Source organism: Bombina bombina, chromosome 12, assembly GCF_027579735.1.
Source record: "Bombina bombina isolate aBomBom1 chromosome 12, aBomBom1.pri, whole genome shotgun sequence".
In the NCBI taxonomy this organism is placed as follows: Eukaryota; Metazoa; Chordata; class Amphibia; order Anura; family Bombinatoridae; genus Bombina; species Bombina bombina.
In genome coordinates this window covers 38,138,746-38,427,103 of record NC_069510.1, presented here as the reverse complement: position 1 = coordinate 38,427,103, position 288,358 = coordinate 38,138,746, and the positions used below count along the sequence as shown (strand labels likewise).

Below are 288,358 nucleotides of genomic sequence, written 5' to 3'. Positions count from 1 at the left end.
CACTCTCTCTTACTTTCACCTTCTCACTCTCTTTTACTTTCACCTTCTCACTCTCTTTTACTTTCACCTTCTTGCTCTCTTACTTTCACCTTCTCTCTCTTTTACTTTCACCTTCTCCTCTCTTTTACTTTCTCCTCTCTCTTTTACTTTCACCTTCTCACTCTCTTTTACTTTCACCTTCTCACTCTCTCTTACTTTCACCTTCTCACTCTCTCTTACTTTCACCTTCTCACTCTCTCTTACTTTCACCTTCTCACTCTCTCTTACTTTCACCTTCTCACTCTCTCTTACTTTCACCTTCTCACTCTCTCTTACTTTCACCTTCTCACTCTCTTTTACTTTCACCTTCTCACTCTCTTTTACTTTCTCCTCTCTCTTTTACTTTCTCTTCTCACTCTCTTTTACTTTCTCTTCTCACTCTCTTTTACTTTCTCCTCTCTCTTTTACTTTCACCTTCTCACTCTTTTTTTTTTTTTTTTCATATATATATTTATTGATGAAATCCATGAGGGGGTACAGGAAAAAAAAAATAGGTGGGGTGAGAAAGGCAAATTAGCAATACAAGACAGATATTTTACATAACAAAAAAACGCATACATAAGGTTTTGAAATAAACAATTTTTAGCTAATGACATCATAACATAAGCCTTTCCTATTGAGTTATACTCCATCCAAATAACCAAATACTTAATCTTCAAAAAAGTCCTATGTCTTCCTCAATAACTGAAGGATACCTTAATTCCCTCCCTACATGGATTTCTTTTCTTTTCTTTTTTCCCCTTTCCTTTTCCTTCCTAGTCCTTTATTCATTATCTTTTCTTCAATGAACAACAAAAAAACACACACACAAACAGCAGACAGACAAACAAACACAAAATGAAAGAAAAAAAAAAAAAAAAAAAAAATCAACTAATCCTCTCCCAGTCCTCACCCCCCCTCCCCACTCCCATCCATCTCAAGATAGAAATTGTCTCCAGGATTCAGGATATCTATCTGAGAGTATTAGTTCTAACAGATCTGAAGACCTGCGAAAGTGGGTTAGTATTTGTCGTTGCACTTCCTCGGTTTGGTCTAAAATAACCTTATCCCATTTAGTTAGATAATTTTTGACTTTATTTTCCTCAAATATTTGTGGGTCTTGCTGTTCCAAGAGCATTTGATATCGAATCTTACCGATAACCGCAGCTATAGTTGGAACATTTTTGTCCTTCCACATTCCTAAAATCATCTGTCTCACTAATAGAATTACCGTGTTGATTAGAGGTTTGTTTTGGACCTGATCTTGTACCAGAAAAAATATATATAGTGGTTTAAGTGTTATGCTGACCGGCAGAAATTTATTCAGCCAAAATTCCACCTGTTTCCATACCTTAGTTATTTTTGGACAGGCACAAAACATATGAAAAAGGTCAGCATAAGGGAATCTACATCTATAACAGGCCATATTCCCCTTCCACCTGGCGAGCCTAGTGGGAGTGAGATATGCCCTGTTTAGAAGCTTTAGATGTGATTCTCTTATTGCCATGTTACTTGAAAACTTCCTGACCCTGTTAAAGCTCTTTTGAAAATATTCTCTATCTATTTCAGGAAAATCTTGTCTCCATAAACCTAAGAGACTATTTATTCTTGCCTCTGCATCTTTAGATACAAGTAATTGATAAATGTAGGAAATAGAATGATTTCCAGTGGAGAACCGATTTATGACTGCGTCTAATGGTCCTAATGACCATATATCACTCTCCAGACTCCCTTGCTTATAGAAAAAATGCCTTATTTGGAGATAGGCAAAAAATGTTTTCCTATCTAAATTAAATTCTCTAGTCAGAGTTTCAAATGATTTCATATGATTAGAGAGTGGATCTATCAGTTGCCGTAAGAAAATCAGATTATTTGCTGACCATTTCATAAAGGCAGAGGTTGAACATCCGCTTTCAAAATCAGGATTTCCTCTGATGGGTAGGTATTTGGATAGAGTGTGCCTTATCTCTAAATGTTTACAGATTTTGAGCCAGGCTAGAATTATATTGTTAATTGTAAATTTTAATATAGAATTTTGAATCGTTGAATAGTGAGATATATGTAGTATTGCTTTCAATGAGTAGGGGGATACTATCTTCTCCTCAATCTCTAAGCTGGTAACATAATTTGCTTCAGTTAGCCAGTCCAATGCTATTCTGGCAAGACAGGCCAAATTATATTTTACCAGATTCGGGAAGGCAAAACCACCCATTTCTTTTGGATGCATCAGTCTGGCTAATGCAATCCGTGGTTTTTTAGAAGCCCATAAAAAGTGGGAGCAGCCTGTATTGAATTTTTTAATATCCATCTTCCGTATAAATACAGGGACATTCTGGATAACAAATAAAACTTTTGGGAGAGTTCGCATTTTTATTAACGCAATCCTTGCTGATAGAGAAAGTGGTAACCTACTCCATTTCTGCATCTCAGAGAGACACTTCCTCCATATAGGAGTAAAATTTATGCCATACCATTCCTGTGGATTTCTAGAGATATTAATTCCTAAGTATTTGATAGAATTATCGGTTAATTTGAAGGGATTTTCTAAGAGACTATTTCTATTCTTAATTATCCACAAAATCTCTGATTTGGCTATATTTACTCTGTAGCCAGTAAAATTGCTGAATTCCGCTAGTAGATCCACTAAGATTGGAATATTTTTCGCCGAGTTCCTTATATAAAATAGAATATCATCCGCATAGAGGGATAGAACCATCTTATGTTGTTTTATCTTAATGCCCTCTAATATTTCTCTACTCTTTATAGCTAAAGGTTCTATAGCCAGATCAAATAACAGGGGTGAAAGGGGACACCCCTGTCTCGTTCCTTTCGATAAAGTTATAGGGGGGGATAGGATGTTATTTATGCTAAGACAAGAGATGGGGTTCTGATATATTAAGGAGATATATGTAAAAAAGTGCCCTGAAAAGCCAAAATTAGTTAGCGTTGTGAATAAGTGATCCCATAGGACAGAGTCAAAAGCTTTTTCCGCATCAACTGTCAGAAGAGCAAAATCTTGCTTTGTATCTGACCCTGTCCTATGGGATTCTAATACATATTCAATCAGCATCATAGCCTTTCTTATATTTTTTTGTGCTGTTCTCCCCGGTAAAAAACCAGTTTGATCTGGGTGAATGACATCACCTATGATCTTTTTGAGACGGGACGCTAATATGTTTGCTAGTATTTTATAATCGTTATTGAGGAGGGAGGTTGGTCTATATGCATCGAGTGAGTTAGGGTCCTTATCCTTCTTTAGAATGAGAGTAATATTAGACGCTGTAAAGGTTTGTGAGGGTTTGACATGTAGTAGAAAGTAGTTATTAAACAGTTTAGTCAATATAGGAGCAATCTCTTCTGCGAGTATTTTATAAAATTCACTAGGAAGTTGGTCAGGGCCTGGGGCCTTCCCTAGGGTTAGTTCTATAATAGCTTTTGAAACCTCCCCCATTGTGATCTCCTTATTTATTATACTCAGCTGTGCTGCTGAAATTTTTGGCATCTTAATGCTATTCCAAAACCTATTTTTCGTCTCCTGATTGGCTTCAGTAGAAGTGTACAGTTTTTGGAAAAATAAGTAAAATTGGCTATTAATGTCCTTTGGGGTGTTGTATGTTTGGCCATCAGATAGTATTGAGCCAATATAATTACTTTTCCTTTTGCTTTTTGAAATGGTCGCAAGCATTTTTGCCGTTTTTGGAGAAAATGCACCAAATATGGCTTTGTTTTTGAGTTCTGTTTGTAACTGATTTTGTATTAAAAATATCTCTCTTTCTTTCTTTGCCTCCTGATAAATGATCCAATTCTCTCTACTCGAATTGTCAATATATTTTCTAAATTTATTTTTCAAGGTGTTCGTTAATTGAAGGTCTCTAGCTTTTATCTTTCTTTTCCTTTTGACCATAAAGGCCTTTATCTCACCCCTGAGAAAGGCCTTCGCAGCTTCCCAATATATTTCAGTCTTAACGAGATAATCTTTATTTAGGAGAGCATAGTCCCTCCATTTTTGGGTAAGCCAGTTCCTAAAATGAATGTTAGAGTACAAAAATGAAGGGAAAAAAAATTTGCCACATAGATTTTCTCTGTTATTCCCCAGCTGGACAGACAAAGAGATAATCGCATGGTCCGATAGGACTATACTTTTTATATCTGTCTTAATTTCCAATTGTAAGAGTTTTTCAGAGGCCAAAAACATATCTATCCTTGAGAATGTATGGAAGGTCTTGGACTCACATGTAAACATTTTCTCATCCGGATGTTGTATTCTCCAAACATCCCTGAGTCCAAGACCTTTCATAAAAGATTTTAGGATCCTGGCCTCCTTCTTAGACCTATAAGAGCCACTTGACCTTAGTCTGTCCAGCTGGGGGACACATACACTATTGAAATCTCCACCAATAATTATTTGGGAGTCCACTGATTTGATTAATTTTGCATAAAGTTTATCCCAAAAATCTGGTCGGCATTCATTTGGTGCATAGAGGTTACATAAGGTATAGCGCCATTTATTAATCTCTATTTCTAAAATAATATACCTTCCCTCCACATCTCTCTGTTGCGAGATTAACTGGAACTCTAAATTCTTACTAAAAATACATGCCACTCCTCTCTTTCTTTTAACTGCCGGAGTCGCATAGACATCTCCAATCCAGCCCATTTTTAGTTTCTCTATTTCCTGCATACTCAAATGTGTTTCCTGCAGGAAAGCAATATCTGGTTTGTAACTTTTCAGATGTTGTAATATTTTTTTTCTCTTGGCAGGGGAGGAGAACCCCCCTACATTCCAAGATAGTAAGTTAAGTAATTTTTTCATTTCTATTAATGTGAGTTTTTATAGCCCCATCCAAAGAAAAAGAGAAAAAAAAAAAAAAAAAAAAAAGCAAAGACAAACAGACAGTAGAACATGTCGGTGCCGAGCAGGCCAACAAATGTACAAAAAAAAGAACATCGCTATTCTCATAGTTAATTCTGACTTTTCTTATTTTCCTAGAAAATGTTTAACCTCCTCCACTGTAGTTAATGTATGAATGTTATTGTCAGTAAAGATTTTGATTTTTGCCGGGTAGATCATAGTGGCTTTATGACCTGCGTTGATCAGTTGCGTGCACCACGGGGCCATCAGTCTCCTTCTATTTAATGTTTCCGCAGAAAAATCTTGAAATAAGTATATACGTTCTTTATTGACCTCTACTATGCTTTTTTTCCTATAGTATGCCAAGATTTTCTGCTTATCCTGAAAATTTAGGAGTTTTGCCAGAACTGGTCTTTTATATTTAGAGGTGTCATCTTTCTTTACTCCCAGCCTGTGTACCCTCTCAACTGCTATCTCTGTATTATCTGATGGCATACCTAATAGTTCTGGTAATGTAATTTTCATAAAGGTCATTAGATCAGCAAATTCTGAAGTCTCTGGGAGACCCACTATTCTCAAATTGTTTCTACGCGACCTATCTTCTAGGTCGTCCAGTCGTGCTTGCAGTGTGTCAATATTCTTAGTGTGTATCTCTACAAGGGTCTGTTGGGTGTGTTGTCGGTCCTCTATATCAGAGATCCTGTTCTCTATTTCCCCTAATCTGCTTGAAATTTGTTTAAGTTCGTTTGTCAAAGTCATTAATTCTGTCTTAACTTCTCCAAATTGTGGTAGGAAAAGATCAGAAATTTGTTTTACTAGGATATTCGTGTCTATAATAGTGTTGGAGGTTGGTGTAATATCTATTGTAGCTGATTCTAAGCTTCCTATACTTGACCTGGGTTTCCTATCTTTTGTTTTGGGTGGCATTGTGCCTATATCAGTTCTACTAATTCCTAAGAATTTGTCCATAAAAGAGAGATTAGTATGAGAGAGAGTAATAAAGACTGTAGTGGCAACGTGTACTTAAATAACTCTTTAAGGGTGTAACAGGTGAATCTCCACTATCTTCCAAAAAAGTGAACTGCCAGACCTTGGCAAATCTCAAAAAGCACAGAAAAAAAAAAAAAAAAAATGTGTGATATTACTTTTTATATCTCGTGTGGGAGTGTATTCGGCCAATCCTAAAAAACTTGCCGAGCTATGTAAATCGTGTAGTGAATCTTTAAAAATGTAGCAAGTGAGTATCTACTATCTTCTAAAAGGTGAACTGCCAAACCTTGGCAAAAAACAATGTGTAATATTACTTTTTATGTCTCGTGTGAATGTGTTCTCGGCCAATCCTAAAAAATCTTGCCGAACTATGTAGGATCAGTGATACCTCTTTAGTGGTTAGAAATACAGTGTGCTGGACAGTGTGCGATAGTATGCCCCTCAAATATTCATATACCTTAAATATGTTTTTCACTTTATAAGAAACCCAGACAGTGATTATCCTAGCAACTAGGAGTCTCGCCTGGAGACTTTACATTATCCTATATCACATAGCAGATATCATCTTATCCTATGTCACATAACATATCACATAACCAAATCAGTCTTCACCTTCACATATTATAGATCAGTTTCTCCTTGAATTGTTAATTTTAAACTAATTTCATACAGAGAATCTACAGTTGTTTAAGCAGCTATATTTATAATCCGCCAGGGTGCCTTACAGAGAAATCATAGGGATGAAAATTATCTAAATAATCTGATGACATTTAATAGCTAAGTATCTGAGCCAAAGAATACCTCTGCCCCTGCTTACAAATAGATATATCAGTGTTTACCCTAGAAATTTTGATGTATAAATGCAAACAACATATAAAACAGAGCAAGTCCCCTACTGCACTCCAGCTACCCTTAACACTGATTTACAGCTGAACAACATTTAGTTTAATTAGCATCAAACAAAAAATTAGCGCTGTAATCTTAAATATTGCTGTTCCAGAAAACTAGAACAGCTATATATGACTGTTATCGATTTTGAAAGTTCCAGTGTATCCCGTTCAAATAAGCAAAGTGATAAAAGTCCTTTAGCTGGGACTTCCCAGCAACCAATACAAGCGTCAGTTGTTTTTCTAGCGGTTGTTCATTTCTTTAATCAGGCCCAATCACTGAGGAGTAATACTGCCCTATTAGTACCAGATTTCCCAGGTTCCCAGTAAGGCCTTCTTAGTACCTCACCTATTCAGCATCTCAATGCTTCAACAATTTCAGCAAATTAAGAGGATAAGAAGCAGTTTATGCCAGTGGACTTATAGGGCAGAGAGAGTAAACAGGGAAAGAGTCATAGAAAAATAAAGTTATAACTTATCTTTTAAATCCTTCTTTCTTTTTCAGTAGTCCTACGATACTTTTCTTTTGCTACTATGTAGCCACCTGTGTACATCGACAGTTGCAGGGCTTCCTCTCGCCTCCTATCCCGGGGCAAGCACACGTGTCAGAGACCAAGTGTAAAATGGTATGAACCGGGACAGCTGTGCGATGTTATCCTTTGCAAGCTTCACTTGACCCCGGGGTTCTGGGAGGTATAGGTGAAACTTTAGCCAGCCTTTGCATATGCCATCTGAGCATAAACTCCTTCAGTGGCTCCGTTAGATCCGTGGATTAAAAGATAGTGTCGGCTCCTTTCTGTCTTTGTCTCCTATCCCAGGTCTATAAATTGTCGAATGGGGTTATAGTAGCCCACCTGATTTTTCTTTAGACCCTGGGGTCCTGGGAGATCTTCAGCGTAGACTCAAGCTTAATGGGTCTGCTCGCACCGACTGTGACTCGTGCCGGCGAGTCTCTCGGCTCCTTACGGACTTCCCGCTATCCAGACAGCGCACCATGTCTTGAGGTGAGTCCCCTCCAGTCCGGGCCCAGTCTGTTGGCCAGAGCGTACACGCCACAGCGGCCGTGGAACAGCGTAGGGGTGCCTGTGCGCCGATGGTTCACTCAGGACGCCAGTTGCATGCGTCCCTCCAAGCACCTCCCACAAACGGAAGTCACCTTCTCACTCTTTTAACGCCGTACTCCTACCCTGTAAAATGAATAAAGTTGTTTGTCTTAAATTTTCACCCGGTGCTCCTGAACTTTCTTTGCATTATAAAAAGAAATCACCCTATGATGTTAGCTATTTGCAAACAGTAGTGAAATAATAAGATTAACCTCTTACAACATGTCAGAAACCTAGATAGTCAATTCCAGAAATGCAATGCACTACTGAGAGCTAGCTGAACACATATGGCGAGCCAGTGACAAGAAACAAACATAACCACCAATCAGCAGCTAGCTGAGCCTGCCTACCTATGTTTTTCAACAAAAGATACCAAGAGAACAAAGTAAATTTGATAATAGAAGTGAACTGCAAAGTTTTTTTGAAACCTCATATTCTGTAATGAGAGTTTGATTTGGACCGTCATGTCCTTTTAATGCTGCATTTGGGTGTGTTGTCTTGCACAGACAGTCTGTAGATGACATGTGTGACTTGTGGTTAAACTGTCACTAACTGTCAGCCATCTGCTGCCAGATAATGTGCACTATGCAAGAAAAGACCAATTCTAAATATCTTGTATTTAATTATGCAATTCTGTCTATGGTGCAAGATTATACTACAAAACAGTGATCCTCTCTGTAATGTCATTGTCAATACATTGTCACTGTCAATTCATATGTCACTGTATATTAAAGCACCAGTCAATACAGTAGATTTGCATAATCAACGAATGCAAGATAACAAGACAATGCAATAGCACTTAGTCTGAACTTCAAATGAGTAGTAGATCTTTTTAAAATAAATTGCAAAGTTATGCATATTTCCACTCCCCTTGTACCATGTGATAGCAATCAGCCAATCACAAATGCTTATACGTATATGCTGTGAATTCTTGCACATGCTCAGTAGGAGCTGGTGACTCAAAAAGTGTAAATATAAAAAGACAGTGCACATTTTGTTATTGGAAAGTTGTTTAAAATTGCTACTCTATCTGAACCATGAAAGTTTAATTTTAACTTGAGTGTCCCTTTAAAGCATGACCTTTATTTGTTCTTCTCAAACACTAGCATACAGCAGTTCCTTGTTAAATCAACAGTAAAGCCACATTTCAACTCATGAGTCAGGTATAACTTTCAATTTTAAACAACCTTCCAATTTACTTCCGTTATCTTATTTGTCTTGTTCTCTTGGTATCATTTGTTTGAAAATCATATGTAGGTAGGCTCAGGATGCCATTAACTATCAATCCAATTGGGAACCTTTTGTGTTGCAAGTCCTCTCCAGTATTTCCCAGCAATTTAATTACCTGGATCTGTGGCTACTATTTAAGTCTGTGTCTCTGCACCCAGATTGAGCATACACTGCTACAGGTCCGCCAAATTCTTCCCTAGGTCACAGAAAATGAAAGTACTTCAACTCCCAGTCCCAAATTCATGTGACAAAATGTTGAGAAATACTTAATCTATAAGGAGGTGATATGGTCATGCTCTCAAACAATGATATACATTTATTTCCCTTTAATGATTTATTATGCCAGCCGCAAGGTATAAATTTATGGGTAAGAGCTTGTTTAGGTTTATTTTTGTATGTGAAATTGCTTATTTTGCATAAAATTGGCTGAGCTTGCATGGAGATCAGACCTCCTTATTGTATCACTTTTAATACCCCAAAATGGCTTCCTAGGTGTATCTCTGTATGTATACCAAACCCAATCCCTAGTGAGAACAATTTAAAAGTGGACATTTTAGCTTTTATGACTTCCACCTCCCACTGGGATTGTAATTTCTCCTAATGGCTGTTTACATAGCTTTCTATAGCCAATAATTAAGTATTTAAATTTTCAGTATCGGTGGGGATAACTCACCCAAAAACAAAATAAAGGTAAAGGAGCTATTGGTAAATAATTTAATACACTGCAGCAGGTAAAATTGATCATTTGCAACACATTAGAGCGGAGTACATTTTACAGTGCACTGTCATGTTAAAGGGATACTAAACTTAATTTTTTTTCTTTCATGATTCGGATAGAGCATCAATTTAAGGCAACTTTCGAAGCTACTCCGATTGTCAAATTTTCTTTGTTCTCTTGCTATCTTTATTTAAAAAGCAGTTATGTAAATCTTAGGAGCCGGCCCATTTTAATTTCATCACCATGGATAGCGCTTGCTTATTGGTGGCTACATTTAGATACCAATAAGCAAGTATAACCCAGGTCCTCAACCAAAAATGGGCTGGCTCCTATGCTTTACATTCCTGCTTTTTAAATAAAGATAGCAAGAGAACAAAGAAAAATTGATAATAGGAGTAAATTAGAAAGTTGCTTAAAGGGCCACTGTAAGTAAATATTTTCTATGCCTGTTACTAACTAACTACCCCAAATACGCTTTTTATCAATAGCATTTCATTAACATATCTCTACCGTATATCAGAAATCTTGTCTGCAAATTTAATTGTTTTCCAAACCCACTCCGTGGGTATCCTTTGCTCTGTATCAATCCGTTTACAGTACCTAGGTTTCAAAATGGCGCTTTAAACACAAAGTTATTGGTTTAAGTATTTTGAACATGCAGTGCTGAAAATAGTGGGCAGGATAACGTGACATCATCGGCGAATAAAAGATATAACTTTTAGAACGTTATGAAACTTCGTTTTGGAGAAAATATAGGTCAGTAGGTTTTAATTAATGTTCATTAACTTTAATATGTTAGTTGTTTAGCTTAAAAATTATAACAGAAAGTAATCCTTTAAAATTGCCTGCTCTATTTGAATTGTTAAAGAAAAAATGTGGATTCAGTATCCCTTTAAAAAAAGCATATATGCCCTGTTATAGTGTTCTGCACTGAAGATTTTGCCAGCAGGGTGTTATTATTAAAGGGACATTCAAGTCCAATAAAAAGTTCATGATTCAGATAGGACATGTCATTTTAAACAACTTTCTAACTTTACTTTTATCACCAATTTTGCTTTGTTTTCTTGGTATTTTTAGTTGAAAGCTAAACCTAGGAGGTTCATATGCTAATTTCTTAGACCTTGAAGGCCACCTCTTATCTAAATGCATTTTAACAGTTTTTCACCACTAGAGGGCGTTAGTTCATGTGTTTCATATAGATAACATTGAGCTCACGCACGTGAAGTTACCTAGGAGTGAGCACTGATAGGCTAAAATGCAAGTCTGTCAAAAGAACTGAAATAAGGGGGCAGTCTGCAGAAGCTTAGATACAAGGTAATTACAGAGGTAAAAAGTATATTAATAGAACTGTGTTGGTTATGCAAAACTGGGGAATGGGTAATTAAAGGGACACGAAACACACATTTAGTTTTTTTCTTTCATGATTCAGATAGAGCATGCAATTTTAAGCAACTTTCTAATTTACTCCTATTATCAATTTTTCTTCGTTCTCTTGCTATCTTTATTTAAAAAGCATGAATGTGATGCATTGGAGCCGGCCCATTTTTGGTTGAGAACCTGGGTTATGCTTGATTATTGGTGGGTTAATGTAAGCCTCCAATAAGCAAGAGCTATCCATGGTGCTGAACCTAAAATGGGCTGGCTGCTAAGATTTACATTCCTGCTTTTAAAGTAAAGACAGCACGAGAACGAAGAAAAATTGATAAAAAGAGTAAATTAGAAAGATGCTTAAAATTTCATGCTCTATCTGAATCATGAAAGCAAAACAATTTGGGTAAAGTGTCCCTTTAAGGGATTATCTATCTTTTAAAACAACAAAAATTCTGGTGTTGATTGTCCCTTTAAGTAGCGTGGGGGCAGTGTAATATTTTCTAATCTCATTTCATTTTCTTCTATCGAAAGCACAAATTAATTGCATAATTTAGTGGTGCACCCGCTAAAAAGGTCCTAGGAAGAACATTGAGAGAGTTGTGTATATTTAAAGGGTCATTAAATTACTGGTTAACACTCAACCATCCTATTCCCCATTCTGTACCTGTAGCTTTTCCCCCCGGTACCAGTCGTTCTGTTCTCTTAATTTGCCTCATTAAATAATCCAGTTGGTAAAGTTCTGCATTTTATACTGGGCACCGCCATCTTGTAGCGTATTGTTACATCCTGTGACAAAAAGCCAATAACATCACAGATCTGTGAACGTGCACGACTTCTGACAGCTCTATCTCGCACTTCAGTTTCGCTCACATAACAGAAATTGTTACATTTTTGCAGTATTTTTTTGCACAGTTTAAAAGTTACATAACAAATAGAAGCTCCAAGATGGCGGCGCCCCTGTGTGAGCTTCACTAGAGAGCTTCACTAACTGATACTTGTAAGGGGTTAAAATAAGACAACGAGTTTAAAGAAAAACACTAACATGGTAAGTTGTAACCATTCTATTGTAGTTGTACTCAGCAGTTAAAGGGACATTAAACACTAAACAAATGCTAGATAGAATGATGCAGTCAAAGAAAAGATTAGTCTGAGAACAACATGTAGATGTATTTTTTAAAGTTTAATTCTCTGTTTAAATAGTGACAAAATAAGTGTAAAGGTTTAGTGACTATAAAACAATGGGAGCTGCCATGTTGTAACTTAGGTTACCTTCTCTGCTGTGGCCAATTAGGGGCAGTTATAAATAGGTCACTAGAGTGTGCAGCCAATGGCTGTGTGGGCTATAACAGTGTTTTGCACTTCCATTTCTAACAGGAACTGAAAAGCTCACAATTTCAGTACGGCATATAGATTTTTTTATATATACAATTTATAATTTTATATTGCCATCTCAAAGTGTTTAATGTCCCTTTTAAAGCAGTGCAGAAGCCCACTGTCAGATTGAGATGTCTCTGTATCAAGGTGCGATGCTCTATGGTTGTCAAACATTAATGCACTCTGTCTTGTGGTGATTCATATTCTCATTCTCTCGTTATACCTGTTATTAGGACATCAAACTATAATTTTTTTTAGATATGCTTTGCATTGCTGCAATTAAAGGGATATGAATTTTGTCTTTTATTGTTTTGTTTCTCCGTTGTACTGTTATCTTTGTACCCATGGGCAGTGCTGCGGAATCTGTTGGCGCTTTATAAATAAAGAATAATAATAATAGGAAAGTCAAAATTTAAACGTGCCTGATTCAGATAGAGCAGGTCATTTTAAGAAACGTTTAATTTTCCTTCTATTTTCAAATGTGCTTTGTTCTTTTGGTATCCCTTGTTGAAAAAGAATATGCACATATCCTACACTAGTGGGAGCTAGCTGCTAATTGGTGCCTGCACACATTTGTCTCTTGTGATTGGCTAATTAGATGTGTTCAGCTAGCTGCCAGTAGTGCAATGCTGTTCCTTCTGCAAAGGATAATAAGAGAATGAAGCAATTTTGATAATAGAAATAATTCGGAAAGTTGTTTGAAATTGTATGTTCTATCCAAATCATAGAAGAAAATTTTCGGGTCCACATCAACTTCTACTCTGATTAAAGGGACACTGAACCCAAATTTTTTCTTTTGTGATTCAGATAGAGCAGGCAATTTTAAGCAACTTTCTAATTTACTCCTTTTATCAATTTTTCTTCGTTCTCTTGCTATCTTTATTTGAAAAAGAAGGCATCTAAGCTTTTTGTTTGGTTCAGTACTCTGGACAGCCCTTTTTTATTGGTGGATACATTTATCCACCAATCAGCAAGAACAACCCAGGTTGTTCACCAAAAATGGGCCGGCATCTAAACTTAAATTCTTGCATTTCAAATAAAGATACTGAGAGTATGAAGAAAATTTGATAATAGGAGTAAATTAGAAAGTTGCTTAAAATTTCATGCTCTATCTGAATCACAAAAGAAAAAATTTGGGTTCAGTGTCCCTTTAAGCAATCACTGTGTAGGATGCAAAGGGATTAGGATTCTGACATCTGGAGTATACATGTCAGTCTATCACAGAAATTTAGATCATTTTAAGAGTTGATGGGACAGTAAACACCTTGTAATTGCAAGACACTTTGTTGCTTTGCTATAAAATAACATATTGCCCAAGTCCAAATTAACATCTTGTTTGCTGCAATGGTTTTTCAATAGCCAATCTGGACCCACCATTTTGCTTATTTAAAGAAGCCAATCAGGGCTTGAGTCTGCAGACAACAAGGCTAGCTATGGTTATTTTGTTAGTATAATGTGCATTGTTTTGCCATTATCTAGAAAAAAGGATACAAAAACGATGGCACTACAAGTGTTGTTTCCTATATCATAAGTATTCTTTATTAGATTATATAATATAATCTTCAATGATATATATTGTGATATATTGTTTTGCCTTTATCTGCTGTAGCCAAATAGGGGCATATATGTAGCAGGGGTAGCCTTGATAAGTGTTCTGTATGTATATACAGTTCTGAGATATAGCAGTTCTGAGAAACGGAAAAACCTTAATGTTTAGAGCTAAATTATATTATTATTATTATTATTATTATTATTATTATTTTAAAATCTCAGTGTTTACAGTCCTGTTAATACAAGAAAAGCAAGCCAAACCATGGGGAGTTCATATTGATTTATTTCCCTTTACCTTGATATCCACTATTTACAGGGGTAGACAAATCTGCTTAAAATTTAGGAGCCAGTAAGAATCTACTTTTGTGACATTACTGGTGGGGTAAGGAAGCATGAGACCACAGGGCATGCTGGGAAAAATAATTTGCATGCCAAGAATAACTGGGTCTTATGACAAGTATTCAACAGAAACCAACTAGATTGGTGTGGTCCATCTGTTCTGTATGTTGTTTAACCATTTTAATTCTGTGTTTAATAAGGAGCATTTATGTTTCATGCACAACTTGTGTACTAGAAAGTGTTAATTCCTTTCTCATGGGGTTTTGGGCTTCACTCTCACTTCCCCACATGTCTTCCAATCTGCCACAGTTTTTCTCATGTAGCATTCATTGCCAGGCTCGTGCACGGCTCCTGAATAATCAGACAGGACTTGCAATGCTATGATACCGGAACAAGATTCTAAACCTGATCTGATTCTAGTTGCAGGGTCTGTTGCCAGCTATGCAGTGACAAGAATTGAAACTCAGAAATGTAACAACCTGTGGATCTACCTGGAGAAAGAGGATCTGCTACAGTCGTCTATAAAAGGTGCACTAAAATGCTACACAATTGTTTTCCATTAAAGGGACATTAATGCCTATTTTGCACTGTATTATTACAAAATAAAGGCTTTAGAATTAAAGTGATATTACAGGTTCTAATTCATTAGAGCATGTAATCTTATCACTAGTGACGCTGTGTGTTTAACCCCCACAAATGGTTAAACACATAGATAAAATACCACTCAGGAGCTATGAAAACTGACGCTGAGTCAATCAGCAGCGGTAGTCACATGACCCAGCTGTGCAATAAGCACTGCTGATTGGCTCAATGGCAGTTTCCGGAACAACAGTATTTTGAGGCTCCCGGGCGGTATTTTAACTACGGTGATTATTCCTTTTAAAGTTAGTGTGTCTCCAGCAGAAGAACAAGTGGGTATAATTTTGGATCAATTAGCTGACAAAATGACAACATTCTTTATTTGATGCAATAACGTAATGATTTATTATATTCATTTATTGTGTTAATTAATGTTGTCTTGACTTTTAAAGGACCATGAAACACAGTAGAATAGCGCAATCAATAAATGCATAATAAATAGACAATGCAAAAGCACTTTTAATTTCAAATGAGTAGTAGTTGGTTATATTTACCTTCCTAATGCATCATGTGACAGCTATCGGCCAATCACAAAATGCATGTAGGATGGTGCCTCAGAAAGTGTGTATATAAAAAGATTGTGCACATTTAGATAATCAAAAGGAATTAGAACGTTGTTTAAAATTGGGTCCTCTATCTGAATCATAAAAGTTTAATTTTGACTTGACTGTCCCTTTTTAAGTGTGTGGTTTAAAAACGTTGAAAGTGCTTGTTCTTGATTTAGGTATGCAACTGTTGTTCTCAAGGATGACAAGACATCTTGTAATAAACATACTGTGCATACACCTCAAATATGTATAAGAACTATAATCCCTAATGCACTACTTAAAACCAAAAATCTTCTCAAATACCACTCCCATTTCATTGCTTTAAAGGGAAGGTAAACTTTGGTGAATGAAAGCCAGTTTTTGAAAAATACTATTAAAAACAGGGGTACTTTCATTCATCAAAGTTTACAAAGCAGCCGTTTTGTTAAAAAAAACTTACCTTTTTTCTCTTGTAAGGTGTATCCAGTCCACGGATCATCCATTACTTGTGGGATATTCTCCTTCCCAACAGGAAGCTGCAAGAGGATCACCCACAGCAGAGCTGTCTATATAGCTCCTCCCCTAACTGCCACCTCCAGTCATTCTCTTGCAGCTCTCGACAAGCATGGAAGCAGTTAGAGAGATGTGGTGTAATTTAGTTGTTTTTCTTCAATTCAAAAGTTTGTTATTTTTAAATGGTACCGGAGTTGTACTATTTTGGTCTCAGGCAGAAAATAGAAGAAGAGTCTGCCTGTGGTCTCTAATGATCTTAGCAGGTTGTAACTAAGAGCCATTGCTGTTCTCACACATAACTGAAGAGAGAGGTAACTTCAGCTTGGGGAATGGCGTGCAGGGTATCCTGCTATGAGGTATGTGCAGTCTAAATTTTTCTAGAGAAATGTATATGCTAGAAAATGCTGTTGATACCGGATTTATTTAAGGTAAGCCTGATTACAGTGATTTAATAACGACTAGTATCATGCTTACTATTTGAGGTAACACTCTTATTATTTTTTCAAATTACTGAAATATAAAACGTTTGCTGGGAGTGCTTAAATGTTTTTTATATGCTTTCTGGTGATAAACTTTATTGGGGCGTAGTTTTTTCCACATGGCTGGCTAAAATTTGCCTAGGGATAGTTTGATAGGCCTCTCACTGTGTAGACAGGAAGTGGGAGGTGCCTAATTTCGCGCCTAAATGCGCATTAGCTTTTGCAGACTGAGACATCCAGTTTCCCTGAAGGAGTTCCCTGAATGCTTAGGACCTCTCTGAAGGGTTTTGGTGCTTTCCAAAGTCGTTTGTATGGCAGTTTGTTGTCACTGTTAAAAAACGTCTATTTCGTTTTTTTTATCCGTTTTTGAAACTAAGGGGTTAATCATCCATTTGCAAGTGGGTGCAATGCTCTGTTAGCCTATTATACACACTGTAAAAATTTCGTTTGTTTTATTTCTTTTTTTCACTGTTTTTCAAATTCTGACCTTTTTTATTTTTCTTAAAGGCACAGTACCGTTTTTATTTTTTGCTTGTTAACTTTCTGTAAAGTGTTTTCCAAGCTTGCTGGTCTCATTGCTAGTCTGTTTAAACATGTCTGACATAGAGGAAACTCCTTGTTCATTATGTTTAGAAGCCATGGTGGAACCCCCTCTTAGAATGTGTTCCAAATGTACTGATTTCACTTTAAGTAATAAAGATCATATTCTGTCTTTAAAAGATTTATCACCAGAGGAATCTGACAAGGGGGAAGTTATGCCGACTAACTCGCCCCATGTGTCAGAGCCTTTGACTCCCGCTCAAGGGACTCACGCTCAAGAGGCGCCAAGTACATCTAGCGCGCCCATGGCGTTTACTTTACAAGACATGGCGGCAGTCATGGATAATACACTGTCAGCGGTATTATCCAGACTACCTGGGTTACGAGGAAAGCGAGACAGCTCTGGGGTTAGAAGAAATACAGAGCACTCTGACGCTTTAGTAGCTATGTCTGATACCCCCTCACAATATGCAGAAGCTGAGGAAGGAGAGCTTCTTTCTGTGGGTGATGTTTCTGACTCAGGGAAGATGATTCAACCTGATTCTGATATGGCAAAATTTAAAGTTAAGCTTGAACACCTCCGCGTGTTGCTCAGGGAGGTTTTAGCTACTCTGAATGACTGTGACACCATTGCAGTGCCAGAGAAATTGTGCAGATTGGATAAATACTATGCAGTGCCTGTTTACACTGATGTTTTTCCAATACCTAAAAGTTTTTCAGAAATTATTACTAAGGAATGGGATAGACCAGGTGTACCGTTCTCTCCCCCTCCTATTTTTAAGAAATTGTTTCCAATAGATGCCGCCACATGGGACTTATGGCAAACGGTCCCTAAGGTGGAGGGAGCAGTTTCTACACTAGCTAAGCGTACTACTATCCCCGTCGAGGACAGTTGTGCTTTCTTAGATCCAATGGATAAAAAGTTAGAGGGTTACCTTAAGAAAATGTTTATTCAACAAGGTTTTATTCTACAGCCTCTTGCATGCATTGCCCCAGTCACTGCTGCGGCGGCCTTCTGGTTTGAGTCTCTGGAAGAGGCTTTACAGGTAGAGACCCCATTGGACGATATACTTGACAAGCTTAGAGCACTTAAGCTAGCCAATTCATTGCCATTGTTCATTTGACTAAACTAACGGCTAAGAATTCTGGTTTTGCTATTCAGGTGCGTAGGGCGCTATGGCTTAAATCATGGTCAGCTGACGTTACTTCAAAGTCTAAGCTTCTTAATATTCCCTTCAAGGGGCAGACCCTATTCGGGCCTGGTTTGAAGGAGATCATTTCTGATATCATGGGAGGAAAAGGTCATGCCCTCCCTCAGGACAGGTCTAATAAATCAAGGGCCAAACAGACTAATTTTCGTGCCTTTCGAAACTTTAAGACGAGCGCGGCATCAACTTCCTCTAATACAAAACAAGAGGGAACTTTTCCCAGTCCAAGTCGGTCTGGAGACCTAACCAGGCTTGGAACAAAGGTAAGCAGGCCAAAAAGCCTGCTGCTGCCTCTAAGACAGCATGAAGGATTGGCCCCCGATCCGGTAACGGATCTAGTAGGGGGCAGACTTTCTCTCTTCGCCCAGGCTTGGGCAAGAGATGTCCAGGATCCCTGGGCGTTGGAAATTGTATCCCAGGGATATCTTCTGGACTTCAAAGCTTCCCCTCCAAAAGGTAGATTTCACCTTTCACAATTATCTGCAAACCAGATAAAGAGAGAGGCATTCTTACATTGTGTTCAAGACCTCCTAGTTATGGGAGTGATCCACCCAGTTCCAAAGGAGGAACAGGGGAAAGGCTTCTATTCAAATCTGTTTGTGGTTCCCAAGAAAGAGGGAACCTTCAGACCAATCTTAGATCTAAAGATCCTAAACAAATTTCTCAGGGTCCCATCATTCAAGATGGAGACTATTCGTACCATCCTACCTATGATCCAGGAGGGTCAATACATGACTACAGTGGATTTAAAGGATGCTTATCTTCACATTCCGATTCACAAAGATCATCATCGGTTTCTCAGGTTTGCCTTCCTGGACAGGCATTACCAGTTTGTAGCTCTTCCCTTTGGGTTAGCTACAGCTCCAAGAATCTTTATGAAGGTTCTGGGGTCACTTCTGGCGGTCCTAAGGCCGCGGGGCATAGCAGTGGCCCCTTATTTAGACGACATTCTGATACAGGCGTCAAATTTCCAAATTGCCAAGTCTCATACGGACATAGTTCTGGCATTTCTGAGGTCGCACGGGTGGAAAGTGAACGAAGAGAAGAGTTCTCTATCCCCTCTCACAAGAGTTTCCTTTCTGGGAACTCTGATAGATTCTGTAGAAATGAGGATTTACCTGACAGAGACCAGGTTATCAAAACTTCTAAATTCTTGCTGAGTTTTTTACTCTACTGCTCGCCCTTCGGTGGCTCAGTGTATGGAAGTAATCGGCTTAATGGTAGCGGCAATGGACATAGTGCTGTTTGCCCGCCTACATCTCAGACCACTGCAACTCTGCATGCTCAGTCAGTGGAATGGGGATTACACAGATTTGTCCCCTCTACTAAATCTGGATCAAGAGACCAGGGATTCTCTTCTCTGGTGGCTATCTCGGGTCCATCTGTCCAAAGGTATGACCTTTCACTGGCCAGATTGGACAATAGTAACGACAGATGCCAGCCTTCTAGGCTGGGGGGCAGTCTGGAACTCCCTGAAGGCTCAGGGATCGTGGACTCAGGAGGAGACCCTCCTTCCAATAAACATTCTGGAACTAAGAGCGATATTCAATGCTCTTCAGGCTTGGCCTCAGCTAGCGACAATGAAGTTCATCAGATTTCAGTCGGACAACATCACGACTGTGGCTTACATCAACCATCAAGGGGGAACAAGGAGTTCCCTAGCGATGTTGGAAGTTTCAAAGATAATTCGTTGGGCAGAGATTCACTCTTTCCACCTATCGGCTATCCATATCCCAGGTGTAGAGAACTGGGAGGCGGATTTTCTAAGTCGACTGACTTTTCATCCGGGGGAGTGGGAACTCCATCCGGAGGTGTTTGCACAATTGGTTCAACGTTGGGGCAAACCAGAACTGGATCTCATGGTGTCTCGCCAGAACGCCAAACTTCCTTGTTACGGAAACCAGGTCCAGGGATCCCAGGGCAACGCTGATAGATGCTCTAGCAGCGCCTTGGATCCTTCAACCTGGCTTATGTGTTTCCACCATTTCCTCTGCTCCCTCGTCTGATTGCCAAAATCAAGCAGGAGAGAGCATCAGTGATTTTGATAGCACCTGCGTGGCCACGCAGGACTTTGTATGCAGATCTGGTGGACATGTCATCCCTTCCACCATGGACTCTGCCTCTGAGACAGGACCTTCTACTTCAGGGACCTTTCAACCATCCAAATCTAATTTCTCTGAGACTCACTGCCTGGAGAATGAACGCTTGATTTTATCAAAGCGTGGCTTCTCCGAGTCAGTTATTGATACCTTAATTCAGGCACGAAAGCCTGTCACCAGGAAAATCTATCATAAGATATGGCGTAAATATCTTTATTGGTGTGAATCCAAGGGTTACTCATGGAGTAAAGTCAGGATTCCCAGGATATTATCTTTTCTCCAAGAAGGATTGGAAAAGGGATTGTCAGCTAGTTCCTTAAAGGGACAGATTTCTGCTCTTTCTATTCCTTTGCACAAGCGTCTGGCGGATGTTCCAGACGTTCAGGCGTTTTGTCAGGCTTTAGTTAGAATCAAGCCTGTGTTTAAACCAGTTGCTCCGCCATGGAGTTTAAATTTGGTTCTTAAAGTTCTCCAAGGGGTTCCGTTTGAACCTCTTCATTCCATAGATATCAAGCTTTTATCTTGGAAAGTTCTGTTTTTGGTAGCTATTTCCTCGGCTCGTAGAGTTTCCGAGTTATCTGCCTTACAGTGTGATTCCCCTTATCTGATCTTCCATGCAGATAAGGTAGTTTTGCGTACCAAACCTGGGTTTTTACCTAAGGTGGTATCTAATAAGAATATGAATCAGGAGATTGTTGTTCCGTCATTGTGTCCTAATCCTTCTTCAAAGAAGGAACGTCTATTACACAATCTTGACGTGGTTCGTGCTTTAAAGTTTTATTTACAAGCTACTAAAGATTTTCGTCAAACATCTGCTTTGTTTGTTGTCTACTCTGGACAGAGGAGAGGCCAAAAGGCTTCGGCAACTTCTCTTTCGTTTTGGCTAAGAAGTATAATACGCTTAGCTTATGAGACTGCTGGCCAGCAGCCTCCTGAAAGGATTACAGCTCATTCTACTAGAGCTGTGGCTTCCACATTGGCTTTTAAAAATGAGGCTTCTGTTGAACAGATTTGCAAGGCGGCGACTTGGTCTTTGCTTCATACTTTTTCAAAGTTTTATAAATTTGATACTTTTGCTTCTTCGGAGGCTGTTTTTGGGAGAAAGGTTTTACAGGCAGTGGTACCTTCCGTTTAAGTACCTGCCTTGTCCCTCCCTTCATCCGTTTACTTTAGCTTTGATATTGGTATCCCACAAGTAATGGATGATCCGTGGACTGGATACACCTTACAAGAGAAAACATAATTTATGCTTACCTGATAAATTTATTTCTCTTATGGTGTATCCAGTCCACGGCCCGCCCTGTCATTTTAAGGCAGGTATATTTTATTTTTAAACTACAGTCACCACTGCACCCTATGGTTTCTCCTTTCTCTTGCTTGTCTTCGGTCGAATGACTGGAGGTGGCAGTTAGGGGAGGAGCTATATAGACAGCTCTGCTGTGGGTGATCCTCTTGCAGCTTCCTGTTGGGAAGGAGAATATCCCACAAGTAATGGATGATCCGTGGACTGGATACACCACAAGAGAAATAAATTTATCAGGTAAGCATAAATTATGTTTTTCTTCTCACAGTCAGAGCAGCTTCCCCCTCCTAGAAATCCTCTCTTCACACGTCAGCAATGATTAATCCGGCTTCCACCAATCACAGCTTTCCCCCCCCCGGTAGTCATTGCCTGAGGCCATGCTGTGATTGGAGGAAGCAGAATTAGTCAGTGCTGACGTGTGAATAGAGGATTTCTAGGAGGGGGAAGCTGCTCTAGCTCTGAAAAGAAAAAGGTATTTTTTTTTTTTAACAAAACGGCTGCTTTGTAAACTTTGATGAACGAAGTGCCCCTGTTTTTAATAGTAGTTTTAAAAAACGGACTTTCATTCACCAAAGTTTACCTTCACTTTAAAGAAAGTCATCAAGGTTAGTCAAATATATCTACTTTCTAAATTTCATGACTAGATGTTTGGGCTGTAGCCAAGTCTAAAGTCTTTTTTATAGACATCTGATGTCCTAAAATGTACAATGGTATAGCTTAGGTAATAGAAGATAGAGAGGTGATATGATGTAAAACCTTCAATTATATTAAAGGGACATAATACTCATATGCTAAATCACTTGAAACTGATGCAGTAAAAAGCTGACAGGAAAATATCACTTGAGCATCTCTATGTAAAAAAGGAAGATATTTTACCTCACAATCTCCTCAGCTCAGCAGAGTAAGTTCTTTGTAAAAAGTTATACTCAGCTGCTCCCAGCCGCAGGTAAAAAAAAATAAAAAAATGAAGAAATGAACAGCAGCCAATCAGCATCAGCAGTGCTGAGGTCATGAACTCTTTTACTGTGATCTCATGAGATTTGACTTAACTCTCATGAGATTTCATTGTTACACTGAATAAGGAAATAAGATGAGAGTGCACGAGGCTCATCCTTTCAGCTGTCCCGGGACAGACATACTAATATGCTGCTTAGAAATCCTTTACAATGGGATGTGGCTACTGAGAAACTTTTGAGATAAAATATCTTTCTTTTTTACATTGAGATGTTCAGGTGATATTTTCTAGTCAGCTTTTTACAGCTATACTGCATCACTTTCAAGTGTTTAAACATTTGGGTATTATGGCCCTTTAAGGGATATAATAAACTTTAGGATGACCATATATTCACAAAAACACCAACACCAGGACAAGGGGTCGCAGTCTCTAGTTGGTCCAGCAGTAATTTTCATAAAGGTGGTTGATTCTTGGCAAAATGCAAATAGAGGTTTTAGGGACAAAGACTGAGAGTTGTTTTAAGGTGATTTATTTTTTTTTTTTTCAAATTAAATTTGGCCAAAAGAGAAAATAAAGTGAAGGTAAATTTAGATGATAAAATGCACGTTTTTTAAAAATCCGATTAAAAACAGGGGCACTTTAATGCATCAAAATTTACATTTCACTCGTGTTGTGAAAATACTTAACTTTTTAATCTTGACAGCAGCTGCATCGCTTGTCGCAAAGCATCTTTCCGTGTCTTAAATGAGGAATCCGGCTTCCTCCATTCACGCCGTTGAATCAGACACTGATTCCCCCCGGGGGGAGGCTGTGATTGGAGGATGACCGATCCGTCATTTCTAACATACGAAGAGGCTTGCGACGACCGGTGGAATCGCTGGAGCGGCTGTCAAGATTAAAAGGTATTTTCACAACACAAGTGAAATGTAAATTTTGATGAATAAAAGTGCCCCTGTTTTAAATCGGGTTTTTAAAAAACGGGCACTTTATCATCTAAATTTGCATTCACTTTAAATTCCAAACCAAGTTTCCTTCAAATTAAAGTGATGGTAAACTCTCCCCTTTCTCCAACATAGGTGTGTCTGGTCCACGGCGTCATCCTTACTTGTGGGATATTCTCTTCCCCAACAGGAAATGGCAAAGAGCCCAGCAAAGCTGGTCACATGATCCCTCCTAGGCTCCGCCTTCCCCAGTCATTCTCTTTGCCGTTGCACAGGCAACATCTCCACGGAGATGGCTTAGAGTTTTTTGGTGTTTAAATGTAGTTTTTATTCTTCAATCAAGAGTTTGTTATTTTAAAATAGTGCTGGTATGTACTATTTACTCTGAAACAGATAAGAGATGAAGATTTCTGTTTGTAAGAGGAAAATGATTTTAGCAACCGTTACTAAAATCGATGGCTGTTTCCACACAGGACTGTTGAGAGGAATTAACTTCAGTTGGGGGAAACAGTGAGCAGACTTTTGCTGCTTGAGGTATGACACATTTCTAACAAGACTTGGTAATGCTGGAAGCTGTCATTTTCCCTATGGGATCCGGTAAGCCATTTTTATTAAATAAGAATAAAGGGCTTCACAAGGGCTTTAAAGACTGGTAGACATTTTTCTGGGCTAAAACGATTGATTTATAAGCATTTTTAATAGTTTATAGCTTTGAGGAGTTATTTTATTCTTGGGAATTATGTTAAAGAAACGGCAGGCACTGTATTGGACACCTTTTTCACTGGGGGCCTTCTCTAATCATAGGCAGAGCCTCATTTTCGCGCCACTAATGCACAGTTGTTTTTGGGAAGCAAGGCATGCAGATGCATGTGTGAGGAGCTCAGATACATAGAAAAAGCTTACTGAAGGCGTCATTTGGTATCGTATTCCCCTCTGGGCTTGGTTGGGTCTCAGCAAAGCAGATACCAGGGACTGTATAGGGGTTAAATGTAAAAACGGCTCCGGTTCCGTTATTTTAAGAGTTAAAGCTTTCAAATTTGGTGTGCAATACTTTTAAGGCTTTAAGACACTGTGGTGAAATTTTGGTGAATTTTGAACAATTCCTTCATACTTTTTCACATATTCAGTAATAAAGTGTGTTCAGTTTAAAATTTAAAGTGACAGTAACGGTTTTATTTTAAAACGTTTTTTGTTCTTTGTTATCAAGTTTATGCCTGTTTAACATGTCTGAACTATCAGATAGACTATGTTCTGTATGTGAGGAAGCCAAGGTTCCTTCTCATTTAAATAGATGTGATGTATGTGACAAACAATTTAGAGAAAATGATGCCCAAGATGATTCCTCAAGTGAGGGGAGTAAGCATGGTACTGCATCATCCCCTCCTTCGTCTACGCCAGTCTTGCCCACACAGGAGGCCCCTAGTACATCTAGTGCGCCAATACTCCTTACTATGCAACAATTAACGGCTGTAATGGATAATTCTATCAAAAACATTTTAGCCAAAATGCCCACTTATCAGCGAAAGCGCGACTGCTCTGTTTTAGAAAATACTGAAGAGCATGAGGACGCTGATGATAATGGTTCTGACATGCCCCTACACCAGTCTGAGGGGGCCAGGGAGGTTTTGTCTGAGGGAGAAATTTCAGATTCAGGGAAAATTTCTCTACAAGCTGAACCTGATGTGATTACATTCAAATTTAAATTGGAACATCTCCGCGCTCTGCTTAAGGAGGTGTTGTCTACTCTGGATGATTGTGACAATTTGGTCATTCCAGAGAAATTATGTAAGATGGACAAGTTCCTAGTGGTCCCGGGGCCCCCCGAAGCTTTTCCTATACCCAAGCGGGTGGCGGACATTGTAAACAAAGAATGGGAAAGGCCCGGCATACCTTTTGTCCCTCCCCCTATATTTAAGAAATTGTTTCCTATGGTCGACCCCAGAAAGGACTTATGGCAGACAGTCCCCAAGGTCGAGGGGGCGGTTTCTACTCTAAACAAACGCACTACTATCCCTATAGAAGATAGTTTTGCTTTCAAAGATCCTATGGATAAAAAATTAGAGGGTTTGCTTAAAAAGATGTTTGTTCAGCAAGGTTACCTTCTACAACCAATTTCATGCATTGTTCCTGTCACTACAGCAGCGTGTTTCTGGTTCGATGAACTAGAAAAGTCGCTCGATAAAGATTCTTCTTATGAGGAGATTATGGACAGAGTTCACGCTCTTAAATTGGCTAACTCTTTTACTTTAGACGCCACTTTGCAATTAGCTAGATTAGCGGCGAAAAATTCAGGGTTTGCTATTGTGGCGCGCAGAGCGCTTTGGCTAAAATCTTGGTCAGCGGATGCGTCTTCCAAGAACAAATTGCTTAACATACCTTTCAAGGGGAAAACGCTGTTTGGCCCTGACTTGAAAGAGATTATTTCAGATATCACTGGGGTAAGGGCCAAGCCCTTCCTCAGGATAGGTCTTTTAAGGCTAAAAATAAACCAAATTTTCGTCCCTTTCGCAGAAACGGACCAGCCTCAAGTTCTACATCCTCTAAGCAAGAGGGTAATACTTCTCAAACCAAGCCAGCCTGGAGGCCAATGCAAGGCTGGAACAAAGGTAAGCAGGCCAAGAAACCTGCCACTGCTACCAAGACAGCATGAGATGTTGGCCCCCGATCCGGGACCGGATCTGGTGGGGGGCAGACTTTCTCTCTTCGCTCAGGCTTGGGCAAGAGATGTTCTGGATCCTTGGGCGCTAGAAATAGTCTCCCAAGGTTATCTTCTGGAATTCAAGGAGCTACCCCCAAGGGGGAGGTTCCACAGGTCTCAATTGTCTTCAGACCACATAAAAAGACAGGCATTCTTACATTGTGTAGAAGACCTGTTAAAAATGGGAGTGATTCATCCGGTTCCATTAGGAGAACAAGGGATGGGATTCTACTCCAATCTGTTCATAGTTCCCAAAAAAGAGGGAACATTCTGACCAATCTTAGATCTCAAGATCCTAAACAAATTTCTCAAGGTTCCATCGTTCAAAATGGAAACCATTCGGACAATTCTTCCTACCATCCAGGAAGGTCAATTCATGACCACGGTGGATTTAAAGGATGCGTATCTACATATTCCTATCCACAAGGAACATCATCGGTTCCTAAGGTTCGCCTTTCTGGACAAGCATTACCAGTTTGTGGCACTTCCATTCGGATTAGCCACTGCTCCAAGAATTTTCACAAAGGTACTAGGGTCCCTTCTAGCGGTGCTAAGACCAAGGGGCATTGCAGTAGTACCTTACTTGGACGACATACTGATTCAAGCGTCGTCTCTACCACAAGCAAAGGCTCATACGGACATTGTCCTGGCCTTTCTCAGATCTCACGGGTGGAAAGTGAACGTAGAAAAAAGTTCTCTATCTCCGTCAACAAGAGTTCCCTTCTTGGGAACAATAATAGACTCCTTAGAAATGAGGATTTTTCTGACAGAGGCCAGAAAATCAAAACTTCTAAGCTCTTGTCAAGTACTTCATTCTGTTCTTCTTCCTTCCATAGCGCAGTGCATGGAAGTAATAGGTTTGATGGTCGCGGCAATGGACATAGTTCCTTTTGCGCGAATTCATCTAAGACCATTACAACTGTGCATGCTCAGTCAGTGGAATGGGGATTATACAGACTTGTCTCCGACGATACAAGTAGATCAGAGGACCAGAGATTCACTCCGTTGGTGGCTGACCCTGGACAACCTGTCACAAGGGATGAGCTTCCGCAGACCAGAGTGGGTCATTGTCACGACCGACGCCAGTCTGGTGGGCTGGGGCGCGGTCTGGGAACCCCTGAAAGCTCAGGGTCTTTGGTCTCGGGAAGAATCTCTTCTCCCGATAAATATTCTGGAACTGAGAGCGATATTCAATGCTCTCAAGGCTTGGCCTCAGCTAGCAAAGGCCAAATTCATACGGTTTCAATCAGACAACATGACGACTGTTGCGTATATCAACCATCAGGGGGGAACAAGGAGTTCCCTGGCGATGGAAGAAGTGACCAAAATAATTCAATGGGCGGAGACTCACTCCTGCCACTTGTCTGCAATCCACATCCCAGGAGTGGAAAATTGGGAAGCGGATTTTCTGAGTCGTCAGACATTTCATCCGGGGGAGTGGGAACTCCATCCGGAAATCTTTGCCCAAATAATTCAATTGTGGGGCATTCCAGACATGGATCTGATGGCGTCTCGTCAGAACTTCAAGGTTCCTTGCTACGGGTCCAGATCCAGGGATCCCAAGGCGACTCTAGTGGATGCACTAGTAGCACCTTGGAGCTTCAACCTAGCTTATGTGTTCCCACCGTTTCCTCTCATTCCCAGGCTGGTAGCCAGGATCAAACAGGAGAGGGTATCGGTGATCTTGATAGCTCCTGCGTGGCCACGCAGGACTTGGTATGCAGATCTGGTGAATATGTCATCGGCTCCACCATGGAAGCTACCTTTGAGACAGGACCTTCTTGTTCAAGGTCCGTTCGAACATCCGAATCTGGCCTCACTCCAACTGACTGCTTGGAGATTGAACGCTTGATTTTATCAAAGCGAGGGTTCTCAGATTCTGTCATTGATACTCTTGTTCAGGCCAGAAAGCCTGTAACTAGAAAAATCTTCCATAAAATATGGAAAAAAATATATCTGTTGGTGTGAATCTAAAGGATTCCCATGGAACAAGATAAAAATTCCTAAGATTCTATCCTTTCTTCAAGAAGGTTTGGAGAAAGGATTATCTGCAAGTTCTTTGAAGGGACAGATTTCTGCTTTATCTGTTTTACTTCACAAAAAGCTGGCGGCTGTGCCAGATGTTCAAGCTTTTGTTCAGGCTCTGGTTAGAATCAAGCCTGTTTACAAACCTTTGACTCCTCCTTGGAGTCTTAATTTAGTTCTTTCAGTTCTTCAGGGGGTTCCGTTTGAACCCCTACATTCCGTTGATATCAAGTTATTATCTTGGAAAGTTTTGTTTTTGGTTGCAATTTCTTCTGCTAGAAGAGTTTCAGAGTTATCTGCTCTGCAGTGTTCTCCTCCTTATCTGGTGTTCCATGCAGATAAGGTGGTTTTGCGTACTAAACCTGGTTTTCTTCCGAAAGTTGTTTCTAACAAAAATATTAACCAGGAGATAGTCGTGCCTTCTTTGTGTCCGAATCCAGTTTCAAAGAGGGAACGTTTGTTGCACAATTTGGATGTAGTTCGTGCTCTAAAATTCTATTTAGAGGCTACAAAGGATTTCAGACAAACATCTTCCTTGTTTGTTGTTTATTCTGGTAAAAGGAGAGGTCAAAAAGCAACTTCTACCTCTCTCTCTTTTTGGCTTAAAAGCATCATCAGATTGGCTTATGAGACTGCCGGACGGCAGCCTCCTGAAAGAATCACAGCTCATTCCACTAGGGCCGTGGCTTCCACATGGGCCTTCAAGAACGAGGCTTCTGTTGATCAGATATGTAAGGCAGCGACTTGGTCTTCACTGCACACTTTTACTAAATTTTACAAATTTGATACTTTTGCTTCTTCTGAGGCTATTTTTGGGAGAAAGGTTTTGCAAGCCGTGGTGCCTTCCATCTAGGTGACCTGATTTGCTCCCTCCCATCATCCGTGTCCTAAAGCTTTGGTATTGGTTCCCACAAGTAAGGATGACGCCGTGGACCGGACACACCTATGTTGGAGAAAACAGAATTTATGTTTACCTGATAAATTACTTTCTCCAACGGTGTGCCCGGCCCACGGCCCGCCCTGGTTTTTTAATCAGGTCTGATGATTTATTTTCTCTAACTACAGTCACCACGGTATCATATGATTTCTCCTATGCAAATATTCCTCCTTTACGTCGGTCGAATGACTGGGGAAGGCGGAGCCTAGGAGGGATCATGTGACCAGCTTTGCTGGGCTCTTTGCCATTTCCTGTTGGGGAAGAGAATATCCCACAAGTAAGGATGACGCCGTGGACCGGACACACCGTTGGAGAAAGTAATTTATCAGGTAAACATAAATTCTGTTTTTTAAAATCAGATCTGGAATGTAAGCGCTATTTTAGATAGTTTTATTCATCATGTGCAATGAAGATGCGCTATAACTTAGTTATTAATATAGATATGAAATTCAAATACCCCACGTTACACCACCCACTTCAAAAGTCAATTTTCCTGTCAACTAAATGATTGAATTACTCTCCAATCAATGCTCTAGCTTCAACAAAAGTGCCATATGGGGAGAGCGCTGATTGGACAACAATTCAATCTGTTAGCTCACAGAAAATTTTACTTTTGAAGTGGGCGGAGGAGCATGCAGTATTTGAATTTCATATCGATATTAAAAAGCATGTTATACTGCATCTTCATTACAGCTAATGAATTAAACTCCATCTAAAATAGCGCTTACATTCCAGATCTGATTTTAAAAAGGGGAGAGTTTACCATCACTTTAAATATAAAGAGTTTTTAGCGTCTTTATATCTAACATATTTTTAAAAAAAAATTCTTTGTCTTACATAATTTTGTGGTCTCAAGCTGGTCAGCGTTGCTAAGGAAGTTTCCTTTTTTGTGATGTTTTAAGACAACGCTATAATATTGGGAGACCAGCTGCATTGTAATTATTTGTCTACCACGAGGGTTCCAATGCATTACTACTGTTTTTGGCAGCATACTGTAATCTTGGGCATCTCTTTTTTTTGCCGTCTTGTGCATAATGAAATTACTCTTGTGCCTAGTGTCTTAAAGGGACATTGTACACTAGATTTTTATTTGCATAAATGTTTTTTAGGTAATCCATTTATATAGCCCATCTGGTAGTGTTTTTGTAACAATGTATAGTTTTGCTAATGTTTCTTCTATAAAGTACGACGAGTCCACGGATTCATCCTTTACTTGTGGGATATTATCCTCCTGCTAACAGGAAGTGGCAAAGAGCACCACAGCAGAGCTGTCTATATAGCTCCTCCCTTAGCTACACCCCCAGTCATTCTCTTTGCCTACTCTAAGTACTAGGAAGGGTAAAGTGAAAGAGGTGATAAAATATTAGTTTTTAATTTCTTCAAGCAAGAGTTTTTTGTTTTAAATGGTACCGGTGTGTACTATTTACTCTCAGGCAGCAGATGGATAAAGACTTCTGCCTGGAGGATGATGATCTTAGCATTTGTAACTAAGATCCAGTGCTGTTCCCACAGAGGCTGAGGAGTACAGGAAACTTCAGTGTGAGGAACGTTTTCATGCTATACAGCAGTGAGGTATGTTCAGTCATTTTTTCTGGAGAGATGTGGTATTTCAGAAAGGCTGACAGTATCCCCATGAGGATAAGGGTAATCAGTAATCCTAAGAGCTAATAAGAAGGGCATTACTAAGCTTGCATAAGGGGCTAATTACAAAAATGGTTGACACTGAGTTGTAAATGTTTGTGGGCAAACGTTTTATGAACTGGGAGTGCTGTTAACGTTTTGTGGGCAATAACGTTTTGGGCAACTTTATTGAGGGTACACTTGGCTTATTTTTTTGGGTCTCAGAACCCACATGGCTAGTTTAAAACCGCTCTGGTGCGGTTCTTTGAGGCTGTAGAGACATCGAGTGAGATGGGCGGGGCCCTGAGAGCCCTGGTGGATGTTTTGGGCCAAATCAAAGCTTTAACCCCATATTTACTATCCCTGAGGGCAGGTATGGCCTCAGCAGGGCTGTGGCAAGGTGCTGAGGGTGTTTTTTTTACGGATTTAGGCCTAATTTCAATCCGGTTTGCACATTAAAGGGTTAAATGTTAAATTGTTTTGTGGGGCAATCTTAACTACATATATTGTGTCTGCTTGCAAAATTTAGAAAAATTTGGTGCATTTTAAAGAAGTTTTGCAGAACGTGTATGCTTTTTTTTCTCTTAAAGGCGCAGTACCGTTTTTTAAGATAATTTTTTTCACTAAATAAAGTGTTTTCATGCTTGTTTGTAGTCATTGCTAGCCTGTTCAACATGTCTGACATTGAAGAAAGTCAATGTTCAATATGTTTAGAAGCCATTGTGGAACCTCCACTTAGAATGTGTCCTTCATGCACTGAAAGGTCAATAAATTGCAAAGAACATATTTTAGCTACTAAAAGTATGTCGCAGGATGATTCTCAGTCAGAAGGGAATCAGGTTATGCCATCTAATTTTCCCCAAGTGTCACAACCATTAACGCCCACACAAGCGACGCCAAGTACTTCTAGTGCGTCTAATTCTTTCACCCTGCAAGATATGGCCGCAGTTATGAATGCTACCCTCACAGAGGTGTTATCTAAGCTGCCTGGGTTGCAGGGGAAGTGCAGTAGGTGTGGTGTGAGAACAAACGCTGAGCCCTCTGACGCTTTATTAGCCATATCCGATGTACCCTCACAATGTTCTGAATTGGGGGTGAGGGATTTGCTGTCTGAGGGAGAGATTTCTGATTCAGGAAATATGTTCCCTCAGACAGACTCAGATATGACGGCTTTTAAATTTAAACTAGAACACCTCCGCTTATTGCTCAGGGAGGTTTTAGCGACTCTGGATGATTGTGACCCTATTGTAGTTCCAGAGAAATTGTGTAAAATGGACAGATTTCTAGAGGTTCCTGCCTACACTGATGTTTTTCCGGTCCCTAAGAGGATTTCGGACATTGTTACTAAGGAGTGGGATAGACCAGGTATGCCGTTCGCCCCCCCTCCTACTTTTAAGAAAATGTTTCCCATATCAGAAACCATGCGGGACTCGTGGCAGACGGTCACTAAGGTGGAGGGAGCTATTTCTACCCTGGCTAAGCGTACAACTATACCTATTGAGGACAGTTGTGCATTCAAAGATCCTATGGATAAAAAATTAGAGGGTCTCCGGAAGAAAATATTTGTTCATCAAGGTTTTCTTCTCCAACCTATAGCGTGCATTGTTCCTGTAACTACTGCAGCGTCCTTTTGGTTCGAGGCTCTGGAGGAGGCTCTTCAGGTTTAGACCCCATTAGCTAATTCTTTCATTACAGATGCCGCTTTTCAACTGACTAAATTAGCAGCAAAGAATTCAGGTTTTGCCATATTAGCGCGTAGAGCGTTATGGCTTAAGTCCTGGTCTGCTGATGTGTCATCAAAAGCTAAGCTTTTAGCCATCCCTTTCAAGGGTAAGACCCTATTCGGGCCTGAACTGAAAGAGATAATTTCAGACATCACTGGAGGGAAGGGTAATGCCCTTCCTCAGGATAAGACAAATAAGATCAGGACCAAACAAAATAATTTTCGTTCCTTTCGAAACTTCAATGGTCCCTCTACCTCTTCCCCTGCCGCAAAGCAAGAGGGGAATTTTGCTCAATTCAAGTCAGTCTGGAGACCTAACCAGACTTGGAACAAGGGTAAACAGGCCAAGAAGCCTGCTGGTACCACCAATACAGCATGAAGAGGTAGCCCCCGATCCGGGACCGGATCTAGTAGGGGTCAGACTTTCTTTCTTCGCTCAGACTTGGGCAAGAGACGTTCAGGACTCCTGGGCTTTAGAAATCGTAACCCAGGGGTATAGTCTAGATTTCAAAGATTCTCCCCCAAGGGGGAGATTCCATCTTTCTCAATTGTCTGTTAACCAGACAAAAAGAGAGGCGTTCTTACGCTGTGTAGAAGCCCTATATACCATGGGAGTGATCTGCCCAGTTCCGAAAACAGAACAGGGGCAGGGGTTCTACTCCAATCTGTTTGTGGTTCCCAAAACAGAGGGAACCTTCAGACCAATTTTGGATCTCAAGATCCTAAACAAATTCCTCAGAGTCCCATCCTTCAAGATGGAGACCATTCGGACTATTTTGCCGATGATCCAGGAGGGTCAATATATGACCACCATGGACTTAAAGGATGCGTATCTACGCATCCCTATCCACAAAGATCATCACCAGTTCCTCAGGTTCGCCTTTCTGGACAAGCATTACCAGTTTGTGGCTCTTCCCTTCGGGTTGGCCACAGCTCCCAGAATTTTCACAAAGGTGCTAGGGTCCCTTCTGGCGGTTCTAAGGCCGCGGGGCATAGCTGTGGCGCCTTATCTGGACGATATCTTAATCCAGGCGTCGACTTACCAACTAGTCAAGTCTCACACGGACATCGTGTTGGCTTTTCTAAGATCTTACGGGTGGAAGGTGAACGTAAAAAAGAGTTCACTTTGATTTCCTGACGGAGGTCAGGAAATCAAAAATTTTATCCATCTGCCGAGCTCTTCATTCCATTCCTCGGCCGTCAGTGGCTCAGTGTATGGAGGTAATCGGCTTAATGGTAGCGGCAATGGACATAGCTCGCTTGCATCTCAGACCACTGCAACTATGCATGCTCAAACAGTGGAATGGGGATTATGCAGATTTATCTCCTCAGATAAATCTGGACCAAGAGACCAGAGACTCTCTTCTTTGGTGGTTGTCACAGGATCATCTGTCCAAGGGAATGTGTTTCCGCAGGCCAGCGTGGGTCATAGTGACGACGGACACCAGCCTATTGGGCTGGGGTGCAGTCTGGAATTCCCTGAAAGCACAGGGTTTGTGGACTCAGGAGGAGGCTCTCCTCCCGATAAATATTCTAGAACTGAGAGCGATATTCAACGCACTTCAGGCGTGGCCTCAGCTGGCGTCGGCCAGATTCATAAGATTCCAGTCGGACAATATCACGACTGTAGCATTGATCAATCATCAGGAGCGAACAAAGAGTTCTCTAGCGATGATATAGGTTACCAAAATAATTTGATGGGCAGAGACTCACTCTTGCCATCTATCAGCAATCTATATCCCAGGAGTGGAGAACTGGGAAGCGGATTTTCTAAGTCGTCAGACTTTTCATCCGGGGGAGTGGGAACTCCATCCGGAGGTGTTTGCACAATTGATTCAGCAATGGGGCACGCCAGAATTGGATCTGATGGCGTCTCGTCAGAACGCCAAACTTCCTCGTTACGGGTCCAGGTCAAGGGATCCTCAGGCAGTACTTATAGATGCTCTAGCGGTACCCTGGTCGTTCAACCTGGCTTATGTGTTTCCACCATTTCCTCTCCTTCCTCGTTTGATTGCCAGAATCAAACAGGAGAGAGCTTTGGTGATTTTGATAGCACCTGCGTGGCCACGCAGGACTTAGTATGCAGACCTGGTGGACATGTCATCTCTTCCACCATGGACTCTGCCACTGAGACAAGACCTTCTGATTCAAGGTCCGTTCCAGCATCCAAATCTAGTTTCTCTGCGGCTGACTGCTTGGAGATTGAACGCTTGATCTTATCCAAGCGGGGTTTCTCTGAGTCGGTCATAGATACCTTGATTCAGGCTCGAAAGCCTGTCACCAGGAAAATTTATCATAAGATACGGCGTAAATATCTTTATTGGTGCGAATCCAAAGGCTACTCATGGAGTAAGATCAGGATTCCTAGGATTTTGTCCTTTCTCCAAGAAGATATCTGCTTTATCAATTCTACTGCACAAGCGTCTGGCAGATGTTCCAGACGTTCAGTCGTTCTGTCAGGCTTTAGTTAGAATCAAGCCTGTGTTTAAACCTGTTGCTCCACCATGGAGTTTGAATTTAGTTCTTAAAGTTCTTCAAGGGGTTCCGTTTGAACCTATGCATTCCATAGATATTAAGCTTATATCTTGGAAAGTTCTGTTTTTAGTTGCTATCTCTTCGGCTCGAAGAGTTTCTGAACTATCTGCATTACAATGCGACTCACCTTATTTGGTTTTCCATGCTGATAAGGTGGTTTTGCGTACCAAACCTGGATTCCTTCCTAAGGTTGTTACTAATAGGAATATCAATCAATTCTCTGTGTCCTAATCCTTCCTCTAAGAAGGAGCGTCTGTTGCACAACTTGGACGTGGTTCGTGCTTTTAAGTTTTACTTACAAGCAACCAAAGATTTCCATCAAACATCTTCTTTGTTTGTTGTCTATTCTGGAAAACGTAGAGGTCGAAAAGCTACGGCTACCTCTCTTTCTTTTTGGCTGAAAAGCATCATCCGTTTGGCATACGAGACTGCTGGACAGCAGCCTCCTGAAAGAATTAAAGCTCACTCTACCAGAGCGGTGGCTTCCACATGGGCTTTTAAAAATGATGCTTCTGTTCAACAGATTTGTAAGGCTGCGACTTGGTCTTTGCTTCATACCTTTTCCAAATTTTACAAATTTGATACTTTTGCTTCTTTGGAGGCTGTTTGTGGGAGAAAAGTTCTTCAAGCAGTGGTGCCTTTTGTTTAACCATCTGTCTTGTCCCTCCCGTTCAGTTCATCTGTGTCCTGTAGCTTTGGTATTATATCCCACAAGTAAAGGATGAATCCGTGGACTCGTCGTACCTTATAGAAGAAAAGTAAATTTATGCTTACCTGATAAATTAATTTCTTCTATGGTACGATGAGTCCACGGCCCGCCCTGTCATTTTAAGACAGATTATCTTTTTTGATTTTAAACTTCAGTCACCTCTGCACCTTGTAGTTTCTCCTTTTTCTTCCTGTACCTTCGGTCGAATGACTGGGGGGTGGAGCTAAGGGAGGAGCTATATAGACAGCTCTGCTGTGGTGCTCTTTGCAACTTCCTGTTAGCAGGAGGATAATATCCCACAAGTAAAGGATAAATCCGTGGACTCGTCGTATCATAGAAGAAATTTAATTTATCAGGTAAGCATAAATTTACTTTTTAAAAAACGAGCACTTTATGATCTAAATTTACCTTCACTTTAAATTCCAAACCAAGTTTCCTTCAAATTAAATATAAAGAGTTTTTAGCCTCTTTATATCTAACATATTAAAAATAAAAATAAAAATAAATATTTGTCTTACATAATTTTGTGGTCTCAAGCTGGTCAGTGTTGCTAAGGAAGTTTCCTTTTTTGTGATGTTTTAAGACAACGCTATAATATTGGGAGACCAGCTGCATTGTAACTATTTGTCTACCACAAGGGTTCCAATGCATTAATACTATTTTTGGCAGCATACTGCAATCTTGGGCATCTCATTTTTTTGCCGTCTTGTGCATAATGAAATTGCTCTTGTGCCTAGTGTCTTAAAGGGACACTGTACACTAGATTTTTCTTTGCATAAATGTTTTTTAGGTAATCCATTTATATAGCCCATCTGGTAGTGTTTTTGTAACAATGTATAGTTTTGCTAATGTTTTAATAACATTGTGCTGATGTTCAGACTCCTAACCAAGCCCCAAAGTATAAGATGTAGACTGAAGTCTACAGATTCCTGCTTTCTTCTGTCTGTGTAATCTGTCTTTTCATATGCAGGGGAGGGGGATGGGAGGAGTCTCTGCTCTTCCTAATTTCCCAGCCCATTGCACTGGGTGTCCCAGCCTAACCTCATCAACAGTGCTAAACTGGGAGCTTCTAAGTAAGATTTTTAAAGGTTTTATACTGGATTTTTAAATCAGTATCTGTGCATATTTTTCTTTATAGTGGTGTCTATTATATAAAAATTGGCGTACACTGCACTTATATGAAAATTGGTGTATACTGCCCCTTTTAAGCTGTTCTACATTTGTACCTGGGGGTATTATACCACCTAACATTTTCCTGAGGCTGAGGGTGACTTGTGGGTGGTGACTACCCAAGACAAACAGGATTACTTTTGAGACCATCCTGGAGTCAGAAGTCATTTGCACATCAGTCTTGTAAAGTCATCAGCTAAGGTAAAAAAAATTCTGGGTGATGACTTCAAAATAATTAATAGAATACCTTTCTGATTACTTCACAAGCATGAACAGCCAGTTAATAACTCTATAATCATCTCATTTAAATATTTTGGCCTGTGGGCATACTTCAGGATGACTTCTGATGACTAGTCTGGAGTCATCAATTACTTCAGAAGACGATCATCCTTTTTGACTAGGGTAGGGGGGGGGGTGTTGGCTAGATCTGAGGGGTTGTGCCGTATGCAGGATTGTTCAGGGCATGGTTAGGGTCCGAGCAGGTAGTTGGCAAAGAATAGGCAGTGCTTGGTTTTACTCTGGACATTTGCCTTTAAGGGAGAGCTTTGTGAAGGTTAGCGGGCAGAGCTTTCACCCTGCGACATCCTATAATATGGGTGATGGTTGGGGGCTCTGGGTACTAGTGCCATAAACAGTTTGGTACTCCAGAGCTTACCCTATAAGGATATATATATATATATATATATATATATATATATATACACAGAGAGAGGCACACTCACAGGAACGAACAACTGGCTCAATACTATTGTTAGCCTGTTCTATGGCGATTTACCACCTGGGCGCAGTTTTTTAGCCCAGTAATGCTTTTCACAGAGTGGAACTTTCCTATAGTATATCAGTCTGATCCTGCCTATTACAGTCAGTCCAGCGCCGAAATACCAGGCAATTCTTCTCTGAACAAGGAACACAGCAACCCCAGACGATCGTTTCGGCCTTCATTGGGCCTCGTCAGTGAGGTGTAGCCATATTCCTCTAAGCACACTGAGCAAGGAGTCCACGTCTGGTTTCCCAGGCTAACAATAGTATTGAGCCGGTTGTTTGTTCCTGTGCCCCTATGTATGTGTGTGTGTGTATGTATATATATATATATATATATATATATATATATATATATATATATATATATATATATATATGTGTGTGTGTGTGTATGTGTGTATATATATATATATATATATATATATATATATATATATACACAGTGTGTGTGTATGTGTGTATATATATATATATATATATATATATATATGTGTGTGTGTGTGTATATATATATATATATATATATATATATATATATATATATACAGTATATATAAAAAAAATTTAAGGTACAGTTAAGTAAAAAATAAACTGAAATAAATTGGACAGAGCATACATTTTTTCAAACAACTATCCAATGTACTTATTTTATAAATTTTGTTTAGTTCTATCAATATCCATTAATAGAGTAATGCTAGGTGAGCTCAAGAGCGTGCACGTGTCTTTAGCTATCTGGCAGAAGTGTTTGCAACAATGTTTAAAGCAATGTTTTACATAGTTGCAAATACTGCTGCCATAGACTTCTAAAGACACGTGCACGCTCCTAAACTCCTGTCAGCCTACCTAGCTTTACTCTTCAACTAAGGATACAGAGAGGACAAAGCAAATTTGATAATAGTAGTGCATTGAAAAGTTGTTTAAAATTGTTTGCAGAAATATAGTGTAAAATGGTGTATCACAGAGTTATGTGTTTATTTCCGCTGCAATTTAATTTATTTTTAGAAAGTCACAACATTTCTAATGTGTCACTTTTTATACAGTCAGAAATAGAAGATGTTAAAATAAATAACCGAATTTAGAAATCAACATCTCTCACTTGTTTTTTTCTATTTCTCCTCTGGTCCATAGCCTCAAATTTGTCAAGATCTAAGATATGGAGATGTGAAGGAGAGTCTTTTTTATTTAAATAAATGCTAGATATAATTATGTATTAAAAGATAAAAAATAGTCTGAGAATAATATGCAGATCTTTTATAAATTATATTGTTTACACATGGAAAAAAATAAGTGTAAAGTCTGTTTTTATTAACCCCTTAACACACTGTGTGGATGGCGGCTATGTGTTGTTAAGTGAGCATGAAAGCCATCGGGGGGGGGGGGGTAGCGCTTTTGGAGCTCATCCCACCCCTAAATCCTTGGTGGTCTAGTTGATTGGCATCGCCCTGGGAATCCAGGAATGCTGGTGACGTCACCAGGCCCCAGAAACCAGGAAGTTAAAGGCAGCTTCATAAGACTTAAAGGGATACTAAACCCAATTTTTTTCTTTCATGATTCAGATAGAGCATGCAATTTTAAGCAACGTTCTAGTTTACTCTTATTATCAATTTTTCTTCGTTCTCTTGCTATCTTTATTTGAAAAAGAAGGCATCTAAGCTAAGGAGCTAGCCAATTTTTGGTTCAGACCCTGGACATCACTTGTTTATTGGTGCTGTCCAATCAGCCAACACAACCCAGGTTGTGATAAAAAAAAATGGTCCGGCTTCTAAACTTACATTTGCTTTTCAAATAAAGATAGCAAGAGAACGAAGAAAATTTGATAATAGGAGTAAATTAGAAAGTTGTTTAAAATTGCATGCTCTATCTGAATCATGAAAGAAAAAAATTGCGTTCAGTGTCCCTTTAAAGGGACAGTCTACTGGAAAATGCTTATTGTTTTAAAGGATAGATAATCCCTCTATTACCCATTCCCTAGTTTTGCACAACCAACACTGTTATATTAATACACTTTTCTCCAACATAGGTGTGTCCGGTCCACGGCGTCATCCTTACTTGTGGGATATTCTCTTCCCCAACAGGAAATGGCAAAGAGCCCAGCAAAGCTGGTCACATGATCCCTCCTAGGCTCCGCCTACCCCAGTCATTCTCTTTGCCGTTGTACAGGCAACATCTCCACGGAGATGGCTTAGAGTTTTATAGTGTTTAACTGTAGTTTTTATTATTCAATCAAGAGTTTGTTATTTTAAAATAGTGCTGGTATGTACTATTTACTCTGAAACAGAAAAGAGATGAAGATTTCTGTTTGTATGAGGAAAATGATTTTAGCAACCGTTACTAAAATCCATGGCTGTTCCACACAGGACTGTTGAGAGGAATTAACTTCAGTTGGGGGAACAGTGAGCAGTCTTTTGCTGCTTGAGGTATGACACATTCTAACAAGACGATGTAATGCTGGAAGCTGTCATTTTCCCTATGGGATCCGGTAAGCCATTTTTATTCAGACAGTAAATAAGGGCTTCACAAGGGCTTATTTAGACTGTAGACATTTTCTGGGCTAAATCGATTCATATATTACACATATTTAGCCTTGAGGAATCATTTAATCTGGGTATTTTTGTTAAATAATATCGGCAGGCACTGTTTTAGACACCTTATTCTCTAGGGGCTTTCCCTAATCATAGGCAGAGCCTCATTTTCGCGCCGGTATTGCGCACTTGTTTTTGAGAAGCATGACATGCAGTCGCATGTGTGAGGAGCTCTGATACATAGAAAAGACTTTCTGAAGGCGTCATTTGGTATCGTATTCCCCTTTGGGCTTGGTTTGGTCTCAGCAAAGCAGATACCAGGGACTGTAAAGGGGTTAAAGTTAATAACGGCTCAGGTTCCGTTATTTTAAGGGTTAAAGCTTCCAAATTTGGTGTGCAATACTTTTAAGGCTTTAAGACACTGTGGTGAAATTTTGGTGAATTTTGAACAATTCCTTCATACTTTTTCGCAATTGCAGTAATAAAGTGTGTTCAGTTTAAAATTTAAAGTGACAGTAACGGTTTTATTTTAAAACGTTTTTTGTACTTTGTTATCAAGTTTATGCCTGTTTAACATGTCTGAACTACCAGATAGACTGTGTTCTGAATGTGGGGAAGCCAAGGTTCCTTCTCATTTAAATAAATGTGATTTATGTGACACTGAAAATGATGCCCAAGATGATTCCTCAAGTGAGGGGAGTAAGCATGGTACTGCATCATTCCCTCCTTCGTCTACACGAGTCTTGCCCACTCAGGAGGCCCCTAGTACATCTAGCGCGCCAATACTCCTTACTATGCAACAATTAACGGCTGTAATGGATAATTCTATCAAAAACATTTTAGCCAAAATGCCCACTTATCAGCGTAAGCGCGACTGCTCTGTTTTAGATACTGAAGAGCATGAGGACGCTGATGATAATGGTTCTGAAATGCCCCTACACCAGTCTGAGGGGGCCAGGGAGGTTTTGTCTGAGGGAGAAATTTCAGATTCAGGGAAAATTTCTCAACAAGCTGAACCCGATGTGATTACATTTAAATTTAAGTTGGAACATCTCCGCGCTCTGCTTAAGGAGGTATTATCCACTCTGGATGATTGTGAGAATTTGATCATCCCAGAGAAACTATGTAAAATGGACAAGTTCCTAGAGGTCCCGGGGCTCCCAGAAGCTTTTCCTATACCCAAGCGGGTGGCGGACATTGTAAATAAAGAATGGGAAAGGCCCGGTATACCTTTCGTTCTCCCCCCATATTTAAAAAATTGTTTCCTATGGTCGACCCTAGAAAGGACTTATGGCAGACTGTCCCCAAGGTCGAGGGAGCGGTTTCTACTTTAAACAAACGCACCACTATACCCATAGAAGATAGTTGTGCTTTCAAAGATCCTATGGATAAAAAATTAGAAGGTTTGCTTAAAAAGATGTTTGTTCAGCAAGGTTACCTTCTACAACCAATTTCATGCATTGTCCCTGTCACTACAGCCGCGTGTTTCTGGTTCGATGAGCTAGTAAAGGCGATCGATAGTGATTCTCCTCCTTATGAGGAGATTATGGACAGAATCCGTGCTCTCAAATTGGCTAATTCTTTCACCCTAGACGCCACTTTGCAATTGGCTAGGTTAGCGGCGAAGAATTCTGGGTTTGCTATTGTGGCGCGTAGAGCGCTTTGGTTGAAATCTTGGTCAGCGGATGCGTCTTCCAAGAACAAACTCCTTAACATTCCTTTCAAGGGGAAAACGCTGTTTGGCCCTGACTTGAAAGAGATTATCTCTGATATCACTGGGGGTAAGGGCCACGCCCTTCCGCAGGATAGGTCTTTCAAGGCCAAAAATAAACCTAATTTTCGTCCCTTTCGTAGAAACGGACCAGCCCCAAGTGCTACGTCCTCTAAGCAAGAGGGTAATACTTCTCAAGCCAAGCCAGCCTGGAGACCAATGCAAGGCTGGAACAAGGGAAAGCAGGCCAAGAAACCTGCCACTGCTACCAAGACAGCATGAAATGTTGGCCCCCGATCCGGGACCGGATCTGGTGGGGGGCAGACTCTCTCTCTTCGCTCAGGCTTGGGCAAGAGATGTTCTGGATCCTTGGGCACTAGAAATAGTCTCCCAAGGTTATCTTCTGGAATTCAAGGGGCTTCCCCCAAGGGGGAGGTTCCACAGGTCTCAATTGTCTTCAGACCACATAAAGAGACAGGCATTCTTACATTGTGTAGAAGACCTGTTAAAAATGGGAGTGATTCATCCTGTTCCATTAGGAGAACAAGGGATGGGGTTCTACTCCAATCTGTTCATAGTTCCCAAAAAAGAGGGAACGTTCAGACCAATCTTAGATCTCAAGATCTTAAACAAGTTTCTCAAGGTTCCATCGTTCAAAATGGAAACCATTCGAACAATTCTTCCTTCCATCCAGGAAGGTCAATTCATGACCACGGTGGATTTAAAGGATGCGTATCTACATATTCCTATCCACAAGGAACATCATCGGTTCCTAAGGTTCGCATTCCTGTACAAGCATTACCAGTTCATGGCGCTTCCTTTCGGATTAGCCACTGCTCCAAGGATTTTCACAAAGGTACTAGGGTCCCTTCTAGCGGTGCTAAGACCAAGGGGCATTGCAGTAGTACCTTACTTGGACGACATTCTGATTCAAGCGTCGTCCCTTCCTCAAGCAAAGGCTCACACGGACATAGTCCTGGCCTTTCTCAGATCTCACAGATGGAAAGTGAACGTGGAAAAGAGTTCTCTATCTCCGTCGACAAGGGTTCCCTTCTTGGGAACAATAATAGACTCCTTAGAAATGAGGATTTTTCTGACAGAGGCCAGAAAAACAAAACTTCTAAACTCTTGTCAAACACTTCATTCCGTTCCTCTTCCTTCCATAGCGCAGTGCATGGAAGTAATAGGTTTGATGGTAGCGGCAATGGACATAGTTCCTTTTGCGCGCATTCATCTAAGACCATTACAACTGTGCATGCTCAGTCAGTGGAATGGGGACTATACAGACTTGTCTCCGAAGATACAAGTAAATCAGAGGACCAGAGACTCACTCCGTTGGTGGCTGTCCCTGGACAACCTGTCACAAGGGATGACCTTCCGCAGGCCAGAGTGGGTCATTGTCACGACCGACGCCAGTCTGATGGGCTGGGGCGTGGTCTGGGGATCCCTGAAAGCTCAGGGTCTTTGGTCTCGGGAAGAATCTCTTCTACCGATAAATATTCTGGAACTGAGAGCGATATTCAATGCTCTCAAGGCTTGGCCTCAGCTAGCAAAGGCCAAGTTCATACGGTTTCAATCAGACAACATGACGACTGTTGCGTACATCAACCATCAGGGGGGAACAAGGAGTTCCCTGGCGATGGAAGAAGTGACCAAAATCATTCAATGGGCGGAGACTCACTCCTGCCACCTGTCTGCAATCCACATCCCAGGAGTGGAAAATTGGGAAGCGGATTTTCTGAGTCGTCAGACATTACATCCGGGGGAGTGGGAACTCCATCCGGAAATCTTTGCCCAAATTACTCAACTGTGGGGCATTCCAGACATGGATCTGATGGCCTCTCGTCAGAACTTCAAGGTTCCTTGCTACGGGTCCAGATCCAGGGATCCCAAGGCGACTCTAGTAGATGCACTAGTAGCACCTTGGACCTTCAAACTAGCTTATGTATTCCCGCCGTTTCCTCTCATCCCCAGGCTGGTAGCCAGGATCAATCAGGAGAGGGCGTCGGTGATCTTGATAGCTCCTGCGTGGCCACGCAGGACTTGGTATGCAGATCTGGTGAATATGTCATCGGCTCCACCATGGAAGCTACCTTTGAGACGAGACCTTCTTGTTCAAGGTCCGTTCGAACATCCGAATCTGGTCTCACTCCAGCTGACTGCTTGGAGATTGAACGCTTGATCTTATCAAAACGAGGGTTCTCAGATTCTGTTATTGATACTCTTGTTCAGGCCAGAAAGCCTGTAACTAGAAAAATTTACCACAAAATATGGAAAAAATATATCTGTTGGTGTGAATCTAAAGGATTCCCTTGGGACAAGGTAAAGATTCCTAAGATTCTATCCTTTCTTCAAGAAGGATTGGAGAAAGGATTATCTGCAAGTTCCTTGAAGGGACAGATTTCTGCCTTGTCTGTGTTACTTCACAAAAAACTGGCAGCTGTGCCAGATGTTCAAGCCTTTGTTCAGGCTCTGGTTAGAATCAAGCCTGTTTACAAACCTTTGACTCCTCCTTGGAGTCTCAACTTAGTTCTTTCAGTTCTTCAGGGGGTTCCGTTTGAACCCTTACATTCCGTTGATATTAAGTTATTATCTTGGAAAGTTTTGTTTTTGGTTGCAATTTCTTCTGCTAGAAGAGTTTCAGAATTATCTGCTCTGCAGTGTTCTCCTCCTTATCTGGTGTTCCATGCAGATAAGGTGGTTTTACGTACTAAACCTGGTTTTCTTCCAAAAGTTGTTTCTAACAAAAACATTAACCAGGAGATAGTCGTGCCTTCTTTGTGTCCGAAACCAGTTTCGAAGAAGGAACGTTTGTTGCACAATTTGGATGTTGTTCGCGCTCTAAAATTCTATTTAGATGCTACAAAGGATTTTAGACAAACATCTTCCTTGTTTGTTGTTTATTCTGGTAAAAGGAGAGGTCAAAAAGCAACTTCTACCTCTCTCTCTTTTTGGATTAAAAGCATCATCAGATTGGCTTACGAGACTGCCGGACGGCAGCCTCCTGAAAGAATCACAGCTCATTCCACTAGGGCTGTGGCTTCCACATGGGCCTTCAAGAACGAGGCTTCTGTTGATCAGATATGTAGGGCAGCGACTTGGTCTTCACTGCACACTTTTACCAAATTTTACAAGTTTGATACGTTTGCTTCTTCTGAGGCTATTTTTGGGAGAAAGGTTTTGCAAGCCGTGGTGCCTTCCATTTAGGTGACCTGATTTGCTCCCTCCCTTCATCCGTGTCCTAAAGCTTTGGTATTGGTTCCCACAAGTAAGGATGACGCCGTGGACCGGACACACCTATGTTGGAGAAAACAGAATTTATGTTTACCTGATAAATTACTTTCTCCAACGGTGTGTCCGGTCCACGGCCCGCCCTGGTTTTTTAATCAGGTCTGATAATTTATTTTCTTTAACTACAGTCACCACGGTATCATATGGTTTCTCCTATGCAAATATTCCTCCTTAACGTCGGTCGAATGACTGGGGTAGGCGGAGCCTAGGAGGGATCATGTGACCAGCTTTGCTGGGCTCTTTGCCATTTCCTGTTGGGGAAGAGAATATCCCACAAGTAAGGATGACGCCGTGGACCGGACACACCGTTGGAGAAAGTAATTTATCAGGTAAACATAAATTCTGTTTTTACCTCTGTGATTACCTTGTATCTAAGCCTCTACAGACTGCCCCCTTATTTCAGTGCTTTTGACAGACTTGCATTTTAGCCAATCAGTGCTGACTCATAAATAACTCCACGGGAGTGAGCACAATGTTATTTATCTGACACACATGGACTATCAGTGTAAGTGAAAAACTGTCAAAATGCAGTTAAAGGGACAGTCAACACCAGAATTTTTGTTGTTTAAAAAGATAGATAATCCCTTTATTACCCATTCCCCAGTTTTGCACAACCAACACTGTTATATTAATACACTTTTTACTTCTGTGACTAACTTGTATCTAAGCATCTTCTGACCGCCCCTAATCACATGACTTTTAGTTATTATCTATTGACTTGCATTTTAGCCAATTAGTGCAGTGTCTGCCACTAGCCACGGGCGTGATTACAATGCTATCTATATGGCCTACATGAGCTTGCTCTCCCCTGCTGTGAAAAGTAAATAAAATAGAGGCGGCCTTCAAGGGCTTAGAAATTATCATATGTGCCTTCCTAGGTTTGCTTTCAACTAGAATACCAAGAGAACAAAGCAAAATTGTTAATAAAAGTAAATTGGAAAGTTGTTTAAAATTGCATGCCCTATTTGAAAAATGAAAGTTTTTTTTGGACTTGACTGTCCCTTTAAGAGGCAATTCAACGGCTTAGAAATAGAGCCTACCTTGGTTTATAAAAGAAATTTGGAAAGTTGTCTAAAATGGCATGACCTATCTGAATCATGAAAGTTTTATGTTAACTAGACTGTTCTTTTGAGTGAGTTGAGATTAAGGGGGTTAAATACTTACGCCCCCATCCAGATCCTTTAGTCCTAGATACCCCCAATATCCTGCTCTTTGAAATGGTGAGGGTCTTGGGGGTATAATCTAAAAAATCCCCATGCTTCCTTACACTGTTTGCAGGCTGGGGGTCTGTAGGCACTTAGAACAGGTCACCAAAAGGCATAGAGACCCCCATAACCCCTTGTTTGAACACCCAGAAGTCCTTCTTTAAAATGAAGCCCCTGTATACTATTTTATAGCCAGGTTATCAATGTGAATTTAGTTGAGTAGAGGCTCATCGGAGCTCCTATGACTACATGAAAAGTGTATACGCATACCCAAAGGGAATTTGTTATATGTGGATAACCCTTTCTTTTTTTTACTACAACGATTAGAAAAAACCCCACTATTTTACAACCTTGTTTTTTTCAAATTTTAATAAAAATACATTTATTTTTTACACATTGTGTTGAGTTCTCACAGGTCATGATTTATACATAAAAGATTGGTATAGTGTGAATCTGCAGGGTCTGCTGAAAAAAAATACATATATAGGGGCCGATTTATCATTTGTCGGACGGGCATGATCTGCTGTAGCGGATCATGTCTGCCCGACATCGCTAAATGCAGACAGCATACGCTGTTGGCATTTAACTTTGCACAAGCAGTTCTGGTGAACTGCTTGTGCAATGCTTTCCCCTACAGATTCAGAAGGTGTCAATCAACCCGATTGTATTCGATCAAGCGAATTGCTGTCCATCTCCTCAGAGGCGGCAAACGAGTTAAGGAGCAGCAGTCTTAAAGGGACACTGAACCCAAATGTTTTCTTTCATGATTCAGAAAGAGCATGGCATTTTAAGCAACTTTCTAATTTACTCCTATTATCGATTTTTTTTTCATTTTTCTTGCTATCTTTATTTGAAAAAGCTGGAATGTAAGCTCACGAGCTGGCCCATTTTTGGTTCAGACCCTGGATAACGCCTTCTGATTGGTGAATACCATTTAACCACCAATCAGCAAGAGCAACCAGGTGCTGAACCAAAGATGGGCCGGCTCGTATGCTTACATTCCTGCTTTTTAAATAAAGATAGCAAGAGAACAAATAAAAAATGATAAATGGAGTACATTAGAAAGTTGCTTAAAATTCCATGCTCTATCTGAATCATGAAAGAAAAAATGTGGGTTCAGTGTCCCTTTAAGACCACTGCTTCTTAACTCCTGTTTCCGGCGAGCCTGAATGCTCGCGCAGAAATAGGTGCATTAGACACAATACGGGCCATAATAAATCGGACCCATAATGTGTGTGTTTGTCTCACTGAAAAATGACCTACAGCGGTGCTTAAATGTGTGCAGCATCTAAATAACAAAACAGCTCAGCACATGGGTGGGAATGGCTCAACAGTTTAAAGCGTAAGTAATGTGTACCACCATATTGTAACCTAGGTTTCCCTCTGCTTAAAAGCTTGTTCCCCTTATCTAATCTCCTCTGTTGAGGTCAATTACAAATAGGCTGATAAAGTAACAATGAATTTAATGTCCCATTATGAGGTACACAGAGCCACTATTATTCGGAATGGAAACAATTTTTTAAATGGACTTTAATTAATCCACTTTAATAAAGATAAGCTATAATTAAATTTTTTAATATAGCTATGAAATTCTAATACCCTGCAGTCCGGGCCGCCCACTTCAAAAATATTTTTTATTTGTGAGCTGACGGTTTTGGCTGTTCTCCAATTGGCACTCTAGCCATACGACACTCTGTGGACACAATTATTTTTTGTGTGTGGCTAGAGTGCAGTCAAAACCGTCAGCTCACAAATAAAAATTACTTTTGAAGTGGGCGGGTATTAGAATTTCATCGCTATAATAAAAGTATCTTCATTAGAATAGATTAATTAAAGTCCATCTAAAATATTGTTTATATAACTTTAAATTAGCCTTTGACATGCCGCCTGTGCTATGCAAGTTTGAATATTATTAATATTATCGGTTATTTGTAGAGCGCCAACAGATTCCGCAGCGCTAATTTAAATGCTTTGGATACCAAGCTCTCAGACTGTGTATTAAAAATGGGTTTTGTTCTTCTATTTCAGGAACCCAGCAGGCATCAGACAGTGACCACAAAAAGAATAAATATGGAGATGTGGTTGAATGAATTAACAATGACTCATGTTATTAATAACAATATAAGCATGGGGGACTTTCCTCCCATGGGATAAACTGAATTAATAGGATGTGATCAATGACTGAGCAATGTTTTTACACAGTAATTCCATATTCTCTTTTTTTTATTTTTACTAAAATTAAAACAACAGAAGACAAACAAAATGATTCACCCTCCATAGGACAAATGACTTTATGGAAAACATCTCATGGGATTTATATCAGGTGCATCTTTCTGACTAATGTAGTAAACATACTGAAACTGATAATTTAAGAAACATAGCAAGGAACCTTTAACACTATGATCTATGGCATTATTGACATACACTTTATTTTTTACACTCCTTTTGGAAATGTGAGCTAATATTTCCATCATGCTTATAATCTTGGCAAGTAAATACAGTAAAATATCCAATGATCCTTCACAAATACAGGGTCACACTGTTAAGTTGGGACAGGGAATGATTATGGCACCAAACAATAAATTTATAAACAATACAGCTCAGTTGTCAATTCTGTGAAAAACCTTTTGGGTATTCTGTTTCTATAATTTTCTAAAATAGTTAAAATAAATATATTATGTGTGTGTATGTGTATGTATAAAAAAATATATATATATATGTGTCTGTGTGTATGTATGTATATATATATATATATATATATATATGTGTGTGTATATATATGTGTGTGTGTGTGTGTGTGTATATATATATATATATATATATATATATATATATATACACACACACACACATATATATATACACACATATACATACACACACACATATATATATATATATATATATATACACACATATACATACACACACATATATATATATATATATATATATATATATATATATATATATATAATCTACTCCATATACTGTAGATCTGGAATACATGTAATCTAACCTCTGTCTCTCAAAGACCACAGTAGTCTAAACCCTTCCCTTGGTCCCAGTTTTTTTGGATTTGAGAGCTTGCATTGTGTTTTAGGGTCACAGGTATTGGAAAGGACCTTGATGTGGTACCTGGGCTTGTCCCATTTGGCCAAATGCGGTAACTAACCTTTCAATTTTTGCTTTTAAATCTTAGCTGAGAGCTTGTGAGTGCTGGACTTTCTCTGTGTGCTGTATTAATTTGTTTTGTAATTTCCCTATGGTTCTTGCACCCAGACCTGTCTTGGGTTAACTGCCTGTGACTCTGGGGACAGCACAGCTTCCTGTGAGTGCCCGTGAGCACCCAGGGCTGAGCATGTTGCAGGGTCATGGGATGTGTACCCGGTCCGGTATGAGAGTGCAGTCCCCTTCCGTGTTTTGTATATGTCTAGGGTGATTACATAAGCCTGTGCACCCTTCCCTTGTTCCCAGTTTGTTTGGATTTGAGAGCTTGCATTGTGTGGCTGTTTTAGGGTACCAGGTATTGGAAAGGACCTTGACGTGGTACCTGGGCTTGTCCCATTTGGCCAGATGCAGTAACTAACCTTTCCATTTTTGCTTTTAAATCTTAGCTGAGAGCTTGTAAGTGAGTGCTGGACTTTCTCTGTGTGTTATATTAATTTGTTTTGTAATTTTCCCTATGGTTCTTGCACCCAGACCTGTCTGGGGTTAACTGCCTGTGACTCTGGGGACAGCACAGCTTCCTGTGAGTGCCTGTGAGCACCCAGGGCTGAGCATGTTACAGGGTCATGGGATGTGTACCCGGTCCGGTATGAGAGTGCAGTCCTCTTCCGTGTTTTTTTATATATATAATATATATATATATATATATATATATCAAGCAAAAAGGTTTTGTAAAGCACAGTGCTTGTAAAAACAGGCAACTGGGCTAGAGGCGCACAATTGTGTTGGAAGTCGGGAAAAGCTGCTGGAATATACAATATGTTGTGTAAAGAAATTACCCTCTAAGTTCCAGACACGGAAGATGAAATGTATGAAGAAGATTTAGTATGTTCAACAGCGCTAATCCCTCTGTATTCAGGAATATATTTAGACCTATGTAGTATGACTAATAATAGGACTAATAATAGCAAACACCAATGGTATGTTCTTAGAATACAACCTATGCACATAAAAATGATTTCAGATTCACAATGTAGATGTATATAGTCTATACAGATTAGTTGTTACATAAATATATATTTGAGCAAGTGTAATCCTGAGCTATAAGAACCCCTATAGGGAATAATGTTCAGACAGTCTATAGGATGTATTGTACGAAATATAGACAAGATAATTTCAGCGATTCTTCTAATTCTGTGTCCTTAAAAGGCCTCACAGCTCACTTACTTCTGTGCCCCCAATCATATGAGGTAAGTGACAGGCATGTAGAAAGCCAGGTGAAGAGGTAGTTTCCCTGAAGATTCCTTTGAAAAATCTTTCTCCTGTCCTCCACGTTACCCCGCTTCTTCTCACTAGCACAGTGTAATCTCCTTTCACTGAAGCTCCGGTGTACAAAGTTAGGGATGAAAGAGGAGACAGGACATAGTGTAATACCGTAAAACCAAAGGTATATTTATTAAAAAATAAAAATGTGGTACTCACAAGTCTGCCCTCAATCAAGTATGAGGTATCAAAGCAGCGTGTAAAATATATGTCAATAAGTGTCAATAAAAGCACAGCCGGAAACTATGTGCCCGCGGGACACCCCAATAGTACCGAAAAGTGCACGAGATATATGGAGCAGCCAGATTCCACACTCAATAGCCTGACGCGTTTCAAAGTCTAGAGTGACTTCTTCATCAGAGGCCGCCTGAACTTGTTTGGTAGTTGGATCTCAACTGCAGATATAACAACTTTATTTATTGCTATTAGGAGTAATCTGTCAGGTTATACAATAAAGTCTTGTACAGAAGAGGATAGGGAAATGAAGGGTTAAACACTCCTGTGTTAGCTCAGTGTTTCTAGGTTACAGGAGAGGGTGAGAGTCCAGTAACATTCAAAGGTTGTCCCTCTGTGTATGCACCTTTAAATACGGTAGTTGGTTCCTACTGGTATTGTGGATCAATAGAATGCCAGTAACGTTGTATTTTGGAACTTAAAAGTCTCTTATTGCTGAGCGGTAATATTACAGCTTGAGGATTAGAGCAGTAGAGGGAGAGCTGTACAGCTGCAGGCTGTGTGCAGCGAGAGAGGGGGGTGTGTGCGTGAGCACCAATCAGCTCTCAGGAATCTCGGACTGGCTACGGCAGAGCGTAGCAGAGTAAAGGCTGTGTAAAGTCTTGCTTGCAGGGAGTGCCGCGCTGTAACTGTGTCAATCTGTAATAGTAAGCGGCCAAACCAAAGTAGATCACCAGAGAATGAGGGAACTGGAAAGATTGGTGAGAGGCACCGGAGAAGAGCCGGTGAGAGTTGATCAGCACTTGTTTTTTGGGAGCCCTCAGTCACTTAAGAACTCCGGAGGTGGTTAGCATGAGTTTGTAATCCAAGGTAAATCCAGTAGCAAGATGTCACAAAAGATTCACTGGTCCGTTAGTGCTGTAGAAAAGTCTTTTGAGGATATAATGATTTAGTTCACTATAATTCAGCCAGGAATTGAGTTGTGCTGGCGTCTCAGCTTGAGATAGAGTACACAACTAAATTAAACGGCAGGTGAGAGGGGGAGGAGTAGCCTTAAATAAGGTTGGATTTAAAGACATACACCTCATACCTGACAGGTCCCCCCGTCAAAGGTGCTGCACCGCAGCAGGAGGAGCGGGTTTGTCCGGATGAGTCCTGTGGAACCGGCCGATTAGTCTGGCAGCGTTGAGGTTAGTCGATTGTTCCCAAGAGTCTTCATCAGGGGAATACCCCTTCCAACGGATGAGGTACTGCAGAACCCCCCGGTAAAGTCTGGAGTCCAGAATGGAAGACACTTCGTAAATGTCATCGTCAACTACTATAGGTGGTGTGCCAGAGGTAGAGGTCTGCTGCCTAGTCGGGATGTAAGGTTTCAGCAAGGAAACGTGAAAAGTAGGGTGTACCGGAATCTCAGGTGGGAGATTCAGGGTTACAGCGTTCTCGTTGACTAGTTTAGTGATTTCGTACGGTCCAAGGAAGAGATGAGAGAATTTTCGACATGGTGACTTCAACTTAAGATGTCTAGTGGACAGCCAAACCCTGTCACCGACTTGGTAAGTAGGAGGAGACCGTCTCTTGGAGTCGTAGTAACGCTTTTGTCTTTCTTGGGCTGCAGTTACATTCTGCTTGAGGAAAGTGAAGATCTCAGACATTGAGTTGGATGTCTCATCCACAAGCGGAGAAGTGGTATTCAGATGCGGGAAGAGATGAAAGGTAGGGTGGTACCCATAGTTGGCAAAGAAAGGTGTGTTCTTAGTTGATGTGTTCAGAGTATTGTTGTAAGCGTATTCAGCCAGTGGTAAGTGTTGTTTCCATTGATCCTGCTGGTTGGAACAGTAGCACCTAATGTACTGTTCTATCCACTGGTTAACCCGTTCCGTTTGCCCATTAGTCTGTGGATGGTAGGCGGTACTGTAGCGATGATCGATCTTAAGTACTGAACAAAGCTGCCTCCAGAATCTGGAGGTGAACTGCGAACCTCTGTCTGAAATGATGATAGACGGTAGACCATGAATCCGTACCACATGTGACAGAAAAAGGGCTGCTGTCTCAGAAGCTGTGGGTAGTTTTTCGTATGGAATAAAGTGAGCCATCTTTGAAAGGTAATCCACAACTACCATGATGATGGTCGATTTGTTTGAACTTGGCAGGTCTACGATAAAATCCATACCAACTGTGTGCCATGGCCTTTCTGGTACTGGGAGAGATTTCAAAGTACCGTAGGGTTTGGAATGTTCATGTTTTGAAACAGCACATACTTGACATGTCTTAACGTATTCGTCTACTGTTTGGTGTAGATTGGGCCACCAGTAATTCCTTTTGATGAGTTCAGTTGTTCTTTGGATCCCAGGGTGTCCAGCTAGAGGAGATTCATGGTGGTCTTGGAGAATCTGAGTTCTCAATGTGGGTGGAATGTATATCTTCCCATGTACGTAGACAATTCCATTTGAATCTATTTCTTGTTGATCCTTTGGGTACGTAGTGTCTTTACACTGGTGGGACCGTAGTGTCTGGTAATTATCAGTAAGAAGACCAATGAAATGTTCTGAGGATAGTATAGGCCGTGCAGGTAAGAGTTGAGTAGGACGTCGTAAGTGTCTGGAGAGAGCATCGGCCTTGCCATTCTTTGACCCTGGACGGAAGGTAATGTGAAAATGGAATCTGGTAAAAAAAAGACTCCAGCGGAGTTGACGAGCTGACAATGTTTTACTTGACTGAAGGTACTCTAGATTGCGATGGTCGGTGTAAATTAGTATTGGGTAAGTAGTTCCTTCCAATAGATGCCTCCAGTGTTCTAAAGCAACCTTGATGACGAGAAGCTCCTTTTCCCCAATGGGGTAGTTCTGTTCTGGTGGTGTCATTAGTCTGGAATAAAAGGCCACTGGGTGAATGGGATCAGAGGGAGATTTTCGTTGAGAGAGTATAGCCCCTAGGGCATAATCCGATGCATCTACCTCAAGAATGAACTGGAGGTTGGTATCCGGGAACTGTAGAATAGGTGCAGTGATGAATGCCTTCTTGAGGTAGTCAAATGCCTTTTGGGCCTCTGAATTCCAGAGGAAATGAGTATGAGAACCAGTGAGTTTACACAGGGGTCTGGATAGGTTGGAGAATCCCTTGATGAACTTCCGATAGAAGTTGGCAAAACCAAGGAAGCGTTGAACATCTTTTCTGGAAGTAGGAACAGGCCAATCTTGGATGGCTTGAATCTTCCCATCTTCCATCTTTACACCAGACGATGAGATGTTATAACCAAGGAAGGTGATTTCGTATGTGTGAAAAGAGCACTTCTCGGGTTTGGCGTACAGCTGATGAGTTCTTAGTCGATTGAGAACCCAGCGTACATGTTTCTTGTGGTCCTCTAAGTTGTCGGAGTAGATCAGGATATCGTCCAAATATATCACAAGGCACACGTCCAATAAATCTCTGAATATATCATTAATGAAATATTGGAACGTGGCAGGGGCATTACAAAGCCCAAACGGCATCACCATATATTCATAGAGCCCGTAGCGAGTCCGGAAGGCAGTGAGCCACTCATCTCCCTCTCTGATCCTGACCAGATTGTAGGCTCCTCTGAGATCGAGTTTGGTATATATGGTAGCCTTGCTAAGTCGTTCTACCAATTCGGGAATGAGGGGTAACGGATACCTGTTCTTCTTAATTCTTTTGTTCAATTCCCGATAATCGATGATTGGACGTAGGGACTTGTCTTTGTTCCGTACAAAGAATATCCCAGCACCGGCCGGGGATGTTGAAGGTCTAATGAACCCCTTTTTCAGGTTTTCGTCAAGATATGACTTGAGATGTTCCAACTCAGGTTGGGAGAGCGGATAAATATGCCCATAGGGTATGGTAGAACCTGGTAGTAGTTCTATGGGGCAATCGTAAATACGATGAGGTGGTAGGGTTTCCGCTTGTTTTTTATCGAAGACATCAAGGAAATCGTGATATTCTTGAGGAACTACCTCTTCAGACAGCTGTAAGATATGTTGTTGGGGATAACAAGAATTTTTGCAATAAGTGGAATCCATATCAACCTGAAGATTTTGCCAAGATATGGAAGGTTGATGTTGTTGAAGCCAGGAGAGCCCTAGAACTATGGGATATAAAGGAGAGGGTAAAACATCAAAAGTGATGTATTCGGTATGACCCTTACCCAGTGTGACCTTGAGTGGAATAGTGTGGTGTGTTATGGGTCCAGATTGGACATAGGTACCATCAATAACACGAATTGAGACAGGAACTGCTTTGGTAAGGGTAGGGATTTTATTTTTTCTTACAAGGGTTGAATCCAGGAAATTGGAGTATGCACCCGAGTCTATGATGGCTTCAGCTTGGAGGGCTTGACGGTCCCACTGTAAAAGGAGAGACATAGTACAATAAGCTACGTTTACAACCTTGTTAGTCAAGCATGCATTTACTTGTCTAAGCTTACTTCTCTTTTGGCGTTGAAGAAGTGGGCATTCCTTAACGGGGTGTGTAGGTGATGCACAGTACATGCACAAATTCTTTTGCTGTCTGCGGTGTCTCTCTTCCAGCGTCAGTGGTCCTTTTGTGAAGCCAATTTCCATGGGAGTATTAACATCTTTAACATCTTTTGTTGCTTGGGGTGATGGGTAATATCTTTGATTTCCTTCGGACTGCTGGCGTCCAGACCTCCTCTCACGCAGTCTCCTATCTATCTGGATGGATAGTGACATTAGCCCTTCGAGGGTTTTGGGAATCTCGATTCGAGCAAGCTCATCCTTCAATGAGTCACATAACCCGAGGCGGTATTGGTTTCTTAATGCTATCTCACTCCACTCCGAGTCCTTCGTGTAAAGCTTGAACTCGGTGAGATATTCCTCTACAGGTCTCCTTCCCTGACGTAGGGAGCGCATCTTTGCCTCTGCCGTGAGTTGCTTCTGAGTGTCCTCGTACAGCGAGCTCATCTGTGAGAAAAAATCAGTGAGAGATCCCAAGACAGGATCATTGTTCTCTAGGAATGTATCCGCCCATACTCTAGGTTCGCCGGTAAGAAAAGATATTACAGTCATAACCTTAAGCCTCTCGGTATGGTAGGTCCTAGGTTTCATTTGGAAAAGCAGAAAACACGCATTCCTGAACTGCCTGAAATTTTTTCTGTCTCCTGAGAATCACTCAGGTAAACACACCTGTGGTTCGGGGGTGTTGTCTCTTATTGCTGCTCTGAGGCTGTCATTTTGTAATTGTAAGTCTCTTAATCCATGTGACAACTGGTCCACCCTTTGTGTGATATTGTACACCACAGTGGGTAAATCTGCTGGATCCATAAATGGGCCGTTTAATATGTCACACTCTGTCTCTGAAAACAGAACTTGTTTGGTAGTTGGATCTTAACTGCAGATATAACAACTTTATTTATTGCTATTAGGAGTAATCTGTCAGGTTATACAATAAAGTCTTGTACAGAAGAGGATAGGGAAATGAAGGGTTAAACACTCCTGTGTTAGCTCAGTGTTTCTAGGTTACAGGAGAGGGTGAGAGTCCAGTAACATTCGAAGGTTGTCCCTCTGTGTATGCACCTTTAAATACGGTAGTTGGTTCCTACTGGTATTGTGGATCAATAGAATGCCAGTAACGTTGTATTTTGGAACTTAAAAGTCTCTTATTGCTGAGCGGTAATATTACAGCTTGAGGATTAGAGTAGTAGAGGGAGAGCTGTACAGCTGCAGGCTGTGTGCAGCGAGAGAGGGGGGGGTGTGCGTGAGCACCAATCAGCTCTCAGGAATCTCGGACTGGCTACGGCAGAGCGTAGCAGAGTAAAGGCTGTGTAAAGTCTTGCTTGCAGGGAGTGCCGCGCTGTAACTGTGTCAATCTGTAATAGTAAGCGGCCAAACCAAAGTAGATCACCAGAGAATGAGGGAACTGGAAAGATTGGTGAGAGGCACCGGAGAAGAGCCGGTGAGAGTTGATCAGCACTTGTTTTTTGGGAGCCCTCAGTCACTTAAGAACTCCGGAGGTGGTTAGCATGAGTTTGTAATCCAAGGTAAATCCAGTAGCAAGATGTCACAAAAGATTCACTGGTCCGTTAGTGCTGTAGAAAAGTCTTTTGAGGATATAATGATTTAGTTCACTATAATTCAGCCAGGAATTGAGTTGTGCTGGCGTCTCAGCTTGAGATAGAGTACACAACTAAATTAAACGGCAGGTGAGAGGGGGAGGAGTAGCCTTAAATAAGGTTGGATTTAAAGACATACACCTCATACCTGACAACTATATACATCTACATTGTGAATCTGAAATCATTTTTATGTGCATAGGTTGTATTCTAAGAACATACCATTGGTGTTTGCTATTATTAGTCCTATTATTAGTCATACTACATAGGTCTAAATATATTCCTGAATACAGAGGGATTAGCGCTGTTGAACATACTAAATCTTCTTCATACATATATATATATATATATATATATATATATATATATATATATATTTATATATATAATATCTACTCCATATACTGTAGATCTGGAATACATGTAATCTAACCTCTGTCTCTCAAAGACCACAGTAGTCTAAACCCTGGGGACAGAATGTGGCCCTCCAGATCTTTTTTCCTTGCGCTCCAGGGAACTTATTTAAGTATCCCCCCCCCCCCCCCTAGTATCTATACAAGACTTATTTGTGTGGTTCTCTGGCTGCATTTATATGGGTCTTTATTTGCCTCAGTGAAAATAGTCCTCTGAGTTTAGGTACATTTTTCTTTCAAAATTTACAATTTTCCATGTTTCCCATTGGTCCCAGAGTGAGAGAGAGGCACATCCATTATGGCCCTTCATGAATAGACGGGACACTCCTTGTCTGGACTTTTTTGGGAGCTAGTGGGCTCATCTAGGTATGCAGTTGTGCACAAACAAGAAAAAACATAATTTATGTAAGAACTTACCTGATAAATTCATTTCTTTCATATTAGCAAGAGTCCATGAGCTAGTGACGTATGGGATATACATTCCTACCAGGAGGGGCAAAGTTTCCCAAACCTCAAAATGCCTATAAATACACCCCTCACCACACCCACAATTCAGTTTAACGAATAGCCAAGAAGTGGGGTGATAAAAAAGTGCGAAAGCATATAAAATAAGGAATTGGAATAATTGTGCTTTATACAAAATCATAACCACCACAAAAAAAGGGCGGGCCTCATGGACTCTTGCTAATATGAAAGAAATGAATTTATCAGGTAAGTTCTTACATAAATTATGTTTTCTTTCATGTAATTAGCAAGAGTCCATGAGCTAGTGACGTATGGGATAATAACTACCCAAGAAGTGGATCTTTCCACACAAGAGTCACTAGAGAGGGAGGGATAAAATAAAGACAGCCAATTCCTGCTGAAAATAATCCACACCCAAAATAAAGTTTAACGAAAAACATAAGCAGAAGATTCAAACTGAAACCGCTGCCTGAAGTACTTTTCTACCAAAAACTGCTTCAGAAGAAGAAAATACATCAAAATGGTAGAATTTAGTAAAAGTATGCAAAGAGGACCAAGTCGCTGCTTTGCAGATCTGGTCAACCGAAGCTTCATTCCTAAACGCCCAGGAAGTAGAAACTGACCTAGTAGAATGAGCTGTAATTCTCTGAGGCGGAGTTTTACCCGACTCAACATAGGCAAGATGAATTAAAGATTTCAACCAAGATGCCAAAGAAATGGCAGAAGCTTTCTGGCCTTTTCTAGAACCGGAAAAGATAACAAATAGACTAGAAGTCTTACGAAAAGATTTCGTAGCTTCAACATAATATTTCAAAGCTCTAACAACATCCAAAGAATGCAACGATTTCTCCTTAGAATTCTTAGGATTAGGACATAATGAAGGAACCACAATTTCTCTACTAATGTTGTTGGAATTCACAACTTTAGGTAAAAATTCAAAAGAAGTTCGCAACACCGCCTTATCCTGATGAAAAATCAGAAAAGGAGACTCACAAGAAAGAGCAGATAATTCAGAAACTCTTCTGGCAGAAGAGATGGCCAAAAGGAACAAAACTTTCCAAGAAAGTAATTTAATGTCCAATGAATGCATAGGTTCAAACGGAGGAGCTTGAAGAGCTCCCAGAACCAAATTCAAACTCCAAGGAGGAGAAATTGACTTAATGACAGGTTTTATACGAACCAAAGCTTGTACAAAACAATGAATATCAGGAAGAATAGCAATCTTTCTGTGAAAAAGAACAGAAAGAGCAGAGATTTGTCCTTTCAAAGAACTTGCGGACAAACCTTTATCTAAACCATCCTGAAGGAACTGTAAAATTCTCGGTATTCTAAAAGAATGCCAGGAAAAATGATGAGAAAGACACCAAGAAATATAAGTCTTCCAGACTCTATAATATATCTCTCGAGATACAGATTTACGAGCCTGTAACATAGTATTAATCACAGAGTCAGAGAAACCTCTTTGACCAAGAATCAAGCGTTCAATCTCCATACCTTTAAATTTAAGGATTTCAGATCCTGATGGAAAAAAGGACCTTGTGACAGAAGGTCTGGTCTTAACGGAAGAGTCCACGGTTGGCAAGAGGCCATCCGGACAAGATCCGCATACCAAAACCTGTGAGGCCATGCCGGAGCTACCAGCAGAACAAACGAGCATTCCTTCAGAATCTTGGAGATTACTCTTGGAAGAAGAACTAGAGGCGGAAAGATATAGGCAGGATGATACTTCCAAGGAAGTGATAATGCATCCACTGCCTCCGCCTGAGGATCCCGGGATCTGGACAGATACCTGGGAAGTTTCTTGTTTAGATGGGACGCCATCAGATCTATTTCTGGAAGTTCCCACATTTGAACAATCTGAAGAAATACCTCTGGGTGAAGAGACCATTCGCCCGGATGCAACGTTTGGCGACTGAGATAATCCGCTTCCCAATTGTCTACACCTGGGATATGAACCGCAGAGATTAGACAGGAGCTGGATTCCGCCCAAACCAAAATTCGAGATACTTCTTTCATAGCCAGAGGACTGTGAGTCCCTCCTTGATGATTGATGTATGCCACAGTTGTGACATTGTCTGTCTGAAAACAAATGAACGATTCTCTCTTCAGAAGAGGCCAAAACTGAAGAGCTCTGAAAATTGCACGGAGTTCCAAAATATTGATCGGTAATCTCACCTCCTGAGATTCCCAAACTCCTTGTGCCGTCAGAGATCCCCACACAGCTCCCCAACCTGTGAGACTTGCATCTGTTGAAATTACAGTCCAGGTCGGAAGCACAAAAGAAGCCCCCTGAATTAAACGATGGTGATCTGTCCACCATGTTAGAGAGTGTCGAACAATCGGTTTTAAAGATATTAATTGAGATATCTTCATGTAATCCTTGCACCATTGCTTCAGCATACAGAGCTGAAGAGGTCGCATGTGAAAACGAGCAAAGGGGATCGCGTCCGATGCAGCAGTCATAAGACCTAGAATTTCCATGCATAAGGCTACCGAAGGGAATGATTGTGACTGAAGGTTTCGACAAGCTGTAATCAACTTTAGACGTCTCTTGTCTGTTAAAGACAGAGTCATGGACACTGAATCCATCTGGAAACCCAGAAAGGTTACCCTTGTCTGAGGAATCAAAGAACTTTTTGGTAAATTGATCCTCCAACCATGATCTTGAAGAAACAACACAAGTCGATTCGTATGAGATTCTGCTAAATGTAAAGACTGAGCAAGTACCAAGATATCGTCCAAATAAGGAAATACCACAATACCCTGTTCTCTGATTACAGACAGCAGGGCACCGAGAACCTTTGTAAAAATTCTTGGAGCTGTAGCTAGGCCAAACGGCAGAGCCACAAACTGGTAATGCTTGTCCAGAAACGAGAATCTCAGAAACTGATAATGATCTGGATGAATCGGAATATGCAGATATGCATCCTGTAAATCTATTGTGGACATATAATTCCCTTGCTGAACAAAAGGTAAGATAGTCCTTACAGTTACCATCTTGAACGTTGGTATCCTTAGATAACGATTCAATATTTTTAGATCTAGAACTGGTCTGAAAGAATTCTCCTTCTTTGGTACAATGAAGAGATTTGAATAAAACCCCATCCCCTGTTCCGGAACTGGAACTGGCATAATTACTCCAGTCAACTCTAGATCTGAAACACATTTCAGAAATGCTTGAGCTTTTACTGGGACACGGGAAAGAAAAAATCTCTTTGCAGGAGGTCTCAACTTGAAACCAATTCTGTACCCTTCTGAAACAATGCTCTGAATCCAAAGATTGTGAACAGAATTGATCCAAATTTCCTTGAAAAAACGTAACCTGCCCCCTACCAGCTGAGCTGGAATGAGGGCCGCACCTTCATGTGGACTTAGAAGCAGGCTTTGCCTTTCTAGCTGGCTTGGATTTATTCCAAACTGGAGATGGTCTCCAAACTGAAACTGCTCCTGAGGATGAAGGATCAGGCTTTTGTTCTTTGTTGAAACGAAAGGAACGAAAACGATTATTAGCCCTGTTTTTACCTTTAGATTTTTTATCCTGTGGTAAAAAAGTTCCTTTCCCACCAGTAACAGTTGAAATAATGGAATCCAACTGAGAACCAAATAATTTGTTACCCTGGAAAGAAATGGAAAGTAAAGTTGATTTAGAAGCCATATCAGCATTCCAAGTTTTAAGCCATAAAGCTCTTCTAGCTAAAATAGCTAGAGACATAAACCTGACATCAACTCTGATAATATCAAAAATGGCATCACAGATAAAATTATTAGCATGTTGAAGAAGAATAATAATATCATGAGAATCACGATGTGTTACTTGTTGCTCTAAAGTTTCCAACCAAAAAGTTGAAGCTGCAGCAACATCAGCCAAAGATATAGCAGGTCTAAGAAGATTACCTGAACACAGATAAGCTTTTCTTAGAAAGGACTCAATTTTCCTATCTAGAGGATCCTTAAACGAAGTACCATCTGACGTAGGAATAGTAGTACGTTTAGCAAGGGTAGAAATAGCCCCATCAACTTTAGGGATCTTGTCCCAAAATTCTAGTCTGTCAGACGGCACAGGATATAATTGCTTAAAACGTTTAGAAGGAGTAAATGAATTACCCAAATTATCCCATTCTTTGGAAATTACTGCAGAAATAGCATCAGGGACAGGAAAAACTTCTGGAATAACTACAGGAGATTTAAAAACCTTATTTAAACGTTTAGATTTAGTATCAAGAGGACCAGAATCCTCTATTTCTAAAGCAATTAGGACTTCTTTAAGTAAAGAACTAATAAATTCCATTTTAAATAAATATGAAGATTTATCAGCATCAACCTCTGAGACAGAATCCTCTGAACCAGAGGAATCATCAGAATCAGAATGATGATGTTCAGTTAAAAATTCATCTGTAGGGAGAGAAGTTTTAAAAGATTTTTTACGTTTACTAGAAGGAGAAATAACAGACATAGCCTTCTTTATGGATTCAGAAACAAAATCTCTTATATTATCAGGAACATTCTGCACCTTAGATGTTGAAGGAACTGCAACAGGCAATGGTACTTTACTAAAGGAAATATTATCTGCTTTAACAAGTTTGTCATGACAATCAATACAAACAACAGCTGGAGAAATAGCTACCAAAAGTTTACAGCAGATACACTTAGCTTTGGTAGATTCAGCACTTGACAGCGATTTTCCTGTAGTATCTTCTGACTCAGATGCAACGTGAGACATCTTGCAATATGTAAGAGAAAAAACAACATATATATAAAGCAAAATTGATCAAATTCCTTAAATGACAGTTTCAGGAATGGGAAAAAATGCCAAAGAACAAGCTTCTAGCAACCAGAAGCAATAAAAAATGAGACTTAAATAATGTGGAGACAAAAGTGACGCCCATATTTTTTCGCGCCAAATAAGACGCCCACATTTATTTGGCGCCTAAATGCTTTTTGGCGCCAAAAATGACGCCACATCCGGAACGCCGACATTTTTGGCGCAAAATAACGTCAAAAAATGACGCAACTTCCGGCGACACGTATGACGCCGGAAACGGAAATAGAATTTTTGCGCCAAAAAAGTCCGCGCCAAGAATGACGCAATAAAATGAAGCATTTTCAGCCCCCGCGAGCCTAACAGCCCACAGGGAAAAAGTCAAATTTTAAGGTAAGAAAAATGTTAAAATGCATTATCCCAAATATGAAACTGACTGTCTGAAAATAAGGAAAGTTGAACATTCTGAGTCAAGGCAAATAAATGTTTGAATACATATATTTAGAACTTTATAAACAAAGTGCCCAACCATAGCTAGGAGTGTCACAGAAAATAAGACTTACTTACCCCAGGACACTCATCTACATATAGTAGATAGCCAAACCAGTACTGAAACGAGAATCAGCAGAGGTAATGGTATATATAAGAGTATATCGTCGATCTGAAAAGGGAGGTAAGAGATGAATCTCTACGACCGATAACAGAGAACCTATGAAATAGACCCCTTAGAAGGAGATCACTGCATTCAAATAGGCAATACTCCTCACATCCCTCTGACATTCACTGCACGTTGAGAGGAAAACCGGGCTCCAACTTGCTGCGGAGCGCATATCAACGTAGAATCTAGCACAAACTTACTTCACCACCTCCATCGGAGGCAAAGTTTGTAAAACTGAATTGTGGGTGTGGTGAGGGGTGTATTTATAGGCATTTTGAGGTTTGGGAAACTTTGCCCCTCCTGGTAGGAATGTATATCCCATACGTCACTAGCTCATGGACTCTTGCTAATTACATGAAAGAAATTACATTATTTGAAAATAAAATATGAAGATACTGTTTGTGATCAGTTGGAAAGTTGTTCTATCTAAATCATGAAAGAAAAAAAATGGGGTTTCCTGTCCCTTTTAACAATTTAATAATAAAAAAACAAGTATTAAAGGGACAGTTAAGTCCAAAATAAACTTTAATGATTCAGATAGGGCATGCAATTTTAAACAACTTTTCAATTTACTTTTATCATCAAATTTCCTTTGTTCTCTTGGTATTCTTATTTGAAAGTTAAACCTAGGAGGTTCATATGCAAAAATTTTTAGACCTTGAAGGCTGCCTCTAATCTGAATGCATTTTTACAGTTTTTCACCACTAAGAGGGCATTAGTTTGTGTGTGTCATATAGATAACATTGAGCTCATGCACGTGAAGTTACCTAGGAGCAAGCACTGATTGGCTAAAATGCAAGAACTGAAATAAGGGGGCAGTTTGCAGAGGCTTAGAAACAAGGTAATTACAGAGGTAAAACATGTTGGTTATGCTAAACTGGGGAATGGGTAATAAATGGATTATCTATCTTTTTCAACAACAATAATTCGGGTGTTGACTGTCCCTTTTAAGGCTTTAGTGGAAGTTTAGTATCTAATGTCCCACTTTAATTAAACACATTTATAAGCATAGTATTGAGGTTATTCCCCACCTCCCTCTAGTCATGGATGCCGCCATTTTGGATTCTAGCGCTGACCTGTTTGCACATGATTCAGATACCTGTACTGTAACCTAGGTTCCAAAATGGAAGCACACATGATTAGAAAGTGGTGCATGCATTTTATTTAGTATTAAATGTCCATTTAAATAGTCTTTATTGATTACAAAGAACAGGCATGTGTAAAATATTTATACAATATTTTTCTCCTTTTGTAGATAGGGGAGAAGCGTAGAATGTTGGAAGTTGAATAGGAATAGAGTCATACTTCACAAGAAGGATTCTCATTTTTGGATTTAAACAACAAAACAAAACGATATTTTTGGATTTAAAAAAACCCCCAAAAAAAACAAAGTCGGGGGAACTTCCGGGCGGCGGCCATGACAGGTCGCAAGAGTGTTAGTCTCTTCAAACTCCAGCACAAATCTACTTAAAATCCTTTTACTAACACTACATCGTGCAACTTGCTTGACTACAGATTCTTCACCAAAGTAAGCTCTTTCGCACAACACCACTATTTTTGGAGTAATTCAAAGGTTGCGGCTTAACATCTAACCCCCCGGTAGGGCACTTAGGTGCTCCTATCGATAAAAGGCAGTGATTCCCCGCAAGGCACTGCAAGAACATCCCATGATAAGACCCCCGCAAAATTTTTTCACCGTTCTGCTCATTACACCTGCCTACCGTCTCTTACTGAGTTTCTGCTATGGAGATCCCTATACATTTCTTTGAGGAGCTATGCAGCCCACTTACTAGACACCATGCAGCTATGGAGGACGCGCTGGTCACAGCATTCAAAGGCAGCAGCACTGGTTTGCTTCAACAGCCCTACCGATTCATGCCCGACATTGTGCAGTGTGAGGGTGTTGGAATTCTGGGGCCCCAACGTCCACTACCTACTACTAGCGCTTCTATGGGAGATCTGAAACGCTGCACTATGGAACCAGCAATTCGATCTAAAGAGGGGTAGGCGAGGCGACCAGAAAATGCTTTAGAGAGCGTCAATGTTATTACCCATGCCTCCGATCCCACACCCGAAACAACCCAATTTGTTCTACCAAAAATTCAAGAGACCACGGCGCAGGAAACCTACATACCGCATGCCTCCCCTCGGCTACATCATTGCCCTGTGAGATCATTTACACAGCCTCACAGTTCCCTAAGTGGGATCCGGGCGGTTCATCTCTCTGCGACACCATCGCAAGATAACCAAGCTGTCTAGAATCATACAAGCCACTATCTACAGCTCCTTTGTGCCTGTCTTGGAACCCAGAAGATTTGTTTTATATGGACTTAGTGAAGCACCACCAACCTTGTAGAACTATTTCCCCGCTACGTGCTGGTGAAACTTTTAATTATTCAGCATCCATACTGTTAATGGCTAATCTTCCCTATCTTGAGTATTTTGGGAGCAGCTGCCTGGATGCAATTTGCACTGCGATTGTTTGCAAGCACATGTGTGAACATTTTAGCAGCTTACCATAGGTTATGTTTAATCTTTGACAGTTTGCTTATTTTTCAACTAGTTGCTATACATGCATAAATTTTCTTGAATCTTTCTCTCATGCGTGTGTTAGTCATATATTGTACTAAGAGGGAAGGACATCAATAGAATCTTAACACTTCTGTATCTATCACATACCCACAATTCCCCACCATAATTGGCTTCTCATATAATTAAGCCCCTACACGGCTGAGTAATTTTCTACAGAATAAGAGTCTGCTAACCTTATCCCATTTCACTGGGGCAGTACCTTCTCCTAGTTTACTCCCATTTATGCCTTGTTGATTGTGGCCGAATCAGCTGCCCCATAGATATATTTACGCTTGGGAGAGATAGAACACCTACAGCACCCTTATAATGGGCTTTGGCAGGGTCGAGCCTTAGAAGTATATCCCCTTGTTATATTACACATGGTTAGTATAGTCCTTTCTGGTTCATTGATAATAAGAGTAAATTAGAAAGTTGCTTAAAATTGCATGCTCTATCTGAATCATGAAAGTTAAATTTTGACTAGACTGTTCCCTTAACAACAGTTCCCAAAGGTGGCATTTACCACCCTTACCAGCAGCAAAGATCTAGGTGCCCAATACAATTAGATGCAAAAATCTAAATTTTACACCCGGTTTCCTTGCAACGTGCAAGCAGGATGCTTGAGGCCTATTTTCCAATTGATTTGATAAAGTTCCAAACTATGGAAGCTTTTCATTTTATTGTTTTATATAATAGTTTTTCACCATCGGCCTATTTTTAGCTATGTTCTTAAGATATATTTCAAAATGGAATAGTTCACGGAACGCGATTGTATACGCTGTTCCATGAGCGCCTAGGAGAGCTTAGGAGGTGCCGTACAGACTGATGTCATCTGGAGAGATCTATTATCGGCAACCGGTGTAAGTATTAGTAAGCACCTTGCCATTTGCACCTTATTTCTGTTTAAAAGGATCTCTTTTTGTCCTTTTTCTCGTCCACCCTCTGCAGCTTCACAAGCCAAGTACTAACAAAGATTAATCAACACAACCTTATGCTTGAAAAAGACGCTTGCTTTGCTTACTAAAAAGACTCTCTGCTTTGCTTACTAAAAAGACTCTCTGCTTTGCTTACTAAAAAGACTCTCTGCTTTGCTTACTAAAAAGACTCTCTGCTTTGCTTACTAAAAAGACTCTCTGCTTTGCTTACTAAAAAGACTCTCTGCTTTGCTTACTAAAAAGACTCTCTGCTTTGCTTACTAAAAAGACTCTCTGCTTTGCTTACTAAAAAGACTCTCTGCTTTGCTTACTAAAAAGACTCTCTGCTTTGCTTACTAAAAAGACTCTGCTTTGCTTACTAAAAAGACTCTCTGCTTTGCTTACTAAAAAGACTCTGCTTTGCTTACTAAAAAGACTCTCTGCTTTGCTTACTAAAAAGACTCTCTGCTTTGCTTACTAAAAAGACTCTCTGCTTTGCTTACTAAAAAGACTCTCTGCTTTGCTTACTAAAAAGACTCTCTGCTTTGCTTACTAAAAAGACTCTCTGCTTTGCTTACTAAAAAGACTCTCTGCTTTGCTTACTAAAAAGACTCTCTGCTTTGCTTACTAAAAAGACTCTCTGCTTTGCTTACTAAAAAGACTCTCTGCTTTGCTTACTAAAAAGACTCTCTGCTTTGCATGTCCACAAAAGACTTCTTAAACCGAGCAATATTTGTTCTTATCTTGATCTGCATTACACTGGCCACCATTTATATTTATTTTTATGCAATATATTTTTATTAATGAATTTTTATGCAATGAATTGTTAGATTGTTGTATAATTTTTTTTCTCGCTGATGCAATTGCTTTTATTATTGTGCTGAAATTGTTGTGTTCTTTTATTATTTTATTTATCATATGTATTAAAGTCAATTAAAGGGACACTGAACCCATATTTTTTTCTTTCGTGATTCAGATAGAGCATGACATTTTAAGCAACTTTCTAATTTACTCCTATTATCAAATTTTCTTTATTCTCTTGGTATCTTTATTTGAAATGCAAGAATGTAAGTTTAGATGCCGGTCCATTTATGGTGAACAACCTGGGTTGTCCTTGCTGATTGGTGGATAAATTCATCCACCAATAAAAGCATGCTGTCCAGAGTTCTGAACAAAAAAACGCTTAGATGCCTGCTTTTTGAAATAAAGATAGCAAGAGAACAAAGAAAAATTGGTAATAGAAGTAAATTAGAAAGTTGCTTAAAATTGCATGCTCTATCTGATTCATGAAAGAAAAAATTTGGGTTCAGTGTCCCTTTAATTCATATCCATATAGTGAACCACTACCCATTGGGGACTGCTTATTAGCCTGTATACTACACACATTTAGTTGTCTTTGTGACAGCGCAGCTGTACATAATCACTTGCCTGCAGTTCACTGCAGTCAGTGTAATTATTTCCCCCAATTCAGTTTATTAAGAAGAAAGGGATTCCTTATTTTCATATAGCTGCTTTGTGTGATTACTTTCAGCGCTGGGGCTTTTTTTATACATTTTGTACTTATATTTCAAAATGTACCTTACATATAAAAATATAATCAAGTTTATGCCTGGGGCAGAACTAAGTATTACATATAAAAATAAATTAAAAAATGGCGGACCTTAATTTAAAATAAATTATTTAACTCCTTAAGTACCAGCAATGTACCTTGTATGTCGCTGGTCTTTCTATGGGGATTGTATTCTCAATAGCACGGTCTCGCAATTTAAGGAAGCTTGCAGGAGGGAGGGTCTATTATTAGCAGAAAAGCCCTTGACGACTAGCAATGTGGTCATTAAGGGGTTAAATTCTTTGATTATTTATTAGGTGACCAAATCACTCTACCTCAAAAAACACCAAACTCCTATCACTGTAACTAACTACCGTGTCTTACCCTCTCTAGACTATCACAGGTCAGGAGCGCAAGACCTAACATTAATTTGTATCTAAGGTTGGGTTACCAAAGCAACAAACTTGTTATGGTGCAATTTTTGAGAAATCTGAAGTTGGATAGAAGCATTAACACAAAATTAACTTAGGTATACATGAAAAGACTAACTGCACACATTGCGCACAATATTTAATCGGAAACCCGGTACTGAAAGGGAGCCGTAAAGTACTTTTAGTTGTCACAACTTTGGTAGCTTACGGCTCAATTTTTATCAGCTCAATAGAAACTAGCCCTAAATGGGAGAACTGGGTTAGTGTCAAAATAGATGTAATATTTTATGCAAAAACAGATATAAAACTCTAAGCGCTGCCTCTAACAGAAATACAGTGGGCTGGTAATGTTTTAAAACCCACTGCCGGATAGAAGTATATCCATGTATCACAAAAAATACTCACATATAGTGTATAGTTTGTAGAAGTAAAATTCTATACAATATATATATATATATATATATATATATATATATACTGTATGTCCAAAAAAGGTATGGTATCCAAACGATAGTTCACACGTGATTTTAATACATTAGCCTGCAGTCCATTTTAAGTATTTAAGATTTTTCCCTGCCACTCCTCACACAGAAAGTTCCATAGAGCATTCGATAGAGGATACTAAAAATCAGAAGACAAGAAGAGCGCATAGACTTAAAACTTGTATTCGTAGTCTCACGGCCCAAAGGCTGCTACTTACAAGATACAATTAGTAAACAGGCACAAAAGTACAGTGTATACTGTCATCGGTTGAACGCCCCTTTACCCATCCGGGTTCACTCCAGATCTCCGTAAGGCAGTCTGTCCGTTGATTCAACTTTCCGGAAATTACTTTCCTCCACCGGTATCCTCCAGAGTGATAGAACGTAGTTGTTAAAACACACAGTTAAAAAAAAAACCAAAGCGTTCCTCTGCTACGCTGTTTCTGTATTCACATCAGACACGGGAGCTTCACAGGAACAGAAATAAAGACTTCTATGTACGTTTCATTCCGTTTCGACTGAACTTTTTCGACTGAATAGGTATTGTTTGGTTTTCTCTTTTAAAACTCTAGAAACCCTGCCCATATATAAAAACACCAATAACAACTTAGAACATCCAGGAGAAACCTCCCATATACGACTCCCCGCTTTCCTGATACTATAAATCGACAATGTATCATATGTATATTTTATATAGAATAATTTATGCTGCAATTTTTTTTTTTTTATTAATTTTTTTATTTGTATCAATGTTAACAAGTTTGGACAAAATGACTTGTCTCCCTCTATGAAATCAGAATTAGTTTAAAATGCATCTTATTTTTAAGGTTAGCTATTTTATTCCCACTCAGTTTTTCTACATAAATTGCATAATAATACAAAATGACAAATGTACCCTTTTCATGTTTTAATTCCAAATTTTTATTCTATAACCTGTGTTCTACACCTGTGAGTAAACGGATGATAAATACAGAACCAAACGCTGAGTTAAAAGATCTGCTGTTGCCTATTTGCACAAACTTAAAACCTGAATTAGTTTGTTTTTTTTATTTTAATTGTAGGTTATCAAAGCAACTTCTAGTAAATATAGAAAAAAACTGAAAGAAAAGCCATTTAAAGGGATAGTAAGCAAATTTGCTTAGTTCTCTTGTTATTATTAGTTGAAAGCTAAACCTAGATAGGCTCATATGCTAATTTGTAAGCCGATTGAAGCCTGCTTCTCAGCATTTGAATGAAAGCATTTGACAGTTTTCTACAGCTAGAGGGCGTTAGTTTGTGTGTTTCATATAGATAACACTGTGCCCATGCACCTGAAGTTATTTAACCCTTTGAGTGCTAAGCACTTTCCCACCTGGGTGCTAAGGTTTTCTTAAAGGGTTTTTTATTTTTAAAAATATTTTTTTTTTACTTTTTTTTATTTATGTCTGATCCCCAAGACTTACACCGTTGGAAAGGTTAGGCGATTACCTTTCCAACGGTGGGTCTTGGGGGTCTGTAGCTGCTTAGATGCCTGAGATACAGGCTTCTAAGTAGCATGCCCCCTGCTCCTATATTTAACATTGTTAATGTTAAATAATGTTGCGCGGTGACGTCATCACGTTTATTGCACGTGACGTCACCACGCAAAACGGAAGCCCCGGCGATGCCTTTCATTATGCAGCACCGATCGCCGGGGTAGGAGCGGGTGGAAGCCCCCAGATCTCCCTCATGTTGGGAGAGTGCTAGTGACGGCTCTGAGCCGTCATTAGCACCAGAGTGGGAAACTCTGTGATGGCTCAGAGCCGTCATTAGCACTCAAGGGGTTAAAGGGACACTGAACCCAAATTTTTTCTTTTGTGATTCAGATAGAGCATGCAATTTTAAGCAACTTTCTAATTTACTCCTATTATCAAATTTTCTTCATTCTCTTGGTATGTTTATTTGAAAAGCAAGAATTTAAGTTTAGATGCCGGCCATTTTTTGGTGAACAACCTGGGTTGTCCTTGCTGATTGGACAGCACCAATAAACAAATGCTGTCCATGGTTCTGAACCACAAATTTGCTGGCTCCTTAGCTTAGATGCCTTCTTTTTCTAATAAAGATATCAAGAGAACGAAGAAAAATTGATAATAGAAGTAAATTATAAAGTTGCTTAAAATAGCATGCTCTATCTGAATTATGAAAGAAAAATTTTTGGGTTCAGTGTCCCTTTAATAGTCAGCACTAATTGCCTGGAATGCATGTCTGTCTAAAGATCTGAGATAAGGAGTCAGTCAGCAGAGGCTTAGATACAAGGTAATCACAAAGGTAAAAAGTATATTTCTATAACCGTGTTGGTTATGCAAAACTGGGGAATGGTAAATAAAGGGATTATCTATCTTTTTGAACAATAACATTTTTGGTGCTTACTATCCCTTTAATTATACAGTGTATGTTACTTTCTTCTTCTCACTTTGTTTCTATCTATGGCAGCAAATGAAAGAGAAAATGAAAGCTAAGAAAGTATTTACGTGAGTGGGCACAGGGGTGGGCCGGGCGTGTCTGTCTATATTCACCCTTCAGCTGTAGCCTGGCTTTGTATAGCTCTGGCCACCAGGCTACCTACCCAAGGGCGTAATTTGGTGTAGGCGTGCAGTAACATTGTTGTTAGTAGCATAGGCTTAATTAATATTTCGTACCTTCAGTTATATGCACAAGTGACCTTTTGTCTCATTATTTCTTTTATCTACATTGTGGGCTAAATATATTACACTACATTGGTGTTTTTGTCTATTGTTCTCCTCTACCCCCTCTTTTTTTCAGATTTTTCTCGTTGTGAAGTGTTGAATTGTTCTATTTTCATTTTGGGTGGCGCAACGAGAACTGTACAAATAGTTGATAAGGAATTTTCTAAATAAGTGAAGACAAAACTCCTTTTGAAAGATCTGCAGAAAAAAAAAGAAAGAAAAAGGGCTCAAGTTATGAAATGGTGGGTGTACAAGTTTCCCACCTAGTAAACCTGTCCACCTATGTGTGCGGCGAGTGGGCATCAGCCTATATGCCACTCAACCTGTCAATCATCCCAGACAAACCAGAACAGGGGGATTTAACTAAGGTTAGATAGCAGCAGTCCGTTTTACAGGCTGGAATGAGAAAATCCACACACCAGTTGCCTCTGCAGCTTGCTAACTTTAACCCTAACTATAAATCACCCTGGACATTCCACTAAAAGGAACAATAAATGTCTTTGTGTAAATTCTGAGTTTAATGTAAATAAATAATAACTATCTCCTGCTGTACCCACTGTTCTCTCAATCTCAACTGACAGACGACTTTTCACATGAAACAATACCGGTTTCTGAATACTAACTTCTTATATTCTAATAAAATATTCCCATTTCTTTCGTAGGATGATGATAGTCCATAGGGCTACATAACATGTGGGATATAATTCCCGCCACTAGGAGGAGGCCAAGAACCTATACAAGAGCTTAAATCCCTCCCATCTTTTCTCAGTTTTGTTCTTGGCCTCTCAAGAGTAGGTTGAGAATAGAGGTGTTTCAACAAGTTTCGTATGGATTAATATATGGGAGCTCAGATCAATAGAAGACCCTTTATCCCTGGCACATATTCACATTTATATATTTATTTTGACTCCTTTTCATGTAATTTAGCTCTAAAAAACAAGCAATTTCTAATTATCAGAACATTAAAGGCACCTTGATGACTTACCAAGGCTAACCCTGCTACGCACATGCAGCATTGAGCATGAATGACAACTTAAAGGGAAATGAAATCCAAATTTTTTCATTCATGTTTTAGAAAGAACATGCAATTTGAAACAACTTTCTAATTTACTTTTATGATCTCATTTGTTTTATTCTCTTGATATTCTTTGCTGAAAATCATATCTAGATAGGCTCAGTATCTGCTGATTGGTTGCTGCACATAGAAGCCTCTTGTGATTGGCTCACTCATGTGCATTGATTTTTCTTCAACTAAGGATATCTAAAAAATGAAGCAAAATAAATAATAGAAGTAAATTGAATTGTTGTTTAAATGTGTATTCTCTATCTGAATCATGAAAGAAAAAATTTGGGTTTAATGTGCCCTTTTTCCTTATGTCAATGGCTTTATACCTTTTTAACTAATAGGAAACAATTTGTTTAAGTGAATGGGCTGATTTCCGACACTGTCTTCCTCAATACTGATGTCCCATTGTTCTTTCTAACTTGCTCTATTCCTTATATACCACCAATTGTACTTCTGCAAATTAATCTGTAAAGTTACTGAAATTTGCAGACGACACTACTGTGATTGGGCTTATCTCAGATGAAGATGAATTGTGCTATAACATGGAAGTAGACAGGCTGGTAACATGGATTGAAACATACAATTTGGTTTTATGAACACCAAAGAGATGGTGATTGATTTTAGAAAACAAAGTCTCCATCACCTACTTCTGTAAAAAATTAAAGATTACATAGTAGAGAGAGTTACATTGTACAAATTCCTTTGCACAATAATATTTTTAATATAATTATAAAGTCTCAACAATGTTTGTACTTCTTAAGGCAACTTAAAAATGTGTCCTGTCTCAAAAACTGTTAACTTGTTTTTGTATTCAGTCATCATTGACTCTGTTTTATCATTCTCTGTTTTTATTCTGTTATAGCTCTGCTACATTATCATTAAAGGGACACTCAACTCAAAATAATCTTTTATGATTCAGAAAGATTATGCAGTTATAAGACACTTTCCAATTTACTTCCATTATCAAATTTTGCTCAGTCTTTTTATATTCACACTTTCTGGGGAACAAGATCCTACTGAGCATGTGCAAGAGCTCACAGGTTATACGTATACTAGTCTGTGATTGGCTGATGTATGTCACATGATACAGGGGGCCGGAAAATGGGAGGAAAAAATAAATTTGTCAGAAGGACATTTACTTTTCAAGGAAGAATAAGAGAGTCAGATTTTTTTTTATCTGATTTATCTCACCCTTACCATTGTTTTTTTTAAACATCTATCTTTTTATTGTAGGACAAGAATGAGAGTGTTATGAACTCAGACAAACTTTTTTCTGAATAGTTTTTTCTTCCCCCATGCCATTATAATAGCAAACAGTATTACTTCTTATTTTACTTTTGGTACGATAAATTACACATTATGGGACACTCAAGTCAAAATAAATGTTTATGATTCAGATAGAGCAGCAGTTTTAAGACACTTTCCAATTTACTTCAATTCTCAAATTTTGCATAGATTTTTTATATGCACACTTTCTGGGAAACAAGCTCCTACAGAGTATGTCCACAAGCTCACATGGTATATGTATACTAGACTGTGATTGGCTGATGCCTGTCACATGATGCAGGGGGCTGGAAAATGGTGGGAAAAATATATTTGCCAGAAAAAAATCTGCTTATTTTAAATTCAGATGGTGTTATAGCATTGTATCTTTATTATGCACTTGTTATTTATGCAATTATACTGTATTTAGTTAGTGGTCCTTTAGTAACTGTGAATATATTTGATAGATTTTTACACCGCTGATTGTATTTGTTTGTTCATTGTCATCTGATACCTTTGCACCACGGAAAATTCCTTCTATAATTTTCTTTTTTTTTATACTTACAAATAAATTATTCTATTCTATAGCAACACAACAGTCATGTTTTGTAGTTACAAAGTGTTTGCTGTCCCTTTAACCCCTTAAAGCCTGTACTAATTTGTTACATCAGAACAAAGTTCCGATGTAAACAAATTAGTAAAAAATTGAAATCATGCCATCCCGTGATTTCAATAATGGGATTGGGTCTGGGGGGAGTGCCTATGACGCTAGGCACGCCCTCCATTCCAAGATTCCAGTTAGGAAGTCATAGCTGCTTCATTACAGCAGAATGACTTGGACGTTCCATCGGGGCTAAATGCCAACGCAGTTCGGACGGCATGGAATGTCCTAATGGAGTTAAGGGGTTAATATACAAATTACTGTTACTTGTTAATGGGTGAGGGTGCATTGAAATCAACTGAGATTTTTTTAATTTGTTTTTTTTCAAGTCACTAAATATTTGACAACACTGTGTACAGTTTACAGCCATATAATTATTATTAACCCTTGCTTGCCAGATAAGTTTGAAACACATTTCTACACAGCTTTCATTTTTTTTAAATATATTTTCTGCATTTTTATATAGTGCACCTATATTCAGGCAACAAAACTATTTGTGTTAAAACTATCAGAGCAGGTAAACATTATATTACTTCTAGTTACTAAACATGTGTCCTTATTATAAGTTTTGATAACAATATTGTTGAAAGATCTTAGATTATGAGACGTTTGAGGTAACAAAATGATCTTCCCTACTTATATTAATAATCTTTTTAATAGGCAGTTTTGCTCACAGTCTTAAAAGTTTACAAAACTGCTACGTGGACCAAATGAGAGGTAGTGGTACTGCGCACGCGCACATTGTTGTCCTTTCCAGCTATTGTTATGGGCCTACGTGGTTCTCTGTCACTACTGCGCATGCGCTGTTGTATACGTCGCTTTTGCTTGTGGCAGCAGTCGGCTACCGTCTCAGCTGCAGTGGTGCCGCCCCTATAGGTGCTTGTTACAGGAGGAAGAAAGATGGTGGTACTACGGCGGCTGAGACGGAGAGCGAAGGGGGCAGAGTAAGAGAGCGGGACGGGAGAGGAGAGAATTGGATAGTGGCGGGTTTTGAATAGGGATAAGTGGAGTCTGTGAGCACATTGGTACAATGTGACACTCAGCTAACACTCCATCACCTATATAAAGTAATTGCATAGCATCACTCATAACTGCATCTTAATAAGGCAGTAGCTGAGCATCACCTACACTATCGGTTAAACCAATAACTATACAGCAACTATGTCAATATTGCAGCATAAGGACTGGCAAAATCAGGGCATTAGTTATGGTAGCATCATATACTTAACTAAGAAAGGATCACTTATAGCCAGGTACCTACCTCTATATGACAGTATCAGCTATGTGAATAGTATGGTATAGCTTATGGTAATTGCATAGTATCACATATAACACTAATAACTATTGACAGTCGCCTAGCACCACATAGCAATAACTATGCATCACTCATGTCAATAAAAGAGCAGTAGCACGATCAGGGCATTATGTATTATCACCTATAGCTATGCATACCCTACCTTTATCAGCTGTGACAGAACAGCAGGGTTTTGTGTATGGTATTTACATAGTATTGCTTATAGTACTTATATGCACCAGACAATAGCATAGCTTCACTCATAGAAGTAAGCATGCACCATCTATACTAATAACTATGCATCACCTATGTCAATAAGACAGCATCAGCAGTGATAACATATATTGTGCTGAGAAAGAATTAACCATATCCATGCATCATCTACCTCTATATCAGCTATGAGAATAGTAGAACATTGCTTATGGTAATTACACAGCACTGATAATGTATCACCTGAATGCAACATACCACCCTTAGCTGTAACCATGCGCCACCTATGTCAATAAGACAGCTTCAGTAGTGGCAATATCAGGACATTGCCAATAGTAACCACATATACTGCTTTAAGAAAACCCAATCATTTATGGCAGAAAACATGCATCACCTATCTCAATATGACAGCATCAACTATAGTAGGGTATTGCCTATGATAAGTACCCTCACACTGCAATATAGGATGCTATGCATTACTAAATAGTAGCAAACCATCACCTATCTTAAAGGGACACTGAACCAAAAATGTTTCTTTTGTGATTCAGATAGAACATGCAATTTTAAGCAACTTTCTAATTTACTCATATTATCAATTTTTCTTTATTCTCTTGCTATCTTTATATAAAAAAGAAGGCATCTAAGCTTTTTTTCTTGGTTCAGTACTCTGGACAGCAGTTTTTGATTGGTGGATGAATTTATCCACCAATCAGCAAGGACAACCTAGTTTGTTCAGCCAAAAATGGGCCGGCATCTACACTTACATTCTTGCATTTCAAATAAAGATTCCAAGAGAATGAAGAAAATTTGCTAATAGGAGTAAATTAGAAAGTTGCTTAAAATGTCATGCTCTATCTGAATCACAAAAGAAAAAAATTGGGTACAGTGTCCCTTTAATAAGACATGTTTTATCTATAGCAATTATCATGAATGACCTATCTTAATAAGCCAGCATCAGATATGGCAATATCATGGTATCATCTGTGGTAATTACACACACATAAATATATAGTAGTAGTGGAAGTAGCTGTGGCAATAATAGGATATAGCTCATTACATTAAGAAGCATTACTTTACAGTAATGCTTAAAGGGACAGTCTACATCAGAATTTGTATTGTTTTAAAAAGATAGATAATCCCTTTATTACCCATTCCCCAGTTTTGCACAACCAACACAGTTATATTAATATACTTTTTACCTCTGTGATTACCTTGTATCTAAGCATCTTCTGACAGCCCCCCTGATCACATGACTTTTTATTTATTAACTAATGACTTGCATTTTAGCCAGTTAGTGCTGTGTTGTGCTGACTCTTAAATAACTCAACGTGCGTGAGCACAATGTTATCTATATGGCTTAAATGAACTAGCAATCTCTTGTTGTGAAAAGCTAATAAAAATGACGATAAGAGGCTGTCTGTAGTGGCTGAGAAACAGGCAGAAATTTGGAGGTTTAAATGTTATAAAGTATATTTATATAACAATGTTGTTTGTGCAAAGCTGGGGAATGGGTATTAAAGGTGTTATCTATCTTTTTAAACAATAACAATTTTACTGTTGACTGTCCCTTTAAGGCAATTACATAGCACATATTGCAATAAGACAGCATTATCTATAACATTAATATAGTATCACCTATAGCAGGGATGCAGCATCACTTGACACACTATTATCACCTGCAGCAATATGATAGCATCCCCTAAAGTAATAACAAGGGATACTGCATTGAGAAAGCATCATCTGTAGTTTCAGAATAGCTGAGTATTACATATTGCTATATGACAGCAGCAGCTATGGCAATTGACATCACCATCTATAGCCAGGGCTGAAAATTTCCCTAGTCCCATACAATTAATAAATTGCAGCAGACTTGTAAGAAATTAGTCCCTCCCCTGTATTTAACATTCAGTGGTCTGGTAGTTTTTTCATCTAGCGCTACTGATATTTTCTATTCATACTTTGCAATCTATGAAGGAAATCTACTTACATTTGTGTATCACATAAAAGAGAGTATTTTAAAATGTGCTAAATATGTCTATGTCTCAAACGTTTGGAAATCTGCCCTACTAGCCAATCAGCAGCTGATACTTAGATATCAGTTGCACACAAACAGTGTGTTTCTGATTTCAATGTAAACAATTTTGACTGTACTTTTTAAATACAAAGATAATTTAATTTTTTTTTGTTGTTTTCATTTAATCTGCTTCACGGCAGGATCATCTCTTAAAATAAAGATTTTTTAAATTCCTGATACTGCATCACCCAATGCACTAACACATTACAGTGACATTAAAACCTTGTCACATTTCTTAAAAGGATAGAAAGGTCAAAACTGAAATCAGTAGGGTGCATTTCAATTTTAAATAGAACCATTTTGCAATAATTCTTCAAGTATAAGTTATTTTGCTATTTCAGCGGCGCGTGCACATATGATATGAGTGCTCCGTGCACCAGCATTCAAACGCTACAACTTCTCAGAAAGTCAGCAGTGGCTTGTATGACACAAATTAAAGGGACACTGATTCAGATAGAACATGCAATTCAAGTGATTTGTGAAATGCTAGGATTGACCATTGAAACAAATAAAGGGGACTTTCATTCATGAAGTATAACACGCTTCATGCAGAAAGCTTTACTTGTTTCAAGCGATCGCCGCTCTGAGCTGCTAAGGAAGCCCACGGCAGATCGCTGTTTTGCTAAGAGGTGACGTTTCCACCTCTTAGCCAATAGCCGTGCGGTAAATCATGTGCACATATCTGGAGCGCTACATGGCATGAAATAGTTTTACTTTGTAGTGCTCTTGCATATAGATAATGTTTTTGCAACACATCCCTGCTTTTCAACAAAACATATCAAGAGAACGAAAAAAAATAATAGAAGTCAAATTAGAAATTTGTTTAAAATGTCATGGTTTATCATAAAAGGAAAATGTTGGGTTTTATATTCTTTAACTAGCAGTGTGTGTGTTTTTATATATATATATATATATATATATATATATATATATATATATATATATATATATATATATAGCCCTCAGTTTACGCCGGGGTTAGGTTCCAGAAGGAATGGTTGTAAATTGAATCCGTTGTAAATTGAAACCCAGTTTATAATGTACGTCAATGGGAAGTGAGGGAGTTAGATCCCAGGCCCCTCTCAAAATTGTCATAAGTAACACCTAATACATTAATTTTTAAGCTTTGAAATGAAGACTTTAAATGATAAACAGCTTTATAAACCTAATTAAATTATCACACAACAGACTGTATCATCAAACTAAGTTTAATTAACAAAAACATTTTTTTACATGCATTTTTCTGCAAACAGTTCTCTGCATTGTTAGCATGTTAGATAATATTGGGTCTGCACCTATTCTATGCATTTCAATCTGGAGCGATTAATAGGCAGTTAGGCACCCTAACCACAAGCAGCTGGACAGGAAGATAATAGGGAAGTGGCTGCTAGATCTTGTTGCTTGAAAGCTGCTCGATAGCTAAGGTCTGTTCTGTGTACACAGATTAATTTCAATCTGCTAAATTGCATAACTTTGCTGCAACACAAGCGGACAGCTCCACCTACTGGCTATTTTAATTAGTGCACTGCTTTTCAATGCTTTTCAATAGCGTCACATGACTGAAAAAAAGGTTGTTATTCTGAAACGGCACAAATTGAAACGGCGTAAACCGAGGGCCACCTGTATATGTATGTATATATATATATATATATATATATATATATATATATATATATATATATATATATATATATAATTTTAATGATACCAAAAACATTTTGATAATACATTTGTTGATTTTTTTTTTTAAATTGTTTGTATTTATTTAGTTTATGTTGTTATATTTCCAGGAGCTGTGAAATGTGCATTCCGAGCAAATCTGGACACTTGGAACAATCCTCTGATTGTTAATGGATTGTTATATTTGCGTTAACCTTTAAACTGCAAAACTAGCTCAGATATCCGAATGAAGAGACGCTGGATTTTAATGCACAAGAGACATGACCACTTTGCTTATATTTTTTGTCCTTTTTGATTGAATGAGCGTATTTCTGACTGAGCACGCTTTATTTTTTTACTATCTGGCCCACAGGCCTTTTATTTAACTTCATTTAATACTGGGCTTATACCCCCAGAAAACAATAGAGACACAATGTTTTCGGCTTTGAAGAAACTGGTCGGATCGGATGTGTCCGGTTTGAGAGACAAAAATATTCCTGCAGGACTGCAGTCCATGAACCAGGCTCTTCAGAGAAGGTTTGCAAAGGGCGTACAGTATAACAGTAAGTAAGCACTTGTGCCCCTGATACTGAGGAGGACGTTTCTGCCCTTTTTATCTTCCTCTCACCTCACTACCTGTCCCCTCGATCCTCTCATAACAACTACCCTCCCTCTCTGCTACTCTTACTCCAATCCTCACACATATGTTCCTCATCCTTTAAACATGCACAAGTCACACCTATCCTCAAAAAAACTTCTAATGATATAACCTCCCCATCCAACTACCGCCCTGTTTCCCTACTCCTCCTTGCCTCTAAACTTCCGGAATGGGTGGTTGATACACGTTTATCACACTTCCTCACATCAAACTCCATCCTTTATCCATTGCAATCTGGATTTTGCCCCCAACACTCCACTGAGACTTCAATTATTAACGTTACTCATGACCTACTTACAGCACAATTAAATGGCCACTTCTCTTTTAATCCTTCTTGGTCTGTATGCAGCCTTTGATACTATTGACCACCCTCTCTTGCTCCAAAACCTCAAATTCTTCAGCATTTACAATACAGCTGGCTCTGTCCTTGATCCCCTTTTCTTTTCAATCTATACAACGTCTTTAGTCTCCTTAAAGGGACACTGAACCCAAAAAAATTTCTTTCGTGATTCAGATAGAGCACGACATTTTAAGCAACTTTCTAATTTACTCCTATTATCAAATTTTCTTCATTCTCTTGGTATCTTTATTTGAAATGCAAGAATGTAAGTTTAGATGCCGGCCCATTTTTGGTGAACAACCTGGGTTGTCCTTGCTGATTGGTGGATAAATTCATCCACCAATAAAAAAAGTGCTGTCCAGAGGTCAGAACCAAAAAAAGCTTAGATGCCTTCTTTTTCAAATAAAGATAGTAAGGGAACGAAGAAAAATTGATAATAGGAGTAAATTAGAAAGTTGCTTAAAATTGCATGCTCTATCTGAATCACAAAAGAAAAAATTGGGTTCAGTGTCCCTTTAATAAAATCTAACAGGTTTTAATATCATTTGGTTGCTTGATGACACCTAAATCTACCTCTCTGCACCAGGCCTATCCCCTTCCTTGCTAACCCATGTCACTGACTGTCTTTCTGATATTTCTTCCTGGATGTCCTCTAACTACCTTCAGCTAAATCTCTCCAAAACAGAGCTCTTTATTTCCCCCCTTCATCCAAAATCTCTGTCCACCATCTTTCTATAACTGTTGATAACAATATAATTATTCCAACCCTGCATGCCGTGGGGTCACACTTGACTCAGATCTTTCTTTTACATCTCACATCCAGTCTTTGGCCAGCTCCTGCCGGCTCCACCTTAAAAACATCTCCAAAATTAGCCACTTTCTCACACAAGACACAACTATGATTTAAATTCACTCATTATCATCATTTCCCGCCTTGACTATGGCAACTCCATCCTCCCTGTTCTCCCCAGCTGCCATCTATCTCCTTTTTAATCTATAATGAAAGAATCTGCTAGGTGAAACCCATTTTTTTTTATTTACTTCTATTATCTAATTTGTTTTGTTCTTTTTGGTATCCTTTGATGAAAAGCATACCTATGTAGGATCAGAAGCTTCTGATTGATGGCTGCACATATATGCCTCCTGTTATTGGCTTACACATGTTCATTAATGTTTCTTCAACAAAGAATGAAGCAAGTTGGATATTAGCAGTACATTGGAAAGTTGTTTAAAATTATATTGTCTGAATCATGAAAGATAAAAAAAAAATTGGTTTCATGTCCCTTTAACTAAGGGCTTGTAAGGGCTGTAGCCACCAATCTGTGGCTGTGTGGTGAATGTACGTAAGGCGTTGATATTTGAAACAAAGATATTTATTTCTAAATAAATATTTATACTGCAGGTTCACTGAATCTGTATTATCCAAAAATGTGTGCAATTGTTAGACTCGACCTTCAAAGGATCAGTAAAATCTTGACTCTGTAATGTGCAGTAAAAACAGCTATGCCATATACTTTTATTCTTTATTTTGCCCCATTTTCATGTAATTTAGCTCTGAAAATTGTAGATTTTTTAATGTTCAGAACTGGAAATACACACTGTAGACTTCGCAAGGATAGCCCTGCTACATATCTTTCCCTAAATGGCTCCAGCAGATGAAAATTGATGCCCTTTGTACTAACATAATGATCGGGATTAGCCTTGTTGTCTGCAGATTGAAGCTTGGATTGGCTACTCCATAATGAGGCAAGGGGTGGGTGGAGTTTGGCTATTTAAAAACAGTTACAGCAAACAAGATATTAATTTGTTTTTAAAAGATTAAAGGAACACTGAACCCAATTTTTTTTCTTTCATGATTCAGATAGAGCATGACATTTTAAGCAATTTTCTAATTTACTCCTATTTTAAATTTTTCTTCGTTCTCTTGCTATCTTTATTTTAAAAGCAGGAATGTAAATCTTAGCAGCCAGCCCATTTTAGGTTCAGCACCATGGATAGCGATTGCTTATTGGAGGCTGACATTTACCCACCAATAAGCAAGCATAACCCAGGTTCTCAACCAAAAATGGGCCGGCTCCTATGCATCACATTCCTGCTTTATAAATAAAGATAGCAAGAGAACGAAGAAAATTGATAATAGGAGTAAATCAGAAAGTTGCTTAAAATGTTATGCTCTATCTGAATCATGAAAGAAAAAAAATTGGGTTTAGTGTCCCTTTAAGACTTGGCTTGGTTCTGACTGTGTCCTTAAACAATGGCTGCATTTTGAAGCATTACTAACTAGCTAGCTATGGGCTACTTGTGCATGTGACACACTACTTTATTCTCAGCAGTGCTTAACAACGTTACAAGTAAGGGATTAAAATATATATTGTTTACATGGGCTGCATATGTAGCATGCCCTATATTTTCAGTGGATATTGGTTGTGTTATAGTAATTTCTCACCTATTACAAGTCATTAGTTAAAGGGACATGAAACCCCACAGTTTTCTTTTATGACTGAGATATAGAGCACATGATTTTAAACAACTTTTCGATTTACATCTAGTATCAAATTTGTTTTGTTCTTTTAGTATCCTTTTCGGAAGGAGCAGCAATGCACTACTGGCAGCTAGCCGAACGGCATCTAGTCAGCCAATCACAAGAGTCAAAAGAGGCACCAATCACCAGCTAGCTTCAACCAGTGTAGGATATGTACATATTATTTTACAACAATGGATCACAAGGGAACAAAGTACATTTGAAAATAGAAGTGAATTTAAAAGTCTCTGTACTTTATCTGAATCATGCAAGTTTAATTTTTAAATTCCTATGCCTTTAAAGGACCAGTGAATACAGTAGATTTGCACAAACAACAAATACTTGATAAAAAGACAATGCAATAGAACTTCAAATGAGTAGTAGATTTTTCCAATCCTCCTGCATCATGTGACAGCTATCAGCCAATCACAAATGCCTATACGTATATTCTGTGACTTCTTGCACATGCTCAGTAGGAGCTGGTGACTCAAAAAGTGTAAATATAAAAAGACTGTGCACATTTTGTTAATGGAAGTAAATTGGAAAGTTGTTTATAATTGCATGTTCTATCTGAATCATGAAAGTTTAATATTGACTTGAGTGTCCCTTTAAGTAGTAGTGCCACCACATTATCCAAAGTAGTGCTATCTTCTTTACATTTTGTTGACACCTTAGCACTTAATACTGGACTTTTAAGTGCACTTGGAAAAACTATAGAAATAAAACAAATGAGGTTGAATTAAAATAGGGGACAATGGGTTTAAAAATTAAAATAGGGTTACGGAGTGCTAAGCTGGATTTACATTTTTTCTGTTTTTTACTATTTAAATTTTTTTTTTTGACTCCCCCCCCCCCCCCAAGGCAGAACATACAGTGATCTGAGATGTCATCGCAGAAAATGCAGCATGTCTGCAGAAAGAATGGGACACATGCAGGAACTGTCAGCGATTTTAACTTTGCAGCACTGCTCCACAATAGGCTGTACATTTCAAACAGAGCTGTGCTCTGGCTGCATTGTGTAAGTTTTCTTGAACACAGTGCATTCAGAACAAAGTGCTGTTTGAAGTGAACAGTCAAACATGCAGTAGACCTGCAAAGCAGCAGTGCATTGATTGTTGACTGGCACTCAGGGATTTTTCCAAACCTGCCCCCTAGCCTTTCCCAGTCGGCAAAGCTGTTTTTTCTCAATGTAAGACGTTTGTATGAGCAATGCACCTTTTTTAATACTACACTTCTATGTAAAACAAAGAGAAAAGGAAAGACATTTTGCAATTTCTTTTTTTGTCTGCAGCTGATTTGCAATGCAATTTTCAATTACTGCTCTATATTATAAAACTTTAAAAATGGCTTTATTCTCCAGTTAACCAACACATGCAATTGTACTGGTGCTTTAGTGTAACTGCCTAATTTGAAATTGAATTTTATTTAAATATGACCTGCAGAAACATTTTCACTAAACAAAAATCTCATTGCAGAAAGTGAAAAAAAGTTCTGCCTCTGGGCTCCCCCCACCCTAGATCCCCAAGACTTATACCGTTGAAAACAGTGGGTCTTGGGGGTCTGTAGCTGCCTGAGATACGGGCTTCTAAGCAGCATGCCCCCTTCCCTTATACTTTGTATTGTACATTTTAAATAAAGTTGCGCGGTGACGTCACTGCACGTAACAGGAAGCCCCGGCTACGCCTGTCACTATACTGACCCAATCGCAGGGGTGGGAGCCCCCAGATTGCTCTAAAGGTGGTTGAGTGCTAGCGACGGCTCTGAGCTGTTATTAGCACTCGAGGGGTTAAGAAGCAGTATAAGGATGAATATTTAACCTTATATAGAAAGTGTGCAGCAAAGATAAAACAAACACTGAATTACCTGAACAGATACAGAGATGCAGCATCTGTGGTACCTGACAGTAATATGTTTAGTGAGCGCCATAGAAGAAATGAGTGAATTCAAATGTCTTTTAAAAGCCGCGACAGAGCTCTAACTTGAATAAGTGTAACACACAATAAATCTTAAGGGGGTCTTGCAGCCAAAATAGGAATGGATATGGGTGCATTTTTGCAATATTACATGTATTAGCAAAAATGCTTTAAGATACAGCTGTTTTAAGAGTGTATTTAAAGTGAATGTAAAAGTGTCCGGTTTTTAAAAATACCATTAAAGGGACATGAAACACAATTTTTTTCTTTTGTGATTTAGAAAGAGCATGCAATTTGAAACAACTTTTTAATTTACTTATATTATCTAATTTGCTTCAGTCTCTTGATATACTTTGCTGAAAAGCATATCTAGATAGGCTCATTAGCTGCTGATTGGTTGCTGCACATAGATGCCTCAAGTGATTGGCTCACTTCTGTGCATTGCAATTACTTCAACAAAGGATATATAAATAATAAAGCAAATTAGATAATAGAAGTAAATTGGAATGGTGTTTAAAATTGTCTTCTCTACTTGAATCATGAAAAATAAATTTGGGGCTTAGTGTCACTTTAAATACGGGCACTTTCATTTATTAAAATTAACATTGCAGTGTTTTTTTAAATACTTACCTTTTTCTTTAGCAAACCCAGACCGCAATCCTCCGCCTGCAGATCCTCTGTACTTACCTCACCAATGACAAACCCGGCTTCCTCCTATCATGGCTTTCCCCAGAGCGCCCATCTCGTGAGGCCACGCCGTGATTGGAGAAAGCCTGATTCATCATTGCTGTGCTAAGTGCAGAGGAGCTGCGGGCGGAGGATCACGGTCTGGGTTTGCTAAAGAAAAAGGTAAGTATTTAAAGAACAAACAAAAAGCTACAATGTTAAACGGACACTGAACCCAATTTTTTTTATTTCGTGATTCAGATAGAGCATGCAATTTTAAGCAACTTTCTAATTTACTCCAATTATCAATTTTTCTTTGTTCTCTTGCTGTCTTTATTTGAAAAGGAAGGCATCTAAGCTTTTTTCTTGGTTCAAACTCTGGACAGCACTTTCTTATTGGTGGATGAATTTATCCACCAATCATCAAGGACAACCCAGGTTGTTCACCAAAAATGGGCCGGCATCTAAACTTACATTCTTGCATTTCAAATAAAGATACCAAGAGAATAAAGAAAATTTTATAATAGGAGTAAATTAGAAAGTTGCTTAAAATTTCATGCTCTATCTGAATCACGGAAGAAAACATTTGGGTTCAGTGTCCCTTTAAGTTTAATGAATGAAAGTGCCCCTGTTTAATTGTATTTTTAAAACGTATTAATTTAACTGTACATTCACTTTAAGTATGCACTGTACACCAGCATTTTAAACACAGTACTTGCTCACAGAGCCTAAGGTGCTTAGACTCTCTGGTAATGACTCAATGTATCAATTAATGACATGATACAAACCCCACTGGTGCTCTTAGCAGCTGCAGTATTTAAACTGCTGGTGCACTGAGAATATCTAGCTATGCTTCACACGCATGTGCATAGAAAAATATTAACACTAAAACAGTGAAAACTTTTACATTTATTGCCAATATATATGTATATTGTAAATATGTTTCTATTTAAAAATGTAATTCATCTATGTGTATTTCAATCTTGACCGGAATGTCCCTTCAACCACAAATGTAGTGCTATGGAATTCACACAAGTTCTATTCACATACTATAATCCTTGCAGTCTTGTGCTCACTTTGTAATCTTTTTTTTAAATTTATTTTTTTAACCCTTTGAGTGCTAAGCACTTTCCCACCTGGGTGCTAATATTTTCTATGTTTTTTTTATTTTTTTAATTTTTGAAAAAAAACGTTTAAACTTTTTTTTTTTTTTTTTTTACAGACTTACACTGTTGGAAAGGTTAGGTGATTATCTTTCCAACAGTGGGTCTTGGGGGTCTGTAGCTGCTTAGATGCCTGAGATAAAGGCTTCTAAGCAGCATGCACCCTCCTCCTATACTTAACATTGTTAAGTATAAATAAAGTTGCGCAGTGACATCACCGCGCATCACGTGAAGCCCCGGCAATGCCTGTCACTCTACAGGAACAATCGCCGGGGTAGGAGCGGTTAGGAGCCCCCAGATCTCCCTCAAGCTCTGAGCCGTCATTAGCACCAGAGCGAGAAACTCTGTGACGGCTCATAGCCGTCATTAGCACTCAAAGGGTTAAATTTAGTTTAGTTTCTATACAGTTCTTCTGATTATGGGCTAGATTACAAATGGAGCACATTTTTTTTGCGCGCCCACAAACGAGATAAATAATCATGACAAGTGGCTGGTTATTGCTACCGCGAGCTTGCTTTAGCAAATATCGCTTATAAAATTAATCAGCGATCCGATATCTGGTTAATTGTATATACGTGCCTCAAATGCCCCCAAAATACAGTGTAGTGTATTTTATTAACAAAATACAAATTGTAGCATTTTTATTTTTTAATAATTTAACTGCACTAGGCAGTATTTTGGGGGCTAAAGTTAGCGGGGGTGGGGTGTTAGAAAAAAAACAGCACTGAAAAGTGCCTTTACATTGCGGTCTATGGGAACTGTGTGTTCCCAGTACATATATGTGTATATGATTATATACATATATATTTAATATTGCTGCACGACTTACCCCCTTCGCTGCGCTTAGGTTCTGTGCCATATTTGACGGCATGAGAACGAGGCACCCATTTGAGCCTATGGAAGCGCGCTCTCGCGTTCGCATTGTTGTGCTGGTATTACTCAGAGTGCAAATATCGCTTTCACAAAAGTGATATTTCGTGCTCCACTTGTAATCTGACCCTATATGAGTAATGGTCGCTGCCATGTTGGAACCTAGAGTTTCCTTTATATAATATCTGCTAAAGACAATTAGAGGCAGATATAAAACAGGCAATAAAAGAAACTGCAAACAATAGATTTGTGGAATATAGTCTTGTTAAATTGTCTATCTAACTGGGTTTTCACATAGCCTTGTGTGAACACACTGTTTTAGATTTGTCCCTAACTGTCCTCAGCAGAAGAGATAGATACGGGGAAACCTAGGTTACAATTAAAATTGTTACAAGATTCAGAGTTAAATTATAGGAAGAGGGGACAAAATAATGAATGTACATTGTAAAGTTTTTTTTTTTTTTACTACACACAATTAAATACTGAAGATTACAATCTCAGGCTCTTTAATGTGCCTTTAAGAAATCCAACAACATTGATATGCTCTGCATTATTGATAATGCTAAGGTGAAACTCATGGTATGTTGTAAGACTTTGTATTTGGAGCTGCACTCATGCATAATAATTAGATATAGCGGCTGTACGTTATTTTCTGGTTGAGCATGTGATTTTGTGCATGTGACCTGTGCTGATCAGTGTTCAATGGCTAATGAAACAGACCTGCTATAGAACACACAGGCCCAGTAGCCTTTTACAATGGAACTTATGATCAGTCATAAGAGATAAGTGGGGGGGGGGGGTCTAAACTTGCTTATCTCACAGTATTTTTAGCAAGTGTACAGATCTTTACTTGTTTGCCAATTATAGAACAGTCTTCCAGTACAAGTGGTAGGGAGATATAAACACTAAAGGAATCCAGTATCATGCACAAAAGACTGTGCTGAGGATTAATAAAATTGGCAGTGAAATAATTGAAAAAAGCAAACCAATTAATTAAAGTGACATTAAAGTAAAAACTAAAACCTCCATGATTCAGACAGTGTGCAGTTTTAAACACATGTACAATTTAATTCTGTTATAAAATTTGCTTTGTTCTGGCTGTCTTTTGTTGAAGAGTAAAGCTAGAGGTGGGTTGATAGCTTAGGAGTGTGCATGTGTCTTTAGCAGTCTATAGCCTCAGTGTTGGCAACAATGTATAACATTACTATGGGCTCGATATATCAAGCTATTCGCCCCCCTACCACTACAAGAGAACCTGCAGTCATGATTTATCAAGCAGCTTCCTAACCTCTCCACCTCTTAGGTGGAAAATTTCACCTGGGAGATTGACAGCTCCTGCCCGCGCGTGATTGGCTGTGCGCGGGCAGGGGGTGGCATTGCAGGTGAGCTCAAAATTGCGCTTGTGTGCAATTAGCTTGATAAATCGAGCCCTATAACTGGTACACATAGAGAGCTAAAGAAACGTGCCCACTCCTGAGCTCTTATGAACCTACCTAGGTTTACTCTTCAACAAAGGATAGCAAGAGAACAAGCCTAATTTGATAATAGAAGTAAATTGCACGTTATTTAAAATTATGCATTCTTTCTGAATTACAAAAGGTCAGTTTTGACTTTAGTGTCCCTTTAAAGAAAACATCCTCAAACTTGGCCCTCCAGATGTTTTGGAACTACATTTCCCATGATGCTCAGCCGGAATCTTTTTATATGTATGCACTCTGAGGCACCAGCACCTACTGCACATGTGCAAGAGTTCACAATGTATTTGTATACTAGTCTGTGGTTGGCTGATGGCTGTCGCATGATACAGGGAGCCGGCAAACGTAGACATTTCTTTTTTAAATTCAAAGTGTTATTGCATTGTTTTTCTCCTGTTAAGTGTAGTCAGTCCACGGGTCATCCATTACTTATGGGATTATAACTCCTCCCTAACAGGAAGTGCAAGAGGATCACCCAAGCAGAGCTGCTATATAGCTCCTCCCCTCTACGTCATACCCAGTCATTCTCTTGCACCTAACTAATAGATAGGACGTGTGAGAGGACTGTGGTTGTTAAACTTAGTTTTTATTTCTTCAATCAAAAGTTTGTTATTTTAAACAGCACCGGAGTGTGTTGTTTTTTCTCAGGCAGCATTAGAAGAAGAATCTACCTGAGTTGTGTATGATCTTAGCGGACGTAACTAAGATCCATTTGCTGTTCTCGGCCATTCTGAGGAGCGAGGTAACTTCAGAACAGGGGACAGCGGGCAGGGTACACCTGCAAGGAGGTATGTTGCAGTATATTATTTTCTAAGGAATGGAATTGACTGAGAAAATACTGCTAATACCGATGTAATGTAAGTGCAGCCTTAAATGCAGTAGTAGCAACTGGTATCAGGCTGATATGTATGTATGTTTGCACTGAAGTATTTCTGGGGAATGGCACTTCACTAAGAAAATACTGTATACATATAACTTATAGCCTATTCTGCAGTGAAAGCGACTAGCAGCAGGCTTTTTAATAATATTTCATAATTTTATATTTAAAACGTTTACTGTCAGGTTAATCGTTTTTTTCTCTGAGGTACTTGGTGAAAAATTTTATGGGCATTATTTTTCCACATGGCTGTCGTTTGTTTTTTGAATAAAATCAGTTTACTGAGCTTCTCCACTGTTGTATTAGGAGTGGGAGGGGCCTATTTTGGCGCTTTATTGCGCAGTAGAAATTCAGTCACAGTCTTCCTTTTTCTCCCTGCATGATCCAGGACGTCTCTACAGAGCTCAGGGGTCTCCAAAACTAGTTTTGAGGGAGGTAATCACTCACAGCAGATGATGATGTGATAAAAACGTTTATATTTTTAATTGTTATCCGTTTTTTGGTATTAAGGGGTTAATCATCCATTTGCTAGTGGGTGCAATCCTTTGCTAACTTATTGCATTTACTGTGAAAATTTGGTTGCTATAACTAATCCGGTTCATTGTTATTTCAACTGTGACAGTTTTGTGTGCTTCTTAAAGGCACAGTAACGTTTTTTATATTGCTTGTAAATTTTTTTGAAAAGTATTTTCCAAGCTTGCTAGTCTAATTGCTAGTTTGTTTAAACATGTCTGACACAGAGGAATCTCTTTGTGCAATATGTTCAAAGGCCAATGTGGAGCCCAATAGAAATTTGTGTACTAATTGCATTGATGCTACTTTAAGTAAAAGCCAATCTGTACATGTCAAGAAAATTTCACCAGACAACGAGGGGGAAGTTATGCCGACTAACTCTCCTCACGTGTCAGTACCTGCATCTCCCGCTCAGGAGGTGCGTGATATTGTGGCGCCAAGTACATCAGGGCGGCCCTTACAAATCACTTTGCAAGACATGGCTAATGTTATGACTGAAGTTTTATCTAAATTGCCAGAACTTAGGGGTAAACGCGACCACTCTGGGGTGAGAACAGAGTGCGCTGATAATACTAGGGCCATGTCTGATACTGCGTCACAATTTGCAGAACATGAAGACGGAGAGCTTCATTCTGTGGGTGACGGATCTGATCCAAATAAACTGGATTCAGACATTTCAAATTTTAAATTTAAGCTTGAGAACCTCCGTGTGTTACTAGGGGAGGTATTAGCGGCTCTGAATGATTGTAACACGGTTGCAATCCCAGAGAAAATATGTAGGCTGGATAAATATTTTGCGGTACCGACGTGTACTTACGTTTTTCCTATACCTAAAAGGCTTACAGAAATTGTTAACAAGGAGTGGGATAGACCCGGTGTGCCTTTCTCACCCCCTCCTATATTTAGAAAAATGTTTCCAATAGACGCCACCACACGGGACTTATGGCAGACGGTCCCTAAGGTGGAGGGAGCAGTTTCTACTTTGGCTAAGCGCACCACTATCCCGGTGGAGGATAGCTGTGCTTTTTCAGATCCAATGGATAAAAAGTTAGAGGGTTACCTTAAGAAAATGTTTGTTCAACAAGGTTTTATATTACAACCCCTTGCATGCATTGCGCCTGTCACGGCTGCGGCGGCATTCTGGTTTGAGTCTCTGGAAGAGACCATTAGCTCAGCTACGTTGGATGAGATTACAGACAAGCTTAGAGTCCTTAAGCTAGCTAATTCATTTATTTCTGATGCCGTAGTACATTTAACTAAACTTACGGCTAAGAACTCCGGATTCGCCATTCAGGCGCGCAGAGCGCTGTGGCTTAAATCCTGGTCAGCCGATGTGACTTCTAAATCTAAATTGCTTAACATACCTTTCAAGGGGCAGACATTATTCTGGCCCGGTTTGAAAGAAATTATCGCTGACATTACTGGAGGTAAGGGCCATGCCCTGCCTCAAGACAGAGCCAAACCAAGGGCTAGACAGTCTAATTTTCGTGCCTTTCGTAACTTCAAGGCAGGAGCAGCATCAACTTCCTCCGCTCCAAAACAGGAAGGAACTGTTGCTCGCTACAGACAGGGCTGGAAACCTAACCAGACCTGGAACAAGGGCAAGCAGGCCAGAAAACCTGCTGCTGCCCCTAAGACAGCATGAAGTGAGGGCCCCCAATCCGGAAACGGATCTAGTGGGGGGCAGACTTTCTCTCTTCGCCCAGGCTTGGGCAAGAGATGTCCAGGATCCCTGGGCGTTAGAGATCATATCTCAGGGATATCTTCTGGACTTCAAAGCTTCTCCTCCAAAAGGGAGATTTCATCTTTCAAGGTTGTCAGCAAACCAGATAAAGAAAGAGGCGTTTCTACGCTGTGTACAAGATCTTTTACTAATGGGAGTGATCCACCCGGTTCCGCGGTCGGAACACGGACAAGGGTTTTACTCAAATCTGTTTGTGGTTCCCAAGAAAGAGGGAACCTTCAGACCAATCTTGGATTTAAAGATCCTAAACAAATTCCTAAGAGTTCCATCGTTCAAAATGGAAACTATTCGGACAATCTTACCCATGATCCAAAAGGGTCAGTACATGACCACAGTGGATTTAAAGGATGCCTACCTTCACATACCGATTCACAAAGATCATTACCGGTACCTAAGGTTTGCCTTCCTAGACGGGCATTACCAGTTTGTAGCTCTTCCCTTCGGGTTAGCTACTGCTCCAAGAATCTTCACAAAGGTTCTGGGTTCTCTTCTGGCGGTACTAAGACCGCGAGGAATATCAGTAGCTCCGTACCTAGACGACATTCTGATACAAGCGTCAAGTTTCCAAGCTGCCAAGTCTCATACAGAGTTAGTACTGGCATTTCTAAGGTCACATGGGTGGAAGGTGAACGAAGAAAAGAGTTCTCTATTGCCACTCACAAGAGTTCCCTTCTTAGGGACTCTTATAGATTCGGTAGAAATGAAAATTTACCTGACAGAGGACAGGTTAACAAAACTCCTAAATGCTTGCCGTGTCCTTCATTCCATTCCACACCCGTCAGTGGCTCAATGCATGGAGGTAATCGGCTTAATGGTAGCGGCAATGGACATAGTACCCTTTGCACGCCTGCATCTCAGACCACTGCAATTGTGCATGCTAAGTCAGTGGAATGGGGATTACTCAGATTTGTCCCCTATGCTGAATCTGGATCAAGAGACCAGAAATTCTCTTCTATGGTGGCTCTCTCGGCCACATCTGTCCAAAGGGATGCCCTTCAGCAGACCAGATTGGACGATTGTAACAACAGACGCCAGCCTGCTAGGTTGGGGCGCTGTCTGGAATTCCCTGAAGACTCAGGGATCATGGACTCAGGAGGAGAGTCTCCTTCCCATAAACATTCTGGAATTAAGAGCAGTTTTCAATGCCCTTCTGGCTTGGCCTCAGTTAGCAACTCTGAGGTTCATCAGGTTTCAGTCGGACAACATCACGACTGTGGCTTACATCAACCATCAGGGAGGGACAAGGAGTTCCCTAGCGATGATGGAAGTCTCAAAGATAATTCACTGGGCAGAGTCTCACTCTTGCCACCTATCAGCGATCCACATCCCAGGCGTGGAGAACTGGGAGGCGGATTTTCTAAGTCGCCAGACTTTTCATCCGGGGGAGTGGGAACTTCATCCGGAGGTCTTTGCCCAAATACTTCGGCGTTGGGGCAAACCAGTTCTGGATCTCATGGCGTCTCGCCAGAACGCCAAGCTTCCTTGTTACGGGTCCAGGTACAGGGACCCGGGAGCGGTTCTGATAGATGCTCTGACAGCACCTTGGGCCTTCAACATGGCTTATGTGTTTCCACCCTTCCCGATGCTTCCTCGATTGATTGCCAGGATCAAACAGGAGAGAGCATCAGTGATTCTAATAGCGCCTGCGTGGCCACGCAGGACCTGGTATGCAGATCTAGTGGACATGTCATCCTGTCCACCTTGGTCTCTGCCTCTGAGACAGGACCTTCTGATTCAGGGTCCTTTCAAACATCAAAATCTAATTTCTCTGAGGCTGACTGCATGGAGATTGAACGCTTGATTTTATCAAAGCGTGGATTTTCGGAGTCAGTAATTGATACCTTAATACAGGCGAGGAAACCTGTTACCAGGAAAATTTACCATAAAATATGGCGTAAATATTTGCATTGGTGCGAATCCAAGAGTTACTCATGGAGTAAGGTTAGGATTCCTAGGATATTGTCTTTTCTACAAGAAGGTTTAGAAAAGGGTTTATCTGCTAGTTCTTTAAATGGACAGATCTCAGCTCTGTCCATCCTTTTACACAAACGTCTGTCAGAAGTTCCAGACGTTCAGGCTTTTTGTCAGGCTTTGGCCAGGATTAAGCCTGTGTTTAAGACTGTTGCTCCGCCGTGGAGCTTAAACTTAGTTCTTAACGTTTTACAGGGTGTTCCGTTTGAACCCCTTCATTCCATTGATATCAAGCTGTTATCTTGGAAAGTTCTGTTTTTAATGGCTATTTCCTCGGCTCGAAGAGTCTCTGAGTTATCGGCCTTACATTGTGATTCTCCTTATCTGATTTTTTCATTCAGACAAGGTTGTTCTGCGTACTAAACCTGGGTTCTTACCTAAGGTAGTCACTAACAGGAATATCAATCAAGAGATTGTTGTTCCATCATTGTGCCCTAACCCTTCTTCAAAGAAGGAACGACTTCTGCACAATCTGGACGTAGTCCGTGCCCTGAAATTTTATTTACAGGCAACTAAAGATTTTCGCCAAACTTCTTCCCTGTTTGTCGTTTATTCTGGACAGAGGAGAGGTCAAAAAGCTTCTGCTACCTCTCTCTCTTTCTGGCTTCGTAGCATAATACGTTTAGCCTATGAGACTGCTGGACAGCAGCCTCCTGAAAGAATTACAGCTCATTCTACTAGAGCTGTGGCTTCCACTTGGGCCTTTAAGAATGAGGCCTCTGTTGAACAGATTTGCAAGGCTGCAACTTGGTCTTCACTTCACACTTTTTCCAAATTTTACAAATTTGACACTTTTGCTTCTTCGGAGGCTGTTTTTGGGAGAAAGGTTCTTCAGGCAGTGGTTCCTTCCGTGTAAAGATCCTGCCTGTCCCTCCCGTCATCCGTGTAATGGATGACCCGTGGACTGACTACACTTAACAGGAGAAAACAAAATTTATGCTTACCTGATAAATTCCTTTCTCCTGTAGTGTAGTCAGTCCACGGCCCGCCCTGTTTTTTTATGGCAGGTTTAAATTTTAAATTAAACTCCAGTCACCACTGCACCCTATAGTTTCTCCTTTCTCGTTTGGTTTCGGTCGAATGACTGGGTATGACGTAGAGGGGAGGAGCTATATAGCAGCTCTGCTTGGGTGATCCTCTTGCACTTCCTGTTAGGGAGGAGTTATAATCCCATAAGTAATGGATGACCCGTGGACTGACTACACTACAGGAGAAAGGAATTTATCAGGTAAGCATAAATTTTGTTTTTTTTCTTATTTATTATGCATTTGTTAAATGCATAGGTAAATAAAATGAGCATGGGTACATTTCAGTTTGAAAGAAACGTTTTTTTTTGCAATATTCTTCTATTAACGTGATTACTGTTTTTCAGTGGCATATGCACATATGTTGAGGGGGCTGTGCACCTGTATTCAAGCTCAGAGAGAGGTCAGTAGTGTAGATTGTGTATGTGAAGACATTTATTTGTATCATACAAACTACTGCTGCTGACCCTCTGAGAAGCAGTGGTGTGTAAATACTGGTGCACAGGTTCTCAAAGCATATGTGCGTATGCCCCTAAAAAACTTTGATAAGCATTTTTACAAATGGATGTACACTGCAAAAATACTTCTGTTGCAAATGGAAAAGCACCCAAGCACATTTCTATTTTGAGTTTTCTATCCCTTTAATTATGCAATGATACTGTATTTAATGGTCCTTTTAAAGGGACTTATTGCATGTGTCAGCAATAAAGGGGGCATAAGACACCTAGTCATTACAAGACTTTTTTTCTTTTGTCTTCGAATAGATAAACATAGCAATTTAGTGTAAAAACTTTCAGAACAGATTAACACTTTTTTCTCTGCAGTAGTTCTTTAAGTTGTTTAGAGGTCAGCTTTTGGAGGAGCTAGTCCAGGTCTTGTTGCCACTGTTGTATTTTTAGAAAATGTTCCATTGTTTTGCTCTGTTAGCAGCCAGTTAGATATGTAGCAGGGTTAGGCTTGTGAAAATTTACTTTACTCTTGGTATCTGTTGTTGAAGAGCTAGGTAGACTTATTAGCAAGCACAGGTCATTTTCCTGGCCAATTTGACACAATCACAATATCGCGTTTAGTCTGTTTTCCCCACTCTCAAATAGGTTTTCAGATCGTCTATAAAATTCCTATTTCTCCTGTGGGGGTTGGTAAAGTTTTCTGTAATCACAATCTATTTGGTGTCACTCTACAGCACTTTTTCAAGACCAGTTTTGCTTTTTTGAATTCAACACCTGTAGGCACTTGAAAAGGGCATTTTGGACATATTTGTAATTATTTCACTGCTGTTTGGAAATAGTCTATTATCTTGCTCATCTGCAGAACACTCTGAAATGGCCACAGGAGACATTGGAGAGGTTTATTGATATACATGATATGCTTCATCAGCCACAGCGCTCCCCCCTCCCTGTAACCCGCATCAGCCACAGCGATCCCCCATCCCTGTAACCCGCATCAGCCACAGCGCTCCCCTCTCCCTGTAACCCACATCATCCACAGCGCTCCCCCCCTCCATGTAACCCGCATCAGCCACAGCGCTCCTCCCTCCCTGTAACCCGCATCAGCCACAGTGCTCCCCCCTCCCTGTAACGCGCATCAGCCACAGCGCTCCCCCCTCCCTGTAACCCGCATCAGCCACAGCGCTCCTCCCTCCCTGTAACCCACATCAGCCACAGCGCTCCCCCCTCCCTGTAACCCGCATCAGCCACAGCGCTCCTCCCTCCCTGTAACCCGCATCAGCCACAGCGCTCCCCCCTCCCTGTAACCCGCATCAGCCACAGCGCACCCCCCCTCCCTGTAACCCGCATCAGCCACAGCGCTTCCCCCTCCCTGTAACCCGCATCAGCCACAGCGCACCCCCCTCCCTGTAACCCGCATCAGCCACAGCGCACCCCCCTCCCTGTAACCCGCATCAGCCACAGCGCACCCCCTCCCTGTAACCCGCATCAGCCACAGCGCTCCCCCCTCCCTGTAACCCGCATCAGCCACAGCGCACCCCCCTCCCTGTAACCCGCATCAGCCACAGCGCACCCCCCTCCCTGTAACCCGCATCAGCCACAGCGCTCCCAGTAAGTCGGCCCCCCTCCCTGTTACCCGCATGAGCCACAGCGCACCCCCCTCCCTGTAACCCGCATCAGCCACAGCGCACCCCCCTCCCTGTAACCCGCATCAGCCACAGCGCACCCCCCTCCCTGTAACCCGCATCAGCCACAGCGCACCCCCCTCCCTGTAACCCGCATCAGCCACAGCGCACCCCCTCCCTGTAACCCGCATCAGCCACAGCGCACCCCCCTCCCTGTAACCCGCATCAGCCACAGCGCACCCCCCTCCCTGTAACCCGCATCAGCCACAGCGCTCCCAGTAAGTCGGCCCCCCTCCCTGTAACCCGCATCAGCCACAGCGCTCCCCCCCTCCCTGTAACCCGCATCAGCCACAGCGCTCCCCCCTCCCTGTAACCCGCATCAGCCACAGCGCTCCCCAGTAAGTCGGCCCCCCTCCCTGTAACCCGCATCAGCCACAGCGCTCCCCCTTCCCTGTAACCCGCATCAGCCACAGCGCTCCCCCTTCCCTGTAACCCGCATCAGCCACAGCGCTCCCCCCTCCCTGTAATCCACATCAGCCACAGCGCACCCCCCTCCCTGTAACCCGCATCAGCCACAGCGCTCCCCCCTCCCTGTAACCCGCATCAGCCACAGCGCTCCCCCCTCCCTGTAACCCGCATCAGCCACAGCGCTCCCCCCTCCCTGTAACCCGCATCAGCCACAGCGCTCCCCCCTCCCTGTAATCCGCATCAGCCACAACGCTCCCCCCTCCCTGTAACCCGCATCAGCCACAGCACACCCCCTCCCTGTAACCCGCATCAGCCACAGCGCACCCCCCTCCCTGTAACCCGCATCAGCCACAGCGCACCCCCCTCCCTGTAACCCGCATCAGCCACAGCGCACCCCCCTCCCTGTAACCTGCATCAGCCACAGCGCTCCCAGTAAGTCGGCCCCCCTCCCTGTAACCTGCATCAGCCACAGCGCACCCCCCTCCCTGTAACCCGCAACAGCCACAGCGCTCCCCCCTCCCTGTAACCCGCATCAGCCACAGCGCTCCCCCCCTCCCTGTAACCCGCATCTGCCACAGCGCTCCCCAGTAAGTCGGCCCCCTTCCCTGTAACCCGCATCAGCCACAGCGCACCCCCTCCCTGTAACCCGCATCAGCCACATCGCTCCCCCCTCCCTGTAACCCGCATCAGCCACAGCGCTTCTCCCTCCCTGTAACCCACATCAGCCACAGCGCTCCCCCCTCCCTGTAACCCGCAACAGCCACAGAGCTCCTCCCTCCCTGTAACCTGCATCAGCCACAGCGCTCCCCCCCTCCCTGTAACCCACATCAGCCACAGCGCTCCCCCCTCCCTGTAACCCGCATAAGCGACAGCGCTCCTCCCTCCCTGTAACCCGCATCAGCCACAGCGCACCCCCCTCCCTGTAACCTGCATCAGGCACAGCGCTCCTCCTCCCTGTAACCCGCATCAGGCACAGCGCTCCCCCCCTCCCTGTAACCCGCATCAGCCACAGCGCTCCCCCCTCCCTGTAACCCGCATCAGCCACAGCGCTCCCCCCTCCCTGTAACCCGCATCAGCCACAGCGCTCCCCCCTCCCTGTAACCCGCATCAGCCACAGCGCTCCCCCCTCCCTGTAACCCGCATCAGCCACAGCGCTCCCCCCTCCCTGTAACCCGCATCAGCCACAGCGCTCCCCCCTCCCTGTAACCCGCATCAGCCACAGCGCTCCCCCCTCCCTGTAACCCGCATCAGCCACAGCGCTCCCCCCTCCCTGTAACCCGCATCAGCCACAGCGCTCCCCCCTCCCTGTAACCCGCATCAGCCACAGCGCTCCCCCCTCCCTGTAACCCGCATCAGCCACAGCGCTCCCCCCTCCCTGTAACCCGCATCAGCCACAGCGCTCCCCCCTCCCTGTAACCCGCATCAGCCACAGCGCTCCCCGGTAAGTCGGCCCCTCTCCCTGTAACCCACATCATCCACAGTGCTCCCCAGTAAGTCGGCCCCCCTCCCTGTAATCCGCATCAGCCACAGCGCTCCCCCTCCCTGTAACCCGCATCAGCCACAGCGCCCCCACTCCCTGTAACCCGCATCAGCCACAGCGCACCCTGGTTAGTCGGCCCCCCTCCCTGTAACCCGCATCAGCCACAGCGCTCCCCGGTAAGTCGCCCCCACTCCCTGTAACCCGCATCAGCCACAGCGCACCCTGGTTAGTCGGCCCCCCTCCCTGTAACCTGCATAAGCCACAGCGCACCCTGATAAGTCGGCTCAATGTTGCAAGGCGGGCACGGCAAGTAGGCGGCCCTCCTGTACATCATAGGTGATGTCAAATGAGGCAGGGCTAAAAATGGCATACTCTCGCTGTTTTAAAACCGCGGCGATTAATCGCTGTTTAAAATCGCATCCGCAATTAATCGTGCAGCCCTAATTTCAATTATCTAATTTGCTTCATTTTTTTTTTAGATATTCTTTGTTGAAGAAATAGCAATGCACATGGGTGAGCAAATCACACAAGGCATCTTTGTGCAGCCCACTAATCAATAGCTACTGATCATATCTAGATATGCTTTTCAGCAAAGAATATCAAAAGAATGAAGCAAATGAGATAATAGAAGTAAATTAGAAAATTGTTTAAAATTGCATGCTCTTTCTAAATCATGAAAGAAAATATTTGGGTTTTATGTCCCTTTTAAAATGAAAAGTAAAAAACGTGATTTGTAGATGTTGGGGTCCTGATGTAACTATAGAAGTATGACTATTCTGCCATGATACATATGGCATTCATATGGTTAATCGGTTTTGAAGACGGATTCGGTTAACAATATCTGACATGTATATGATTAATTTCCTTGCATGAATATTTGTTGTAACACGAAGACAGGGCTTGACAAACCCAGGAGCCAGGAAGCCACTGGCTCCTAGAATTTTACCCCTCGCACATAACTTTTTGGATTATTCTCCATATATCTATATACAAATACCTCTGCCTGGCACCTAAAAGTATTACTGGCGCCTACATTTTAAACAGATTTGTCAACCCCTGCCTTAAGAGATGTGAATTGGCTTTTGTATGTGTCCCTTTTAGATGACTGCCCAGTTTCTATTTCAAGAACAGGTACTTAAAGGGACAGTAAGCACCTTGTAATTACAAGACATTTATACTGTGTTGCTATAGAGTAACACATCAGCCAAGTCTTAAGGTTTTAGAAACAAATTAACATCCTTTTACTGCAATTATTTTTCAACAACCAAACTCCGCCCACCGTTTGTCTCATTTGGAGGAGCCAATCATTTCTTTAGAAATCTAAAACGGAAAAGAAACAAGTGTGAGTATTCTGTACACTATTTCATACCTTTTTGATACAGGCTGCACTAGGCCATTTTGGCACCCTTGTTTCCTTTGTGTTTTAGATTTCCTTGCCATCAAGGTTCACCCAGAACCTGACCAATGGACAACGTTACTTTTATGGTTTTTCTTGTAGTCCATATGCTCTAACACTTAAAATTCTATATACCTTTGACAAGGTTAAGCAAATCCTAAAAATTTGTATTAAATTGTAGCATAAAAAGAGGATGTAAGATGAATATAAGCTTGGGAGAAGATGAGAAAGAGGGAAGGGTTTTTCTGGGGGGTCTCCTTGAGTGCAATTTCTAATTCTCACTTGACATACACCCTAACCTTGCTACATATGTAACTAAAGTCCCTATCTTTCTCTAATAACTGCAAAACAATTTACTTTATACTAAGTTTATGACAGTAACTAGCCTTATTGTCTGTGGATTAAAGCCCAGTAAGGCAAACGCTAGGTGGAGTTTGGCTACTGAAAAATAATTGTAGTAAAATAACATGTTAGTTTGTTTTGAAACCGTTAAGATTTGGCTGATATGTTATTCTATAGCAACACAACAGAAATATCTTTTAATCACATGGTAAGGAAAATGTTATTTCATTAATTTTTTTTAACAAATGAAATCACCTACTCTTCACAATTTCACATGTATATTTGAATCATATATATATATTTTTTATTTATTTAATTTAGCACTGAAAATCTGGGGGTTCCCAGTTGTGAGAATTAGAAGTGCAGACCGCAGACATCACAAGCCTAACCTGTCTAAATATCTTATTATCCTCAGCAAAGCTGATAAAAGATAGCATAATGCAACAGTGCCAAGCCTTGTACAGACTATAAAACATTCCAACCATTATATCATCATGCTAATGTTGTCAGATTATCATGTAACGTACCTGCCTTTACAAGTTTTATATAGATATGTAATGTTTTTGTATAATTATATTCGTTTCCTCTAGCTGCTTACAGTACGTGCAAGTGGCTGAATACTTAAAATATGTAGTTCAAATATTTGGGAATATCCAGAGCAATGGTGTTTTAAGTGCACTTAGTACACCCACTCTATTCACATGCACAATTCAGTATTCAGACATTGTAATTAAAATAAAGTATGTATGTATGTGTGGTGTGTGTGTATATGTATGTATGTATATATATATATATATATATATATATATATATATATATATCTATATATATATATCTATACAGTTGTGTTCATAAGTTTACATACCCTGGCAGAATTTATGATTTCTTGGCCATTTTTCAGAGAATATGAATGATAACACAAAAACTTTTCTTTCACTCATGGTTAGTGTTTGGCTGAAGCCATTTATTATCAATCAACTGTGTTTACTCTTTTTAAATCATAATGACAACAGAAACTACCCAAATGACCCTGATCAAAAGTTTACATACCCTGGTGATTTTGACCTGATAACATGTACACAAGTTGACACAAAGGGGTTTGAATGGCTATTAAAGGTAACCAACCTCACCTTTGATCTGTTTGCTTGTAATTAGTGTGTGTGTATAAAAGGTCAATGAGTTTCTGGACTCCTGACGGACCCTTGCATCTTTCATCCAGTGCTGCACTGACGTTCCTGGATTCTGATTCATGGGGAAAGAAAAAGAATTGTCAAAGGATCTGTGGGAAAAAGGTAGTTGAACTGTATAAAACAGGTAAGGGATATAAAAAGATATCCAAGGAATTGAGAATGCAAATCAGCAGTGTTCAAACTCTAATCAAGAAGTTTAAAATGAGGGGTTCTGATTGATAACATACTGCATTGATCTTGCCATCAATTCTGACCAAATTTCCTGTGCCTTTGTAGCTCACACATCCCCAAAACATCAGCGATCCACCTCTGTGTTTCACGGTAGGAATGGTGTACCTTTCATCATAGGCCTTGTTGACTCCTCTCCAAATGTAGCGTTTAGGGTTGTGGCCAAAAAGCTCCAAATGACTTTGTTCTAGAAGGTTTGAGGCTTGTCTCTGTGCTGTTTGGCATATTGTAAGCGGAATACTTTGTGGCATTTGCGTAGTAATGGCTTTCTTCTGGTGACTCGACCATGCAGCCCATCTTTCTTCAAGTGCCTCCTTATTGTGCATCTTGAAACAGCCACACCACATGTACTGTATTTCACCTGAAGTAATTTGTGGGTTTGTCTTTGCATCCCGAACAATTTTCCTGGCAGTTGTGGCTGAAATTTTAGTTGGTGTACCTGACCGTGGTTTGTTTTCAACAGAACCCCTAATTTTCCATTTCTTGTTTAGACTTTGAACACTGCTGATTTGCATTCTCAATTCCTTGGATATCTTTTTATATCCCTTTCCTGTTTTATACAGTGCAACAACCTTTTCCCGCAGATCCTTTGACAACTCTTTTGCTTTCCCCATGACTCAGAATCCAGAAACGTCACTGCAGCACTGGATGAAAGATGCAAGGGTCTGTCGGGAGTCCAGAAACTCATTGACCTTTTATACACACACACTAATTACAAGCAAACAGATCAAAGGTGAGGTTGGTTACCTTTAATAGCCATTGAAACCCATTTGTGTCAACTTGTGTGCATGTTATCAGGTCAAAATCACCAGGGTATGTAAACTTTTGATCAGGGTCATTTGGGTAGTCCCTTTAAATAGCTTTTATCGAAATAATGTTTGGGGGTCTGCACCCCTTCCTTATATATTATGCCAGGGACTTAATACTGACTTTCAAAAGACCTACAGAGAATTTTCATTTTTTGGGGGTGGAAACAAAGCAAACACTGGTGTGTTTACCTTAAAGGGCTAGGAAGTTAAAATTTAAAACCCAACCCAAATTTTTTCTCTAATGCTTCAGATGAAGCAGGCAATTTGATGCAACTTTCTCATTTGCTCCTATTAGCAATTTGTCTTCATTCTCTTTGTATCTTAATTTGAAAAAGCAGGAATGAAAGCTTAGGAGACGTACTACTGTAACCGTGTACAGAAACTAGGGAGTCTGCTAAAAAAAATCAATAAAAAAAAATCTGATACCTTACTGCTTTTATATTTAGGTATTATATTAAAGGCATTTAGCTCTGCATTTATAGTGACCCCTACATATATGTCCCTAATTAGATTATCAAATAACAAATGAAAAACAATGCATTTTATACTAACGTAATGACTGTTGTCTGCAGACTGTAGCTTAGCTATTGCAAGTGGTGGCTGAAGATTGGCTGTTGATAAATAAGTGACAGCAAACAAGGTGTTAATTTGTTTTAAAAACATTTAGACTTGGCTTGTATGTTATTCCATATCAAGACAACAGAAATGTGTACTGGGTCATTGTAAAAGTGTGTTTCATCCATCTTAGTCTGTAACATATATCTCATCATAGCGCCATTTTATACACAAAAGGACTTATAAGTAGAAACTGACTCTTGAGTTGGAAATTTCCAGCCCTGAGAGCAAACAGATTAATAATGTAAAGTGCAAATATTGTGACGTGGACAAAGTCCACCTGTCTCTTAACCCCTAAACGACACAGCTTCAGTTTGCTCAATTGTTCCACGGTGGAATAATTCCGTCACTGGTCATTAAGGGGTTAAAGGATATTGTATCCAAATTCTTTTTGTATCGTTCATATGAAAAAAGCATTTTGCATTTATAAAAGACTGTGCTAAAAATGTAACCCCCCAAGCTACAAAAAATAAAAAAGTAAAAATACAGAATAAAATAAACAAAGTTATCCAAATTAATAAAATTTAACCTAAACTAATACCCCTATAAAAATACCCCCCCCCCCAAATAAAAACACCCCCTATTCTAATACTAAACTACCAATAGCCCTTAAAAGGGCTTTTTTGTAGGGCATTGCCCTAAAGAAATCAGCTCTTTTACATTAAAAATAAAGAAAGTCCCCCCTAACAGTAACCCCCCACAATAAAAAAACTAACACTAATAAACCTAAACTACCCATTGCCCCTAAATTGGCATTTGTATGGGCATTGCCCTTAAAAGGGTGTTAAGCTCTTTTTCACTGCCTTTAAAAGGGTATTCAGCCCAATGAACCCTAATCTAAAAAAACAAAAATAAAAAAAACACCTAACACTAAAGCCCCAAAAAGGTACTCACGGTTTCAGAAGTCTGGCGGAGAAGGTCTTCTTCCAGGCGGGTCCATCATCTTCATCCACAGCGAAGGTGGAGCGGAGGTCCGGAGCGGTCTTCACAGATGTGGTGATCCTCGGCGGTGGTCATCTGTGGCGGCCTCGGCGGCGGCGTTGGTCCTCGGCCGCATGGAGACTCCTCTTCATCCGATGTCCGTCGTATACTGAATATTGAATGCAAGGTACCACAACCAATTTGGGGTACCTTGCATTCCTATTGGCTGAATTTTTCAAAACAGCCAATAGGATTAAAGCTTCTGAAATCCTATTGGCTGTTCAAATCAGCTAATACGATTTCAGTAGCTCTCATCCTATTGGCTGATTTTGAAAATTTCAGCCAATAGGAATGCAAGGTACCCCAGTAAATATGGGGTACCTTGAATTCAATCTTCAGTGTGCAACGGACAATCACATGAAGAGGAACCTCCACGCCTTTGCCAGAGGACCGCCGCCGAGGATCGCCACATCTGGGAAGACCACTCCGGACCTCTGCACCGCGCTGCCTTCGCTCCGCGCACATATGGGAAGACCGCTCCGGACCTCTGCTCCGCGCCACCTTCAATGTGGCTGAAGATGATGGACCCATCTGGAAGAAGACCTTCACCGCCGGACTTCTGAAACCGTGAATACCTATTTGGGTGTTAATTCTTTTTTTTTTTAGATTCGGGTTTATTGGGCAATTTGCAAAAGAGCTGAATTCCCTTTTAAGGGCAGTGAAAAAGAGCTGAATGCCCTTTTAAGGGCAATGCCCATACAAATGCCCCTTTAGGGGCAATGGGTAGTTTAGGTTTATTAGTGTTAGATTTTTATTTTATTTTGGGGGGTTTGGTGGGTGGGGGTTTTACTGTTAGGGGCACTTTGTTTATTTTTAATGTAAAAGAGCTGATTTCTTTAGGGCAATGCCCTACAAAAAGCCCTTTTAAGGGCTATTGGTAGTTTAATCTTAGATTAGGGCAGGGCTCGACAAACCCAGGAGCCTGGTAGCCACTGGCTCCTATTATTTTACCCCTGGCTCCTAACTTTTTGGGTTATTCTCCATATATCTATATACAAATCCAACTGTCTGGCTCCTAAATATTCTTATTGGCTCCTAATTTTTAACATATTCGTCAAGCACTGTATTAGGGGGTGTTTTTATTTTCTGGTGGCTTTTTTATTTTCATAGGGATTAGGTTTAATTTTTTTATTTTGGATAGTGTTTTTTATTATTTTTTGTAATGTTAGGCTTTTTTTATTTTCTGCAATTTTAGATTAATGTATTTTTTTTATTGTAATGTAGTATTTTTTTTAAATGTAATGGGTTAATTTAGGGGGTGTTAGGTTAGGGGGCTTAGTCATTAAATTATTTTTTTGCGTTGTGGGGTTGGCGGTTTAGAAGTTAGAGGTAAATTAGGTTTAATGCATTGTGGGGGAGTTGGCAGATTAGGGGTTAATAGATGTATTAGAGAGTTTGCAATTTTATTGTGTATTTTTTTTTTTTTTCCTTTTTTTTCCCTTTTTTTTTCCTTAATACTTCATGCGGGCGGTTATTTTATTTTTTTCTTAATAGTTCATATGGGCGTTTTTTTTTTTTTTAAATACTTATTGTGGGCGGTTATTTTTTATTTTTTTTTGTAATTCTCAGTTTGCCTTCGCTGCATCCCAGTGGTTAAAGAATCCACCTGCAAATTTTTTTGGCTGCGTGCGCAACTGGTGACACCGATGGACGCGTTACAAACGCGATCATAGTATAGATTGATAGAAACAAGTACATTTAAACTAAAACTGACATGACGTGCATTCTGCATATCACAGCTTATTGGCAGGTAGTTACACCACTCACAGTTCTACTGAGCACTGGAACATCAATTTAAAAAGTTACAATTTATACATTTTAAAGGGACACTGAACCCACATTTTTTTCTTTCATGATTCAGATAGAGCATGCAATTTTAAGCAACATCCTAATTTACTCATATTATCATTTTTTCTTCGTTCTCTTGCTATCTTTATTTGAAAAAGAAGGCATCTAAGCTAAGGAGCCAGCCAATGTTTGGTTCAGACCCTGGACAGCACTTTTTTATTGGTGGGTGATTTTATCCACCAATTGGCAAGAACAACCCAGGTTGTTCACCAAAAATGGGCCGGCATCTAAACTTACATTCTTGCATTTCAAATAAAGATACAAAGAGAATGAAGAAAATTTGATAATAGGAGTAAATTAAAAAGTTGCTTAAAATTTCATGCTCAATCTGAATCACGAAAGAAATATTTTGGGTACAGTGTCCCTTTAACCGTTATAGTAACTAATGTTACTAGCCCAGAGCAAAACACACTCAACCGAGTGAGCTAAATATGGTCTTCTCTTGAAAGGGGTTTCTAGCATCGCGTCTCCCTACACTCACCTGGGTAACGGGGAATGTGTCGCTGCACGCGGTAACATTGGTAGAAGAGTTCTTTCCACAGGAAGTCATCACGTGATACAGCGTACCAGCGCCGACAGACTAGACCAGCAGACAGGAGGTCTGTAGGGCTGAGGCTAAGGAAGATCTGATAGAGGATGCTGTCAGGTAGCAGTCACTGGCCATCGCTGTCCATTGTATACTTCTGTCATCTTTAGCCGGCCCTAAAAGAGAAAGAATTGAATGTTTTCAGTAACAACTCTTAGCATTACACTCATAATAAATGGTCACTGCGCCCAGCCAGTCAGCATGTCAAATCAATCAAATGCAAAGTCTGCAGCCCACATACAAAGTGACTAATATGCAGCTGTAACAAGCCTGCACTCCTGCTCAGTGTAATAAAAAAACAGCCTGCACTCCTGCTCTTTTGAAGGAGGTTCTTGCTACTTTAGAAGAATCTGACGCATCTGTTGCAGAGAATTCAAAGAGGTCTAGTACGCTTAATAGGGTATATGATGTACCCTCATCTGTGGAAGTATTTCCAGTTCCAGACCGTATGGCAGATATTATAACTCAGAAATGAGATAAACCAGGGATTCCTTTTTCCCCGTCCCCTGTTTTTAAAAAGATGTTTCCTGTTGCTAATGCTATTCGTGGCACATGGTGCCCAAGGTAGAGGGAGCTATCTCTACTCTGGCTAAGAGAACTTCTATTCCTATTGAAGATAGTTGTTCTTTCAAGGATCCCATGGATAAGAAGCTTGAGGCTTTTTTGAAGAAGATGTACATTCATCAGGGATTACAGTGGCAACCTGTTGCTAGTATTGCTACAGTTGCGGGGGCAGCATCTTATTGGTGCAATGACTTATCTAATCTAATCCTAGAAGAGACTACTATAGTGGAGATCCAAGACAGGATCAAGGCTCTCAAGCTAGCCAATACCTCTATTTGTGATGCCAACATGCAAGTTCTTAGGTTGGGTGCTAAGATTTCTGGTTTTACTGTTTTAGCTCGCAGAGCTCTCTGGTTAAAATCTTGGTCTGCAGATGTTACATCCAAGTCCAAGCTTTTATCTCTGCTTTATAAGGGTAAAACCTTGTTTGGACCAGGTCTGTCAGAAATTATTTCTGACATTACAGGCAGAAAGGGTTCTTTCCTACCTCAGGATAAAAAGAATAGACCTAAGGGTTGCCAGAATTCTAATTTTTGTTCCTTTCATAACTTTAAGGGACAGAAGTCTTCCTCTTCCAAGTCGGATCTATTGAAGTCTTCTTGGAGGTCCAGTCAGCCTTGGAATAGGGGGAAGCAAGCTAAGAAGCCTTCTGTTGATTCTAAATGAACATGAAGGGGCCGCCCCCAATCCTGTAGTGGATCATGTGGGGGGCAGGATTTCTTTTTTTCAGCAGGCTTGGATATGCAATTTTCTAGATCCTTGGGCCATAGTTATAGTATCCCACGGTTACAGAAAAGGATTCAAATCTTGTCCTCCCAGGGGCAGGTTCCACCCGTCAAGGTTATCTGTGAACCAGATAAAGAGAGAGGCCTTCTTAAACTGCATAAATGACCTATCATCCCTGGGAGTTATTGTTCCAGTTCCTCTAGAGAAACAGGGTCTAGGTTTATAATCAAATCTATTTGTAGCTCCCAAGAAGGAGGGCACTTTTCATCCCATTCTGGATCTAAAGTGTCTCAATCAATTCCTCAGGGTTCAGTCCTTCAAGATGGAGACCATCCATTCTATTCTTCCTTTGGCCTAAAAGGGTCAGTTCATGACGACCATAGATCTGAAGGACGCGTATCTTCATGTTCCTATTCACAGGGATCATTACCAGTATCTAAGGTTTGCCTTCCAGGAAAAACATTTCCAGTTTTTGCCCTTCCTTTTGGCCTTGCTACAGCTCCCATACTTTTTACAGAAGTTCTGGGAGCTCTTCTGGCAATCGTGAGGTCCCAGGGTATTGCTGTGGCGCCTTATCTAGACAACATTCTAGTTCAAGCGCCATCTTTTCATCTAGCAAGATCTCATACTGAGATGTTGTCTATTCTACGTTCCCACTGGTGGAAAGTGAATCTGGGAAAGAGTTCCCTTGTTCCAGATACAAGGGGGAGTTTCTTGGGAACATTCATAGATTCCCTGTCCATGAAGATTTTTCTGACGGACATCAGAAAATCCAAACTTCATATTTCTTGCCTGTCTCTCCAGTCTGCTATTCGTCCATCTGTTGCTCGTTGCATGGAGGTGATTGGACTGATGGTTGCCTTTATGGACATCATTTCTTTTGCTCAGTTCCATCTGAGACCTCTGCAACTATGCATGCTCAGTCAATGGAACGGGGACCACTTAAATCTCGCAGAGGATACATTTGGAATACCCAACAAGAGTCTCACTCTCATGGTGGGTTTCACAGGACCATCTGTCTTGGGGCACATGCTTCCTGAGGCCTTCCTGGGTGATTGTGTCCACGTCTCTTTCAATAAACATCTTGGAGTTGAGAGCAATTTTTATGCTTTAATAGTTTGGCCTCAACTAGCTTTGGTCCGATTTATCAGATTCCAGTCGGACAACATCACCTCGGTGACCTACATCAATCACCAGGGAGGAACTCTGAGTTCATTGGCAATGAAGGAGGTGTTTTGCATTCTCCAGTGGGCGGAGTCTCACGATTGCCCTCTCTCTGCCATCCACATACTAGGGGTGGACAACTGGGAGGCAGATTTTCTAAGCAGGCAGACTTATTATCCCGGAGAATGGGCTCTCCACCCAGAGGTTTTCACAATGATAACTCTCAGGTGGGGGATTCCAGAGTTGGATCTGATGGCATCTCGTAAAAACTCTAAGCTTCCAAAGTACGGTTCAAGGTCAAGAGATCCTCAAGCCGTTTTGGTAGATGCTCTAGCGGTTCCTTGGAGCTTCATTCTAGCATACCTGTTTCCTCTGTTTGCATTGCTTCCACAAGTAATTGCTCGCATCAAACAGGAGAGAGCTTCTGTAATTCTAATAGCTCCTGCATGGCCTCGCAGGATCTGGTTTGCGGATCTGGTGACGATGTCATCTCTTCCACCGTGGAGGTTACCTTTCAGGAAGGACCTTCTTCAGGGTCACTTACTTCATCCAAATCTGGTTTCTCTGAAGCTGACTGCTTGGAGATTGAACGTCTAAGTTTGGCTAGATGTGGCTTCTCTGAGAAAGTCATAGATACTATGCTTCAGGCTCCTAAACAGGTTGCTCACAGAATTTACCATAGGGTATGGTGTGAATACCTTCATTGGTGTGATTCAAAAGGTTTTTCTTGGAACAAAGTAAGGGTTCATCGAATTTTGACTTTTCTTTAGGAGGCCCTGGAGATGGGTTTGTCAGTCATTACTTTGAAGGGTCAGATTTCTGCTCTGTCTATTCTTCTGCATAAACGTCTGGCAGTTTTGCCAGATGTTCAGTTTTTTGTTCAGGCCTTGGTCAGAATCAGGCCTGTGTTTAAATCTGTTGCTCCTCCTTGAAGTCTTAACCTTGTTCTTAGAGTTTTTCAGCAGACTTCGTTTGAGCAGATACATTCTGTTAATATTAAATTACTATCTTGGAAGGTTTTGTTTCTTCTTGCTATTTCTTCTGCTCGCAGAGTTAACAAACTTTCGGCTCTGCAGTGTGACTCCCCTTACCTTATTTTTCATGCTGATAAGGTGGTCCTTCGTATTAAGCCAGGGGTTTTCCCTAAGGTAGTGTCGGATCGCAATATTAATCAGGAAATTGTTGTTCCTTCCTTTTGTCCTAACCCTTCTTCCCAGAAGGAACTTTTTTTCCATAACTTGGATGTTGTGCGTGATCTTAAATTTTACCTTCAAGCAACTAAAGATTTCCGGCAGACTTCTGCCCTGTTTGTTGTTTTCTCTGGTAAGCGTAGGGGTCAGAAGGCAACTTCCACCAAGCTTTCTCTCTGATTGAGAAGTGTTATCCGTTTAGCTTATGAGACAGCTGGACAGCAGCCTCCTGAGAGAATTACGGCTCATTCCACTAGAGCTCTTTCATCTTTATGGGCTTACAAAAATAAAGCTTCTGTGGAGCAAATCTGTAAGGCGGCCACTATACATACTTTTCCCAAATTCTACAAATTTGATACTTTTTCCTCAGCTGAGGCTTCTTTTTAAAGAAAGGTTCTTCAAGTGGTGGTGCCTTCTGTTTTGTCTGCCTGTCTTGTTCTCCCTCACTATTCATTCTGTGTCCTCTAGCTTGAGTATTGGTTCCCACTAGTAATTAGAATGTTTTGTGGACTCTCCACGCCATAGGAAAGAAAACAAAATGTATTCTTACCCGATAAATTTATTTCTGTCTGGGCATGGAGAGTCCACGACCTGCCCTTATTCAAATTAAGACGGCAGTTTTTTTTCTCTAGTCCTCTGGCACCTCTATACCCTTGTGTTATCTTCTTTTCCGTTTCCCTTTGGCCGAATGACTGGGGGTTATGGGTAAGGGAAGTGATACTTAAAGGACCAGTCAACACTGTAGATTTGCATAATCAACAAATGCAAGATAACAAGACAATGCAATAGCACTTAGTCTGAATTTCAAATGAGTAGTAGATTTTTTTTCTGACAATTTTAAAAGTTATGTTTTTTTCCACTCCCCCTGTGCCATGTGACAGCCATCAGCCAATCACAAGTGCATACACGTACCATGTGACAGCCATCAGCCATTCACAAATGCATACACACTTATTCTTGCACATGCTCAGTAGGACCTGGTGACTCCAAAAGTTTAAATATAAAAATACTGTGCACATTTTTTTAATGGAAGTAAATTGGAAAGTTGTTTAAAATGACATGCTCTATCTGAATAATGAAAGTTTAATTTTGATTGAGTGTCCCTTTAAAGGGACATTAAACCCCAAAAAATTATTTTCATTATTTAGACAGATAATACAATTTAAAAATGTTTCCAATTTACTTCTATTATCAAATTTGCTTCCTTCTCATGTTATTCTTTGTTGAAGGGATACCTAGGTAGGTAGCGTGCACATGCCTGAAGCACTACATGACAGGAAATAGCACTGCCATCTAGTGCTTCTGCTAATGTATAACATTATTGCAATACTGCTGCCATATAGAGCTGTAGACACGTGCACACTCAGGAGCTTACATCCCAGTTTTTCAACAAGGATAACAAGAAAACAAAGAAAATTTGATAACGGAAGTAAATTGGAAAGTTGTTTAAACTTGTATGTTCTATCTGAATCATGAAATAAAATATTTTATGTCCCTTTACCAGCTCTGGTGGCGTGCTCTTTGCTGCCTCCTGCTGGCCAGGAGTGAATATCCCACTAGTAATTAGAATGTTTTGTGGACTCTTCATGCCCGTAAATAAATAAGTGTATCAGATAAGCATACATTTTGTTATATATATATATATGTATGACATTTTTGTTATTATTTTGAGTTTAATGTCTTTTGAGGCATAAGCACCCAAAAACTTTATACCATTTATATTTTTGCTGCTGCACATTCAGTGACCTTGATTAACATTGTCTTAATATCTTTTTTTTCAGTGAAAATAGTGATCCGCGGTGACAGGAACACTGGCAAAACCACTCTCTGGCATCGGCTGCAGGGAAAGAAGTTTGTGGAGGAATATATACCCACTCCGGAGATCCAGGTTACCAGTATCCACTGGAACTATAAAAGTAATTCAAATGATCTGCTTGTTATTGTTTCCTGTACCTCATTATATTTTTATTTCCTTTTGCTCGCATACGCCATCATCCTGTTATGTAATCATTTCCTTGCTGTCCTCCTTTTCCTGATCGCTGATTCGCTGTCTCCTTTTGCTGTGCTGCAGCCTTAGGGTACCAGCAACCTCATGTGACTTCCCCGTCAAGGCTTCAAGTCTCAGTTCATGCTCGATTTCCTTCTCGCTGACCAATTTTGTTCTCTAAGTTTGCAGCGTGACTGTTATTAGCCTGTTAACTGGGTCATTTCTGGATTACATCTTGTGCTGTGGGACAGGCAGCATTTGATATAAATCAGAACAAAGAGATGGCGGCTGCTTTTGTTGTGGGTATGAAATACAAATGCAATCTTCTTTTTTGTTTGTGTGTATGATTAGTAAAAAAGGACATACACACACCTCTTGTTTTTGTCAGAACACTGGGTTTTATAGAGGCCAATAAGCAAATTCTATAACCTTCAAATGCTATAAACCAGCTGCTTGATGCAATTTGCATAAACACTAGGGAGTGTGGGACAAGCACAATTTCTTTTACAAGATATGGCGAGTCCACGGATTTCATCCTTACTTATGGGATAACGCCTCCTGATTAGCAGGAAGTGGCAAAGAGAAGCACAATTTTTCCACAAAAGCAAGGAGTGTTTAAAGGGACGTTAAACCCCAATCTTTTCTTTCAGGATTCAGATAGAGCATACCATTTTAAACAATTTTGCAATTTATTTCTGTTATCAAATTCTCTTTGTTCTTTGGGCATCTTTTGTTGAAAAGCAGGGATGTACGCTCAGGCGTGTGCACGTGCCTGGAACCCTATATGGGCATCATTTTTGCAAGTGCACTATTTCTCCTGTTAAGTGTGGTCAGTCCACGGGTCATCATTACTTCTGGGATATTAACTCCTCCCCAACAGGAAGTGCAAGAGGATTCACCCAGCAGAGCTTCTATATAGCTCCTCCCCTCTACGTCACCTCCAGTCATTCTCTTGCACCCAACGAATAGATAGGATATGTGAGAGGACTGTGGTGATTATACTTAGTTTTATACCTTCAATCAAAAGTTTGTTATTTTATAATAGCACCGGAGTGTGTTATTCCTTCTCTGGTAGAATTTGAAGAAGAATCTACCTGAGTTTTTCTATGATTTTAGCCGGAGTAGTTAAGATCATATTGCTGTTTCTCGGCCATCTGAGGAGAGGTAAACTTCAGATCAGGGGACAGCGGGCAGATTAATCTGCAAGAGGTATGTAGCAGCATATTATTTTCTGACAATGGAATTGATGAGAAAATTCTGCCATACCGATATAATGTAAACTCAGCCTTAAATGCAGTAGCAGCAACTGGTATCAGGCTGTCATGTATGTATATTTTACACTTCAGTATTCTGGGGAATGGCACTTCACTGGAATTATACTGTATGCATAAGACTTTAGCCTATTTTGCAGGGACTAGCAACAGGCTTTTTAATAACACTTATTTAATTTATGTTAAACGTTTTTTGCTGGCATGTAAAATCGTTTAATTTTCTGAGGTACTGGGTGAAAAAATGTTTTGGGCACTATTTTTCCACTTGGCAGTCGTTTTTATTTAATTTATGACAGTTTACTGATCTCTCTCACTGTTGTGTATGAGGGGGAGGGGCCTTTTTTGGCGCTTTTGCTACGCATCAAAAAATTCAGTCAGAAGTTTATTGTCTTCCCTGCATGATCCGGTTCATCTCTACAGAACTCAGGGGTCTTCAAAACTTGTTTTGAGGGAGGTAATCACTCACAGCAGAGCTGTGAGATTGTAGTTGACTGTGATAAAAAACGTTTATTTCTGTATTTTTTTTCTGCTATCAGGGTTAGTTATCCTTTGCTAATGGGAGCAATCCTTTGCTAAAAGTGTGTTTTTTACAAAGATTTGATGCTATAACTTTTCAGTTTATCAATTTTCAACTGTCATAACTTTTTCTGTGCTTCTTATAGGCACAGTACGTTTTCATATTATAGTAAATTACTTGAAAAGTATTTCCAAGTTGCTAGTTTATTTGCTAGTGTGTTAAACATGTCTGATTCAGAGGAAGATATCTGTGCTATATGTGCTAAAGCCAAAGTGGAGCCCAATAGAAATTTATGTACTAACTGTATTGATGCTACTTTGAATAAAAGTCAATCTGTACAAATTGAACATATTTCACCAAACAACGAGGGGAGAGTTATGCCGACTAACTCGCCTCACGTGTCAGTACCTGCATCTCCCGCTCGGGAGGTGCGTGATATTGTAGCGCCGAGTACATCTGGGCGGCCATTACAAATCACATTACAGGATATGGCTACTGTTATGACTGAAGTTTTGGCTAAACTACCAGAACTAAGAGGTAAGCGTGATCACTCTGGGGTGAGAACAGAGTGCGCTGATAATATTAGGGCCATGTCAGACACTGCGTCACAATTTGCAGAACATGAGGACGGAGAGCTTCATTCTGCGGGTGACGGTTCTGATCCAAACAGACTGGATTCAGATATTTCAAATTTTAAATTTAAACTGGAAAACCTCCGTGTATTACTAGGGGAGGTGTTAGCGGCTCTGAATGATTGTAACACAGTTGCAATACCAGAGAAATTGTGTAGGTTGGATAAATATTTTGCGGTACCGTCGAGTACTGACGTTTTTCCTATACCTAAGAGACTTACTGAAATTGTTACTAAGGAGTGGGATAGACCCGGTGTGCCGTTCTCACCCCCTCCAATATTTAGAAAGATGTTTCCAATAGACGCCACCACACGGGACTTATGGCAAACGGTCCCTAAGGTGGAGGGAGCAGTTTCTACTTTAGCTAAGCGTACCACTATCCCGGTGGAGGATAGCTGTGCCTTTTCAGATCCAATGGATAAAAAGTTAGAGGGTTACCTTAAGAAAATGTTTGTTCAACAAGGTTTTATATTGCAACCTCTTGCATGCATTGCGCCTGTCACGGCTGCAGCAGCATTTTGGTTTGAGTCTCTGGAAGAGACACTTGAATCAGCTCCATTAGATGAGATTACACACCAGCTTAAAGCCCTTAAGTTAGCTAACTCATTTATTTTGGATGCCGTAGTACATTTAACTAAACTTACGGCTAAGAATTCCGGATTCGCCATTCAGGCGCGCAGAGCACTGTGGCTAAAATCCTGGTCAGCTGATGTTACTTCTAAATCTAAATTGCTTAATATTCCTTTCAAAGGGCAGACCTTATTCGGGCCCGGGTTGAAAGAAATTATCGCTGACATTACAGGAGGTAAAGGCCATGCCCTGCCTCAAGACAGAGCCAAACCTAAGGCTAGACAGTCTAAATTTCGCTCCTTTCGTAATTTCAAAGCAGGAGCAGCATCAACTTCCTCTGCACCAAAACAGGAAGGAGCTGTTGCTCGCTACAGACAAGGCTGGAGACCTAACCAGTCCTGGAACAAGGGCAAGCAGGCCAGGAAACCTGCTGCTGCCCCTAAGACAGCATGAATCGAGGGCCCCCGATCCGGGAACGGATCTAGTGGGGGGCAGACTTTCTCTCTTCGCCCAGGCTTGGGCAAGAGATGTCCAGGATCCCTGGGCGTTAGAGATCATATCTCAGGGATACCTTTCGTGACTTCAAATCCTCTCCCCCAAGAGGGAGATTTCATCTGTCAAGGTTGTCAACAAACCAAATAAAGAAAGAGGCGTTTCTACGCTGCGTACAAGATCTTTTATTAATGGGAGTGATCCATCCGGTTCCGCGGTCGGAACAAGGACAAGGGTTTTACTCAAATCTGTTTGTGGTTCCCAAAAAAGAGGGAACTTTCAGGCCAATCTTGGATTTAAAGATCCTAAACAAATTCCTAAGAGTTCCATCGTTCAAAATGGAAACTATTCGGACAATTTTACCCATGATCCAAAAGGGTCAGTACATGACCACAGTGGATTTAAAGGATGCTTACCTTCACATACCGATTCACAAAGATCATTACCGGTATCTAAGGTTTGCCTTTCTAGACGGGCATTACCAGTTTGTAGCTCTTCCATTCGGATTGGCTACGGCTCCAAGAATCTTCACAAAGGTTCTGGGTGCTCTTCTGGCGGTACTAAGACCGCGAGGAATTTCGGTAGCTCCGTACCTAGACGACATTCTGATACAAGCTTCAAGCTTTCAAACTGCCAAGTCTCATACAGAGTTAGTACTGGCATTTCTAAGGTCGCATGGATGGAAAGTTCTATTTTTAATGGCGATTTCCTCGGCTCGAAGAGTCTCTGAGTTATCCGCTTTACATTGTGATTCTCCTTATCTGATTTTTCATTCAGACAAGGTAGTTCTGCGTACTAAACCTGGGTTCCTACCTAAGGTGGTCACTAACAGGAATATCAATCAAGAGATTGTGGTTCCATCTTTGTGTCCTAATCCTTCTTCGAAGAAGGGAACGTCTGCTACACAATCTAGATGTATTCCGTGCCCTGAAATTTTATCTACAGGCAACTAAGGATTTTCGACAAACGTCTTCCCTGTTTGTCGTTTATTCTGGTCAGAGGAGAGGTCAAAAAGCTTCGGCTACCTCTCTCTCTTTTTGGCTTTGTAGCATAATTCGGTTAGCCTATGAGACTGCTGGACAGCAGCCTCCTGAAAGAATTACAGCACATTCTACTAGAGCTGTGGCTTCCACTTGGGCCTTTAAGAATGAGGCTTCTGTTGAACAGATTTGCAAGGCTGCAACTTGCTCTTCTCTTCATACTTTTTCCAAATTTTACAAATTTGATACTTTTGCTTCTTCGGAGGCTGTTTTTTGGGAGAAAGGTTCTTCAGGCAGTGGTTCCTTCCGTAGAAAGAGCCTGCCTGTCCCTCCCGTCATCTGTGTACTTTAGCTTTGGTATTGGTATCCCAGAAGTAATGATGACCCGTGGACTGACCACACTTAACAGGAGAAAACAAAATTTATGCTTACCTGATAAATTCCTTTCTCCTGTAGTGTGGTCAGTCCACGGCCCGCCCTGTTTTTTATGGCAGGTAAAAAATTTTTGAATTATACTCCAGTCACCACTACACCCTTTGGCTTCTCCTTTCTCGTTGGTCCTTGGTCGAATGACTGGAGGTGACGTAGAGGGGAGGAGCTATATAGCAGCTCTGCTGGGTGAATCCTCTTGCACTTCCTGTTGGGGAGGAGTTAATATCCCAGAAGTAATGATGACCCGTGGACTGACCACACTACAGGAGAAAGGAATTTATCAGGTAAGCATAAATTTTGTTTTTCTACCATTTAGGGCTCCAGGCTCCTGCCTAGGTAAATCTCTTAAAAAAAAATACCATGAGAACGAAGCAAATTTGATGATAGAAGTCAATTGGAAACTTATTTTTATTGTTTTATTGAATGCTCGATCTGAATGGTGAAAGGATAATTGAACGTTTCTTTAAGTTCCCTTTAAAGTAAAATTCGAATGTAAAACTGACAAGTTCTAAACTCATTAAAACGTAATTTTCATGTTACTGAGCCCTAGCGGACTATGTATTAATCCTGCAAAGGGATATCTATGTTAAACACATATAAAAGTCCTGCTTGGGAGCAGCAAGCATTCCAGGGAGCCAGTCAGCGGCATCACACGCTCTATTTAAGAGCTGCAACGTTTGGGGTTCATGCAGGACTTTATCTTTGTGTTTATCTTCATATTAACACACACACACACATATATTACAATTAAAGTTGGATTTGTTTTTCACAGCTGTGAGGCCTAGAACAGATCCAGCCTCACCAAATTAAATTTTAGTTGGTGCTGGTGACGGCCAGCAGGGGGAAGTGGGGAGCACCTATGGGTGTCTTGGAAACTCTAAACCAGATTCAGATAGAGAATACAATTTTAAACAACATTCCAATGTACTTCTATTATCTAATTTGTAAATCTTTAGATATCCTTTGAAGAAATAGCAATGCACATGGGTGAGCCAATCACGGGAGGCATCTGTGCAGCTACCAATCAGCAGCTACCAATCAGCAGCTACTGAGCCTATCTAGATATACTTTTAAACAAAGGATATCAAGATAATAAAGCAAATTAGATAATAGAAGTAAATTGCAAAGCTGTTTAAAATAGCATGTTCTTTCTAAATCATGAAAGACAAAAATGTGGGCGTCATGTCCCTTTAAGGTGCCATTTGCCCTCTGGCACCTGGGTTTATCAAGCCCTGATCTAGAATTAGTAATACACAAATTACATGTCCTATGGAATTACAGGATGTTGTGTTTGGATTAAAACATCCATTTAATTTGCCCTTTTGACGAGACATTTTTTAAAGTGTTATCTACAGTTTATAGGTTAATATAATAAAAAGTAAATTAAATATACGCACATATTTTATGTTTTAATACTGATCTTACATCATTGTCTTTTTGTGGGTTTAGATGGTTGTGTATCACTATTTTCTTCAGTAGATTTGTTTTTTCCTAAGTGTGAATTACATAAATAGCAGCCCATACCACATAGATCACTTTGCAAATTAATATGGTTTTAAAAGTTTTCAATTTGTTCATATTTTTTTTTTTTTTTACACAACTTTATTGAAGATAAAGTAAAACAATACAAAGATAGGGAGACGCAGCTCCACTGCAATTCAACTTCAACAGTTGTTATAATTTACTGAGTTACAAATCAGATTTATAAGATACATCATAAATGTGTGAAACTCAATTTTTCTCACAACCTTTTAACAGGTCAAAGTCCATATCAAATATATTCTAAGGAGACATATGAGTACTCCTTTGATAATCGGATTAGCCCAAGGGGCTTTAGAAACAGAAGCAAAAATAAAATTATTAAATAAAAAAATAAAAAAAGGGGGGTAATAAAGAAAATTAAAGACAAAACCTAAAAGGGGATGGGGTTCCCGTCCCGTCTGCATCTCCTTATAAGATCTACCTCTCATTTGTATATTTAGATAAGTCCTGACCTTATGATAAGTTGATATAATTGGGGGGTGAGTCAATGCCCCTAATGGATTGTACATACTCATCCCATGTGTGAGATATCTCAGCATAAATTTCCATTTTCTCGTTTTTAAGATAGTAATATTCCTCTAATTCAACCAAGTCTGACACTTTCCCGACCCACATATTCAGTGAAGGAGCGTCTCCATGCTTCCAATTTTTAGCGATCAATACCTTGACCCTGTTGGTCATGATCTTAAACAAACTAAGGTATGGTTTATATTTAATATTAGGTGGTTTATTCAATAACCATATCAGGGGGTCTAGTGGAAGTTCAACTCCCAGTATAGATTTTATCTCAGAAATCACCTGTCTCCAGAAATTTTGAATGGTGTTACACCACCACCACATGTGTGCGGCATCGCTATTTACGTGTCTACATCTCCAACATTGTTTTTTTTGCGAGCGGAATAGTCGGTGCAATTTTCTGGGAGTAAAATATCATCTATGTAATAATTTTAAATTAATCTTCAAAATGGAGGAGGAAACCGAGGATTTCATTGTAGCCTGGAGCATGGAGACGCTCTCTCTAGTTATGGGGTATTATTGAAGAATAATTATTAATTTTGGAATATAATATTTATATTAATAATAACTATTATTTATGAAAGAATTTGCTTGTGAGAAAGACAGCTTAATATAAGAACTTTATTAGTCACAGCACCCAAAATCTTAATGGTGGGTATCCATTTTGGGTTAGCCTTTGAATGTGATTGGTTAGTATAATTCTGAGATATATTTTTGTATTTCTGCACTTCTAGCTATTCCTCTATGCTATTTCTAACTTTTGGACAGCTGCGCACATGGCTTCTGGACTTTTTCACTAAACTATTTTAACTTAAGGATTTTACTGCTTTATTCTTGTCCATGAACAGGTGTGTCCTTGAGAAACTTTCAGCAAGCTGAACACTAAGCAGTCACATCACACACATACATACATATATATATTTATATATACACTCACAAATACATATATAAAAGTTGATCATATTTAGCAAATTACTCATACTGTAACAGTATATATCCTGGTGGCTTTTGGATCAATAATTTGTATATTATGGATAGGGTATGTCTAAGGGGGGGGGGTGACAGGGTGCAAAGTGATTCAAATATTGTCAACAGTCTGGTCATATTATCATATCCCTTATGTTTAAGTATGAAGTTTCTTGCCTGTCTGTATGTGAACCAATTGGCGAAACATTCATGGCCTTCTTCATTTAAGTCAGATTGTGCACGTAGGGATTCATTGGCAATCATTGATCTTACCGTTAGATCTCTGTTAACTGTCTCTGTTATTGAGGAGTTTGAGAAAGGTCGTATTGTAAATTCACCATTTTCTATTAGAGATGTCAGTGGGGATGGCACAGAGGAAATAAATAGTGAAGTTGTAATGACCGTATTCCAAACCTGAAATGTCTCCTGGGTCACAGGATCACTCCAGGCCAAAGTTTTAAATTTGTTTGGATCACTCCAGCATAAGCGCCCGAGGTGAGGTTTCTGTGATATTAAGTGTTCCAGTGGGACCCATCGATTATGATGAAAGTGAACATTCCAGTCTACAACCCTCTGAAGAAATATTTCCTGTCTGTATAGTGTGAGGTTTGGAACTCCCAACCGTCCTTGTATCTTGGGGGATTGCATTATGTATTGGTTAATTCTTGGTGTTTTTTTGTTCCATATAAAATCACTAAATGCTTTTTGTAATGAGGACAAGTAGTTCCTCGGGAGGGGTATAGGTATTGTTTGAAGATAATAAAGTATTCTCAGGAATACATTCATTTTGATGACATCGATGCGCCCTAGCCAAGATAACCGTTTGGATCTCCAAGATGAAAGATCATTGATAATTGTGCGCTTTATTGGTATGTAATTCAGGTTGAATAAACTGTCTAGTGTAGGGGAGAGTTTAATTCCTAGGTAATTTAAGGCCTGGGGGCATCATGCGAACGAGGTGATTTTTTTGATGGCGGTTAAGGAGGATTCGTTCAGGTTTATATTTAGAATTTCCGATTTGGCCATATTTATGGAAAAATTGGATAGTGTGTGGAACGCTTCAAATTCAGTAACCAAATGTGGAATTGACTCCTCTGGGTTTGTGAGGGAGAAAAGCATGTCATCTGCGAAGAGGGAGACAGTATATTGTTGTGTGTCAATGTTAATACCATGTATTTGTGGGTTTTGTCTAATGCTTGTTGCTAGTGTTTCTATCACGCAAGTAAAAATAAAAGGGGGATAGTGGACAACCTTGACGTGTCCCATTGGTTATGGGGAAGGGGTTGGAAAGGGAACCATTTACCAGGATACGCACATTGGGTTGAGAATATAAGGAGAAGATCCTATGTATTATTTGGGGGCCTAGGCCCATATGTGTCAAGGTGGCTTTTAAGAAATCCCAGGCAACACGGTCAAAGGCCTTCTCTGCATCTGTTGACAAAAATACAGATGGTATGTCGTTACTCTTTACATAATGAATTAAGTGTAAGGCCCTGACTATGTTGTCTTTAGCCTCCCGTCCCGGTATGAAGCCCACCTGGTCTAGATGAATGATATCGGGGAGGATTCTGTTTAGTCTGTGGGCTAATACTTTCGCAAAAAAATTTAGATCTGTATTTAATAACGAGATGGGGCGGTAGTTTGCTGGGAGGATAGGTGTTTTATTCAGTTTGGGTAAAAGTATTATATGTGCTTCTAAGGCTCTTGCAGAAAAGGTCTCGGAGGAGTCAATAGACTGGAAATAGTTCAGAATGTGTGGGGATAATATTTCTCGGAATATCGAGTAATATTTGTGGCCAAAGCCATCTGGGCCCGGAGTTTTCACCGTCGATAAGTCTTTAATAACTAATTGTATTTCTTCTAACCGGTCTTTCTGTTCAGGTGAGATGTTGGGTAATTTCAAGCGTCTAAGGAAGTTATCAATCATTTGTGGTCTTGTCATGGGGTTATGTACATGGGTATTAGGTGTATTTTGGATGTTATATAACTTCTGGAAAAATGTTTTAAAGGTATGAGCAATACTTCGTGTTGAGTAATGTGAGTGTCCTTTTTCATCTGTAATTTGGAAAATATACTTTTTGTGTGTCCTGTGCTTGAGGTATCTTGCTAGTTTTTGTTGGTTATGTAAGGCATGCCTTTTATGTTCTTTAGATAGATGTAATGCAAGCTTTTGCTTTTCCAAAGTAAGTTCTTGCAACAGGTTGTCAGGAATTTATCCCAGACCAGAGTTGTTACTATGAGTAACGTTTTTTACAGAACACAGCTGCAGACTTAATTTATGTTTGTACCACTCTAGGAATTATCTATTTATATTGATAATTAATAGCTGTTTCCTAAAGTGGAGATATTCAGAAATGAGTCAGATTGAAATAATATAGTTATTCAACCCACTACAAACTTCTATAATGCTGCTTATTATCGGAGCAAAAGGATGCTCATAGAGAGAGAGAGTGAGTGACAGGCAATACTTCTGGTATAAAAGGAGGATTGACAATGATAATATAATGTATCAGATTCTTCGTAAGTCCTGCCAAAAGGAAAGTACAGTTCTGATTTCTACTACCGATAAGGTACAGTGAGTATGTGTAATCCTTGAGGAGCCAAGGGAATACAGTGATGCTTGTCAGCTCTGCGAAGAGTAACGCTGATGTCCGTAAGTACTGCTCCTGCAGTTCCTTGTTAATGCGGAGACTTGTGGGCGTGAGCTGAGTGAGTTCGGCAAGAGTGACAGGTGACGTCACACGCCGATCCTCGCTACAAACAGAAAGTAAATGTAGCGATTTGAGCAATCTTATGAGGTATGTTTGTAATCCAAAAATGAAAATAGAGCGGTTTGAATGATTAACCGTAACTGACTGAACAGAACTAAAGCAAATGCAGTTTCCAGATGATCAGAGAGTTGATGTAGATTGTAATGGAGTAATCCACTAGAAACGGATTCACTTGGAGTTAGGTATATTGATGCTGAGGAATCCTATGAGTAATGCAGGAAATGAACCAGTTGACTTTAGTAGAAGTCAGGAAACATAGGAAAAGACTGTAGAGAGCTCAGATTCTATAGACTACTGTGAACATGGAGTCTAAATTACTAAGCACTAGGAACAGGGCGTTGTTAGGATTTATAGATTCAGAGTGAGGCTGATGTCATAGGTGGGAGGAATAGAGTATATTCCTGACATCTCCCCCCCCAGGGAAGACAATAGACGTCAAGGACCAGGACGATCCGGATGTCGCCGATGGAACAGAGAGACCTTCCGAGGTGCATGTACTTGATCAGAGGGTTCCTAAGAGTCCTCGTCAGAGGAATATCCAAGCCATCTGACGAGATATTGTAACTTCCCTTTGTGGAACCTAGAATCCAAAATTGAAGCTACATCAAATTCTTCAGACAATGGAATTGTAGATGGTGGGGGAAGTATGATGTCCTGATTCCTCATAGGGATGTGTGGTTTGAGTAGAGATACATGAAAGGTCGGGTGGACCTTCATAGAATCTGGCAGACGAAGGGTAACTGCATTTGGATTAACAATTTTAACGATTGGGAATGGACCAACAAACAACCCACCTAGCTTTTTACTGGGAATGCTTAATTTCAGGTTTTTCGTTGATAACCAAACCAGGTCTCCAGTCGTGTATGTGGGAGAAGGTCTTCTGCGTAAATTATAATAATGTTGATGTTTTTCTTGGGACTTAGAGATGTTTTCCTTTAATGTGTTGAATATATTGCGATGGTTGGCAGTAAAGTCTATAGCACTCGGACCATATGATGAATTTATATCAGAGAGGTCCGAAGTAGGGTATGAATTTGGATGAAAGCCATACGTGTCCAAAAATGGTGACATTTGGGTTGTGGAATTTTCCGAATTGTTGAAGGCAAATTCTGCCGTTGGTAAATAGGTTAACCAATCTTCTTGTTGATAGGAACAATAACAACGAATGTATTGCTCCAGCCATTGGTTCACCCTTTCTACCTGGCCATTTGTTTGAGGATGGAATGCTGTGGTGAATCGGTGGTCTATCTGCAAGAGTGCAGTAAGGGATCTCCAGAAACGAGAGGTGAATTGAGTTCCTCGATCAGAAGTCATAATCTTCGGTAGACCATGGAGGCGAACAACGTTCGAGAGGAATAATGTAGCTGTTTCAGAAGCTGTTGGTAACTTATGAAATGAAGTTCTGAGTGGGAATTATAGAAGTGCATTCAGGAATGTATTCTGGAGGGTCGTCTTTTCTTGACAAAGCATCTGCCTTACCATTTTTGGAAGATGGCCTGTATACAATGTGTAAGTTAAATCTAGTGAAGAAGAGATTCCAGCGCATTTGTCTAGCAGAGAGTGTTTTATTAGTTTGTAGATAAGCGAGGTTTTTATGATCTGTGAAGATGATGATGGGCAATTTGGTTCCCTCAAGCAGGTGTCTCCAGTTTTCCAATGCTTTTTTAATCGCCAACAGTTCCTTTTCCCCAATTGGATAGTTTCTTTCTGGGGAAGTCATGACCTTAGAGTAAAAAGCAACTGGATACATTGGTTCAGTGGGAGAGGACTTCTGTGATAGTATTGCTCCTACGGCAAAGTCAGAGGCGTCAACCTCAAGAATATATTGATAATCAGCATTGGGGAAATGGAGGATCGGTGCTGAAGTGACTTTTTGTTTGAGTAGATCAAATGCTGAGGATGCTTCCTTGGACCAATGGAATCTGGTGAGGGTACTCGTAAGCTGAGTTAAAGGTTTGGCAATAGTAGAAAAGTTTCTAACAAACTTCCGATAATAATTAGCGAAACCCAAAAAACGTTGAAGCTGTTTTCTGTTTTTGGGGATAACCCAATTTTTTATGGCCTCAACTTTGTCTTCCTGCATACTGATCCCATTTGGAGAAATGTTGTATCCAAGAAAGGAGATGGTATCAGTGTGAAACTGACATTTTTCAAGTTTTGCATACAATCTATGGGTACGGAGTCGTGAGAGAACTCGACGTACATCTTTTATGTGATTGTCAAAAGAACTTGAGTAGATGAGAATGTCGTCAAGGTATACGACCAGGCACACATCAAGTAGGTCTCTGAAAACATAGTTGATAAAATGTTGGAATGTTCCTGGGGCATTGCAGAGACCAAAGGGCATAACCAGATACTCAAAGAGACCATACCTTATTCTAAAAGCGGTCAACCATTCGTCTCCTTCACGAATTCTAACAAGATTGTATGCTCCTCTCAAATCGAGCTTGGTAAAGATGGTTGCATGTTGGAGACGTTCTATCAATTCAGGGATCAGTGGAAGGGGGTATCTGTTCTTTATAGTGCGTTGGTTCAAATCCCTGTAATCGATGATGGGTCGAAGTGATCCGTCTTTGTTTTTCACGAAAAACATCCCAGCACCCGCAGAGGAAGTTGAAGGACAGATGAAGCCTTTTCGGAGATTCTCATCTAGGTAAATCTTGAGATGTTCCAGTTCTGGAGAGGATAACGGATACAAGCGACCATAAGGAATGGAAGAACCAGGTTTTATGTCTATCGGACAATCGTATATCCGATGGGGAGGAAGTGATTCTGCCTCTACTTTACTGAAGACGTCTTTATAGTCGGTGTAAACCTGTGGTAGATGAGGTACTTCTGGTGCCACCGAAAGAAGAGTGGCTTTCGGAACACAATGTTGTTGGCAGAAGGTAGAATTCAAAACAACCTTCAATGTACTCCATTCTATAGAAGGTTGATGTTTTTTGCACCAAGCTAAACCTAAAACAATAGGAAAAAGTGGAGATGGTAGAACATCAAACTCTATTAATTCAGTATGACCGGTTGAAGTAGTAACTAAGAGAGGAATGGTTTGATGTGTTATAGGACCACTTGCAATAGAAGACCCATCAATAACTCGCACAGCAACTGGTGAATGCTTAATCACACATGGAATTTTATTACTTTATAGCTACATTGAGAAAATTCCCATAGGCGCCTGTGTCAATGATAGCTTCAGAGTGTAGGCTTCGCTGGTCCCACTGTAAAAAGATAGAAAGTTTGCAGTAAGTGTGTGTCAACGTAGGAGTCTGTGTAGCTGATAAAGAAAAACACTTACTTTTCTTTGCCTTTAAAAGCAATGGACAGTCAGTGACAGCATGGGAGGAATTGGCACAGTACATGCAGAGCGAATTTAATCTCCTCCTAGTTCTTTCCTGCAAAGTCAGTGGAGCTCTTGCTAAGCCGACTTCCATAGGTTCAGGTCCTGGTCTTGATTGAGAAGAGGGATGTGAAGATTGTGCTGGTTTTGGTATCTGGTCTGTATGACCCCTCTCTGACTTCCTCTCTCTTAGACGTCTGTCTATTTGGATGACGAGAGTCATGAGAGCTTCCAATGTTTTTGGTAAATCAGTTCTTGCCAACTCATCTTTAATGTTCTCTGCTAGGCCAAGTCGAAACTGGTTACGGAGAGCTATGGGGTTCCATTGAGAATCTCTGGCATACTGCTTAAACTCAGTTATGTAATCCTCAACGAGATGTTTGCCTTGTCTCAAGTTTCTCATTGAGGTCTCTGCTGAAAGCTGAGCATCTGAGTCCAAATACAGCTCATCCATCTGAGTAAAGAAATCATCTAAAGATGCCAGGATGGGTTGGTTAGTCTCGAAGGAAGCATCTGCCCACACACGGGGTTCACCCCGAAGGAAAGAGATTACTGTTAGGACTTTAACCCTTTCAGTGCAATAAGTCTTAGGTTTCAACCCAAATAATAAATGACATGCAGTTTTGAACTGTCGATAATGTTTCCTATTCCCTGCAAAGGGTTCTGGTAGAGAGACTATTGGTTCAGGGATTGGTTCTGGTTTTGGAGCAATTGAATCACGTATGATTCTTCTTAAGGATTGATTCTCCAGCTCTAATTCCCTTAGTGCTAAACCCATTTGATCTACTCTCTGAGAGAGTGAGTAAACAAACTGGGGTAAGTCTACTGGATCTGTAGTCATCTTGGCTTAGTAATATGTCAGGAATTTATCCCAGACCAGAGTTGTTACTATCAGTAACGTTTTTTACAGAACACAGCTGCAGACTTAATTTATGTTTGTACCACTCTAGGAATTATCTATTTATATTGATAATTAATAGCTGTTTCCTAAAGTGGAGTTATTCAGAAATGAGTCAGATTGAAATAATATAGTTATTCAACCCACTACAAACTTCTATAATGCTGCTTATTATCGGAGCAAAAGGATGCTCATAGAGAGAGAGAGTGAGTGACAGGCAATACTTTTGGTATAAAAGGAGGATTGACAATGATAATATAATGTATCAGATTCTTCGTAAGTCCTGCCAAAAGGAAAGTACAGTTCTGATTTCTACTACCGATAAGGTACAGTGAGTATGTGTAATCCTTGAGGAGCCAAGGGAATACAGTGATGCTTGTCAGCTCTGCGAAGAGTAACGCTGATGTCCGTAAGTACTGCTCCTGCAGTTCCTTGTTAATGCGGAGACTTGTGGGCATGAGCCGAGTGAGTTCGGCAAGAGTGACAGGTGACGTCACACGCCGATCCTCGCTACAAACAGAAAGTAAATGTAGCGATTTGAGCAATCTTATGAGGTATGTTTGTAATCCGAAAATGAAAATAGAACGGTTTGAATGATTAACCGTAACTGACTGAACAGAACTAAAGCAAATGCAGTTTCCAGATGATCAGAGAGTTGATGTAGATTGTAATGGAGTAATCCACTAGAAATGGATTCACTTGGAGTTAGGTATATTGATGCTGAGGAATCCTATGAGTAATGCAGGAAATGAACCAGTTGACTTTAGTAGAAGTCAGGAAACATAGGAAAAGACTGTAGAGAGCTCAGGTTCTATAGACTACTGTGGACATGGAGTCCAAATTACTAAGCACTAGGAACAGGGCGTTGTTAGGATTTATAGATTCAGAGTGAGGCTGATGTCATAGGTGGGAGGAATAGAGTATATTCCTGACACAGGTCCTTATCTGATGGAGATTGTTTGTGTCTAAATTCAAGGTGTTGTATTTTATCGAGATATGATTTAGTGGATTCTCTTTTGGTTTTATTAATATATGCTTTTATGGCCATCAATTCCCCCCTAACAACGCTTTTATGGGCCTCCCACAAAAGGTGTGGGGAAGTTTCGGGGATAGTATTAATCTGAAAGTATTCAGTTAATACTTTGGTTATTTTTAAGATATTCTGTGTGTCATTTAACAGAAAATCATCCAATTTCCAGATGAAATCTTTTATGGGTTTCGAAGGCCAGGATAGAGAGCTAACTATTGAGGCATGGTCTGACCATGTTATTGGCCAAAATTTTGCGGAATTAAACAATGACAAGCCTCCCACATCCGAAAATATGTAGTCATTTCTACTCTATATCTCGTGTGGAAAGGAGTAGAATGAATAATCCCTGAGTTGGGGGTGTAATGTTCTCCAAACATTGTGTGCAACGATACTTTTAAGGTGAGAAATTATTTTAGTAATTTGGGATAAAGGGATCGAGGAATGATGTGATGAGCAATCCTTGCCTGGATTCAATGCTACATTAAAATCTCCGCACATAATAAGAACTCCTTTTTGGTAGTCCAATATATGGTTGGAGATTTTTTTAATGAAGGAGTGTTGATCAGAGTTTGGGGCGTATAAAGATTTAAAAGTTTACCGGTCTATTATATAATAATCCTATTAGAATAATATATCTTCCTTCTTTATCTTTGATAGTTTGCAATTCTTAAAAAGGAATACCTCTTTTAATTAAAATGCCTACTCCTTGTTTATTGTGGGAGGCCCAGTAGCATGTGCCATAGAGGCGAGCAAAAGTGGAGGGTTCCCTTCCTTTTCTAAAATGTGTCTCCTGAAGAAACACTATGTCGGCTTTGTGACTGCGGAAATCTCTTAAGGCTATTGTTCTTTTATTAGGGATATTTAGGCCTTTAGCATTGACAGAGTACAGGTGCAGGTCATTGGTTGGTGGAGAGTGAGTTTGTTGTTTAGCCACGATCAGTATGATGTGAGAGTACAATGAGCAATATGTATATATACTTTAGATAAATGCGTACAATAAAAGTATGTTTGGGAGTGCAAGACGGGACAGGATGAAAACCTAAAAACAAAAAGGTCAAAAACAACAAGTAAATTAAGGATGGGTCAAAAATTGACATGTTTTCAAATATGAGGTAGCACGTCTCTAGTTAAGTCTCTGGCTCTTTCAACAGTTATACCAATAGGGGGGAGAGAGACCCCTGGCTCGGTTTATCTAGGTAGCTACTAGCTAAGAGTGTTGCATTTCTCTATAATAGTATATTGTTAACATTTGGGATGGCAGTAATACATTTTGAACAATACAGAGTATAACACAACCTTAATTAACTAATTTTCAACTTGAGTCATCTCATTGATCAACAAACGTAGTAACCTATCATCTACTTTTGCAAGGGTGAAACTATCGATATAGGCCTGTGGCTTAGTTAAAACATTAGACTATGTTTGATGCTATAAGTACATATAAATAACTAGCAGAAAGCCAAAACATAACATGAGGGCCACATATCAATGGAGTTTTACTTAATCATATTTATTTTTAATGCCTAGGGAAATTTTGGGTAATTGAACAAAAACCCTAACAGGAACACAACAAACAGCATCTTCAAAACTATTGTCATCTATAACCACTGGCAGAATCTTCTAGTATAAACCTGGAACATGCAGTCAAATGCAAGACTTTCGTGTTAGGGTATACTTATCAAATCCTGTACTGTGGACTGGAAAGTCATCATCTCTGGACATAAACAGAGGAAGCAATCACTTCCAGAGTGTAATGAGAGTTCATGTTTCAACTTCAGAGTCCCCTATCTTTTTCTTCTTATGATGGACGGTAGACCATTGTGATCTCTGAGGGAGAGGAGCAACCCCACAGTGGGAGATATGATCTTGTGGGGTAGATGAATTAGGTTGAGAGAAGGTAATGTTAAGACCTTTAGAGAAAGAGATCAGATCATCTGGTTCTTTATATATGTGTGTTCTCCCTTCTTTCTGGACTATAAGGCTAAAGGGGAATCCCCAGCGATATTTCACCTTTTTCTCTTGAAGGGTTTGCGTAATAAAACGGATTTCTCTACGTTTTTCAATAGTAGCAGGGCAGATGTCTTGAAAAATCTGGATACTGTAAGTTTGAAATTTAATTTCACGTTGCAGTCTCACTTGTTTCCAAATTGCCTCTTTATCCAAATAATTGACAAATTTTATAATGATGTTTCTCGGTGGATTGGGAGGAGTAGGTATAGGTTTCAACGCCCTGTGGGCCCTTTCCATAGATGTATCCGAGAGTTTGAGGGTTGGTATGATGTATTCAAATAGTTGCAAACGGTACAAAGGTAGGGATTCTTTAGTGGCTTCCTCTGGGACCCCACGTATTCTCAAATTGCTTCTCCTGTTCCTATTGTCCAGGTCCTCAACCTTCAATTGGAGGGACTTAATAAGTGATTCATGTCGTGTCAGCTAGTGATTAACGTCAGACACTGTGTTGTTTAAGGTATGTTGGCCCTCTTCCAGATATTCCAATCTAGCCCCCATTTCGTTAATGTCTTTTCTCAGAGAGGACATTTCTGTTTTAATAAAAGTTTTCAAGTCAGCGAGGTCAGACTTGGATGGAAGTTGTGAGATAGTAGATTGGATCTCTGTAAGTTGGTCTATCTGCGGAGAAGGGGTTATAGGTAAAGAGTCCAATAAGTGAGTGTCATTATTGTGAGTATGAGGTTGCCCTAAAACCTCAGATTCTTGTTTATGGAAGAAGGAGTTCATAGTGTTGGATGGTGTTGTTATCTGTTTTTTTTATCAGGTTTAGTATTTCGTTTAGATGCCATCAGGAAATTTTGAGGGTCTGATGTCAGTGTTTCCAGTAAGGTGTTAGCTTGTCTTATCGATTTACTAACCGGGGTCATGCCGGTATAGAATATCTCTCTGGTCCCGGATGTTTCACAATTATGTATTTTAGTATGTCAGCTTAGTTTGGTGCGTTACAATCTTCTACCCCTTGCCTCAAAAAGTGACTCACCCAAAGATGCTGTGTTGTAATGAGAGAGGAGACTAGTTCTTTTAATCTGGGCCACGTTATCACCACCTCACAGGCGGTAGGGACATAGCATAACTGATCTAAAGTGACCGACCCGGGGTATCACACAGGACGTAGTGGACAGATCCGGAAAGGTAGTCAATCTAGTCGGATAGTTCCTCTTGGCTTCTCAGCTCCTTCACGGCTTCCCAAGAGTTCACGTTGTTCTGCCTCGTGGTACAGCGCAATAGCGGCGGTGTTTGCGCCGAGCCCCAGTCTGAGCCGGAACACCGCTTCAGGATTCTTCGCTGCTTTAGAGGTAAATAGGGCAGTAAATAGGCAACACAACTGTTGCAGTGTTTATAACAGATTCCTCTGCGACATTCTCTTCGAGTTGTCGTCCAGACCTGCTCTTGTCATGAATCTCCGGGGGTTGTCATGATGGACAGATTTGTCACCAGGTATAGTTCCCTCAAGACTCTTTTAGTAGCGTAGTTGATTTTCAGAAGGCTCTCTCTGACCAAAGCTTTAAAAACGAGCCAGAGACTTAAGACATGCCACAGAGCTTTTTAGAATGCGGCCATGTTCCTGCACTGCTACGCCCCACCTCCCAAACCCACAATTTGTTATCACAATTTATGTTTAGTTTTGTGTCTTCACAATTGTTTGCATTTGGCCCAGAAATTCACTTTTCACTCATTTTCTATTTCATAGATGCGCTTTAACCGTGATGTTAATCTGATATCTCACTGTGTTCACCATGTTGCTGTAGTTATAAGAATAACTACTGGGCCTATTTAGATATGCCTTTCAACCAAGGATATCAAGAAAATGAAGCAAATTAGATAATTTAAGTAAATTAGAAAGTTGTTTAAACCCCCAAAAAATGATTTCATGATTCAGATAGAGCAGCAATTTTAACCAACTTTCTAATTTACTCATATTATCAATTTTTCTTTGTCCTTTGGTATCTATATTTGAAAAAGCAGGAATGTAAGCTTAAGAACCGGCCCATTTTTGGTTCAGCACCCTGTATAGAGCTTACTGATTGGTGGGTACATGTAGCCACCAATCAGCAAGCGCTACCCAGGTGCTGAAGTAAATTAGAAAGTTGAATGCTCTATCCGAATCATCATGAGAGAAAACATTTGGGTTCAGTGTCCCTTTAAGTGAGGCCCAGAACTGTCCGAAAACCATAGGTCTCTTCTTCAAGAATCTATACCCCTAGCTAGCAAGGTGACTGCAATGCATTATTAAAGAAACGCTAAAGTTGTGTCATTGTATTTGCGATTGATATTACGGTATTTCTCTGTCTTTTTGTGTTAAACTATTTATTTTTTATTTACAGCCACTGACGATATAGTCAAAGTTGAAGTTTGGGATGTTGTTGATAAAGGTAAGATTCCTGCTGGCTTATGTGTAACAGATTATTGTCAGAACAAAATAAAGCATTTACCTCCAGAAAACATAATTCTTCTTTTTGACTCCACCTAATCTCTTTTATATTTTCCTGTGTACAAATAATTTGTTGCTGATCATTTGTTACCAAAAAATTGTTACACTAAAATGTTTCTTAAAAGGACAGTCTAAACCTTGGTCATCTTAAAGTCTTACCTTAGATTAACAGTCTAAACCTTGGTCATCTTAAAGTCTTACCTTAGATTAAGCTGCAAATAGACTCCGACACCTTTTCTATATCATGCAGCAGGAACAGTAAAAAAGTCATTTTAAATTAATATTGTTTCTGGACACTTTGATATGGCTGCCAAGCTCCACCCGCTGATGACATCACGATCTGGGCTGCATATGGCATCCAATCACAAAAGGCTCACTAGCTGAATTCAACAGACTGTCAATGCTATTCAGCAGAGTGCGTAGATGCAGCCTGGATTGTGATGTCATCAGTGGGTGAGGCTTGGCAGCCATTTAAAAGTGGCCAGAAACAATATTCATTTTAAAATAACCTTTTTACCATTCCGGATGCATGATATAGAAAGGGTGCAGGGGGCTATTTGCAGCTTAATCTAAGGTAAGACATTAGGATGACTAAGGTGTAGACTGGCCCTTTTAAGCATTCTGTTTTCTTAGAGTATTTTATTTTGAAACAAAATCCATTTTCTTACTTTGGGCCAGATTACAAGTGGAGCGCTAAATATCGCTTTCAAGAAAGTGATATTTGCGCTTTTCAGTTACTTGCGAATTGAATTTTTGTGCTTTCTTTGAACTCTTTTTTTCTCCGGTTAAGTGTAGTCAGTCCACGGGTCATCATTACTTATGGGATATTAACTCCTCCCCAACAGGAAGTGCAAGAGGATCACCCAAGCAGAGCTGCCATATAGCTCCTCCCCTCTACGTCACACCCAGTCATTCTCTTGCACCCAACTAATAGATAGGATGTGTGAGAGGACTGTGGTGATTAAACTTAGTTTTTTATATCTTCAATCAAAAGTTTGTTATTTTAAACGACACCGGAGTGTGTTGTTTCCTTCTCAGGCAGAATTTGAAGAAGAATCTACCTGAGTTTTTGTATATGATCTTAGCGGACGTAACTAAGATCCGTTTGCTGTTCTCGGCCATTCTGAGGAGTAAGGTAACTTCAGATCAGGGGACAGCGGGCAGGTTCACCTGCAAAGAGGTATGTTGCAGTATATTATTTTCTAAGGAATGGAATTGACTTTGAAAATACTGCTAATACCGATATAATGTAAGTACAGCCTTAAATGCAGTAGTAGCAACTGGTATCAGGCTGACATGTATATATGTTTACACTTAAGTATTTCTGGGGAATGGCACTTCACTGGGAAAATACTGTATGCATATAACTTTTAGCCTAACTTGCAGTGTGAGCGACTAGCAGCAGGCTTTTTAATGACATTTCATATATTAGATTTTAAACGTTTACTGGCATGTTAAATCGTTTAATTATCTGAGGTACTTGGTGAAAATTGTTTTGGGCTTTATTTTCCACATGGCTGTCGTTGTTTTAAATTAAAACAGTTTACTGAGCTTCCCTCACTGTTGTAGTGTGAGTGGGAGGGGCCTATTTTGGCGCTTTTACTACGCATCAGAAATTCAGTCACAGTCTGTCTTTTTCTCCCTGCATGATCCAGGACGTCTCCACAGAGCTCAGGGGTCTTCAAAACTAGTTTTGAGGGAGGTAATCACTCACAGCAGACCTGTGAGACTGTGCTTGACTGTGATAAAAACGCTTATATTGTCAATTGTTATACGTTTTTTTCTGATATTAAGGGTTAATCATCCATTGCTAATGTGTGCAATCCTTTTGCTAAATTTGGTTTATATAACTAATCCGGTTCATTTTTATTCAACTGTGTCAGTTTTTTGTGTGCTTCTTAAAGGCACAGTAACGATTTTACATATTGCTTGTAAATTTAGTTGAAAAGTATTTCCAAGCTTGCTAGTCTAATTGCTAGTTTGTTTAAACATGTCTGACACAGAGGAAACTCTTTGTGCAATATGTTCAAAAGCCAAGGTGGAGCCCAATAGAAATTTATGTACTAATTGCATTGATGCTACTTTAAATAAAAGTCAATCTGTACATGTTAAGCAACATTCACCAGACAACGAGGGGGAAGTTATGCCGACTAACTTGCCTCACGTGTCAGTACCTGCATCTCCCGCTCAGGAGGTGCGTGATATTGTAACGCCAAGTACATCAGGGCGGCCATTACAAATCACTTTACAAGACATGGCTAATGTTATGACTGAAGTTTTGTCTAAATTGCCAGAACTTAGAGGTAAACGAGATCACTCTGGGATGAGAACAGAGTATACTGATAATGCTAGGGCCATGTCTGATACTGCGTCACAATATGCAGAGCATGAGGACGGAGAGCTTCATTCTGCGGGTGACGGATCTGATCCAAATAAATTGGATTCAGACATTTCAAATTTTAAGTTTAAGCTGGAAAACCTCCGTGTATTGCTAGGGGAGGTGTTAGCGGCTCTGAATGATTGTAACACAGTTGCAATCCCAGAGAAAATGTGTAGGTTGGATAAATATTTTGCGGTACCGACGAGTACTGACGTTTTTCCTATACCTAAGAGACTTACTGAAATTATTACTAAGGAGTGGGACAGACCCGGTGTGCCTTTCTCACCCCCTCCTATATTCAGAAAAATGTTTCCAATAGACGCCACCACACAGGACTTATGGCAAACGGTCCCTAAGGTGGAGGGAGCAGTTTCTACTTTAGCTAAGCGTACCACTATCCCGGTGGAGGATAGCTGTGCCTTTTCAGATCCAATGGATAAAAAGTTAGAGGGTTACCTTAAGAAAATGTTTGTTCAACAAGGTTTTATATTACAACCCCTTGCATGCATTGCGCCTGTCACGGCTGCGGCAGCATTTTGGTTTGAGTCTCTGGAAGAGACCCTTGACTCAGCGACATTAGATGAGATTTCACTTAAGCTTAAAACCCTTAAGCTAGCTAATTCATTTATTTCTGATGCCGTAGTACATTTAACTAAACTTACGGCTAAGAATTCCGGATTCGCCATTCTGGCACGCAGAGCGCTGTGGCTAAAATCCTGGTCAGCTGATGTAACTTCTAAATCGAAACTACTTAACATACCTTTCAAGGGGCAGACTTTATTCGGGCCCGGTTTGAAAGAAATTATCGCTGATATTACAGGAGGTAAAGGCCATGCCCTGCCTCAAGACAGAGCCAAACCCAGGGCTAGACAGTCTAATTTTCGTGCCTTTCGTAATTTCAAGGCAGGAGCAGCTTCAACTTCCTCTGCTCCAAAACAGGAAGGAGCTGTTGCTCGCTACAGACAAGGCTGGAAACCTAACCAGGCCTGGAACAAGGGCAAGCAGGCCAGAAAGCCTGCTGCTGCCCCTAAGACAGCATGAAGTGAGGGCCCCCTGATCCGGTAACGGATCTAGTGGGGGGCAGACTCTCTCTCTTCGCCCAGTCTAATTTTCGCCAAGGCACGAAAATTAGACTGTCTAGCCCTGGGTTTGGCTCTCATATCTCAGGGATATCTTCTGGACTTCAAAGCTTCTCCTCCACAAGGGAGATTTCACCTTTCAAGGTTGTCAACAAACCAGATAAAGAAAGAGGCGTTTCTACGCTGTGTACAAGACCTTTTACTAATGGGAGTGATCCATCCAGTTCCGCGGTCGGAACACGGACAAGGGTTTTACTCAAATCTGTTTGTGGTTCCCAAAAAAGAGGGAACCTTCAGACCAATATTGGATTTAAAGATCCTAAACAAATTCCTAAGAGTTCCATCATTCAAGATGGAAACTATTCGGACAATCTTACCCATGATCCAAAGAGGTCAGTACATGACCACAGTGGATTTAAAGGATGCTTACCTTCACATACCGATTCACAGAGAACATTACCGGTATCTAAGGTTTGCCTTCCTAGACAAGCATTACCAGTTTGTAGCTCTTCCCTTCGGGTTGGCTACGGCTCCAAGAATCTTTACAAAGGTTCTGGGCTCTCTTCTGGCGGTACTAAGACCGCGAGGAATTTCGGTAGCTCCGTACCTAGACGACATTCTGATACAAGCGTCAAGCTTTCAAACTGCCAAGTCTCATACAGAGTTAGTACTGGCATTTCTAAGATCACATGGGTGGAAAGTAAACGAGTAGAAGAGTTCTCTCTTACCACTCACAAGAGTTCCCTTCTTGGGGACTCTTATAGATTCTGTAGAAATGAAAATTTACCTGACAGAGGACAGGTTAACAAAGCTTCTAAATGCTTGCCGTGCCCTTCATTCCATTCAACACCCGTCAGTGGCTCAATGCATGGAGGTAATCGGCTTAATGGTAGCGGCAATGGACATAGTTCCTTTTGCACGCCTGCACCTCAGACCGCTGCAATTGTGCATGCTAAGTCAGTGGAATGGGGATTACTCAGATTTGTCCCCTACGCTGAATCTGGATCAGGAGACCAGAGATTCTCTTCTATGGTGGCTTTCTCGGCCACATCTGTCCAGGGGGATGCCCTTCAGCAGGCCAGACTGGACAATTGTAACTACAGACTCCAGCCTTCTAGGTTGGGGCGCTGTCTGGAATTCCCTGAAGGCTCAGGGATCATGGACTCAAGAGGAGAGTCTCCTTCCAATAAACATTCTGGAATTGAGAGCAGTTCTCAATGCCCTTCTGGCTTGGCCTCAGTTAGCAACTCTGAGGTTTATCAGGTTTCAGTCGGACAACATCACGACTGTGGCTTACATCAACCATCAGGGAGGGACAAGAAGTTCCTTAGCGATGATGGAAGTATCAAAGATAATTCGCTGGGCAGAGTCTCACTCTTGCCACCTGTCAGCGATCCACATCCCAGGAGTGGACAACTGGGAGGCGGATTTCCTAAGTCGCCAGACTTTTCATCCGGGGGAGTGGGAACTTCATCCGGAGGTCTTTGCCCAAATACTTCGTCGTTGGGGCAAACCAGATATGGATCTCATGGCGTCTCGCCGGAACGCCAAGCTTCCTCGTTACGGGTCCAGGTCCAGGGACCCGGGAGCGGTCCTGATAGATGCCTTGACAGCACCTTGGACCTTCAGGATGGCTTATGTGTTTCCACCCTTCCCGATGCTTCCTCGTTTGATTGCCAGGATCAAACAGGAGAAAGCATCAGTGATTCTAATAGCGCCTGCGTGGCCACGCAGGACCTGTTATGCAGATCTAGTGGACATGTCATCCTGTCCACCTTGGTCTCTGCCTCTGAGACAGGACCTTCTAATTCAGGGTCCTTTCAAACATCAAAATCTAACTTCTCTGAAGCTGACTGCATGGAAATTGAACGCTTAATTTTATCAAAGCGTGGATTTTCGGAGCCAGTAATTGATACCTTAATACAGACTAGGAAACCTGTTACCAGGAAAATTTACCATAAAATATGGCGTAAATACTTACACTGGTGCGAATCCAAGGGTTACTCATGGAGTAAGGTTAGGATTCCTAGGATATTGTCTTTTCTACAAGAAGGTTTAGAAAAGGGTTTATCTGCTAGTTCGTTAAAGGGACAGATCTCAGCTCTGTCCATCCTTTTACACAAGCGTCTGTCAGAAGTTCCAGACGTTCAGGCTTTTTGTCAGGCTTTGGCCAGGATTAAGCCTGTGTTTAAATCTGTTGCTCCGCCGTGGAGCTTAAACTTAGTTCTTAACGTTTTACAGGGTGTTCCGTTTGAACCCCTTCACTCCATTGATATCAAGCTGTTATCTTGGAAAGTTCTGTTTTTAATGGCTATTTCCTCGGCTCGTAGAGTCTCTGAATTATCAGCCTTACATTGTGATTCTCCGTATCTGATTTTTCATTCAGATAAGGTAGTTCTGCGTACTAAACCTGGGTTCTTACCTAAGGTAGTCACTAACAAGAATATCAAGAGATTGTTGTTCCATCATTGTGTCCTAACCCTTCTTCAAAGAAGGAACGACTTCTGCACAATCTAGATGTAGTCCGTGCCCTGAAATTTTATTTACAGGCAACTAAAGATTTTCGACAAACTTCTTCCCTGTTTGTCGTTTATTCTGGACAGAGGAGAGGTCAAAAGGCATCTGCTACCTCTCTATCCTTTTGGCTTCGTAGCATAATACGCTTAGCCTATGAGACTGCTGGACAGCAACCTCCTGAAAGGATTACAGCTCATTCTACTAGAGCTGTGGCTTCCACTTGGGCCTTTAAGAACGAGGCCTCTGTTGAACAGATTTGCAAGGCTGCAACTTGGTCTTCTCTTCATACTTTTTCCAAATTTTACAAATTTGACACTTTTGCTTCTTCGGAGGCTGTTTTTGGGAGAAAGGTTCTTCAGGCAGTGGTTCCTTCCGTATAGAGATCCTGCCTGTCCCTCCCGTCATCCGTGTACTTAGCTTTGGTATTGGTATCCCATAAGTAATGATGACCCGTGGACTGACTACACTTAACAGGAGAAAACATAATTTATGCTTACCTGATAAATTCCTTTCTCTTGTAGTGTAGTCAGTCCACGGCCCGCCCTGTTTTTTAAGGCAGGTCTAAATTTTTTAATTATACTCCAGTCACTACTGCACCCTATAGTTTCTCCTTTCTCGTTTGGTTCTCGGTCGAATGACTGGGTGTGTTGTAGAGGGGAGGAGCTATATGGCAGCTCTGCTTGGGTGATCCTCTTGCACTTCCTGTTGGGGAGGAGTTAATATCCCATAAGTAATGATGACCCGTGGACTGACTACACTACAGGAGAAAGGAATTTATCAGGTAAGCATAAATTATGTTGTTCTTGTCATAACCCTTAAGGAGTCTAATCCCCATGGCAGATGAGATGCACGCACAAAAAGAGAGAAGCGCTCAACCAGGGAATAAAGTAAAAGTGGTAGCTTGTTCTATGGCTAGTCACCACCCCACGAGTAGCCTCTTTTTTCCCCCAGAATGTGCCTTTAGCTAAGAGGATTTATCCTGCAGTATATCAGTCTGGTTCTGCATAAAAAGCACAGTCCAGTCACAAAATACCAGGCAATCCCTCTCTGACCAAGAGACATGACAACCATAAAGGCAGGTTTTGGCCTTGTGTTTGCCTCCTCAGTGAGGTGCAGCCATATCCTGTAGGCACATTAGGCAACGGGTTCACGTCTGGTTTTCTGCTATCACCCTTAGCACCTGATGATATAAAGCTCTCCGCTCAGACGAGATAATATAAAATCCTCCAACACTGTGAGATCCCTAGTGAGATTCTAGATAGACAGATTTTGCTAACAAAATTTTATAACAAAAAGGGCAGAACTTGGAAGTCCCAGAGAGATGAGAGAGGCCTTTCCTGGAAATTAATTAGGTACTCTGGGATACAGAATTTCAGAGGGGAGAGAGAAGTTAACAGGAGCAACCTGAGATTCTAGATAGTCAGATTTGGCTATACTTCTCCAAGGGGCGTTCCATGCATTTTTGTATGGGTAGGAGAGACACGGTCAGTACAATATAGCACTACATGATGTGAGAGTTTTGCTACATTTACATTTTGTGCTTTGAATTTTATATTACTTTACATTTCTGAGTGTTTTATTAAATTTAAACTTTGCACTTTCTATTTTGCATTTAGCAGTGTATTTAGGATTGATATTTTACACATTTTTAATATGCTTTGACAGTTTCTGTGTAACTAACATATTAGGGTAATTCTTTTGTATATGTATGCATATCTTTTACAGTTTACATTGAGTTTTGTATTTCTTATGTTTAGAATAAAACTGAAAAACTGACAGCTTCGGTTTTTCAGAGAGCTTCATTACTTTCTATGGGCTCTATAAGCAAAGTTTCTCTAGTTTGGAGAAAAATTATAGTGCAAACTTCACAGGGGCTGAACTCACTGTATTTCTTTCATGTAATTGGCAAGAGTCCATGAGCTAGTGACATATGGGATATACAATCCTACCAGGAGGGGCAAAGTTTCCCAAACCTCAAAATGCCTATAAATACACCCCTCACCACACCCACAATTCAGTTTTACAAACTTTGCCTCCTATGGAGGTGGTGAAGTAAGTTTGTGCTAAGATTTCTACGTTGATATGCGCTTCTCAGCATTGTTGAAGCCCGATTCCTCTCAGAGTACAGCGAATGTCAGAGGGACGTGAAAGGAGTATCACTTATTGAATACGATGATTTCCCTAACGGGGGTCTATTTCATAGGTTCTCTGTTATCGGTCGTAGAGATTCATCTCCTACCTCCCTTTTCAGATCGACGATATACTCTCAATTTACCATTACCTCTACTGATAACTGTTTTAGTACTGGTTTGGCTATCTGCTATATGTGGATGGGTGTCTTTTGGTAAGTATGTTTTTTATTACTTAAGACACCTCAGCTATGGTTTGGCACTTTATGCATTTATATAAAGTTCTAAATATCTGTATTGTACTTATATTTGCCGTGAGTCAGGTTCATGAATTTCCTTCTGCAGACTGTCAGTTTCATATTTGGGGAATATAAACATTTTTTTTAAAGAAATTTATTTCTTACATGGGGTTTATTCTTTTTTTCAATTGACTACTTCTTGCAAATTGCAGGCAGTATTAGGCCCGCGGGTGCGTCAAATGCTAAACTTTATTGCGTCATTCTTGGCGCGAAAATATTTTTGGCGCGAAAAAATATGTCTGACGCAATTTCGTCATTTCCGGTGTCATACTTGACTCGGAGACCTTTCACACGGTTGCGTCATTAGTGACGCGAGTGTGTCATTTCCGCTTATTTTTGCCAAAAAAGTTTGTTACGTTGTGCGTCATACTTGGCGCCAAACTTTTTCATTATTTCAATACCCCATTGATGTTTGCCTCTTGCCTTTTTCTCTATCAGAGGGCTATGCTATTTGCATTTTTTCCCATTCCTGAAACTGTCATATAAGGAAATAGATAATTTTGCTTTATATGTTGTTTTTTCTCTTACATTTTGCAAGATGTCTCAATCTGATCCTGCCTCAGAAGTTTCTGCTAGAACATTGCTGCCTGACATCGGTTCTACCAAAGCTAAGTGCATTTGTTGTAAAATTGTAGAAATTATTTAGCCAAATGTCATTTGTAATAGTTGTCATGATAAACTTTTACATGCAGATAGTGTATCCATCAGTAATAGTACATTGCCAGTTGCAGTTCCTTTAACTTCTAATGTGCATGATATACCTGTAAATTTTAAAGAATTTGTTTCTGATTCTATCCTGAAGGCTTTGTCTGCATTTCCACCTTTTAATAAACGTAAAAGGTCTTTTAAAACTTCTCATTTAGTTGATGAAATTTCAAATGACCAACAATATAATAATTTATCCTCTTCTGATGAGGATCTATCTGATACAGAAGATCCTTCCTCAGACATTGACACTGACAAATCTACCTATTTATTTAAAATAGAGTATATGCGTTCTTTATTAAAAGAAGTGTTAATTACTTTGGATATTGAGGTAACCAGTCCTATTGACATTCAGTCTAATAAAGGTTTAAATGCTGTTTTTAAACCTCCTGTGGTTTCTCCAGGGTTTTTTTCCCATTCCTGAGGCTATTTATGATATGATTTCTAAGGAATGGAATAAGCCAGGTACTTGTTTTATTCCTTCTTCAAGGTTTAAAAAATTGTATCCTTTACCAGCAAAATCTATAGAGTTTTGGGAAAAGATCCCCAAAGTTGATGGGGCTATTTCTACTCTTGCTAAACGTACCACTATTCCTATGGAAGATAGCACTTCCTTTAAGGATCCTTTAGATAGGAAGCTTGAATCTTATCTAAGGAAGGCCTATTTATATTCAGGTCATCTTCTCAGACCTGCAATTTCTTTGGCTGATGTTGCGGCTGCATCAACTTTCTGGTTGGAGAATTTAGCGCAACAGGAATTGGATTCTGACTTATCTAGCATTATTCGCTTACTGTAATATGCTAATCATTTTATTTGTGATGCCATTTTTGATATTATCAAAATTGCTGTTAGATCCATGTCTTTAGCTATATTAGCTAGAAGAACTTTGTGGCTTAAATCTTGGAATGCTGATATGACTTCTAAATCTAGATTACTATCTCTTTCTTTCCAAGGTAATAATTTATTTGGTTCTCAGTTGGATTCTATTATTTCAACTGTTACTGGGGGAAAGGGAGTTTTTCTGCCTCAGGATACAAAACCTAAGGGTAAATCTAAGGCTTCTAACCGTTTTCGTTTCTTTCGTCAGAATAAGGAACAAAAACTCAATCCTCCCCCCAAGGAATCTGCTTCCAATTGGAAGTCTTCCTCAAATTGGAATAAATCCAAGCCATTTAGGAAACCAAAGTCAGCCCCTAAGTCCGCATGAAGGTGCGGCCCTCATTCCAGCTCAGCTGGCAGGGGGCAGATTAAGGTTTTTCAAGGATATTTGGATAAAATCTGTCCAAAATCAATGGATTCAGAGCATTATCTCTCAAGGGTATCGAATAGGATTCAGAGTAAGACCTCCTGTAAAAAGATTTTTTTCTCTCATGTATCCCAGCAAATCCAGTAAAAGCTGAGGCTTTCCTGAAGTGTGTTTCAGACCTGGAGTCTTCAGGGGTAATCATGCCAGTTCCTCTTCAGGAACAAGGTTTGGGGTTTTATTCAAATCTATTCATTATTCCAAAGAAGGAAAATTTATTCAGACCAGTTCTGGATCTGAAAATTTTGAATCATTATGTAAGAGTACCAACTTTCAAGATGGTGACTATAAGGACTATTCGGCCTTTTGTTCAGCAAGGACATTATATGTCCACAATAGACTTGCAGGATGCATACCTTCATATTCCGATTCATCCAGAATATTTTCAGTTTCTGAGATTCTCTTTTTTAAACAAGCATTACCAATTTGTTGCTCTTCCATTTGGCCTAGCAACAGCTCCAATAATCTTTTCAAAGGTTCTGGGTGCCCTACTCTCTGTAATCAGAGAACAGGGTATTGCGATGTTTCCTTATTTGGACGATATCTTGGTACTAGCTCAGTCTTTACATACTGCAGAATCTCACACAAATCAACTAGTGTTGTTTCTTCGGAAACATGGTTTGAGGATCAATTTACCAAAAAGTTTCTTGATTCCTCAGACAAGGGTCACCTTTTTAGGCTTCCAGATAGATTCAGTGTCCATGACCTCTTCAGCTTTGTATGCTGAATCAATGGTGCAGGGATTATACAAAGATATCACAATTAATATCCTTAAATCCCAATGTATGACACTCTCTGACATGGTGGATAGATCACCATCGTTTAGTTCAAGGGGCTTCTTTTGTTCGGCCAACCTGGACTGTGATCACAACAGATGCGAGTCTTTCAGGTTTCAGAGCTGTTTAGGGATCTCTGACAGCACAAGGGGTTTGGAAATCTCAAGAGGCGAGATTAACAATAAATATTTTAGAGCTCCGTGCAATTCTCAGAGCTCTTCAGTTTTGGCCTCTGTTAAAGAGAGAACCGTTCATTTGTTTTCAGACAGACAATATCACAACAGTGGCATATGTCAATCATCAGGGTGGGACTCACAGTCCCCAAGCTATGAAAGAAGTATCTCGGATACTTGTTTGGTCGGAATCCAGCTCCTGTCTAATCTCTGCGGTGCATATCCTAGGTGTAGACAATTGGGAGGCGGATTATCTCAGCCGCCAGACTTTACATCCAGGGGAGTGGTCTCTCCATCCAGATGTGTTTTCTCAGATTGTTCAGATGTGGGGTCTTCCAGAGATAGATCTCATGGCCTCTCATCTAAACAAGAAACTTCCCAGATACCTGTCCAGGTCCAGGGATGTTCAGGCGGAAGCAGTGGATGCGCTGACACTTCCTTGGTGTTATCATCCTGCTTACATTTTCCCGCCTCTAGTTCTCCTTCCAAGAGTGATCTCCAAAATCATCATGGAACAATCATTTGTGTTGCTGGTGGCTCCAGCATGGCCACACAGGTTTTGGTATGCGGATCTGGTTCGGATGTCCAGTTGCCCGCCTTGGCCACTTCCGTTACGGCCAGACCTACTATCTCAAGGTCCGTTTTTCCATCAGGATCTCAAATCATTAAATTTGAAGGTATGGAAATTGAATGCTTAGTACTAAGTCATAAAGGTTTCTCTGACTCAGTGATTAATACTATGTTACAAGCTCGTAAATCTGTCTCTAGAAAGATTTATTATAGAGTTTGGAAGACTTACATTTCATGGTGTTCTTCTCATAAATTCTCCTGGCATTCTTTTAGAATTCCTAGAATTTTACAGTTTCTTCAGGATGGTTTGGATAAGGGTTTGTCTGCAAGTTCCTTGAAGGACAAATCTCTGCTCTTTCTGTTTTATTTCACAGAAAGATTGCTATACTTCCTGATATACACTGTTTTGTACAGGCTTTAATTCGTATTAAGCCTGTTATTAAATCAAATTCTCCTCCTTGGAGTCTTAATTTGGTTCTGAAGGCTTTACAGGCTCCTCCATTTGAACCTATGCATTCTTTGGACATTAAACTACTTTCTTGGAAAGTGTTGTTCCTTTTGGCCATCTCTTCTGCTAGAAGAGTTTCTGAGTTTTCTGCTATTTCTTGTGAGTCTCCTTTTCTGATTTTTCATCAGGATAAGGCAGTTTTGCGGACTTCTTTTCAATTTTTACCTAAGGTTGTGAACTCTAACAACATTAGTAGAGAAATTGTTGTCTCTTCCTTGTGTCCTAATCCTAAGAATTCTTTGGATGTGGTAAGAGCTTTGAAATATTATGTGGAAGCTACTAAAGATTTCAGGAAGACTTCCAGTCTATTTGTTTTATTTTCTGGTCCTAGGAAAGGTCAGAAGGCTTCTGCTATTTCCTTGGCTTCATGGTTGAAACTTTTGATTCATCAAGCTTATTTGGAGTCGGGTCAGGCCCCGCCTCAGAGAATTACAGCTCATTCTACTAGATCAGTCTCCACTTCGTGGGCTTTTAAGAATGAAGCTTCAGTTGATCAAATTTGCAAAGCGGCAACTTGGTCCTCTTTGCATACATTTACTAAATTCTACCGTTTTGATGTATTTGCTTCTTCGGAAGCAGTTTTTGGTAGAAAAGTTCTTCAGGCAGCTGTTTCAGTTTGATTCTTCTGCTTTTGATTTAAGTTTTTTTCTTTCAAATATAAAAATAAACTTATTTTTTTGGGTTGTGGACTAATTTTTTCAGCGGAATATGGCTGTTTTTATTTTATTCCCTCCCTCTCTAGTGACTCTTGAGTGGAGATCCACATCTTGGGTATTGATATCCCATATGTCACTAGCTCATTGACTCTTGCCAATTACATGAAAGAAAACATAATTTATGTAAGAACTTACCTGATAAATTAATTTCTTTCATATTGGCAAGAGTCCATGAGGCCCACCCTTTTTATGGTGGTTATGATTTTTTGTATAAAGCACAATTATTTCCAAATTTCCTTTGTTGATGCTTTCTACTCCTTTCTTTATCACCCCACTGCTTGGCTATTCGTTAAACTGAATTGTGGGTGTGGTGAGGGGTGTATTTATAGGCATTTTGAGGTTTGGGAAACTTTGCCCCTCCTGGTAGGATTGTATATCCCATATGTCACTAACTCATGGACTCTTGCCAATATGAAAGAAATGAATTTATCAGGTAAGTTCTTACATAAATTATGTTTTTTTAACAAAAAGGGCAGAACTTGGAAGTCCCAGAGAGATGAGAGAGGCCTTTCCTGGAAATTAATGAGGCACTCTGGGATACAGAATTTCAAAGGGGAGAGAGAAGTTAACAGGAGCAACCTGGGGCTGATATTAAGTCTGTTTGCACTGCAGCAAATACAAATTAACCTTAAATGTTTTCACTACAATTTAACTTGTTTTTGCCACTAGTTTAGAATATATAACTTTTCTGTCTGTTAAATAAGTGTATTGTGAATTTTGAGCTAAACTTTACCTGCATACAGCTGGCAAGTTAATTCAGTGAGACAAGCTTGTTTAAAATGCTTACAGTATTTCACAAGAATTGTGTAAGAGCTTCAGACATACCCTGGGAACTCCCCTGTTCCGTCCAGAGAACTCCCCTGCCCCTCCCACTTTTTGAAGTTGTGTTTTATTTTACAATTGAGAAAATTCAAAGTGCAACATAATTTGTAAAAGATACAAAGATATATAGAAAGTATGATCATAATTTGTTAAAGTAACACAGAAAGTTTCAAAACAATGAGAATTTGTAAGTGCAGATAACACCCCTTAGACAAGTATAGCAAAATTAATCTTATTAGAGATCTTGCAGTGCTTCTAATGCCTGCAAGATTTTTCACGTCCGATCCGGTGAATGTTAGATAATTGTTTTAATTGTTTGCTAAGGCCAGTTATGCAACAATTACACGAGCGTTCAAAAGAGAAGTTCCGTTTAATCCAAATGATAGCTATGTACTTATGTTAAAGGGACAGTGTATGGTAAAGCTGTTTTTTCCCTTAATTTGTTTCCAGTAACGTTTTATACCAACAACAGAGTAGAAAATGTATGAGACGTTGCTCATTTATCTTTATTTTCATATATGAAATAGTTTGGTTTGTTGTTGTTGTTTTTTATACCACAACCTATTAAATGAGCTGATCTTGCAAGGATATCATATCTGCTTATTTTATCACGTTATATACACACATGCTTCCTTATCTCTGTTTATACCAAAGCCCAATAGTTAGAGAAATGTGTTTTATTACTTACTCTCCCAGTGGCGGTAGGAGAGTGCTACTATTGATTTTGCATGCAATGCATTACAGACTTTTCTTGCCATCTCTTACCATGAAATTACTGTTATCAGTGCCTTTTTAAAAGGATTTCTAACCCACATGTACTGATGATTACTAAACATTTTGACATTTTAAGGGGAAAATGTGTATTACTTTTATAATAAGAATAAGTTTGACTTAAAGGGACAGTAAACACCTTGCAATTACATTTTTCTGCACTCTTTGAACAGATTAACACATCAGCAGAATCTGAACATTATTAGAACAATTTAACACCTTGCTTACTGCCTTTGGTTTTTTTTAATGTTAAAACTCCACCATCACTTTCCTAATTTGGAGGAGCCAATCTGGACTTGACTCTGGAAGAGACAGGTCTTGCCTCTGTCATTTTGTTAACAAAATATCCATTGTATGGCTTTAGCAGAAGTGAGAAGATAAGCTGTAAATTAGGGACGCATATGTGGCAAGGTTATGCTTTGTGGAATGTGCTTTTTCACTTTTCAGGACGGAAAAATCCACAATTTTAGATTTAAATGACATAAAAAGGAGAACAAACAAATGAAAGTATATTGCCAAGTTGTTTTACCATGCATAGTTAATCAGGTTATATTACATTATATCTGAAAGTGCTAATAAGTTTACTTTTGTTGAAATAGGTTAAAATTAGGCACGTGCATTTGCATATTTTCTAATGATCCGAATGCGTAACAAGGTGGCCGGTCACAGCGTTTTGGCTCTTTTCGGTGCCATATTCTTCTTGTGAAAGACCACACTAAGATCTTGATTTTCATAGATCTTAGTGGGTTGCACTTTCACAAGAAGAAATACGGCACCAAAAAGCGCCGAATGCTATGATCGGCCGCCTTCTTACACATTCGGATCATCGCAAATGATCCAAATGCACGTGCCTAATTAAAATATACTCTTCTGCAGAATCAAAATGATCTCAACTAAAAAATAAAAACTGTTTAACTATTACTGGTGAAATAAAGAATACCTCTTCTGTTGTGCTGTGATTGAGCAGTGGAACAATGACACGTAACAGAATTTATATTTGCTGGAATTTAGAAATAGTGCGATAAACACTTGTCTTGTCCATAGGGGTGAAATGAAACGGACTGGATTGTTATAAATTATTCAGGGCTAGATTTCAAGTGGAACGGTATTTTTTTATTTTCACTATAGCGAAAACTCCTCTAGGATTTTCATTTTTTCTTCAGCGATAACCCAAATCGGTCTTAAAGTTGAAATTCGAAAATCACGATCGCATTTATATATGCAATAAAGCAGGAAAAGCGAAATCTCACTTAAATGGCATCTGCCAGGGTGCAGGCAGAGAATTGTATAAAAGAGAAGGAACTTGCACTTGCTGGATTTTAGAAAAAGGTGCTTTATTTAGCACAACAAGAAAATGTGACGGTTCTGGGATCAATCACCTCTTCATCAGAAGGGGTGATTGATCCCCGAAACGTCACATTTTCTTGTTGTGCTAAATAAAGCACCTTTTTCTAAAATCCAGCGAGTGCAAGTTCCTTCTCTTATATATATATATATATATATATATATATATATATATATATATATATATATATATATATATATAAAAATATCTATTTATAAATACATAGAACATTGGAATGTGAAATATTTACAGTAAATACATAGTTAAACATATCAACTGTTTATACATACAAATACATATTTAGACGTGTATATATGTATCTCAATGTTAAAGTCCTTTGTTTTTTTTCTAACACCCAAGACCTCATATCTTTAAGTCCTTGTTACTTTTGTGTGCAATATTTTTAATAAATTATATTTATTAGATAGTGTTATTATGAGTGTAACTTCACTTTGTAATGTATTTTTGATGTGTTTTGCACAACTTTTTAGTTTTGGAAAACAGTTAACCACAGCTCTGAGATTGCGGTAAGGATTGAAGCGTAAATCGCTCAACTTAATCTAGCCCTCAGTGTTTTACACATTACGTAATTCTCTATTTGCCCCCATGTATTAGTGATTATTGGGAGCCTTAATTCCGTTATTTTTTGTTCTTCAGGTAAATCGAAAAAGGAGAAGAGCTCTCTGAAGATGGAAAATGAACCTCAAGAGGTAAAGAGAATTTTTTATAAATATATTTGTGCCACGTAGGATATGTGCAGCATACGTTACTTTTATTTATGTTTTTTTTATATATTGGATTTATTGTATTTTATTTGTCTACAGATGGCTGGGGCGGGGGTTGCTATAGTTTGAGTCAGGAGTAAATTGTTTCTAGTTCATTATTAAAAGTAGGAAAAAATCCTAATGTCATACCCATCTGCTGCAGTTTATAATTAATCCAGGACTAGTGGAAATTCACAAGTTAAAGGGACATTAAAGTCAAAATGAAACTTTCATGATTCAGATAGTGCATGAAATTTTAAACAACTTTGCAATTTACTTCTATTATCTATTTTGTTTTGTTCACTTGGCATCCTTTGTTAAAGAGTAGGCTAAGGAGCAGCTAACTGGTTGCTAACTGAACACATCTGGCGCGTCAGGGACAACAAGCCGATATGTGCAGCCTCCAATCAGCAGCTAGCTCCTAGTAGTGCATTGCTGCTTGTGGGCCTACCAAGGTATGCTCTGCAGCAAAGGATATCTAGAGAACAAAGCAAATTTGATGCTACAGCTAAATTGAAAGTTGTTTAAAATTGTATGTTTTATTTCAGTGTTTCTCAACCACTAGCAGACCAGATTTTTACGATATTTTAACTAAAGCACAGGTGAAATGATCAGAAAAAGGCTGAGAGCAGGTTAGTAACCGTGGTTACTGATTATCTGATTATTTCAACTGTGCTCTATTTAAGATATCATTAAAATCTGTCCTGTTGGGGGAACTTATGGACTGGCGTTTAGAAATACTGCTCTATATGAATAAAAAAAAAAATCTTAAAGGACTAGTCTACACCAGATTTTTTTTTATTGTTTATAAAGAGAGATTATCCCTTTATTACCCATTCCTTAGTTTTGCATAACCAACACAGTTATATTAATATACTTTTTAAGACTCTGCAGACTACCCCCTTATTTTAGTTCTTTTGACAGACTTGCATTTTAGCCAATCAGTGCATGTGCATGAGCACAATGTTATCTATATGGCACACATGAACATAAGCCCTCTAGCTGTGAAGAACTGTTGAAATGTTCAAAGCACAAACCTTTCATTATCCCTATGAATCGTGCATAGCGCTCACAGCTGTCCCTGCAGGGCTTGTACTAGCTAGGGAGTGTGGGACAAATGCTTGCCCTGTAGCCTAGTCATATTACGGATGTATTCTTATGTAGTGACATCACTTCAAACTTTATCATAATTTTTAGGACCTTTAGCAGCAAAATTAATAATACATGTCGATGACAAACTTTATCTTCTTTGTATTTTTGGGGGTGTATAATGTCCCTTTAACTACCACGATGTACCCCGTACGTTGCTGGTCTTTAAGGGTTTTTCAGCTCATAATATTGCGTGTCTCACTGGCAGCGGCAAGACTGCGCTATTATGATCTTCCTCCCTCCTGCAAGCCTCCTGAAATAGCGTTGTCTTGCTGCTGCTGGCGGCTAGATCGCACCATAAAAAAAAACAAGCTCCTTTGTAAGACCAGTGACATGCAGGGTACATCGTTGATCCTTAAAGGGTTAAACACCTCTTGTGTATGCTTTTGCCACATTCCCTAGAGAGGCCAAAATGAAAAAGTTGTAACGTAGATTTTCATAATGCTGCAATTTGCTAAATGTGTCTGGTTTGCAACGTTTGCAGGTTCCTTTTGGCCTCTCTGGGAAACGTGGGACAAGCCCAGTTTTTACACAAAAGCAAGAGGTGTTTAATTAATAAGTTTGTAATTTATTTGGGAGCCAAGCCTTAGGGGCCAATTTATTACAGTGGAGACAGACAAGATACGGTGTAGCGTATCATGTCCACCGCACATCGATAAATGCCGACGGCATACGCTGTCGGCATTTATCATTGCACAAGCAGTTCTGGTGAACTGCTTGTGCAATGCCGCCCCCTGCAGATTTGCAGCCAGTCGACCGCTAGCAGGGGGTGTCAATTAGCCAGATCGTATAGGATCGGGCGGATTGAAGACTGCAGCTTCAAAGGCAGCGGACAAGTTTTGGAGCAGGGGTCTTTTGACCGCTTCTTCATAACCTCTGTCTCCGGCGAGCCTGAAGGCTTGCGCGGAAACAGGGGCATCAAGCTCTGTTCAGAGCTTGATAATTCGGCCCCCTGATGTTCTTAAAACAAGTTAACATCTTTTTTTTTACTGCAATTATTTTTGCCTGTTTGGAAGGAGCCAATCTGGGCTTTATTCTGCAGACAACAATGCTAGTCACCGTTATAAAGTTAGTACTGTATAAGGTGGTTTGTTTTGCAGTCGTTAACAATTTAAGGCAATTAGGGATAGATATGTAGCATGGTTAGCCATGATAAGCCAGCAGGGGCATTTCAAATTCTGAAAATTAGAAAATGCTCAATTGTCAGAGCTAAATTACATGAAAATGGGCAAAATAAATATTGAAATTATATTGGAAACTTTCATTACACATAACTGCAATTTGTATATTAAAATATCAAGGTGTTTAGTGTCTTTTTAAGTAGTGGAGATTTTCAGACGTCGTATATATAATATATGCAAAAAATGTGCTTTTATGCAATTTGTAATGAACTGTTCTCTGTTGCTAAAGTAATCTTTATTTCATGGAAAATTTGTTTACTTCTAGGGGGACTCGGATATGGCGTTGGATGCAGAATTCCTTGACGTGTACAAGAATTGCAATGGCGTAATAATGATGTTTGACATTACCAAGCAGTGGTACGTGCGTCAGAAGCTGATCTGTCACTCACTGTTGTCTTTTGTCCCATAACACTCTGATAAGGGGCATACAATTTATAATTGGTTAAGAGGTTTTAATTTTTTTTTATTTTTTTTATTGAGGAGTTATACATAAGTAAGAGAAATTGCAACTAACAGTACAGATGTTAGTACACGCATAAGTACAATCCTTTGTTGAAATCAATCCTCAGTTTTATCCCATATAGCATGTTGCTAGACCACGCTTTGGCTTGTTTGTAAATATACTTCCAAAAGAAAATGGGATTTTTTAGGGTTAGGTATTATTATGAAAACAAAATATTATGACATGAACAGAGACAAGATCATACCAAATCTGAACCAACAAGTACTGCCCAATGAATAAATACAAGTTATGTCCCACTCAGGTGATATTGAAACTTGGGAAGGGAGCCTACCAGTTATGAAAGATGCGGTGTGCTTTTATTTAAACATTAAAAATAGGCTATGCCAAGGACTGAAGACATTAGCAACCACATTTCCGTAAAAAGTATTGGGTATGTATCTGGGAGAGCAAACTATATGCATATATGAACGAGGTATAACAATTCAGATTATCAAAGAACTTCTTAGAAACCTTAACAGCAGCTCCTACATTCAGGGGGAGGGTTGAGAGGTTTTAAAGTAGACAAATCAATGGCCACACAGAGTAGACTAATATAACCACAATGGAAATTACGTAGGTTATTAAACTTTTTTTTTTAAAAAGCAATAAGTATATGCTAAAGAATACATTCACTGGTTTAATGATTTAAGTAAAGGTGTAAATGTGTTCCCTCTGTTGTGTTTAGGACATTTAACTACATCCTGAGGGAGCTTCCCAAAGTCCCCAGCCATGTGCCGGTGTGTGTACTAGGAAATCACCGGGACATGGGAGAGCATCGGGTCATTCTGCCTGATGATGTCAGAGAGTGCATTCAGAACCTGAACCGGTTAGTAAGAGCTTTAAATCCTCTATTGCTTTTGTGTAAGATCTCCCCCTATAGAGCATTGCACAATATATCCCACCACCTTCTTAGAGCTTTGAGCAACCTCAACATTTACCACACCCTGGAGAACATTGTGGCTCCTCACAGCTGGATAGCATTATGCACCCTCACCCTATTATGCCCTCCCAGCTGGAAGTTATTGCACACCCTCATCCCAGGTCCACCTTTCATCTGAAGAGCATTGTGTATCTTCAAACTTGTGCCCCACTTCACACGTGTGCACCAAACTATAGTTTACCCTCCCAGCTGGAGAATATTGTACACCCTCACCCCAGTGTCCCTCCAAGCTGAATAGCTTTGTGCACCTTCACCATAGTTTGTGCTCACCCTAGGCCCCCCTGCTCACCTGAAGAACATTTTGTACCCTCACCTCAGAGGATCCTCCTATGTAGAAAACATTGTGCACCATGGATTCAAATCCTCCTACCTGCTTAAGATATTTGCACACCCTCATCACAGAAGTTCCTACACCCAGCCAGAGGGTATTATGCACCCACATTCCAGGCTTTTCTTCCTACTGGATAACATTGTGTACTCTTGTGCTACACCCCCCCCCCCTTTGTTTTAGAGCACTATAACCTCTTGCAGAGGAGAAATTTGAATGTTCTCTCCAAGCTGGATAGCATTGTTCATCCACACCCATTCCTCCCCCAGTCATTTGGGGTGCACAACACATATATGCCCCAGATCACCTGCTGAAGAGTATACTGATCCCTCATTGCTGACTTCCCTCTGCATGTTTTGTGCTCATTTACACTCACAGCCCTGGAAAACTAAAACTTTTAACAACAAACCAACTTTATTTTACTAATATTTCTCTTGTAAGATGTATCGAGTCCACAGATTCATCCATACTTGTGGGATATTCTCCTTCCCAACAGGAAGTGGCAGAGAGAGCACCCACAGCAGAGCTGTCTATACAGCTCCTCCCTTAGCTCCGCCCCCCCCCAGTCATTCTCTCTGCCTGCTTAACTGCTAGGAAGGGCAAAGTGAATGTGGTGACAAAAATGTTAGTTTTTATTTTCTCAAGCAAAAGTTTGTTATTTTAAATGTTACCGGTGTGTACTATTTACTCTCTGGCAGAAAAGGGATGAAGATTTCTGCAAGGAGGATGATGATCTTAGTATTTTGTAACTAAGATCCACTGCTGTTCTCATAAGGGCTGAAGAGTACAGGAAAACGTCAGTTGGGGGAACAGTTTGCAGGCTAAACTGCATTAAGGTATGTTCAGTCTATTTTTTTCTATACAGACTGTGTTATTTCTAGAAAAGGCTGACAATATCCCCATGAGGGAAGGGTAAGCTGTATTCAGTAAAAGAGTAATCCAAGCTTGCATAAAGGGCTCATAGTTACTGGTGACACTGATAGGAAAAAAACGTTTCTTTCATGTAATTAGCAAGAGTCCATGAGCTAGTGACGTATGGGATATACATTCCTACCAGGAGGGGCAAAGTTTCCCAAACCTTCAAATGCCTATAAATACACCCCTCACCACACCCACAATTCAGTTTTACAAACTTTGCCTCCTATGGAGGTGGTGAAGTAAGTTTGTGCTAGATTCTACGTTGATATGCGCTCCGCAGCAGGTTGGAGCCCGGTTTTCCTCTCAGCGTGCAGTGAATGTCAGAGGGATGTGAGGAGAGTATTGCCTATTTTGAATGCAGTGATCTCCTTCTACAGGGTCTATTTCATAGGTTCTCTGTTATCGGTCGTAGAGATTCATCTCTTACCTCCCTTTTCAGATCGACGATATACTCTTATTTATATACCATTACCTCTGCTGATTTTCGTTTCAGTACTGGTTTGGCTTTCTACAAACATGTAGATGAGTGTCCTGGGGTAAGTAAGTCTTATTTTCTGTGACACTCTAAGCTATGGTTGGGCACTTTGTTTATAAAGTTCTAAATTTATGTATTCAAACATTTATTTGCCTTGACTCAGGATGTTCAACATTCCTTATTTTCAGACAGTCAGTTTCATATTTGGGATAATGCACTTGAATCAATTATTTTTCTTACCTTAAAAATTTGACTTTTTTTCCCTGTGGGCTGTTAGGCTCGCGGGGGCTGAAAATGCTTCATTTTATTGCGTCATTCTTGGCGCAGACTTTTTTGGCGCAAAAAATCTTTTCCGTTTCCGGCGTCATACGTGTCGCCGGAAGTTGCGTCATTTTTGACGTTCTTTTGCGCCAAAGATGTCGGCGTTCCGGATGTGGCGTCATTTTTGGCGCCAAAAAGCATTTAGGCGCCAAATAATGTGGGCGTCTTATTTGGCGCTAAAAAATATGGGCGTCGCTTTTGTCTCCACATTATTTAAGTCTCATTTTTTCTTTGCTTCTGGTTGCTAGAAGCTTGTTCGTTGGCATTTTTTCCCATTCCTGAAACTGTCATTTAAGGAATTTGATCAATTTTGCTTTATATGTTGTTTTTTCTCTTACATATTGCAAGATGTCTCACGTTGCATTTGAGTCAGAAGATACTTCAGGAAAATCGCTGTCTGGTGCTGGAACTACCAAAGCTAAGTGTATCTGCTGTAAACTTTTGGTAGCTATTCCTCCAGCTGTTGTTTGTATTAATTGTCATGACAAACTTGTTAATGCAGATAATATTTCCTTTAGTAATGTACCATTACCTGTTGCAGTTCCATCAACATCTAATGTTCAGAATGTTCCTGATAACATAAGAGATTTTGTTTCTGAATCCATCAAGAAGGCTATGTCTGTTATTCCTCCTTCTAGTAAACATAAAAAATCTTTTAAAACTTCTCTTTATACAGATGAATTTTTAAATGAACATCATTCTGATTCTGATGACTCTTCTGGTTCAGAGGATTCTGTCTCAGAGATTGATGCTGATAAATCTTCATATTTATTTAAAATGGAATTTATTCGTTCTTTACTTAAAGAAGTACTAATTGCTTTAGAAATTGAGGATTCTGGTCCTCTTGATACTAATTCTAAACGTTTACATAAGGTCTTTAAATCTCCTGTGGTTATTCCAGAAGTTTTTCCTGTTCCTAGTGCTATTTCTGAAGTAATTTCCAGAGAATGGGATACATTGGGTAATTCATTTACTCCTTCTAAACGTTTTTAGCAATTATATCCTGTGCCGTCTGACAGATTAGAATTTTGGGACAAAATCCCTAGAGTTGATGGGGCTATTTCTACCCTTGCTAAACATACTACTATTCCTACGTCAGATGGTACTTCGTTTAAGGATCCTTTAGATAGGAAAATTGAATCCTTTCTAAGAAAAGCTTATCTGTGTTCAGGTAATCTTCTTAGACCTGCTATATCATTGGCTGATGTTGCTGCAGCTTCAACTTTTTGGTTGGAAACTTTAGCGCAACAAGTAACAGATCATGATTCTCACAAAATTATTCTTCTTCTTCAACATGCTAATAATTTTATCTGTGATGCCATTTTTGATATTATCAGAGTTGATGTCAGGTTTATGTCTCTAGCTATTTTAGCTAGAAGAGCTTTATGGCTTAAAACTTGGAATGCTGATATGGCTTCTAAATCAACTCTACTTTCCATTTCTTTCCAGGGTAACAAATTATTTGGTTCTCAGTTGGATTCTATTATCTCAACTGTTACTGGTGGGAAAGGAACTTTTTTACCACAGGATAAAAAATCTAAGGGTAAAAACAGGGCTAATAATCGTTTTCGTTCCTTTCGTTTCAACAAAGAACAAAAGCCTGATCCTTCATCCTCAGGAGCAGTTTCAGTTTGGAAACCATCTCCAGTCTGGAATAAATCCAAGCCTTCTAGAAAAGCAAAGCCAGCTTCTAAGTCCACATGAAGGTGCGGCCCTCATTCCAGCTCAGCTGGTAGGGGGCAGGTTACGTTTTTTCAAAGAAATTTGGATCAATTCTGTTCACAATCTTTGGATTCAGAACATTGTTTCAGAAGGGTACAGAATTGGTTTCAAGATGAGACCTCCTGCAAAGAGATTTTTTCTTTCCCGTGTCCCAGTAAATCCAGTGAAAGCTCAAGCATTTCTGAATTGTGTTTCAGATCTAGAGTTGGCTGGAGTAATTATGCCAGTTCCAGTTCTGGAACATGGGATGGGGTTTTATTCAAATCTCTTCATTGTACCAAAGAAGGAGAATTCCTTCAGACCAGTTCTGGATCTAAAAATATTGAATCGTTATGTAAGGATACCAACGTTCAAAATGGTAACTGTAAGGACTATCTTGCCTTTTGTTCAGCAAGGGCATTATATGTCCACAATAGATTTACAGGATGCATATCTGCATATTCTGATTCATCCAGATCATTATCAGTTCCTGAGATTCTCTTTTCTGGACAAGCATTACCAGTTTGTGGCTCTGCCGTTTGGCCTAGCTACAGCTCCAAGAATTTTTACAAAGGTTCTCGGTGCCCTTCTGTCTGTAATCAGAGAACAGGGTATTGTGGTATTTCCTTATTTGGACGATATCTTGGTACTTGCTCAGTCTTTACATTTAGCAGAATCTCATACGAATCGACTTGTGTTGTTTCTTCAAGATCATGGTTGGAGGATCAATTCACTAAAAAGTTCATTGATTCCTCAGACAAGGGTAACCTTTCTGGGTTTCCAGATAGATTCAGTGTCCATGACTCTGTCTTTAACAGACAAGAGACGTCTAAAATTGATTTCAGCTTGTCGAAACCTTCAGTCACAATCATTCCCTTCGGTAGCCTTATGCATGGAAATTCTAGGTCTTATGACTGCTGCATCGGACGCGATCCCCTTTGCTCGTTTTCACATGCAACCTCTTCAGCTCTGTATGCTGAATCAATGGTGCAGGGATTACACAAAGATATCTCAATTAATATCTTTAAAACCGATTGTACGACACTCTCTAACGTGGTGGACAGATCACCATTGTTTAATTCAGGGGGCTTCTTTTGTGCTTCCGACCTGAACTGTAATTTCAACAGATGCAAGTCTCACAGGTTGGGGAGCTGTGTGGGGATCTCTGACGGCACAAGGAGTTTCGGAATCTCAGGAGGTGAGATTACTGATCAATATTTTGGAACTCAGTGCAATTTTCAGAGCTCTTCAGTCTTGGCCTCTTCTGAAGAGAGAATCGTTCATTTGTTTTCAGACAGACAATGTCACAACTGTGGCATACATCAATCATCAAGGAGGGACTCACAGTCCTCTGGCTATGAAAGAAGTATCTCGAATTCTGGTTTGGGCGGAATCCAGCTCCTGTCTAATCTCTGCGGTTCATATCCCAGGTATAGACAATTGGGAAGCGGATTATCTCAGTCGCCAAACGTTGCATCCGGGCGAATGGTCTCTTCACCCAGAGGTATTTCTTCAGATTGTTCAAATGTGGGAGCTTCCAGAAATAGATCTGATGGCGTCTCATCTAAACAAGAAACTTCCCAGGTATCTGTCCAGATCCCGGGATCCTCAGGCGGAAGCAGTGGATGCATTATCACTTCCTTGGAAGTATCATCCTGCCTATATCTTTCCGCCTCTAGTTCTTCTTCCAAGAGTAATCTCCAAGATTCTGAAGGAATGCTCGTTTGTTCTGCTGATAGCTCCGGCATGGCCTCACAGGTTTTGGTATGCGGATCTTGTCCGGATGGCCTCTTGCCATCCGTGGACTCTTCCGCTAAGACCAGACCTTCTGTCGCAAGGTCCTTTTTTCCATCAGGATCTCAAATCCTTAAATTTAAAGGTATGGAGATTGAACGCTTGATTCTTGGTCAAAGAGGTTTCTCTGACTCTGTGATTAATACTATGTTACAGGCTCGTAAATCTGTATCCAGAGAGATATATTATAGAGTCTGGAAGACTTATATTTCTTGGTGTCTTTCTCATCATTTTTCTTGGCATTCTTTTAGAATTCCGAGAATTTTACAGTTTCTTCAGGATGGTTTAGATAAAGGTTTATCTGCAAGTTCTTTGAAAGGACAAATCTCTGCTCTTTCTGTTCTTTTTCACAGAAAGATTGCTAATCTTCCTGATATTCATTGTTTTGTACAAGCTTTGGTTCGTATAAAACCTGTCATTAAGTCAATTTCTCCTCCTTGGAGTTTGAATTTGGTTCTGGGGGCTCTTCAAGCTCCTCCGTTTGAACCTATGCATTCATTGGACATTAAATTACTTTCTTGGAAAGTTTTGTTCCTTTTGGCGATCTCTTCTGCCAGAAGAGTCTCTGAATTATCTGCTCTTTCTTGTGAGTCTCCTTTTCTGATTTTTCATCAGGATAAGGCGGTGTTGCGAACTTCTTTTGAATTTTTACCTAAAGTTGTGAATTCCAACAACATTAGTAGAGAAATTGTGGTTCCTTCATTATGTCCTAATCCTAAGAATTCTAAGGAGAAATCGTTGCATTCTTTGGATGTTGTTAGAGCTTTGAAATATTATGTTGAAGCTACTAAGTCTTTCCGAAAGACTTCTAGTCTATTTGTTATCTTTTCCGGTTCTAGAAAAGGCCAGAAAGCTTCTGCCATTTCTTTGGCATCTTGGTTGAAATCTTTAATTCATCATGCCTATGTCGAGTCGGGTAAAACTCCGCCTCAAAGGATTACAGCTCATTCTACTAGGTCAGTTTCTACTTCCTGGGCGTTTAGGAATGAAGCTTCGGTTGATCAAATTTGCAAAGCAGCAACTTGGTCCTCTTTGCATACTTTTACTAAATTCTACCATTTTGATGTATTTTCTTCTTCTGAAGCAGTTTTTGGTAGAAAAGTACTTCAGGCAGCGGTTTCAGTTTGAATCTTCTGTTTATGTTTTTCATTAAACTTTATTTTGGGTGTGGATTATTTTCAGCAGGAATTGGCTGTCTTTATTTTATCCCTCCCTCTCTAGTGACTCTTGCGTGGAAAGATCCACATCTTGGGTAGTCATTATCCCATACGTCACTAGCTCATGGACTCTTGCTAATTACATGAAAGAAAACATAATTTATGTAAGAACTTACCTGATAAATTCATTTCTTTCATATTAGCAAGAGTCCATGAGGCCCGCCCTTTTTTTGTGGTGGTTATGATTTTTTTGTATAAAGCACAATTATTCCAATTCCTTATTTTATATGCTTTCGCACTTTTTTCTTATCACCCCACTTCTTGGCTATTCGTTAAACTGAATTGTGGGTGTGGTGAGGGGTGTATTTATAGGCATTTTAAGGTTTGGGAAACTTTGCCCCTCCTGGTAGGAATGTATATCCCATACGTCACTAGCTCATGGACTCTTGCTAACATGAAAGAAATGAATTTATCAGGTAAGTTCTTACATAAATTATGTTTTTGGTTCAATTGCAAATATAACGTTTTTTGAGTGACTTTAAGGGGTCTTTGTGGCTTGTGGCTTGTTTAAGGGTTATTAGCCCACATGGCTAGTTTAAGAAACACTCTGTGCTGTTTCTTTTAGGCCCCATAACATCGAGTGAGGTGGGAGGGGCCTAGTTTCTTTACCTCAGAAGCATCCAGCTACTTCTCCAGAGGTTCCTGCTGTATTTGAGGGCTGTAAAGAGGTTTTTTTCCCCACAAATCGTTCCTAAAGGGCAGGTAGGTCGTTCCTGCTGTGGCAAGGTGCTGAACGTTATTTTACCGGTTTTGAAGTTTTTTCAATCCGGTTTTTACATTAAGGGTTAATTGTTTATTTGCATAGTGGTGCAAAGTTACTAAGGCTTTATGATGCTACTGTAAAAATTTTGTTTTGTTTACTGCTTTTTTACACTGTTTTGCAGAGTTTGTGCAGCTTTTTTTCTCTTAAAGGCACAGCACCGTTTTTGTTTAAAGTGTTATTTACTTTGATTAAAGTGTTTTCCAAGCTTGCTTATTACATTACTAGGCTGTTTAACATGTCTGACACCAAGGAAAATCCTTGTTCTATGAGTTTAAAAGCCATTGTGGAACCCCCTCTTAGAATGTGTCCCACTTGCACTGATATGTCTATAAATTATAAAGAGCCTATTTTAGCACTTAAAAATACTGCAATAGATGATTCTCAGTTAGAAGGATCACTCTTGCCATCTCTCAGCAATCCATATCCCAGGGGTAGAGAACTGGGAGGAGGATTTCCTAAGTCGTTAGACTTTTCATCCGGGGGAGTGGGAGCTCCATCCGGAGGTGTTTGCCCAGCTGACTCAGCTATGGGGCACACTAGAATTGGATCTGATGGTGTCCCGACAGAACGCCAAATTTCCTCGTTACAAGTTCAGGTCCCGGGATCCCCAGGCGATACTGATAGATGCTCTAGCAGTGCCCTGGTCCTTCAATCTGGTTTATGTATTTCCACCGTTTCTTCTCCTCCCACGTCTGGTTGCCAGAATCAAGTAGGAGAGAGCTTCAGTGATTCTGATAGCTCCTGCGTGGCCATGCAGGACTTTGTATGCAGACCTGGTGGACATGTCATCTGTTCCACTGTGGACTCTGCCAATGAGGCAGGACCTTCTAATCCAAGGTCCGTTCAAGCATCCAAATCTAATTTCTCTGCGTCTGACTGCTTGGAGATTGAACGCCTGATTCTATCAAAGCGTGGTTTCTCTGAGTCGGTCATTGATACCCTGATTCAGGCTAGAAAGCCTGTCACCAGGAAAATCTATCATAAGATTTGGCGCAAATATCTTTGTTGGTGTGAATCCAAGGGTTACTCATGGAGTAAGATTAGGATTCCTAGAATTTTGTCCTTTCTCCAAGAAGGATTGGAGAAGGGATTATTAGCTAGTTCCTTAAAGGGACAAATATCTGCTTTGTCTATTCTTTTACACAAACGTCTGGCAGATGTTCCAGACGTTCAAGCATTTAGTCAGGCCTTGGTCAGGATCAAGCCTGTATTTAAACCTGTTGCTCCACCATGGAGCCTAAACTTGGTTCTGAAAGTTCTTCAAGGGGTTCCGTTTGAACCTATGCATTCCATAGATATTAAGCTTCTATCTTGGAAAGTTTTGTTTTTAGTAGCTATCTCTTCGGCTCGAAGAGTTTCTGAGTTATCTGCTTTACAGTGTGACTCACCTTACCTTGTTTTCCATGCAGACAAGGCGGTTTTGCGTACCAAACCTGGGTTTCTTCCTAAGGTTGTTTCTAATAGGAATATCAATCAGGAGATTGTTGTTCCTTCTCTGTGTCCTAATCCTTCATCAAAGAAGGAACGTCTGTTGAACAATCTTGATGTGGTTCGTGCTTTAAAGTTCTACTTACAAACAACTAAAGATTTCTGTCAAACATCTTCATTGTTTGTTGTTTATTCTGGTAAACGGAGAGGTCAAAAGGCTACGGCTACCTCTCTTTCCTTTTGGCTGTAAAGCATCATCCGTTTGGCTTATGAGACTGCTGGCCAGCAGCCTCCTGAAAGAATTACTGCTCATTCTACTAGAGCAGTGGCTTCCACGTGGGCTTTAAAAAATGAGGCTTCTGTTGAACAGATTTGTAAGGCGGCGACTTGGTCTTCGCTTCATACTTTTTCCAAATTTTCCAAATTCGATACTTTTGCTTCTTCGGAGGCTATTTTTGGGAGAAAGGTTCTACAAGCAGTGGTGCCTTCCGTTTAAGGTACCTGTCTTGTCCCTCCCTTCATCCGTGTCCTAAAGCTTTGGTATTGGTATCCCACAAGTATGGATGAATCCGTGGACTTGATACATCTTACAAGAGAAAACAGAATTTATGCTTACCTGATAAATTTCTTTCTCTTGTGATGTATCGAGTCCACGGCCCACCCTGTCTGTTTAAGACAGGTAGTATATTTTCTCCAACATAGGTGTGTCCGGTCCACGGCGTCATCCTTACTTGTGGGATATTCTCTTCCCCAACAGGAAATGGCAAAGAGCCCAGCAAAGCTGGTCACATGATCCCTCCTAGGCTCCGCCTACCCCAGTCATTCTCTTTGCCGTTGTACAGGCAACATCTCCACGGAGATGGCTTAGAGTTTTTTAGTGTTTAACTGTAGTTTTTATTATTCAATCAAGAGTTTGTTATTTTGAAATAGTGCTGGTATGTACTATTTACTCAGAAACAGAAAAGAGATGAAGATTTCTGTTTGTATGAGGAAAATGATTTTAGCAACCGTAACTAAAATCCATGGCTGTTCCACACAGGACTGTTGAGAGCAATTAACTTCAGTTGGGGGAACAGTGTGCAGTCTCTTGCTGCTTGAGGTATGACACATTCTAACAAGACGATGTAATGCTGGAAGCTGTCATTTTCCCTATGGGATCCGGTAAGCCATGTTTATTACGATCGTAAATAAGGGCTTCACAAGGGCTTATTAAGACTGTAGACTTTTTCTGGGCTAAATCGATTCATTATTAACACATATTTAGCCTTGAGGAATCATTTTATCTGGGTATTTTGATATAATAATATCGGCAGGCACTGTATTAGACACCTTATTCCTTAGGGGCTTTCCTAAAGCATAAGCAGAGCCTCATTTTCGCGCCGGTGTGGCGCACTTGTTTTTGAGAGGCATGGCATGCAGTCGCATGTGAGAGGAGCTCTGATACTTTGAAAAGACTTTCTGAAGGCGTCATTTGGTATCGTATTCCCCTTTGGGCTTGGTTGGGTCTCAGCAAAGCAGATACCAGGGACTGTAAAGGGGTTAAAGTTTAAAACGGCTCCGGTTCCGTTATTTTAAGGGTTAAAGCTTCCAAATTTGGTGTGCAATACTTTTAAGGCTTTAAGACACTGTGGTGAAAATTTGATAAATTTTGAACAATTCCTTCATGTTTTTTCGCAATTGCAGTAATAAAGTGTGTTCAGTTTAAAATTTAAAGTGACAGTAACGGTTTTATTTTAAAACGTTTTTGTACTTTGTTATCAAGTTTATGCCTGTTTAACATGTCTGAACTACCAGATAGACTGTGTTCTGAATGTGGGGAAGCCAGAATTCCTATTCATTTAAATAAATGTGATTTATGTGATAATGACAATGATGCCCAAGATGATTCCTCAAGTGAGGGGAGTAAGCATGGTACTGCATCATTCCCTCCTTCGTCTACACGAGTCTTGCCCACTCAGGAGGCCCCTAGTACATCTAGCGCGCCAATACTCCTTACTATGCAACAATTAACGGCTGTAATGGATAATTCTGTCAAAAACATTTTAGCCAAAATAAACACTTGTCAGCGTAAGCGCGGCTGCTCTGTTTTAGATACTGAAGAGCATGACGACGCTGATATTAATATCTCTGAAGGGCCCCTAACCCAGTCTGATGGGGCCAGGGAGGTTTTGTCTGAGGGAGAAATTACTGATTCAGGGAACATTTCTCAACAGGCTGAACCTGATGTGATTGCATTTAAATTTAAGTTGGAACATCTCCGCATTCTGCTTAAGGAGGTATTATCCACTCTGGATGATTGTGACAAGTTGGTCATCCCAGAGAAACTATGTAAAATGGACAAGTTCCTAGAGGTGCCGGGGCTCCCAGAAGCTTTTCCTATACCCAAGCGGGTGGCGGACATTATTAATAAAGAATGGGAGAGGCCCGGTATTCCTTTCGTCCCTCCCCCCATATTTAAAAAATTGTTTCCTATGGTCGACCCCAGAAAGGACTTATGGCAGACAGTCCCCAAGGTCGAGGGAGCGGTTTCCACTTTAAACAAACGCACCACTATACCCATAGAGGATAGTTGTGCTTTCAAAGATCCTATGGATAAAAAATTAGAAGGTTTGCTTAAAAAGATGTTTGTTCAGCAGGGTTACCTTCTACAACCAATTTCATGCATTGTCCCTGTCGCTACAGCCGCATGTTTCTGGTTCGATGAGCTGATAAAGGCGGTCGATAGTGATTCTCCTCCTTATGAGGAGATTATGGACAGAATCAATGCTCTCAAATTGGCTAATTCTTTCACCCTCGACGCCACTTTGCAATTGGCTAGGTTAGCGGCTAAGAATTCTGGGTTTGCTATTGTGGCGCGCAGAGCGCTTTGGTTGAAATCTTGGTCGGCTGATGCGTCTTCCAAGAACAAGCTACTTAACATTCCTTTCAAGGGGAAAACGCTGTTTGGCCCTGACTTGAAAGAGATTATCTCTGATATCACTGGGGGTAAGGGCCACGCCCTTCCTCAGGATCGGCCTTTCAAGGCAAAAAATAAACCTAATTTTCGTCCCTTTCGTAGAAACGGACCAGCCCAAGGTGCTACGTCCTCTAAGCAAGAGGGTAATACTTCTCAAGCCAAGCCAGCTTGGAGACCAATGCAAGGCTGGAACAAAGGAAAGCAGGCCAAGAAACCTGCCACTGCTACCAAGACTGCATGAAATGTTGGCCCCCGATCCGGGACCGGATCTGGTGGGGGGCAGACTCTCTCTCTTCGCTCAGGCTTGGGCAAGAGATGTTCTGGATCCTTGGGCGCTAGAAATAGTCTCCCAAGGTTATCTTCTGGAATTCAAGGGACTTCCCCCAAGGGGGAGGTTCCACAGGTCTCAGTTGTCTTCAGACCACATAAAAAGACAGGCATTCTTACATTGTGTAGAAGACCTGTTAAAAATGGGAGTGATTCATCCTGTTCCATTAAGAGAACAAGGGATGGGGTTCTACTCCAATCTGTTCATAGTTCCCAAAAAAGAGGGAACGTTCAGACCAATCTTAGATCTCAAGATCTTAAACAAGTTTCTCAAGGTTCCATCGTTCAAGATGGAAACCATTCGAACTATTCTTCCTTCCATCCAGGAAGGTCTATTCATGACCACGGTGGATTTAAAGGATGCGTATCTACATATTCCTATCCACAAGGAACATCATCGGTTCCTAAGGTTCGCATTCCTGGACAAACATTACCAGTTTGTGGCGCTTCCTTTCGGATTAGCCACTGCTCCAAGGATTTTCACAAAGGTACTAGGGTCCCTTCTAGCTGTGCTAAGACCAAGGGGCATTGCTGTAGTACCTTACTTGGACGACATTCTGATTCAAGCGTCGTTCCTTCCTCAAGCAAAGGCTCACACGGACATCGTCCTGGCCTTTCTCAGATCTCACGGATGGAAAGTGAACGTGGAAAAGAGTTCTCTATCCCCGTCAACAAGGGTTCCCTTCTTGGGAACAATTATAGACTCCTTAGAAATGAGGATTTTTCTAACAGAGGCCAGAAAAACAAAACTTCTAGACTCTTGTCGGATACTTCATTCCGTTCCTCTTCCTTCCATAGCTCGGTGCATGGAAGTGATCGGGTTGATGGTAGCGGCAATGGACATAGTTCCTTTTGCGCGCATTCATCTAAGACCATTACAACTGTGCATGCTCAGTCAGTGGAATGGGGACTATACAGACTTGTCTCCGAAGATACAAGTAAATCAGAGGACCAGAGACTCACTCCGTTGGTGGCTGTCCCTGGACAACCTGTCACAAGGGATGACATTCCGCAGACCAGAGTGGGTCATTGTCACGACCGACGCCAGTCTGATGGGCTGGGGCGCGGTCTGGGGATCCCTGAAAGCTCAGGGTCTTTGGTCTCGGGAAGAATCTCTTCTACCGATAAATATTCTGGAACTGAGAGCGATATTCAATGCTCTCAAGGCTTGGCCTCAGCTAGCGAGGGCCAAGTTCATACGGTTTCAATCAGACAACATGACAACTGTTGCGTACATCAACCATCAGGGGGGAACAAGGAGTTCCCTAGCGATGGAAGAAGTGACCAAAATCATTCTATGGGCGGAGTCTCACTCCTGCCACCTGTCTGCTATCCACATCCCAGGAGTGGAAAATTGGGAAGCGGATTTTCTGAGTCGTCAGACATTGCATCCGGGGGAGTGGGAACTCCATCCGGAAATCTTTGCCCAAGTCACTCAGCTGTGGGGCATTCCAGACATGGATCTGATGGCCTCTCGTCAGAACTTCAAAGTTCCTTGCTACGGGTCCAGATCCAGGGATCCCAAGGCGGCTCTAGTGGATGCACTAGTAGCACCTTGGACCTTCAAACTAGCTTATGTGTTCCCGCCCTTTCCTCTCATCCCCAGGCTGGTAGCCAGGATCAATCAGGAGAGGGCGTCGGTGATCTTGATAGCTCCTGCGTGGCCACGCAGGACTTGGTATGCAGATCTGGTGAATATGTCATCGGCTCCACCTTGGAAGCTACCTTTGAGACGAGACCTTCTTGTTCAGGGTCCGTTCGAACATCCGAATCTGGTTTCACTCCAGCTGACTGGAGATTGAACGCTTGATTTTATCGAAGCGAGGATTCTCAGATTCTGTTATCGATACTCTTGTTCAGGCCAGAAAGCCTGTAACTAGAAAGATTTACCACAAAATTTGGAAAAAATATATCTGTTGGTGTGAATCTAAAGGATTCCCTTGGGACAAGGTTAAGATTCCTAGGATTCTATCCTTCCTTCAAGTAGGATTGGAAAAAGGATTATCTGCAAGTTCCCTGAAGGGACAGATTTCTGCCTTGTCGGTGTTACTTCACAAAAAACTGGCTGCTGTGCCAGATGTTCAAGCTTTTGTTCAGGCTCTGGTTAGAATTAAGCCTGTTTACAAACCTTTGACTCCTCCTTGGAGTCTCAATTTAGTTCTTTCAGTTCTTCAGGGGGTTCCGTTTGAACCCTTGCATTCCGTTGATATTAAATTATTATCTTGGAAAGTTTTGTTTTTAGTTGCAATTTCTTCTGCCAGAAGAGTTTCAGAATTATCTGCTCTGCAGTGTTCTCCTCCTTATCTGGTGTTCCATGCAGATAAGGTGGTTTTACGTACTAAACCTGGTTTTCTTCCAAAAGTTGTTTCTAACAAAAACATTAACCAGGAGATTATCGTACCTTCTCTGTGTCCGAAACCAGTTTCAAAGAAGGAACGTTTGTTGCACAATTTGGATGTTGTTCGCGCTCTAAAATTCTATTTAGATGCTACAAAGGATTTTAGACAAACATCTTCCTTGTTTGTTGTTTATTCCGGTAAAAGGAGAGGTCAAAAAGCAACTTCTACCTCTCTCTCTTTTTGGATTAAAAGCATCATCAGATTGGCTTACGAGACTGCCGGACGGCAGCCTCCCGAAAGAATCACAGCTCATTCCACTAGGGCTGTGGCTTCCACATGGGCCTTCAAGAACGAGGCTTCTGTTGATCAGATATGTAGGGCAGCGACTTGGTCTTCACTGCACACTTTTACCAAATTTTACAAGTTTGATACTTTTGCTTCTTCTGAGGCTATTTTTGGGAGAAAGGTTTTGCAAGCCGTGGTGCCTTCCATTTAGGTGACCTGATTTGCTCCCTCCCTTCATCCGTGTCCTAAAGCTTTGGTATTGGTTCCCACAAGTAAGGATGACGCCGTGGACCGGACACACCTATGTTGGAGAAAACAGAATTTATGTTTACCTGATAAATTACTTTCTCCAACGGTGTGTCCGGTCCACGGCCCGCCCTGGTTTTTTAATCAGGTCTGATAATTTATTTTCTTTAACTACAGTCACCACGGTACCATATGGTTTCTCCTATGCAAATATTCCTCCTTAACGTCGGTCGAATGACTGGGGTAGGCGGAGCCTAGGAGGGATCATGTGACCAGCTTTGCTGGGCTCTTTGCCATTTCCTGTTGGGGAAGAGAATATCCCACAAGTAAGGATGACGCCGTGGACCGGACACACCGTTGGAGAAAGTAATTTATCAGGTAAACATAAATTCTGTTTTTATTTTAAAAACTTCAGTCACCACTGCACCCTATAGTTTCTCCTTTTCTTCCTAGCCTTCGGTCGAATGACTGGGGGGGGCGGAGCTAAGGGAGGAGCTGTATAGACAGCTCTTCTGTGGGTGCTCTCTCTGCCACTTCCTGTTGGGAAGGAGAATATCCCACAAGTATGGATGAATCCGTGGACTCGATACATAACAAGAGAAAGTAATTTATCAGGTAAGCATAAATTCTGTTTTTGCCACTGTTTTGGTTAAATGATCATAAAATACAGTAGAATTGCCTATTCAATAATTGCATAATAAAAATACATTGCAATATGACTTAGGACCAGTGATCCAAAACTCTCGACTCTGATGAGATTATGTAAGAAGTCTCATCAGTACTGTGAGGTCTCAGAATTTTAGAAAGTCAAATTTTAGCTTGAGCTCTGATTATTTAGCTATGCGAGATTCGGGATGTGAACAAAAGACACCTACATTTACAATGTAATGCTCAAAAATAGAACCAATTTTTTTTCCATGATTTCTCTCCATTCCTTTGAGTTTTTTAATTATTATTTCCTGTGAATCCCGGTGTTCTAAAGTAACATGTATACCATAGGAATGTGTATACTACGTCACTTCCGGTGACGTGTAATCAGCTGTTGGAGGGGTGTGGCGCTCAATGCGCATGCACAAGAGGCCCAACCTCCTCCAAACATCTGTTTAAGGAGCGTTATTAGATAACAACGGGTCGCAGGATTCTATGGACCGTAATCTGCAATGCGCATGCGCACACGGCCCTTCTCTGTGATCCATTGTGCGCCACCGACTTGCTGAAATAGGTATCAGTTGACACCAAAACATTTTGAAACTTATGTTTGGAATAAAGGCTATATTTTTCAATGAAGTCCGGTGACTGCTCCAATATTTTATTCCGGTGGGGTAGGGAAGGTGAGGGTGTGTGGTGACCGCAGTGAAGGCTATTAGCCTCTATAAATTATGATTACTGGCCATATATTTCCTCGACCCATTGTTTACATCAGCTGTTTGGAGGAGGTTGGGCCTCTTGCGCATGCACATTGAGCGCAACACCCCTCCAGCAGCTGACTCACGTGACCTAAAGTGGCGTGGTATACACATTCCTATGCGGTATACCATTTTCTTTAGAGTACGGGGTCTTCATGATTTCTGTGTTAGTTTAGATAATTATCTCCTTTTTTTTTCTTTTTTCAACAGACGCCCTGGTTCCTCCTACATCCGTTACGCTGAATCTTCTATGAAGAATAGCTTTGGACTGAAATATTTGTACAAATTTTTTAACATCCCTTTCCTGCAGCTTCAGGTAAGATTTCATATGTAGAATGCTTGTACAGTAAGGGGCGTAGGTCTTCAGGGGATTCTTTGTACACTTTTCTTTCCTCTTTAAAATTCTGAAAGAAGATATCCACAATAGTGCAATACGTAATTCCCAAGTGAATGGCTCAATGGAAAATACTCAGGGAACATAGGAAGTCAAACCGCTTTATTGGGGTCCAATGAAAACACAGGATCAAGCCAATCACGAAGATTTAAAAGCTCTGTCAGTATTTTAATAGCTAGAATTTATATGTACAGGCATATCTTGTTTTATTGAAGGTTTGTGGCAACCCTGTATCAAGCAAGTCTGTCGGCACAATTTTTCTAACATATATACACACATATACACATAAATACACACATATATACACATAAATACACATATATACATATATATACACACATATACACACAAATATACACACATATACACATATATACACACATATACACATAAATACACATATATACACACATAAATACACATAAATACATATATATATACACACATATACACATAAATTCACATATATATACACATAAATACACATATATACATATATATACACACATATACACACATATACACATAAATTCACATATATATACACATAAATACACATATATACATATATATATACACACATAAATACACATAAATACACATATATACATATATATACACACATATACACACATATATACACACATATACACATAAATACACATATATACACACATAAATACACATAAATACATATATATATACACACATATACACACATATACACATAAATTCACATATATATATACACATAAATACACACATATACACACATAAATACACATATATACATATATATACACACATATACACACATATACACATATACACACACATATACACATAAATACACATATATACACATAAATACATATATATATATATATACACACATATACACATAAATTCACATATATACACACATAAATACACACATATATACACACATAAATACACATAAATACACATATATACATATATATACACACATATACACACACATATACACATATATACACACATATACACATAAATTCACATATATACACACACAAATACACATATACACACATATACACATAAATTCACATATATACACACATAAATACACATAAATACATATATATACACACATATACACATAAATTCACATATATACACACATAAATACACACATATATACACACATAAATACACATATATACATATATATACACACATATACACACACATATACACACATATACACATATATACACACATATACACATAAATTCACATATATACACACATAAATACACACATATATACACACATAAATACACATATATACATATATATACACACATATACACATATATACACACATATACACATAAATACATATATATACACACATATACACATAAATACACATATATACACATATATACACATAAATACACATATATACACATAAATACACATATACACACATATACATATATATACACACATATACACATAAATACACATATATATATATATATATATATACACATATACACACATATACACATAAATACACATATACACACATATACACATAAATACACACATAAATACACATATATACACACATTAATACACACATATACACATAAATAAACATATATACACACATAAATACACATAAATACACACATATACACACATACACACACACATATATACACACATATATACACGCATAAATAAACATATATACACACACAAGTACACATATACACACATATACACATATATACACATATATACACACATATACACATAAATACACATATATATACACACATACACATATACACATAAATACATATATATACACACATATACACATATACACACATACACACATAAATACACATATATACACACATTAATACACATATACACACATTAATACACATATACACATAAATAAACATATATACACACATAAATACACATATATACACACATATACACATAAATACACATATATACACACACACATATATATATATATATATATATACACACATATACACATAAATACACATATATACACACATAAATACACATATACACACATATATACACACATAAATAAATAAACATATATACACACACAAATACACATATACACACATATACACACATATACACACATATACACATAAATACACATAAATACACATATATACACACATATACACATAAATACACATATATACACACATATACACATAAATACATATATATATATATACACACATCACCAGCAATAGGATTATGACTCACTGAAAGCTAAAATTATTGTTAGCATTTTTTTTAATTAATAATTATTTTTAATTAAGATAAGTACATTGTTTTTTTAGACGATGCTATTGCACACTTAATTGACTACAGTATAGTGTAAATATAATTTTTATACGCACTGGGAAACCATAAAAATGAGTGTGACTCACTTTATTGCTATATTCAGTTTATTTCGGTGGTCTGGAACCGAATCCGCAATATCTCTGAGGTACGCCGGTATATGTCATAATCATTCCACTGCAATCTTTACTCTTAGCCTTTTTCTTTGTACTTAAAGGGACAGTTTACACCAAAATTGTTATTGTTTTAAAAGATAGACCACGCCTTTACTACCCATTCCCCAGCTTTGCACAACCAACATTGTAAGATTAATATACTTTAGAACATTTAAACCTCTAAATGTCTGCCTGTTTCAAAGGCTCTATTGACAGCCTCTTAATCTCATACTTTTGTATTTGCTTTTCACAACAGGAGACTGATAGTTCATGTGGGCTATGCAGATAACATTGTGTTCACGCCTGGGAAGTTATTTAAGATTTAGCACAACACAGCACTAAATGCAAGTCAATAGATAATAAATAAAAAGTCATGTGATCAGGGGGGCTGTCAGAAGATGCTTAGATACAAGGTAATCACAGAGGTAAAAAGTTGTGTAAAACTGGTGAATGGGTAATAAAGGGATTATCTATCTTTTAAAACAATAAAAATTCTAATGTAGACTGTTCCTTTAAACTGAATTCTGTGACTTTATCTCTAGCGTAGTGATTATCTACCGTATTGTAAATATCACAGCACTAAAAAGGGGGTGGCAATACTTTTCTTTATAGTTTGTAACCAAAGTGGTTCTAATCTTCTAAACAAAATGAGCTTGTAGGCAGCATGACGTCCAGGGGTTGCTATGCATGCCATTTTTTGTTTTTGCACGACAAGTATTGCTACCAATAAACTAAAATATACAGACGTATCATATAGGATGATTCACTTTTCGCCGTACCAGTTAATAGGGTTTAATTAAATGCTCACACTCTCTTTCTCTGGCGATCGGCTTGTTGAAATTGACAGCAGCTAGCGTTGAGGACTTTTTTTTCTCTTTTTCATCCTACCCTTTCTGTCTCATTCTCTGCCCTTAAGGCTGAAACCGTAACTGCTAATGTAAAACGATTCTGCTGAGAACTGATACAGGATCAACCTGACTTATTTATTTGTATACGGAATATGAGACTGTTAACTCATTTCTGCCCAGAGAGTAGTGCCGCACTAGAAGGTTAATAGGCAACTGAGCAGAGTAATTGGTTTAACCCCCTGAATGCCAAGGGGGTTACGGTATTTGTTAATTTATGGCGGCACAGTGTCTTTTAATCTTGTTGTAAATATAGGAAAGGTAAAGCGTTAATCTAGAAGTGTTAAAGGGAGGACACATTAAGCCTGTTATCCTTTTCCTCTAGATTTGGAGAGCAGGGGCATTTAATAGCCAGGAGGTGTTCAGTCAGCTAGTAAAGGGTTAATCACAGAATCTGATCTCGCCAGCCATCCCTCAGCAGTCTGTGACCTCTCTCCTGTGTTTCCCACAGCGAGAGACCTTATTACGACAACTGGAGACAAACCAGCTGGACATTGATGCCACATTGGAGGAGCTTTTGGTACAACAGGAAACTGAAGACCAGAATTACGAAATGTAGGTTATGAATTTGTGTGTGGTTTTTGTCTGGGCAGGAAGAAGCAAGGGATTCTGGACTTTGCTGCAAGGGGCTTGTGGGATATGTTTGTTAACCTTTGCTGATTTTGATTGGTACCTTGGGGCTTGTATTAAAGGGATGATTACTTCAAAATATTTCTGCCATGCACAAAAAAATATTAAAGGGACATGAAACCTTATTTTTTTTTCTTTTTATGGTTCAGATAGAGTATGCAATTTTCAACAACTATTTAATTTACTTCTAGCATCACATTTTCTTTGTACTCTTGGTATCTTTTGTTGAAAAACAGGGACGTATGCTTAGGAGCCAGCCCATTTCTGGAGCACTATATGGCAGCAGTGTTGCAAGAAGGTTATCCATTTGCTAGAGCACTAGATGGCAACACTATTCCCTGCCATGTAGTGCTTTAGATGCCTACCTAGGTATCTCTTCAACACAGAAGCAAAGTAAATTGAAAACTTTTTTAAATTGTATGCTGTGTCTGAATCACAAAAAGAACATTTTGGATTTCATATCCCTTTAAGTGAAAGGGACATGAAAGACCATATAGTTAGAAGATCTGAGTTTAGTATTATAGTGAATTAACATAGCACCAATGGCCTGATGATCTAAAGCTCTCCGCTCTAGAGAGAGATGATCTAAAGCTCTCCGCTCTAGAGAGAGATGATCTAAAGCTCTCCGCTCTAGAGAGAGATGATCTAAAGCTCTCCGCTCTAGAGAGAGATGATCTAAAGCTCTCCGCTCTAGAGAGAGATGATCTAAAGCTCTCCGCTCTGGAGAGAGGTGATCTAAAGCTCTCCGCTCCACAGAGAGATGATCTAAAGCTCTCCGCTCCACAGAGAGATGATCTAAAGCTCTCCGCTCTGGAGAGAGGTGATCTAAAGCTCTCCGCTCTGGAGAGAGGTGATCTAAAGCTCTCTGCTCTAGAGAGAGATGGTCTAAAGCTATCCGCTCTGGAGAGAGGTGATCTAAAGCTCTCCGCTCCACAGAGAGATGATCTAAAGCTCTCCGCTCCACAGAGAGATGATCTAAAGCTCTCCGCTCCACAGAGAGATGATCTAAAGCTCTCCGCTCCACAGAGAGATGATCTAAAGCTCTCCGCTCCACAGAGAGATGATCTAAAGCTCTCCGCTCCATAGAGAGATGATCTAAAGCTCTCCGCTCTGGAAAGAGGTGATCTAAAGCTCTCCACTCTGGAGAGAGATTATCTAAAGCTCTCCGCTCTGGAGAGATCTAAAGCTCCTCTCCGCTCTGGAGGGAGGTGATTTAAAGCTCTTCGCTCTGGAGAGATCTAAAGCTCTCCGCTCTGGAGGGAGGTGATCTAAGTTGTTTCGTCTGTACCGTGAGGTCGCTCAAATAATTTTTATAAAGGAACATTTTACCTTGTGAGCTGTTTATCCTGCTATACAGGGTACTGGGCGTGAAGGAGAGACAAAAACATTGCAATACAATGCTCAAAAAAAAATAATTTGCAATTGTTTTTCATTTTATTTAAGTTTTATTTTTCCTTTTTTATTTGACCAATGATATAAAACACAACCAAAGCACATTTTAAATCTATCTAATGGAGAAAAAAAAAGTCCCTTTAAAAAGTTAAAGGGACATGAAACCCCAAAATGTACTTCTATAATCTAATTTGTTTTGTACTTGTGGTATCCTTTGTTGAAAAGGATATCCAAGTATGCTCAGTGCTCAGAGGTGCTGATTGGAGGCTGCACATATATACCTGTTTTTGGCTCACCCAATGCGTTATCTAGCTCTCAGTAATGCATTGCTGCTTCTTCAACAAAGGATACCCATATAATGAAGCAAATTAGATAATTACAGTAAATTGGAATGCTGTGTAAAATCATATTCTCTATATGAATCATGAAAGAACAATTTTTTGGTTTCATGTCCCTTTAAGTTTGCAAGTAATTGATATCAGTCAGATGTTTAATTCATGGAGGATGTTATCTGTTGGTAATCTGTACTAGAAAAGGAACACATCTCTTAGGCATTATATGTACGTAACCTGGCCTAGGCTCATTATTGGAAACAAAACTAAACGCATGGGCTCGCTTCATAGCACCTTCCTAGGTTTACTCTTCAAAAAAGGAAACCATGAGAACAAAACAAATTTGATAATAGAAGTAAATTGAAAAACTGTTTAAAATTGCATGTTCTGACTTAATCAAGTATAATTTTACTTGTATATAGGGGTGGAAAATATCACTTTAGTTTACTAGTCATGGTTTAACAGTTACTAGGAAAAAAGTCAAATTTCAATTTTTTACTCATCCGGGACACAATTCGTTCATGAGTTCTTCTAGTTACAAATTCTGTATTTGTTATAAATTATATTGAAATTTCCAGTGGTCCCGGATGACTTAGAATTTGCAGCGGACGACTTAGAAATTTGACTTTTTTCCTATCTTTAACATTGAGTGGGCTTACTAGCTTTTAACTCCTGACTTGTAAACCATGGTGATATTTTTCAACCCTTGTATGTATATATATATATATATATATATATATATATATATATATATATATATATATATATATATATAATACATAATTAATGTGTTTAAAGGGACAGTAAAGTCATAATTAGACATTCATGATTTAGACAGAACATACAATTTTAAACAACTTTCCAATTTATTTCTATTTAATTTACTTCCTTCTCTTGTAATTCTTTGATGAAATGTTTATCTAGGTATGCTCAGGAGCAGCAAAGAACCTAGGTTCTAGCTGCTGATTGGTGGCTGCATATATATACCAATTGTCATTGGCTCACCCATGTGTTCAGTTAGAAACCAGTAGTGCATTGCTGCTCCTTCAACAAATGATACCAAGAGAATGAAACAAATTTGATAATAGAAGTAAACTGGAAAGTTGTTTAAAATTGTCTGTTCTACCTAAATCAGGAAATAAAATTGTTTGGGTTTCATGTCCCTTTAATGGATAAGCTAGTTAGTGGAATGGTATTGTATCCTCGGTCTATCTAGCTTGCTTTGTCTGACTTCAGTTATGATAGTAACTGTTTCCAAGTGCTGATTAATTAATTAGTAACTGCGTTACCCGTGTGAGAAATAACTAATCTCTTCTCCTATGCTCTGCAGTTTCCTGGAGATGATAGAAAATTATAAGCAAAACCCAGTGGCCTCCAATGGCCAAAGCCCAGGTTCTCAATCACCAGTGGTCTCCACAAACGACGGCTCTCCTGGCAGCTCCAGTCCGGGCACACCTCAGCTACCAAGTGCAGTGCCAGCTTCCCCACCCTTAGCTTCTTCGCCACCGCCTCCTCCTCCTCCTCAGTCTGATCTCCCTGAACCTAGCGCATCATCCCCTTCCACAGTATCTTCTCCTCCAACATCACAGGCTCCTCCTCCGCAAAAGAGAGGATTTATGTCTCGGTTATTCGGAAGCTCCACACCAGACAGTGGCCCAGTCATAATGGGTGAGGGCAGCAGTTATGAAGGTATTTTCATTCCATTCAAACCCATTCACTCATCACAGTGCTTTGTCTGCTCTAACCAACCACACACAAACCACCTTCCCTCCTTTATTGTTATGTGTAATATGTGGTACTGCAGCACAGTCTAACCAAGTGTGGTATTTAAATAAACTCATCGATGGGCTCATTTTTTTACATCTGTGTTTTAACCATTTCACATAAAATACATTTATTATTATCATGCATACGATTTGTTTGATTGGTTATTACGGCCGTACTCGTGGTTCATTTTTGCTGTGTACGTTTATAGGATCTTGTGAATCATTCAAATATATCTGTAGCTTTCAAGCACAGAAGCTAAAATACTACAGAGATGTTTTATAAAATGTATTGTGCCCTTGTCTCTCGCTCTCCGTAATTGTAATTTATAGTCATTTTTTATTTTTAGTAAGAAGTAGCCATTAAAATGTCCCGCATCTTATTTTCCAAATGCATTATGATTTCACCTTATATTTATATTCAATATAAACTGGATGCGTTTGTGTTCCAATGCATCATTTGTGCTGATAAGTACGGTAATTTTTTATTTTTTTTTAAATGTCCACAACAGAGAGCAGTTCCCTTCCTGAGCAGCCTCCAAAGGTTCAGAGCGTTGAGGATTTTATCCCTGATGAGAGTCTAGATCGCAGCTTTCTGGATGACACTGGAACTCAAAAAGAACAAGGTAGAGGTTCCCCCAGATATCGGCGAGACAGCGATAGGTGAGTTCTCAACCTACAGAAAAGTGATATACATCTTGATTTAAAATTTCAAGGCCAGGAATGCTTACAGTTTTCTGCCATATAAGTATTTGTGGGTAGATGTCCATGGACCAAGTAAGTTAGTAGAAATGTTTCCCAGACTTCTCAGGGGATGCAAAACCCCAACACTACACATATCACACCACCTCCTGCTTGACACAGTCCTGTGTACCTGTTGAGATAAAGGTAGGCCCTACCTTGACCATTGTCTTCCACCCCCTCAGCTGTGTCTATTTATTCAAAGGGACATTGAACTCAATTTCTTTCTAATGACACAGTGAGTCCACGGATGATCATAATTACTATTGGGAATATCACTCCTGACCAGCAGGAGGAGTCAAAGAGCACCACAGCAAAGCTGCTAAATATCACTCCCTACCCACAAACCCCAGTCATTCTCTTTGCTTGTATCAGTGCAAGGAAGGGGTAAAGTTAGGTGTCTGATTCTTCTATCAAGAGTTTGTTATTTCTCTTGCAAGGTGTATCCAGTCCACGGATTCATCCTTACTTGTGGGATATTCTCATTCCCTACAGGAAGTGGCAAAGAGAGCACACAGCAGAGCTGTCCATATAGCTCCCCCTCTGGCTCCGCCCCCCCAGTCATTCTTTTTGCCGCTCTAACAAGTAGCATCTCCACGGGAGGGTAAAGTAAATGTGGTGTTAGATTTGTAGTTTTTATATTTTCAATCAAAAGTTTGTTATTTTTAAATAGTGCCGGTTTGTACTATTTACTCTCTGGCAGAAAGTGATGAAGAATTCTGCTGAGAGGAAGATGATTTTAGCATGTTGTAACTAAAATCCATTGCTGTTCCCACACAGGACTGAGGAGTACCAGAAAACTTCAGTTGGGGGGAACAGTTTGCAGGCTTAACTGCTTTGAGGTATGTTTCAGTCATCTTTTTTCTAGTCAAGACAAGATTCCCCATGTGGGAAGGGTAAGCCATGTTCTGAGACTTAGTATAGAACTAGAGGCTTATTTAAGAGGGCTCATTAGACTGGTTATGAATTTTGCAGGGCAATCAATTATTTTATTTGACAAAATACTCTTTATTGACACTTTTAAAGCACTTTGGTGTTTTATTTGGGGTTTTAATCCACATGGCATTATTTTTAGTCACCTAAATGGGGCTCTGAAGGCCCCCACAGCTCCGGAGTGGGAGCGGCCTAATTTTGCACCTCAGTTGCGCAGTTTATTCTGACAGATTTCCTTACATGCTGCTTCACATGGGTCCAGAGACTGCTTGAGGCTTGATTTTCTCTGATTCAATCCTTAAGGGAAGGTAGGGCCACAGCAGGCTGCTGTAGTTTATTAACCGGTTGTTTGCTTTAGGCGGCTCCAGTTTGGGCATTAAAGGGTTAATCAGGCTGAAACTTGCTGTGCAATCATATCGAAGCATTAGGCACATACTGTAAAGATTTCAAGAGATTTGGTTCATTTTTCACCGTTTTGTAAAATAGTGTGCGCTTTTATTATTTAAAGGCACAGTACCATTTATTGCATATTGTATTTTTTGCTTGATAAAGTGTTTTTCCAAGCCTGCTTGTGTATATTACTAATCTGTTAAACATGTCTGACACTAAGGAAAAGCCTTGCTCTATGTGTTCAGAAGCCATGGTGGAAACCCCACTCAAAATGTGTCCCAAGTGCACTAACGTGTCTATACACTTTAAAGATCATATTGTGTCACTTAAAAATATAGCCCTAGATGATTCTTTGAATGAAGGTAATGAGGATAGTCCGCCTTCCTCTCCCCATGTGTCATCACCAGTTACGCCCGCTCAAGCGATACCTAGTACCTCTAGTGCATTGGCACCTATTACATTGCAACAACTGGCAGCAGTCATGGATAATTCCCTTGCGGCCTTTCTATCCAAACTGCCAGTTTTCCCTAAAAAGCGCGATAGCTCTGTTTTGAGAACAGATGAGGAGCAGTCGGAAGCTTTGGGAGGTTTATCTGATGTACCCTCACAACACTCTGAAGTAGGGGCGAGGAATGTACTGTCTGAGGGAGAAATTTCTGACTCAGGAAAAGTTTCTCAGCGGGCAGAATCAGATTTATGAGCATTTAAATTTAAATTGGAACACCTCCGCGTACTGCTTAGGGAGGTCTTATCAACTCTGGATGATTGTGACCCTATGGTGGTCCCAGAGAAATTGTGTAAAATGGACAAATTTCTAGAAGTCCCTGTATACACTGATGCGTTTCCGATCCCTAAGAGGGTAGCGGATATTGTTGATTGGGAATGGGAGAGACCAGGTGTACCTTTTGTTTATATAATCATAAACCGAAAACACCAGTCTTCTACTGGATACCAAAGTTACATAAATCCATTAAAAATCCACCAGGACGCCCCATCATTTCTGGGATGGGGGGCTCCACTGAAGGAATAAGTAACTATATTGATAGGTTTTTGCAGCCATTTGTAAATGACTTACGCACCTTCGTCCAAGATTCAACAGATGTGATCAAAAAACTCGATGGGATCAATGTCACTGACAAGACCATTTTGGTCTCGGATGTTGAATCCTTATATTCTTCCATTCCCCACTCTATTGGAATTGCAACTTGTGAAAAATTTCTCAACACAAGAGGAGTGGGCTATAGCAAACATTCTAAATTTGTAAGTGAACTTTTGAAATTTGTTCTGGAAAATAATATTTTCATCTTTGATGGCAAATATTATAAACAGAAACAAGGGACAGCAATGGGGGCTACATGCGCCCCAACTTATGCTTGTTTACATCTTGGTGGATGGGAAGATCAAATTGTTTTTGGTGAGCATTCTGATATAGTTGAGGCGCATGTAGCCCTCTGGATCAGATATGTGGATGATATCCTCCTGCTATGGGACGGCAGTGAGGAGGATCTACTTAAATTTGTTTCCCTCCTGAATAATAATAATCTAAATATCTTTTTAACGTGTAGTTATGATTCTAGTACTATTAATTTTTTGGACTTAAAAATTAGTAAGAACGAAGGTAAAATTGAAACAGAAGTGTTCCGAAAACCGACTGCAACTAATAGCCTTCTCTTGGGAACGAGTCACCATCCTGAAAATCTTAAGAGGGGTATCCCCTATGGGCAATTTCTGCGGTTACGCAGAATTTGTTCTAGAGACCAAACTTTTAAACAACAGGCAAAAGATATGGCGACTCGCTTTTTGGAGAGAGGCTATTCAAAAAGATGCGTAAAAAGAGCACTCTATAGAGCATCTCAGCATCAAAGAAAAGATCTGCTGTATCAAAAGAAAACCAAAAGTGAGAATGTGGAAGACACTAAAATCAGATTTATCACTAAATACAATGCCCACTGGAGTAAAGTTAAAAATATTTTAAATAACAATTGGCATTTGCTGACTAATGATTCTACATTACACCAACATGTGGGGGACTATCCCCTAATGACAGCAAGGAGACCTAGCAATTTGAAAGATCTCCTTGTCAAGAGCGAATTTAACAAAGTGCCTACATGTAACTGGTTAGAACGTAACGCTCAAAGATAGTTGGTAGTTCCCCCTGTAATCACTGTGTCTGCTGTAAATTCATGCAGAAAACTAAGACCTTTAGCACAAATACAGGAGTCACATATAAAATCAATTCATTCATTAATTGTTCTACAAAAGGAGTCATATATCTTCTCTATTGCTCGTGTAAATGTTTTTATGTGGGTAAAACTTTTAGAGAATTACGCTCCCGCATTACAGAACATAGAGACGATGTAAAGGACTTCAATATTGATAGCCCAGTGGCGAGACATTTTGCTCAATTTCACAAGTCAAAAACTGATGAACTTCGTTTTATTGGAATAGAATCAGTTAAACTGAGTATGCGTGGGGGGGACATTGACAGAATTCTTTTACAAAAAGAAACAAGATGGATGTACAAACTGAACACCCTATCTCCCAATGGCTTAAACGAAAAATTGGAATTTGCTTCTTTTTTAAGCTAATTCCTTATACCTTACTTTGTCTGCACATCTCCATTTATTTCTATATATGTATGGAATATGGGATCTCAAAAGAAATAAGATCAAAATAAAACAAAATTGTAAACACATACTATTATGATGAGCTAAATTGCACATATTTGCTGTTAGAGTAATTTGACACACATAACATTACATATCAAGTATTGTCTTTTTAAATATTGCACAATGGTGTATTAAAAATAAAATTGTTTTTTAGTACATTTTGTATATATGATTTGTTGCGGATGTGTGTGTGAGTGAGCATCTGAAACATTGAAGTGTATTCAATCAATTTCTGCTATGGAATACTTCACCTTGGTTACATGAGAAGCCCTGCATATAGCTGTATCTAAAAGTAACAATTGCAAAGACATTGTAACAGCGACGCAGTGGCTAATTGTGATTGACATGAATTTCATCAAATGAAAAAGATTCTGGAAACCGGCATCCAATAAAAGGGATGGTAATCAAGGTGTCGTTAGCACCTGGAAGAAGCTCCATGCTGCACTGACTGAAGGAGCGAAACAAGCGTTTGGACTCGTCGTGCTTGGCAGCCCTTACAGCAGATCTCCTGCTCATCCCGACTTACCCCTGATGTTTGGACGCTCTAAGAACGAGGCAGCTAGGAGGGGCGACCGCGTGAACAAATACAGGTAGAATATATTATACGCATCTGTACACCGAATATTACTGTCTTAAAAGAAAACAGCACCTGTGAATAAAGACGCGTGTTTCCATTGCTCCTCCTATGCTATGCCTTTAAAGCACTATTTGACTCAGTAACAATTGGGGTTAAAGTCTGAAGTGACTGGTCTCTATACACCGGGGACTGTATAACTGCATCCATTTTTTGCATTAACGCTGCACTTATTGGATTACAAATATCTGCAAGTCTTAAACAGACTGTTTTTGGTCTATTTTCCCTGGTGCACCAGATAATAATTTCTTGGCCAGTACTTTATAACACTGTTTTGTGCGGGATCTACTGTATGAATGTGAATGTGTGTTTTGTGCATTTAGTTAATAAATATTTATATCGTTTTTGACATATAGGCTTTTTGTGTATTTATTTAATTTTACAGTTGTGCTGGATTTACCTAGACTTTTGGGAATTTCCTATTGTGAAGTCCCCACTTCCTTTTCTATGTTGTTTCATATGTATTTTTCTAGGAAGCACCTGTTCTCTAGTGACTCATCTTATTAACTTATTAGTGTGCAACTCTTTTCTTGTGTCTTTTTGTCTACCTTTTGTTCCCCCCCCTATCTTTAAGAAAATGTTCCCCATAACTGATCCCAGGCGGGACGCGTGGCAGACGGTCCCTAAGGTAGAGGGGGCAGTTTCAACACTTGCTAAGCGCACAACTATACCAATTGAAGACAGTTGTGCTTTCAAAGATCCTATGGATAAAAAATTAGAGGGTTTACTAAAGAAAATATTTGTTCAACAAGGTTTCCTTATCCAACCTATTGCCTGCATTATTCCTGTAACTACTGCAGCGGCTTTTTGGTTTGAGGCGCTGGAGGAGTCGCTCCAGAGGGAGACTTCATTTGACGAAGTCATGGATAGAATTAATGCTCTAAAACTGGCTAATTCTTTTATCACAGATGCCGCTTTGCAATTAGCTAAGTTAGCGGCGAAAAATTCTGGTTTTGCCATCATGGCGCGCAGAGCCCTTTGGCTCAAGTCATGGTCGGCCGACGTGTCGTCCAAAACAAAATTACTAAATATTCCTTTCAAGGGAAAGACCCTTTTCGGTCCCGAGTTGAAAGAGATTATCTCGGATATCACTGGGGGAAAGGGCCATGCCCTCCCGCAAGATAGGCCTTTTAAGGCTAAAAACAAGGCTAATTTTCGCTCCTTTCGCAACTTCAGGAGCGGTCCTGCTTCAACCTCTGCAACCGCAAAGCAAGAGGGTAACGCTTCACAGCCCAAAGCAACTTGGAAACCTTTGCAGGGCTGGAACAAGGGTAAACAGGCCAAAAAGCCGGCGGCTGCTACTAAGACAGCATGAAGGGGTAGCCCCCGATCCGGGACCGGATCTGGTAGGGGGCAGACTCTCTCTCTTTGCTCAGGCTTGGGCAAGAGATGTTCCAGATCCCTGGGCATTAGAGATCGTTGCTCAGGGATATCTTCTAGAATTCAAGGACTCTCCTCCAAGGGGAAGGTTCCACATTTCTCGTCTGTCTACAGACCAGAAAAAGAAAGAGGCGTTCTTACGCTGTGTAGAAGACCTACTCAAGATGGGAGTAATATATCCAGTTCCAATTACAGAACAAGGACTGGGTTTTTACTCAAACCTGTTTGTGGTTCCCAAAAAGGAAGGAACTTTCAGGCCAATCCTGGATCTAAAAATTCTAAACAAATTCCTCAGAGTTCCATCATTCAAGATGGAGACCATTCGGACAATCTTACCCATGATCCAGGAAGGTCAATATATGACTACCGTGGATCTAAAGGATGCGTACCTACATATTCCTATCCACAAAGATCATCATCAGTTCCTAAGGTTCGCCTTTCTGGACAAGCATTACCAGTTTGTGGCCCTTCCCTTCGGGTTGGCCACCGCTCCCAGAATTTTCACAAAGGTGCTAGGGTCCCTTCTAAGACTGCGGTGCATTGCAGTAGCACCTTATCTGGACGACATCTTAATACAGGCTTCGTCTTTTCCCAGAGCCAAGGCTCACACAGAGATTGTTCTGGCCTTTCTAAGGTCTCACGGGTGGAAGGTGAACGTCGAAAAAAGTTCTCTGTCCCCGCTCACAAAGGTTCCCTTCCTGGGAACACTAATAGACTCGGTAGAAATGAAAATATTTCTGACGGAGGTCAGAAAATTAAAACTTTTAACTACTTGCCGAGTTCTTCATTCCATTCCTCGGCCATCTGTAGCTCAGTGCATGGAGGTAATCGGATTAATGGTAGCGGCAATGGACGTAGTCCCTTTTGCTCGAATACATCTCAGACCACTGCAACTGTGCATGCTCAAACAGCGGAATGGGGATTATGCAGATTTATCTCCTCAAATACAACTGGACCAGAAAACCAGAGATTCTCTTCTCTGGTGGTTGTCTCAGGATCACCTGTCTCAGGGAATGAGCTTCCGCAGACCGGAGTGGATCATTGTAACGACCGACGCCAGTCTGTTAGGCTGGGGCACGGTCTGGGACTCCCTGAAAGCTCAGGGCCTATGGTCTCGGGAAGAGTCTCTTCTTCCGATAAACATTTTGGAACTGAGAGCGATATTCAACACGCTCCAGGCTTGGCCGCAACTAGCGGCTGCAAAATTTATCAGGTTTCAGTCGGACAACATCACGACTGTAGCTTACATCAATCATCAGGGGGGAACAAAGAGTTTCCTAGCGATGAAGGAAGTAACCAAAATAATCAGGTGGGCGGAGGATCACTCCTGCCATCTCTCTGCAATTCACATCCCAGGAGTAGACAACTGGGAGGCGGATTTTCTAAGTCGTCAGACTTTTCACCCGGTGGAGTGGGAACTCCACCCGGAGGTTTTTGCTCAGCTGACCCAGCTATGGGGCATTCCAGAATTGGATCTGATGGCGTCCCGTCAGAACACCAAACTTCCTCTTTACGGATCCAGGTCCAGGGACCCCAAGGCGGCATTGATAGATGCTCTAGTAGCGCCTTGGTCCTTCAGTCTGGCTTATGTCTTTCCACCGTTTCCCCTTCTCCCTCGGCTGGTAGCCAGAATCAAACAGGAGAAGGCTTCGGTAATTCTGATAGCGCCTGCGTGGCCACGCAGGACTTGATATGCAGACCTAGTGGACACTGCCAATGAGGCAGGATCTTCTAATACAGGGTCCATTCAAGCATCCAAATCTAGTTTCTCTACAACTGACTGCTTGGAGATTGAACGCTTAATTCTATCGCAGCGTGGGTTCTCTGAATCAGTTATAGATACTCTGATCCAGGCTAGAAAGCCTGTCACCAGGAAAATTTACCATAAGATATGGCGGAAATATCTTTGTTGGTGTGAATCCAAGGGTTACTCGTGTAGTAAGATTAGGATTCCAAGGATATTGTCTTTTCTCCAAGAAGGATTGGAGAAAGGCTTGTCAGCTAGTTCCTTAAAGGGACAGATATCTGCTCTGACTATCCTGTTACACAAGCGTCTGGCAGAAGTACCAGACGTTCAAGCGTTTGCACAGGCTTTAGTAAGAATCAAGCCTGTCTATAAACCTGTGGCTCCTCCATCGAGTCTAAATTTAGTTCTTTCAGTTCTTCATGGGGTTCCGTTTGAACCTTTACATTCCATAGATATTAAGTTATTATCTTGGAAAGTTTTGTTTTTGGTAGCTATATCTTCTGCTCGAAGAGTTTCAGAATTGTCTGCTTTGCAGTGTAATTCACCCTATCTGGTGTTCCATGCAGATAAGGTAGTTTTGCGTACCAAACCTGGTTTTCTTCCTAAAGTTGTTTCTTAACAAGAACATTAACCAGGAAATCATTGTTCCTTCCCTGTGTCCTAATCCAGCTTCTAAGAAGGAACGGCTTTTACACAATCTTGATGTGGTTCGTGCTTTGAAATTCTATTTACAAGCAACCAAGGATTTCAGACAAACATCATCTTTGTTTGTTGTCTATTCTGGTAAAAGGAGAGGTCAGAAAGCGACTGCTACCTCTCTTTCCTTCTGATTGAAAAGCATCATCCGATTGGCTTATGAGACTGCTGGACAGCAGCCTCCTGAACGAATTACAGCTCATTCCACCAGAGCTGTGGCTTCCACTTGGGCTTTCAAGAATGAGGCTTCTGTTGAACAGATTTGTAAGGCAGCGACTTTGTCTTCACTGCATACTTTTGCCAAATTTTACAAATTCGATACTTTTGCTTCTTCGGAGGCTATTTTTGGGAGAAAGGTTTTGCAAGCAGTGGTGCCTTCCGTTTAGGTTACCTGACTTGTTCCCTCCCTTCATCCGTGTCCTAAAGCTTTGGTATTGGTATCCCACAAGTAAGGATGAATCCGTGGACTGGATACACCTTGCAAGAGAAAACAGAATTTATGCTTACCTGATAAATTACTTTCTCTTGCGGTGTATCCAGTCCATGGCCCGCCCTGGCAATTAAGTCAGGTCAAAATTTCTTGTTTAAACTACAGTCACCACTGCACCCTATGGTTTCTCCTGTAGGGAATGAGAATATCCCACAAGTAAGGATGAATCCGTGGACTGGATACACCGCAAGAGAAAGTAATTTATCAGGTAAGCATAAATTCTGTTTTTTTAAGCAGAACAGGTTTGTTCTTTTTTTTTCTGGGGTTTAGTTGTAGTCCACTTCAGTCTCTTCAGTAGAGCAGTGGTGGCTTGTAAGATTTTGGGAACTGGGGGGATATAATCCCTTCTGTGCCTCCCAGGTTGTGAGCAGCCCTTTTGGAAAAGACTATGTAAGTTTACTTAGTCTTTTTCTTTCTGTATCCACAGGTCCATGTTAGGAAGAGGAAGCCTTTCAAACCTAGTGAGCTGCCTTGCTGCTGGGCAGATTATTATGGAGGTAAGTGCTGTTTTTATTTTTCTGAGAGTGTTCAGAAAAGGTTGGCACTTATGGGGTTAATTTTTGGGATTGTGAACCTGTTTGTGCAGGTTTTTATATGGTGGCAGTTTTTTTTATGGGGCACTGAGAGAGGTATTATTATTATTAAATTATGGCTCTGTTTGGGAGTGTTTTTACACTCCTTATATGGCTCATTCCTCTTTTTTATTTTTATTGTGAGGCTGTGCTTGTACTTGTCAGCCGTAGACTGCTGGAAGTTTGTTTTGGCGTCTTTATTTCTCCCGGCGACTGTTTGTTAGTAATGTCGGCCGGGAGGTGTTAGCATACGCCCATGATGTGTGGAGCTTCTGCAGCGCGAGTTTTGCGCGCGTTTTGCACGCGTTTTTAGGAGGAAGTTTGTGTTATGTTTAACGGTTTTCCCTGTCCGCTCCTGTGCTGGTGTGTGTGCGGGCAGTCTGGAGAGCGGGTGGGAGAGTCCGGATCATTTCTGCTACGTTAATTATTACTCTGGTCCGTGGGAGGTCAGGTAAGCACCTCAGCAAGGTTTGTTGAGGTGCAGAGGTGCTGCAGGGGTCAGTAACGTTAATTTTTTTTTTTTTGCTGCTGCAGTTTTCTGAATTTTTGAACTTTCTTTTTTTTGTAAGATGGATCAAGAGGACCTGCAAGATATTACTTGCACTTTATGCCTTGATGCTATTGTGGAGCCACCTATCCCTTTCTGTTCCTCATGTATAGAGAGAACATGACAGTATAGGGATAGACTTTTTGATTCAGAGCCTTAATTTTCTAGGGAGAATGTTGTTCAGAAGTCTTCCGTCCAAGCTATTCCGCAGCTCTCTCCCCAATCATCCCAATCTCAATCCTCTTCTTATGCAGTGCCCTGCATCTCGTCTCAGGTTGGTTTTTCATTGCAGGATATGGCTACTCACATATCCTCTGCTGTATCTGAGGCTTTGTCTGCTTTTCCTGTTTTGCAGGGTAAGCGCAAAAGGAAGTTTAGGGGTTCTGACTCTGTTGATGTTATGTTGAATGTTTCTAACCCATAGATCTGAGGAAGACGATACTTCAGTAGTGTCTGAGGGTGAAATTTCAGACTCTAATAGTGTAACTCCTTCTGCTGATTCTGAGGTGGTTTCTTTCAGATTTAAGCTGGAGCACACACCTCCGTTTGTTACTCAGGGAGGTTTTGGCTACTTTGGATGACTCTGATTCGACGGTCATAGTTACTCCCAAGAAAGCTAGTAAGCTTAATAAGTTTTTTGAGGTTCCTTCCGTGGCGGAAGTATTTCCTGTTCCAGATCGTGTATCAAAGATTAATTAAAATGGGAGAAGCCTGGAATTCCTTTTTCTCTTTCACCCGTTTTTAGGAAGATGTTTCCTATTGAGGAATCTTGGCAGACGGTTCCTAAGGTAGAGGGAGCAATTTCCACTTTGGCTAAGAGGACCACTATTCCTATTGAGGATAGTTGTTCTTTCAAAGATCCCATGGATAAGAATCTGAAGGCTTTGCTTAAAAGGATGTATGTTCACCAGGGGTTCCAATGGCAGTCTGCTGTGTGTATTGCCACGATTACCATTTTGGCTGCATATTGGTTTGATGCGTTGTCTGATTCTGTTCGGCAGGATACTCCTTTTGAGGAGATTCAGGATAGAATTAAGGCTTTGAAATTGGCTAATTCTTTTATTGCGGATGCTTCCTTACAGGTCATTAAGTTGGGAGCAAAGATTTCTGGCTTTGCTGTTCTGGCACGCAGGGCCTTATGGTTAAAGTTCTGGTCTGCGGATGTGTCATCTAAATTTAAGCTTTTGTCTATTCCCTACAAGGGCAAGACCTTGTTTGGCTGAGATTATTTCTGATATTATGGGAGGGAAGGGACATTCTCTCCCTCAGGATAAAAGAAATTAAAAAAAGGGTTGTCAAAGTAATTTTCGTTCCTTCTCTGGTAGGTCTTCCTCTTCCTCCTCCAAGCATGATCAGTCCAAGCCCTCTTAGAAGTCCAATCAATCCTGGAGCAAGGGGAAGCAACCTAAGAAGCCTGCTGCTGACTCGAAGTCAGCATGAAGGGTCTGCCCCCGATCCGGGAATGGATCGCGTGGGGGGCAGGCTGTCTTTTTTCGCTCAAGCCTGTCTTTTTTTCGCTCAAGTGGTGCCTTCAGTTTAGGCTATCTGTCTTGTCCCTCCTTATCATCCGTGTCCTCTAGCTTGGGTATTGATTCCCAATAGTAATAGTTATGATGATCCGTGGACTCACTGTGTCATTAGAAAGAAAATTAAATTTATGCTTGCCTGATACATTTGTTTCTTTCTTGACGGTGAGTCCACGGCCCGCCCTGTTTTTTCAGACAGTTTATTTTTAGATAAACCTCAGGCACCTCTGCACCTTATATTACTTCCTTTCTCCTTTCCCTTTGGTCGAATGACTGGGGTTTGTGAGTAAGGGAGTAGTATTTAGCAGCTTTGTTGTGGTTCTCTTTGCCTCCTCCTGCTGGTCAGGAGTGATTTTCCCAATAGTAATTATGATGATCCGTGGACTCACCGTGTCAAGAAAGAAACAAATTTATCAGGTAATCATAAATTGGATTTTCTATCTGAATCATGAAAGAACAATTTTGGGTTTCATGTCCCTTTTAAAAAGGCCTAAAAATTATTCCAATGACATTTTGGTTACTGAACGTTATTTTTCAAGGGGAACGTTTTCTTAGAAAAGTTGCTTCACATTTTGTAAAAGCCTGTAAACCCCTAACAGTTTAGTCGCATAATATGGTTTGGTGTAAGACAAGAATTTATTTTGGAAATCTTTATCTGCTCCTTCTGGTTTATCTCCTTGTTGATTGGAATTTTCAACACTTTCAGTTCTTTACCAGCAAAAGTTTGCGGTGGAAATATCTTTCCTATATTCAAAGATTCTATTTCTCGATGAGATCTATTTTTTTTTTTTATTCTGTGTTTTTTGTTATTTTGCACTAGGGGCATAAAAATGAGATCTGAATATTGATTTAAAGGCACAGAAAATGTCTTAATGACAAGAGATTTCTGTTGTGTTGCTTTAGAATAACAAATCAGTCAAGTGTAAAAAATGGTAAAACAAATTAAAACGCCTCATTTATCCCCCCTAGCCTTATTTATCCCCTCACCGCTAGCTTTATTTATCCCCCCCACCCCTAGCCTTATTTATCCCCTCACCGCTAGCTTTATTTATCCCCCCACCCCTAGCCTTATTTATCCCCTCACCGTTAGCTTTATTTATCCCTTCACCGCTAGCCTTATTTATCCCCTCACCGTTAGCTTTATTTATCCCCTCACCGCTAGCCTTATTTATCCCCTCACTGCTAGCCTTATGTATCCTCTTCACCGCTAGCCTTATTTATCCCCTTATTTATAAAAATGAGATCTGAATATTGATTTAAAGGCACAGAAAATGTCTTAATTACAAGAGATTTCTGTTGTGTTGCTTTAGAATAACAAATCAGTCAAGTGTAAAAAATTGTAAAACAAATTAAAACGCCTCATTTATCCCCCCTAGCCTTATTTATCCCCCCACCTCTAGCCTTATTTATCCCCCCCACCCCTAGCCTTATTTATCCCCTCACCGCTAGCTTTATTTATCCCCCCACCCCTAGCCTTATTTATCCCCTCACCGTTAGCTTTATTTATCCCCTCACCGCTAGCCTTATTTATCCCCTCACCGTTAGCTTTATTTATCCCCTCACCGCTAGCCTTATTTATCCCCTCACTGCTAGCCTTATGTATCCTCTTCACCGCTAGCCTTATTTATCCCCTTATTTATAAAAATGAGATCTGAATATTGATTTAAATGCACAGAAAATGTCTTAATTACAAGAGATTTCTGTTGTGTTGCTTTAGAATAACAAATCAGTCAAGTGTAAAAAATTGTAAAACAAATTAAAACGCCTCATTTATCCCCCCTAGCCTTATTTATCCCCCCACCCCTAGCCTTATTTATCCCCTCACCGCTAGCCTTATTTATCCCCTCACCGCTAGCCTTATTTATCCCCTCACCGCTAGCCTTATTTATCCCCCCCACCGCTAGCCTTATTTATCCCCTCACCGCTAGCCTTATTTATCCCCCGCTGCTAGCCTTATTTATCCCCCGCTGCTAGCCTCATTTATCCCCTCACCACTAGCCTTATTTATCCCCCCACCGCTAGCCTTATTTATCCCCCCACCACTAGCCTTATTTATCCCCTCACCGCTAGCCTTATTTATCCCCTCACCGCTAGCCTTATTTATCCCCTCACCGCTAGCCTTATTTATCCTCCTCACCACTAGCCTTATTTATCCCCTCACCACTAGCCTTATTTATCCCCTCACCGCTAGCCTTATTTATCCCCTCACCGCTAGCCTTATTTATCCCCTCACCGCTAGCCTTATTTATCCCCTCACCGCTAGCCTTATTTATCCCCTCACCGCTAGCCTTATTTATCCCCTCACCGCTAGCCTTATTTATCCCCTCACCGCTAGCCTTATTTATCCCCTCACCGCTAGCCTTATTTATCCCCCGCTGCTAGCCTTATTTATCCCCTCACCACTAGCCTTATTTATCCCCCCACCGCTAGCCTTATTTATCCCCCGCTGCTAGCCTTATTTATCCCCTCACCACTAGCCTTATTTATCCCCCCACCGCTAGCCTTATTTATCCCCTCACCACTAGCCTTATTTATCCCCCCACCGCTAGCCTTATTTATCCCCTCACCGCTAGCCTTATTTATCCCCCCACCGCTAGCCTTATTTATCCACTCACCGATAGCCTTATTTATCCCCCCCACCGCTAGCCTTATTTATCCCCTCACCGCTAGCCTTATTTATCCCCCGCTGCTAGCCTTATTTATCCCCCGCTGCTAGCCTCATTTATCCCCTCACCGCTAGCCTTATTTATCCCCTCACCGCTAGCCTTATTTATCCTCCTCACCACTAGCCTTATTTATCCCCTCACCACTAGCCTTATTTATCCCCTCACCACTAGCCTTATTTATCCCCTCACCGCTAGCCTTATTTATCCCCTCACCGCTAGCCTTATTTATCCCCTCACCGCTACCCTTATTTTTCCCCTCACCGATAGCCTTATTTATCCCCCCCACCGCTAGCCTTATTTATCCCCTCACCGCTAGCCTTATTTATCCCCCGCTGCTAGCCTTATTTATCCCCCGCTGCTAGCCTCATTTATCCCCTCACCGCTAGCCTTATTTATCCCCTCACCGCTAGCCTTATTTATCCTCCTCACCACTAGCCTTATTTATCCCCTCACCACTAGCCTTATATATATATAAAAAAAACCCGCTGCTAGCCTTATTTATCCCCTCACCACTAGCCTTATTTATCCCCCCACCGCTAGCCTTATTTATCCCCCGCTGCTAGCCTTATTTATCCCCTCACCACTAGCCTTATTTATCCCCCCACCGCTAGCCTTATTTATCCCCTCACCACTAGCCTTATTTATCCCCCCACCGCTAGCCTTATTTATCCCCTCACCGCTAGCCTTATTTATCCCCCCACCGCTAGCCTTATTTATCCACTCACCGATAGCCTCATTTATCCCCTCACCGCTAGCCTTATTTATCCTCCTCACCACTAGCCTTATTTATCCCCTCACCACTAGCCTTATTTATCCCCTCACCACTAGCCTTATTTATCCCCTCACCACTAGCCTTATTTATCCCCTCACCGCTAGCCTTATTTCTCCAACATAGGTGTGTCCGGTCCACGGCGTCATCCTTACTTGTGGGATATTCTCTTCCCCAACAGGAAATGGCAAAGAGCCCAGCAAAGCTGGTCACATGATCCCTCCTAGGCTCCGCCTACCCCAGTCATTCTCTTTGCCGTTGTACAGGCAACATCTCCACGGAGATGGCTTAGAGTTTTTTAGTGTTTAACTGTAGTTTTTATTATTCAATCAAGAGTTTGTTATTTTAAAATAGTGCTGGTATGTACTATTTACTCAGAAACAGAAAAGAGATGAAGATTTCTGTTTGTATGAGGAAAATGATTTTAGCACCGTAACTAAAATCCATGGCTGTTCCACACAGGACTGTTGAGAGCAATTAACTTCAGTTGGGGGAACAGTGTGCAGTCTCTTGCTGCTTGAGGTATGACACATTCTAACAAGACGATGTAATGCTGGAAGCTGTCATTTTTCCCTATGGGATCCGGTAAGCCATGTTTATTACGATGGTAAATAAGGGCTTCACAAGGGCTTATTAAGATTGTAGACTTTTCTGGGCTAAATCGATTCAGTTTTAAAACATATTTAGCTTTGAGGAATCATTTTATCTGGGTATATTGATATTATAAATATCGGCAGGCACTGTATTAGACACCTTATTTCTCTGGGGCTTTCCCAAAGCATAAGCAGAGCCTCATTTTCGCGCCGGTGTGGCGCACTTGTTTTTGAGAGGCATGGCATGCAGTCGCATGTGAGAGGAGCTCTGATACTTAGAAAAGACTTTCTGAAGGCGTCATTTGGTATCGTATTCCCCTTTGGGTTTGGTTGGGTCTCAGCAAAGCAGATACCAGGGACTGTAAAGGGGTTAAAGTGTTAAAACGGCTCCGGTTCCGTTATTTTAAGGGTTAAAGCTTCCAAATTTGGTGTGCAATACTTTTAAGGCTTTAAGACACTGTGGTGAAAATTTGGTGAATTTTGTACAATTCCTTCATGTTTTTTCGCAATTGCAGTAATAAAGTGTGTTCAGTTTAAAATTTAAAGTGACAGTAACGGTTTTATTTTAAAACGTTTTTTGTACTTTATTATCAAGTTTATGCCTGTTTAACATGTCTGAACTACCAGATAGACTGTGTTCTGAATGTGGGGAAGCCAGAATTCCTGTTCATTTAAATAAATGTGATTTATGTGATAATGACAATGATGCCCAAGATGATTCCTCAAGTGAGGGGAGTAAGCATGGTACTGCATCATTCCCTCCTTCGTCTACACGAGTCTTGCCCACTCAGGAGGCCCCTAGTACATCTAGCGCGCCAATACTCCTTACTATGCAACAATTAACGGCTGTAATGGATAATTCTGTCAAAAACATTTTAGCCAAAATGAACCCTTGTCAGCGTAAGCGTGGCTGCTCTGTTTTAGTTACTGAAGAGCATGACGACGCTGATATTAATATCTCTGAAGGGCCCCTAACTCAATCGGAGGGGGCCAGGGAGGTTTTGTCTGAGGGAGAAATTACTGATTCAGGGAACATTTCTCAACAGGCTGAACCTGATGTAATTGCATTTAAATTTAAGTTGGAACATCTCCGCATTCTGCTTAAGGAGGTATTATCCACTCTGGATGATTGTGAAAAGTTGGTCATCCCAGAGAAACTATGTAAAATGGACAAGTTCCTAGAGGTGCCGGAGCTCCCAGAAGCTTTTCCTATACCCAAGCGGGTGGCGGACATTGTTAATAAAGAATGGGAAAGGCCCGGTATTCCTTTCGTCCCTCCCCCCATATTTAAACAATTGTTTCCTATGGTCGACCCCAGAAAGGACTTATGGCAGACAGTCCCCAAGGTCGAGGGAGCGGTTTCTACTTTAAATAAACGCACCACTATACCCATAGAGGATAGTTGCGCTTTCAAAGATCCTATGGATAAAAAATTAGAAGGTTTGCTTAAAAAGATGTTTGTTCAGCAGGGTTACCTTCTACAACCAATTTCATGCATTGTCCCTGTCACTACAGCCGCATGCTTCTGGTTTGATGAGCTGATAAAGGCGCTCGATAGTGATTCTCCTCCTTATGAGGAGATTATGGACAGAATCAATGCTCTCAAATTGGCTAATTCTTTCACCCTAGACGCCACTTTGCAATTGGCTAGGTTAGCGGCTAAGAATTCTGGGTTTGCTATTGTGGCGCGCAGAGCGCTTTGGTTGAAATCTTGGTCGGCTGATGCGTCTTCCAAGAACAAGCTACTAAACATTCCTTTCAAGGGGAAAACGCTGTTTGGCCCTGACTTGAAAGAGATTATCTCGGATATCACTGGGGGTAAGGGCCACGCCCTTCCTCAGGATCGGCCTTTCAAGGCGAAAAATAGACCTAATTTTCGTCCCTTTCGTAAAAACGGACCAGCCCAAAGTGCTACGTCCTCTAAGCAAGAGGGTAATACTTCTCAAGCCAAGCCAGCTTGGAGACCAATGCAAGGCTGGAACAAGGGAAAGCAGGCCAAGAAACCTGCCATTGCTACCAAGACAGCATGAAATATTGGCCCCCGATCCGGGACCGGATCTGGTGGGGGGCAGACTCTCTCTCTTCGCTCAGGCTTGGGCAAGAGATGTTCTGGATCCTTGGGCGCTAGAAATAGTCTCCCAGGGTTATCTTCTGGAATTCAAGGGACTTCCCCCAAGGGGGAGGTTCCACAGGTCTCAGTTGTCTTCAGACCACATAAAAAGACAGGCGTTCTTACATTGTGTAGAAGACCTGTTAAAAATGGGAGTGATTCATCCTGTTCCACTAAGAGAACAAGGGATGGGGTTCTACTCCAATCTGTTCATAGTTCCCAAAAAAGAGGGAACGTTCAGACCAATTTTAGATCTCAAGATCTTAAACAAGTTTCTCAAGGTTCCATCTTTCAAGATGGAAACCATTCGAACTATTCTTCCTTCCATCCAGGAGGGTCAATTCATGACCACGGTGGATTTAAAGGATGCGTATCTACATATTCCTATCCACAAGGAACATCATCGGTTCCTAAGGTTCGCATTCCTGGACAAACATTACCAGTTCGTGGCGCTTCCTTTCGGATTAGCCACTGCTCCAAGGATTTTCACAAAGGTACTAGGGTCCCTTCTAGCGGTGCTAAGACCAAGGGGCATTGCAGTAGTACCTTACCTGGACGACATTCTGATTCAAGCGTCGTCCCTTCCTCAAGCAAAGGCTCACACGGACATTGTCCTGGCCTTTCTCAGATCTCACGGCTGGAAAGTGAACGTGGAAAAGAGTTCTCTATCCCCGTCAACAAGGGTTCCCTTCTTGGGAACAATTATAGACTCCTTAGAAATGAGGATCTTTCTAACAGAGGCAAGAAAAACAAAACTTCTAGACTCTTGTCGGATACTTCATTCTGTTCCTCTTCCTTCCATAGCTCAGTGCATGGAAGTGATCGGGTTGATGGTGGCGGCAATGGACATAGTTCCTTTTGCGCGCATTCATCTAAGACCATTACAACTGTGCATGCTCAGTCAGTGGAATGGGGACTATACAGACTTGTCTCCGAAGATACAAGTAAATCAGAGGACCAGAGACTCACTCCGTTGGTGGCTGTCCCTGGACAATCTGTCTCAAGGGATGACGTTCCGCAGACCAGAGTGGGTCATTGTTACGACCGACGCCAGTCTGATGGGCTGGGGCGCGGTCTGGGGATCCCTGAAAGCTCAGGGTCTTTGGTCTCGGGAAGAATCTCTTCTACCGATAAATATTCTGGAACTGAGAGCGATATTCAATGCTCTCAAGGCCTGGCCTCGGCTAGCGAGGACCAAGTTCATACGGTTTCAATCAGACAACATGACAACTGTTGCGTACATCAACCATCAGGGGGGAACAAGGAGTTCCCTAGCGATGGAAGAAGTGACCAAAATCATTCTATGGGCGGAGTCTCACTCCTGCCACCTGTCTGCTATCCACATCCCAGGAGTGGAAAATTGGGAAGCGGATTTTCTGAGTCGTCAGACATTGCATCCGGGGGAGTGGGAACTCCATCCGGAAATCTTTGCCCAAGTCACTCACCTGTGGGGCATTCCAGACATGGATCTGATGGCCTCTCGTCAGAACTTCAAAGTTCCTTGCTACGGGGCCAGATCCAGGGATCCCAAGGCGGCTCTAGTGGATGCACTAGTAGCACCTTGGACCTTCAAACTAGCTTATGTGTTCCCGCCATTTCCTCTCATCCCCAGGCTGGTAGCCAGGATCAATCAGGAGAGGGCGTCGGTGATCTTGATAGCTCCTGCGTGGCCACGCAGGACTTGGTATGCAGATCTGGTGAATATGTCATCGGCTCCACCTTGGAAGCTACCTTTGAGACGAGACCTTCTTGTTCAGGGTCCGTTCGAACATCCGAATCTGGTTTCACTCCAGCTGACTGCTTGGAGATTGAACGCTTGATTTTATCGAAGCGAGGATTCTCAGATTCTGTTATCGATACTCTTGTTCAGGCCAGAAAGCCTGTAACTAGAAAGATTTACCACAAAATTTGGAAAAAATATATCTGTTGGTGTGAATCTAAAGGATTCTCTTGGGACAAGGTTAAGATTCCTAGGATTCTATCCTTCCTTCAAGAAGGATTGGAAAAAGGATTATCTGCAAGTTCCCTGAAGGGACAGATTTCTGCCTTGTCCGTATTACTTCACAAAAAGCTGGCAGCTGTGCCAGATGTTCAAGCCTTTGTTCAGGCTCTGGTTAGAATCAAGCCTGTTTACAAACCTTTGACTCCTCCTTGGAGTCTCAATTTAGTTCTTTCAGTTCTTCAGGGGGTTCCGTTTGAACCCTTACATTCCGTTGATATTAAGTTATTATCTTGGAAAGTTTTGTTTTTAGTTGCGATTTCTTCTGCTAGAAGAGTCTCAGAATTATCTGCTCTGCAGTGTTCTCCTCCTTATCTGGTGTTCCATGCAGATAAGGTGGTTTTACGTACTAAACCTGGTTTTCTTCCAAAAGTTGTTTCGAACAAAAACATTAACCAGGAGATTATCGTACCTTCTCTGTGTCCAAAACCAGTTTCAAAGAAGGAACGTTTGTTGCACAATTTGGATGTTGTTCGCGCTCTAAAATTCTATTTAGATGCTACAAAGGATTTTAGACAAACATCTTCCTTGTTTGTTGTTTATTCAGGTAAAAGGAGAGGTCAAAAAGCAACTTCTACCTCTCTCTCTTTTTGGATTAAAAGCATCATCAAATTGGCTTACGAGACTGCCGGACGGCAGCCTCCCGAAAGAATCACAGCTCATTCCACTAGGGCTGTGGCTTCCACATGGGCCTTCAAGAACGAGGCTTCTGTTGATCAGATATGTAGGGCAGCGACTTGGTCTTCACTGCACACTTTTACCAAATTTTACAAGTTTGATACTTTTGCTTCTTCTGAGGCTACTTTTGGGAGAAAGGTTTTGCAAGCCGTGGTGCCTTCCATTTAGGTGACCTGATTTGCTCCCTCCCTTCATCCGTGTCCTAAAGCTTTGGTATTGGTTCCCACAAGTAAGGATGACGCCGTGGACCGGACACACCTATGTTGGAGAAAACAGAATTTATGTTTACCTGATAAATTTCTTTCTCCAAGGGTGTGTCCGGTCCACGGCCCGCCCTGGTTTTTTTAATCAGGTCTGATAATTTATTTTCTTTAACTACAGTCACCACGGTACCATATGGTTTCTCCTATGCTAATATTCCTCCTTAACGTCGGTCGAATGACTGGGGTAGGCGGAGCCTAGGAGGGATCATGTGACCAGCTTTGCTGGGCTCTTTGCCATTTCCTGTTGGGGAAGAGAATATCCCACAAGTAAGGATGACGCCGTGGACCGGACACACCGTTGGAGAAAGAAATTTATCAGGTAAACATAAATTCTGTTTTATCCCCTCACCGCTAGCCTTATTTATCCCCTCACCACTAGCCTTATTTATCCCCTCACCACTAGCCTTATTTATCCCCTCACCGCTAGCCTTATTTATCCCCTCACCGCTAGCCTTATTTATCCTCCTCACCACTAGCCTTATTTATCCCCTCACCACTAGCCTTATTTATCCCCTCACCACTAGCCTTATTTATCCCCTCACCGCTAGCCTTATTTATCCCCTCACCGCTAGCCTTATTTATCCCCTCACCGCTAGCCTTATTTTTCCCCTCACTGCTAGCCTTATTTATCCCCCCCACCGCTAGCCTTATGTATCCTCCTCACCACTAGCCTTATTTATCCCCTCACCACTAGCCTTATTTATCCCCTCACCACTAGCCTTATTTATCCCCTCACCGCTAGCCTTATTTATCCCCTCACCGCTAGCCTTATTTATCCCCTTACCGCTAGCCTTATTTATCCCCTCACCGCTAGCCTTATTTATCCCCTCACCGCTACCCTTATTTTTCCCCTCACTGCTAGCCTTATGTGTCGCAATAAACAGTCCACAGGGTTAGCAAAGAATAATTCAAATGTGGCTGTGTGAAATTTGGAGTTGTAGAGGTGTAGCGTCTCACAAACTATAATATGGAACTATGTAAAGTATGGGGGATTACAGGAAGTTAAAGGAAAAAAAATATAAAAAACAAAACAATAATCTAGTTAGCAAAGTAGCATATATGCTTAAATTCCATAGGGTAGAATATACCAATTATTATAAGCATAGCAGGCATCTGTAGATAACAGTACAATATAGTCATAACAGTATATAGACTATGAAAGCATGTTAACATATTTAGTTGTAGTATGGGTGGATTATAGCCTCTTTTAGTATATGTACCTGTGATTAGTGTCTCTTACTGTTGCAGGGCCTACTATACCCTCCAACTTACCAGTAATATGAATTAGAATGATATTCCCGTTTCTAGAGGACCTAAGCATACAGATGGCAAATCCTATAGCGCATTGTGAACACCACAGTTAAGGGGATGTATGTCTACCTTCTCAGTGTTAGCTATTATAATATCAGATGAATGAGCTAATTAATGTTGCTAAGGGTTGCTATTTAATGTCCTTGCCCTCCCTCACCGGCCTCCCTCCCTCTGAAAATAACCTACTGTCTGGCGTTTGTTACATAGTCATGCACTATATAACCTTCTTGCAAAATGTCACTGAGATCAAGAACAGCCCGACCGTTAACAGGCTCTATGCATTTTAGCCTATTTCTGTTCTCCATGAGGTTCTAACCAGTCTGGGTAGGTAAGAGTTTGGGATCTGCCTTGCGCTCCACAGTGTTCTGAGGGCTGTAGTTGTGTATCCATCTATGGTAGGCTGGAGGCATCTGTGATGGGAAGTAGCTACTCTGGACTCCATATTAATCGAGGTCCTGACATAGGAATCCACCTCCGACCGGATCCACCGCTCTATGCTCCGCACTTTCCTGATCTTTGTGTGCGCTCTCCTGGTATTGACTGAGAATGTAGTCACCTCTAGCTTTAGTATTTCTCTGGTATTCTGCTCCGGAGGATCACTGCTTCCTCCTCGGCTGGACTAGATACTAAGGGTAGACATTTCTCACATAGAACTCCTGTACAGTATACGGGGACTGTCTTGGTGGAGTGGGCTCTCCGATTTAGCTGAGAGGTAGGGCGGTGCGTTTGTAGGTCTGTCTCCTCTATTACAGTAGGTTCATTATTATCTTCCTCCATAAACGGTGCTTTCAATGCTATTAGTAGGCTGTTATATCCATTGTGCATCTTACGTTCCAACTGATCAATCAGTCTGCGCAGATCTGAATAAGGGTCCTCCATGTCGCAGAAGCGAACGGGATAAAAAGGTTGAGAGAGAGTAATAGCAGAACAATAGCTGCTTGATCCGGTTGACCGGGGGATGTTGTGAGTTCAGGTCCCAGGAGTTCAAATAAAGTAATCTCTGTATTTCTCAGATCAATAAAATGTAAAGTAGCTAAATATCATAAGTTTGAGATTGGATGAGAGAGATATTTTCCAAAGTAGCTGGCAGATTGTTAGGATTGCTCAGGGAGCAGTATAAATTGCGACCGATCATGGCCGCTTCCTAGCCACGCCCCCCTCCTTAATATTTTTAAATTGGATATTTAATATTTCACTTTGTCCCTTAAAAGTGCTATACATAAACACATATATTTGTAATTACAAATATATATGCACAGGATAGGAGCACAAAAATATAGTAGGACTCCTTTATATAAGGGAAAATGACTAATTCACTAAATGTCACTGGTTTATATAATAAAATAGTTAATTATGCATAGCAAAAATATTACATTACAATATATTTTTATTATTTATTTGTCCACTTTTCTTGTAATTTATCTCTGAAATTTTGTGTTTTATCCCCAGAGAGGTTAATTGAGATATTGTGCACTGCACTCTAAACTTGCTACATACTACACACACAGTAATTGTTTGATCAGGCAAGGAGCTCATTTGTATGTTCCTATCTGGCCCCAGCATAGGAGATAAGATTGAACTATTCAAGAGGCTTTTCAATAGGTGTGTTTGTAGACTGCAAAACCAAAACAAAATAGCAGTTGTAATATATATATATTTTTTATGTAATGCAGAGGTTTTGAAATCCAGTGCCGATAACTGTGTATAAAACAAGTCACCGTTCTCATTTTGGTTAGTAAGCTATACGTGCTTTTCCATGGTATTATTAACACTTATTCTTCCATCTGTCGGCAGCGAAGGGGAGGCACCTGGGACGAATCCAATGGTTGCTGGATTTCAGGATGATTTGGATCCTGATGACAGAATAGCAATGAAAACCGCAAAATTGTCTGTCCCCAGCAAGAACATCACCCTGTCCAGTGATGAGGAGGGTCCCTCTCCTACAGTTGCTATTACTGCAGATGAAGACTTGGACTCTGATCCAGATGTTTGGTGAGTGTTCTTTGTCTTTATTCTCAGTACTAATAAAGTTTTCTGTCTCCTGAGGGAAATATGTGTCTTTTATGGTCATACCTTATTCTTGAATTTCTATGTTTCTTTTGTGTGTGTGTGTGTGTAATGTATGTATATGTATGTGTGTATATATATATATATATATATATATATATAAATATATTGCAATTTAAACAACTTTCCAATTTACTTTTATTAGCAAATTTGCTTCTTTTTTTCAGTATCCTTTGTTGAAAAGCATAGCTAGGTAGGCACAGAAGCAGCAATTTACTAGTGAGAGCTAGCTGCTGATTGGTGGCTGCACATATATGCCTTATATGCCTCTTGTCAATGGTTTATCAATGTGTTTAGCTAGTTCCCAGTAGTGCATTGCTGCTCTTTCAACAAAGGATACTAAGAACATGATGCAAAATTGATAATAGAAGTAAATTGGAAAGTTGTTTAAAGGGACAGTCTAGTGAAAATTAAACTTTCATGATTCAGATAGGGCATGCAATTTTAAAGGGTCTGTCTACACAAAAATTGTTATTGTATAAAAAGATAGATAACGACTTTACTACCCATTCCCCAGTTTGCACAACTAACATTGTTATATTAATATACTTTATAATATTTAAACCTCTAAATGTCTGCCTGTTTTTAAGCCACTACAGACAGCCTCTTATCAAATACTTTTTTATTAGCTTTTCAAAACAGGAGACTGCTAGTTCATGTGAGCCATATAGATAACAAAGTTGTGTAAGACACAGCACTAATTGGCTTAAATGCAAGGCAATAGATAATAAATAAAAAGTCATGTGATCAGCGGGCTGTCAGAAGATGCTTAGACACAAGGTAATCACAGAGGTAAAAAGTATATTAATATAACTGTGTTGGTTATGGAAAACTGGTGAATGGGTGATAAAGGGATTATCTATCTTTTTAAACATTCATTTTTTTAGGAGTAGACTGTCCCTTTAAACAACTTTCCAATTTACTTTTATCATCAAATTTGCTTTGTTCTCTTGGTGTTTTGTTGAAAGCTAAACCTAGGTAAGCTCATATGCTAATTTCTAAGACCTTGAAGGCCGCCTCTTATCTCAGTGCATTTGGGCAGTTTTTAACAGCTATACAGTGCTAGTTCATGCGTGTCATAGAGATAACATTGTGCTCACTTATGTGGAGTTATTTATGAGTCAGCACTGACTAAAAATGCAAGTCTGTTAAAATAACTGAGATAAGGGGCAGTCTGCAGAAGCTTAGATACAAGGTAATCACAGAGGTAAAAAGTGTATTTCTATAACTGTGTTGGTTGTGCAAAACTGACCAAATGGGTAATAAAGGGATCATCTATGTTTTAGCAGTAACAATTCTGAAGTAGACTGTCCCTTTAAAATTCTGAGTACAACAAATGTTATGTCATCATTATGTATATATTGTCTGTTATCTTTTGCACTGTCTGTTCTTATCTATCATATTAGACATTTAGCCTATTGAGATTCAACCACTGTATCTAATTGCTTCAGCATTCTGTTTTTAACCTTTTTTCTGTTTGTGACTGTGAGGCAAGGAAATAGTTAATCTGACTCTCACAGCATAAATAGATGGGGTTTCTCACAGAGTCCCTTATCTATGATTAAGTGCCTGTAGGGGGCGCGAAACATGTAAGATTTTTTGCTCTAGCTTTTACTGCCATGTCTGTGTAACTTTTTAAACGTTGTCCAATAAATTTTGATTTTTTACTGCATATTTGGATTCGAGAGCCTGCCATTTGTTTACCGTTTGCAATGTCCCTTTAAAATTGTATGCTCTATCTGAATCATGAAAGAAAATTGTTAGGTTTTATTTCCCTTTATAATGATTATGTGATTATAACAAACATAACTTTATACAAACGGTTATGGAGCAACCTTGTGTTATATGAAAAGTCATAAATAAAGAAAAGGGGAAAAAAGCTCACTGTAAGTAACATAAATACAAAATATGTTGGCGTTTTTTTCGTCACGTAAGCATCTAATAGTTTTGTTTGTTAAAATGATTTTTTTTTTTTAAGTAATTACCTCTTTTTAGCTACAAAAATACTTTAAAGGGATGTTAAATGCATCTTTTACTCTCCCTGTAAAATGCTTAAAGGGACAGTAAACATTGTGCTTTTGTATGCAGAATAAATAATTTGAAGGCTAAAAGTATACTTAGCTAGTAAGAAAAGTCATCCTCTTCAGCGCCGCGGTTGTCTAATCACAGCACGCCTGATGGCGCTATGCAACTACATGTAGCACTCTTCTCGTGCTAGGTAAAACTGTTGACTACCTAGGTAGGTAGCGTGCACGTGTCTGGAGAACTGTATTGCCAAAGATTTGCACTAATGAATTTAAGCACTAGATGGCAGCAGTGTTTGTGCAATGTATTACATTGTTATAAAAAAAAGCATTCTTTTAAAGATTCTGCCATAAAGTGCTCCACACATGCACACTCCTGAGCCTACGTACCTACGTTTTAACAAAGGATACTGAGTGCAATGTAAATTTCATAATAACATTTAATTGAAAGCTTTTTAAAAATAGTAATATTATGTTCTATCTGGATCAGAAACGAAAATAGTTGGGTTCCATGAGCTTGTAATATGAAATGTTTAAATATTTGTATTAAAGAAAATCCAATATACTTAATTTAGCACTGAAAATGTTTTGTTTTCTTAATTCCACTGAGTTGCTATAAAGTAATGGGTACAGCCATACTGGAACCTATGTTTTCCCCTTATCCATCTCTACTGCTGAGGACAATGCTGTGTGGACGTCCTGTTAGTCACTTTAACCTTTTAACGTTCTATTCCGTCCTAACCGCGCCAGACTTTAGCGCCGTTAGGACGGAATAGAACGCCCTAGCCGTTTGGCTGTCCTGAAGCCACTAGTGCTTCCAGAATACAATCGCGGTCTGGAGGGCGTGCCTAGCGTCATAAGGACGCCCCACTGAACCGATTCCGTCATTGAAATCGCTGTTCCGATGTAGACAAATTAACCATGTCATCAAAGGTTTGACAGTCCTGTATTCCAAACAGCTTTGTTTGCACACTCTTTTATTGCCTGTTTTATATCAGTCTAATTGCTCTGAGCTGAAGAGCTGGATAAAAGGAAAACCTAGGTTTCAACATGGTGACATCCATTGCCTTTTTAGAAACTAAAGTACTGTATAGAAACGAATCCTTTACACTTGTATTTTCAATATTTAAAAAACTATTTAATTTAAAAAAAAAAAAAAAGATATTTACTTTAATATTCTCAGGCTAATCTTAGCTTTGAATACATCATTATATCTAGCATTGTTTCAATGTTTAAAGGGACATTAAACACTAATTAAATGCTAGATAGAATGACGGAGCCAAATAAAATATTAGTCTGAGAATAACATGTAGATTTATTTTTTAAAGATTCATTAGTTTGTGTCTATAAAGGTTTTGGAGCTGCCATGTTGTAACTTAGATTACCTTCTCTGCTGTGGCCAATTAGGGACAGTTATAAATAAGTCACTAGAGTGTGCAGCCAATGGCTGTGTGGGATATAACAGTGTTCTGCACTTCCATTTCTAGCAGGATCTGAAAAGCTCACAATTTCAGAATGGAATTACAGGAAAAGGGGACAAAATAAATAATGAAAGTACAGTATATTGGAGAGTTTTTTTTTATAAATACAATTTATCATTTTATATTATCTCAAAGTGTTTTGTCCCTTTAATACCTCTTTAAAGGTTCAGTAAATTTAACATATTTGAAAGGTTGCATGTGTTAATTGTATATAAAACTCACTCACCTGAAATTGTCTTTATAAAATTTAAATAGTATACAGTATATTAAAATTGAACTTTTTTTAAAATCAGCCGTTGCATCCTTATTTGGCAGTTGTTATGCCACCTTAGTGCAGCCAACTGTTGCTGTCATTCACGCCCCCTTTTTTCTCCCACCGATGCTTGTTCATGATTCACTACACTAGCATTTTTCGTATTACCGGGATTTCGCTGCAAATGTGAAAACATGCGCAGATTAGGTACAATAGGGGAAGATTTACGCTTGCACAGAATGCCGACACATGGCGATCAGTAAGTCTTACATTGAATATCAGTAAAACTTTGGAAAGATAAAAAAAAATGTAATACTTAAAATCTAAATTGAATGAATAAGATGAATTAAACTCATAATGAATACATAGTGCATTTTATACATTTGAGTTTACTGTCCCTTTAATAAGAGATGTCTGACATGTAAATTGTTTCTATCGCCTGTGTACATCCTGGGCGGCTAAGCACTTGTAGAGAGCAATATATTTTCAAAGATATAACTGTCTTCCTTCACCGGAAGGGCAAGAAGCAGGTAATTGATTCTCAATGTTTCATTAAGACAAACATACTAAGGTTGAGAGCCATTGAGTACTCAGGGCAAATTGATCAGAGCATCGATCCATTTAACAAGAGGGAGCTGCTATTAACAAACCAAACAATCTAATCAGCACACTACAGGATTAGATCCATTCACCACAGTGACTTCTCCTTATTGCTTTGGGTATTCTCTTTGCCTAGATTAGAAAATTGTATTCAGTAACATGTATTTATTATAGTATTGGCCTTTTTTACATTTTTATCTACTCCTCTGCATTGCTAGATTTTATATTTATAATGTGCTTTATAACAAATGTGCTTGAAATCTTTGCGCCTGCTATTCAAAATCAGTAGTGTCCAAAATAGCGTATATCGTCACACTTGCCACTTTTCTCCAGGCTCATATATTGTTGCTGGATACAATAGGCTCTACATTTTATCACTTCTGCCACACATTGTAAGTGTATTGTGTGAAACTATTATTTAAAAACACAAGGATTTGAGCTAATTTGCATTAAAAACTTTATTGTGGTTTACAAACAATGATAAAAGCCAGTGTTCTCCACAGAAACATTTGCAACTGGGTGGCATTATGAAGTAGCTGGGTGGGGGCTGTGTAATTCTTTGGAATTTTATAACATTTTCTATAAATTATAAATATAACATAAACTGATTAATTGAAAATTTGAGCATCAAACATTGAAAACATTTAGTATTAACTAATTTTAGCTTAAAAGATTACTAACTATTGCTTTTTCTGTTCAAAACGGACCATATATTTTAAATAACATCAATCACACAATCCAATCTACCTTATTTTCTCTTGCAAGATGTATCAAGTCCACGGATTCATCCAATACTTGTGGGATATTCTCCTTCCTAACAGGAAGTAGCAAAGAGAGCACCCACAGCAGAGCTGTCTATATAGCTCCTCCCTTAGCTCCACCCCCAGTCATTCTCTTTGCCTACTCTAAGTACTAGGAAGGGTAAAGTGAGTGTGGTGACAAAAATGTTAGTTTTTATTTTCTCAAGCAAAAGTTTGTTATTTGATGAAGATTTCTGCAAGCAGGATGATGATCTTAGCACTTTGTAACTAAGATCCACTGCTGTTCCCACAGAGGCTGAGGAGTACAGGAGAACTTCAGTTGGGGGAACGGTTTGCATGCTATGCTGCATTGAGGTATGTTCAGTCCATTTTGTTTCTAGACAGACTGTGATAATTCTAGAAAAGGCTGGCAGTATCCCCATGAGGGAAGGGTAAGCTGTATTCAGACACTTAGTATGGAATCCCAGCTTGCATAAAGGGCTCAGTTGTTACTGGTGACATTTATAGGAAAAATGTTTTTTTATTAAAAGATTAACGTTTTGAGGGACTTTGAAGGGTCATTATGGCTTATTTAAGGGTTATTAACCCACATGGCTAGTTTAGAAACACTTTGGTGTGTAACATCGAGTGAGGTGGGAGGGGCCTATTTTCGCGCCTCAGTTGCGCAGTTTCTTTTACACACAAGACATCCAGCTGCTTCTCCGGAGGGTCCTGCTGTACTTGAGGGCCTAAAGGAAGCTTTTTCCCCACAAATCTATCCCTAAGGGCAGGTAGGCGCCACAGCAGAGCTGTGGCAAGGTGCTGAACGTTTTTATACCAAATATAGCAATAGATGATTCTCAGACAGAAGGAAATGAGGTTATGCCATCTAGCTCTCCCCAAGTGTCACAACCAGTAACGTCCGCACAAGTGACGCCAAGTACCTCTAGTGCGTCGACTTCGTTTACTTTACAAGACATGGCCACAGTTATGAATACAACCCTCACAGAGGTTTTATCTAAACTGCCTGGGTTATAAGGAAAGCTTGACAGCTCTGGGTAAGAACAAATGCTGAGCCTTCTGATGCTTTAGTAGCCGTATCCGATATACCCTCACAATGTTCTGAAGTAGGGGTAAGGGATTTGCTATCTGAGGGAGAGAATTCTGATTCAGGGAAGATGCTCCCTCAGTCAGATTCTGATATGACGGCCTTTAAATTTAAGCTTGAACACCTCCGCTTGTTGCTCAGGGAGGTATTAGCGAATCTGGATGATTGTGACCCTATAGTGGTCCCAGAGAAATTGTGTAAAATGGACAAATACTTAGAGGTTCCTGTTTACACTGATGTTTTTCCAGTCCCTAAGAGGATTGCAAATATTGTTACTAAGGAGTGGGATAGACCAGGTATACCGTTCGCTCCCCCTCCTGTTTTTAAGAAAATGTTTCCCATATCTGACACTATGCGGGACTTGTGGCAGACGGTTCCTAAGGTGGAGGGAGCTATTTCTACTCTCGCCAAGCGTACAACTATACCTATCGAAGACAGTTGTGCTTTCAAAGATCCTATGGATAAAAAATTAGAGGGTCTCCTAAAGAAAATTTTTGTTCATCAAGGTTTTCTTCTCCAACCTATTGCGTGCATTGTTCCTGTAACTACTGCAGCTGCTTTCTGGTTCGAGGCTCTAGAAGAGGCTCTTCAGGTGGAGACCCTATTAGAGGATATTATGGATAGAATTAAGGCCCTTAAGCTGGCTAATTCTTTCATTACAGATGCCACTTTTCAACTGGCTAAATTAGCGGCAAAGAATTCAGGTTTTGCCATTTTAGCGCGCAGGGCGTTATGGCTTAAGTCCTGGTCTGCTGATGTGTCATCAAAATCTAAACTTTTGAACATCCCTTTCAAAGGTAAGACCCTATTCGGGCCTGAACTGAAAGAGATTATTTCAGACATCACTGGAGGGAAAGACCAATGAGGACCTAAAACAAATAAAATGAGGACCAAACAAAATAATTTTTGTTCCTTTCGGAACTTCAAGGGTGGTCCCACTTCAGCTTCCCCTGCTGCAAAGCAAGAGGGGAATTTTACCCAATCCAAGTCAGTCTGGAGACCTAACCAGGCTTGGAACAAGGGTAAACAGGCCAAGAAGCCTGCAGCTGCCTCCAAGACAGCATGAAGGGGTAGCCCCCGATCCGGGACCAAATCTAGTAGGGGCAGACTCTCTCTCTTCGCTCAGGCTTGGGCAAGAGATGTTCACGATTCCTGGGCTTTAGAAATTGTGTCCCAGGGATATCTTCTGGACTTCAAAGACTCCCCCCCAAAGGGGAGATTGCACATTTCTCAATTGTCTGCAAACCAGACAAAGAGAGAGGCGTTCTGAGTGATCCGCCAAGTTCCAAGAGCGGAACAAGGGCTAGGTTTTTACTCCAACCTGTTTGTGGTTCCCAAAAAAGACGGAACTTTCAGACCGATCTTGGATCTCAAAATTCTAAACAAATTCCTCAGAGCACCATCATTCAAGATGGAGACTATTCGGACTATTCTGCCTCTGATCCAGGAGGGTCAATATATGACTACCGTGGACTTAAAGGATGCGTATCTGCACATTCCTATTCACAGAGATCATCATCAATTCCTCAGATTCGCCTTTCTGGACAGGCATTACCAGTTTGTGGCCCTTCCCTTCGGGTTCCTTTGGCGGTTCTAAGACCGCGGGGCATATCAGTGGCGCATTATCTAGACGACATCTTAATTCAAGCGTCGACTTTCCAGCTTGCCAAGTCTCACACGGACTAGAGTTGGCTTTTCTGAGATCTCATGGGTGGAAGGTGAACATAAAAAAGAGTTCTCTCGTCCCTCTCACAAGAGTTTCCTTCCTAGGGACTCTGATAGACTCGGTAGAAATGAAAATATTTCTGACGGAGGTCAGAAAATCAAAACTCATAACCACCTGCCGAGCTCTTCATTCCATTCCTCGGCCATCAGTGGCTCAGTGTATGGAGGTAATCGGACTTATGGTAGTGGCAATGGACATAGTTCCTTTTGCCTGCCTACACCTCAGACCACTGCAACTATGCATGCTCGAACAGTGGAATGGGATTATGCAGATTTATCTCCTCAAATACATCTGGATCAGGAGACCAGAGATTCTCTTCTCTGGTGGTTGTCTCAGGACCACCTGTCTCAGGGAATGTGTTTCAGCAGGCCAGAGTGGCTCATAGTAACGACAGATGCCAGCCTGCTGGGTTGAGGTGCAGTCTGGAACTCCCTGAAAGCACAGGGCTTTTGGTCTCGGGAGGAAACTCTCCTCCCTATAAACATTCTAAAACTGAGAGCGATATTCAATGTGCTTCAGGCGTGGCCTCAGCTAGCTGCGGCCAAATTCATCAGATTTCAGTCGGACAACATCACGACTGTAGCTTATATCAATCATCAAGGAGGAACACGGAGTTCTCTAGCGATGATGGAGGTGACCAAAATAATTCCATGCGCGGAAACTCACTCCTGCCATCTTTCAGCAATCCATATCCCAGGGATAGAGAACTGGGAGGCGGATTTCCTAAGTCGCCAGACTTTCCATCCGGGGGAGTGGGAGCTCAATCCGGAAGTATTTGCCCAGCTGACTCAGCTATGGGGCACACCAGAATTAGATCTGATGGCGTCCCGTCAGAACGCCAAGCTTCCTTGTTACGGGTCCAGGTCCCGGGATCCCCAGGCAGTACTGATAGATGCTCTAGCAGTGCCCTGGTCCTTCAACCTGGCCTATGTATTCCCACCGTTTCCTCTCCTTCCACGTCTGGTTGCCAGAATCAAGCAGGAGAGAGCTTCAGTGATTTTGATAGCACCTGCGTGACCACGCAGGACTTGGTATGCAGATCTGGTGGACATGTCATCTGTTCCACCGTGGACTCTGCCGATGAGGCAGGACCTTCTAATCCAAGGTCCATTCAAGCATCCAAATCTAATTTCTCTGTGTCTGACTGCTTGGAGATTGAACGCCTGATTTTATCAAAGCGTGGTTTCTCTGAGTCGGTCATTGTTACCCTGATTCAGGCTAGAAAGCCTGTCACCAGGAAAATCTATCATAAGATATGGCGAAAATATCTTTATTGGTGTGAATCCAAGGGTTACTCATGGAGTAAGATTAGGATTCCTAGAATATTGTCTTTTCTCCAAGAAGGATTGGAGAAGGGATTATCAGCTAGCTCCTTAAAAGGACAAATATCTGCTTTGTCTATTATTTACACAAACCTCTGGCAGATATCCCAGACGTTCAGGCGTTTAGTCAGGCTTTAGTCAGAATCAAGCCTGTATTCAAACCTGTTGCTCCGCCATGGAGCTTAAACTTAGTTCTTAAAGTTCTTCAAGGGGTTCCGTTTGGACCTATGCATTCCATAGATATTAAGCTTCTATCTTGGAAGGTTCTGTTTTTAGTAGCTATCTCTTCGGCTCAAAGAGTTTCTGAGTTATCTGCTTTACAGTGTGACTCATCTTATCTTGTTTTCCATGCAGATAATGTGGTTTTGCGTACCAAACCTGGATTCCTTCCTAAGGTTGTTTCTAATAGGAATATCAATCAGGAAATTGTTGTTCCTTCTCTGTGTCCTAATCCTTCTTCCAAGAAGGAACGTCTGTTGCACAATCTTGATGTGGTTCATGCTTTAAAGTTTTACTTACAAGCAACTAAAGATTTTCGTCAAACATCTTCATTGTTTGTTGTCTATTCTGGTAAGCGTAGAGGTCAAAAGGCTACGGCATTAACCATTTAGCTTATGAGACTGCTGACCAGCAGCCTCCTGAAAGAATTACTGCTCATTCTACTAGAGCAGTGGCTTCCACATGGGCTTTTAAAAATGAGGCTTCTGTTGAACAGATTTGTAAGGCGGCGACTTGGTCTTCGCTTCATACTTTTTCCAAATTTTCCAAATTTGATACTTTTGCTTCTTCGGAAGTTATTTTTGGGAGAAAGTTTCTACAGGCAGTGGTGCCTTCCGTCTAGGTACCTGTCTTGTCCCTCCCTTCATCCGTGTCCTAAAGCTTTGGTATTGGTATCCCACAAGTATTGGATGAATCCGTGGACTCGATACATCTTGCAAGAGAAAACAGAATTTATGCTTACCTGATAAATGTCTTTCTCTTGCGATGTATCGAGTCCACGGCCCGCCCTGTCTGTTTAAGACAGGTAGTATATTTTTATTTAAAAAACTTCAGTCACCTCTGCACCCTATAGTTTCTCCTTTTTCTTCCTAGCCTTCGGTCGAATGACTGGGGGGTGGAGCTAAGGGAGGAGCTATATAGACAGCTCTGCTGTGGGTGCTCTCTTTGCCACTTCCTGTTAGGAAGGAGAATATCCCACAAGTATTGGATGAATCCGTGGACTCGATACATCGCAAGAGAAAGAAATTTATCAGGTAAGCATAAATTCAGTTTTTTCATGAAACGGTGCTCAATATCTTTATAAAATATAGTTTTATTTTACCCGCATGACATCATTTCATCCAGCCCTCAGATATGGGCCGTACACTGTATACCTCAAATTCAAATCGAATTGCCAGTATTTGGATATAATTATAATGCGATTTCGGCAACCTAAGCATGTGCAAATGGATTTGTCTTTTCGTGCATACGCAGATTGCGACACAAATGCCGACATTACCCCTAATGTATTGACAATCACGCATGCGCATTTCCAATAGAATATCGGCTCAGTGACGTATTCAATTACGTTTCCTATCTTGCGCATGCGCATCTCGTACAAAAGTCGCCACCTTCCAACTGGAGTTGTCCGCCCGCATTGATTTATTTTGTGACTACAGTGTCCATTTAAAGGGACAGTCAACTCAATTTTTTTATTGTTTAAAAAGATAGATAATCCCTTTATTTACCCATTCCCCAGTTTTGCACAGACAAACATGGTTATATTAATATATTTTTAACCTCTGTTTCTAATCCTCTTTTGACAGCCCCCAGATCACATGACTTTTTATTTAATATCTACTGAAATTTTAACTGTGTTGTGCAAAACTCCACAGGAGAGAGCACAATGTTATCTATATGGCCCACATGAACTAACAGTTTCCTGTTGTGAAAAGCTAATAAAAAGCATGTGATAAGAGGCTGTCTGTATTAGCTTAGAAACGGTCAGAAATTTAGAGGTTTAAATGCTATAAAGTATATCAATATAACAATGCTGGTTGTGCACAGCTGGGAAATACGTAGTAAATGTGCTATTTAACTTTTTAAACAATAACAATTTTAGTGTTGACTGTCCCTTTAACACTGGCTTACATTTTTGAGCTGGGTGTTAATTAAAATTAGCTGGTCGGTGCACCCAATAAAACGTCCCTGGGGAGAAACTGCAAGCATTTGTATGGTTTTCAAGCTTGGATTAACTGATGCTTATTCCTTTTGTGTGTGTGTTTTTTTATAAATAAGTATGAAAATACCTTTATATCTTGAAGCACATTGATACACATTGTAAGCAAATTTGTTTAAAATATGATACAGAACGTTTTGAATCTACCTGAAAGTAGATGTCCAGTTTCCGTGAGAATCACCTAGGGGTTAATATTTACTCTCATAAATGCTAGAAGTAGGTTATGGTAGAAACCCCTGATGAAGTGCTCTGCAGTCTGGGGCGAAACGCGTAGGATATTGATCTTGGCTGTTTAGCCTTATAATAGACATCTATGGCGTTACTATGTTTAAAATTAAAGATGGACTTTTAAGTGTAGCGGCTCTCAGTCACTGGTATTCACTGTTCACTACTAATTTTTACACTGGACCTATTCAAAGCATGTAGCACATTTCATAGTAATATTTTGAATAGTTAATTTGAAGTAAAAATTACTATATTTGCTAAAAATGTTTAGGTCTGATAAACGCAGTGCGCGTTCATTATTTATTTTGTCTGGTTTACCATTAAGGTAACTGTGCAAATTGAGACTGACTTGCATCATGCATGTTTAAAGGTAACATTATTTATTTTCTAACAACTAATTGAGGTATTGTGGCCCCAATATATGTTAAAACAAGCTGTAATGAACCATATAATTAATTTTAACTCCTTTTTATACCCCATTGGTAACACATACAAGGCCCATCCTTTTAGCTTTACCTGTGTTATATGCTGTAAACTGAGGTAAATTTGCCATACTTCATATTTACAACTAACATCTGATTGGTCGCAGCAGATGAGATAGGATCAATCTGCTCAAGGGCTTTCAAGGGTTTTGTCCTTGATTGCAAAATCCTGAAACTTGAAATTTAAAATGCTTTTTTAAACATTTACTTTGTATGTAGATATTTTACAATGCAGTGCTTAATTGCTAATGTTAACCACACACAGCCCAGCCCAAAAATTAGCACTACTCAAGGCCTCTATTTCAAAGGAGGGGTCACATGCCCTTGTGCCTATCGGCTGATAACCATGGCAACAGTGAACACCTGACAGGACCATAGGCATATGGAACATCATCAGGGGGTGGGGTATCCCCTATGTTTCCCTCCATAATAAATAGGCAAATTTGAGACTTTCCTCCTCTTTCAAATGAGTGATCCTGTGTCCTAGCTAGTTGCCATAGCAACATCAAATACCTCTCCGCACTGGTTCTGTGTTCTGGTGATTTTGAAGAGGCCTTTATTACCCCCTTTAACCATAGGAATATATTACAAGACCTCATATTTGAAATAGTGAGGTCCCACAATTCAGATCAGGGGTGTCATTTATTTATAGTAGTAATGATAATCTGGCAGCGTCCGCTAGCCTCATTTTGTGGTGGGGTTGACTTTAGGGCTGAGAGAGCCATGTTTCCCCAAACAAATACGAAATGTTAGGTATCAAACTAATAAATGGAAGAACTGAGTGAATGTAAAAATATATTTTGTGAAATTCTTTATAGGATGATTTTTGTTATAACTTTTGTTTAGACAGGAGGGGGTAGAAACATGTTTACATTGTCACTGGGTTAAGCCGTTTATCTGGGAAATCAGAGCTTTGTGTAATTTTAAAATGTATCTAATTTGCTTTAAAAAAAAAACAAGGTATGATTTGTGTTGGTACCTCAGAAAAAAAAAGTAATTTTTTTTTTCTAAATGTAAACAACTAAAAACAGGGTGTGATATGGCTCAGCAGTGAAGGGGTTAATGCCAATACTAATATCTTTATCACCTTCTCAGTCACTAAATATATTTCATTTCATTTTTTTAGGAAAACAAATGTAACTGGTCCTTCAAAATTTCAAGAGAAAAGCAACCAATCCCAGCTCCTTCCTGGTACCAAGGTACAAACTGCAACTAAAGCAAAGAAAGATAAACCAGCGGCTCAAGAGGAAGAGATTGAAAGTGATCAGGAGGGACCAATAGCCACTCAGATGCTCTCGTTTGTCATGGACGACCCAGATTTTGATAGCGACAATTCGAGTAAAGTTAAGAAGACAAAGGTTAGAAAATATTACATTTAACGTGTACTCATCTGGCAATGACCCATGTATACAAATTTTCTAATAACTAGGGCGCTAGTTTTCAAACCTGTCCTCAGTCTCCCTAACAGGCCACATTTTGTGGATATCTGAAATGGAGCACAGGTGAAATAATCATCTGAATAATAAACTTGGTTATTTTACCTGCTCTCATCTAAGGTATTACAGAAAACCTGGCCTGTTGGGGAGGCCTAAGGACACGTTTGAAAACCAGTGAACTAGAGAGGGGTCAGTATCACAAATCTTATACTGATATATAAATGTTTTATATATTTTGTAAAAAGCAGACAAAACGTGGTGTGCAAAGTTCTGTTTTTTAATTATTTGAATGGTAACGAGAATATTTACTTATTTTCCTACAGTTTCTATAATAAATGCTATAAAATATATTTTTTTAATGGAGTCCTTAAAGGGACATGAAACCTAAAAAAATTATTTATATAGAGCATACAATTTTAAACAACTTTCCAATTTACTTCTTTTATCATATTTCTAATATCTCTTGGAATCCTTAGCATAACTAGAGGAACCATTTGCTGATTAGTGGCTGCACATAAATACCTATAATCAATGGTTTACCGATGTGTTCCCAGTAGTATAATTTTGCTCCTTCAACAAAGGATACAAAGAGTATGAAGCAAAGTTGATAATAGGAATAAACTGATAAGTTGTTTTAAATTGCAGTCTCCATCTGAATCATGAAATAAACATTTTGGGTTTCATATCCCTTTAATTTGTTAGAGCATTTTATTTTTATACTAATAATCTCTGGTAATTTATGTTCATCTGTTATAACTATCGCCTAGATTACGAGTTTGGCGTTAGCCTTAAAAAGCAGCGTTGAGAGGTCCCAACGCTGCTTTTTACCGCCCGCTGGTATTACGAGTCTCACAGGTACAGGTGTACCGCTCACTTTTCTTCCATGACTCGAGGCTACCGCAAATCCCCTTACGTCAATTGCGTATCCTATCTTTTCTATGGGACTTGCATTACGCTGGTATTGCGAGTCTTGGAAGAAGTGAGCGGTAGACCCTCTCCTGTCAAGACTTCTACCGCATTTAAGTCAGTAGTTAAGAGTTTTATGGGCTAACGCCGGAACATAAAACTCTTCACTAAAGTGCTACAAAGTACACTAACACCCATAAACTACCTATTAACCCCTAAGCCGAGGCCCCCCCACATCGCAAACACTATAATAATTTTTTGTAACCCCTAATCTGCCAACCGGACATCGCCGCCACCTACATTATACTTATGAACCCCTAATCTGCTGCCCCTAACATCACCGACACCTACATTATTTTTATTAACCCCTAATCTGCCGCCCCCAACGTCGCCGCCACCTACCTACACTTATTAACCCCTAATCTGCGGACCGGACATCGCCGTCACTTTAATACATGTATTAACCCCTAAACCGCCGCACTCCCGCCTCACAAACACTAGTTAAATTTTATTAACCCCTAATCTGCCTGCCCTAACATCGCCGACACCTACTTACATTTATTAACCCCTAATCTGCCACCCCAACGTCGCCGCTACTATATTAAAGGTATTAACCCCTAAACCTAAGTCTAACCCTAACCCCCCCTAACTTAAATATAATTTAAATTAAAATAAATAAATTTAACAAAATTAAATAAATTATTCATATTTAAAACTAAATACTTATCGATAAAATAAACCCTAAGCTAGCTACAATATAACTAATAGTTACATTGTAGCTAGCTTAGGATTTATATTTATTTCACAGGCAACTTTGTATTTATTTTAACTAGGTACAATAGTTATTAAATAGTTAATAACTATTTAATAACTACCTAGCTAAAATAAGTACAAAATTACCTGTAAAATAAATCCTAACCTAAGTTATAATTACATCTAACACTACACTATCATTAAATAAATTACATAAACTGCCTACAATTAATTACAATTAAATTCAATAAACTAAATTACGGAAAAAAACAAACACTAAATTACAGGGGAAAAAAATTACAAGAAGTTTAAGCTAATTACACCTAATCTAAGCCCCCCAAAATAATAAAATGCCCTACCTTATACTAAATTACAAATAGCCCTTAAAAGTGCCTTTTGCAGGTCATTGCCCCAAAGTAATCAGCTCTTTTACCTGTAAAAAGAAAATACAATACCCCCCCCAATATTACAACCCACCACCCACACACCCCTACTCTAAAACCCACCCAATACCCCCTTAAAAAAACCTAACACTACCCCATTGAAGATCACCCTACCTTGAGCCGTCTTCACCCAGACGGGCACAAGTGGTCATCCGATCCGGCCAGAAGTCTTCATCCGATGGGGCAGAAGAGGACATCCAGACCGGCAGAAGTCTTCATCCTATCCGGGCAGAAGAGGACATCCGGACCGGGAGAAGGCTTCATCCAAGCGGCATCTTCTATCTTCATCCATCCGACGAGGAGCGACTCCATCTTGAAGACATCCGGCTCAGAGCATCCTTCCAGCACAACGACGAATGACGGTTCCTTTAAATGACGTCATCCAAGATGGCGTCCCTCGAATTCCGATTGGCTGATAGGATTCTATCAGCCAATCGGAATTAAGGTAGGAAAAATCTGATTGGTTGATTTAATCAGCCAATCGGATTGAAGTTCAATCCGATTGGCTGATTGGATCAGTCAATAGAATTGACCTTGCATTCTATTGGCTGATTAAATCAACCAATCAGATTTTTTTGTGTGGGTTTTAATGTTGGGGGGGTATTGTATTTTTTTTACAGGTGAAAGAGCTGATTACTTTGGGGCAATGCCCCGCAAAAGGCCCTTTTAAGGGCTATTTGTAATTTAGTATAGGGTAGGGCATTTTATTATTTTGGGGGGCTTTTTTATTTTATTAGGGGGCTTATATTAGGTGTAATTAGCTTAAACTTCTTGTAATTCTTTTTTCTGTAATTTAGTGGGGGGGTTTCCGTAATTTAGTTTATTGAATTTAATTGTAATTAATTGTAGGTAGTTTAGGTAATTAGTTTAATGATAGTGTAGTGTTAGGTGTAATTGTAACTTAGGTTAGGTTTTATTTTACAGGTCATTTTGTACTTATTTTAGCTAGGTAGCTATTAAATAGTTAATAACTATTTAATAACTATTGTACCTAGTTAAAATAAATACAAAGTTGCCTGTAAAATAAAAATAAATCATAAGCTAGCTACAATGTAACTATTAGTTATATTGTAGCTATCTTATGGTTTATTTTACAGGTAAGTATTTAGTTTTAAATACGATTAATTTATTTAATTGTAGTTATTTTATTTAGATGTATTTAAATTATATTTAAATTAGGGGGGTGTTAGGGTTAGACTGAGGTTTAGGGGTTAATAACTTTATTATAGTGGCGGCGACGTTGGCGGCGGCAGATTAGGGGTTAATGAATTTAATATAGTTGCGGCAACGTTGGGGGGGCAGATTAGGGGTTAATAACTATAATGTAGGTGGCGGCAGTGTCCAGAGCGTCAGATTAGGGGATAATAGTATAATGCAGGTGGCGACGATGTCGGGGGCGTCAGATTAGGGGTTAATAAGTTTAAGATTAGGGGTGTTTAGACTCTGGGTTCATGTTAGGGTGTTAGGTGCAGACATATTTTTTCTTTCCCCATAGGAAACAATGGGGCTGCGTTAGAAGCTGGACGCTGCTTTTTTGCAGGTGTTAGGTTTTTTTCCAGCCAGCTCAGCCCCATTGTTTCCTATGGGGAAATCGTGCACGAGCACGTTTAGCCAGCTTACCGCTACTGTAAGCAACGCTGGTATTGAGGTGAGAGGTGGAGTTAAATTCTGCTCAACGCTCACCTTTTTGCGGCTAACGCCAGGTTTAAAAAAACCTGTAATACCAGCGTTAGCTTAAGGGAGCGGTGGGGAAAAAAAGGAGCATTAGAGCCGCAAGCCTTACCGACAAAAACTCATAATCTAGCCGTATATGTTTAACTCCAGCTATGTATGTATGACATTTCTGATTGGGCCACCTGCCATGTCCTGCTCAGGAGTTGCAGTGCATTGTGGATCTTAAAAATGTTAGAATAAGGTTCACTTATCTCAGTATTAAATCTCCATGCACATTTTTTTAATCAAGGAAAATAAAAGTTTTATACATTCATTATTTATTCAGCTTTTTGCTGTAAAATACTTACAGAAAGGCTCGTGTGCCCCACCATACCTGCTTGTTGAAATTTACCTAACCATGGGACATTCTACACAGGGATTGGTTAGCTCAGAGCATAAGCTTATTATGCCTTTCCTTAATTGGCCACAGCTAAGTAGAGCAGGAACATTACATCTAACAGGCTTTTTAGGGGTTGCATCTCTGAACTGCCCTTGATTTGCAAAATCTTATATATTGTGCTAATTATATGACAATGTTACATGATTTTAAAATGTTTATTTTGCAAAGCTGTACTTAATTGTAGTTATATGCTGTGAGTGCATTGTCCCATTGCATTTCAAAGGCATTTGTAATTTTCCTAGGCACATACAAAACATGGAAATGGACTGCACTCTCAAACCGGACCGGGTGCATATCCCATGTCAATGCAGAACTGACAGCCCTGGGTATTCACCAGCACGCACAGGCAGCTGCACAGCTCTCAGTAACTCAGACAGTTAACCACAGTCCAGCCTGGGTGCAAAGCCCATAGGGGAAATTTCAAAATTAAATTAACACAACACATAGAAAGCCTGGCACACTCTTGCAAGCATGCAGCTTGATTAAAAGCAAAATGAGAGAGTTTGATTTAATCTAGCTGTGTGCTTGCAAATGTGTGCCTGACCTTTTAGCCGGCGCAAAATTCCATGGGGCAGCATGCACCTCCCGCTTCACCGTTGCCCCCAGATTCCAACCATGTCTACTAAAACCTTTATTTTATTTTTTTTTATCTACAGGACACATTCCCTGTGCTGAACATATCTGACAGCTCAGATGAAGATGCCCCACCATGCCCACCCCCACAGTCTTTGAAGACTACTGTACCTCCCTATAAAATGAGGCAAGAATCAGACCTTTTTGGGTTAGGCTTTGATGAGAAACCCATAAAGGAGAACAGCGAGGAAGGTAAACAAAGCTTACATTATAGGTCAGGATATTGTATCCTGTAGTAATCGTACACAACCTCTTTATAGCTCATTGGCCTATCATGGTAATCACAGGAAATAAATGTAATATTAATGCTGTTCTCCCATTTGCTGGACTTCTAGTATCTCTATGTACCAATGTATATAGAGTAGGTGCAAATCGTATACATGCTAATCCATATTCACTTTGTACATTTTGGGGTCTTAAAGGGACTGTAAATGCTTAAAATTTCTATCCTGAACACTAATATTTTAAAAAAATGTTTTCCGTGAAATAAAAACCATATGTTTCTTATTGTGGCGTAATATCTAGCAGGAAGTATGTATGTGTGCAGCAGGTTCCTTAAAGAGATATGAAACTCACCTTTGTTTCTCTCATGATTCAGATAGAGCATGCAATTTTAAGCAACTTTCTAATTTACTCCTATTATCAATTTTTCTTTATTCTCTTGGTATCTTTATTTGAAAAGCAGTTATGTAAGCTTAGGAGCCAGCCCATTTTTGTTTCAGCACCTGGGTAGTGCTTGCTGATTGGTGGCTAAATGTAGCCACCTTACAAGCCAAACAAAGTGAGTATTTTTTTTTCTTGGTACAGTAACATCTGTTTTATATCAAACAAAAAGCATAATACATTTTAAAATGCCATATTTAAGATGCAACAGCAAAAGGTAACTTTAAATGCCCCTTTAAAGAGACATTAAACTTAAAGATAAAGTCCTCATGTTTAGTTAAAGGGACATTAAAGTAAAAATTAAACTTTCATGATTCAGCTGTAGCATGCAATTGTAAACAACTTGCTTATGTATGTCTGTTATCAAATTAGCTTTTTTTTTTTTTTCATTTTGTACCCTTTGTTGAAAAGCATACCTAGGTAGGCTCAGGAGCAGCAGTGCACTACTGGGAGCTAGCTGCTGTTTGTTGGCTGCACATATGTTTCTTATCAATGGCTCACCAGATGTGTTCAGCTAGCTCCCAGTAGTGCTGTATTCTGTCATTTGCTTTTTTCACTCCCTCTACAGAGACCTGAGTGCATGCTGCATATTTAAAACATTTTCTATTGGGATTCAGACAGAGCCTATCAGTTAAAAAAAATAATCAAATTTGCTTTGTTCCCTGATATTCTGTGTTGAAGAAATACCTAGGTAGGCATCTGTAGCACTGCATGGCAGGAAATAGTGCTGCCCTCTAGTGCTCTTGCAAATATATAAATTTCTTGCAAAACTGCTGCCATATAGTGTTCTAGACACGTGCACGCTCCTGAGGTTCCTGCAAAATAACGAAGAAAATTTGATAATAGAAGTAAATTAGAAAGTTGTTTGGAATTGTATGCTCTATCTGAATCATAAAAGAAACTATCTGGGTTTCATGTCTGCAGCTTTCCCACGCCTTATATACAGTGTACTGCAGCTTTCCCACGCCTTATATACAGTGTACTGCAGCTTTCCCACACCTTATATACAGTCTACTGCAGCTTTCTCATTCCTTATATACAGTGTACTGCAGCTTTCCCACGCCTTATATACAGTGTACTGCAGCTTTCCCATGCCTTATATACAGTGTACTGCAGCTTTCCCACACCTTATATACAGTGTACAGCAGCTTTCCCACGCCTTATATACAGTGTACTGCAGCTTTCCCACGCCTTATATACAGTGTACTGCAGCTTTCCCACGCCTTATATACAGTGTACTGCAGCTTTCCCACGCCTTATATACAGTGTACTGCAGCTTTCCCACGCCTTATATACAGTGTACTGCAGCTTTCCCACGCCTTATATACAGTGTACAGCAGCTTTCCCACGCCTTATATACAGTGTACTGCAGCTTTCCTATGCCTTATATACAGTGTACTGCAGCTTTCTCATGCCTTATATACAGTGTACTGCAGCTTTCCCATGCCTTATATACAGTGTACTGCAGCTTTCCTATGCCTTATATACAGTGTACTGCAGCTTTCCTATGCCTTATATACAGTGTACTGCAGCTTTCCTACGCCTTATATACAGTGTACTGCAGCTTTCCTATGCCTTATATACAGTGTACTGCAGCTTTCTCATGCCTTATATACAGTGTACTGCAGCTTTCCCATGCCTTATATACAGTGTACTGCAGCTTTCCCACGCCTTATATACAGTGTACTGCAGCTTTCCCACACCTTATATACAGTGTACTGCAGCTTTTCCACGCCTTATATACAGTGTACTGCAGCTTTCCCACGCCTTATATACAGTTTACTGCAGCTTTCCTATGCCTTATATACAGTGTACTGCAGCTTTCCCACGCCTTATATACAGTGTACTGCAGCTTTCCCACACCTTATATACAGTGTACTGCAGCTTTCCCACGCCTTATATACAGTGTACTGCAGCTTCCCACGCCTTATATACAGTGTACTGCAGCTTTCCCACGCCTTATATACAGTGTACTGCAGCTTTCCCACACCTTATATACAGTGTACTGCAGCTTTCCCACGCCTTATATACAGTGTACTGCAGCTTTCCCACGCCTTATATACAGTGTACTGCAGCTTTCCCACGCCTTATATACAGTGTACAGCAGCTTTCCCACGCCTTATATACAGTGTACTGCAGCTTTCCTATGCCTTATATACAGTGTACTGCAGCTTTCTCATGCCTTATATACAGTGTACTGCAGCTTTCCCATGCCTTATATACAGTGTACTGCAGCTTTCCCACGCCTTATATACAGTGTACTGCAGCTTTCCCACACCTTATATACAGTGTACTGCAGCTTTTCCACGCCTTATATACAGTGTACTGCAGCTTTCCCACGCCTTATATACAGTTTACTGCAGCTTTCCTATGCCTTATATACAGTGTACTGCAGCTTTCCCACGCCTTATATACAGTGTACTGCAGCTTTTCCACGCCTTATATACAGTGTACTGCAGCTTTCCCACGCCTTATATACAGTGTACTGCAGCTTTCCCACACCTTATATACAGTGTACTGCAGCTTTCCCACACCTTATATACAGTGTACTGCAGCTTTCCCACGCCTTATATACAGTGTACTGCAGCTTTCCCACACCTTATATACAGTGTACTGCAGCTTTCCCACACCTTATATACAGTGTACTGCAGCTTTCCTATGCCTTATATACGGTGTACTGCAGCTTTCCTATGCCTTATATACAGTGTACTGCAGCTTTCCCACGCCTTATATACAGTGTACTGCAGCTTTCCTATGCCTTATATACAGTGTACTGCAGCTTTCCTATGCCTTATATACAGTGTACTGCAGCTTTCTCATTCCTTATATACAGTGTACTGCAGCTTTCTCATTCCTTATATACAGTGTACTACAGCTTTCTTACACCTTATATACAGTGTACTGCAGCTTTCTCATTCCTTATATACAGTGTACTGCAGCTTTCCCACGCATTATATACAGTGTACTGCAGCTTTCTCATTCCTTATATACAGTCTACTGCAGCTTTCCCACGCCTTATATACAGTGTACTGCAGCTTTCCCACGCATTATATACAGTGTACTACAGCTTTCCCACGCCTTATATACAGTGTACTGCAGCTTTCTCATTACTTATATACAGTGTACTGCAGCTTTCCCACACCTTATATACAGTGTACTGCAGCTTTCTCACACCTTATATACAGTGTACTACAGCTTTCCCACGCCTTATATACAGTGTACTGCAGCTTTCCTACGCCTTATATACAGTGTACTGCAGCTTTCTCACACCTTATATACAGTGTACTACAGCTTTCCCATGCCTTATATACAGTGTACTGCAGCTTTCCCATGCCTTATATAAAGTGTAATACAGCTTTCCCATGCCTTATATACAGTGTACTACAGCTTTCCCATGCCTTATATACAGTGTACTGCAGCTTTCCCACGCCTTATATACAGTGTACTGCAGCTTTCTCACACCTTATATACAGTGTACTGCAGCTTTCTCATTCCTTATATACAGTGTACTGCAGCTTTCCCACACCTTATATACAGTGTACTGCAGCTTTCCCACACCTTATATACAGTGTACTGCAGCTTTCCCACGCCTTATATACAGTGTACTACAGCTTTCTCACACCTTATATACAGTGTACTGCAGCTTTCTCACGCCTTATATACAGTGTACTGCAGCTTTCCCACACTTTATATACAGTGTACTGCAACTTTCCCACGCCTTATATACAGTGTACTACAGCTTTCTCACACCTTATATACAGTGTACTGCAGCTTTCTCACGCCTTATATACAGTGTACTGCAGCTTTCCCACGCCTTATATACAGTGTACTGCAGCTTTCCCACACTTTATATACAGTGTACTGCAGCTTTCCCACGCCTTATATACAGTGTACTGCAGCTTTCCCACACCTTATATACAGTGTACTGCAGCTTTCCCACGCATTATATACAGTGTACTGCAGCTTTCCCACACCTTATATACAGTGTACTGCAGCTTTCCTAAGCCTTATATACAGTGTACTGCAGCTTTCCCACGCCTTATATACAGTGTACTGCAGCTTTCCTACGCCTTATATACAGTGTACTGCAGCTTTCCTACGCCTTATATACAGTGTACTGCAGCTTTCCCACACCTTATATACAGTGTACTGCAGCTTTCCCATGCCTTATATACAGTGTACTGCAGCTTTCCCACACCTTAAATACAGTGTACTGCAGCTTTTCCACGCCTTATATACAGTGTACTGCAGCTTTCCCACACCTTATATACAGTGTACTGCAGCTTTCCCACGCCTTATATACAGTGTACTGCAGCTTTCCCATGCCTTATATACAGTGTACTGCAGCTTTCCCATGCCTTATATACAGTGTACTGCAGCTTTCCCACGCCTTATATACAGTGTACTGCAGCTTTCCCACGCCTTATATACAGTGTACTGCAGCTTTCTCATTCCTTATATACAGTGTACTGCAGCTTTCTCATTCCTTATATACAGTGTACTGCAGCTTTCCCACGCCTTATATACAGTGTACTGCAGCTTTCCCACGCCTTATATACAGTGTACTGCAGCTTTCCCACACCTTATATACAGTGTACTGCAGCTTTCCCACACCTTATATACAGTGTACTGCAGCTTTCCCATGCCTTATATACAGTGTACTGCAGCTTTCCCATGCCTTATATACTGTGTACTGCAGCTTTCCCACGCCTTATATACAGTGTACTGCAGCTTTCTCACACCTTATATACAGTGTACTGCAGCTTTCCCACGCCTTATATACAGTGTACTGCAGCTTTCCCACACCTTATATACAGTGTACTACAGCTTTCTCATTCCTTATACACAGTCTACTGCAGCTTTCCCACACCTTATATACAGTGTACTGCAGCTTTCCTACGCCTTATATACAGTGTACTGCAGCTTTCTCATTCCTTATACACAGTCTACTGCAGCTTTCCCACACCTTATATACAGTGTACTGCAGCTTTCCCATGCCTTATATACAGTGTACTGCAGCTTTCCCATGCCTTATATACAGTGTACTGCAGCTTTCCCATGCCTTATATACAGTGTACTGCAGCTTTCCCACGCCTTATATACAGTGTACTGCAGCTTTCTCACGCCTTATATACAGTGTACTGCAGCTTTCTCATTCCTTATATACAGTGTACTGCAGCTTTCTCATTCCTTATATACAGTGTACTGCAGCTTTCCCACACCTTATATACAGTGTACTGCAGCTTTCCCACACCTTATATACAGTGTACTGCAGCTTTCCCACACCTTATATACAGTGTACTGCAGCTTTCCCACGCCTTATATACAGTGTACTGCAGCTTTCTCATTCCTTATATACAGTGTACTGCAGCTTTCCCACACCTTATATACAGTGTACTGCAGCTTTCCTACGCCTTATATACAGTGTACTGCAGCTTTCCCACGCCTTATATACAGTGTACTGCAGCTTTCCCACGCCTTATATACAGTGTACTGCAGCTTTCCCACACCTTATATACAGTGTACTGCAGCTTTCCCACACCTTATATACAGTGTACTGCAGCTTTCTCATTCCTTATATACAGTGTACTGCAGCTTTCTCATTCCTTATATACAGTGTACTGCAGCTTTCCCACACCTTATATACAGTGTACTGCAGCTTTCCCACGCCTTATATACAGTGTACTGCAGCTTTCCCACACCTTATATACAGTGTACTGCAGCTTTCTCATTCCTTATATACAGTGTACTGCATCTTTCCCACACCTTATATACAGTGTACTGCAGCTTTCCCACGCCTTATATACAGTGTACTACAGCTTTCCCACGCCTTATATACAGTGTACTGCAGCTTTCCCACACCTTATATACAGTGTACTACAGCTTTCTCATTCCTTATATACAGTGTACTGCAGCTTTCTCATTCCTTATATACAGTGTACTACAGCTTTCCCACGCCTTATATACAGTGTACTGCAGCTTTCCCACACCTTATATACAGTGTACTGCAGCTTTCTCATTCCTTATATACAGTGTACTGCAGCTTTCCCACGCCTTATATACAGTGTACTACAGCTTTCCCACACCTTATATACAGTGTACTGCAGCTTTCCCACACCTTATATACAGTGTACTGCAGCTTTCTCATTCCTTATATACAGTGTACTGCAGCTTTCCCACGCCTTATATACAGTGTACTACAGCTTTCCCACACCTTATATATAGTGTACTGCAGCTTTCTCATTCCTTATACACAGTCTACTGCAGCGTTCCCACACATTATATACAGTGTACTGCAGCTTTCTCATTCCTTATACACAGTCTACTGCAGCGTTCCCACGCCTTATATACAGTGTACTGCAGCTTTCTCATTCCTTATACACAGTCTAGTGCAGCTTTCCCACGCCTTATACACGGTCTACTGCAGCGTTCCCACGCCTTATATACAGTGTACTGCAGCTTTCCTACGCCTTATACACAGTCTACTGTAGCGTTCCCATGCCTTATATACAGTGTACTGCAGCTTTCCCACGCCTTATACACAGTCTACTGCAGCGTTCCCATGCCTTATATACAGTGTACTGCAGCTTTCCCACGCCTTATACACAGTCTACTGCAGCGTTCCCATGCCTTATATACAGTGTACTGCAGCTTTCCTACGCCTTATACACAGTCTACTGCAGCGTTCCCATGCCTTATATACAGTGAATGTTGGGCAGGTAGGCGCCGCAGCAGAGCATTGGCATGGTGCAGGGGCCTGAAGTGTGTTAAAACTTTGATTAAAGTTGACAAAAATTGATACATAACTTTTCCAAGAACGGAGCAATATTGTTAAGTTAATTTGGGCACATAAGGGCACTTTTTATTGTTGCAAAAGTTGTTTTGACTGATTGCAGAAAAATTGTTGCGCTTTTATTATTTAAAGGCGCAGTACACTTTTTTAGTTCAAAATTTTTGTCTATGTAATTTGACTTCAGAGCTCAATATATCAAGTAAAGAATGACTATTATTGCTATTGCTAGTCTGTTTAACATGTCTGAACTTCAGGAAAGTACATTTTCTATGTGTTTAGATGCCAATGTGGAACCCCCTCTTACTTTTTGTCCCTGATGTACTGAAAGGGCCTTACAATGTAAAGAACAGATTTTCTTTAATGCAAATATGTCTAAGGATGATTCTCAGACTGATGACAATCAGGGTATGCCGCAACTTTCTCCCCAAGCATCACAACCTTTAACGCCCACCCAAGTGACACCGTGTTCTTCAACCGCATCCACTTCATTTACTCTGCAGGATATGGCTACAGTTATGTCATCTACCCTTACAGAGGTTTTATCTAAGTTGCCAGTGTTGCAGGGCAAACGCAGCAGGACAGAGGCCACTCTGATTCCTGCTACTTCTGATGCTTTGATGGCTATTTCCGAGGTACCCTCACAGGGATCTGAATTGGGGGTCAGGGAACTTCTGTCTGAGGGGGAACTTTCCGACTCGGGAAGTGTGTTACCTCAGACGGACTCGGACGTAATGTCCTTCAGATTTAAGCTTGAACACCTCCGCCTGTTACTTCGGGAGGTTTTAGTGACTCTGGATGACTGTGACTCTATTGTGGTTCCACCAGAGAAATTGTGTAAGATGGACAAATATTTAGAGGTGCCTGCTTACTCTGATGTCTTTCCGGTTCCTAAGAGAATCTCGGAAATTATTACACGGGAATGGGAAAGACCGGGTATCCCGTTCTCACCTTCTCCTAATTTTAAGAAAATGTATCCCATAGCTGACAGCGTCCGGGACTCTTGGCAAACAGTCCCTAAGGTGGAGGGAGCTATATCTACCCTGGCTAAGCGTACAACTATTCCTATTGAGGACAGTTGTGCTTTCAAAGACCCTATGGATAAAAAGTTGGAGGGTCTTCTAAAGAAGTTATTTATTCATCAGGGTTTTCTTTTACAACCGACGGCCTGCATTGTGCCAGTTACAACTGGGGCGGCCTTCTGGTTTGACGCCTTAGAAGAGTCTCTTAAGACTGAGACTCCTTTAGAGGAAATTTTAGATAGAATTAAGGCTCTTAAGCTGGCTAATTCTTTTATTACGGACGCCGCCTTTCAGATTGCCAAGTTGGCGGCTAAGAATGCCGGATTTGCCATTTTATCGCGTAGAGCGTTATGGTTAAAGTCTTGGTCTGCTGATGTGTCATCTAATTCAAAGCTTTTGGCTATTCCTTTCAAGGGGAAAACCCTATTTGGGCCTAACTTGAAAGAAATAATTTCTGACATTACGGGAGGTAAGGGTCATCTCCTAACTCAGGATAAAGCAGCTAAACTGAGGGGTAAACAAAATAATTTTCGTTTCTTTCGGAACTTCAAAGAAGTCCCCGCTTTTTCTTCCGCTAAACAGGAAGGGAATTTTGCTCAAGCCAAGGCCGTCTGGAGACCAGGCTTGGAACAAAGGTAAACAACCCAAGAAGCTCACTGCTGCTCCCAAGACAGCATGAAGGGGCGGCCCCCGATCCGGGACCGGATCTAGTAGGGGGCAGACTTTCTCTTTTTACCCAGGCTTGGATAAGAGATGTTCAGGACCCCTGAGGGTATCAACTGGAATTCAAAAATTCTCTCCCAAGGGGGAGGTTTCTTCTTTCACGATTGTCTGTAGACCAGATAAAAAGAGAGGCGTTTTTACGTTGTGTAAAAGACCTCTCTACTATGGGAGTAATTTGTCCCGTTCCAATATTGGAACAGGGGCAGGGGTTTTACTCAAATCTTTTCGTGGTTCCCAAAACAGAGGGAACGTTCAGACCCATTTTAGATCTCAAGAGTCTAAACAAGTTTCTCAGAGTCCCATCCTTCAAGATGGAGACTATTCGAACAATTCTACCATTGATCCAGGAGGGTCAATATATGACTACCGTGGACTTGAAGGATGCATACCTTCATATTCCTATCCACAAGGATCATCATCCGTTCCTAAGGTTTGCCTTCCTGGACAAACATTTTCAGTTCGTGGCTCTTCCCTTCGGGTTGGCCACAGCACCCAGGATCTTCACAAAGGTTCTAGGGTCCTTTCTGGCGGTTCTCAGGCTGCGGGGTATTGCAGTGACGCCTTATCTAGACGATATTCTGATCCAGGCGTTGTCTTACCATCTGACAAAGTCTCATACAGACATGGTTCTGTCCTTTCTGAGGACTAACGGGTGGAAGGTGAATCTAGAAAAGAGTTCACTAATTCCACAGACAAGGGTTCCCTTCTTGGGAACTCTAATAGATTCCATATCCATGAAAATTTTCTTGACAGAGGTCAGAAAGTTAAAGATTCTGAATACATGCCGAGCCCTTCAGTCCAATCCTCGGCCATCAGTGGCTCAGTGCATGGAGGTAATTGGATTGATGGTGGTGGCAATGGACATCATTCCGTTTGCTTGTTTTCATCTCAGACCGCTACAACTGAGCATGCTCAGGCAGTGGAATGGAGATTATGCAAATTTGTCTCCTCAGATAGATCTGGATCAGGAGACAAGAGACTCTCTTCTTTGGTGGTTGTCGCCGGATCATCTGTCCCAAGGGACGTGCTTCCGCAGACCCTCATGGGTGATAGTGACAACAGACGCCAGTTTACTAGGTTGGGGTGCAGTCTGGAATTCCCTGAAGGCTCAGGGTGTGTGGACTCGGTCGGAGTCTCTACTTCCAATCAATATTCTGGAATTGAGAGCAATATTCAATGCGCTTCAGGCTTGGCCTTAGTTTTCGGCCAAATTCATCCATTTTCAGTCGAACAACATCTTGACTGTGGCTTACATCAATCATCAGGGAGGAACAAGGAGTTCCTTAGCGATGACAGAAGTATCCAAGATAATTCGGTGGGCGGAGGCTCACTCTTGTTATCTGTCAGCAATCTACATCCCAGGAGTGGACAACTGGGAAGTGGACTTTTTAAGCAGACAGACGTTTCATCCGGGAGAGTGGGAACTCCATCCGGAGGTGTTTGCCACCCTGATTCTCAGATGGGGCAGACCGGAATTGGATCTGATGGCGTCTCGTCAGAAAGCTCCCAAGATACGGATCCAGGTCAAGGGATCCTCAGGCCGAACTGATAGATGCCTTGGTCGTGCCTAGCTTATGTGTTTCCACCGTTTGCTCTCCTTCCCCGGGTGATTGCACGGATCAAACAGGAGAGGGCTTCGGTAATTCTAATCGCGCCTGCGTGGCCTCGCAGGACTTGGTATGCCGATCTAGTGGACATGTCCTCTCTGCCGCCGTGGAAGCTTCCATTGAGGCAGGACCTTCTCATTCAGGGACTGGAGATTGAACGCTTGATTTTATCTAAGCGGGGGTTCTCTGATTCGGTCATTGATACTTTGATTCAGGCACGTAAGCCTGTCACTAGAAAGATCTACCATAAGATATGGCGTAAATATCTTTATTGGTGCGAATCCAAGGGCTATTCATGGAATAGAGTTAGGATTCCCAGGATTTTATCTTTTCTCCAAGAGGGATTGGAGAAAGGGTTATCAGCAAGTTCCTTAAAGGGACAAATCTTTGCTTTGTCGATTTTACTACACAAACGTTTGGCAGATGTTCCAGACGTTCAATCTTTTTGTCAGGCTCTGACCAGAATCAAGCCTTTGTTTAGACCAATTGCTCCACCCTGGAGTTTGAATTTAGTTCTTAATGTTCTTCAAGGGGTTCCATTTGAACCCATGCATTCTATAGATATTAAGTTGTTATCTTGGAAGGTTTTATTTTTGGTTGCTATTTCTTCTGCTCGTAGAGTTTCTGAGCTTTCAGCGTTACAATGTGACTCGCCTTATCTTATTTTCCATTCTGATATGGTGGTTTTACGTACCAAACCTGGTTTCCTTCCTAAGGTTGTTTCTAATAAGAATATTAATCGGGAAATTGTTGTTCCTTCATTATGTCCTAATCCTTCTTCTAAGAAGGAGCATCTATTGCATAACTTGGACGTGGTCCGTGCTCTGAAGTTTTACTTGCAGGCGACTAAAGAATTTCGTCAATCATCTTCATTATTTGTTGTTTTTTCTGGAAAGTGTAGGGGCCAGAAAGCTATGGCTACCTCTCTTTTTTTTTTGGCTGAAGAGTATCATCCGTCTGGCATATGAGACTGCTGGACAGCAGCCTCCTGAAAGAATTACGGCTCATTCTACTAGGTCTGTGGCTTCCTCATGGGCATTTAAAAACGATGCTTCTGTTGAACAGATTTGCAAGGCTGCAACTTGGTCGTCTCTTCACACTTTTTCCAAATTTTACAAATTTGATACTTTTGCTTCATCTGAGGCTGGTTTTGGGAGAAAGGTTCTTCAAGCAGTGGTTCCTTCCGTTTAGGTTCCTGTCTTGTCCCTCCCTTTCATCCTTGTCCTATAGCTTTGGTATTGTATCCTATAAGTAAGGATGAAATCCGTGGACTCGTCATATCTTGTAAAAGAAAAGGAAATTTATGCTTACCTGATAAATTTATTTCTTTTACGATATGACGAGTCCACGGCCCACCCTGTTATTTTCTAAGACAGGTATTTACTTGTTTTTTGTTACACTTCAGTCACCTCTGCACCTTTGGCTTTTCCTTTCTCTTCCTAACTTCGGTCGAATGAGTGGAGGGGGAGGGAAGGGAGGAGCTATATATACAGCTCTGCTGTGGTGCTCTTTGCCACTTCCTGCTGACCAGGAGGCGTAATCCCATAAGTAAGGATGAAATCCGTGGACTCGTCATATCGTAAAATAAATAAATTTATCAGGTAAGCATACATTTCCTTTTCCCCCCATAAATGTAAACATTTTTATGCCGTTCTATTACTAAGCAGAACACTGTTGCTGATATATACTATAGAGATAAAGACTTTAAATGGACATAAAAAAAAATGGTTTACTGCTGAGCAGCAATGCACTGAACACATCTGGTGAGCGATTGACAAGAGGCAGCCACCAATCAACAGCTAGCTCCCAGTAGTTCATTGCTGCTCCTTAGCATACCTAGGCATGCTTTACAACAAAGGACACCAAGAGAACAAAGTAGATATAAAGTAAACGCTCTGTGGGAATCAAGTCAGTTTAATGTTGTCTTCCATGTCCTCTTGTGTTGAATGTGCAGTCCTGTTTTACTTGATAACTAGTGTCTGTTTCTTTGTTTTCCAGATAAGGAAAGCAAAGGTTCTAAGGAGAAGAAGAAGAAAAAGAAAAAGACAAAGGAGGTGATGGAAATCTAACATAAATCATTCTCAAGTACCCAATAGAGGTTTTGGGTTGTAATAACAGGTCATGACCTCTAGATGGCAGCCTATGGAGTGTGGTATAATCGTAAAGATATTTTGCAAGTACTGCAATAAGATCACTATTTTAATACTAAATTCTTTATACCAAGGGGGAGGGGGAGCTGCTTTCCTTCTTTATTGCAGTAAATGTTAGCAATTTGTAATTAAATATTGGCTTTAGTAAAGGGTCATAGTAAGTATTATAACTAACTTTGAACATTGATCCGTTTGTGTGCTATGACTGTTTAGTTGCCCTCCTAAATTTAAATAAAGGGTTATTGTTTTTAGATAAATTCTACCATCCTAAAAATAGCTGATTTTCAAAGTGTAATTTTACGATTAAATAATGTGATGTAAAAACTGATTACACTGAAACTTATTAAGCAGAATCAGCTAATGCACATTAGTTGGATGTATCTCAGCCAATGTCCAGCAGGAAATATCTATCAGCCAATGAGGATTAGCAGGAAATATCTATCAGCCAATAAGCATTAGTAGATACTACTGAGTCCTTTATTTGCAGAGATCAGTATTTAGAAGTATAAGCAATCCAATGATATTAACTCAAATATGGGGTGAATGCTTCCCAGGGGAGTAACCCCAAATGCCTGAAAATTCACCATTAAATAGGGAGCAGCAAACCCAAAGATTAGCCCATGTGAACAACGTTTTGCCCCTTTATCAAGCTAATATAAAAAGTATCACAAACCTTTTAAACCTTAACCATTACAATTTGGAGTAATCTCCATATAAGGTAATTGTTAAAAACATACCGAGGAGGTAAATTTCAAACAAAAAATAGCATATTAAAACTCAAAAAGAAAACTATCAAAAACACATACAAGTTTTTTTTCTTTCAGTATCAGTATGTAAACGTTTAATATATAATATATATGCAGACTGGTGATGTAATATAGTTCCTCCCTTACCTTGGATGGGAATTGGTGAAAATGTTAATGGTTAAAAGGACACTGAACCCACATTTTTTCTTTCATGATTCAGATAGAGCATGAAATTTTAAACAACTTTTTAATTTACTCCTATTATCAATTTTTCTTTGTTGTCTTGCTATCTTTATTTCTCTAGTAAGGTGTATCCAGTCCACGGATCATCCATTACTTATGGGATATTCTCACTCCCAACAGGAAGTTGCAAGAGGACCCACAGCAAAGCTGTTATATAGCTCCTCCCGTCACTATCATATCCAGTCATTCTCTTGCAACTCTCAACGCGCATGGAGGTAGTAAGAGGAAAGTGGTGAAAAATAGTTAGTTTATTAACTTCAATCAAAAGTTTGTTATTTTAAATAGTACCGGAGTTGTGCTATTTGTTCTCAGGCAAAGATAGAAGAAGAATTTGCCTGAGTTTTCTATGATCTTAGCAGGATGTAACTAAGATCCATTGCTGTTCTCATACATGTCTGAAGAGTGAGGTAACTTCAGGGGGAGAATGGCGTGCAGTTATGATGTTTTTCTAGGATTGGAAATGCTAGAAAATGCTGCTGATTCCTGATAAATGTAAGTTAAGCCTGAATACAGTGATTTAATAACGACTAGTATCATGCTTATTCCCAGGGGTAATACCCTTATAGATATGCTATATAAAACGTTTGCTGGCATGTTTAATTGTTTTTTATATATGCTTGGTGATAAAACTTATTGGGGCCTAATTTTTTCCACATGGCTGGCTGTATTTTTTGTCTAGAAACAGTTTCCTGAGGCTTTCCACTGCTGTAATATGAGTGGGAGGGGCCTATTTTAGCGCTTTTTTGCGCAGTTATAATTACAGACTGAGACATCCAGTTTTCCTCAAGAGTCCCCTGCATGCTACAGGACATCTCTAAAGAGCCTAAAAACGTTTATTGGGGAAGGTAGGAGCCACAGTAAAGCTGTGGCATTTTGCTGGGACTGTTAAAAAACGTCTATGTCGTTTTTTTGATCCGTTTTTTGAACTAAGGGGTTAATCATCCATTTGCAAGTGGGTGCAATGCTCTGTTAGCCTATTACATACACTGTAAACATTTCGTTTGTGTAACTGCCTTTTTTCACTGTTTTTCAAATTTTGACTAAATTTGTTTCTCTTAAAGGCACAGTACTGTTTTTTATATTTGCTTGTTAACTTGAATTAAAGTGTTTTCCAAGCTTGCTAGTCTCATTGCTAGTCTGTATAAACATGTCTGACATAGAGGAAACTCTTTGTTCATTATGTTTAAAGGCCATGGTGGAACCCCCTCTCAGAATGTGTACCGATTGTACTGACTTCACTCTAAGTAAAAAAGATCATATTATGTCTTTAAAAAATTTATCACCAGAGGAATCTAGCGAGGAGGAAGTTATGCCGACTAACTCTCCCCACGTGTCAGATTCTTTGACTCCCGCTCAAGGGACTCACGCTGAAATGGCGCCAAGTACATCAAGGGCACCCATAGCGTTTACTTTACAAGACATGGCGGCAGTCATGGATAATACACTGTCAGCGGTATTAGCCAGACTACCTGAATTTAGAGGTAAGCGAGATAGCTCTGGGGTTAGACGAAATGCAGAGCATACTAACGCTTTAAGAACCATGTCTGATACTGCCTCACAATATGCTGAAGCTGAAGAAGGGGAACTTCAGTCTGTGGATGATGCTTCTGATTCAGGGAGGATTCCTGATTCTGAGATTTCTACATTTAAGTTTAAGCTTGAACACCTCCGCGTGCTACTTAAAGAGGTTTTAGCTGCTCTGAATGACTGTGACACAATTGCAGTGCCAGAGAAATTGTGTAGACTGGATAAATACTATGCAGTGCCGGTGTGTACTGATGTTTTTCCAATACCTAAAAGGTTTACAGAAATTATTTCTAAGGAATGGGATAGGCCAGGTGTGCCGTTCTCTCCACCACCTATTTTTAGAAAAATGTTTCCTATAGACGCCACCACACGGGACCTATGGCAGACCCTAAGGTGGAGGGAGCAGTTTCTACTTTAGCAAAGCGTACCACTATCCCTGTTGAGGACAGTTGTGCTTTTTTAGATCCAATGGATAAAAAATTGGAAGGTTACCTTAAGAAAATATTTTGTCAACAAGGTTTTATCCTTCAGCCCCTTGCATGCATTGCCCCTGTCACTGCTGCTGCGGCGTTTTATTTTGAGTCTCTGGAAGAGACCTTACAGGTAGCGACTCCATTGGATGACATACTTGACAAGCTTAGGGCACTTAAGCTAGCCAATTCTTTTGTTTCTGATGCCGTTGTTCATTTAACTAAACTAACGGCTAAGAATTCTGGTTTTGCTATACAAGCGCGCAGAGCGCTATGGCTCAAATCATGGTCAGTTGACGTGACTTCAAAGTCTAAGCTACTTAACATTCCCTTCAAGGGGCAGACCTTATTCGGGCCTGGTTTGAAGGATATTATTGCTGATATCACTGGAGGTAAAGGTCACGCCCTTCCTCAGGACAGGTCCAAATCCAGGGCCAAACAGTCTAATTTTCGTGCCTTTCGAAACTCTAAGGCAAGTGCGGCATCAACCTCCTCTAATGCAAGACAAGAGGGAACTGTTGCTCAGTCTAAGGCGGTCTGGAGGCCAAGCCAAACCTGGAACAAAGGTAAGCAGGCTAAAAAACATGCTGCTGCCTCTAAGACAGCATGAAGGAACTGCCCCCTATCCGGTAACGGATCTAGTGGGGGGCAGACTTTCACTCTTCGCCCAGGCGTGGGCAAGAGATGTTCAGGATCCCTGGGCGTTGGAAATTATATCCCAGGGGTATCTTCTGGACTTCAAAGCTTCTCCCCCCATAGGGAGATTTCTCCTTTCACAGTTATCTGCAAACCAGATAGAGAGGCATTCTTACACTGTGTACGAGACCTCCTAGTTATGGGAGTGATCCATCCAGTTCCAAAAGAGGAACAAGGACAGGGTTTTTACTCAAATCTGTTTGTGGTTCCCAAGAAAGAGGGAACATTCAGACCAATTTTGGATCTAAAGATCTTAAACAAATTCCTAAGAGTTCCATCATTCAAGATGGAAACTATTCGTACCATCCTACCCATGATCCAGGAGGGTCAATATATGACTACAGTGGATCTAAAGGATGCTTACCTTCACATTCCGATACACAAAGATCATCATCGGTTTCTCAGGTTTGCCTTTCTAGACAGATATTACCAGTTTGTAGCTCTTCCCTTTGGATTAGCTACAGCCCCAAGAATCTTCATGAAGGTTCTAGGGTCCCTTCTGGCGGTCCTCAGGGCGCGGGTCATAGCAGTAGCCCCTTATTTAGACGACATCCTGATACAGGCGTCAAACTTTCAAATTGCCAAGTCTCATACGGACGTAGTTCTGGCATTTCTGAGATCGCATGGGTGGAAGGTGAACGAGGAAAAGAGTTCTCTATCCCCACTCACAAGAGTTTCCTTTCTAGGGACTCTGATAGATTCTGTAGAGATGAAAATTTACCTGACGGAGTCCAGGTTATCAAAGCTTCTAAATTCCTGCCGGATTCTTCATTCCATTCTGCGACCTTCGGTGGCTCAGTGTATGGAAGTAATCGGCTTAATGGTAGCGGCAATGGACATAGTGCCGTTTGCACGCTTACATCTTAGACCGCTGCAACTTTGCATGCTCAGTCAGTGGGATGGGGATTACACAGATTTGTCCCCTCAACTGAATCTGGACCAAGAGACCAGGGATTCTCTGCTCTGGTGGCTATCTCGGGTCCATCTGTCCAAGGGTATGACCTTTGGCAGGCCAGAATGGACAATTGTAACAACGGATGCCAGCCTTCTAGGTTGGGGTGCAGTCTGGAACTCCCTGAAGGCTCAGGGATCGTGGACTCAGGAGGAGTCTCTCCTTCCAATAAATATTCTGGAACTAAGAGCGATATTCAATGCTCTTCAGGCTTGGCCTCAGTTAGTGTCTCTGAGGTACATCAGATTTCAGTCGGACAACATCACGACTGTGGCTTACATCAACCATCAAGGGGGAACAAGAAGTTCACAAGCGATGTTAGAAGTCTCAAAGATAATTCGTTGGACATAGATTCACTCCTGCCACCTATCAGCTATCCATATCCCAGGTGTGGAGAACTGGGAGGCGGATTTTCTAAGTCGACAGACTTTTCATCCGGGGGAGTGGGAACTCCATCCGGAGGTGTTTGCACAAGTGATTCATCGCTGGGGCAAACCAGAACTGGATCTCATGGCGTCTCGACAGAGCGCCAAGCTTCCTTGTTACGGATCCAGGTCCAGGGACCCCAGGGCGACTCTGATAGATGCTCTGGCAGCGCCCTGGTCTTTCAACCTGGCTTATGTGTTTCCACCGTTTCCTCTGCTCCCTCGACTGATTGCCAAGATCAAGCAGGAGAGAGCATCTGTGATTTTAATAGCGCCTGCGTGGCCACGCAGGACCTGGTATGCAGATCTAGTGGACATGTCATCCTTTCCACCATGGACTCTGCCTCTGAGACAGGACCTTCTACTTCAGGGTCCTTTCCACCATCCAAATCTAATTTCTCTGAGACTGACTGCATGGAGATTGAACGCTTGATTTTATCAAAGCGTGGCTTCTCCGAGTCGGTCATTGATACCTTAATACAGGCACGAAAGCCTGTCACCAGGAAAATTTACCATAAAATATGGCGTAAATATCTTTATTGGTGTGAATCCAATGGTTACTCGTGGAGTAAAGTCAGGATTCCTAGGATATTATCTTTTCTCCAAGAAGGCTTGGAAAAAGGTTTGTCAGCTAGTTCCTTAAAGGGACAGATTTCTGCTCTGTCTATTCTTTTACACAAGCGTCTGGCAGATGTTCCAGACAGACATTCAGGCATTTGGTCAGGCTTTGGTCCGAATCAAGCCTGTGTTCAAACCTGTTGCTCCACCATGGAGCTTTAACTAGGTTCTTAAGGTTCTTCAAGGAGTTCCGTTTGAACCTCTTCATTCCATAGATATAAAACTTTTATCCTGGAAAGTTCTTTTTTTGGTAGCTATTTCCTCGGCTCGTAGAGTCTCCGAGTTATCTGCCTTACAATGTGATTCTCCTTATCTGATTTTTCATTCCGATAAGGTAGTCCTGCGTACCAAACCTGGGTTTTTACCTAAGGTGGTATCTAAGAAGAATATCAATCAAGAGATTGTTGTTCCATCCTTGTGTCCTAATCCTTCTTCAAAGAAGGAACGTCTATTACACAATTTGGACGTGGTTCGTGCTTTAAAGTTTTACTTACAAGCTACTAAGGATTTTCGACAAACATCTGCTTTGTTTGTTGTTTACTCTGGTCAGAGGAGAGGTCAAAAAGCTTCGGCAACCTCTCTTTCTTTTTGGCTAAGAAGCATAATACGCTTAGCCTATGAGACTGCTGGACAGCAGCCCCCTGAAAGAATTACAGCTCATTCTACTAGAGCTGTGGCTTCCACTTGGGCCTTTAAAAATGAGGCTTCTGTTGAACAGATTTGCAAGGCGGCGACTTGGTCTTCGCTTCACACCTTTTCAAAATTTTACAAATTTGATACTTTTGCTTCTTCGGAGGCTATTTTTGGGAGAAAGGTTTTACAGGCAGTGGTACCTTCCGTTTAAGTGCCTGCCTTGTCCCTCCCTTCATCCGTGTACTTTAGCTTTGGTATTGGTATCCCATAAGTAATGGATGATCCGTGGACTGGATACACCTTACTAGAGAAAACACAATTTATGCTTACCTGATAAATTTTTTTCTCTAGTGGTGTATCCAGTCCACGGCCCGCCCTGTCATTTTAAGGCAGGTTATTTTTAAATTTAAACTACAGTCACCACTGCGCCCTATGGTTTCTCCTTTCTCTGCTTGTTTTCGGTTGAATGACTGGATATGGTAGTGAGGGGAGGAGCTATATAACAGCTTTGCTGTGGGTCCTCTTGCAACTTCCTGTTGGGAGTGAGAATATCCCATAAGTAATGGATGATCCGTGGACTGGATACACCACTAGAGAAATAAATTTATCAGGTAAGCATAAATTGTGTTTTTAAAAGCAGGAATGTAAATCTTAGCAGCCAGCCCATTTTAGGTTCAGCACCATGGATAGTACTTGCTTATTGGAGGCTTTCATTTACCCACCAATAACCCAAGTTCTCAACCAAAAATGGGCTGGCTCCTATGAATTACATTCCTGCTTTTTAAATAAAGATAGCAAGAGAACAAAGAAAAATTGATATTATGAGTAAATTAGAAAGTTGCTTAAAATTGCTGCTCTAACTGAATCATGAAAGAATAAATTTGGGTTTAGTGTCCCTTTAAGGTTTATTTGGTTTGATATTCATTTTTGATAAGTAGATAATATCTTTCAACCAATGACCATTTGCAGGAAGTACAATATTAATACTGTTGTATTTTTAGAGTAAAATCTTCCTTTAATTACTTTATATGATCTTGCTGTATATCTCACAAACTCTCTCTCTCAACAGGCAACAGAAGAGGATAAATCTACCAAGAAAAAGAGTAAAACTAAAAAGAGCAAAGAAAAGGAAGAGGGAAAAGAAGAGAAGAAAAAGAAATCCAAAAAGACCAAGGAGAAGAATGACTTTGATGAACTGGAGGCATTCCTTGGGGGCGGGGCACCAAGCCGGCCACGTTCAGGGGAAGAGTATGAGGAGCTTTAAATTTGAGGCAAATCATTTCTCAAACTACATTCTCCCACCTGTTAGCTGCTTTGCTCATCGGCTTAGCAGACTGTACTAAGCCTGGAGAAAGACCATATTAAAACAAATTCCTTCCACTGCAATCTTTAAATGCCTGACGTGCATTATAGGAGCAGCAGGGGCCATGCGGAAATGATGGGATTTACCCCTTGACTGCCAAGAGGATAAAACGGTTCTTTCTCATTAAAAAAAAAAAAGAATTCCCTACTCCGCCATATGCAACACAACATTCTGCTTAATTTATTACAGAGGATCTATACATACATCTGTATTATGTGCCTGGTTTTGGTGTCTTTCATTCGCGACGTTGTAAATCTGTTTGTTCCCGTACCCTGTTCTTTCTTTTTGTTTTTTATCCACCTATTACAAGCAGAAATATCTGTCTCTTTGCGTTCTCTAATTTATAGAAAGGTTGGGTCATGTCAGTCATTCATTTCAAGTGCATTTATATTAATCTTGAGTTTCCATTCTTTAAAGGAACATTTAAACCCAAAAAATGTCTTTCATGATTCAGATAGATAATACAATTTTTAAACAACATTCCAATTTACTTCTATTATCTAATTTGCTTCATTCTTTAGCTATCCTTTGTTGAAGAAATAGCAATGCACATGGGTGAGCCAATCACATTAGGCTTCTATGTGCAGCCACCAATTAGCAGCTACTAAGCCTATCTAGATATGCTTCTCAATAAAGGATATCAAGAGAATGAAGCTAATTAGCTAAAATAAGTCAATTGGAAAGTTGTTTAATATTTTATTCTCTATCTGAATCATGAAAGAAAAATTTTGAGTTTCATGTCCCTTTAAGTAAACCAATAGTTGGAAATGTAAAGACATGAATCATCTTAATTTATTTTGCAGGGAGATAACAAACTTCTCATTTTAAAACGATTATAACATTTCTAACCTACTATTTCATATCTGCATCATTTACTGCTATACTTTATATATTTTTCACCATTAGGAAAAAGATGGCGGTATGGTGAAAACAAGTAGCCGCCGTGAGTCTAAGGTACTTGCGCATTGCTTGTTTTTTTTTTTACAGGCCGGCTGCTTCAAAAACTGGTGTGAACCAATTAAAGCTACTGGAACAGCAGAGGTGGTGTCACTACAGATTTATTTTTTTTGTGTATATTTCTTGTAGTTTTTAGAAAGAGTTCTGTGTCCGGTTTTGACCCACCTGAATGTTTTGTTACCCCCTGTGTGTTTGAAGTGATAAGCTATTTTTAGAGACCTGGTTAAATAATTGGTTGATGTTTTGTGGCAAACGTTGTTTACCTATTGCTCTTTGTTATATATATTTGTTGCTCAAAGCCCATTCCAGATGCTTTTTTCAAAAACAAAAATATAAGCCGCACTGTTTTTCATACTGGCAGCTCATTCCACGCCCTTCTGCTACTTGGTGCTATTTGATCGTTCCCAAGACAGCTTGTGCACCCTTCTTCTGAATGTGTACAAGTTCTAATCTAGTCAAAGTCATAGCCTTGACTTTGTCACTATTAGTGTCCTCACCTGACTGCAATGTGGTTAACTAAGGCCTTTTTTATAACTTTGCAGACATATTGTCTCTATTAGGATTAAGAAGTACGGACTGACTACCATTATGATCATATTAATCTGTTTATCAAAAGGAAATCACTTTCCTAGTGAGCATAGCAATAGTTTGCAAAACATAAGAACTATGCGTTTCTGAGATGGTTCTGCTCCTTAAAGCAAGTTCCATGCCGGCGAAATATATATCAGTTGTTTTGTTACCATTGTTGGCGTGCGTTAAACATTATGTCTCTGTAACATATCCTAGTGAGAAGTCATATACAGATCTAACTTATTTTGTTTCAAGTAACAACCCGCCTCAATCTTGTCACAGCAGCTACACATAGAATTTGGGTTTCATGTCCCTTTAATTTGTTTCTTTCATGATTCAGATAGAGAATACAATTTTAAATAACATTCCAATGTACTTCTATCGTCTTGCTTCATTCTTCAGATATCTTTTTTTGAAGAACTAGCAATGCGCATGGGTGAGCCAATCACACGAGGCATCTATGTGCAGCCACCAATCAGCATCTACTGAGCCTATTTAAATATGCTTTTCAACAAAGAATGTCAAGAGAATGCATCAAATTAGATAATATTAGTAAACTGGAAAGTTGCTTAGAATTACATTCTCTTTCTAAATCATGAAACAAAAAAATTTGGGTCTCATGTCCCTTTAAGTTCTCACAATGATGACATCTGTCCTTTTAATGTAAACTTTACCTGGCATTAAAAAATAAAATAGACAATCTGGACTCTTCCAGAAATGTTAAAATTAATTCTTTCAAATTTAGAAAATCTACCTGCCAACCTATAAAAGCTATAAATGGTTGGGATAGGATTTAGCAGAAGAAAAACCCACCAACCAATCGAATTTAAAACCTTACTTAGAGCAACGATGACGTATAATGATTACAGGATCCAGGAATTGTTTTTAGATTGGTACCTTGGTTTCTCTGTGCATCATACACTGATGAAGATCTCGGGTGGCCTTTTTTTTGCTGCCGGTTCAATATCACATGAAGTGCAATTGGGACGTTAGATTTTTGTCATGCACACAGGGATTCATTTGGATTGGACTGATGTAGCATGTACTATGAACACTATGGAGTCTGCTATTTTGTTTGATGAGTACACTCAGCTGTATGTCATTGGAAACATGGCAAAATAATAAATATCTAAGACATTTTGCGTAATATCGTCCGTGTCTGATTTTTGTTTTTGCTTCTATGTGTAGCTGATAATTTAGATTTAATTAGCTTGAAATGTTTTTTTGTTTTCAGAATTGATCCATGTTAGTTTCTGACATCAACTGTTTAATTGATGTCTTTTTTTATATTATTTTAACCCAGGCAATTTATAATGGTTAAAACAGATAGACGATCCCTTTATTACCCATTCCCCAGTTTTGCATAACCAACACCGTTATATTAATTCACTTTTTACCTCTGTGATTACCTTGTATCTTGTAAGCCTCTGCAGACTGCCCCCTTATTTCAGTTGTTTTGCCAGACTTGCATTTTAGCTAATCAGTGCCCTCTCATAAGTAAGTCCACGGGCATGAGCACAATTTTATCTATATAACACATAAACTAACGCCCTCTAGCTGTGAAAAAGGTCAAATGCATTCAGATAATGCATCAGGACTTAAAAATTAGCATATGAGCCTACCTAGGTTTAGCTTTCAACTAAGAATAAAAAAAGAGCAAAGCAAATTTGAGTATAAAAGTTCATTGGAAAGTTGTTTAAAATTGCATGCCCTATCTGAATCATAAAAGTTTAATTTGGACTAGACTGTCGCTTTAAAGGTGCATAAAACTAAAACTGAAATCCCCATAAAATGTTTAATTATGTGTATTAAAGAGTATATTGTAATGTACTTTCATTTTTTTATTTGTCCCCTTAATTTAATTTGGAAAATTGTGGTTTACCAAATTACTATAAGAGGCTCAAATTCATAGTACAGAGTTCAGTAGCCTGACTCTGAAATATTCTATACAGGGATTGTTTGAACAGTGAAGACAAAATTAGATGAACATATTCTTTCAAGGGGTGTGTCTCTGGAGTGCAAAACTATTACATTTTTGTAACAAATTACAATTTTAATTATTTTAAAACATTTATTTGTATGCATGTCTTTTGCATCCGGTGCTTAATTGCAAGTACCAAAAAAAGAAACAATTTTTTTTGTGTCTCTTTAAATCCCAAAGCTAGAAATTTGACTCTCCACTTCTCCATACTAAACACTGTATATATCAGTATGGAATATTCAATTATCTGAACTTACCAGTATTCCATGTTTTGCAAAAAGTGTATACTGTGGAGATGTAGGAGATTGAAAATCCAATATATTAGATCTGTACAATAAATAACTCATTGTTGCATTATATTGCCTCACATTCACAACATCTATTATTGACAAATCTGTATATTCACACAGACAGGATATAATAGTAATTTACAGAGAAAACCAAGTGCCTCCTCACTCACATAGAAAGATGGGCAGATTGTGTTGGTTTTTATTTTTGTGATGGTGGGTGATACACAGTGGTGTGCCTCAGCAGTAAGTGTGTGGGCCTGTTTAACATATTAATCAGTAATATTTGTAGCAAGCTTCAATGGAAGGTGTTTTTTTTGTTTGCACATGGTTCAATAATTTATAACAGAGTTGTTGTGCCAGGAGGGGTAGATCAAATAAGTAATAATAAAACAAAATATGTAGGGTTCTACAAAAATGTAAAGTGAGTTGTATTTAGGATGCAAAAAAATGATAGACTCAATTTTATTTTACGGAAAGAGAAACTAAGTCATTATTTTTTTAGACAATTTTAAATTTGGTAAACAATTCAGAAGATTTGCAGCAAATACCAGTAGGATGCTTGATTGAAAAGCAAGATCACAGGCATGGCCTCATATTGAATATAGTGTACGGTTCTGGAGACTATATTTCTAGAAGAACTATTCATAGCAGGAGTGACTTATAAGGTTCATGGTCTGAAGGGGTCATGATTCATGTAGAAGGGTAATAGGTTCAGGAGAAATTTTCGAAAACAAATCTGTACATGAAAGGGTAGTAGATTCAAGAAATAGACTGTTGCAAGCGAGTGATGTGAAGTATTTGCGTCTCTTTGCAAACATCGGAAATAGTGCACATATAAATTGAAAGTAAATGTGAACGCTTGAACGTAATCGCAACTTACGCTCTATATAACTGTTACGCATGACTTAAAAGTTGCACAAAACACATCAAAAATATATTACACAGTACAGGTACACTCATATTAACACAGTCTCATAAAAATTAATTACAATAAATTGCATAATGTTATAAGGGCTTAAAAATATAAGGTTTCAGGTGTTAGAAAAAAAGGCTGCAAAAGGTTTTAACAAAGAAATACATACATATACATGTCTAACTATGTATGTGTGTGTTTACATATAAATATATATATGTGTTTATATTTTATATATGTATATATCTATTTTCAGACAGATATACGTATATGCACACATAAATATATATAGGCAAAACGTTTTTTTTGAAGGGCACTCACAGGTCATTAACTTATAATCCAAATAATAGTTTTTATTTGTAATATATCAAACTCTTAATGTGATAGTCGACGTTTCGGCCCCTGCTTGGGCCTTCTTCCAGACAAATGTGTTATGCGGTCATAACCGCTGCAACAATTCAAACCGACAGCACAGCTGTGCTCTCAGAAGGAAAGCCCGGTCAGCCAGATACTGGAGTGCTGGGCTACCAGCTAATTACTATATATATATATACAGGTGAAACTTGAAAAATTAGAATATCGTGCAAAAGTTAATTTATTTCACTAATGCAACTTAAAAGGTGAAACTAATATATGAGGTAGACTCATTACATGCAAAGCAAGATAGTTCAAGCCGTGATTTGTCATAATTGTGATGATTATGGCTTACTGCTCATGAAAACCCCAAATCCACAATCTCAGAAAATTAGAATATTACATGCAGTCAATAAAACAAGGATTGTACAGTCTCTGAAAAGTATAAGCATTCATACTGTATGTACTCAGTACTTGGTTTGGGCCCCTTTTGCAGCAATTACTGCCTCAGTGTGGCGTGGCATGGAAGCTATCAGCCTGTGGCACTGCTGCGGTGTTATGGAAGACCAGGATGCTTCAATAGCGGCCTTCAGCTCTTCTGCGTTGTTCGGTCTCATGTCTCTCATCTTTCTCTTGGCAATGCCCCATAGATTCTCTATGGGGTTCAGGTCAGGCGAGTTTGCTGGCCAATCAAGCACAGTAATCCCACGGTCATTGAACCAGGTTTTGGTGCTTTTGGCAGTGTGGGCAGGTGCCAAGTCCTGCTGGAAAATGAAGTCAGCATCCCCATAGAGCTTGTCTGCGGAAGGAAGCATGAAGTGCTCCAAAATCTCCTGGTAGACATTTGCGTTGACCCTGGACTTAATGAAGCACAGTGGACCAACACCAGCAGATGACATGGCTCCCCAAATCAACACAGACTGTGGAAACTTCACACTGGACTTCAAGCAGCTTGCAGTGTGTGCCTCTCCATTCTTCCTCCATACTCTGGGTCCTTGGTTTCCAAATGAGATGCAAAATTTGCTCTCATGAGAAAAGAGGACTTTGGACCACTGAGCAACAGACCAGGTCTGTTTTTCTTTAGCCCAGGTAAGACGCTTCTGACGTTGTTTGTTGTTAAGGAGTGGTTTGACAAGAGGAATACGACATTTGAAGCCCATGTCCAGGATCCGTCTGTGTGTGGTGGCTCTTGATGCACTGACTCTCAGTCCACTCCTTGTGAAAGTCCCCAACACTTTTGAATGACCTTTTCCTGACAATCCTCTCCAGGCTGCGGTCATCCCTGCTGCTTGTGCACCTTTTTATTCCACACTTTTCCCTTCCACATAACTTTCTATTAATGTGCTCTGATACAGCACTTTGGGAACATCCAACTTCTTTTGCAATTACCTTTTGAGGCTTTCCCTCCTTATGGAGGGTGTCAATGATGGTTTTCTGCACAACTGTCAGGTCAGCAGTCTTTCCCATGATTGTGATTCCTACTGAACCCGACTGAGAGACAATTTAAAGGCTCAGGAACCCTTTGCAGGTGTTATGGCTTAATTGCACCTTTTCACAATATTCTAATTTTCTGAGATTGTGGATTTGGGGTTTTCATGAGCTGTAAGCCATAATCATCACAATTAGGACAAATCATGGCTTGAACTACCTTGCTTTGCATGTAATGAGTCTATCTCATATATTAGTTTCACCTTTTAAGTTGCATTAGTGAAATAAATTAACTTTTGCACAATATTCTAATTTTTCGACTTTCAACTGTATATATATATATGTGTGTGTGTGTGTGTGTGTATTGGAGCCCATTGCTGTTAAGTAGCTGAAAACATGAAAAATTATATTTATGCAATATTCATATTTAATAGTATCTTACGGTGTATTTCACATTCTATTGTTGAACATAGAGCAATATGTTCTTTGTATTTTGAAGGCACAGTCTACTCTAGAATTGTTATTGTTTAAAGAGATAGATAATCCCTTAATTACCCATCCCTAGTTTTGCATAACCAACACAGTGTATTTATACGCGTTTTACCTCTGTAATTACCTTTTATCTAAGCCTCTGCAGACTGCCCCCTTATTTCAGTTCTTTTGAAAGACTTGCATTTCAGCCAGTCAGTGCTGACTCCTAGGTAACTCCACGGGCGTGAGCGCAATGTTATCTAGATCCTGGTTTCTTAAAAGCCGGGCCACAGCCCAGTACCAGGCCTTGACAGCCCTCTTGGCAGGGCTACAACCTGAAATGCTCCCACTGCAAGCTGGCCTGCCGCTCTACACATAAGAAATACTGGGCAGTCCTGTCAGAGTGCCAGTGCACATGTGCATGCACACATATAGCGGCAGTTCAGTGGGAGGACAGCGTGGGACAAGTAGCAGATAGGACTGGATCTGGGCATCACAGTTAAATGATAACAGCCCACTGACACCAATGAATCAACAAATGTATATATTTTCTCCCCCCATTTACACCAATGCATTATAATATATATATATATATATATATATATATATATACTTACATTAACACACACACAAATACATACTACAGGGCCCTGGACACATCCGGGTTAAAAGTTACCGGGCCTTGAGGTCAATTTGGTTGAGAACCACTGATTTAGATGGCACACATGAATTTATGAATAAACAACATATTCTGCTTTGTGAAGAACATTGGAAGGCGAAATATGAATATTTCATGTCGGGTTAGTGTGCTTGTAAGGGTGGTAGGTTTTTTCCACTTTTCACATTCCATTGGAGTCTATGGGGGAATACGTTAACACGCTCACGATATTCTAAGTTCAGCTTTTTGTGCACGTCGCGCAAAAAGCCTCTGTTTAATTAAATTAACTTGGGAGTGCTAAATTGCGCTCCACTTGTAATCTAGCCCAGAGTTCGTAAGAACAAATACTGTACACAAATTCAAGAATGTCTGTGATAGGTAAAAGGCTTTCCAAAAAATGACTGCAACTGTTGCTGACCAGTGCTTTTTGTCATATATATTTAAATAATGTTATACATATTTCTTTCATGTAATTAGCAAGAGTCCATGAGCTAGTGACGTATGGGATATACATTCCTACCAGGAGGGGCAAAGTTTCCCAAACCTTAAAATGCCTATAAATACACCCCTCACCACACCCACAAATCAGTTTTTACAAACTTTGCCTCCTATGGAGGTGGTGAAGTAAGTTTGTGCTAGATTCTACGTTGATATGCGCTCCGCAGCAGGTTGGAGCCCGGTTTTCCTCTCAACGTGCAGTGAATGTCAGAGGGATGTGAAGAGAGTATTGCCTATTTGAATGCAATGATCTCCTTCTACGGGGTCTATTTCATAGGTTCTCTGTTATCGGTCGTAGAGATTCATCTCTTACCTCCCTTTTCAGATCGACGATATACTCTTATATATACCATTACCTCTGCTGATTTTCGTTTCAGTACTGGTTTGGCTTTCTACAACATGTAGATGAGTGTCCTGGGGTAAGTAAGTCTTATTTTCTGTGACACTCCAAGCTATGGTTGGGCACTTTTTTATAAAGTTCTAAATATATGTATTCAAACATTTATTTGCCTTGACTCCGGATGTTCAACATTCCTTATTTTCAGACAGTCTGTTTCATATTTGGGATAATGCATTTGAATCAATCATTTTTTCTTACCTTAAAAAAATGTGACTTTTTTCCTGTGGGCTGTTAGGCTCGCGGGGGCTGAAAATGCTTCATTTTATTGCGTCATTCTTGGCGCTGACTTTTTTGGCGCAAAATTTTTTTTATGTTTCCGGCGTCATACGTGTCGCCGGAAGTTGCGTCATTTTTGACGTTCTTTTGCGTCAAAAGTGTCGGCGTTCCGGATGTGGCGTCATTTTTGGCGCCAAAAGCATTTAGGCGCCAAATAATGTGGGCGTCTTATTTGGCGCCAAAAAAATATGGGCGTCACTTTTGTCTCCACATTATTTAAGTCTCATTATTTATTGCTTCTGGTTGCTAGAAGCTTGTTCACTGGCATTTTTTTCCCATTCCTGAAACTGTCATTTAAGGAATCTGATCAATTTTGCTTTATATGTTGTTTTTTTCTATTACATATTGCAAGATGTTCCACGTTGCAACTGAGTCAGAAGATACTTCAGGAAAATCGCTGCCCGGTGCTGGAGCTACCAAAGCTAAGTGTATCACTTTTGGTATCTGTTCCTTCAGCTGTTGTTTGTATTAAATGTCATGACAAACTTGTTAATGCAGATAAAATTTCCTTTAGTACTGTTATATTACCTGTTGCTGTTCCGTCAACATCTAATACTCAGAGTGTTCCTGATAACATAAGAGATTTTGTTTCTAAATCCATTAAGAAGGCTATGTCTGTTATTTCTCCTTCTAGTATACATAAAAGTCTTTTAAAACTTCTCTTTTTTCAGATGAATTTTTAAATGAACATCATCATTCTGATACTGATAATGGTTCTTCTGGTTCAGAGGTTTCTGTCTCAGAGGTTGATGCTGATAAATCTTTGTATTTGTTCAAGATGGAATTTATTCGTTCTTTATTTAAAGAAGTATTAATTGCATTAGAAATAGAGGATTCTGGTCCTCTTGATACTAAAACTAAACGTTTAAATAAGGTTTTTAAATCTCCTGTAGTTATTCCAAAAGTGTTTCCTGTCCCTGATGCTATTTCTGAAGTAATTTCCAGGGAATGGAATAATTTGGGTAATTCATTTACTCCTTTTAAAACGTTTTTAAGCAATTATATCCTGTGCCATCTGACAGATTAGAGTTTGGGACAAAATCCCTAAGGTTAATGGGGCTGTCTCTACTCCTGCTATATTTTTAGCGGATGTTGCTGCAGCTTCAACTTTTTGGTTAGAAGCTTTAGCGCAACAAGTAACAGATCATAATTCTCATAGCATTATTATTCTTCTATAACATGCTAATTATTTTATTTGTGATGCCATCTTTGATATCATTAGAGTTGATGTCAGGTATATGTTTCTAACTATTTTAGCTAGAAGAGCTTTATGACTTAAAACTTGGAATGCTGATATGTCTTCTAAGTCAACTTTGCTATCCCTTTCTTTCCAGGGTAATAAATTATTTGGTTCTCAGTTGGATTCTTTTATCTCAACTGTTACTGGAAGGAAGGGAACTTTTTTACCACAGGATAAATAATCTAAGGTAAATTTAGGTCTAATAATTGTTTTCGTTCCTTTTATCACAACAAGGAACAAAAGCCTGATCCTTCATCCTCAGGAGCGGTATCAGTTTGGAAACCATCTTCAGTTTGGAATATATCCAAGCCTTATAGAAACCCAAAGCCAGCTCCTAAGTCCCCATGAAGGTGCGGCCCTCATTCCAGCTCAGCTGGTATGGGGCAGTTTACGTTTTTTTCAAAGAAATTTGGATCAATTCCGTTCACAATCTCTGGTTTCAGAACATTGTTTCAGAAGGGTACAGGATTGGCTTCAAGTTAAGGCCTCCTGCAAAGAGATTTTTTTCTTTCCCGTGTCCCAGTAAACCCAGCAAAGGCTCAAGCATTTCTGAAATGTGTTTCAGATCTAGAGTTGGCTGGAGTAATTATGCCGGTTCCAGTTCTGGAACAGGGGCTGGGGTTTTATTCTATCTCTTCATTGTACCAAAGAAGGTCTATTCCTTCAGACCAGTTCCGGATCTATCAATATTGAATCGTTATGTAAGGATACCAACATTCAAGATGGTAACTGTAAGGACTATCCTGCCTTTTGTTCAGCAAGGGCATTATATGTCTACAATAGATTTACAGGATGCATTTCTGCATATTCCGATTCATCCAGATCACTTTTAGTTTCTGAGATTCTCTTTTCTAGACAAGCATTACCAGTTTGTGGCTCTTCCGTTTGGCCTAGCATCAGCTCCAAGAATTTTTACAAAGGTTCTCGGTGCCCTTCTGTTTGTAATCAGAGAACAGGGTATTGTTTTTTCCTTATTTGGACGATATCTTGGTACTTGCTCAGTCTTCACATTTAGCAGAATCTCATATGAATCGACTTGTGTTGTTTCTTCAAGATCATGGTTGGAGGATCAATTTACCAAAAAGTTCATTGATTCCTCAGACAAGGGTAACCTTTTTAGGTTTCCAGATAGATTCAGTGTCCATGACTCTGTCTTTATCAGACAAGAGAAGTCTAACATTGATATCAGCTTGTCAAAACCTTCAGTCACAATCATTCCCTTTGGTAGCCTTATGCATGGAAATTTTAGGTCTTATGACTGCTGCATCGGACGCGATCTCCTTTGCTCGTTTTCAAATGCGACCTCTTCAGCTCTGTATGCTGAACCAATGGTGCAGGGATTACACAAAGATATCTCAATTAATATCTTTAAAACCGATTGTACGACACTCTCTGACGTGGTGGACAGATCACCATCGTTTAGTTCAGGGGGCTTCTTTTGTTCTTCTGACCTGGACTGTAATTTCACAGATGCAAGTCTTACAGGTTGGGGAGCTGTGTGGGGGTCTCTGACGGCACAAGGGGTTTGGGAATCTCAGGGGGTGAGATTACTGATCAATATTTTGGAACTCCGTGCAATTTTCAGAGCTCTTCAGTCTTGGCCTCTTCTGAAGAGAGAGTCGTTCATTTGTTTTCAGACAATGTCACAACTGTGGCATACATCGATCATCAAGGAGGGACTCACAGTCCTCTGGCTATGAAAGAAGTATCTCGAATTCTGGTTTGGGCGAAATCCAGCTCCTGTCTAATCTCTGCGGTTCATTTCCCAGGTATAGACAATTGGGCAGCGGATTATCTCAGTCGCCAAACGTTGCATCCGGGCGAATGGTCTCTTCACCCAGAGGTATTTCTTCAGATTGTTCAAATGTGGGAACTTCCAGAAATAGATCTGATGGCTTCTCATCTAAACAAGAAACTTCCCAGGTATCTGTTCAGATCCCGGGATCCTCAGGCGGAGGCAGTGAATGCATTATCACTTCCTTGGAAGTATCATCCTGCCTATATCTCTCCACCTCTAGTTCTTCTTCCAAGAGTAATCTCCAAGATTCTGAAAGAATGCTCGTTTGTTCTGCTGGTAGCTCCAGCATGGACGGATCTTGTTCGGATTTCCTCTTGCCAACCGTGGGCTCTTCCGTTCAGACCAGACCTTCTGTCGCAAGGTCCTTTTTTTCCATCAGGATCTCAAATCTTTAAATTTAAGGGTATGGAGATTGAACGCTTGATTCTTGGTCAAAGAGATTTCTCTGACTCTGTGATTAATACTATGTTACAGGCTCGTAAATCTGTATCTAGAGAGATATATTATAGAGTCTGGAAGACTTATATTTCTTGGTGTCTTCTCATCTTTTTTCCTGGCATTCTTTTAGAATTCCGAGAATTTTACAGTTTCTTCAGGATGGTTTAGATAAAGGTTTGTCCGCAAGTTCCTTGACAGGACAAATCTCTGCCCTTTCTGTTCTTTTTCACAGAAAGATTGCTAATCTTTCTGATATTCATTGTTTTGTACAAGACTTGGTTCGTATAAAACCTGTCATTAAGTCAATTTCTCCTTCTTGGAGTTTGAATTGGTTCTGGGGGCTCTTCTAGCTCCTCCTTTTGAACCCATGCATTCATTGGACATTAAACTTCTTTCTTGGAAAGTTTTGTTTCTTTTGGTCATCTCTTCTGCCAGAAGAGTCTCTGAATTATCTGCTCTTTCTTGTGAGTCTCCTTTTCTGATTTCTTTCATGTAATTAACAAGAGTCCATGAGCTAGTGACGTATGGGATATACATTCCTACCAGGAGGGGCAAAGTTTCCCAAACCTTAAAATGCCTATAAATACACCCCTCACCACACCCACAAATCAGTTTTACAAACTTTGCCTCCAAGGGAGGTGGTGAAGTAAGTTTGTGCTAGATTCTACGTTGATATGCGCTCCGCAGCAAGTTGGAGCCCGGTTTTCCTCTCAGCGTGCAGTGAATGTCAGAGGGATGTGAAGAGAGTATTGCCTATTGAATGCAGTGATCTCCTTCTACGGGGTCTATTTCATAAGGTTCTCTGTTATCGGTCGTAGAGATTCATCTCTTACCTCCCTTTTCAGATCGACGATATACTCTTATATTTACCATTTCCTCTACTGATTCTCGTTTCAGTACTGGTTTGGCTTTCTACAAACATGTAGATGAGTGTCCTGGGGTAAGTAAGTCTTATTTTCTGTGACACTCTAAGCTATGGTTGGGCACTTTATTTATAAAGTTCTAAATATATGTATTCAAACATTTATTTGCCTTGACTCAGAATGTTCAACTTTCCTTATTTCCAGACAGTCAGTTTCATATTTGGGATTATGCATTGAATTATCATATTTTTTCTTACCTCAAAAATTTGACTTTTTTCCCTGTGGGCTGTTAGGCTCGCGGGGGCTGAAAATGCTTCATTTTATTGCGTCATTCTTGGCGCGGACTTTTTTGGCGCAAAAATTCTTTTCCATTTCCGGCGTCATACGTGTCGCCGGAAGTTGCGTCATTTTTTGACGTTATTTTGCGTCAAAGATGTCGGCGTTCCGGATGTGGCGTCATTTTTGGCGCCAAAAGCATTTAGGCGCCAAATAATGTGGGCGTCTTTTTTGGCGCTAAAAAATATGGGCGTCATTTTTGTCTCCACATTATTTAAGTCTCATTATTTATTGCTTCTGGTTGCTAGAAGCTTGTTCACTGGCATTTTTTTCCCATTCCTGAAACTGTCATTTAAGGAATTTGATCAATTTTGCTTTATATGTTGTTTTTTTTCTTTTACATATTGCAAGATGTTCCACGTTGCAACTGAGTCAGAAGATACTACAGGAAAATCACTGCACAGTGCTGGAGCTACCAAGCTAAGTCTGCTATAAACTTTTGGTATCTGTTTTCTCCAGCTGTTATTTGTATTGCATGTCATGTCAAACTTATTAATGCAGATAAAATTTCCTTTAGTACTGTTACATTACCTGTTGCTGTCCGTCAACATCTAATTTTCAGAGTGTTCCTGATAACATAAGAGATTTTATTTTTTAAATCCATTAAGAAGGCTATGTCTGTTATTTCTCCTTCTAGTATACATAAAAGTCTTTTAAAACTTCTCTTTTTTTCAGATGAATTTTTAAATGAACATCATCATTCTGATACTGATAATGGTTCTTCTGGTTCAGAGGTTTCTGTCTCAGAGGTTGATGCTGATAAATCTTTGTATTTGTTCAAGATGGAATTTATTCGTTCTTTACTTAAAGAAGTGTTATTTGCATTAGAAATAGAGGATTCTGGTCCTCTTGATACTAAATGTAAACGTTTAAATAAGGTTTTTAAATCTCCTGTAGTTATTCCAGAAGTGTTTTATCTCCCTGATGCTATTTCTGAAGTAATTTCCAGGGAATGGAATAATTTGGGTAATTTATTTACTCCTTCTAGACGTTTAAGCAAATTATATCCTGTGCCATCTGACAGATTAGAGTTTTTTGGGACAAAAATCCCTAAGGTTATGGGGCTGTCTCTACTCCTGCTAATGTACTACTATTCCTATGGCAGATAGTACTTCATTTAAGGATCCTTTAGATAGGAAAATTGAATCTTTTCTAAGAAAAGCTTACTTATGTTCAGGTAATCTTCTTAGACCTGCTATATTTTTAGCGGATGTTGCTGCAGCTTCAACTTTTTGGTTAGAAGCTTTAGCGCAACAAGTAACAGATCATAATTTTATAGCATTATTATTATTCTATAACATGCTAATAATTTTATTGGTGATACCATCTTTTGATATCATTAGAGTTGATGTCAGGTATATGTCTCTAGCTATTTTAGCTAGAAAAGCTTTATGGATTAAACTTGGAATGCTGACATGTCTTCTAAGTCAACTTTGCTTTCCCTTTCTTTCCAGGGTAAATAATCATTTCGTTCCTTTCCTCACAACAAGGAACAAAAGCCTGATCCTTCATCCTCAGGAGCGGTATCAGTTTGGAAACTATTTCCAGTTTGGAATATATCCAAGCCTTATAGAAACCTATAGCCAGCTCCTAAGTATCTATGAAGGTGCGGCCCTTATTCCAGCTCAGCTGGTATGGGGCAGATTACGTTTTCTTCAAAGAAATTTGGATCAATTCCGTTCTTAATCTCTGGTTTCAGAAACATTGTTTCAGAAAGGTACAGAATTGGCTTCAAGTTAAGGCCTCCTGCTAAGAGATTCTTTTCTTTCCCGTGTCCCAGTTGACACAGCAAGGCTCAGCATTTCTGAAATGTGTTTCAGATCTAGAGTTGGCTGGAGTATTTATGCCAGTTCCAGTTCTGGAACAGGGGCTGGGGTTTTATTTTATCTCTTCATTGTACCAAAGAAGGTCAATTCCTTCAGACCAGTTCTGGATCTATCATTATTGAATCGTTATGTTAGGATACCAACATTCAAGATGGTTACTGTAGGACTATCCTGCCTTTTGTTTAGCAAGGGCATTATATGTCTACAATAGATTTACAGGATGTGTATCTGCATATTCCGATTCATCCAGATCACTTTTAGTGTCTGAGATTCTCTTTTTAGACAAGCATTACCAGTTTTGTGGCTCTACTGTTTGGCCTAGCCTCAGTTCCAAGAATTTTTTTCAAAGGTTCTCGGTGCCCTTCTTTCTGTAATCAGAGAATAGGGTTTTGGTATTTCCTTATTTGGACGATATCTTGGTACTTGCTCAGTCTTCTCATTTTCGAAGAATCTCATACGAATCGACTTGTGTTGTTTCTTCAAGTTCATGGTTGGAGGATCAATTTACCAATCAGTTCATTGATTCCTCAGACAAGGGTAACCTTTTTAGGTTTCTAGATAAATTCAGTGTCTATGACTCTGTCCTTGTCAGACAAGAGAAGTTTAACATTGATATCAGCTTGTCAAAACCTTCAGTCACAATCATTCCCTTTGGTAGCCTTATGCATGGAAATGTTGGGTCTTAGGACTGCCGCATCAGATGCGATCTCCTTTGCTCGTTTTCACATGCGACCTCTTCAGCTCTGTATGCTGAACCAATGGTGCAGGGATTACTCAAAGATATCTCAATTAATATCTTTAAACCGATTTTACGACACTCTCTGACATGGTGGACAGATCACCATCGTTTAGTTCAGGGGGCTTCTTTGTTCTTCCGACCTGGACTATAATCTCAACAGATACAAGTCTTACAGGTTGGGGAGCTGTGTGGGGGTATCTGACGGCACAAGGGGTTTGGGAATCTCAGGAGGTGAGATTTCCGATCAATATTTTGGAACTCCGTGCAATTTTCAGAGCTCTTCAGTCTTGGCCTCTTCTGAAGAGAGAGTTGTTCATTGTTTTCAGATAAGACAATGTCACAACTGTGGCATACATCAATCATCAAGGAGGGACTCACAGTCCTCTGGCTATGAAAGAAGTATCTCGAATTTTGGTTTGGGCGGAATCCAGCTCCTGTCTAATCTCTGCGGTTTATATCCCAGGTATGGACAATTGGAAAGCGGATTATCTCAGTCGCCAAACGTTGCATCCGGGCGAATGGTCTCTTCACCCAGAGGTATTTCTTCAGATTGTTCAAATGTGGGAACTTCCAGAAATAGATCTGATGGCTTCTCATCTAAACAAGAAACTTCCCAGGTATCTGTCCAGATCCCGGGATCCTCAGGCGGAGGCAGTGGATGCATTTTCACTTCCTTGGAAGTATCATCCTGCCTATATCTTTCCGCCTCTAGTTCTTCTTCCAAGAGTAATCTCCAAGATTCTGAAGGAATGCTCGTTTGTTCTGCTGGTAGCTCCGGCATGGCCTCACAGGTTTTGGTATGCGGATCCTGTCCGGATGGCCTCTTGCCAACCGTGGACTCTTCCGTTAAGACCAGACCTTTTGTCTCAAGGTCCTTTTTTCCATCAGGATCTGAAATCCTTAAATTTAAAGGTATGGAGATTGAACGCTTGATTCTTGGTCAAAGAGGTTTCTCTGACTCTGTGATTAATACTATGTTACAGGCTCGTAAATCTGTATCCAGAGAGATATATTATAGAGTCTGGAAGACTTATATTTCTTGGTGTCTTTCTCATCATTTTTCTTGGCATTCTTTTAGAATACCGAGAATATTACAATTTCTTCAGGATGGTTTAGATAAGGGTTTGTCCGCAAGTTCCTTGAAAGGTCAAATCTCTGCTCTTTCTGTTCTTTTTCACAGAAAGATTGCTATTCTTCCTGATATTCATTGTTTTGTACAAGCTTTGGTTCGTATAAAGCCTGTCATTAAGTCAATTTCTCCTCCTTGGAGTTTGAATTTGGTTCTGGGGGCTCTTCAAGCTCCTCCATTTGAACCTATGCATTCATTGGATATTAAATTACTTTCTTGGAAAGTTTTGTTCCTTTTGGCCATCTCTTCTGCCAGAAGAGTTTCTGAATTATCTGCTCTTTCTTGTGAGTCTCCTTTTCTGATTCTTCATCAGGATAAGGCGGTGTTGCGAACTTCTTTTGAATTTTTACCTAAAGTTGTGAATTCCAACAACATTAGTAGAGAAATTGTGGTTCCTTCATTATGTCCTAATCCTAAGAATTCTAAGGAGAAATCGTTGCATTCTTTGGATGTTGTTAGAGCTTTGAAATATTATGTTGAAGCTACGAAATCTTTCTGTAAGACTTCTAGTCTATTTGTTATCTTTTCCGGTTCCAGGAAAGGCCAGAAAGCTTCTGCCATTTCTTTGGCATCTTGGTTGAAATCTTTAATTCATCTTGCCTATGTTGAGTCGGGTAAAATTCCGCCTCAGAGAATTACAGCTCATTCTACTAGGTCAGTATCTACTTCCTGGGCGTTTAGGAATGAAGCTTCGGTTGACCAGATCTGCAAAGCAGCAACTTGGTCCTCTTTGCATACTTTTACTAAATTCTACCATTTTGATGTATTTTCTTCTTCTGAAGCAGTTTTTGGTAGAAAAGTTCTTCAGGCAGCGGTTTCAGTTTGAATCTTCTGCTTATGTTTTTCGTTAAACTTTATTTTGGGTGTGGATTATTTTCAGCAGGAATTGGCTGTCTTTATTTTATCCCTCCCTCTCTAGTGACTCTTGTGTGGAAAGATCCACATCTTGGGTAGTCATTATCCCATACGTCACTAGCTCATGGACTCTTGTTAATTACATGAAAGAAAACATAATTTATGTAAGAACTTACCTGATAAATTCATTTCTTTCATATTAACAAGAGTCCATGAGGCCCACCCTTTTTTGTGGTGGTTATGATTTTTTTGTATAAAGCACAATTATTCCAATTCCTTATTTTATATGCTTCGCACTTTTTTTCTTATCACCCCACTTCTTGGCTATTCGTTAAACTGATTTGTGGGTGTGGTGAGGGGTGTATTTATAGGCATTTTAAGGTTTGGGAAACTTTGCCCCTCCTGGTAGGAATGTATATCCCATACGTCACTAGCTCATGGACTCTTGTTAATATGAAAGAAATGAATTTATCAGGTAAGTTCTTACATAAATTATGTTTTTTCATCAGGATAAGGCGGTGTTGCGAACGTCTTTTGAATTTTTACCTAAGGTTGTGTATTCTAACAACATTAGTAGAGAAATTGTGGTTCCTTCATTATGTCCTAATCCTAAGAATTCTAAGGAGAAATCATTGCATTCTTTTGATGTTGTTAGAGCTTTGAAATATTATGTTGAAGCTACTAAGTCTTTCCCGAAGACTTCTAGTCTATTTTTCATCTTTTCTGGTTCTAGAAAGGGCCAGAAAGCTTCTGCCATTTCTTTGGCATCTTGGTTGAAATCTTTATTTCATCATGCCTATGTCGAGTCGGGTAAAACTCCGCCTCAAAGGATTACAGCTCATTCTACTAGGTCAGTTTTTACTTCCTGGGCGTTTAGGAATGAAGCTTCGGTTGTTCAGATTTGCAAAGCAGCAACTTGGTCCTCTTTGCATACTTTTACTAAATTCTACCATTTTGATGTGTTTTCTTCTTCTGAAGCAATTTTTGGTAGAAAAGTACTTCAGGCAGTGGTTTCAGTTTGAATCTTCTGCTTATGTTTTCATTAAACTTTATTTTGGGTGTGGATTATTTTCAGCAGGAATTGGCTGTCTTTATTTTATCCCTCCCTCTCTAGTGACTCTTGCGTGGAAAGATCCACATCTTGGGTAGTCATTATCCCATACGTCACTAGCTCATGGACTCTTGCTAATTACATGAAAGAAAACATGAAAGAACTTACCTGATAAATTAATTTCTTTCATATTAGCAAGAGTCCATGAGGCCCACCCTTTTTTGTGGTGGTTATGATTTTTTTGTATAAAGCACAATTATTCCAATTCCTTATTTTTTATGCTTTCGCACTTTTTTCTTATCACCCCACTTCTTGGCTATTCGTTAAACTGATTTTTGGGTGTGGTGAGGGGTGTATTTATAGGCATTTTAAGGTTTGGGAAACTTTGCCCCTCCTGGTAGGAATGTATATCCCATACGTCACTAGCTCATGGACTCTTGCTAATATGAAAGAAATTAATTTATCAGGTAAGTTCTTACATAAATTATGTTATCTATATTAAAAAAAAATTGAATTCATTAAAGCATGTTATTTTTACACTGTCGACCCTACACTACTGTGTGAAACGGACCCTGAACCAATGAGCTGCGCTAGTTGCACACCTAAGTCATGTGACTAGTGTTCTGATTGGATTGGCTTCCGCTCAGGACCAGCAGTGCTCTGAGAGTCCTGAGCGGTACTTCTATTGTGTATTCACTAGGTATATGCATTTGGATGCTTTGTTAGCATCTGAATGTGGTAGAAGGCGGCCACTCACTGCAAACGGCTCTTTTCAGAGCCAGATTCCTTCTTATTAAAGTTAAAGGCACTAAGATCTGTGGAAATCCAGATCTTAGGTTGTTGCACTTTCACAAGAAGGAATTAATCCAAAACGTTCGCCATGAGTTGCCGCCATCTGCCACATTCAGATCCTAACAAAGCATCCAAATGCACATACCTAGTATTTAGCTCTTTGTGGGGTTTAAACACAGTACTGCAGCATCAATACCCTTAAAATCACATTCTCTAAGCAAATTAGAGCATGTAATTTTTCAACTATTATGGCCCCTTAACGTATTAATATTTATGTGCAGTATACATGTTGACAAAAAAAGCATTGCACTGCAAAAGATATGCATTTAAAACTGTTGTTGTCTTAGCAAAATTTGCAGTCCAGGGACACACCCATTTGAAAAGCCCTTTGAGTATGACTGCCTTACCTCCTTTTGCTGTAGCCAATAAGGGAAAGATATAAATAATCTCCTGCAATGATCAGTCACTCTAGTATGTTGCAGGGTCATTGTTTTTGGATCCTGAAAAGAGACACTGAACCCAATGTTTTTCTTTCATGATTCAGATAGAGCATGACATTTTAAGCAACTTTTTAATTTACTCCCATAATCAATATTTCTTTGTTCTCTTGCTATCTTTATTTTCTTCTTAAAACGGGGAGAGTCCACAGCTGCATTCATAACTTTTGGGAAATACAAAACCTGGCCACCAGGAGGAGGCAAAGACTCCCCAGCCAAAATGATTAAATACCTCCCCCACTCCCCTCATCCCCCAGTCATTCTTTGCCTCTCGTCACAGGAGGTTGGCAGAGAAGTGTCAGAAGATTACGAGTAGTCTCTTATGGAGGGTAGTTCTCTTCGGAATGGGACTGGAGTTTTAAGTAATCCTGTCAGCCTCTCAATGAGAGCATGGATGAAAGTTAGAGTCCGACGATTCAGGGAGACTCTTTTTGCGAAACCATCCTGACTCATATTACCAGCTCCATAAACAATCAGCATTGACGAGTTTCGCTGCCTGCTTTCTTCACTCAAGTCCATGTCAGAAGCAACGCTACTATCTGTCAAACTTGAAGGACCGTGTTCCACAGCATAGATTCCGGTAAGATTGTTTCCTTTTCATTGTGATGTAATGTGAATGATAGAAGTCAGGGTCTCAGTGGGACCCCTTTATCTTATGGAATCAAGAGTTAATATCTCCTGAGCGGGGGGGACTTTAATCATGTTTATTATGTGATTCTGTCTGCTTATGTGTAGAGATGTTGGGGCTGATGGCTATTATGGAACGTATACACTTTTTTTTCAAGCTTTCACAGTTCTTGTGGCCTGGCGTGCTTTTTCTTTGTCCTACATGTCGCACCTCATGACCGGGCGTGGTCATGTTTTCGTTCTACATTTCTGTATTCATGACCGAGTGTCGGTGGAGAGGGTCTGTTTTGCTTCTTGTCTGGGTCTTGCACTTTCAGGAGTTTATTTCTGCATTATTATAAAATTAGGACTTATTCAATTCTTTGTCAAGGATTTATTGGGGCAGTGTGCAGGCACTATCAGTACGTGTAGAGAGACTAAGGGGCTAATTCCTCCCTTATTTTTGATGGTTTCCTTTGGCTGAAGGGTTCCTTTATTCTTTATTGAAACGCTAAGGAGTGTTTAAGCGTTTTAAGCCTTTATTAATTATTATGGGCTGTTTGTATGATCGTAACTGTTTTACTCTGCTGAAACTTTAGAGCGCGCACTTTTAGTTGTTGCACAGTTTCTTGTGCTGCTGCTCACTCGACAGCCCGCTCTTCCATTTGTACAATGTTTTTATGTTGTCTTCCATTTGTACGCTGAGTGGAGCGGTGTCATTTTCGATGAGTTCTTCTCTGTGGCAGCTGTGGAAGCCGTGTTAGAGCTCTTCATTCGTCTTTCTTCAGCTACTAGTGGCTCAGTCTCACTGGGGTGTAGAGGTGTATTTTTTATTTGTGCACATTTTGCGTTGTTGCGCTTTGAAGGAATAAAGTTCCTTCTTAAAGTAACAGCTCTGTGTCATTAGCATCTTATTTTATGGGCAATATCTTAGCTATGGACACGGAACAGGAGTCTGTTTCCTTTGACAAATGTTTATTATGTTTGGACGCCCAAATTGTTTTGCCTATGCAATTTTGTTCCTCATGTTTAGCTAGAACCCTAAAACATAAAGATAAATTTCTCCCTTCTAAGCCTATAGTCTCTCAGGATAATGCTGTTCAGGATATGCCACAGCTTTCTCCTCAAACGTCCCAAGCCTAAATGGTTTCACATACAGTGCCTTGTGGTTCCTCTCAGCCTCCTGGAGGTGTGTATTTGCCTGCAGATATTGCTGCACAGATATCTTCTGCGGTGTCTTCGGCCTTATCTGTCTTTCCCATTGTGGGTAAGCGCAAGAGGAAATCATATCATATTTCTGCTAGTAAGGTGTCTGTTCCATACTCTTCTGCGAGGGTTGACCTCCCTCATAAGTCGGATGAGGAGGATACCTCGGTAGCTTCTGAGGGTGAAATCTCCGATTCTGACAGTGTAATTCCTTTGATTCTGAAGAAGTAAATTTCAGATTTAAGCTTGAACACCTTAATTTACTTTTATAGGAGATACTGGCTACTTTGGATGACTCTGACCCTTCTGTCGCTGTCAACCCTAAAAGGTCTAGTAGACTTAATAAATACTATGATGTTCCTTCTTCCGTGGAAGTATTTCCTGTTCCAGATTGTGTGTCGGAGATCATATCACAGGAATGGGAAAAGCCAGGGATACCCCTTTCCCCTCCTTCCATTTTTTAAAAAGATGTTTCCTTTTGCTGATTCCATTCAGGACTCATGGCGCACTGTGCCTAAGGTGGAAAGAGCTATTTCTACTCTGTCCATGATTCCTATAGAGGATAGCTGTTCTTTTAAGGATCCCATGGATAAAAAGCTGGAGGCATATTTAAAGAAAATGTACATCCATCAGGGATTACAATGGCAACCTGCTGTTTGTATTGCTACGGTAGCAAGCACAGCATCTAATTGGTGTGATGCTTTGTCTGAGCTGATTTTAGAGGAAACTTCATTAGAGGAGATCCAAGATAGGTTCAAGGTTCTCAAGTTGGCCAATTCCTTTCTCTCTGATGCCAACATGCAAGTCATTAGACTGGGAGCCAAGATGTCTGGCTTCACTGTTCTAGCTTGCAGGGCTCTGTGGCTAAAATCTTGGTCAGCTGATGTTATCTCCAAGTCCAAGCTCCTGTTGTTACCTTACTAGGGTAAGACCCTTTTTAGTCCTGGTCTGGCAGAGATAATTTCTGAAATTACAGGTGGAAAGTGGTCTTTTCTACCACAAGACAAGAAGAATAGACCTAAGGGGTTCCACAATTCTCATTTTCGTTCCTTTCGTAACTTCAGAGGTCAGAAGTCTTCCTCTTCCTTCTCCAAGCCGGAGCCTAAAATGTCTCAACAAATTTCTCAGAGTACCATTTTTCAAAATGGAAACAATTTGTTCCATTCTTCGTTTGGTCCAAGAGGGTCAGTTCATGACGACCATAGACCTGAAGCATGTGTATCTTCATGTTCCCATTCACAGGGATCATCACCAGTTCCTGAGATTGGCTTTTCTAGACAAGCATTTTCAATTTGTTGCTCTTCTGTTTGGCCTTGCCACAGCTCCCAGAACTTTCACAAAGGTTCTGGGGGCTCTCTTGGCAGTTGTCAGGTCTCAGGGAATTGCGGTGGTGCCTTACCTGGATGACATCTTGGTTAAGGCGTCATATTTTCAACTAGCAAACTCTCATACAGAGATCTTGTTGTCTTTTCTACATTCCCACAGATGGAAAGTGAATCTGGAGAACTCCCTTGCTATATGCTACAAGGGTGTGTTTCTTAGGGACCATCAAAGATTCCCTGTCTATGAAAATTTTTCTGACGGATCCAAACTTCTCACTTCAGTCTACTGTTCGTGCATGGAGGTTATTGGTCTGATGGTTGCCTCCATGGAGATTCTTTCTTTTGTTCGATTTCATCTGAGATCTATACAACTATGCATGCTCAGTCGATGGAATGGGGACCATTCAGATCTATCTCAGAGGATAGATTTGGATCCTCTAAAAAGAGACTCTCGTGGTGGATTTCTCAGGGTCATCTGTCTCAGGGCACATGCTTACGGAGACCCTCCTGGGTGATTGTGACCACGGATGTCTGCCTGTTAGGCTGGGGAGAAGTCTGGGGCTCATTAAATGATCAGGGCCTGTGGACTCGGGAGGCGTCCTCTCTTCCCATAAACATCTTAGAGTTGAGAGCAATTTTCAATGCTTTGATAACTTGGCCTCAGTTGTCTTTAACCCGGTTTATCAGATTACCATTCGGACAACATCACCTCAGTGGCTTACATCAACAACCAGGGAGGAACTCAGAGTTCCTTGGCCATGAAGGAGGTGACCCGTATTATACGGTGGGCGGAAGCTCAAGATTGTCTCCTATCTGCCATTCACATTCCAGGAGTGGACAATTGGGAGGCAGATTTTTGGAGCAGACAGACTTTTCATCCCACGGAGTGGGCTCTCAATCCGGAGGTGTTCTCAAAGATAACCCTCAGATGGGGGGTTCCGGAGTTGGATCTGATGGCGTCTTGTCAGAACGCCAAGCTTCCAAGGTACGTTTCAAGATCAAGAGTTCCTCAGGCCGCCCTGATAGAGGCTGTGGCGGTTCCTTGAGATTTTGGTCTAGTATACCTGTTTCCTCCTTTTGCTCTCCTTCCACGAATCATTGCTCGTATCAAACAGGAGTATGCATCTGTAATTCTAATAGCTCCTGCATGGCCTTGCAGGATCTGGTTTGCAGACCTAGTAAAGATGTCATCTCTTCCTCCTTGGAGGTTACCTCTGAGGAAGGATCTTCTAACTCAGGGTCCTTTGCTTCATCCAAATCTAATTTCTCGGAAGCGGAGGTTGAACACTTAGTTTTGGCTAAACGTGGATTTTCTGAGTCAGTCATTGATACCATGCTTCAGATCCGCAAACCGGTTACTCGTAAGATTTACCATAAGGTATGGCGGAAATACCTATATTGGTGTGAATTGAAAGGCTTCTTTTGGAGCATGGCTAGAATTCCTAGAATTTTGTATTTTCTCCAGGAAGGTCTGGAGAAAGGTTTGTCAGTCAGTTCTCTGAAGGGTCAGATTTCTGCACTGTCCTTTTACACAAACGTCTGGCGGGTGTGCCAGATGTTCTATCTTTTTGTCAGGCCTTGGTCAGAATCCTTGGAGCTTGAACCTTGTGCTTAAAGATTTGAAGCAGGCTTCGTTTGAGCCAATGCATTCTGTAGATATTAAGTTGTTATCTTGGAAAGTTTTGCTCCTTATTGCTATTTCCTCTGCTCGCAGAGTTTCTGAACTCTCGGCGCTGCAGTGTGATTCCCCTTACCTTATTTTTCTTCGTCCTAAATTGGGGTTTCTCCCTAAGGTAGTTTTGGATCAAAACATTAATCAGGATATTGTTGTTTCTTTTTGTTCTAATCCTTCTCATAAGGAACGTCTTTTGCATAATTTGGATGTTGTGCATGCTCCAAAATTTTACCTACAGGCTACTAAGGATTTTTGTCAGTCTTCTGCCCTGTTTTTGTTTCTCAGGAAAGCGGAAGGGTCAGAAGGCCACCTCTATTTCTCTTTCCCTCTGGTTGAGAAGTATGATACGTTTTGCTTATGAGACTGCTGGACTGCAGCCTCCTGAGAGAATTACGGCTCATTCCACTAGGGCTGTCTCCTCTTCTTGGGCTTTCAAAAATGAAGCTTCTATGGAACAGATTTGCAAGGCAGCAACATGGTCCTCTTTGCATACTTTTTCAAAATTCTACAAATTTGATATGTTTGCTTCGGCTGAGGCCTCTTTTGGGAGAAAGGTTCTTCAAGCGGTGCCTTCTGTTTAGGTCTGCCTGTCTTGTTCTCCTTCCCTTTTCATTCTGTGTCCTCTAGCTTGGGTATTGGTTCCCACTAGTAATTGGAATGACGTCGTGGACTCTCCATGTCTTAGGAAAGAAAACAACATTTATGCTTACCTGATAAATTTCTTTCTTTCCGGACTTGGAAAGTCCTCGACCCCACCCTTAAATTAGACAGTATTTTTGTTAAACCTCAGGCACCTCTACACCTTTGTGTTATTTTCTTTTTCCATTTCCCTTCGGCCGAATGATTGGGGGTTATGGGTAAGGGAAATAATACTTAACAGCTCTGCTGGGGTGCTCTTTGCCTCCTGCTGGCCAGGAGAGAATATCCCACTAGTGATTGGAATCACGTTGTGGACTCTCCATGTCCGGAAAGAAAGAAATTTATCAGGTAAGCATAAATTTTGTTTTTAATTGTAATTTAGTATTTTATAATTTAGGTAATTGGGGTTAATTTAGGGGGTGTTAGGTGGCTTAGTAATTTAATTAGTTATTTGCTTTGTGGGGGTTTGGCGGATTAGGGCTTAATAGATTTATTAGGATTATTGCGTTGTGTGTGTTTGGCGGATTAGGGATTATTAGTTTTATTAGGTTTATTGTGTTGGGGGTTAATGGTGGATTAGGGGTTAATAGTTTTATTAGGTTTATTGTGTTGTGGGTTAATGGCGGATTAGGGGTTAATATACTTTATTAGTTATTGCGGTGGGGTTTAGCAGTTGACAGGCATGCGTTAGGTGTTTGTTAATATTTTCAGGCAGTTACGGGAGTCACAGTGCTCACATTTTCAGCGTAAGTCTTGCTGCGTCTGCCTATGTGTGGAGAGGTGAAAATTTCTCAATTTTCACTGCGTAAGTCCTTGCTCTGAATATGTGATACCGATTTGCGTAGGGATTCTATGTTAGTTTATGAGAGTAAGACTTGCGAGCGATGGGTGAAATATATGCGTCACATTTATGATACCAAAACCGCGTAAAAAAAGGTGAAGCCGCATATGTAATCTTGCCCCATAACGGCAGTGTAATGTCTGTTGTACAACTGCCTGTATCCTTGGGGATTCCTGTGTCCCTATCAGCTGCTGGAAATTTCACTGCAGCCACATATTAGATGTTATAATTTGCCGGCTTTTTACTTCAGCATCTAATGGAAGAGATGCGTTGCTAGGAAACTTGCTGAAATTTCCCCCCAATCCAAGGAGAAACCCCCCTTCCCCTGTCTCTATATTTAGTTCTGTAAATCCTTTAGAACTGTTCCATTAGCAAATCAAGATATCGTACAGCCATCATGATCTCTCTGTTTGGGGTGTCCAACCTTTTTAAATAAGGGGCCATACTGGAGTTTTTACTTAGAGCTAAGGGCTGTCTTTAACAGTTTAGAAATTCTGTTAATCAAATATCAGCTGGTGTATAAATAAAGTTCAATCAGTTCTTTATAAAGGGAAGGGGCAAAATCTTTTATTATGGGAATGGGTAATACGCCCAAACAAGAAGCAATGAGAAATGGCGCAGAAAGCACATAAAATGTACTCGGAGAGTCACATGGTTGACCTTCAACCTTAAAGAGACAGTAAACAGGACACTGAACCCACAGTAAAGGGACACTGAACCCACATGTTTTTATTTTGTGATTCAGATAGAGCAGCAATTTTAAGCAATTTTCTAATTTACTCATCATAAAAAAAAATTCATTCTCTTGGTATCTTTATTTGAAAAGCAGGAATGTAAAGCTTAAAAGCCGGCCCATCTTTGGTTCAGCACCTGGGTAGCGCTTGCTGATTGGTGGCTAAATGATACACTTCAGATAGAGCATACAATTTTAAACGACTTTCCTTTTTATTTCTATGATCAATTTTGTTTCATTCTCTTGGTATTTTTTTTTTTTTTTTTAAATAGCAGCAATGCACTACTGGGAGCTAGCTGAACACATTGGCAAACCAATGGCAAGACGCATATTTTTACCGCCACAAATCAGCAGCTAGCCTGCAGCTTTTGGGCCTACCTAGATATCCTTTTCAACAAAGTATACCAAGAGAATAAAGCAAATTTCAGTTTTTAGGACTGGACAATTCACAATTTTTATACTTAAAGGGACACGAAACCCAAAAATTTTCTTTCATGATTCAGATAAAGAATACAATTTTAAACAACTTTCTAATGTACTTCTATTATCTAATTTGTTTCATTATCTTGGTATAATTTGTTGAAGGAGCAGCAATGCACTAATGATTTCTAACAGAACACATGGGTGAGCCAATCACAATCAATATATATGCAGCCACCAATCAACAGCTAGAACCTAGGTTCTCTGCTGCTCCTGAGCTTACCTAGATAAACCTTTCAGCAAAGGATAACAAGAGAAGGAAGCAAATTAAATAATAGAAGTAAATTGGAAAGCTGTTTAAAATTGTATTCTCTATCTGAATCATGAAATAAAATGTTGGTGTTTCATATCCCTTTAACAACTGTGTAAGTTCCTTGCAGTTTATGGAGCCTTCTGACTCTCTAAATCTGCCTTAGAAACTGGGTCATATGAAAACTTTCCTATGAGTGTTAATTGTTTGTTGTTAAAATGATAGTAAATGAAACACAAGGATTTACCAGTGCTACAAATAAAGGGGATTTTAAGTCAGGAAGTATTAAAAATAAGTTCCTTTATTTGCATAGAGTTTATGCCGAGCTGAGCACCTCCTGTCGCCCACAGCAAAATGCTATTTCCTAAATAAGGTGACTTTTTCACCTCTTAGCCAATAGTGTGCTTGCCCTCCAGCATAATGCTAATTGTCCCACACAGCTAATTGCTAAGAGGTCGAAACATCACCTCATTGAAAAAAATAGGGTTTTGCCGTGGACGGCCAGAAGCTCACCAGCTTACCATAAACTCACTGCAAATAAAGGAACTTTCAGCATGAAGTTTTTTGACCTATCTAATGCTGCTCTTGCTTCTAAGGATGTTACTGCTCCTTCTGTTTGTTTTTTACAGGAGCATCCTACTGATTCCTGGAGTCAAGGATTTTATACAGTCTACTGTATCTGAAATGTTGGTGGCTATGCCTACTTCAAGTAAGCATAAAAGGTCAGGTAATAATTTAACTTCTACTAGTGCTAAGCCTGCTGAGGTTAATGTTTCTAGTCATGTCACATTTTCTTTGTTCTCTTGATATCTTTATTTGAAAAAAAGCAGGAATGTAAGCTTAGGAGCCTGCCTATTTTTGGTTTAGCACCTAGGTAGCGCTTGCTTATTGGTGGCTATATTTAGGCTGAACTAATTTTTTTCCTACTTTCTAAATAGACTATTTAGACTTTTCTGCCTTTTGTTTTGCATGGTCAGTTTATGTCCACAATAGATTTTTAAGATGCTTATCTTCCTGTTCCATTTCTCAAGGAACATCATCAGTTTCCTAGGTTTGACTTTCTGGACTAGCATTTTCAGTTTGTTGCTCTTCCGTTTGGTCTGGATACAACTCCTAGAATGTTTTCAAAGGTCCTGGGTACCCTTTTTCTGCAATCAGAATGCATTATTTCCTTTTCTAGATGATATTTTGTTTTGAACTTCACCTTTTCATTCACCATATTCTCACACAAGCAGACTTTTGTTGTTTCTTTAACAACATGGTTGGAAAATCATTTTTTCCAAAGAGTTTGCTGGTTCCTCAGACTAAGTTGTTTCTGGGGTTCAAATATATTCAGTTTCCATGAGTCTTTCCTTGACAGATCTGAGAATGAAGCTAATGTCCGTCTGTCTAATCCTTCAGTGTCTTTCTATTCCTTCAGTTGCTCTTTGCATTGAGGTGTTAGGTCTCATGTTTGTTACTTTGGGCCATATTCCGTTTGTATATTTCCTGCTGAGGCCTCTTCAGCTTTGTATGCTTCAGCAGTGATGCAGGGATCTTACTCTTCAATCTCAAGGATTCGTCTAGATTTCAGAACAAGCCAGTCTCTGTCTTGGTGGCTGAATCATCATCTTATTATGCAGGATGCTTCTTTTGCTCGTCTTAGTTGATCTATAATCTCTACAGATGGAAGGGGCCATCTGAATGACTCATAGGTTGCAAGGGGTTTTTGGTTTACTTGAAGGCGAAGTTTCCTATTAATGTTTTAGAACCCTGTGCAGCCTCTGTTGGAAAGGGAGTCTTATCTCCTATTTAATAAGGACTATGTTTCACCAGCAGCATATGTCAATCATTAAGGGGGAACTCTCTAGCCATGAGGAAAGTATCACAAATTCTTTCCTGGGTAGAAGTCAATTGTTGTTTAATTTCTGCTGTTCATGTTAGTGAACAACCTGGAAACAGATTTTCTCAGTTCTTAGTCCTTGCATCCAGGAGAGGTGATTTCTTCATCTGGATGTCTTTAATCAGATAGTGGATCTTTGGGATCTCCCAGAGACAGATCTGATGGTCTTTCGGTTCGATCTCTGACTTTCCAGGTACTGTGTAATGTCAATGGATCCTCAAGCAGTGTTTGTGGATGTTGTGGTAGCGCTGTGGTCATTTCGACTAGCTTATTTTTTTTTCCACCTCTTTTTTCCACCGTCTTCTGAGGGTGGTTGCCTAAATCAAACTAGAGGGAGCATCAGTGATTTTAATTGCTCCGGCTTGGTTTTGCAGAGTTTAGGACGCAGGTCTAGTTCAGATGTCCAGTTGCACTCTTTGGGCTTTTCCTTTGCATCTAGACCTTCAATCTCGAGGCCTGTTTCTTCATACACGTCTCAAATCTTAAGCAGATTCTGTTATTGAGACTCTGATACAAGTTTGGGAGCTCGTGTTCAGGAAGATTTATTATATTTGGAGGACCTTTATTTCTTGGTGTAAGGATCATGCTTTTTTTCTGGTATTCTTTTAGAATTCCTAGGATTTTGCAGTTTTTCCAGAATGGTTTGGGTAAGGGTTTATCAGATTTCAGCTCTTTCCGTTTTTTTTCCTTTTGAAGATTGCTAATCTTTCAGATATTCATAGTTTTGTTCAGGCGTGGGCTAGAGTTAAGCCTGTTGTTAAACCAATTTCTTTCATGTAATTAGCAAGAGTCCATGAGCTAGTGACGTATGGGATATACATTCCTACCAGGAGGGGCAAAGTTTCCCAAACCTCAAAATGCCTATAAATACACCCCTCACCACACCCACAATTCAGTTTTACAAACTTTGCCTCCGATGGAGGTGGTGAAGTAAGTTTGTGCTAGATTCTACGTTGATATGCGCTCCGCAGCAAGCTGGAGCCCGGTTTTCCTCTCAGCGTGCAGTGAATGTCAGAGGGATGTGAGGAGTGTATTGCCTATTTGAATGCAGTGATCTCCTTCTACGGGGTCTATTTCATAGGTTCTCTGTTATCGGTCGTAGAGATTCATCTCTTACCTCCCTTTTCAGATCGACGATATACTCTTATATATACCATTACCTCTGCTGATTCTCGTTTCAGTACTGGTTTGGCTTTCTACAAACATGTAGATGAGTGTCCTGGGGTAAGTAAATCTTATTTTCTGTGACACTCTAAGCTATGGTTGGGCACTTTGTTTATAAGTTCTAAATATATGTATTCAAACATTTATTTGCCTTGACTCAGAATGTTCAACATTCCTTATTTTTCAGACAGTCAGTTTCATATTTGGGATAATGCATTTGAATTAATCATTTTTTCTTACCTTCAAAAATTTGACTCTTTTTCCCTGTGGGCTGTTAGGCTCGCGGGGGCTGAAAATGCTTCATTTTATTGCGTCATTCTTGGCGCGGACTTTTTTGGCGCAAAAAATCTTTTCCGTTTCTGGCGTCATACGTGTCGCCGGAAGTTGCGTCATTTTTTTTACGTTATTTTGCGCCAAAAGTGTCGGCGTTCCGGATGTGGCGTCATTTTTGGCGCCAAAAGCATTTAGGCACCAAATAATGTGGGCGTCTTATTTGGCGCTAAAAAATATGGGCGTCGCTTTTGTCTCCACATTATTTAAGTCTCATTTTTCATTGCTTCTGGTTGCTAGAAGCTTGTTCTTTGGCATTTTTTCCCATTCCTGAAACTGTCATTTAAGGAATTTGATCAATTTTGCTTTATATGTTGTTTTTTCTCTTACATATTGCAAGATGTCTCACGTTGCATCTGAGTCAGAAGATACTACAGGAAAATCGCTGTCTAGTGCTGGATCTACCAAAGCTAAGTGTATCTGCTGTAAACTTTTGGTAGCTATTCTCCGGCTGTTGTTTGTATTAATTGTCATGACAAACTTGTTAATGCAGATAATATTTCCTTTAGTAAAGTACCATTGTCTGTTGCAGTTCCTTCAACATCTAAGGTGCAGAATGTTCCTGATAACATAAGAGATTTTGTTTCTGAATCCATAAAGAAGGCTATGTCTGTTATTTCTCCTTCTAGTAAACGTAAAAAATCTTTTAAAACTTCTCTCCCTACAGATGAATTTTTAAATGAACATCATCATCATTCTGATTCTGATGACTCTTCTGGTTCAGAGGATTCTGTCTCAGAGATTGATGCTGATAAATCTTCATATTTATTTAAAATGGAATTTATTCGTTCTTTACTTAAAGAAGTACTAATTGCTTTAGAAATAGAGGATTCTGGTCCTCTTGATACTAATTCTAAACGTTTGGATAAGGTATTTAAATCTCCTGTGGTTATTCCAGAAGTTTTTCCTGTTCCTAATGCTATTTCTGCAGTAATTTCCAAAGAATGGGATAAATTGGGTAATTCATTTACTCCTTCTAAACGTTTTAAGCAATTATATCCTGTGCCGTCTGACAGATTAGAATTTTGGGACAAAATCCCTAAAGTTGATGGGGCTATTTCTACCCTTGCTAAACGTACTACTATTCCTACGTCAGATGGTACTTCGTTTAAGGATCCTTTAGATAGGAAAATTGAATCCTTTCTAAGAAAAGCTTATCTGTGTTCAGGTAATCTTCTTAGACCTGCTATATCTTTGGCTGATGTTGCTGCAGCTTCAACTTTTTGGTTGGAAACTTTAGCGCAACAAGTAACAGATCATGATTCTCATGATATTATTATTCTTCTTCAGCATGCTAATAATTTTATCTGTGATGTCATTTTTGATATTATCAGAGTTGATGTCAGGTTTATGTCTCTAGCTATTTTAGCTAGAAGAGCTTTATGGCTTAAGACTTGGAATGCTGATATGGCTTCTAAATCAACTCTACTTTCCATTTCTTTCCAGGGTAACAAATTATTTGGTTCTCAGTTGGATTCTATTATCTCAACTGTTACTGGTGGGAAAGGAACTTTTTTACCACAGGATAAAAAATCTAAAGGTAAAAACAGGGCTAATAATCGTTTTCGTTCCTTTCGTTTCAACAAAGAACAAAAGCCTAATCCTTCATCCTCAGGAGCAGTTTCAGTTTGGAAACCATCTCCAGTCTGGAATAAATCCAAGCCTGCTAGAAAGGCAAAGCCTGCTTCTAAGTCCTCATGAAGGTGCGGCCCTCATTCCAGCTCAGCTGGTAGGGGGCAGGTTACGTTTTTTCAAAGAAATTTGGATCAATTCTGTTCACAATCTTTGGATTCAGAACATTGTTTCAGAAGGGTACAGAATTGGTTTCAAGATGAGACCTCCTGCAAAGAGATTTTTTCTTTCCCGTGTCCCAGTAAATCCAGTGAAAGCTCAAGCATTTCTGAATTGTGTTTCAGATCTAGAGTTGGCTGGAGTAATTATGCCAGTTCCAGTTCCGGAACAGGGGATGGGGTTTTATTCAAATCTCTTCATTGTACCAAAGAAGGAGAATTCCTTCAGACCAGTTCTGGATCTAAAAATATTGAATCGTTATGTAAGGATACCAACGTTCAAGATGGTAACTGTAAGGACTATCTTGCCTTTTGTTCAGCAAGGGCATTATATGTCCACAATAGATTTACAGGATGCATATCTGCATATTCCGATTCATCCAGATCATTATCAGTTCCTGAGATTCTCTTTTCTGGACAAGCATTACCAGTTTGTGGCTCTGCCGTTTGGCCTAGCTACAGCTCCAAGAATTTTTACAAAGGTTCTCGGTGCCCTTCTGTCTGTAATCAGAGAACAGGGTATTGTGGTATTTCCTTATTTGGACGATATCTTGGTACTTGCTCAGTCTTTACATTTAGCAGAATCTCATACGAATCGACTTGTGTTGTTTCTTCAAGATCATGGTTGGAGGATCAATTTACCAAAAAGTTCATTGATTCCTCAGACAAGGGTAACCTTTCTGGGTTTCCAGATAGATTCAGTGTCCATGACTCTGTCTTTAACAGACAAGAGACGTCTAAAATTGATTTCAGCTTGTCAAAACCTTCAGTCACAATCATTCCCTTCGGTAGCCTTATGCATGGAAATTCTAGGTCTTATGACTGCTGCATCGGACGCGATCCCCTTTGCTCGTTTTCACATGTGACCTCTTCAGCTCTGTATGCTGAATCAATGGTGCAAGGATTACACAAAGATATCTCAATTAATATCTTTAAAACCGATTGTTCGACACTCTCTAACGTGGTGGACAGATCACCATCGTTTAATTCAGGGGGCTTCTTTTGTGCTTCCGACCTGGACTGTAATTTCAACAGATGCAAGTCTCACAGGTTGGGGAGCTGTGTGGGGATCTCTGACGGCACAAGGAGTTTGGGAATCTCAGGAGGTGAGATTACCGATCAATATATTGGAACTCCGTGCAATTTTCAGAGCTCTTCAGTTTTGGCCTCTTCTGAAGAGAGAATCGTTCATTTGTTTTCAGACAGACAATGTCACAACTGTGGCATACATCAATCATCAAGGAGGGACTCACAGTCCTCTGGCTATGAAAGAAGTATCTCGAATTTTGGTTTGGGCGGGATCCAGCTCCTGTCTAATCTCTGCGGTTCATATCCCAGGTGTAGACAATTGGGAAGCGGATTATCTCAGTCGCCAAACGTTGCATCCGGGCGAATGGTCTCTTCAACCAGAGGTATTTCTTCAGATTGTTCAAATGTGGGAACTTCCAGAAATAGATCTGATGGCGTCTCATCTAAACAAGAAACTTCCCAGATATCTGTCCAGATCCCGGGATCCTCAGGCGGAGGCAGTGGATGCATTATCACTTCCTTGGAAGTATCATCCTGCCTATATCTTTCCGCCTCTAGTTCTTCTTCCAAGAGTAATCTCCAAGATTCTGAGGGAATGCTCGTTTGTTCTGCTGGTAGCTCCGGCATGGCCTCACAGGTTTTGGTATGCGGATCTTGTCCGGATGGCCTCTTGCCAACCGTGGACTCTTCCGTTAAGACCAGACCTTCTGTCACAAGGTCCTTTTTTCCATCAGGATCTGAAATCCTTAAATTTAAAGGTATGGAGATTGAACGCTTGATTCTTGGTCAAAGAGGTTTCTCTGACTCTGTGATTAATACTATGTTACAGGCTCGTAAATCTGTATCTAGAGAGATATATTATAGAGTCTGGAAGACTTATATTTCTTGGTGTCTTTCTCATCATTTTTCTTGGCATTCTTTTAGAATACCGAGAATTTTACAGTTTCTTCAGGATGGTTTAGATAAGGGTTTGTCTGCAAGTTCCTTGAAAGGACAAATCTCTGCTCTTTCTGTTCTTTTTCACAGAAAGATTGCTATTCTTCCTGATATTCATTGTTTTGTACAAGCTTTGGTTCATATAAAACCTGTCATTAAGTCAATTTCTCCTCCTTGGAGTTTGAATTTGGTTCTGGGAGCTCTTCAAGCTCCTCCCTTTGAACCTATGCATTCATTGGACATTAAATTACTTTCTTGGAAAGTTTTGTTCCTTTTGGCCATCTCTTCTGCCAGAAGAGTTTCTGAATTATCTGCTCTTTCTTGTGAGTCTCCTTTTCTGATTTTTCATCAGGATAAGGCGGTGTTGCGAACTTCTTTTGAATTTTTACCTAAAGTTGTGAATTCCAACAACATTAGTAGAGAAATTGTGGTTCCTTCATTATGTCCTAATCCTAAGAATTCTAAGGAGAAATCATTGCATTCTTTGGATGTTGTTAGAGCTTTGAAATATTATGTTGAAGCTACTAAGTCTTTCCGAAAGACTTCTAGTCTATTTGTTATCTTTTCCGGTTCTAAAAAAGGCCAGAAAGCTTCTGCCATTTCTTTGGCATCTTGGTTGAAATCTTTAATTCATCTTGCCTATGTTGAGTCGGGTAAAACTCCGCCTCAGAGGATTACAGCTCATTCTACCAGGTCAGTTTCTACTTCCTGGGCGTTTAGGAATGAAGCTTCGGTTGATCAGATTTGCAAAGCAGCAACTTGGTCCTCTTTGCATACTTTTACTAAATTCTACCATTTTGATGTATTTTCTTCTTCTGAAGCAGTTTTTGGTAGAAAAGTACTTCAGGCAGCGGTTTCAGTCTGAATCTTCTGCTTATGTTTTTTCATTAAACTTTATTTTGGGTGTGGATTATTTTCAGCAGGAATTGGCTGTCTTTATTTTATCCCTCCCTCTCTAGTGACTCTTGTGTGGAAAGATCCACATCTTGGGTAATCATTATCCCATACGTCACTAGCTCATGGACTCTTGCTAATTACATGAAAGAAAACATAATTTATGTAAGAACTTACCTGATAAATTCATTTCTTTCATATTAGCAAGTCCATGAGGCCCGCCCTTTTTTTGTGGTGGTTATGATTTTTGTATAAAGCACAATTATTCCAATTCCTTATTTTATATGCTTTCGCACTTTTTTATCACCCCACTTCTTGGCTATTCGTTAAACTGAATTGTGGGTGTGGTGAGGGGTGTATTTATAGGCATTTTGAGGTTTGGGAAACTTTGCCCCTCCTGGTAGGAATGTATATCCCATACGTCACTAGCTCATGGACTCTTGCTAATATGAAAGAAATGAATTTATCAGGTAAGTTCTTACATAAATTATGTTTTTCTTGGATTTGAAGTTTTGCAGGCTACTCCTTTTGAGCCTATGCCTAAGGTTTTGTCTATTTTGCCTTTTTATTCTGCTAAAGTTCTGAGTTATCTGCTCTTTCATGTGGTCTTCCTTATTCTATATGTTTAAGGATAAGGCAGTTTTTAGGACTAAATTAGTTTTCTTGTCTATGGTTGTATCTTCTGGCTATATTAGACAGTAACTTGTTGTTTCTTCTTTGTGTCCAAATTACTAAATTCTTCAGAGAGTTTTTTTTTCATACTTTGGATGTTGTTAGGGCGTTGAAGTATTATATTGACGCTACTATAGTTTTCATACAACCTTCTTGTTTGTTTGTGCTTTTTCTGGCTCCAGGAAAGGGCAGGAAGCTTCTGCCGTTTTCTATGTCTTCTTGGTTGAGACTTCTGATAAATCAGACTTTTTTTGGAGGCAGGTTAGCTTCCAGTTTAACAGATTTCTGCTCATTCTACTAGATCAGTTTCCATTTCTTGGCATTTTAGGAATGAGTCTGCAATTGTCCTACCAAAGGCAGGTACTTCCTATATTCTACCATTTTCATGTTGTTGCTTCTTCTGAGGTGGCCTTTGGTAGGAAAGTCCTTCAGGCAGTCGTCTCAGGAGGATTCTTTGCTTGTTGTTTTTTTTTTTTTTTATTGCATGATTTTGCCCTTTTTTGGGGTTCTTTTGGGGTTGTTCATTTAGTTTTTCAATTAATAAAATATGTTTCTTAAAGCCCACACTTTGTTTCAATACTCGTGGACTCCACTGCTTGGTTATTGGTTCCCAGGTGTAACGGATAGTGGACTCTCACTACCTGTATGAAAGAAAACATAATTTTGCTTACCTAATAAATTAATTTATTTTATGGTGGTGAGAGTCCATGAGATTGCACCCTTTGTTTTTTGTTTTTTTTCTGGTGTTGGTGTTTTTATGTGCATATCTTTTTTCCTGCTTCTATGTTTTTGTTTCATAAAACTTTTCCTACCTATTTTCTTGGCTATACATTCGACTGAGGTGCCAGTTAGTTGGGATTGGTTTTATAGAGTTCTTGAGGTTTGGGAATCTTGGCAGGGAAGAGTAACTCCCAGGCGTAATGGATCGTGGACTTCCAACACCATGAAACAAATTAATTTATCAGGTAAGCATTAATTATGTTTATAACAGCTCTCTGGATTCACCGTCTATTCCGTGTACTGATTGGCCGGTGTCCAGGTTAAGTTTCACCTCTTATTGGGAGCCACTCCACGTGTGACCAGCAATTTATGGATACCACGCACAAAGGGAGCAGAGCATAATGGTAGAAATCTTCCCTGGAACGTGGGAGTTTGGGACCTCTTTAGATACACGGATGCCAATCTTGTGCTAATGAATTGAAGACTACTGTTCTCTATAGAGGGTCACTATTACTCTGCTGCATGAAGTGGTCTTACACCATTATATACATAAGGTACCGATATCTACATGTCCATTGGTAAACAGCGCCGGAGGAATAGTCATTCTCATCCCGGGTACACTATAGCTACCTGTGCTCCAAGATCAGGAAAGGGAGACTTATAAGTTATGACCTCCTTTTTAAATGTACATATATTGAGTATTTTAAAAATGTTATGCGGTACAGCCTTAAAGGGACAGTCTACACTAAATTTGTTATTGTTTAAAAAGAGATTTAATGCCTTTACTAACCATTCCCCATCTTTGCATAACCAAAATTGATATATTAATATACTTTATAACATTTAAACCTCTAAATGTCTGCCTGTTTCTAAGTCACTATAGACAGCCTTTTATCACATGCTTTTGTGTTTGCTTTTCACAACTAGAGACTGCTAGTTCATGTGGGCAATATAGATAACATTGTGTTCACGCACGAGGAGTTATTTAAGATTTAGCACAACACAGTACTAAATAATACATAATACATAGTCATGTGATCAGGGAGCTGTCAGAAGATGCATATATACAAGGTAATCACAGAAGTTAAAAGTATATTAATATAACTGTTGATTGTGCAAAACTGGGGAATGAGTAATCAAGGGATTATCTATCTTTAAAGCAAAACAAATTCAATTGTAGGGGGGCGTGTCCTAACAGCGGCTCGGTGTAGTTGCCCTTTTAATGAGCTGCGGGAGAGTGGTCTAAAGTTCCACAACTACAGTATCTAACTTCAACACAATATAATTTGGGCACCTAAGCAATATACAACAAAATTGGATACGTTTTGTTGTGTTTATGACCCCAGGGCCGGAATCCAGGGCCGGAATCGTTTCATCAGGAATGATCGCACATTTAAGCCTACCTTGAAATCTTCAACTATTTACAACGTTCCCCGCCTTCTCTAATCAGCATTTCATACCGAGTGGAAAATCATGGAGACCGGGTATGGTGGCTTCCCTTCCAGCTGACATAAGGGATAAAAGTCCCTCCATTACGCTTGATTCTATCTTCCTCAAACAAGAGAGCACCTTCGGTATATGAGCTTCAACTTCTTATGAGCAAGATACCTCCTGCAACAATGGAGGTGCCGACAACAAATCAATCTGCGACATGGGAGTTCAGCCTGTCCCTAGGGCCAGGGGAGTCCATGCAGCATGAAGTATCGTTGGGTGGAGATCTACTTCAGCCGAACACCGACCAGCTGTTAACAAAAACGGATAACGACACCTCAATAGAGAACGCAAACAGGGAAAGTAAGCAGGTGACTTTCTTTTCTTCACCAACAGCCCGCACGTAGAAAACACCTGCTAGCTGTCAGATTAACACAGCGTTTACCTCAAAACAGCATATAGAAAAGCTAATAATCTTCAATAACTACACCGACAATATCAAAGCCATGCATGAAGCATCTCATGCCTCACCTCATTCTGGGATCCATAGAGGAGCTGCATTAATAAGTTTAAAAACAAAACAAGGACTGAATTCTGAACGGTTGTCCCAGGGGATTTGGGGAGGGATTCTGGGGAGCCACGGAATCAGTGTCATTTGGAGCCCTGTCCTCTGGTGATCCGCAAAATGGCTATTTGTGGTTCCTGAAAATGTCAAAAATATTTTGCTCCAAAGTTTGGTTCCATACGCTGAAAATCCCTGAAGGCTACAAATATTTAGGCTTAGGCATTGTAGAATTTCTAGATAGTTATAAAATTGTTTCTTATAATGCTCAAATGCCAGATTCTTATAAAATGTTTAATAATGTGTATTAAAAATTCTTTAAAATATACTTTCATTATTTTGTTCCCTTTTCCTATAAATTATCCCTAAAAATTGTTGGATTTCTAATAACCCTGATTTTCTATAAAGTAATTCATGCCGTCATGCTATAACCTAGGTTTTCCTTAGCTAATCTCTTCTGCTGAGGAGATTATGGACAGAGAAAGTGTGCATGTAAGGGATATATAAAATTAGTTTATTTTTGGTATATTCCACAAAGACATTGTTTGCACACTTTATCTGCCAATAATTATCATCTGAAGAGAAAAGATAAGAAACTAAAATTTCTTTCATAATGGTGGTGAGAGTCCACAAGCCATTCCTCCTGGGAATTCCACTCCTGACAACTAGGAGGAGGCAGAGATTCCCAAAAGTTCAAGAGCCCTTTAAACCTCTCCCACCTTACTAGAAACTAGTCTTATCCTTGCCTCCACAATGTTGAAGGTGAACAATGGAGATGCTTCAGATGTTTTTCTATGAGAGGGGTCCTCAGACTGATTTGAGACCGATCTAAGGTCCATTTTCCCTCAGAGAGCTACTATTTGGACAGAGCGAAGGTGTGGAGTATTGGGTAGTGGCACAATTACACCCAGTGGGACTTAGTCACAGGCCTGCCTCATTGTCGCAGGGATTGGTCCCTAGACTACTCCTGTTGTATTGTTGTTATACTCCACATACATAGATCCTCTGCTGTCATGTGTACAGCACTGAATTGTCTGTCGACTGAAAGCAGTCTTTTTCTGCAAAAGTCCATTAGTTTGGGTGCCTATCAGGTAAATATGGGGTTTATATAAAATAATGTTGGCAATCATTTAGCCTATAGGCTATTAGTTGGTACACCTAGGGTTGTATATCATATCTTGGGCACTATTGTGACAGACATCTTTATTTGAAATTGGACTGCAAGAACCTTTATATTTTTTTTACTCCCTAGTTTTATTAGCGCTCAACGGTTCCTAATTTATTTTATGTATAGCGCTCTGTATAAGAGGTCTTTGCGCGCATTTTTTCTGTTTAATCAACTAATATAATTAAAGGGACACTGTACCCAAAAATTTTCTTTCATGATTCAGATAGAGCATGCAATTTTAAGCGACTTTCTAATTTACTCCTTTTATCAAATCTTCTTTATTCTCTTGGTATCTTTATTTGAAATGCAAGAATGTAAGTTTAGATGCTGGCCCATTTTTGGTGAACAACCTAGGTTGTCCTTGCTGATTGGTGGATAAATTCATCCACCAATCAAAAACTGCTGTCCAGAGTGCGGAACCAAGAAAAAAAGCTTAGATGCCTTCTTTTTCATATAAAGATAGCAAGAGAACAAAGAAAAATTGATAATAGGAGTAAATTAGAAAGTTGCTTAAAATTGCATGCTCTATCTGAATCACAAAAGAAAATTTTTGGGTACAGTGTCCCTTTAAATCAAATACATTTACATATTATCAGGCTAATTTTTGTTTTGAATACATTGTTAGATCTAGCGTTTACTGTTTAAAGGGGCATAAAACCCAATTTTTTTTCTTTCATGATTCATATAGAGCATGTGATTTTAAACAACTTTCCACTTTACGTATATTATCTTATTTGTTTTGTTCTCTTGATATCCTTTGTTGAAAAGGATACCTAGGTAGGCTCAGGAGCTGTTAATTGGTTACGGCACATAAATCCCTCATGTTATTGGTTCATCCAACGCATTAACTAGCTCCTAACAGTGCATTGCTGCTTCTTAAACAAAGGATACCAAGAGAATAAAGTAAATAAGATGATAGAAGCAAATTGGAAATGTGTTTAAAATAATATTCTCTTTCTGATTCGCAAACAAAATTTGTGTTTCATGTCCCTTTAATATCCCCTTTAATTCCTTAAATTAAATTTTTTCTGTTGACAGAGACTGCCTATCCAAGTTTTTAACTAATTCTAATTAAGAATCATTTGTAAATGCAACACTTCTCCCAGCTAATCTGCAAATTCCCTGCTCGCTGCCTGCTACATTTGTCAGTGTTTGGCAGAGTAAAGATATTTCCAAGGCTGGCAAATAAAATTGAGGTCTTTCTAAGCTTGGCACAATCTAGCACTTAAAAAAAAAAAGTTGGCATCATTTTGAGCAGTACATCAAGTTCTCATCATGATACAATATTCAAATGTCATTCATTCTATGTTCATTGGGTCTGAGGCAAAAGGGCAACTGTGCTAAATATTTTATGTTCATTGTGTCTATTGGAGGCAAATGATGTTCTTTGTGTCCATTGAAGGCAAGAGGGTTAACTGTTTCCCCTCCTAGGTCTGTACAAATGCCTAGGGTTAGACAGCAAATAGCCTCTCAATTTTGCCTCCTGCCTGAAACCACCTCATTTGAAATAGTACAATCTCATATGAGTAGGGTTCACCAGCTGTCTTCAATAAAAATATTGGACAACCTGTAGATAACTAAGCACAATTATCTGTGAAGTCACACAATGACCCCTTTATCGCCAAAACTCTACCTTAAAACCCACTATTGATCCTACCATGTATATTTTTTCACAACTAAGCAGTCGTTTTACCCCTTGGCTGCCAGTAACAGATAAATCAATAATTGTACTACATTGGTTGCCAGTAACACATGTAAACAGCAGAGATTTCACCCCCTTATCTGCCCCCTCACTTATTTCTTCTCCTTATTTGCAATGCATTGAGGCATAGGTGGCCTTTTACATTTAACTCTCATGGACTTTAAAAACTAGACATTTAAGTGTCCAGTAGTTTTGTAAAGATTTTATTGGACATCTTGCTAAAATACTGGACTGTTCAGTTGAATGCTGGATACCTGGCAACCCTACGTATGAGAGTCACGTGGTGAATTTAGACAAATAAAACAGGGTGGGCAAGAAAACGGTGCCACCCTCAGTGCAACGTCACCCTCTCTAGATATGATGTGGTTGATAAAAAAAAAAAAATGGTAACTTGTTTAGATATTCTATTCAGATTTTTTTTAATAAAAAGAATAGTAACATTGTAAATGTATATTAATAGTAAATGTAATTGATATGCAACAAGAAAAAGTGCTGTACGCCCGTAAATTAAAACATCCAAGTTTAATACAAAATTCTTAAAATGAACAAGCAAATGGAGCAAGGCAAAAGGGGTAAATAGGTGTAAGCTGGATCAGCTTACGCGTTTCGGCTTTACGCCGTATTCATAGCCATAGAGGTTATACGCTGGTTGTGAAATATCGATTCTCTCCGCATCACTCATCAAATCCCAAGAGGTCCTCATACAAGGTATGCGCTCTTACCCTATTATTGGTTTGGATTTGGGACTCATGCTTTACACTGTATATTTGTGATTACGTAGAGGCAATTGGTTATGATACTCCGGGATTTCCTATACTGGTTTAGCTAAATCATTCCTCTCTCTCTCTTTTTTTAATTAGAATTGATACACACATATCTGCATTGAAATGTAAGATCATTTTTATGAGGGGGGGGGGTGTTGGTTATTTTTGCTATGCCCTCTCTCTGGAAAAATCCTACAGATATTCAAATCTTAGGAATATAGATCCTGCCGGCCCATATTTCCTATAAAGTTTAAGCTTAAATGGTTAGGAAAGCCAAAATTAAACTTGCATGATTCTGATAGTCATTTTAAGACACGTTGTGGCTATGTGAGTATGCACATTGAAAGAGAAACACTCTACTAAGACCAAACAATATCTCAGTAGCTTGTTCTATGGTTCCGTTACCACTTGGGAGCAGCCTATTTTAGCCCAATTGTTCTTTTTACAGAGGAAGTATATCAGTCTGATCCCGCCTAACAAGGTCAGTCCAGCCCAGAAATACCAGGCAAATCTCCTCTGAACAAGGAAAATGGCAACTGCAGACACTGTATTTGGCCTTACGTGGGCCTTGTTAGTGAGGTGCAGCATATTTCTCTAAGCACACTGAGCAAGGATATGTGTGTATGCCACTCCTGATTGGCTCACCAGCTATGTCATGCTCAGGTGTGATAATATATTGCATCTCCCAAACAGGACTTTAACTACATGTTCACTCTATTTGTAGACTTTAAACACATACGGCTAGATTACGAGTTGTGCATTAGGGTTAAAAAGCAGCGTTGAGAGGTCCCAACGCTGCTTTTTAACGCCCACTGGTATTACGAGTCTTGAAATGACAGGCTCACCGCTCACTTTTTTGGCCAGACTCGGAAATACCGCAAATCCACTTACGTAAATTGCGTATCCTATATTTTCAATGGGACTTGCATAGCGCCGGTATTACGAGTCTGACAAAAAGTGAGCGGTACACCCTCTCCTGTCAAGAGTGGTACCGCATTTAAAAGTCAGTAGTTAAGAGTTTTACACTACAACGCCGTAGCATAAAACTCTTAACTAAAGCGCTAAAAAGTACACTAACACCCATAAACTACCTATTAACCCCTAAACCGAGGCCCCCCCACATCGCAAACACTAAAATAAATATTTTAACCCCTAATCTGCCAAATCGGACATCACCGCCACAATAATAAACATATTAACCCCTAAACCGCCTCACTCCTGCATCGCAAACGCTAGTTAAATATTATTAACCCCTAATCTGCCTGCCCTAACATCGCCGACACCTACTTACATTTATTAACCCCTAATCTGTCGCCCCCACTATAGTAAATGTATTAACCCCTAAACCTAAGTCTAACCCTAAACCTAACCCCCCTAACTGAAATATAATTTTAATAAATCTAAATAAAATTACTATCATTAACTAAATTATTCCTATTTAAAACTAAATACTTACCTGTAAAATAAACCCTAAGATAGCTACAATATAACGATTAGTTACATTGTATCTATCTTAGGTTTATTTTTATTTTACAGGCAAGTTTGTATTTATTTATTAGGTGTAGACATAAAATGTATTTCCCCATAGGAATCAATGGGGCAGTGTTAGAAGCTGAACGCTGCTTTTTTTGCAGGTGTTAAGGGTTTTTTTTCAGCCGGCTCTCCCCCATTGATTCCTATGGGGAAATTGTGCACAAGCACATTTTACTCGCTCACCGCTACTGTAAGCAGCGCTAGTATTGAGGTGAGATGTGGAGCTAAATTTTGCTCTTCACTCACTTTTTTGCGGTTAATGCCGGGTTTGTAAAAACCCGTAATACCAGCGCTGTCTGCAAGTGAGCGGTGAGGGAAAACTGCTCGTTAGCACCGCACCCCTCCTAACGCAAAACTCGTAATCTAGGTGATAGTTACCTAAATAGCTCGCCGGTGATTAGTGGCTTTTGTCATTGGTTCATCATATGTGTTCAGCTAGGTCCCAGTAGT

The 288,358-nt window shown here is 40.1% G+C and overlaps 2 protein-coding genes across 3 annotated transcripts in view; both read left to right on the top strand.

The window, feature by feature from the left end:
* TMEM141 (transmembrane protein 141) overlaps positions 1-49,141 on the top strand; it is a 105,421-nt gene extending 56,280 nt beyond the window's left edge. The window contains exons 4-5 of the mRNA XM_053696081.1: positions 14,854-14,961; positions 48,574-49,141. Coding sequence (XP_053552056.1) covers positions 14,854-14,961; positions 48,574-48,635 — 170 coding nt within the window. The 3' untranslated portion in view covers positions 48,636-49,141. The remainder of the gene's footprint in view (positions 1-14,853; positions 14,962-48,573) is intronic.
* Positions 49,142-76,094: 26,953 nt separating this feature from the next.
* RABL6 (RAB, member RAS oncogene family like 6) lies at positions 76,095-245,893 on the top strand. 2 transcript variants are annotated; one of them, XM_053695822.1, is made up of 16 exons: positions 76,095-76,173; positions 80,598-81,029; positions 113,642-113,776; positions 134,136-134,183; positions 150,994-151,046; positions 153,696-153,787; positions 154,618-154,758; positions 171,587-171,692; positions 175,682-175,785; positions 178,915-179,252; positions 179,860-180,010; positions 203,856-204,053; positions 217,434-217,665; positions 222,615-222,783; positions 235,395-235,450; positions 242,926-245,893. In XM_053695822.1, the coding sequence occupies exons 2-16, from the start codon at positions 80,900-80,902 to the stop codon at positions 243,118-243,120; spliced, it is 2,148 nt and encodes a 715-aa protein (XP_053551797.1). In that variant the 5' UTR covers positions 76,095-76,173; positions 80,598-80,899; the 3' UTR covers positions 243,121-245,893. The 2 variants fall into 2 exon arrangements, with proteins under 2 accessions (XP_053551797.1, XP_053551796.1); XM_053695821.1 differs by having other exon boundaries at positions 178,915-179,273.
* The last annotated feature ends 42,465 nt before the right edge of the window (positions 245,894-288,358 follow it).

Excerpts from the sequence above, each read along its gene's own strand:
- RABL6 (XM_053695821.1), top strand. The coding sequence starts at position 80,900 with ATGTTTTCGGCTTTGAAGAAACTGGTCGGATCGGATGTGTCCGGTTTG. Across the intron at positions 81,030-113,641 it reads AAAGGGCGTACAGTATAACA|TGAAAATAGTGATCCGCGGT; the intron begins GTAAGTAAGCAC and ends CTTTTTTTTCAG. Across the intron at positions 175,786-178,914 it reads GAAGACCAGAATTACGAAAT|TTTCCTGGAGATGATAGAAA; the intron begins GTAGGTTATGAA and ends TATGCTCTGCAG.